Here is a 288,358-nt window from a genome sequence, read left to right as displayed (position 1 = left end):
TAAAACATTATCTTAACTTTATAGAGATTACCAATTGTTTGCTATATTTATTTCAATGAAACACACTTTTGATGGCATCAAAATCATCACTATAAAATTAAAAGTAATTTTTCATATCTTAATAGTATTTTTTGTACATCAAAGAAACCCTAAAACAAATTTACACATTTATTTTTGAAAAAAAATAATATTAATTCTTCATTTCCAACATATAACCTTCCTCATGAAAAAAATCAATTACTCTTTGAACATCAAATAATTTGTCGATTAAAAATAGATAGCAAATAATCGAACTAATCAATCTGTACTGTATGCAAAATTTTTTAACAGAAAAACCCCTCTCTATGTGAACTTGTAAATTTATTCAAACACAACAACAACGACGAGAACTGTTGTAATAATAATGAATGAGAAATATTACAGGCAAAATGCTTCTTTATCCACATCACAGACAGCCGGACGGACAGACAGACAGCCAGTAAAACATTTTGTATTGTCAACAAATTTATTGATGAAATATAAGCAGACTTACTTTGACTGCCCGGTTGTCTCCTCTTGGTGTTTGAATTGTTTTTTTTTGTCGATTTTCAAACAAAAACCCCACAAATTATACATTTCTACAGAGGGAGATAGTAGCAATGATGAAGATGACGATGATGATAGGAGGACGACAGCGATGATGATGATGATGCTGCTACTACTACTGATGACCATAATCTATTGCTAACGTTTATGAGCGTGTGTGTGCGTGCGTGCATTGCAGTGTAGTTGTGTATTATGCCTGGTATGCTAGAATCGAACAAAATATAATAACAAAGATAGTCGAATATGGATGGATGGTCACATACTGACTGAACTGATAAGAACCCAGAATACGAAAAAAATCTCAAATGAAAAAAAACGAAACAACAATAACAATGACAACAACAGCATTGGCAGCATCAAATAACAACAACAGCCGTAGTGGCAGTGGCATCAATGGCAATAGCAACCAATAAATATTCTATCATCACAATCTTCTTCTGTTCAATTCTAGTTGCACGTTCGCTCGTTTGCTTGTTCTCTCTCTCTTGCTCCCTATCCTATCCTATCCTAATATCACTCAGACATGATAAAACACTAATGTCGAATAAAATAGCAAAAAGGAATTAGGTGTTTTGTATTCAAAATTTCGAAACGTGATACGCAATGACCTTGGCATAAACACAAACAAAGCAATGCGGAGACTAGGCCTTATCATCATGCATTAATTAAAGGCATTAACAATCGTTGTTGTTCTTGTTGCTACTGCTGCTGTCGTTTCATCTGTTTGTTTTGTCACAGATGTATTTGATCACAGATCACAGTAACAAGGGTCACAATATGTATGTTTTTATTATTTGTATTTATATGATATTTTTGTATTTTTATTGTTAATTTTTGCGTGCTGCATTCAATTAAAAATAGGGATGTTCAACGCCAATTAGTATGAACATACATATCATATTAATAATTACTTCTTTTAATATTGCCGCTTATTGGTGACTCCTTTCAGTACACCATGTAGGGTGTATTAGGTTTGTCTTTTTATCTGTAATTCCTTGAAAATTTTGCACGACAATTTATTCCATATGATTGACAATGTTTTTTTTTTTTTTTTTTTTTGGTTTCAAATGATACATACAAATTTATTCGGTTGATTAAAACCTGTACAAAATTCGGCTTTATTATTAAAAAATCCGGTTCAAAAAATTACACTGTGCGACAAAATCGATTTCATGGTCTGAGGGGTGACATTTTTCTATTGTGAGTGAAAGACCTTGGTGAAACATTAGAAGGAAAAAAAATCGCCATAAGTCAAAGTTCGGAGATATGGTGAGATATTGTTCTGCTGGGGATAGTGTAATCGAATGAGGAATTTGTTTGTAGTACATTTCGTCCTTCTAACTCGATTTCTTGTGTGTTCTTAATAGAACTGGACTTCAATTATCACAAGATGTGATTTTTCATTCTCTTAATATTCTACAACATTTTTGCTCATAACATTTTATGTGAGGCCCTCAAAGACGAGAAATCTATATTTTAATGTTCTAATGGTCTATTCTCAAATTTACCCGTTTATTATCACTAAAACCCTATATGCATATATATGCATTTCAATAAATTCAGTATACATTCATTATTATGTAAAACTGTCGGATTAGTCTGAATTATTTCCTAAAAACATATCTAGTTATGCCAAATAAGTCAAAGAAATTCGAAGAAGAAATAGCCGGTTTTCTAAACTTTTCAACCGGAACCAAAATTCTGCCGGAATGTGTTTTTACGGTTTGCCATAACGGGATCTATTTTGTGGTAATTTTTTCTGCAATTTACATTTACGAAATTTATTAGTTTTCGTAGATATATGATTTGCCGGTCAATGTTCGAATAAAAATGGAAAAGAACAATGAAAACATACAATTGTCGATTTTTGGTTTTTGAAGATCCCATCTAAAAATCTTATGAGCGATCGTCTTGTGGTATTTAGTTTAAGATTCAATAAATTAAGAACGAAAAAGTCTCACAAGGACTCAAGATAGAATGAGAATGTTTTACAAAAATATTCCTCATTCGATTTCGCTTAAGAAATGTCATCTCAAAAATAACCTACAATAGGTAAGTTTTTTTAAGTAAGTTTTTTGTTCAGGATCTTTAGAGTTACCAGCAAACAATTCATCACATCATAACTCAAAAACTTAAACTATGGCGAACTTGTATTTTAGGTTACTTAATATGCTCTTCTATGGCTTTCATTTCCATGAGGAATTATCTACCCCTACCCATCCATGAAGTCCACTTTGTGTCAGAGTGTTATACGTTCATATTTTTGATGTGTTGGCAAAACCAAACTTGTGAGCCAACTCAATGTTTTAGCCACTTTTACCACAATTTAAAGCGTATAAAATATTCGGCAAATCCCTCATTTTTTCTGGGTTATCTTAATATTTCTTGTGGGAACAGCAAATAAAAATTCCCACCATCATATCAAACACAAAACAAGCATCACTGACGTATTATATGCTGATAACACCACCATATGTGACATGATGGGTAGTTTTCCTATGTTAATACTATCGATTGTAATCATTTAACTTTCTAGAGATTTCGAGCCTATATTTAAATATGACAGAATAAGTAAAATCATAATTCAGAATTTATAATTGAAGTTTTAAGAATTGGGAATTGTTTTCTGTCGTATTATTTTTGTAACTTTTAGGAGTAGACTGGCTATTTGAAACTTTTATTTATTGTAGGTAGGTTCAAATTTTCCTTGCTTGGACTCTGTTTGCATTAATGTATACCAAGAAAATGTTGAACTCAATTCATGACTTCCCATTTTTGCTCTAGAGGATCATAACTATTGACATTTTATCGGTTCATGGGTATGACATGAATTCGAGGTGCCGTTAGATGGAAATACTAAATTATTCCAAACAAATGAATTTTGCATTATTTATAAACTAATTACGTTGAGCTGGCCTGGGTCCGAGTGACATTTTTCCAAGTAAAATACTGATATTATTTCCAAGTAAAATGCTGAAACACGTAACAATATGGCGCCCAACGTGGGGCACGAACACACTACCTTAAAATTAAGAGAGTCTCATGCTCTACCGACTGAGCTAGTCACTCACTACTTCACATGATTTAAATTGATTATGAAATATTAAAATGAGCAAAATTTGGATGAAATCGGTGAATCGCTTCGAGAGTTATTGTGCGCACCAGCCAGACAAAAAGACTGACCTGGTGCTCACACCCAATATTTCGATTAGGAACATATACATGAGGGTAGAAACATATAAAAACTTTTCGAATTTCCTTTTTAAAATAAACAAGTAAGAACATCCCTACCGAAAAATTATTGATTCCGATTTGGTAAGGAACATTAGCCATCTACTGGAGACAAAACTGGGGTACCGTAATATGGAACCAATATTTATAATTTTTTCACTTAATTAGAATCCAAAACCTAACCTAAAAAGTGGCCCAATATTGATTATTTTTTTGTAAGAAGATATTCTACCCAGTCAGAACCAGGATTACAACCTTCCAATACCGAATATTGGGGATACCGTTATAATGGGGACTACCCTAAGCCCCCAAACATGGGTTTTAAGGACTAATATTAATTGACATTTTTATAATATTTACTATTCAGTTTATAATTGATATACTAATATATGTACATGAAATACACTTCATAAGGAAATTGAATAATACCTCATATGTTCGGCATGTACCGTAGGATTTTTTTTATTTTAGTTCAAATAACAAAAGTATCCTATCACCAAGCATGAAACAGTGAGAAATTTTCAAAAAAAATTCTTTGTTTAAAATTTATTGAAGCTAAGTTCATCAATTTAGCACAATTTTTTCTTTAAAGAAATAGTCGACACGTCTGTTTTAAAACTTCGGAAAATAAAGTCAAGTGTACAATTTGCATCTATTGAAAAATATGAATTTGAATTTTTTAAGTAATTTTCGTTATAATATTTTAATGTTTATACGCATTACTCTTAAAAATGAATATTTTATTTTGGTTCTGATTCCGTACAAAATTTTCTATTTTAATTTATTTTTTTTTTTTCATAAAAAAATTGGCAGTAAATGTAATATCTATTTTCATCAACACAACTGTTGAATTTTTTAAATATTTGTTTTTTTTTTTCTTCATTTTTACTATATCACTACATACTTATATATCAACAAAAGAAAATAATTTAAATGATAAATACTCGGACACTTACCTCTATTGCGATCAGAATTGAAAAAGACCGGCAAATTTAAACAAAAAAACAGACTGCAGCACTATTTACTATAATTTAATTTCGTGTGTGCGAACAAATCAAACACTAAAAAGCACGGCAGAACTAAAATGTGTTTTACCCCTTTTGTTTTAATTTTTTTTATTTATTTTTCTTTTTTTGCGAACCAAGTATATGCAGCCCTCAGATTCGTTACAAAAGAATTTTTTTGAGAAAATAAAGCCAACAGATATGGCCGCCCTTTTGCTGGCTGGGTTATTGTTTACACGAGAATTTTCGTTTTACTGTTAATAAATCAAATAACGGTTATAATATGCACTACGGGCAAAAAAAAAAAAGAAATGAAGAACACAAACATCCACGCGGGAGCACACAAGAAAAATCAAATATCGGTGAAATTTTAACAAAACAACAATAACAGATGCACGTTAATCGAATGCGAACTTAACTACCAACACCAACGCACATTGAATGAATTGCATTGAAGCAAAAATAACAGCGAAGCACTTCCGTTTTCCGTTTGGCGGAGGGATATTGCGTTGCAATGGCTACGATGTTTAACCAACAGCGTTCTCACACACTACACACTAATACAATTGCAATAGCATTCATCTATGACGGCTGCAAACGCAGCGTAGCGAACTTCGAACACAACAACAGCGAAGAAGTTGTGATTTGTTGTTAGGATTCTACGTCGTCTTCTTGCTCAGAGCTGTTGTAATTCACCGTTAGTTCACCTACAGAAATATAAACAAATAATTTCCGTTTCACACAAAATATTTATTTGCCTGTATTTATATCGTATTCAATAATGTTTGTTCACTAGTTTTTTTTTTCTTATTTGACTATTTGTTTTCGTTATTTCTTCTTCTTTTCGACAAAATTCGCGCGCGCTTCTTTATTAGTTAGTTATCTTTATTTTTCTCAGTTGAAGATGGAATCAAACCAAACACTCGGTATATAGTATTGCAGATTTTCCAGTAAAATAAATTAAGTTTTGCTTTTTTTACATGTCGTTGTAATTTCTTTCCTTCACTTTACTTCAATACGGGTCTATCATCAACATCATATAATTCTAGGTATTTATTTATTTATTTTTTTTTTTTTTTTGTTTTTGCTTCTTTGTGTCACACAGTTTTCTTTTTATTTATTCACTTGATTGTATTTTCTTCTTCTTCGTGTTCTATTTTTCCGTAACCGTTACCGTTGCGTTGCTCGTCTCGTACTCAACTAAACAGCCAGTCGGAAAGTTTACTTTCAAATGTTTGCCGACAACGATGACGACGCCGACGACTACGACGGCACAATAACAATCCAGACAAGTGTATCCCGAATGGACCATCACACATCAGTCATCAACCAACCAGACATCCGACCCAACGTGGTGATTTGTATCAACGACAACCAGATGAACGCACGCACACACACAGCCGCACTCAGCATCCCCAACATTCTCATCGAACAAAACAAAACAGCATGGACTTGGATGCTGTTTCAACTACTTGTTGTTGATTCTTGCATAGGGATGTTAGTTGAGAATTATCGGAGGATATTTGGAAAACTTCAGATAACAGACACGAAGGTAGGATATCGTGCTGAAATATTTGGAATTTCGAGAGACAGCCTTCAGAAAAGAAAATAACAAATTGAACAAAATATCGGAACTTTGATTTATTTAGAAAATCGTAACGAAAGAAATCCCCTTTCGCGATTAATCGGCTATAACTGAATTATAAAGTAAATATGCTCCGAGCGAAGACAAAGATGAACAGACCAAAGACTTATTTTACGAGTGACTAGAAACAGCATATGCCCGCTGCCCTTACCATGATATTAAAATTCTGCTAGGAGATTTTAATGCAAAAAACGGATGGGAAAATATTTTGGCCCCACAATTGGTAAATTCAACCTCCATGAAAAAAACACCCGACAACGGTATGATGTTGATTGACTTCGCCCTAGGCCATCTGGCTTTCTCGCGATCAAACAACGATAAATCAAATTGATCATGTTGTGATCCAATGTATTAGACGTTCGATCGATTCGAGGAGCGAATATCGATTCGGACCATTACTTTGAAGCAGCCAGTATTCACACTCGTCTTAATGTAGCAGGAAAGGTGCAATCTAACACAACACGGAAACTCGACAAGCTGCAAACGCAACAGGTAGCAGAAGCCTACTCCGCTCAACTTACCCACCTGCTACACGAAAACAATCCTTGCCCCGATAATAACATGGAAGCACAATGGCAAAGAATTGCCCACTCGCTATAAACTGCAGCAAAATAAATACTTGGATACCAAATACATCCATCAAGAAACCCATGCTACGATTAGGAGTATCGTAATGCTACTGAGGTGAAGAACGCAACAAATAGGGCAACCCCGCAAACTCTGTTGGGGATCTGGATGGAGCATTTTGCAAAGCTTCTGGTAACAAATAGTGGTGGTGAAGAAGATTCCCCAGAACCAATAAGAGATGACGTTATAGCCAATAACCTCGCCAATATGAGGTCAAAATAGTAATTTATCGGATGAATACAAATAAAGCATCAGTAGACCTATTCTGTAACTTTTAACAACATTCTATATTGTTTAAATTTCTTTTGTTATTGTAAAAACAATAAAAAAAACAAATGGAATTGTTGTGAAATAGACTATATCGAATGTGTTTAAAAATTACAGAATAGGCCTACAGGTGGCGATGGGTTACCAGACTGTTCTAGACCGGTGGTTATATTCTGATCAGGAGCATTCACCAAGTGATTAGTACAATTTGCTAGTGGAATGCATGCCCAATGATTGGAAACTCAATATCCTGTGTTCCGTACTCAAAAAGGATATGTGCCAACTATAGTTGAATAAGTCTCCTTGACATCGCATATAAAGTGTTATCGAGCGTGCTGTGTGAACGACTAAAGCCAATGGTCAATAATATTACCAATGCGGCATCAGATCTGACAAATCAACCATAGGCCAGATTTTCACTCTGCGCCAAATCCTGGAAAAAATTAACGAAAAAAACATTGACACATTCTACCTATTCGTCGCCTATAAAGCCACATTCGACAGCCCAATTCGGCTATGCAGGGTAACTTTAACTGGCACAAGTCATCAGTTAAAGTCGGAAAGAACATCTCGGAGCATTTCAATACCGAACGAGGATTCAGACAAGGTGACAGTTTGTCATGTGATCTTTTTAACATCCTGCTGGAAAAGGTCATACGAGAGGCAGAGGTGAACAGAAATGGCACTCTGTACACCAAACAACACATGTTAACCGCCTACGCCGATGACATCGACATAATGGGTCGAACGTTGCGAGCAGCAACAGCTACCTCCGAACAAATTGAGGAGTCTGTCAATGTGGGACTGACAGTAAATGACGAGTAGACCAAGCTGATGGTATTAACGCGCAAGACTCGGATCAACAGTGTGAACTTGATAACTAAAGCTTTGATGAAATCAACGATTTTATATACATCGTTATCGCTATAAATAAAACTAATGACATCAGTTTGAAATTCGGAGAAGGACAGAACAGAAACCTTTCACCAGACCAAACTCACACTCTACAAGACGCTAATACTACTTGTGCTGGGGTATGGATCTGAAGCATGGATACTTGCGCAAGCAACAGAGGCAGCTCTTCGAATGTTTGAGAGAAAAATTCTCCGATCTGCGGCGTCGGTGAATATAGGTGTCGAATGAACCACGAGATTTATCATTTATACATTTTGTTTAGGTTCTGATTATGGAACAGAGGTCTGAAGCCAGCTAAGTATGTACCTTTACATCGAGGTAGTTTATACTAATACCATATTACAGACACTACGTTTGGAAAACTAGGCTGTGAACTTTAACATAGTGAAAATTAGACGACACCTTTATTTGTACTTAAAAACTAGGAATATTTTCTGAGGCTGAAAAATGCTATGTCTAAACATGGTCATATATAGATTATTTTCTGCGTAGATTTATTCCAGCCTCCACATCCCCGAATTACTAAATTAGAGAGTTTTTATTAGAAACTGTGACTACAATTTGTCACATGCCCAGTAAGTTTTTTTCCTGAGATCTAAGAACAAGAAATAGTCACTGGAGGCCAAATTGGTAAAATGGCCAAATATAGCAGAACTTAATTAAATTATTCCATCAATCAATTACCCCGGTTTTACTTTTTTAACTTTACTCTAAGTTTATTAACCTTTAAACAAATTAATTTTCGCTACATTTTCCATATTAAAATTGCAATTGTTTGTCGCTATTTTGTGTTGAATGTAAACAATACTTTATAAGTCACCAGCCAATTAATTAGACATATAATATATTTGATTAAAATCCATACCTGCACGCGTATGTTTTGAGAATAACACAGTTTTTTTATCGGAGCCAGCACTTTTACAATATAATAAATATGGTTTTTAAAATATGATTTCACACTGTGGCAAATGCGAATACTTTCAAAACAATCAACTTCCATCATTGTAAATTGATTACGTTATTAATCAATTATACAAAAAGAAAGTCCTCAGATCAATGTTCATTCCCAGGGTCTTACTACTAATAGTATAGATAAATTAAAAGAAGCTAAGCATCAAATAAGCATAGCTTGAAAGTAATTCCAATATCCGGTGTGACTTTGTGCCCATATTAGTATTACTAGGAATGCGAAATCCGAAAAGTCTTCCTCAAATTCATCTCTAATTGTATCATGACACTGATGTTCGATGTTTGAATCGAACTACATGCACGCACAATAAAGTTGTGTTAAAACACATCATAGTGCGTGCATGCATAAGGTTTGATACGTCTTGCTCAAATTGTCTCTTTTTGTGTAGTAGATGTGTTAGTGCATGTTATTTCAAATATTCAACATCTACCGGAAACGTTGAGTTTTGAATAATATATTGTATGTGTTCTGTATGGTATATACAAAAGATTTATATTATGATATTAGATTTTTTTTGGTAAAGCCTCACAATTTTCTATAGATTTGAGGCAATATAATCTAACTTGAATTTAAATTAATAGTAATATTGTTTTTAATTTAGAGATAAAAACCGAATGGTAAGAACTAATATTATTTTAATATTTTTGAAACAGAAACTATTTTATTTAAGGGGACCCCCCCCCCATTCTCGGGGTCAAATTTTTTGTTGATATAATTCGAATCTACACTGATTAAAGAATGTCTCTACAAAATTTCATGTGAAAATCTCAAGAACTCTTGAAGATATAGCCGATATATTGTGTCAGCATCAAGTGACGGCTGAAGGGCTTCTCAAACTTTAAACGCGTTTTTCTCTAAACATTTTTTTGCGAATGGCGGACACGATAACTCAAAAACTAATAACCCATCGGTTCCAAATTTTGCAACGTTTCTCCGGGAGTGTATAGCTCTCGTATGAACTAGGATAAAGCGAATCGGTGAAGATCTTCCTTATTTTGTAACTTGGTTTTTGGTAAAAAATCGGCGATTTTCCAAAAATATTTTTTCAAAGGTCCGCCATTTTGTTAATTTTAGAGCGAAGTCAATAATCATACGAGAGCCAGACATGTACCCTTTCTAACACCGTTGGAATTTTCGGATTCCGATGTTCCAGTGAGGAGTTATCATGCCCGCCATCAAAAATAAGGACTTACAAAAAACAACAACAAAACAATAACAAAAATTTTTTGTAATTTTTTTTTTCTTCTCTTTTAAATCTTCAATTATATATGTGCAAAGTTACAAACCTTAACAAGCATTTGTATTCATTTACCAGCCCATTGAAAATCTTTAAAAATTTAAATCGAGAATGGGGGGGTTCCCTTAAACTTATTATTTTCATTTATTTATTTTTTTCCAGAATAGCCATGCTGAATCCCAGTTTGTTTTTCATAAAAACAGCTACTTATTATTGGGGAATTTATTTAAACTCAAGAAAGGACTAATTTTATTATTACATATTATATTAGTATCAAAACGCTTATAACGAACACCGATTATATGGAACTTTTTTTATATTGAATACATTTCCTGGTCCCGAAGTTTTTAGACAGATTTTTCATACAAATCGTTACTCTTATAGCGAAATACGGATATAGCGAACTTTTTTATAATGAACTATTTATTCGGTTATAACGAACTTCTTACAAATATACATTATACTTAACGATAACAATCTCCACATACCCTAAGGCTGACAATCTTTCACATTGAATAAGGAAACAGAGAAACAGCTTATGTATTGTTAAAAAGGACGCAAAAACTATCCACTTTGGAATTGAAAATATGTTTTCCTGCTTATTTTGGGGTTTGCTTTACCTTGAATATAATGAAATTATTCTAAAACGAACTAGTTCGCTATAACCGTACAAAGTATCCGACATTTGATATCTTCGGCAGTCGATTGGACCATCATTGCAAGAGAAGGTCCATGGATGTTCCTGGGTTTTTGTTTTAATTTATGCTCTCTAAGCTATTTTGACATTTTTTCTATTATGATATTTTTTTTATGACGATCAATATACTGGTTGGTTTGGGAAATATTTCGCGGCTTTGAATTTTGAATTAGTTTTTTTTTTTTACATTTTTTCTATTATGATATCGAAGGAAATAGTAAAATTTTTATGACGATCAATATACTAAAAGGTTGGTTTGGGAACAATATTTCGCGGCTTTGAATTTTGAATTAGTTTTAAGTCCACTCTCTGTGTTCATTTATTCTGAGTTTACTTACTTTTTCATAGTTTTCATATAGTTTGAATAATTTATTATCTCCTTCATCATATCGGGGTCAATTTTGAAGAATTTGATGTACCCGAATAAAAATCTAGCTTGCCTTGTGCTTGCTACGGATCATATAGTTGCCTTCCTTTCTCATTTCTACTCCATAATAGTTTATTGCATATTTGAAGAGTTCTCAAAGGAATTTGTGCAAAAAATCTATGGAAAGATAGCGATATATTTAATCTCTTATCTTAATAAAATTTATAGTTCATACCTGCGTATATAATCTCTTTGTACTAAACTAAAATATCGGTTTAATGCCTCAACTGTTTTTAGACCAAATCCGTTGTTAGACAATACGAAGTTCACATAGAAATGTGTGTCTGTTTGTATCCGCATAACATACTTGAATTAACGGTTTTATTTCAAAGTTAGAGCAAATTTCTGGAAACTACCCCATAAAATGCTCAACATTTTGTGACCCAAACCTCATTGCACATTGTAATATTTGTATTCGAAATGAATTTGCTTTGAATTTGCTACAACTCCTTGGATGTTTGATATTAAAAATGCGATTTATCGGTCCATGTTTTGGTCTAGCCACTTTTATTTGTACCTGAAAATAACAAATATCAGTTTTTCCCTCGTCAAGGAAATCCCAAAATGAGTAAAAACAATATAGTTTGCTTATCACCTTATTAATAGCCGCATTTCCATGCTTATCAAGGGTCCAATTTGATTTTGTCATGTCCCATAGTGGTACACAAATTCATTTTTGACCTGATGATTGGACTGCTGTGCCAACTTGTGGTTTGTATTCGACACAGTTTGAACAAACTCATTGGTTATAGGGTTGTGAAATTGTGATTAGACGTCGTGAGAAAAACAGCCAACCTTGGTTTATGGACAACATTTGTTCATCACTTCATCCGATCCAGTTTTTTATCTCCTTAAACATAGCGATGTTCATTTTGGGATTATAACCTCATTAATGTGTCGTTTTTGGGCAAAAATCAAAAATATTTAGTTGATTTTTTTAACTGGAAATTTATTTTGTTTCCAGTTACAATGTCGCCTTTGATCAGCATTTTATTTAAAATTAAACATTTCCATTTCATATCAATTACCAGTAGTTAGCATTCCAATTTATTTTATCTGGTAACACTCTCAACATATGTTCATTGACATTTATTATCGGTGGAATGGCAATCAAATGATTTAGTTATCGCATGTTATCGATAGTTAGTTACATCGATTGTTTTGGCAGCTCTAATTAGTTGCGAATGCAGTGATAGGAACTATTTTTAGAATTTTCATCTCTTTTTTCTCCTTTAGTGTAAAATTAAAGTGCACTTTTTCTTTGACCCCCATATACCGGGAGATAATCACCCACGCCGGCAACTAATCTCTCGACATGGTGCACAAATGTGAGACTCCAAATTGTGGCAAAGAGGCAACACTGCAATGCCCAACGTGCTTGAAGATGGGAATTCCTGGTTCCTATTTCTGTTCGCAACCATGCTTTAAGGGTTTCTGGAAGGAGCACAAGCTAATTCATGCATTAGCTGGTAGGAATACAGATTGATATCTAAAAGAATTTTGTGTTTCATAATTTTCTTTTTGTTTGTTATGTAGAAGGCGCCGCAAAACCCAAATCGACTGAAGACGATGGTGGTTATACCCCTTGGCCTCATTACCGTTTTACCGGTAAATTACGCCCGGCTGAGAAAACACCCAAACGTGCTGTACCTGAAAGCATAGAACGTCCCGATTATGCCGATCATCCTCAGGGTAGAGCTGCTTCCGAAGAGGCTATGCGCGGCAATACTTCCATTAAGGTTTTGGATGACGATGAAATTGAAGCAATGCGTGTGGTTGGTCGTTTGGCACGTGAATGTCTAGATGCTGCCGCACAGGCAGTGGATGTGGGTGTGACCACAGATGAATTAGATCGATTGGTGCATGAGGCTGCCATTGAACGGGATTGCTACCCATCACCATTGAATTATTATAATTTCCCCAAATCATGTTGTACCTCAGTCAATGAAGTCATCTGTCACGGTATTCCGGATTTGAGACCCCTCAAGGATGGTGATATTTGTAATATCGATGTAACCGTCTATCATCATGGCTTCCATGGTGATTTAAATGAAACCATGTTTGTGGGTAATGTTTCGGAGAAACATAAGAAATTGGTACGTGTTACCCATGAGGCGTTGAGCAAAGCCATTGAATTGGTGAGACCCGGTGTCAAGTATCGTGAAATTGGTAATGTCATACAGAAGTATGTGGCGCCACATGGTTTCAGTGTTGTCAAGAGTTATTGCGGTCATGGTATTCATCGATTGTTTCACACTGCCCCAAATGTGCCTCATTATGCGAGTGAGTATAAAATAATTTGTTTTATCATTGGGAAAGAATTAAGACACATATTTTTCGATAACTGTTGAAATTTTGAATTCATATTAGCCTATATCGTACCATTTTCTAAACCCAAGAGAATATTGGGTTAATGTATCATGTTTTTCCGAGTGACGAGTTTTCAAAAAAATAGATTAAAAAATCGACGTAAAAAATAAAAAAAATATCTGCGGATACAATTTTTGTCAAAATATCGGTTGAAGACCCCAAGTGTTTTTGAACCAAATCCGTTTCAATGCACCATTTTAGTCTAAATTTGCATTAAGTAATATTTCGTCCAAACTTAGATCAACTTTCTGGATACTCCCCCACAAAATTTCACTTAATTAAATCTCTTCAATTTCTCTTTCAGAAAATTCCGCTGTTGGTGTTATGAAAGCCGGTCACACCTTTACAATTGAACCCATGATTTCGGAAGGTGTTGCAAAGGCTGAGCAATGGCCAGATGATTGGACTGCAGTCACCGCTGATGGTCTCTACTCGGCACAATTTGAACAAACACTTTTGGTAACAGATACGGGTTGTGAAATTCTGACTAGACGTCGTGAGAAAAACGGCCAACCATGGTTTATGGACAAAATGTAGAAAAGACCACACACGCGAACACTTACGAACATACAATAGTTTTTGTACATTTTACACTTCAATTGTTTTGTAATTTAAATAAGCAAAAAAAAATTAAATAAAAGCTGTTTTATTTTACTCGAATAGTCAAATTTGTTTTATTTTATTACAAAATGGGAAGAAATACCTGCTAACCTTAAATTACATTAAATCTATAGAAGAGTTTTTGCTAATGAGGGCGATTATTTCTCAAGAGGAGCATAATTCAACAGTTTTTCAATTAAATCGACATGACCCAACAGCATACGACGACAGCAATAGCGTTTCAAACCCAGGGCATCCAAGGCATCACTAAAATAAAAGAGAAAACATTTTGTTAATTTTTTTCTAGAATTCATTGCGGCTTCGACTTACCCTTCAGTGTATTCGGCTTGCAGCAAACCCAAATATGATTCCCATTTATTGCCAATAACTTTGCCACAGGTGAAACAGCGAATTGGAATAATCATGTTGATGTCTTATTTACTTTTCTAAAATGGGTTTTAAATAATAATTTAATAAAATATCCACAAGCGTGCTAGTAAATGTGCCTCCACTCAACTCAAAACAAAGCAATATGCCAGAAATGTCACATTTCGATGTGCCACACATTTCGATAAGGCAATCGATTATTCATTATCGACTTAAACAGCATTTCATGTACAAAACAACCGCTGTACGGTGTAGTGTAGTCGATATTGCAAACTCAGAGATAACATTCAACAGTTGTGCATTTTTTTTAAAGAAAACTTTGGACAAAAGAAATGTGTTGTTTTTACTGTGAAAATAAAGAAAATAATAAATTATAGTGTTAAAAACAATAGATCTATTATTAGTGATCAAGTAAAAGTGCTTTTTATTGAAAATAATTGCGTTTAAATTGACAAACAAGGGCCGAAAGTGCTAAGTTAAAACCCCAAACAAAAAGTATTCGTTCTTCAAGGGCATCTTTCTTTTTTTGCAGAATATCATTGCAAATTGCAGCATTCTGTGTTTGGTGAGTTGGAATACAAATTACTAATAAAATGAAAACTAAAGCATAACTGTATGAGGTTATTAAATCGTTTAAATATATCTTGAACAGCATTTTAATTGAAAGTCTTTTCGGAAACCTTGGGTGAATTTGTTATTAGACAAAGACCTGAGATCCTCCAAACTGCTATGAAATATGTTATCTGTAAAGGGGCCTTAAAGTCGCTACTAAAAATGATGTCAAGAATTTGTAACACATGGCAATATATACCCCATATAGAAGAGTAGTTTAAATATATCTGGTCCCCAAACAAGCGACTGAAGCTAGGATCTAGAAATTTGTTCGCGGTTTGTGATAAGACGGAATTTGTATAATAAAATAAATAAAGGTCTTGCAAAGAACTAAAACTGTCGAAATTTTTTATTAGAAATTATAAAAAACATAATTATTACCCCAACAATTTGATACTGCTTATAATAGTTGGTATGTGGGATCGTATAGTTGCTGACACTGACAAAGTTGGTATGCAAGGTTCAGACAATTTGACTCAGATTGATGTGTTAAAGTTGATATAATGATCTCAGTGATTCAGACATATTTTTTAGGAATACTTCTGAAAGCGTTTAACAAAAATACCAAATATTGTGAGTAGCGTTTGATATGATAAATAAAATGTAAGTCAAATAGTTTGCATTGCCTATATTTTTCGTAATTCCGAGTATATTTTTCGCAGTGTATTTTACAAAATTTAATTTTGTATACTTTATTGATAATATAAACATTTATTATACAAGACAAGACAAAAATTCAAGTGCGAATATGGGGAAATCGGTCCACTCCTTCTGATACTTCCCCCAAAAAATGGCTAGCATTGTGCTAAAAATTAATACTACAATAGGATGGGGACGGACTATCCGTTTTTATACAAACTTTGCACAACATATTACCTTTACCAAGTCTAGATCAAGTCCGAAGGTGGGACCCATTGGTCCACTCCTTCTGGTACCTCTCCCACAATATACAATATTTTATATACTTGTAAATTTAATTTGACCTATACCTTAATATAGAGATGATATTTATATATATACCTTATATAGAGATGATATTTATGATATGATGATACCCTGGGGTCCCTGGGTCCAAATTTTGATATAGCCCCCATATAACCGTACCTCCTGATTTAATGTATTTTTTGTCTATTAGACACATTTTACGATCAAATTGGCTGTAATTTGACACAGAAAGTTCTCTTTGGGTACCAAATATCCGTGCAAAAATGTTAGATCTAGGTCCACGTTTTTTGGTAGCCCCCATACAAAGGTAGCCCTATTTTGAGTATTTACCCAAAAAAAATGTATATAAACTCATTAACAGGCGAATCACTTAATGTAGGCCGCCAAAATTTGGCTTAGATTGTTTTTATATCAATACTACTACTGGTATGGGAAATGGGGTCCAAGTTTTGATATAGCCCCCATATAATCGTACCCACCGACTTAAGGTATTTTACGATCAAATTGGCTGTAATTTGGCACAGATACTTCTCTTTGGGTACCAAATATCCGTGCAAAAATGTATAGATCTACGTCCACGTTTTCAGGTAGCCCCCATATAAAGGTACCCCAGTTTTGAGTATTTACCCAAAAAATTGGATATAAACTCATTGATTTCCACAGTATAAAATACTGCACTACCATTTGAAGATCTTCCTTATTTTTTAACTTGGGTTTGGTCAAAAATCGGCGATTTTCCAAAAATATTTTTTCAAAGGTGCTCCATTTTGTTAATTTTAGAGCGAAGTAATCCATGTTCATATTAAAACATCAATAAACCATTCTTCCCCATTTTTACAAGGTCCAGTCTAAGTTCTACTACATATAAACTGTATATGAGAAGTTTCTAAAGATCGCAGAAGTTTTTACAGTCGAACATGAAATCTTGTATCATAACTCCACTGTTATGCACTTCCACTTTGCGGAGAATTAACAACTCTTTTTCTGTATAGCTGTAATAGAAATAATCATTCAAATTACCGTGCAGTCATCTGATATCAGCTTCAATTTGGTAATTTTTTGTATTCTAAAGGATTAAGACCGTTTCCCAAACAATTGGGTTTTTATTCTTACAGCCTGTTTTTGTAAAATACGAAACAATTTGAACGAATACCAAACCTTTATTTATGTAAAAAAATGTTTCTTGATTCAAAACAAAAATAAATGACATATTTTCAAAACCAAGGAGTTTGGTCGTATGTCACTCAAATTCGTTCGTTTAGACTTTTACAAAAACAGGCTTACTGCTTATATAAGTTACCTGTTTCAAATAGTTGCACTTTCGAAATAATACCCACATTTATAAAAAGAGACTCGTTTTTCTTTTAATAAATTAATAAATAAATAATTGTTTTCTTTTATTATAAATAAATATAAAAACTTAAAAATTAAATTCGAATGTATCGTTAAAAATTTGGTTTAGAAATTTGAAGTCTGTTTGTGTGTGAGCTTTTGTTTGTCTATTGATCTTCATTTGAACTTGAGTATTGTTGTGATTGTTCTTGTTCTTCTTCATACTGTTGTTGTTGTTCATCTTCCATTTGTTGTTGTAATTGCTCTTCGGCCGACTCTGAAGATTGTGAAACTTCAAATAGATCATCTTGGGCATGGTCATCTTCGCTAGCTGGGACACTATCAACATATTCCACGGAGTTCTTGCTGATGTCATCGGAACGTTTTTGCAAACGGGCCTAAAATAATGAAAAACGGGGGTTAAATTTTTAATTTTATTATTGGTATTGAGGATGTTTATCTTACCTCTTCATCAGGCACAAAGATACGCAATGGTGTATCAGCTCCCAATTGTTGTTTCACCAAACGTTGATGTTCTTCAAAGGCGGAGGCTGCTGGATCCAATTGCTGTAGAGGTTGGGCATTGTGTTGCAAAAATTGTTGTTGTTGCTGTTGGAATTGTTGGTACTGTTGCAATTGCTGTTGCTGATCCAACTGTTGTTGTTGCAATTGTTGTTGTTGATGCAATTGATGCTGTTGGAACTGCTGTTGTTGCTGTAATTCCTCATACTGTTGTCTTTGAGCCTCAGCCTGTTCTTCCTCAGCATAGGCCTGCAATAATTGGCTGGAATCCTGATGAGCATTACCATAGTAGTTGGAAACCACAAATCCTGACTCCGTTGTTGATGTTATAGCCGATGGTGGTCCAGCAACATTTTGCAAATGGAAGGGAGCAGTTTCCAACGATTGGTGTTCTTGATCGAGCGCGGGAGCGGCAATTAGAGCAGCAAAATGTGGAGCCACATCTAAGACAGCTTGATTGCTGCTGTGCAAATCCTTGGCAGCTTGCAAGATTTGTCCATTACTGGCAACTTCTTGGGTCAAATCGGCATTGACATATCCAGCCTCGACTACGGGAGCAGCTTCAACGGGCTTAAACAATTGTTGTTGATGTTGGGTGTAGAGATTATTCGATTGGGTAACCAAGTAGGTGGGATTGTAGATGGGAATGGGAGCTGGTTGAACGGCAGCAACATTGGCAGCAATCAGGGGTTGGGTGAATTGTACGGGATAGATTTCGGGAACGATATGCTTGGAAGCCTGGGCACCTACGATCTGTACCAAGGGTTGGGCCACTGGCAATTGATTACTTTGAATATCAGCAGGCAATGGTTTTCCATTGCTTGGGGTATTGAAAGGTTCAACGGCTGGGCGGATTTGAGCGGCAGGCAATGATGGATCTGGATCGGGAGCATAGTATTTCTGTGAACCAGAGAAGGTATCGACAATAGTCTGATCATTTGTGTTCTCTTCTACAACTTGATAGTTGTTCTGTGATTGGTGATACACCTGGGGTTTTGGTGATGAAGTGGCGGGTGGCAAATATGTTTCTTCGGGATGCAAATGATTGTCTTGCAAGGAGAGGTTTGGTGCAGGAATTGTGTGAATGGGATCAAAGTGATCAGCAATGAAATCAGTGTGGTGTTCCAACTGGAAAAAGTATAAAATGATTCATTTGTTTTTGTGTTAGTAGTTTTGAGTGTAAATTTATGACCTACCGGCAAATGTTGTACCTCTGAACTGGCAAAGGAAATTGGTTTCTCATATTTGAAGGGTACATCATAACTTGTGGCTGGTTTATGAATGTTCAACGGTTTAAGTTTAGCACCATTCAATTTCAGTTTCAAAGGTTTACGCAGCAAATTGGGATTTTTCAAATAGATGGGATTGGTCAACTTAATTGGCCTTGGATGTGCTCTGTGATGATGAAGTGAACTGGCCGCAGCATTAATGTGATGATGAATGTGAGCATGTGGTGCATGCGTGTGAGCGTGGGCATGATGACCGTGAATTTGATGGGCATGAGTGTGTGCCAGTTTGGGACGACCCTTTAAGACCAATTGACTAGGTTCATCACTGCGAATTTGCACCACCAAGGTTTTCTGTTTTGCGCCCGGTGCTCGAACAAATGACGTCTGTTTGGCACTCTTCAATGGTAGACTATAGAAATAGAGAGATTTCTTGCTCAGCGGTGGTTCACCCAATGCAAAGGCCAACAGGGCAAAGAATAGCAGAGTTAAGTAGAAGGGCTGAAATGGAAATTAAAAAGAAGAATAATGCGATGATGGATTAGATAGGTAAGTAATAATGTTATTACAATTGTTTTAGATTAAATAAATAATATGTTCTATTTTTAGATTCGCTTTTAGAGTCCGCATTGTGTTCCAGAAATATGCAATTGTTATATAAAAATCATAATATTTTAATTAGAGAACAGCCAAATATTGAGCACCTTACAAACGAAAGGACAAACAATTTGCCTTACGTGGCTTTTGCGCTGAAATTATACCATAGGAAATCAACAACGGCGATGTTGCAGAATAAAAAGGATTCATCATTGCTTACCCACCAATTTGAAGCTGGAAAAGGTGGCATGGTGTAACCGCAACTGAAGTTTAAAAGAGGTTCAAATACGAGTCAATTGTACAGGTTCCTCTCCCATTTAACAAAAAATTAATATACTGGAACCCCTGTAACTTCCGACTCTTTAAGAAAGCTGTGAAATTTCTGATCATATCCCTAAATTCCCTGAACATCACACGTAAAATCCAACACTTTAGAAAGCCTGTTCCAATGCTTTGAGAAAGCTGTCTAATTCATGGAATCAGGATTATCGCACAGTAAAATGATTGTTTTCTGTGCTATAGTCACACCTATAGAATACGGCTCTAGACTGATATGCTTTAAACCGTTCTGAGCATTAAGAGCCATAAAACCGTAGGCTGCAAAACTGAAAAAGTAAAAATACTTTAGCATTATACACTATAAAATCTGTTTCTGTTACCCTGACATTACTCTTACCCACAGAATAAATCCCAAACCTATTATTATTTTTTATAATCTAGTTTCTTTACGATTCTATTTTTTGGTAAAATGGACAAATTTGCAAATTAAGCTTACATTTTGAAATTAATCAAACAATATATTTAAATTACATTCATAATTTCTTTCATCCCAACTTTACTATTTAAATTGGCTGACTGACTGATTTGTAACAATTATCGACTTTCTAAAAACAATATGAAAATACTATACAACATATTTTGGATAGCAACAACAACAACGAGACAAATATAAATACTACCACAAAAAGACAAATAGTAGTACTCTGCAATTAAATCAATAAATTTCTTAATTATAAATAACCGCCACAACTCTCTTCAGACCATAACAACCGACAAAACGAAAATTCCACAAAAAACAAAAGTGTGTCTGTTGGTTTGTGTGGTTAGGTAGTTAGATAGGTATGGAAGTGATACCAGTGAATTGTTGCCATAGATGGTGGACACATAAAATCACGTAGCATTGAGTGAGTGTGTCATTTAGTAGTGGCAGGTTGTTTAAGTTTGACTGCAATTGGCTGTTTGTGGTGGAGTTTAGGATTTTCAAGTGGTTACTATTTCTGCTACGTGTGTCTGTCCGATTGTATGTCTTTCCACATGTCTATTTAATGTCTTTTATTCATTGTCAAGTGTACGATTGTGGTATATGGGAATATTCAAATAGCAACAACAATAACAATTGTTGTAATAGAAAAAACAAACTAATATCATTTTATTCAGTTACTAAATTGTATATTAACTTGGTGGTGACCACCGTTATATTATTGCAAAATGCAACAAATCGCTTTTACTTTAGAAAATAACAACAACAAACAGGTTGTCAATACATTTCTATGCCATTATTGAAAATTGAAATCGAAAGCTATGACTTCCTTCGGAAATAGCTGTGTTGTACATTTTAGGGTTTGTTTTTGAGAACGTGACGTTTAGCATTTTGGGTGGGAAAGCCCTTTTTCGTGGTATAGTAGTAGCTAAGGTGAAATTTTTGTCCACTCGTCAATACATATTTTGCATATTAAATAATGCGTTTTATGGATAATTATCATAATGTATCGTATATGCAATATTCAACAAATCAATAGTTGTTATATAAAAATAATAATGAAATTTTTTGGTTTTGTAGGTCAATGGTAGAGGTGGAAGCGTAATATTAGACAACTAAGAAAAATATGTTTATAAAGAGGGCAAATACTTTTTTTATTTCTGATTATCAGTAAATAATTTAATAATTAGATTTCAGGGCCATTTTTGTAAAGAGAAAGTGTTATTAAAGAATCTATTTTAATTTCGAGGCTAATTTTGTAGAGAAGAAATATTTATTTACATTGCAAGTACTCTAAGTAATGGGTTGATTTCGATTATACAGAACATGTTGCAAGATGTTCTGTGTAACTGTGAGTTATACTTTTTTTATTCTATTTTTGTGAAATAGAAGAGGAAATAAAATTGAGTTGGACGTGCTGAAAATATCTATAAAAAACCCGTATCTAGATAACGTGGAGTATATATTAACGTTGTCATTCCGTTGCAATAACAAAAAATATTAATCGGAATACGAATAGCTCCCCTATAACAGCGTCGATCCATTTGTGTAATAAAGTCAAATAGTCAGATATGAGTGTCTCTATTATTATTCTTTTTAATTTTTACCTCTCAATGAAGTATTCACTTAATTCAATTATATGTTCAGAAAAAAACATATAATGTCAATTGCGTGCCATTGCTTTTTATCTTCGTCATGAATGAGTGCCACAATTCAAATGGAAGTATTAACTGGTGCACATAATAATACCTGGTTGCCATTAAAAAAAAAACAAATACTGTTTAAAATCAACATAAATAGCATCACAACAAAATTTCTTTAAGTAAACATACGTTTAGATCATTGTATGCAGATAGAAGATGAGACGACATTATTGGCACACGCTGTGACAAAGTGTCGTTTACAACAAGAGTGTAGCGTCTATGTGAAAACATAAACTGTATACAACTTTTAATTGGTTATAATTTGGAAAGTGTTCCAAATAATAATTGAAATCAGATGTTGATGATGTTATCAATTGAATTTCTTCTTGTAGTTTTCTTCTACAAAAAAGAAAGAACGGTTATAGTTTCTCTGATACAAATTAATTTAAAAGATCACATTAACAATTACACGTCGAAATGTGAAACATTTATTACCCATTACCTTGCTTTAGATGCCACAATTATGGATCGAATATTACGAAATTTTACAAGGGGAGGGGGATCTAGTCACCGAATACCTATGACTGTTTTGATTATGCTCGGTCAATATTTAGCGGGTCTAATGGACCCAGACTTTTGTGTGAAATATGACAAAATTTGCATTCTATGGTATATGAATTTACTCCAGAAAGACATATGAACTGGAAAAGTTATTAAATATTCGCGTTAGCAAATATTCCCATTACAACGTTAGAGGGCGGACATGCTTGCGAGTTGCGAGTTTTCGGTGGTGATCAGATGATATTTAGGTTATGAAATTGACTTAATTTTTCTTGGTTTCTAATCGCTTTAGAGGCCACAATTATGAACCGAATGTCATGAAATTGTTCACACAGAAGGGGATCTGGTCAACGGACACGCCGGTAAAATATACCAAACAATTTGTGTGAAAAGTAAAAAATACGTTATATGTTCACTGCAGGAGGCATGACAAAAGGCAATTACACTGGCTTGGGATTTAAATGTTAAAGTACAGTGGTGGTTGTGTAGGGTATCCTAGTGTAGGGTTTCCCGCTTACTAATTTGTTTCTCGAATGCAGTGTTGCCTAAATTTGATCGAAATAAATGCTAGATTCTGTTTGTTTTGCTAAAAATGCTAATGGTGCCAAGATACTGCAAGTGACACAGAAAAGTGCTACAAAATGTGTATAAAGAATTTTGTAGAAATGTATTGCTTATGATGAAATTTGGTACATTTGGCTCTTATTGGGTACTAAAAATTATAAATATAGGTCCACTTTTTTTGATAAGCCCCTGTAATTTTTTATTGGGTCGCAAAAAATTATAAATATAGGTAAATTTTTTGTTTTGTATAGACCCCATATAAGAGTACCCCATAATTTTCGTTATTTTGGGGTTCTTGAGCGTATTTTGTAGTCATATGTGGTAACCAACGTCCCTCCCAAAAATTATTTATATTCGCCACTTGTTAGTGGTAGTCCACTTATAAGTCCCTGTTTTATATTTAAATAATTATCTGATTTGTTCCGCGTTTTTTGTTTATCCTTATATAGTCGAAAGTATATATATATATAGATTTAGCCATCTTTTGCAATCATTCCACCTTCGGAGGATATCGAGATAAAAAACTAGAACGCCAGGTTCGGGAATAAAATATATCGACCCTCTATTTAGTCATAGCCCCCATATAATGATGCGTACCCATTTTCAATATTTTTAATATTTAGCGTGAAGGAATGTATTGTGATGAGAAAAAAGCTTGGTTCGAAATTGAGCTATATCAGTCCTCAATTAGGCATAGAACTTCATACAATGATAACTCCAACTGTTCGGTAATTCCTACATGATGTAATCAATATTGGTCCCGCTTAGGTAAAGCCTCCTTAAACCTACACTTACAAATGTTTTTTTTTTCTTCAATGAAAATTTTCATCTTGAACCAGCAGCCTCCACCCCACCCAGAAATAAAATCATGTGTACGTTGGTGATGTCCCTATATGACTTTGCCGCACACATTACAATTTTGTTGAAATTTTCATTTGGTTAACATTATGGTTTACAACAACAATACTTATTATCCTTTTTGGTATGTTCCCTATATTTTCATTTCAAGTAAATATCAGTATACCTATGGTGGAGGGTATTCAAAGTTCGTCCATGCCGAACTTAACGCCTTTTTTACTTGTTTTAATTGGTACTGATTTAATATTAAGCATTCCATAGAGTGGATTCATTGTATTTTGTGTCGATAATTGCGTCACTCTTTGATTATCCCATTTCAGTCCGAATTAATTGATGACAACAACGTTCTGATTTTTCATTTTCCCAAAAAATTAAATTATTTAATAATTTTGATTGTTTTAATGCGTATAAAGTTTTGTTTTATTTTGTCCCAAATGAGGGTGCCAAATATGTAGAATTCAGTTATTCACTCACATGTCTTGTCTCGTTAGTTCGTGAAATCTTGGCAATGTTTATTGTCACCTTCGATTTTCCATTTCGAAATAAGAAAATTTACAAATTTCTCTTAGCTTTCATCAAAGAGTTGACTTACCTTCATTTTGTGTTGCAGTTGAATTGAAAATGAGAATCCTTTTTTGTTGTGGTTTTCGATTTTTTTATCGAAAGATGTAAAGTTGATAATAGAAAATCAGATGAAAGTTGTAGATGTAGAGTGAAGAGTTTTTTTTTTCAATTGGATAGAAGGATATTTCAAGTGAAAATGGAAAAACAAAAGTTGTTGGACGATTGTTGTTGTAGTTGAGATGATGATAGACGGCACGACGAACAACAATCTAATTCAACAACACATAAATGAAAATTAAAATTGCTATCAAATAAATAATCACATCAATCAACTTCATGACACCCGATGTGAAAATGTTAAACACTTTTGAATTAAATTAAATATTTGTTTTCTTTAGTTAAGACGACAGTTTGTGTTTTTTATAATCCGTAATCCCGCAATTTTTGTAACGGCTACTTTTGTTAAAACAAAAAGTATTATCGTTGTCTGGTTTCCCGATACAACCGTCACCGTCAGTTCAATTAGAAATTTCAAAGCCAACTGACTGATGTGTGGACAACGGTGTGTAACAAAACCTCGAATGCGAATCTCGGCTGCAAACCGGCTCCTCCGGCAGCCAAAAAACCAAAAGCACACATTGCATTGCATGGAAACACTTCTGAGGCGAGCACACACACGCACTCTCTCTTTGGTAGTAAGCAGGCGCATGTGCGGCCATGTTACTAGACAATGCCAGACCATGTGATTCGACAAAGGAAAGAGGGAGTGCAGGGTAGGGACGGAGCGTGGAACGTTGGTTGTATGCCATACGTGGTATACTGCGAATGAAAGTGCTGGTCAAGCATGGAAGTTTGTATGACTCGGTTCGCTTCTTTTTGTGGCATGTAAACGTGCCTCATGCACACAACCATGATTATGTTGATGATGATAATAATGGTGGTGGCTCTTTTAGTTGGAATAATCTTCTACTTAACAATAGTTATGAAAAAAAAACAAAATATTTGTAGAAAAAAGAAACAAAACACATATGTATCTATATACAAGTTTTGATTTCGATTTCAATTAAACTTGAACAACCCCTTTGGCTTTGTTCGACTGTTTGTTTTGGCCTATTGTCCGAAACAAGAAAATTGCAAATTGTTCGTGTGATAGTGGCCTATAATTGGGAAAAGAAATAAAAAATTAAAATGTGGATAACCACTTGTTTGGTACGACCGGCACCTAATTTTTTATTTTCTTTTTTTTATTTCTTGGTAATAAACATTACCACACAGTGTTGTAAAAAATCATAACATAACAAAATTGTCTATATTGACCTGGAAAAGAGTTATATGTAATTTTTATATATAGATGTCAAGGTATATATCAATAACCTAGGTGTTTTGAAAATATTATGTGACAAAACTAACATTTTGTAATAAAAAAACTATTAAAAAGGGTGTTATGTTTGGTAGGGTCGAAATTTTTACAACATATTATAAAAATATAAATAAATTAAAAAAAAACAGAACCAAAGCTTTGCATTAAACATTATTTTTAGGTTAATAACTTTGCTACCAAGGTTGACGTAGGGGATGACAAATACCAATTAACGGCTTTGCTTGGCTTTAACATAGCAAAGCCAATACTTACATTGGACCTTTTTCATCTCAATTGATCTCCCTGTGGTGTCACCTGGGGTAGCTACTTTCGTATAGTGAGCTGATATGTGCTGCGAGTTTACCCATAAGAACAATAAAAAAATGAGTTGAGACGTCGGATTAGTTTTCCACACTCGGAAAACCCCGAATAAAAAAACCAATATTAATGCCTAAGTAAATCAAATGATTACGCACTATAGTACAGCTGCCATGAAACGAGATATTTGGCTGCGGATTTATGGTTAGTAGCAGAATAAAAGACCTGGTTTCCAGATTCTCTCCAGTAGATGAGCGTAATACTATAATCCATATAAAAGCGAAGTTCTTCTACATCAGTCTCATTTGCGCCCATGCTCGGACCGAAGACAAAGATGTGCCGACCAAAGACATATTTCACGAGTACCTAAAACAGCAAATGACATAGCCATGACATTAAAAATCTGCTAAGAGATTTATGGTTAGCAGCAGAATAAAAGACCTGATCTCCAGATTCACTCCAGTAGATGTGCGAAATACTATAATCCGTATAAAAGCGAAGTTCTTCTACATCAGTCTCATTTGCGCCCATGCTATCGAAGACAAAGATGTGCCGAGCAAAGACATATTTCACGAGCAGCTATAAACAGGAAATGTCCTAGCCATGACATTAAAAATCTGCTAAGAGATTTAAATTCAAAAATTTGGCCCCACCATCGGAAAATTCAGTATTCAATAGTAACGGTGAAGAAGAAGATGGTATATATTATATACCACCTAGCCAAGATGAGGCCAGAACAGTAATTAAAATTGGCTGCCAGCCTGTGTCTATATATTACCAGCCGAACTATTGAAGACCAGTGGTCAGACGCTGATCCGGAGCATGCACCAACTGATTAGTATAATATGGCTAGAGGAATGCATGCCTAATGATTGGAAACTCAGCAGCCGTGCACAAAAAAGGAGATAAGACAAGGTATGTGCCAACTATAGAGGAATTGGTCTCCTTCACTCCCATAAAAGTTCTATCCAGCGTGCTGTGTGAATGACTGAAACCAATAGTCAATGATATTATTCGATCTTTTCAACGCGGATTCAGACCTGGCGAATCCACTAGACCAAATCCTGGAAAACCCAACGAAAACACATTGACAAATTTCAACTATTCGCCGACTTTAAAGCCGCATTCGACAACCCAATTCGCTCAGATGTGTTTAAATTAGTCTCCGTGTTCGGCATTCCTGTACAATTTATACAGCTATGCAGAATAACTTTAACTGACACAATGACAGCAATTAAAGTCGGAAATTATCTTTCGGAGCCTTTCAATACAGTACGAGGCTTCAGACAAGGTGGCAATTTGTCGTGTGATCTTTTTTAACATCCTGCTGGAAATGGTCATACGAAATGCAAACGAAATAGCATATGATACTCGCTAATCCGACGACTTCGACATGGTTCGAACATTGCGAATGGTAACAGCGACCTTGGTTTTAACGCTCAAGACGTCCAGTAGACTCGGCCCAACTGTGGAACTTGAAACCTACAGAATCCAGGTTGTGAACGATTTTATATGCCTCGGTACCGCCATAAATAAAACATGTGACACCAAAATATGCTACAATGGTCTAAGTAAGCAATTCAATGAGCAAGTAGAAGAGGCTGCCCTTGCAGTGTTTGAGAGAAAAATTCTTCGAATGATCTATAGACTGATCTGCGTCGACGGTGAATATCGACGTCGAATGAACAACAAGTTGTACCATATATTCCCGGTAATCGACATAGTCAGGCGTATCGAGCTGCAGCAATTATGGTGGCTAGGCCATGTTGTGAAAATGGATGAGTATTCTCCAGCTCAATATATATATATATATATATATATATATATAAAAGCGAGCCAACTGATGGTTCACGCAAAAGGGGAAGGACACGATTTCGATGGAATGATCAAGTGGAAGACAACATTTCGAAACATGGCCTTTCAAATTGGAGATCTGCGCACAAAGCCGTCGCGCTTATTGGAACAAATGTTCTGCATCAGGCCAGCTAAGTAAGTATTATTAATATTGTTCATATTTTTGGGCCAAATTGACTGTTTTTCAGTACAGATAATCGCCCTTGAACAGATAATCCGATATCGCAAATAATTAAGTGCGTAGAAAAACGTTCTACTAATAGCTACTTATTTCATATTTTTGAGTTTCCATCTTACCGTAGCTTGTCCACATAAAAAAATTCTGATCAATTTTGTTTGAATGTCCAATATTTATATTATATTTTTCACGCCTGAAGAAGATAATGCGTTTAAAGATTTTTTGCAGACAGTCAGGGTTTGTATAGAGACTTATGTCTACCTAAAATATTTTTGTGATACCTATGCGAAGGAAGTATTCTTTAGCTCTTCCAAGAAAGCCTTCTTCAATGAAGATGCTTATCAGACCTTTTATACGCTTTCTTCAGGCTTTCTGTTGCCCGGATTCCCTATTCTAGCCATTGGACAGTTAAATATGTGTAACCAAGTCGAACTAAAGAGTTGTCGTGGGCCTTTATCCAAAGAAAAGTTATTTTAAACCAACCGAAGTAAACAGCCTTTATTAAAAAATGTGATTTTAACCCAACCGAAATAAAGAGCCGTCGCACTGTGGGCGAAATGGACGATCTAGCGTCGTTTAATTCAATTTTCAAAGTGTTTAATTGCGCCAAAATTGTATCCCTATCGATTACTACTATCCCACTGATCTAATATATCGATTCTATTCTGATTGATATGATCTAGTTGAACAGCTGTGAGCTGTCAAACACAACATATGTTTCAGCCAATGCATAACTAAGCTTCAACACGTGTTTTCTTTGCATTGCCAAATTTTCTCTAAAGTTGCATTTGTCTCAATTAAGTGAATGCAAAGTTGATTTATTTATTGTTAGAGGTATGTATTAACTAAAAAAAATTTTGTTTGTGACCTGTGCTTAAGTGTTGTAGAAAAAATATAGTTCAAGTGTACTATACCACTCATCTGCTTGAAAAAATCCAAAGTAAGACTTCCGTAGACTGGAACTTCTGATATTCGTGTGTATTCGCGCTAGAATGTGTTTTTTTTAAATTACTATGTCGTCTTGTGATTGTAAAATGTCCAAATGATCTGCAGCCACCTGCAACTTTACATGATATTGCATTTTTTAGGAAAAATGTCGATGCTCAGACGAGAAGTTTATTTACTATGGCGCAACGAGTCTATGTCTACTAAAAAATTTTCTGTCATTGAAACTCATATATTTAATAATATTATTAATATTAACATGTGCGATGCTAATAAATTTCATCTAATAATAAAAAAAATAGAAAATTTGTAGCAAAATTGGCTGAGAAATGGAAATTCGATCGTAGAAGCAGCCACAAATTTGAAGAAAACAACAAGTAGTGGTTAGACGGATAACTTTTATTAGTTAATCCACTGACTAATCGCGGAACACCCGATAAGAAGTTTGACGAATATTCCATCAAAACGAAACTAACATGTTATCCAAATGGAGTCCAATTTACGAACTATTCAGCTCAAGTGCCTTTAAAAGATATGGTAGATCATATTGTTACGCGCCTCGAAGAAGCTCATTCTTCTATCAGAATTTAATGTTGGTGAACGGAGTGAGCAGAATCTCATTTTTTGCGGGCTCAAAGTCGATATTGAATCTTTTAGGCAATATGCTTTACAGACCGCAGAACTTACTGTATCCTTGGTTTTATATGCGGTATTCCATACATAAAATCTTAATACATGGAGCCGATATAATTAAGGTATCACCACTTCAATTAGGAAAAATGTCGGAAGAAGCGTTAGAAGCCCGGAGAAGATTACCGCAATTTCCGTGAGCACCATACGCGAAAGACATCCCGATTAAATAAATGAAAGACTTAATGCATCCGCTTTTGTGTTTATCAGATCCCTTGATTTCAAACTTAGGCAAACCACAAGGCAAACAAAAAAATGTGTATCCAAATCGGAATAAGAAACTATTATTACAATAGTGATAATAGTTTCATATTTCGATTTGTATTTTTTCCTTTTTTTGTATTTATAATTAAATGTTTGTTATGAAAACAATTGAAATGTATGAAGTCTGAATAAGGCCAAAAATATTGTTAAAAAAATTAATAAATAAATGTTTAAAAAATGTTTTTATTATTACAGTTTAATATATTTTTAGCCCCAAAGAATGAGAAACATTAAATATTCCAACTTAATCATGTTTTCCTGAATAAAATAAACAATGTCTAAAAAATTAAAACATTTCAACTTAAAAAAAAAAAAAAAATATATATATATATATAAATTAAATTTTAATTTTTTTTGGTTTAAATCTGTAGCTTAATCTATTTTCAACTAAAAAAAAATATTACAAAAAATAAAAAAACAAAATCCCTAAGCGCTATTAATTAAACGCCGCTAGATGAGTCTTTTCGCCCACTGTGCGTCGTGGGCAATTATAGAAAAGTGTTTAAACCGTTAAAAGCCGTCGAGGCAGCAGGAACCGAAGCCTAATCTGGATCGCCCAGTAATGCATTCTTCCACACGTCTTCAGTTATTTGTAATACCGTAGCGGAGCAGTTGCAGAATTTAATTATATGGAATTTTTATATCAATTTAAGTTCGGGAAGCGAAGTATTCTGAATTGAAAATCTAAAACTACATCTTTTCACTCTCAGTCACTTCAATATATATTTTCTGCCACGAAACCTACCCCCGAGCATATCCCAGCAACCGGAGGGAACTTACAAATATTCTGCAAAGAAGTTTTTTTTTCATTCTTCAAGAATCGGGTATTTAACATTACAGACTATTCAGTTGGAACACATTCATTCGGAAGCTGGGTTCCCTATGTCAATGGTTTCCACTCCTTATCAACATCAAATATTATGATTTTATAGGTACCCACCATATTCCAATTTTCTTTGATAATCAGTTACCTTATGTAAATCTCATGCAGTGTGTACAATACTTGCACTTCATATGTCTGTTTTATTGTTTTACTTTTATTTCTTTCTGTTTCATTACCCTGATTTATGGCCACAATGCAACCGAGGAAGAAAAATTTCATTGACAAACAAATGAGTTAGTAGAGCACAATCCAAAACAAACCAAAACAAAAGACTTAAGACACAAACTTCTTCGTATGCTGGTCAATAGATGGACACCGTAGCACCTGTTCGTTCGTCGGGGCATGCCATCCATCCAATTTTAACGATTCATTTGCTGTATGCTCTGCATGCAACCAACAACTACTTTGTGAACAAGTGATTTTTACCATATAAAGTCAAATATACCAGGCGAACATGTTCCATAACCAGATGTTGACCATATTCGTTTGGCAGCAAGCATAGGAACGTGTAGCAGGTGCTTCTTTTTCTCGTTGTCTTATGGCGCCTGGAATATGCTGCTGGCGCATACAGGAATTGTATCGTCACTGCATGTGATCGTCGGGCTATTTGAACATTCTTGTCACTTCGTATGGTTAATCCCCTTGCCGTTTATAAGCATGGAGAGGTCTTATTACCAAGAAGATGTATGCCATGCCAGTAAGCTAGGAGGTGGGGTATAAAAATATTTAATATAAGTAAAGGGGAGGGGGAAACACGTGATGTACATGTTAATATCAACGTTTTAAAATTCCCCCCTTCAGTAGATAATCTCATATTGCAGATCATTGGGTGTAAAAAATATGTTGTGCTTAGTCTAATGTAATCGATGATTGTTGTAACTCTTTATTTGGAATTTTATTTATTAAATTTTTTGAGCATGCCTAGGACAGAATGTTTATGAACTGTTTACATGACATTTGTAACACTTTGCCCAGTTGTGGTAGGCATTTATACAATTGGTATTTTTTTTCAATTGATCAATGATCGAACTTCTTTGTCTAGCATTTGAATATTTTTTATTTGTTACACAATATATTGTGACGGTCATAGCGTCGAAGTGGCATGCCCGTGCACATTTATGAAATTTTAATTTCGATTTCGAAATAAATTTGCATATGGTGTGTGGTCGGTTTTTCTGTATTTGGTTTTTAATTTTTTTTTATTGCAAATCAATATATATGGCCACTTATTGCTGTTGTATAATTATGTGTGGTGGTTGTTGTTAGCCACCGCCGCACTTATCCATCATAATTTTATTTTCACTTGTCAACTATTTTTGGTTTATTGCAAAATTAATTTTTGTTAAGGAATTTGCAATTATTACGCTGTATTAATTAATAAATTCGCTTAAGTGAGAGGGCGAAGTTTTTAAAAAATAAAGTCTGTTTTAGATGTGGAATGCCAGAAATAAAATTTCCCAACAAAAATTTTGACCGAACAAAATACAACGTTTTCTATGTTATGGTCATGCTAGTAAACTCCATTAATATAGAAAGTATATTAAATTTGCCACTCCGTTTTTCGAAGGTTTCGCACTCGTATATTGACTGTATTATGTCGTCCATTGAAACCGGACGTATTGTTATATCCCCCATATAACAGTACCGTTAATAATTTTAAGGTAGAACTCCATATGCATGATGAATCACACCATTGCAGCCGAAGAAAACGATGGGCAAAATCTTTATATTTGACCGAACTTGATCTGTTTTTTCGGCCGCATTGGTTTCAATGTCATAGCCATACATCCATGATCCGCCACCAGATATGACGTCTTGAGTGGTTACTTTACATATTGCAATTTTGGAATAATATTCGATGCCGAAAGTTTCATGCCCCATGACAAGCATCGTGCGATCAGGACGAGAAACGCCATTGACCTCTTTTCGGTCTACTTTAAACCAGCAATGGTTATATGCAGTTTACATAATCCTGGTTTTTATTCCCAATATCCCCTAGATGCTCAGCGATCTGAACTCAATGTTGAACTTTTCAGTTTTTGGGGTGTCATCAGAAAATTTCACATCGATTAAGTGCAAGGAAAGAATGAGGCGTTTTGATATTACGAGCATTCGATGTTAAAATTGGAGGACAGTGCGTAAAAAGGCATTGGGTGTCAAATCAGGGCTTGTCCGGTGAATGACGTTTTTCTACGTTGTGACCGGTTAAAATGGATTGTTGCGCTGAATCTATCGGAGGCATTTGATACAGCTAATCACGCCAAGCTATTCGAAGACGTCGAATGAACTACCCTCCAGTCAAGTTTCAAATGTTAGATCGTAAGGTGATATCTCCGGAACTATTTAACCTCCAACATTCTGAAATTCAAAGTCTGAACAACTATCTGACAAAAATATCGAAATATCCGCCACTAAGTTAACGGCAACACTGTTTACGACGTAGACAGCGGAGATGCGGCTACCTCTGGATGTGCACGTTGATGATCCCACAATTCCGACCACTATCTATCATAAGGCTCACATTCGATAACGTGTTAAGTCTTCCGCGGCTGCTGGTTCTATGTATTGGATTGACTCGGAGATGTACTCCGGCCAGTGTCTGCCACCTCCACAAATGCATGTGTGTGTGTGTGTTATTTTGTCATGGGAGCGGCATAAAAACCCCGGACTTGGTTCTGCAGTGTTTGCCAGAACCGCTTCCACCATAGATCAATCTCGGTGAGATGCAATGAATGTAGATAATGGATGCATTTTCGAGGATACTCTGGACTAAAACGGATCGAGGAGTACTGCGAATGAATTGAAAATTTATTTTACGTTCCGCAACATGATCAGCGAAATTGTGTAGTTTATGAGCCTAAGGAGAATAATAGTCGGTGCGATCCAGGAAACAAAGCTCACGTAGAACAATACAGCTTTGCGATGGTTACATCATTGTGCGAAAGGATCGTGCCAGAGGCGAAGGTGGGGAGGGGTGACTCGCATTCTTGTTGTCCAGTGTGAGCTAAGCTTGACGCAATGAAACATTGCCACCGGAACAAGTAAAGAAGTAAATTGTCATTCTCGTTAACCACTTTCCGTAAAAAGGACATTTACTGGCAAGGATGCCAGCATAACTGTGTTATTTCACTCCTGTATCAAAGACACTTGAAGCGCTACTCCTTGATTGAGAACTGATTACGACCAAAATCGTACGGGTTTATTTCACTCCTGTATCAAAGACACTTGAAGCGCTACTCCTTGATTGAGAACTGATTACGACCAAAATCAACAGCTACACTGTTCACCAGACGGCTGAGATGAAGCTCCTGCTGAACATAAGGTCGATTGAGAACTGATTCTGACCACAAACCATCCCAAGGTACTGGGTGTAACGTTCGATATACAATGCTTTATGCGATAAGCTGTGAAGTGGGAACAAGGTCCTCATGTCGCTGACAATGAAACTTTGTGAGGTTCAAAGATATAAACATGAACACCTTGATCAACAAGCATATTAAGCAAGTCTGAGTGGCATTCATACAGACGCAGTCGCTCAGGTAGTAGAGCATTATTGTGTGAAGACCATAATCGGAGATCCATCGCAACAGAGGCAACAAACGCAGCTGCCCCTTCAATCACGAGTAGTCTTAGCTCAGCTAAGATCAGAATCGTGTCACCGTCTACATTTCTATTGGACAAAAATTAATGGTTCGATACCTAACACACTTCCTGCATGTGTTCTAAGACCACACGACACGTTGCACCTCTTCATATGCCCAGATAAGCCGACTCACCTATCGCCGAACTCCTTATGGTCACACCCATTCAAGTTGCAACATTTTTGAATTTGGAGATAGAGAAACTAGAGCCAGTCAATACATAACCCATATTATTATGTATTTTGTTGCCACAACAACAAGAAAGACATGTCACAAAGGATATTCATGATCTAGAGTGAGAGGTCCACAGGTCCAAAAGAGAGCTTCCATATCTAGATCAAAGTCTAACAAGGGGGATTGAATCGTGTACACACTGATACATTTGAGGAAGCAATTCGAAAATACATTCACCATGTATATCCTCGGAAAAACCCCACCAACCACACCAGCAGCTACCGCCTCAATTCGTGTTGGGACCACATTAATGACAGAGTGGACAATATTTGTCCAGTATGTTGTAATGGTTCACATGAGAAGGTACACTTCTTCAACTGCGCACCCAAATTTACTCACCTAACATTAGCTTCACTTTGGGCACAACTGGTACAGATCGGAGGCTTTTTTGAATTGTCATGTGTTCATACATTATCGAATGTATTTTAGTCGAAAAAATGCTCAAGGATGTCCCGAACTCACTGCATATCACATGACGATATTGCATTACATCAATGATCGGTTTACGACGACCTTCGAATTTGCACGAACGACGATCATTATTGACTCACAGGCGATTTTCTCAGTGCTTCGATGCACTCCTTTCGTAAGTACCCACGTCATCCATGTGAAAAAAATCGCTAGAAAAGGTTCTGTAGTTAATTTTTATTTTTTTTTAACTGTACAACACGTACATTAAAACGTACTGAGGGTGCATGGTAAAAATTTTAATTTTTTTAGGAAATATCACATTTGAATACGATATATCGCACCCATCAATGCATAAAATCTAATTTATGGGGACCTTTCCCATTCTTGATTTAAAATTTCCACGGTTTTCATATGGCTAGTATAAGGCATATATTATTTTGACAGCCTTTGGAACCGTTTGATTAATTAATTTTGAGTATTTCATTCCTTCCTTACCTCTCATATAATATAATAAAAAATTACATTTAATTATTTTTTCTCGTTTGTTTTTTTTTCTTTATTTTATTTTGCGTACTTTTTATTTGAAATGTTACTTTTTAACAAATTTTTAAACATTAACAATTATTTTTCTTTGTTTATTAAATATCAGCATTCGTATGTTAAGTTTTTGTGTTTTTTTTTATTTATTTTATATTAATTTAATTTTTTGGATTTTCTTTTGTAGTACTAGACAAATTTTGAAATACTATTTTTTTTATTATTCTTACAATATGTTTTTGTTTATTTTGTTGTTAAATTAATTAATTTCATTTTATTTTATATTTTTTCGTATATTTTTAATAAAAATTTCATTAATATTAACATTAAACTACTTTATGTTTTGTGTGTGTGGGTGTGTAAGTGTTGGAGTGTATGTATTGTATGTTAAAGAGGGGAAGGGTGTGTTATTTTTCAGTTACTTTGAATTTGAATCTTGTTTTTTTACTTAATTGTTATTAATTTTATGGCTACATACAAATTGTTGTTATTCCTTTGGGGTTTTTTTGGTAATTAGACTATGTTTAAATGTGTAAAATTGTAATGATGGTGGTTTGTTTTTATTTTTGTAAAATAACAAAATGTTGTTTAGTATTGAGAATTTATATTGCGATTTTGTATAAATTGTTAATGTGTCTGTGTGTGTCGTGGGGGAGTACTAGTGTATAAGGTGCAGCAAAAAATTATAATCGTAATAAAAAAGCCTTGTTGTTTTTGTTGTTATCAAGATTTATCGACATCTTAATCTTACGAATACAAAAAGTTTTCATCTATCTAACTAACAGTTAAAACGCTTTGCCTAATGAATGTGTTTTTTGTATAATTAATTATTTAGTTTTTATTTTTTTTTAATTTTCAGACTACGTTCTGAACGACTTAAGGTTTTCGTTTTGTTTGCCTTGTAAGTGTATGCATGTGTGTGTGTAAGTGTGGGCGAGTGAGAGTATTTTGAAAGAATTGTTATATGCTTTTTTTATGAACAATAAATGTGTTTTTGTTTTTAATATCATACAAGTAAACATGATTTCATCAAAGTTCACAACATCCAGAGTTTTTTTGCGGTTTTATTTATTTTTCTAAGATTTTTGAAAATGATTTAAAATGTTTTTGAGTTATGTTTGTTTTCTTTGTTATACTTTAAATAAAAATCAGTTAATTTTTATGATTTAGAGAAATTGTAATTTTTGTTGTTGTTTTATTTCATGCATTTTCTCCAATTTTTTTGGTGGTTACTTGTTTTCCCATATTTCTTGTATTTTGGCAAAATTGAAATAATTCAGAAATGTTGAGAATATCGTAAACATGTTTTGTTCAGAGTTCGGAATTCGCTTTTCTTTATTATAATTGACTTATTTAGTGACGATAATGTACGATTGTATCCATGAAATCGTAACAGAAAAACATAACATATAGAGTTCATTGTTGATTACGAAAAAACATGTCTAAAATGGCGCCCAACGTTTTGACATATTAGTCTAATATACTTGTCTAATATATATATATATATATATAAGTGAGGAATTCTTATTTGAAATGTGATAAGCTTAGTGTCACCGACCTGCGATAAAATCGCTTAGCTCGACAAGTACTTTTAAAACCTCTACACTAGGTCCTAGTCCATATGAAGGATATGTGTTAGGTATCGAGCCGTCAATTCTTGCCCATTAGGAATTGGGGCGGTTGCACCATCATGATCTTAGTTGAGCTAAGACTACTCGTTTTTGTCGGGCAGATTCTTCTCCTCATCTGCTGGGATGGATGGAGAATGGTCTCCGAGGTTCACCCTTATATCCCTGGACCTCTCTCTTCTTCTTGTTCGCTTGTTTTTGTTGTAGGAAGTTGTAAAATTTTATTTTTGTTTAGCTCGACAGGTATCCATCGAACCTTGAGTTCAAAAGAAATTTTCGTTTTAGGCTAAGTCTAGCTAGTGAATCGTTGTTTATCCTTTAGTATATCATCCACAGGACATTACGATCTTTGACTGGATGTCCAGGAAAAATGCTTTGGCTACGTTTTTTGCAATTCCACTAGGCCTTAGCGGAGAATATTTGTATATTTCTTCCACGGAAGAAGAAGTTAGTTGTTTATCCTTTAGCATATATCATCCACAGGACATTACGATCTTTGACTGTGGAAAAATGCGAAAGGTAGTGTTTAAGTGTTTCGTATAAGTCAACCTATATTGGGGAAATTACTGGTTCAATTTGTGGGTCTTTGGCTAAAAACTAGAACTATTATGTTTTGAATTAATTATTATAATTTTGCCAAAATAAAAAGATGGAAAAACGAGTATTGTTTTGTTTTCATTTCTTTTATAATTTATGAAAATAGTTTTCCTGTTAACATTTGGTTTCCATTCTTTTCATCAATCTTTAAATGCGAATTATATTCACAAGGTTTTTGCGGGTGAATAAATTGATTTTATTGATTATTAATAATAAAAAATTGAATAAAAATAATAAACAATAAATGAAGTGATGTGTTAAATGTTTTTTGTTGTTATTTGATTATTTCTGTTGTTTCTTGTTTTGGTTATCTAATAAAAAAGCTCGAATTTATTACCGTTACCGTTTGTTCTTGTTGTTGTACTTTTTTTACAATAATAATAATGACAAACTATTCTACGTTTATTCTTGCAAAAGATGAAATATAAATACAATAGCTGAGTGAAAGGAAATATGAGAGATCACTTTTTGTTTAGTTTGGCCTATTTGTGTTTGTGTGTTCAAGTTTTAGAAGAAAAAAACATGTCATCTTATTCGAGAATATTGCTTTTGTATGAATATTCCTGCATTTTGGTATTTTTTTCTTTTTTAATGGGGGTTTTTGGTAATTTCGTTTGTAGTTGTTGTTATGTTTTTTTATTTTTTCTAATAAAATTGGTGTTTTGCAAGCTTGGTAATTGTTTTATTCTCGCATTTGCCATAGACATACATTTTCTTTTGCTCTATTTATTTTTCTCTATTTTCCGTTTGCAAACTTTGCCTACAATTGATTTATCGAACTACTTTTTTGTTCTATCGTTTTAATTTATGGCTTGATTTATTTTTTTGGGTTGTAAGGCTGACTGCAAAATCATTGTTTTGGGAGAACAAAGATTGTAATATTTCTTTGGGCATTATATTGGAGGAAATATTTGTGGATAAATATTGGGGGAATACCTTCTATAGATATGCAGAAAACCTTCTATTGATAGGCGGCGTTCTTATCCTCTGCATATAGAGATTCTTTCTTAGATTAAGGACATTCTAAAGGTACTCTATAGAAATCCTCTATAAATAAAGGACTTGTGTAAGGGGTTTATAGAGGAACTTTAGAAGTTCCTTATCATTTGTAAATAAAGACCCTTTTTATAGGTCGTCATTTGAAGAATATGATATAAAACCCTCTGTAAGTAGATATCCTTTCATTAATTATCATTTTCATGACATTCTTAAGGTCCTATATGAAGTTCTCTCAAAGTATATTATAGATGGAGAACCTTGTGGAAGGAGTTTCTAGAGAAACTTAAGAAGTTCCTTATATAGGACGTTTAAAAAGGCCTCTATTTAAGGAGGACCTTTCGTAGGCTTATATAAGGCCTCTCTTTACAGAAGGCCTTCAGAAGGACCTTATGGGACTATTGAAGACAAAAAACCTATGGAAGGTCCTTTATCTGCAAGAGTATATACGTTTATTATAACAAGTTCTCTATTTTTTACACACTTGAAAGAGCTTCTCTATTTATGGTATGACTGTAGAATAATTTCCTACCTAGATAAGCCCTATAAAAAGTTTTCTACCCAAAAGAAAATATGACTATCGTTGATAATCTGCTTCATTTTTAGAGACCCAAAGGAAGGTCTCCTACGTTGATAGGCCCCATGAAATGCATCCTCTATTCACACGAAAATATCACTATTTTTGGAAATTCATCCATTTTTAATGATCCTATAGAGAGTTCTCCCAGAGTCTATATGTTTCTTTAAGCAAGTAATTTTTTTAAACCTATTGAAGGTCTCCTACCTATATATACTCTATGGAATGCCTTCTATCCAAAAGAAAATATGACTATCGTTGATAATCTTCTTTATTTTTAGAGACCCCAAGAAAGGTCTCCTACCTTGATAGACCCTATAAAATATCCATCTTCTATCCACAGGAAAATATCACTATCTTTGACTCTAGAAACACAATTTTTTTGCAGTTAGCATACATAGCCTTTCAAATATTTCCATTTGGTATGTTATTACTTTTAATATTACACGTAAGGAGTATTGTAATGGGTGGTATTTGTAAATGTTTAAGTTATTGTATTTATTGTTTTGCTACGATGAGATAAAAATTCAATGATTTCGAATCGCGACTATTTTGTTAATAATTAATAAAAGAAATAAAATATGAATGCTGATTGTTGCTGTTGTTGTTTTTGGCTATGTATGTACGTATGTAAGTGTAATATACATGTATATCTATGTAAAGATTATTGCAGGTTTATTCGGATGTGATAATATTAATGTAAAATTTGTCGTATTTTTTATATGTTTGCTCTCGTTTTTTATTTTTATTTATATTTACTATTTTCATTACTAGTTATAAATATTGTTAAATTTACGTTTAAAAAGTTTTTTAATATTTTTTTTATTATTTTTTATATTTGTTTTTATATTTTTGTTCGTGATTTCTCTATACGCGTTGGCAGTGTTTTCATTGAACAAATATCCAAAAACATAGAAGCTTTTTGTTGTTTTATTTTTATTTATTTGGAGTGGGGGTGTTTTTTTAATGATTACGGCATTTCTAGTTGTTGTTGCTCATACTATTGTGTATTGACAGTTTTATATGTTTTAAATAACTCAAATCAAAATTAAATAATAATAAATCAATGCAGGAGGGCCGGCCATGTCATCATTATCGAATATACATTTATACGAAATTTTATTGATTGAGAGAGTGTATTTGTGTGGCTTATCGCGTGAAGTAATTTATTAGAATAATAATCATCGTAATTTAATAATAATAGTAGTATTTGTAATGTTAATAGTACAATTGTAATAGTAGTAGTTCTGTTGTGATAGTAGTTATATCATTTAGAAATTGTTTTACTTTTTTGAATGGCATACAAATTAATTTCTTATTAAATAGATTACGTTATAATTGTTTTTGTGTTTTTTCGCTCTAAATTTAAGTTTTTTTTCATATATACAAATTATTTACATGAACATTTTGGGTTTTTTCTTGTGAAATTAAAAAGGGGAATTCTTGTAATAATTTTCCAGGAAATTGAAGGTATGAGTGTATGTTTATTAGACCATTATTAAAAGTTTGTAAACTTTTTTATATTTTGTTTTTATTTAAGTTTGGCAGTTAATTTATTTATTATTTTTTATAATTATATTACACTTCAAATGCATTTTGATATATTTTTTTGAATAATTAAATTTTGAATACACCCAATCGGGATATATTTTTCCACACATGTAAAAGTTTGAAAAACTTAAGCAACAGCAATTTGATAATACTTAATATCCATCTGCAACATTTCTACACAAAATTTATATATTTTTTCGCATATCCGTTAGCCACCCACTTAATTTTTTAAGATATTAATCAATACCTGCTTTCTATGACTATTTAATATGTGTCTCCTGCACTAGAACCCCTTCCCCCAATATGCTGATGTTGAACACATTTTACATTCGAAAGTTGTTGAAAGGCCTCGCTGTAAAATCGATTTAAATTTTCTTACTAACATCTCCAGACATTTTTGTTACCTAGTTCAGGGATTTAACGTATTGTTCCACTTCTAGATATTGATGCAGATGCTAGCTTGTTGACAGTATTTTATTACGCATTACAATTACAAACGAATGTGTATTTATGGCGCCCAACATTGGGAAATCTCGAAAATTTCATCCATTAGTAGTCTTTTTCATGTATATTTCAGTTAAGTTCCAATAGGTCCATTATATTAGAATTTGTTTCTGTTGATGAAAATTAGCGCCCAACAGTTAGGAATTTTGAGAATTTCATCCATTTAGTATTCCTATTCAAGTCAAACTTAAGTATCTAATATGTATGGCATCATAGCAGGTATTTGCTGTTATTGACTACAGTTGGGCGCCACTTTTTATTGATTGTAATATTTTAAGACTTGTATAAGACTTGTGTTTAACTGGGAGTATTCATATCGTGGTATTGTTTTTTTACTTTGCATTTAGTCGCATATTTATTTAACCATTCTATAAACTATTCAAAAATTTAGTTGGGCCCCATTTTTTAACAGAAAAAAATTGCAATATATTTGATTTTACAATATAATAATTTCTTCTAATTTAATATTGTTATAAATATACATATACATGCACGTCCATCAATTGTAATAGAGTCCCATACTCATTAAGAACCTATATAGTCATCTGCCCACAGAGAACCTATAGTATATCTTCCATTTTTAGAGGTCTCCATCTTGGAAGGACCTTTATCTGTAAGAGTCTATTGGTTTCGTATATCAAGTTCTCAATTTTTTACACACCTAATGAAGGTCATTTGTTTATGGGAAACCTGTAGAACCTTCTTTGTTTTTCGAGACCCTATGAAAGGTCTCCTACCTAGATAGGCTCTATAAAATGTTTTATATCCAAAAGAAAATATGACTATCGTTCATAATATTCTTTATTTTTAGAGACCAAAGGAAGGTCATTCTACCTAGATAGGTCCTATGAAATATCCATCCTCCAGATCTCGATCGAATTTATTACTTCTATTATCAGAATTATATTGACATATCGGCTGTAACGCTCATATCCTTTTGAAACTTTCTCTGGTTCTACTTCATTATTCTTATATCCTTCTGAAACTACCAAGACATAAAATAACTACCGCTGACTTCTACATCCTCATCAATCAATCATTTTAGGTCGATTACACTAAAGAGATACTTTTTCGAATTCTCGACTATATTTAAATGTATTCCCCTTGTTCATTAAACTGTGGTTCCATATAATCGCCGGGAATCACATTATATCATCGTTTCTGATCTGAATTGTGCTACATAGGTTGGTTTTAGATTTTGTTGGGGCTTAGAAAGCGCATGTCTTATTTAGTCAAAAAGACGAAAATCGTTGCTTTAAAAATCATGTCATTTTTATGCAAAAATCCATTCGTTTTAGAATTTGAAAATTAAAACCCTAATGAATTTTAAATCTTGGCGACCAACGCCGACCACACACACCTACCCCTACATACACCTTAAAAGTATGTCGAAATGGCACCCAATTACTGATTAATTACTATATTAATATTTTTAGAGCGTAAATGTAACATATTGACATTCATTTCTATTACAATAGATTTTATAGATCAAAATAATATATGCATAACTAATATATATATTGGTGTCAGTAATGATGACCCCTAATATTGATCAAACCCGGACATATTTGTATCTTTCCATTTATAATACATTAATATTTATATTGTTAAACTTCCAAGTATATGTTTCGGTGTCCAACAATAATCATCTTATATATTAAAATATACATCGAAATATATATTTATGATTCTAAATGGCGCCCAACAATAACTGAAAAAGTTTATTTGCATATTGCAGACATTTTTGGAGCCTATCTTTTCTGTACTCTAAATGGTGCCCAAATGTAGCAAATACATAAAGCAGAATATCTCTATTAATAACTCCATTAAATCGCATTAATTATACCTTTATATAATTGAGTTTGTTAACCAAATTTATTTGGCGCCCAAATGTAACAAATACATTATCCATAATCATAGCTCTATATTTCCTTCAATAATTGGATTTTTTAACAAAAATTCACTTTTGGCGCCCAAGGCGACCTTAATAATAAAAACAGCTATTCTACTCGTAATAATTAGGCATTCAAATCCGAAGTCGGTACGTAAAGAATAGGTTATTTGCGCCCATGGTTGTCCTTGCACTAATAACTCTTATCAATGTGCCTGTGTTTTAACAAATGGCGTCCAATTGTCTGTTTTTCAACAAAGTATATATTTTTGGCGCCCAACGTTAGTGGAATTTAGTGTTGACAAATCTTGCCCAAGACGATCTTTTCCGTCTTTTCGAGTAAATTGAAATATTTTCCTATTTTAATGAAAGTGGCGCCCAACATGTAGCTATGTTTTTCATGTTTGTGATTTATTTCAATGCTGTTTAAAAAGTAGCCACTCCTGCATTCCAAAATGTTGTAAACATACAACTTTCAAACAAAAAAATGATCATCAAATATACATTTGTTTGTTATAGTTTAATATTAATATAAGTATGTGGTTTATACATTTAAAATCATACACATACACCTTCAATTTTTAGGATATCAACAAAATTCCCTTTAATTTCCATTTTTTATTATTTTGAATTCATACAGTACATATATGCCATGATCTGATTGAAGAAATATATAATTGAAGAAAAATGTGAAATTGCATTTGTGTGTGTGTGTGTTTGGCATATATGTATGTATCTGTGCTTTGTAGCCTTTGTTTTTTACATCACGTGTTAAGACATATTTTTTTGCGATTTACGTTTTTTGTGGTTTAGCGTTTTTCGTTCTTGTCTGCAAGAAGAGTTTTTCTTTGTTAAGAATTGTACGAGTATGTTAATAAATAAATAAATTTTAAATAATAAAAAACACATTTCACATGCATTAATGCAAAAATTTTAGAATTTATGTTAATCATTTTAAGTTCAGTAAAGCTGATTTTGATGCTCAGTTTTTTTTTTTATTTTTGGGTTTTGCTTTGAAACATTCTTGATTTTGTTTTTCATTTTTTTTTCGAGAGACATTTCATTTAAGCAAACTTGGTATGTTTTCTTCTTCTTTTATTCTTTTCGCCTGGACATTCCTCTACTAGCTATTGAATGGCTGGTTTCATATTTGTTTATTTTTTTTTATTAAAAAAGCTGTTTTTTAGTTTTCAATTTTAGAGAGAAGCTATTTTTGTTTTCTGTTAAATGTTAGAGGCTTACAAAGTTATGCTTATATTGTTTCTTTGTTTGTATGTAATGTACGTAAATTAGATAGTTTGGTTGTGTTTTTTGGGCTTATTTCTTGTTTTTGGATTTTTATTTGTTTTGTTGTTTTTTTAGAAAAAGCTAGTCTTTGTTTGTTGTCCTTGCCATTTGACGTTAGAAGTTGTTTGGTTTTTATTTTTTTGGTATTTGGTTTTAATAAATGCTTCATTTTGTTATGTTTAATTTCTTTCTTTGCTAGGGTTTGGTTTTTTGGTTGGTTGGTATTCGTATTTCGAAATCGCCTTATGTTTATATACAAGAATTGAATTTTTCTAACTCATCCTGGTTCGTAATTGTGGTTAGAACTTTCTTGTCTTTTATTTCATTCTTTTTTAGATTTAATTTTCATTTCATTTTTTTTTCTTCTTATTTTAAGCTTTGTTTATTGTGTAGCTTACCTCACTAATGGTTCCCAATTGCTTATGTCACACCATCTTTTTTTTTTTTTGGTATAGGTTGTTAGTTTTGTAAAAAAAGGTTATTATTCATCGTATAGTTGTATTTAGTTCCATGATTTTAACATAACATTTAAAATTAATATTTAAGAGAAAGAGAACAGAAAATGTTTTGAAAATAATAATCCACTTTTTTTGTTGAACGGCACCTACCTTCTCAAGGGGTCCACACTGTGCAAAATAAAGCAAATAATAAGAAAAGAAGTATAAAAATTAAATAAATTAATTGTTCTTTGTCAAAAATTTCAAAATTTGATTGTCACCACAGTGGAACAACGCTTAGGAAGATTGAGCGAGCATTGATGTAGCTGGCTTCATTTACAGATGATTTTTGACATTTACAATTACAATGTCATGTGACGACATATCACAGCGGATGATTTGTTTAGCTCATTGTAAATTGTTATATATTTAAAGTTTAATGAAAGTGGCGCCCAACGCGAACATTTTATGTGTCTGGCCTTGTTTTGAAATTTACAATTACAATGGTATGTGAAGACATATTACATTGAATGATTTGTTTAGATTATTTGTAAAATGATTTATTTGAAACGTGAAATATTGATGTAAATGGCCTTGTTTACACATGGGTCTTGAAATTTACAATTAGCGACATATCAACATTAATAATTAGTGTAGTTCATTGTAAATTGATTTATTTGGAATTTAAGTGGCGCCCAACGTGAGTAGATATTTATTTCAACGCAGAGGAATTTAGTGTTGATACATCTGGCTCAACAAGTAGTTAGATCTATTTTTTATTTATTTGAAATTTAATGAAAGTGGCGCCCAGAGAGACTTATTTCAACGATGAGGAATTTAGTGTTGACAAATCTTGCCCAAGACGATCTTTTCCGTCTTTTCGAGTAATTGTAAATTGAAATATTTTCCTATTTTAACCCCTTGAGCCCTGAATTTTTTTCCGTAATCATAGAACAATTTTCTGTTCACAGATTTAATGCATCTATCCTAGATAGGATATGGACAAAATTTGAAATATTTGCATCCAGTGCATTCTTTCTGAAAAATGAAAGCAACATTGGGCCACAAAGGGTTAAAAAAAGTGGCGCCCAACATGTAGCTATGTTTTTCATGTTTGTGATTTATTTCAATTGATTTCATCCGCACATTGAGTGGATTCTTAACAAATAATGCATGACTTGACTTTGTGTTTAGAGAGTAAAGAGAATAGAATGGTAATTGTAGTATGAACTCTCAACGAAACTCTCTCCTAATTTTAACTTAGAGAGTAAAGAGAACGTAATAGAAAAATCAATATTAGCTAATCTTATTATTGAGCAATAAAAATAAACGACAACTTCATTGTTTCTCAGCAATACTCTCCCCGAATTAATTTAAAGAGCAAGGTGAGTGGAAATAATGTTAAAAAAAATAAAATATAGATATTGTCTCATGCCAGCATTATTTGTGTCTTTTCCTCAGTACTTCCATTTAAAATAGTGAAAACAAGACTGTAGTCCAGATTGTGCTAAAGTTGCCAGGAGGTCTCCAACGGCAAGTCTGGCCAAATGTAAGGATAACATGCACTATGTTTCCTACTCTGTATACTTCAAGATTGAGAAGGCAAGAATTGAAGGAGAGGAAGCCACAAAAATTAAGAATACCTACCTTAGGGAGCCTAGGAGAAGATGAACGACTTCCAAGCAAGTGAAAAAGGTCATCAAGAGTGAGACGGAGAAGATGAAGCACTTCCAAAAAGATCTTTTACTGGAGGGGAAGCATCGGAGTCGACCATTAAGATCAGGAATCCCAAAAAAAGATCGGTCCCCATGCACATCTCTTCGGGTCTGTCGCACTTACGTCGGTAAATGCTTTTTTACCGATAATCGAGTGTCGCGCCTAATGTTGACACACTTATAGAATAGTGTTGGATCTTATGACGCTATTTGTGCAAAGCGGAATTTTTAAACCTCTGCACTACAATGATGCCCAATAGTTATCCTACACAGAGGATGACCCTATTTTCTATATTGCCGTAGATATGTATCAATTGTTTCTTATTTTGTTAAATGAAATTTAAATTGGAACCACAAAAAGGGTCTCAATAGCTGCAGTTCCATAGGGATACCATGAAATTGGCGCCCAAAATGGGGTTTGTGCGTTGTTTAATCCAAATACCGTAAAAATGCAAGCATTTGTGCTTAGATCCAAATTTTTTGCTCAAATGGCCTAAAATTTTTAATTTTGCCACGCTATAAAATTGTAATATCATTTTGGCGCCCAACGTAGAATGCATGATAATTCTTAGCTGTACCACTGTTTAAATTTTTGTGAAATTTCGAATGATTCAGTCAAATAAATGATAATAAATAAAAAAATAACACGTAAAATAAATTATAATTTTATTGATTACAACTAAAAACGAATTAAATGAAAACAAATTTCAACAATTTTAAAAATAATAAAATGTAAACAAGCATAATGTCTTTATATTGTGCAATACACTTTTGATATACCTAAAGATAAAATAATTGAAATAATATCATTATTTTTTAAATTCACTCTAAATGGATCCAAGATCCTTTTGAAATTAAATTCTAATAACATGAAGTGCTTATAGCATTTAACAAAAATTGATAAAATTAAAAGTGTTCAGAGTATTAAATTTCAAAATTATAACTACTTGAAAATGTTGAAAAAAGTAAAAATAAAACTAGGCGTGGGCTGGCTATATTAAGGCGAAGGTAGGTAGGGGATTAGAACATAGGGAGGATTAGAGAATTACAATGTTCGAGAATTTGTTGAAACAGTAACGAGTACCGAGTACAAAGTATGTATGTATGTGTATGTTTGTTGTATACAATAAAAATGTCATGTTAGTTAGTCAAGGTTCTAAATAGGGCTAACGGAATGGTGTGGGAAGCAATAATTTTAACAATTGAACGTTGGTTGGTTTTTTGGAGAGAGATTGTTTTTTTTAATTTATATTCATTTAAACATGTTAAGTATTAAATTTTTGTACAGGCAAAAGACTATCGAATGCATTGCCAGTAGCTAGCATAGATACTCCTGCCAGGGGATCCAATAGATTTAAGTGTTAGTAAGGCAGGATCCAATTTCCTGTTAACATGTTTAAATGTATATAAAAAATGCACAAAATGACACATTTTTGACCCAGGCTTCACTTTTCTATTATTTCATCTTTGGTTTTTGGTGTTAAAAAATTCGTTAGTTGTTGTTGCGGTTTTTTTTATAGATTTCTATAATTTTAGTTCTGCTTTATATAACGCAGTATTAGCCTAATTTTCTGTAGTAGTTTGTAAAGAGCTTGGCGCCAAAATTGTGTCAATTTGTGCATGTGGGAAATCTCCATCGTTCAAATGTACGAGTAAGGACCATCAGTTAAGGCGCTACACAGTAACAATCAAGAGTTATCATCCTTATTGGAACCGCCCCCACCGACTCCGGAGCCTTGTGTATTGGCATTGCGGCCGCCGGTAGGCGCTCGTACCGCTGGTGGCTTATATTCCAGGCCCGGATCGAACTGCATTAAAACGAATACCTGCAACAGCAATGAAGAATTCAGATTAGTTATGCTGATGTGTGAGTTTGGGGTGGAAAGAGGAAAATCTCACCTGATCTGTTGGCAGTAGTGAAAAATCATCGGGTGGGTTTGTTATAACATAACGTTTGCTACTCGCATCACAGCTGGAGCTGGTATCCCGAAATCTGTACAGACCTATGCATAGCATGCCATAGGATTTTAATGCTGCCACAAATAAATCACCATATTTGCCACATTCACCAAATTGCGCTAATGGACCATCGTACAATGATATTTGACCCACTCGGCATCTGTAATGAAAAAGAAATTAAATTAATGGTACTTGAAAAAAAAAAAATCAAAAATCCACGCCTGACAGAAATTAAAAAAATATATATATATTTTATATATCCACACATTTTTAATAATTTTAAAAATTATATCCTTTGTTATTACTTACCTATCTCGATTACTTAAACTTTCCGGCGTACTATAACCTCCTCTCAGACCCGCACCTTCTGCTAATATCAATTCTAGTTCCGGTGTGGCTCCTCCCGTAATTAATGATCTGATTAATGTCAATGCATTTTGATTGAAATAGGTCTACAAAAATTAACACCAACAAAAATATTAAATAACAAAATTCCCATATGAAAATTCCAAAATAAATTGAGAATCAATATTACCGTTGACATCAACGAATCTAAGACACTGACGGCAAACGCTGTGCCGCATGCAAAGGGTTGTGTTAAATATAGTTCGGTATCGGGATCATCGTCGTCGTCTTGATCGAGAAACTGCACATTACTATCGTTGACAAGTTCTTTAAGCAACAACCAAAACCATTGGCGATGGTGAGTAAAATAAATTAACTTACAGTTTGAAATGATTTTGAAGGCTTAAGTATCCTTTGCTCTAAGTTAAAGAGTAAAGGATATTTAGCGCTTCGCTTGTTATTAGCACTCACTAGATTAGTAGTGGCGTAGGAAAGCTATGCTTAGTAAGCTTAGTAGAGTGGAGCCATTGTAATACAAATGAAATTTTTTGGTCAAACTTGAGTCTGTTATAACTTCCATATAATCTCGGGATGTAGGGAAATTATAACAAATGAAAGTTGCCAATGAGGAGGGAAGCTTACTAAATCATCTTAGGTTGGGGATGATTGAATAAGCTTATTTATTGTAGTGTGATTCTTTGTGAAAACAAGCAACTCAATAGGGTGCCTGTCTTCTAAGAACCCTAGAAGTTCGTATTACAAATGGCTCCGGTTAACTGGCTCGGGTGTTATTTTCTCACTATAGATTTTCATTGAAGGAAAGCTACACCATTTAAATAAAATTAAAACGCAAATAAAAGATAATTTAATGAAATCAAAAATTATTAATTTCAAAATTTTAATTAAATCAAAACAAAATATTATTTTCAAAATCAAAAATCCTTAATGCTATAGCTTTCCTTCATCTATCTCTGTGTGTGGTGAAAGTAACACATTCAGCTAATCGACATTTTCGTATTGGTTAAGCTTTGGTCGCTGGCTGGCAAACATAGCCAAGTTAGTGCAATGCAGTTTACCTGTTATCATGGGCACATTGGCGCCATAGACCGATCCGCGACGCTGCAGTACAATGGGACTGCCCGCCGCCGCTGATAGATTGTCGAATTCTGGACCCCGTTGACTCAACACTCCAATGGTATCGTCGAAAGTCATGGCTTTAATATTCAATGATGCCAAAATAGCCTCTTTGTCGGCCAATGTAGGATCATCATTGCTAGGAACTTTAGCCGATAATATGCAACACATGTCGCACAAATTAACATTTACGGCCCTTAAATCGGCTCTACTTAACGGAGAACCATTTAGCACCGAGATTTTCGGCAGATTTTGTAACATCTTCCATTCCCGCCTTATGTAATCAACTGATCCCACAATGACCACATGTTTCAATTCATGATAATGAAAATTTGAAGCACGCAGAGGCATGACTAAATTACGCAAACCAATTAGAGGTGAGTCTGGATCGGCGAAAAGGCAGACAACCACATGACCATTGAGGACAGTCATGGCCGCTTGATTACGATCCTAAATTGTGAATATTTTTCGGTGTTATGCAAAAGAAGTTATTATTACGAAATATCCCAACACAACACATTACAATGTAATACATTACCAGTATACAGTCTTCTAGGCTCTTGGCGGGACTCCAGTGGAACATACCCGTAGAATCATATTTCATTTCGGTTTTTTCGAAATCAAAGTCTTTCGATTGATCATCGGCAATGCCGGCTGGCAATGAGACGCTGCCATTGGGGTTTTGTGAACCGGTACCGGTGCTACGGCTTGTTGGCCTACGGTGATTGGATAGAGAATAAAAAAATACAATTATTTTAATGTTGACGAATTTTCGGTGCTTATTATTCTTTCTTCAAAAGATATACAGACAGACACAGCGCATAAGACGAAATTGTACAAATGAGGAATAAGATAGATAGATTGATAGCTAAATGTTATTTCAACCGAAAAATAAACGTAAGTAATGAATGCTAAACATCAAAATGCAAAAAATCATGAACGTTTTGTTCTTTCGTTTCAGTGAAGGTTTTGTTTTTGTAGCCAAAACAAAATGAATTACAACGATGATGACAATTCTAATAATGTATTAGTAGTTATTATAAAAAAGTTTGAAAATTGTTATGTTAAAAAATATATAAACTACATAAACGTTATAAGGCGTAGAAAAATGTAAGAAGAGTAATTTTTGTAGCCATAGTTTGATGAAGTAAAAAAATGTTTGATTTTACTAAGGCCATATCAGATAATAAAAGTTATGACAATGTTTATGCTGAGAATGAAGTTCAATGAATTATTTTATGAAAATGTCATTTGAGTTGTTGATAAGGAATATTCAGGTATTCCAAAATGTATGCATGGTTACTGTATTTCCGTACATATAAGCGGGGGATTCTTATATCAAAATCTGATTATAAGCTGAATCACCAAGGGGTGCCATTTTCGGACTTGATCTAGGCTTGGTAATGATAAAAGGTTGTACAAAGTTTGGTTCAAATCGGACATTCCATTCGCTTGATATTGGATTTATAAATATTGAAAATGTTCACTAAGGTTGAAATATTAAGATGTGCAAAAAAACGATGAAATCAGACAGACGGACGGACATTTATAAATCGACTCCAAATGGGGTCTAAAAACAATATTTCGATGAGGCACTTTTTCCCCGTATAAATTCCCTCATTAGCCATAAGACTAAGGTTATAAAAATGGATATGAAAATTCTCTAAAATAGAATTGAATCATAACATCCACAATAAAAATATACCAGATGTCTGTTTGTTTATTACACTTTTGAAAAATTATAAAATTCTACTAGTTTGCTGAAAATCCGACGCCTATATAGACCATTTGAATGCCTCGTTCGTCATTTTTTTTTTTCGTTCACGCAGTTCCGTGTTGATTCGTCCGTTGGTGGGTATATGGACGAGAAGGAACCAAGAATAGGGAATAAATGAACTATAGCTGCAATGGCCTAGTACGTTCCGCATTTGTCATTTCTCTCGTATAGTAAACGTTCGTTCAGGTCATTAAGTGACCTAAAATTAAATATATTGTCTGTCCTAATTCATAATCTCTTTTCAGTGAATCATTTAATGGAACTAGTTTCTTTGTGACTAAGCAACTTTAATTGTTAAGTTTAATCACCCAATAAATAATTTCTACAAATGTTTACCGGTCATCGTTTGAAGTTTCATATACGAATCATTCATAGCATAAATCAATAAACTTATTGAAGGAAATCTGAAGCGAATCGCTCTTTTCCGCTCGCTACTCAAAATAAACAAGGTCATTCATCTAGTTCCATCGTTCACTGGTTAGTTAGTACGGTCAATGAACGGGAAGATCTAAATGAACGAATTAAAAAGGAACTAGATGAGCGAGAGCCAAGTCCAACTCCACAATAAAATAATTCGATAAAATCATTTAGATGAAAGTAGGCGTTCTTAGAACGAGTTCCCCACTGCAACACTTTAAAAAGTTGTTCAACTGAGGAACTCGATCTATAAACTCAGAATTTCGTATAATTTGTTTCTTGAAATCACTTCAGTGTAACCTTCGACAAAATGAACTGTATAAACGAAAGAACCGAAGCTGATACCCATAGCTCATTTGAACTAGTTCGTTTCGTTACAATTGGTTCGTTTCCGGACAATTGGTGAGACACAGAAAGTTTATGCGAACAACACCGCTTCGATTCAGTTTATGGATCAAAACTTCACGCGAATCAATGGGAATTTGAACATTTTTTAACTCTTTAATAACACTTGTCATTTTAGTTACATTCTTCAAACAGTTATACTTTTCGTATAAAACCAGTATTGCATTTGAATAGGACTATGATTTTGATTATGATTTAAAATAAATTGAGATATGAAATGATTTAGTTTTGTGTGTTAAATCACTAATTGATTCTAAAACGCGTTTAGACTATATCTCATCTATCAACTCGATTTGTAAATCGAGGAACTAAATCTTAGCTGTTTAGACTAGTATTTGAATGATGTAAAGTTATCAGTCAGCTGATATTTGTTTACGTATACATACACATTTCATTGGTTTATTAATTCAAAATCGCAATATACGTAGTGTAGCTCTGTAACCAGTTAAGGACTATATTACGGAGATTATCGATAACTGCAAATTTGCAATTGCTTATAATTGAGTTTCCTAGCTGGTGACCTGTTTAAAGGGCTAAGCAGAATGCTCGCGTTGAGCCATCCGTCGCGTTTTATGTTATCGAAAATACAACAACTACAACGAAACGATATGGGTTTGTGTTATCGTTTCCTTGTGGTTGTTGTATTTTCGATAACTTATAACGCGACGGATGGCTCAACGCGAGCATTCTGCTTAGCCCTTAAGAGATCTTGCATGTGTGTAATTAATTGTAGGGATCCATAGATCGTATTTTGCATTTTTCTATTATTCGGGTAATCGAAATGTAGATAATGATAGTCGACATCAAATGGTGACATGTATGAAACGAAACTATGGATGAAATTAATTTCATGAAACATGAAATTTAATAAAATATGACAAAACTATAATTATGACTCGACTCAATAACGTATTTTATAAAAAATGGTTCATGAAATATAAATTGATGAATTATATTTCATATAGCTTCTTTTAAAAATGGCAGCTTATAAATATAAGTAAAACTAATTCTTTAAATATATGACACAGAAGACAGAGACAGACAGATAGATAGTTAGTTAGAGAGAGAGAAGATAGTAGGAAATTAACGAATAGGATAAAAAGTAGTGCAAAAACCAAAATGACACCAGACTAGAAGTAGAGTACAAAATTGTTTTTTGTTGTTTGATTCGAGAGAGAGAGAGTGTGTGTTTTTTTGTTAAGAGTATACGACTAAGTATAAGTATGTAGGGTACACAGTGTGCGTGTTTTGTTAAAGACATTACACAATATATAATGTAATGGAACTTAATATACAAATGCACAGACATTGACACAGATATACACACACAGATATAGCATTAATAAACAGACATATAAACAGAGTTGTAATTTTGTGGCGTTCGTAAAATAAAAAATAGACAAGACAAGGCTTTAAATAATAAAAAATGAATATAATAAACTAAAAAATACATTCACATATTAGAAAAAAATAAAATATCAATTAAGAATGCATTGTTTTTTTAAGGCGAGAACACACGATGTTGTACATAGTTACGACACGTTATGTACGTTACGTTACGACAATTACTTTATGTTTACGTTTACGTTTAACTTTAATTTGTTTAGTTTACAATTTTTTAAGAAATTAAAAACAAAAAACACACAATAGATAGCAACTCTGTTTTTTATGTTATTGTTTAAAAATTTGTTGTTAGTATTTGTTTAAAATTTTAGAACGATTCACAAAAATCAACAAAAATAGTAGTAGTACGATAGTAATGTATGATTAGAATAGTAGTAGTAGTTATTTAGGAAAAAAGTAGTAGTAGTAATTAGTAATGGACGCATACATGAGCTTTTTAACTTCGTAAGCAAGTTGATAGCCCGCATAAGGATTAGCTTCGTTTTCGGGAGGCCTGTAACAAAACCGTTAAGAAATTAAAAAAAGAAAAAAGAATTTTTGTAAGCATTTCCTGCAATGTTTTTTTGTTTTGTTTTTGGTTCAATCAATTTTGTTTAGAAAAAATTTTTGTTTTGTTTATAATTAATTATTTCGTATTTAAAATTTAGTTATTAATAATTTGTTTTTGTTGTTTTAAATCGCTTGAAATATGAACATGATGTAAAAATGCATATAGTATATCACAAAATAAATGGAACCATATGAAGGACGGAGATAAAATGGATTGTTAAAAAATTTAATAGGGTCATCGTTAGAATTTTTTGATCACAATGTTTTTGTTTCGATAATTTATATGCTTCTTCTGACAATGAACTCAATACATAGCAAAAATAGCACGCCATTGTTGTATTCAACAACTGCTCGATATGTTCATAACATTGGGCGCCATTACAAAATGCTTATCTACAATAGATTTGTGACACCAGCTTAAATGTCCAAAAAATTGTTACATGTTAGGTTCAATAAAAATAATAATATTTTCCTTTTCTATCCGTATTTCTTCATATGAGGTGGCGCAGGAGATGATATATACCAGGCAACGACTCTGATTGGCTTTAACATGGCAGAGCCCAGGCTTATCTTGATCCCCATTTCATCTCAATTGTGGACACTGACCTCCCCGCGGTGTCACAAATCAGATGATTACGCACTGTATTATAGCTGCCATGAAACGAGACATGAATTTGGTTGTGGATTTATGGTTAACAGGAGAATTAAAGACCTCGTCTCCAGATTCACTCTATTAGATGAGCGAATTGCTATAATTCGTATAAATGCGAAGTTCTTCTACATCAGTGCAGCAAAAGTAACAAACCACCTTGAAGGTGGTTTCAGGAGTTTTAGAATGGCACGATCAAGAGTGTCACAATGCTACTGAGTTGAAAAACGCAGCGTATAGGACAACCCTGCAAACAGTAGCAACACGCAATGCGAGACAGAATTATCGGGAAAAAAGAAGAGAGGAGAAACGTATTTTCAAAAGAATGAAGAAAGAACCAGAAAAACGTGAGCGTGAGGAAGTGAGTCAGAAAAAAGTCCGGAAATTTTACCAACGAGTAAAACACCAAAACGAAGGCTTTAGTGCGGACACATCCTCCTGAAGAGATGAAGAAGAAAAACTGGTAACAGATACAGACAGCGTGTTGTGTGTCGGGAAGGAGCAGTTTGCAAAGTTCCTGGTATCAAAGAAGAAGGTGAAGAAGATACTCCAGAACCAATTAGAGATGTCGTTATAGATTGTATTAGGTGATAGACAATTTATAACGACAAGATGAGGTCAGAATATCAATTAGTCGACTGAAGAATAATAAAGCAGTAGCCGAACTATTCATGACCGGTAGTCAGACGCTGATCAGGATCATACACCAACAGATATATACAATTTGGCTAGAGGAATGCATGTCGAATGATTGGTACCCTAGCATCGTGTGTTCCGTGCTCAAAAAGGAGACAAGACGATATACATCAACTATAGAGGAATTAGTCTTCTTCCCATCGCATATAAAGTGATATCCAGCGTGCTGAGTGAACGACTAAATCCAATGGTCAATGATATTATTGGATCTTATCAATACACCTTCAGACCTAGCAAATCCACTATAGAGCATTTTTTCACGCTGCGACAAAACCTGGAAAAGATCCACGAAAAATACATCGACACATTTCACATTTTCGTCGACTATAAATCCGCATTCGACAGTCCAATCCGCTCAGAGGTGTTTAAAGCCATGTCTGCGCTCGGCATTACTGCAAAATTAATACGGCTATGCAGATTTACTTTAACTGGCACAAGGTCAGCAGTTAAAGTCGGAAAATATCTCTCGGAGCCCTTCAATACCGAACGAGGATTCAGACAAGGTGACTTATTGTCGTGTGATCTGTTTAACATCCTGCAGGAAAAGGACATACGGGACGCAAATGATAACAGAAATGACACTCCGTACACCAAACAGAACCTGGAAACTACAGCTTCGAGATAGTCAACGATTTTATATAACTAATATTATAAAATTAATTACATCTGTTTTGAAATTCGGAGAAAGATACAGATGCTTTTATGGTCTGAGTAAAGAATTCAATAACAAAGCCATCTCTCGCCAGACCATGGGAAGATCAAGTGGAAGACAACATCTCGGAACATGGTGTTTCAAATTGGAAGAACTGCGCACAAGTCCGACGCGCCCGTAAATTTTTTAAGCTCGGCTTTTGGAACAAATGTTCTGTCACAAGCCAGCTAAGCAGGGACCGTAACGGTTATAACTTATATCAAATCAGGTAAAAAATAACTGTTATTATGTGACCTAAATAAAAAAAATCCACTTTAATTATTTATTTTTTAAATATAAAAGTCTTTTTGGGACTTTTATTTTTTCCGTCAAAAATAAAAGTCTTTTTGTGATTTTTATTTTTTCCGTCAGGAAATAAAAGTCTTTTTACGTAAATAAACATATAGAGTTTGGTACCAGTTATATAACCTTTGACCTTATAGTCAGGGTAATGATTCTTTAATTTATATTCATGATTTGGTCCACTAGACTATTTTTTTAAAATTTATAACAAATATTTTTTACCTTTGATCTTGATTACTTATGTGTACACTTATTGTAATAAGGACAAATTTATAAATTGTAATTTTATAACTGATTACAAGTTGTATAAACTTCTTTACATAAAAAGAGTTTTATTTCCTGACGGAAAAAATAAAAGTCACTTTTATTTTTGACGGAAAAAATAAAAATCCCAAAAAGACTTTTATTTTTGACGGAAAAAATAAAAATCATTTTTAACAGTTAAAAATCAACGTTTATTTTTTGTTAAAAAATAATCCTTAACATAAGAACTGAGAGTGTTTTCTTCACTCAATATCCTTAATGGGCTCCTCAACACGAATCTATTGGTATATGACACTATTGGTGTCCCATGTCTCTAACATGAAGATTTTTTTGTTCGCATTTTAAAAAATAACTGTTATTTTCGGTCCCTGCAGCTAAGTAAGTATTTCTTCATATGGTTCCATTCAATGATAAAATGATACAAGAAACTATAATTACAAATTATAAAAAATTTTCAAAATTAAAAACAAAAAATAAATATTTGAAAATTATTTTACAAGAAAACAATTTAAATTTCTCATTTCAGTGGGGAAATTTAATTATTTCGTATTTGGGTGGTGTAAGATAAAACAGATCTCTATTAGAAGAAGTCAATAAAAATTAAACATTCGCTGTTCTAAAAAATTGGGCTTGTGGTTTTGTTTTTTTTTTTTAAGTATTAGTTTTGCTTTGTGTTTGTTTTTGGTTTTTTTCTTTTGATTTTGGTTGGTTGGTTAGAGACTGATGACATTATTTATAAAAATGAACAGACGTGAACAGAATGATGAAAGGATTTCCACCAATTAATATTGGATGTAGTTGTTGTTATTTTTGTTAAGTTTATTTGGTCGAACATAGGAGGACTGACTAACAAATCACATTTTTTTGTTCATATTGTATGTATGTACGTATGTATATATAGAGAATAATAACAAATAAGAGAAATAAAAGGAAAATAACATTTAAGCGTTGTTGTTGTTGGTATGTATTGTTTGTTTGGTTTTTTTTTAAATTATTATTATACATTTTTGGTGCTATTAAATTTTTTGGTTTATTTTACATTGGCAATTAGTTTTTGTTTTTTATTTTGTTCTTCTTTTTTGTTTTTGTTTATTTGACCTTTTTATTTTTTATTAATAACAGAGTGTTTCTCTAGACAATTGGTTTAAGAACAGGAAATAACAGACATACATATTTGATATTTTCCTAGAAGTGGTAACAGTTGTTGTTGTTTTGTTTCGTTTTTTCTTTACTCACCGATTATATTGTGAGGGTGACATAACCTGACCCTCTAATTGTTGTCTATTTACAGTTGGTTTGACTTTATTCACTTGTTTCACCGTCCCCGATGGATGTAGACCCGTTGTTCCATTACCCGGCGCCATACTTGTAGACCCGTTCGGCCGTCGATTGTGACGATTTAAAACTGAAGAATAGAGGAAATTATTGTGTTATTTTTTATTGTATAAAATTCTATATTTATATAGGGAAGGCAGTTTGATGTTTGCGATTTGCATATTTGTTTTTGAAGATATATTTGAATATAAATATATACTAATACCTATACTTAATTGTATTTTACATTTGTTAATTTTTTTTATTTTTCGAGAAAAAGATTCCAAATTTAACATTTATATCAGGCTTGTAATTATTTCCTAGAGTAAATTGAATTCATATGTTTTAGTATATATGTTTTTTTATACAGTTTCCATGGAGCATTTTCCCAGAAACATTGTGTAATTTTTCAAAATTGTGTCATTTAGTAGGGGAGATACAAGAGATGATGAGTATATATAGCCGGTTCCGCCAAATCAGTTATTAGTATAAATATTAGGGTTTGCGAAGTTTACACCCAAAATGATTCACCATTTCGTCATGTGTTTTTTTTTTCAAAGAGTTTATCATATGTGCGATGGTACCAGGAGAAGTTACCCCTCTTCAGATTTAATGTAAATGTTACGATAATAAATATATCAATTCAGATACTTCATTTTCTTCATAGGAAAATTGCAAGGTTTTATACATTCTGACACATTTTGAGAGAGGTATCAACATGAGAAGACATGTGGTTCCTATATTCGGCCATGACCTAGGTTTGATAAAAATATGACGATCGAAATTTGGGTCACTATATCCGCTTGATATTGGTATTTAAGGAATTCAAATTCAACATGTTAACACTTTGTGGTGGAGGTACTAGAAGGAGTGGACCCATAAACCTCATTTTCAAACATTATGATGCAGATTCGGTTCAAAGAAAAATAGGGTCTAATACCAAACCCTAATTAGGCATAAGGCTGACTGTATAGTTATAGCTGAGTTATGGTTATAAGATATAAATGTTTAAATATCATAAAATACAAGGTACTATTCAAAATAGTTCTGAAAAATTCAAGCTCTGGTGGGAGGGGAGACTGGGGCACCTTCGGCATAGGGGCACATTCGGCGAATTTGATTTTTTTGACAAAACTGTAGAAATATACTAATACTAATTTATTGTATGTTTTTATAATTAAATATCAGAGAACAATAAACAGCCATAAAGTTTTTATATCTGTTGAACAAGTACTGAGCTCTCTCTACTCACGAATAAATTGATGCTCAAATAGTCATCGAAAAAATATACTCCTTGATAATCGATGACATACGCTACCTAAAACTTTACTATTATAACATTACGGGGATACCTTGAAACAAATCATTGCTCGGATTCTCCTTGAAAGAATTCACCCTATAATAGTTCTTCAATAATCCATTATTTTGTAAACGATGAGATATCATGTCCTTAAAAAGATCAGCGCTCTGATAGTCCTTCAAAATCTGCTCACTAATAGTCCTTCAAAATCAACCTTTTCATAATCGATGAATACACGCTCTGATAATTATGAAAACAAGTTCAAAAGGTGATAAGTTCGGCCCGTCCGAACATTTAATACCCTCTACCATGAGTACAAAATATATAAAATTAATGAAGACTCCTAGGAGTCTAAGGTCCTATCATTTTATGTGCTATACAATAAGAACCAAAAATACCAAATCCAATTCGGTTGAAACATGTGTCGAAAATCTCCTAAATATCGAATATTGGGGGTACCGCCAGTATATAAGCGTTATATGGAGGCTACACCAAAACGTGCAATATCAAACATCCTAGGAGTACTAGCAATGCCTGTTTTAAATAATGCGATCTCTATCGCGGTTCAACAGACGGACGAACAGAAAGACAGAATATATACTTTAAGGAGTCTCCGGCAAATATTTCGCTATATTGGTCCCGAAAACATCAACGTTTATAGTACCTCAAAAATGTTGTCAGGACATTAAAGCTTTGTGCGGCCCCAAAAATTTGTAATGCCGCGAAATATTGGTCGTAGACCCACTAGCTGAGTTGATCTAGACTAATATGATGAAATGAACCAAAAACTTTACGTTTGTGTGATTTGTCCAAACATTTTTACATGGAGAAGGGGATTGGGCCAATGAATAAGAATGCCTGCTTTTATAAAAATCGGTCAATACTAATCGAGACAAATGGACCCTGACTTTTGTGTGATAAATTACAACATTTTTATTCTATAGCGTATATATTTACCCCTGAAGGAGATAGACCCGAGAAGTTGTTAGTATATCAAAGAGGCCTTTACATTGATACCAATTATATTGTCGTATGTACTCATATGTGGGAGTTATACGTAAATACCTACAGGTGCTTATGTATTCAAATATTATTTAATAACCCATTATCACACTGGAGGGTGGAAATGTAGCGCTGATCGCTTTGAAATTTTCCATGTATGGTCAAGGATAACGCCTACAATTTTCGGTGATAATTTTGGGATGAAGTGGACCGAAAACTTAATTTTTTGTTTTTTTTTTCAGTCGAGCTATAGGCCACAAATGAAAGCCGAACATCACAACACAATCCATTCGAATCTGGACAAGTAATTAGAAGAGCTGTACTGAATATTTGTAATATTTGTTGACCTTTAGTCAATCAGAATATATAACCACAGAAAGTTAGATTTTCGTGGAAGTTGTGTAGGGTCGGCTCCGTCCGATTATACTGCCCCGCTCAATGGTTCTTAAATTAGGTTTTCAAATCCATATATGTTGGAAATCCAAAATTATACCTCTGACAGTTTTTTAAAAATCTATGCTGATAATTCTTGGGAATAAATCTGGCAAAATCCATGCTTTTAGCTCGGATAGCCTCTAAAAATATAGTCCTTAAAAACGAAAGATTTTGATAGTCTTTGGGTGATTGTGAGAAACCACTTTTTTTTCTAGAAAGACTTCAAGCTTTGACATAATATGACAAAATTACACACACTTTGAAAAAAAATACACACAATTTAAAAAAATACACAAAGTTTGACAAAAAATACAATTTTAAATATATATACAAATATCCTTGGAAAATTCTTTGAAATTATATCTCAGAGCTCTTGAAAATACACGCTTATAGGTCTTGAAAAATAGTTTTAAACGAATTTACACAAACACGTTCACGTTAAAAAATCAACACGTTTAGGCAAGTATATTCTTGAAAATTTTTTTCTGTAATCACCTACAGGCTTTGAAATTTTCAGTTATGATAACCAAAATGAGATATCCAACACCACCACCAATAATTAAATTAAATTGCATCAAATATGAAGGCATTTGTTAAATAGCACATTGGTTAGTGCACATTAATGTTACTTAACAAGTTATTCGTATAATATTGTACATCAAATTTGCGTAGATATGTTAGTGAAGAAGAAATACGACACCAACTATAAATACATACAGTGAGTGTAATAAGTATTTTGCCTCAATACAAATATGAAAAAATTCCAATTTATACGCCTAAAGCCAGCAAACTAAAGATGTAAAATGAATTATGTATAATGGAGTACGTTTGTGCACATATTTAGATCGTATTTCTGCAAGAATCACAGCGAAAGACCTATTGGTCTCGAATATATCGGCCGAAATATATAACAATCCAAAAATGTTTATCACAAAAAAGTATTTTGCTTTTTATTATAATTTTAGAAAAAATTGTTACATAGAACACGTTTGGTCTTTTTATAGTTACCATTGCGGGTAACGACATACTATAAGTGATTGGGCAACGATTCCAATAAACCACGGCATTTTTTCGAGAGTATTTTCTCACATTTACGTTCAATACATTCTCCAGCAATATTTCATTCAATATTTGGTAATTTCTCGTCCTAATCTCAAAATCAGAGTATTAAATATAGTCGTCGCGGCTTCAAAACATCCCAAATATGTTAAGAATAATAAAAAGGAGGTTTTACAAAATATATCGCGAGGACAGGACCTTAAAAACTATTAAAACTAAAATCCGACAAACAAATTATTTAAAAAAATATCGCGAAACCCCATTTTTCTAACTTCGAAAACTTTATGGTTCATTTTTACTGATCTAGGAACCAAAATATACGATGAAAATAGCAATAAGGTGGTCAGATTCAAATATATGGACGGTTTTCTGGCAATAGAAATACATCTTATTTCGAAAATAAATACATCGACCCATTTATTCCCTACTGCATTTTATTCGCAACTGATGGTGTTAATCGGAGATAAAATATAGAATGCGTATTCGCCACCAGCAACCACAGTTTTTCAAAAGACAATAGGATTTAACGAATAATGATGTTTTCTCCCAACTTCATGTATTGGTTTTTATTACTATTGCCACAAAACCGTTCATATCTTAGAATCTGACCTTCTTATTGCTATTTTCATGGCATATATTGGTTCCTAGATCAATATTACTGGACCATACAAATTTCGAAGTCAGAAAAATTGGGTTTCGCGAATTTTTTTTAAATAATTTGTTTGTCGGATTTTGGTTTTTATAGTTTTTAGATTCTGTCCTCGCGTTATATTTTGCAAAACCTCTTCTTTATTATTCTAAACATATTTGGGATGTTTTGAAGCCGCAATGACTATGTTTAATACTCTCATCTTAAGATTAGGACGAGAAAATACCAAATATTAAATGAAATACTGATGGAGAATGTATTGAATGTAAATGTGAGAAAATACCCACGAAAAAATGCCGTGCTGTAATGGAATCGTGGTCAAATCGCTTATAGTAAGTGGTTAACCGCAATTGTAACTACAAAAAGACCAAACGTGTTCAATGTAACAATTTTTTCTAAAATAATAATAAAAAGCAAAATACTTTTTTGTGATAAACATTTGTGGGTTATTATATATTTCGGCCGATATCTTCGAGACCAATAGGTCTTTCGCTGTGATTCTTGCAGAAATACGATCTAAATATGTCCACAAATGTACTCCATCATACATAAGTCATTTTACATCTTTAGTTTGCTGGCTTCAGGCGTATATATTGGAATTTTTTTCAAATTTTTATTGAGGCAAAATACTTTTTACACTCACTGTATGTCAATAAAACATTATGTTTGACAATATAGTTTTTTTTTTTGGATTTCCTGTCTTATTGGTACATTAGATACAGTCTTATAACTTGAAAGCTTCTTATCACTTCATAAATATAAAATATTCCAAAAATAGAATTTTTAATTTTATTTTTAATTTATTTATGTTTTCCTAAAAATCACATCAAACTGCTTTCACTTTAAAAATTTTGAATTTATAAAAAAAAATACTTACGATTCATATCTTCACGATCTCTTGTAATATCACCTTTACATCAAATGGCGCAGAGAGAAAGTTTTAAAAAGAGAATTTATTAATAAACCAAGAAATTAAGCAACAACAATATTTGTTAAAAACATATTAATATAACAAATAGAGAAGACATATTTATAGGAATAGGAATATAAGCTGTAGAAAGGTAGATTTTTTTAAACATTTTCTTGTCTAGTGTTAGAGGCTTTGATTTCTCACAGCGTTTATAGGCAATAGCAGGGATGGTTGGCAGGTAGAAATATAGCTTAAAAGTTATTATACATATTTATGTATATGTATCTACTAATACAACCATCACCACCACTACTATAAAACAGGAGAACATTAGCTGAGTTTTTTTTTTGTGTTAGAATTAGAGTAACTTCAATTTTTTGGTTCTTTAAAATAGGAGCGTTAAAAGGATAGCTTTCAGTAACAACTAAATAATTTCAATACAAATACAAAATAAACTTAATAAAAACAAAAAATGCATTTAGCATTTTTAATCAAAAAATTATATATAACATAAAAACAAGCCATATAAATGCAAATAATTTTCAAAAATGAAAATATATATAACTTCAATTTTAATTTCGTTCGTTTTCTTTTTCGGGATATTTTAATTGTTTCGTATTATAAATATAACAACTCTGTACATAGAATTAGCAAAATATTGTATGAAACACATTTGAGTGGGAAAATGAAATCAACTAAAAAATAGAGAATAACATTTTTTTTTAATATTTGCAAGCCAGAAAAGGTTAACTTCTTCGGAAGATTTTCTTTAATTGGAGTTTATATTATTATATTTTGAAGTGATGATTTTTTAAAAACCAATAATTTAATTTTTCATATACATTTTCTTTTTAATATTCAATTTTTTGAGACAGCCAATGAATGGTGTAATGCAAAAATTGCATTATTTAAAAAAAATTATTATTTTCAACTTTTATGGCTTGCAATAAATTATATATCAACAATATATTTTTTTTTTAATTTCACAACATGCTCTCCAAAAAATTACACATGTAGAAATTCTGATACATTGGAAGAAATTATTTATATATTTATCAAATATATATAGAGAGAGAATATAGTATGTATAGATTTATTTTCATTAGATACAGGACTTTGGTTTTTTTTAATTCATAAAGAGATAAATTATGAAGAGCGGAATTGGTTTAGAACGGAAAACCAAAAATATAAATATATTATTAAAAAATTCACTACAACCTAAAAATTAAGAAACAAGAAGAAGAAAAATATGTCATAAAAAGCCAACCTAAAATACGTATAAAACAATAACAGAAATTTGTCATGAGAGAGAAAAATTTTATAAAAAATTGATATTTTATATAGGCCTAACACTTAATCATTCTTATTTGTATTTTTTGCAAAACAAATATTTGCAAAACAAATTTTGCATTGCTGTTTTTTCGGAAATGTCTAAAAAAACAATCCCTTTCTAAATAATAAACAACTGAAAATTTGCTGAAAACTGTTATTGATTTTTTACCCGATATTGATCGACGCACATGCACCCTTTTTGGTAGTTCTGGTGGTGTAAATGTGGGTGCAGGATGGTGATCATCTGTTGTCATTATTTCATGTTTCCACAATAAACGGGTTTCGATTTCGTTGACGTTTTCATTTTTGTTCGTTTTATAGTCGAGTTTTTTTGTTTGTTTTGTTTCGTAAAGGAAAAAAATATAGATATTTCATTTTAGTTTGAACTTCTGATAGTAATTTCATTAAGGTTCAAGTAATAGGAATTAGTCAGAAAAAAAATAAATTGAAAATAAAATTGGAGATATTTAAAGAGAAAAAATAAACGTATCTAGAAATTAAATATTGAAACAAAACGAAGGGTAGACGACAAGTGACAGTGTTATTTTGTTTTTATTATATGTAACTATTTAATAAATATATTTTTTAATTGTCAAAAGTTTATATATGTTTTGAATCACTTTAACGTTAAATTTCACTTTTTGCAAAGATATGTCATTTATTTTATGTATATTTAACAGTTTTGATATCGACTTAATCACGACAGAATTTAAGACTTATCCCGAGAAATCAATTAGACGCATCATTGATTCAATTTTGTAGTTTAAAGATAAACTAGTTCAATTGCATGATTCACTGAAAGGAACAACGGAACCGGTTTAGGCAAAGTGTATGTCGAATATCAATCTAATCGCATTCTTGCATCGTAAAATCAGTCTGTCAAATTTTATCTAGTAATATTTTCTAATGATCGGGAACATTGCACGTCGAATTCAAGTAGAAACTATGTCGTGACAGTTAATCGGATATTCAGCTGCGCTAAATAGCGTGTCTATATATTGTGCAATGGAACACACTATGACTTATAAAAAAGTTAATACATTTTTGCAGTACGGAAACAGCGTGTGTACTCGCCATAAAATCGATGTATGAAATTGTAAATCACAATCAGCACGATACGAGTTTTTTCATATAACGTCAACTTTCCTTTTCTAGAATCGAAATTTTTTTTGTATTACTGATAACCCATAACAAGTGACTCAATAGAGACTACGAGTGGGGACCCACTATGAAAATTAAATTTTCGATTGTTTTCAATGTATGAATATTCTTATAATAAAAATACAAAAAAGGAACTAGGTTGTTCATCTTGTTACATAGTTGCTTTAATTGTTCATTCGCCCAATGAACAATGATTAGAAAAATAAGAACTAGGTGAGAATAGTTGGTTTTCCAAAAATATTTTTATTTTTCAATATAATCTCCTAAAACTTCAATACATTTAGTCCAACGCTTTTCTAGCAATTCTCTTCTTTGATAGAATTTGAAGTGAAACACGCTTGTCAGCAAAAAATTTAGATTTGGGAACAAGTAAAAGTCACTGGGAGCTAAATCACAGAATAAGATGGGCGGTAAAGCAAATCGTACTTGAATTCGTTGATTTTCAAGTACGACGATTGCGCTAGTGCGTTGTCTTAATGAAACATTTTTTTTGTGTTGTAAGTCTGGATTTTTTTCTCGAATTGATTCAAAAGGTTGCAATAGTACTCTGCCTTAACTTTACCAACCGATTGTATTGTTTTTGCCTTCTTTGGGGCACTTCCTGCAGCTTCAGTCCTTTTTTTGAATTGTTCTTTTGTCTCTGGAGTATCATTTGTAGTTCTTCATGTAAAATTAAATGCACTCGATCATTTGAGATGCCTGTGATATTAGCAATTTCACGCACTTTTATTCGTCGATGCACTTTGGCTACAATTTCTGCTGCTGATTTTGGTTCGTGGTTCATCTTCAATGCAAATTTAGCAACCCAATTTTTTACTTTTGCATATGAAGGAGCGCTTTCACCTAACATATTCACCATGTCATTATGAATTTCTTGTCTCGATAAACCTTTTTTATGTAAATATTTAATGACAACACTCATTTCTAATTTTTCCATTTTTAAAAATTTGCGGATGCGTCTTTTTTTAACACCTGTTTCTATATGAAGGAGATGTCAGATCGAAACAAAATTTAACATGTGTTCATAACAGAGATGGAAGTTTCCAAAACCCATTACTTTTTTATTTATACCACGCTATATGTGCTGGGCTAAGAAGTTTCCGAACTGCCCTCGTATTTATCTACTTTGTGTACTATTTATACAACAATATATTGACACATATGTTGTTAACAATGTGACAGCATCTGAAAAACGTTCGAGAACGAATGAAGAATATGAGAATAAAGCAATGAGTTCAGAAAAATGAACTTATTTCGATCGTTCTTTTCTCAGACTAGTTCCAATGAACTAGTTCGTTCGGAACTACCCAACTCTAAAGTTCACGCTTAAAGAAGGTAATTTCAGTTCGACTTCGGACGTCTCACAATAAAGACAACATTTTACGCCATGACGTTTGCATAAGTAAGGCTTATAAGTATAAGTAATTATTCAATTAACGTATTCATATAAACGGTAATAGATTAGAATTGTTCATTAATATAGTTCCTTCGCTTCATACGGTTGCAATTCCTAGATTATTCATTTCAATAATTGGAATAAACTTGTTTTTTTTTTGTCAATTCTACAAAATGTTTTTCTATAATAAGTTTTAAATGTGCGTTAATATTATCCCGCGTTTTTTATCAAATAAACGTTTATATTATACTGGATAAGAACGTTGGTTTTATTTTCAATCTATGTATGCCAAATTAACTGCATACATTTGTTTTATACGAATTTATTGTATTCAATTTTATTTTCATTGTAGACTTGTAAAATTCAGTAATGTTTTCATCAAAATGCCAAAACAATCTGTTTTTTATTATTTCCAAAAATAGCACTTGTCAAATGTCATTCATTTTAACACGAAGTAGAAATAAAAATCGAAAAAATAACCCATTTATATAAAAATAACAAATTTAAAATTGTTGGGATAACTTGGGAATTGTGGGAACATATATGTAAGGGATCAAAATGTCAGGGTTTTAGATTTGTTATAAGAAAAAAGGAACATAACAATATTATTTACATACAAAGGAAATAAATTACTACAAAGATATTATGAACATGCATTTGACATTCCATTGCCATTCAAACTAAAGAAAAAATACAAAATCTTATTAACACAAAACCACTTTATAAAAATATACACATAGATATTTGACAGACTGACAGAGAGATATACAAAAGGTAATACAGAGAGAAAGAGAGAGAGATAGAAAAATAGAGCAAGCACAGTGCGTCTACAATTAACAACATCAATACGTTCCTTACATTACAATGCACTACACGTACGTTACGTCAAGTAATAATTTGATTGTTTTTGTTGGTTGCTGTTTATACAAACAAGTGTTGACAACTGTTTATGTTTAGCGGTTTTAAAACGCTTTTAATTAATCGTATTTTGTTTTTATGTGTTGTAGGTTGGTTGCTTTAGAAAAAAGAACTGCCTATGCTTTTGTTTTTTTTTAGTTAAGTGTGAACTGTGTGTAAGAGAATAAAGTGTTAAAATCATCTACAGATAAAATAGAACTTTCATTACTTCTGTCTTCTAAATTAGATTCTAACCATTTAGCTAACATTTATTATTATAAAAATATTTTAGAAATAGATATATATTAATGGAACAGCACAAAGAATACCACAATTGTCATTGCAATATTAACCGGATATGTAATTATTTATTTGCATTATTTCTTTTTCATTCATTCATTATTTCTTTTGTAATATGCGCAATTGTTATATGCTCTATGTAAACAGTTGAGTTGTATTTTTGTTTTGACGTTCGTTTTTTTCTTTTAATTTGCATTTAATTTAACGAATAGCCTTTGCTTTAAAAAACCTCTTGGACATTTTATCATTTCATATTGCACTTCTAGTGGCAAATCAAATTAGCATTTCATTTAAAAAAATAACATTTATTTTTACTGTTTAAGCCAAACTTGACACCATTAGTTAAATTTATGAGATTTTTTGTTAATATATAAATATAACCACTTAAATTTGTTTACAATTATTTGATTTTATATCTATGGAAAATGAAATGAGTCGTAAAAAAAATTAAATGTAATATAAAAAATATATATTTTGTTTCTATTTATCAAAAACTAAAATAAAATGACTTGGGTTGAACTCAAAAAATAGGGAAAATTAAAATTAGTATGAATATTAGAGAAAGTTAACATATTTTTATCCTGGAACTTACTTGTCTGGTAGTAATCTTCTTCTTCTATTTATTTGTATATTTTCAGTTTAAAGGGGGGTTTGTTTGTTTGGTTACGAACAAAATACGTGATAGTAGTAATTTACAACAACATCGGTTTTGGAGAAAAGTTTGTTTTTTTTTGTATATTTACATATGAAGATGAATTTGTTGTTGAAAAGATGTCGGGACAAGTTATAAATATTTTATTTTTTTACAAAAAATAGAGCACAATTTTAGAAAAAACAAAAACACATTATTTATTATGTTTAACTTTTGTTTATACTAAAACTTATGCATTAAGGCGTGGGGAAGTGTTTGAGTGTAGTATTATGTGTTTTCGACTATATGAGGAAAATTGTGTTCGGTAAAAAATCTACTTAAATTTAAATGAAAATGTGTTGTAACAAAGTGTTATAGAAATCTTCGTAAAAATTGAGAATGTATTTTTCATGTATGTAAACTAGCTTATCGATATATTTCCGAATCCGGTGTACATCGAATATAATTTGACTCAAACGGAAATTTCCTTAATAATGGTGTTGTATGTGGGAAAACGAGTGAATTAAGCCTACGGGCTTTAAATAAACAATGTTTCAACAGAATGGCGTTCTGTTTCGATGCGCCTGAACCATCATATTATAAGACTTCTTGCAGAAGATTTCGTAAACTCACAAAGCTAAGCGGGTCTAATCATATAATTGAAGCTGAAATCGACATTTCAAATATACCAAGCAAAACGATTTCATACGGATACATGACAATTTTGAGAATCAGTGGGATGGTGTCATTCAGATCAAATAAGATAAACAGTCATCAGGTAAGATAAACAAATTTTTTATTTACTAGGAATAATGTAAAGAGCATTTCTATATTTGTGGAAGGATAAGAGTATTACGTCTGCTTCCAATTCGTTCAATCAACCAACTACAACTTATGAGAGTTTGAAAAGTCTACATCCATCAAACGTTCCATCAAACGATTCACTGAAAAGTCAACAAGTTTTTCATGATCGAAAAACTTTAGAATTTAAAGACTGGAATGATTTGGATTTCTCAAATCGTAAAAAGTCTTTAGGAAGATTTGTAAAAGCGCATGGGAGATCACAAGATAAACATATTTTTTATTTGCTAGAAATAATGTAAAGAGCATTTCTATATTTCCCTCCACTGCAACTGGAATATGTCGGAGATAACTTAGCATTTTAGTTTACTAAATTATCAAATTCCAACAAGTCCCTCATACATCGGAATGTAAAGGCTGGAATGAGTAGCAAGTCGTTAAAATGTTACTTTGATAAAATGTTATTTTTTTATATAAAACTAAAAAGTCGCCATTTAAGGCAGAAAGAATGACTAGAACCTGGATTACGAGTATCCAAAAAGCCAAATTCAAATTTGGTGATCCCAAATCTGTTAACGAAACGTGGTAGAGTTATACACCTCACAAACGAACTAGTTCAAATAAACTATTCACTGAAAAGAGCTTGAACTAGGTCTTACAAGTTCGTTAAAAGAGTGAAGGAGAATAATTTTTGTGCAGTTTAAATGTGAGCAGTTTACTAACCCAGTTCGATCTGTTTTAAATGAAGGCTACGCCGATCGCGTTTTATTTTGCATGTGATATTAAAAGCGCTTTTATTTGGTAAAATCATTTCTAATTTCTCTGAAACTATGCTTGAATAATCCTTTTTTCTGAAACTATTCTTGAATAATCCTCGCCATAACATATTCATCCCACTAAACGTTTAGAAGAGCAATGATCTATTAAAAAACGACCAAACTTAAACCAGTGCTGAATAAAAGAATTTAATTGCGAACGATTGAACTAGTCGACTCAAAAGAGCTGAACTTAAAAGAGCTAACTGAACTAGGTAATGCCACAGGTAATTTCATTGAATATGGAACAAAGGCCGATAAAACCTGTTTTGTTCTAAGCTGATATGAACTGTGGCAGAATGATAAAAACTGTTTACGACGCCAAGAAATATAGGTACCATTTACCTTTTACAAGATTTATCTATTATAAATTATATATTGAAAGGTCTAAAAGTGGAAGTTGGAAATATATCATAGACTTATTAGAGGCAAAATCCGAAAGTAGACTTGTGGACATTTCATTGAAATTAAATATTTAATATTGGTCTTCCATGAGGCTCGTAGAGAAAGATGCGCAGTTTAGAAACATTGCCGACTATTAAACCATGGAATTAATAAAACATTGGAAACGTATATGAATTTTTGTGTAAAAATAGAAACATTTTCATAAAAAGCAAAGATGGTGCTATTTTTACTTTATGAAAAATTCGGAAAACGCGATTTTTTGGACAATGTTCGATATCATGTGGGTAGCCCCAATACCGTTTTTACAACCAATACTAGATAGGAATCTTGTTTCTCATATGTAGTACCTAAGTAGAACCTATGTTTAATAAAGTCGATCCTACTCCGACTGTCATTCGTTTAGCATACATTCAAAGCTTAAGATCAGTAACTACGCTTGCCCAAGTTGATGAACTCAGATCAGAAACTGCAAATAATTTCTAAACAAGGACTGAAAGTATTAACTTAAACCGTTTGTTTCGGATGATGAAGCTCCGCTCACAAGCTGTTTCAAAATAATATATTTAAAGAAATATATGAAAAGAACAAATTTTATGAGTCTGAAACTGATGTGATTATTTTAATAATGATTAAATAATATGTACATATATACATACATATGTACACATAAATATATATTAGATATTTTATTTGAAATCTCGTTTATTTTATATTCTTAAAAATTAGTTGTATTTGAAAAAGACGTTGTGTATATGTACTTATTATTGTAATAACTATATTTATGTCTATGTACATAAATTGTACATACAGTAACTATTAAGAAAAACAAATTGAACAACAATATTTTATATTAAATAGAACACGAATATTAAAATTGATTAAGAAAAAATATGTTACTCTGAAGGATTTCATACTATATAAACATTTGAACACTGAACATATCCTTCGATTGACATTACTATTTACCAATAAAAAAAATATTTAACAAATATAGACAATTCAATTATTATTATTTATAATATTTATTAAGAACGAGATTTTGTATATCAAACAACAAATTTTGAAATTAATTTATTTATTAAAATGTATGTATATATGTATGTAAGTATGTATAATTGAAACACATATATATTTAATAAGTAATTAATTATTTATTTATCTGACGGGGGGAAATACGAACGAAGTTAATTTTTTTAGACTACTACAAGTACAGTACAACAGTACACATCAAATAATAAAGAAAAAATAGAAAGAATAAAAACGAAATCACATACGAGTACTGGTAATACAAAAACTGAAAAAAATGTAACAAATTATCAATTTTTTTAAATATAAGGAAATGTATACATGATTTCGAAACAATGAGAAGAAACAGGAGACTAAACAGATAGAAGATTAAGAAGTTAATGACAAAACAGATTGATTCTTATACAAGAAATTCTAATTCAATGAAATATTTGTATGTATGTATATTGTGTATGGACTAGGGATAGTTGTTAGTGTGTGTATGTGTAAGTTGTAATGGACAGACAGTTAAAAAATATAGACAAAAAGATTTTGTTCTTATTTGTTTTGTTGTAAAAGGGTGTTAGTTTTTTTAATTAATTATTTTTTGTGTTAAAGAAAATGTTTGAGAAGTTTGTTCACTAATTATTTGTTATAGAACTAATATATATATTTTTGGTTTTGGAATTTATACGTACTTGCACGTCCTACCATTTGTACGGCTCGGACGCCTTTCCTGAACGTGGCCACTGTGGTTGATTTTGATTTTTTGTAGTACGAGAGTAGTAGTAATAGTAGTTGATAGGTAGGTAGGTGGTAGTGGTGGTGGTAGGGGGGTCATTAAATAAAATAAATGAATTACATAGGATTGAGGTGAAATTCGAGAATAATGAAATTGTTATTTTATTTATTTACAACATGATTTTCTTTTGGTAATTCAAATAAAAATTAAAAAAAAAACAAAGATGGAACACAAGCAGACGTAAAATCAACAACAATTTGAAACGAAAAAAAAGTAATGACAAAACATATAATTTATGATATAAACCTATACGTTGTGTTGATTTGTTTTCTTTTTTAAGTAATATTTGTGTGTGCGAGTTTAAAGAAGATTTAAATTATTTAGAATCTTAGCACTTGGTGATAAAAGTTCTAATAATTTATTCGACAACCAAATATCTGAAATGTTATTTTGTTATATTTGTCAACGGTAGTATTAGCACTTGCTACAGCAAAGGATATGCTAATATGTTTTTATTCTAGAAATAATGTAAAGAGCATTTCTATATATGTACAAATTAAAAAATAAATAAATGTGAAGGAGATCAGTTTTTGTATTTCAAACATGTAAAGTAAAGAGCATTTATATAAGGATTGAAAAGTAATCGAAAAAGTACATATTTAATGTAGTTCCCCTCTCCGCAACTGCAATATATAGTTAGCTTCAGAATATGGTTTAAGAGGTTCCATTGATTTAAGTTCCTTGTTGGCTATGTTCCTTTCCTTTCTTTCCATCAACGAAATACTTTAGAATTTTAAGACTGGAATGGTTTGGATTTCTCAAGTCGTAAAAATACGTAGGCACATTTTTGTTGAGTGTCTAGTTATTTTGTAAAACTGATTCTTTATTTGCTAGAAATAATGTAAAGAGCATTTCTATATAATTCCCCCTCGGCAACTGCAATATTTCGAAGATCTGTTAATCTTTTATTTCTTTACTAAAGTAGCCAAATAATTTTTCGTAGCCAACAAGTTCCTCATGCTATAGAATTTAAAGTATGGAATGATTTGCATTTCTCAAGTCGTTAAAATACGAACAACTTTTTTGGCGTCAGTTTTTGTATTGGCATAGCAAAAGGCTATTTATTATTTGGTAGAATTTACATTTTTAATACATTTCTTCTTTCCGCAACTGCGAAATAGAGTCTAAAGATGTTCCATAGAGTTCCTTATTAGAGTGTCCTTTTAATTTTCATATCCAACAAATCGTTCATGATCGAAACACTTTAGAATTTAAAGCCTGGAATGATTTGGATTTCTCAAGTCGGAAAAAGACGATTGTCAAATCAGAAGATAAGCAGATTTTTTATTTGTTGGAAATAATGTAAAGATCATTGATTCTGCAGTTCTTTTAGTTCAATTCATTTTTCATTGCCATCAAAATGTAAATTTTATGGTAAATAATTTGAAATTTCGAATAGCGGCTACTTACGGCGTATTAATGTTGGCATAACGAATACGCAATCATGTACGTCATAACTTCTACGAGATGATATATTTTGTAAACATTGTTAAATCCTGTGTATGAGCGCTGATTGTCGAAGCTTTGGAAATTAGAACTATGTCGTGTAGAAAACCAATGCGAGCAAGTAATCCAACTATCGGCGTTCAGTTTGCGTTTAGTTTTTTTTACTAGAGTATCCAATTCATGCTTCATTGCCAAAAAGTGCCTCATGCTTCAAAACGCAAAGTCTGGAATGATTTGCATTTCTCAAGTCGCTAAAATAAGTTAGTTATTTTATCAAATCCCCTCCTGCAAAACTGGCCAAATCCTCGGTCTTCGTGTAAAGAGCATTTCTATATAAAAATTGAAATAAATTCCACATCTACGCAACTATGTCGGATCTCATGTCGTAATAACAATATGGCGTATTAGTATTGTCGTAATGTATACGTAATTGTGTACACCATAAGAAGAACAAATTATTGTTATTGCAGGTTTGAAATACATTTAAATTTCTTCAAGGCATTATTCAATGTGTAAGAATTCCCAATGGCGAATATTCAATTTTTGGAAAGTAGTATATATCTGCAATAACTTCTTTAAAACTCACACACACATATTAATAAATAAAATTGTTATTTGTATAATAATTTTTTTGTTCGGGTTTTGGTGTTGGTTGGCTGGCGGCGAATTATTCTTGTTCTTATTTATGTTTATTATTATTATTTTTAATATTTATTTAAATACATATAAATTAAACTATTTCCTTATTATATAAAAAACTATTATTATTTTATTTAACGTTGTCATTTTCCTTAATATCCTTGTCACTGCCTAGCGGAAGAAACCCAAGAGGCGTATGGTATAATTATATTGTAGATTTTTGGCTTGCTTGTTTAGCATTTTTAAATGTAGAAATGTTAATGGAAGGGGTTTAGTTACACTTACTTATAGTTATAAATTGGTTTTGATTTTAAAATAAATTAATCTTTTTTAATTTTTTAATTACTAAGTAATAACAGCGAAAAATAGAAAGGCAGCAAAAATATATAATGTCTCTTTTTTGTTTCTTTTGAGCAGCATACACTAAGTTTGTTAGCAATTTAGAATTGTTTTTGTTTCCAATTTTAATGCATAATTTGAAAAACGGGCGGGCAGCAGGGGAATGAACGGGTTGACTAGTTGGATTTAAATTTTTTAGCAATTATTATTTAATTATTTTCATTGTTTTTTTCTTAATTTTTGGTTTATCAACTTGATTAGCTTTGGCTATAAATGCTTAGAAAATTTAAGTTAGCTAGGTTAGATGTAAATTGAACAAATTATTTGTGTATGTGTGTATATAAATTCGTACCCTCCATTTGATTAATGGCTGAGGTAATGCCTTGATTCACCATTCCAGTCTGCATCATAATCATGCCCACATCTGTAAAATTATTCATTAACATGTTTCAACTGGTGCTCATATCATCATCATTAACATTGTGATCATTTTAATATTTTTTATTTAGATATCTAATTTAATTGTTTAAAAGACTATTTGTTTATCTTTTGTGTGTTATTTAACTCTTAAGCTATAAAAATCCATAATATATTATTACATAATACTTGCGCTGCAATAATACACAATTATTTATACATAAATGGAATACATACAGTAATTTATTAAATGTATTAATACAGTGGTTTTGGCGAAGAAAATTCATAGTTTTCAACAGTGAGAGGCTTAACAATATTATCATATCTTTCAGTTTTTTTTTATCTTCTTATTTTTTAATACTAAATAATTTGAGATTCCGAATGGTGGTTCCGTACGGCGCATAAATGTTGTCGTAACGTATACGCCATTATGTGCGTCATGAGTACTACGAGAAAATGCATTTTGTAAACATTGTTAAAACCTGTGTATGAAAGCTGATTGTCAAAGTCGTGTAAGGCATATCTACGTCTTCTAGAACATCAATGCGGAAAAGTAATAAAACTGACAGAATTCCATTGCCAAATTTTGGAAACTATTCTTCTCTCAGATGTGAACTAATATAGAATCCAATATTTTAATTGAAACCAATCCTCTTTTATTTAATATTTTTAACAATATATATATATATATATATATTTAATTTCAGATTTTGGTTGAGCATAAATCGTAAAAATACATTTGGGGTATTTTTCTCCAGATGCATGTACAGGACAATTTTGTCCAGAGCACTGGTATTGTGTCAAATCCCCTCCTGTAAAACTGGCTGATCCGCCATGGCAGAACAGATGATATGTTAAACTTGAAATAATGTGAAGATCATTTCTATGTAAACATTTCAAACATTGGAACCTAATTCTTCTGATTTCTTCTAGTACATAATTAGATTATTTATTGAAAACATTTGACAATTAGTATTATGAAAATTGTTGTAGATAAATCGTCGTAATATAGGACCACTCTCAATGCATTTTAACCACTTTTCCAGAAACATGCTCTAATATCAGTGGAATTCAGAAATAAAAGAGTGAAAATGAAATTTCTATGCGAACTACAACATGACTATATCATCCATTTTTTAACCGATTTTTTTGATTTTTATCATTTTCGAAAGCTAATTTAATTTTCTTCCCCGATATTCCTTATTTTATGTTCTTGGATAGACGAAAGTAGAGAAATAAATAAAATAATTCTTCGTGACACGAGTTGTCCCTCAAACTGAGGACAGCAAATCTGTAAAACTCAAGATCTAACATGAATTTCTATATCATCCGGATTTTTTTTTTTTTTTTTTTTTTTTTTGAACCACGATAATTATTGCGTCCACCTCAGTAGCTCGAACTTTAGGCTGCAGTAATTTTGATATCTGAATAATTTTACTTACGATGTTTTTCCGCATAGGAATTGTTCTATACACACATTTTCGTCAAATTGTATGTAAGTGGTGCACCATAGTCGGTTTTAAAAATTGGGTCAGATTTAGATAGATATACATTTAACGGTACACAGAGACCTAATAAATCAATGTGCTCTAGGGTTTCATATAACGGCATGTCCGACTTTGATTCTCGCTTTCCGCCTTTTTTCAATCCACTGGCTGGTACAGTGGAAACATAGCTAAATGATTATCAGGCAGCTCTATAAGTTATTTTCCTTAGGGAGTCTTAATTTAAAGGCTATAATGATAACGGGTAATATACCAAGTTTAAGGACCTACCATTGGTCTTAATATTGTGGATGTGAAGGACAGAATAAATTACCTTAATCAGAAATTCAATTTCAACAGGTATATAGATTTTATCCTGGCTTGAACAATAAAGGTCTTCTTCAGCTATGATAGCTTGTTGTAGATGCTCAATGAACTAACTACCGAAGTAAGGCTGCTGATATGTCGACGATGCAAATATAAATGTATATTCTATTTCAGTACGGTTTGACAACATATCTCATTAAATTGAAAGGCTTGGGAAGGTTAGCGAAGGGTTCTGTAGGCTTGACTGAACTAACATTCAATCTGGACTGAACTATAAGATGGCATTTGAATATGGTCATCTATGAAAAGGTAGGAGAATTGACAGGATCCTGATAGATATTGATACCTATTATTGCTAGTGGCTAATCCATAGCAAAATATTGTAATAGCCAACCAATTTGACTAGGACAAAAAGTATTTAGCTGTCATAGCCTATTGAAAAGGTGCGGCGGGCTAACTCTTGAAGTAATACTGCTGATATATCGACAGATTATCCAGCCGATAGTTGTCTTTGCTATTACAGTGTGATTTGACATCTCGTTTTATTAAGTGGAATAGCTTAGGAAGGGTAGCGGAGTATTCTGTAGGTTTGGTTGAACTAACATTTAGTCAGGTCGGAACTATCAGACAGCATTTAAATATCGTCATTTATGAAAGGGCAGGAGGCGACAATCGTCCTGGATCCTGAGGTGCACTGGAATGTTTTTCCTATGGATATTTGTACTTTGAACTGTTGAAAAATTATTCTTTGAAAATTAGTTAAGTATCGATATTTTTTCGAATGGAGATTGAGTTTTATAATGGATCAGACGATTATTATTGATTTCGGGTTTCATATTTGTCCATCTCTATTAATTGTATTAAATTATTTTTAATTTCCAAAGATACTAGCCTATTTCGCCACTGTATTTAATACATTATTATAATTATTATTCACATTTTTATTATTAGTTAATATTTCACACATCTATATGTTAGTAGTGAGTTGAAGCCATTGCGTGACACAACAATGTAACAACCATGACATTAAATTTATTGCTTGTTCTTTCCTTAATATTAATCCGGATTTTGTTTAGTAAACTTCTTGCTCAGTTTTGTATTATTATTATTTTGTTTTCAAAACTACACTAGATTTCAATTAATAACTTCATTTATTACAAAAAAAAAAAAAAAAAAAAACGAAACAGAATACTACACAAACACCATTGTACAAATGTCGGAAAATGTTTATATGTACAAGACTTTGGGGGGATTTTAGTTGGAGCTGCTCTGGTGGTGGTGGGAATGAGAGATTTATTTATTTATTTTTCTTTTCAAAGGGGTGGGTGTGACTATGAACGACGACAATTATTTACAAAGATAAATGTATGTAGGTGTGTACACCTTTTTCGGGAATTATTATTTTGGGTGTATAGTTGAAAACTTAGTCGAGAGGGAGTTAGATGTGTGGGATATGGGTGTTGGATATTTTAGTGGAATCCTGAGATTTTTCGTTTAATGGGTTTAACATTGACCTTCACAAGAACTTGTTCTGAACTACAAATACAAAACACATCTTTACTGTAATAAACTCAACAAATCTCTAATAAAAATTTTTAATTTCTATTATCGTGTGTGATTCGATGTAAAAACGTGGATAATATTTTTTTTATATACACAAGTTGTTGTTTTCGTTTTTTGGGAGGAGGGATTTACACATAGAAATATCTGACAAAACAATTGTGTTTTAATTAAATTTAAATTATGAGCAATTCCTACCATAACAAAACAATTTTAACTTTTCAAAACTAACTTAAATATAATTATTTTTTATTTATCTGCTTCAATTTATGATGTGTCTACTTAAGGGAAAATATATATTGAATTTCCCGATTTATACAGTTAGTTTGTCGTAAGTGATTAACATCCATTAATGATATTTATATATATGTATATATGACCATATTTATACACATATGAATTGATTTGCTGTATAGATTTTTAATTTCATATATAAATGTAAATATGTTGTGGAGTAGGAGAGGGTTTATATATATAATTTGTATATATTGATTTTTATTTTATTTTTTTTTTTGTTGTAAATAAATATATTGGTGGTGCCAGTCAAAATTGATTCCATGCACTCGTAAAATACACTGTTCTGTTATAGAAACGTTTTCAAAATTTCCAAAAGACATTGACTTAGAGGAAAACAGAGAGCTATATATTTATAGAGAGAGAGTGTAGTATGTGTGTGTGTATTTAAGGTATATAAGGGAGAGAAAAAACGTACGCATAAATATAAAGAAAAATCCAAAGAAAAAAAAAAAATAATCCGGATTTTTCCAGTTTTTTGTTTTGAGGTGCATAAAATCATTTGCAATCTTGATTTGAAATTTCGTAACAATTTTGAACTGCGGTGTGTGTTTTTTAGCTAAAAATTTCCAAAATAAAATTTAATAATTTTTGTTTTTGGGCAAAGCAAGTGTGTCATTGCGAATTGGTTGTCCATATTAATAAATAAAAAATTACAAAATAATTTACAATAAAAAATTCAGGCTCCATTACATATTTGCAATAAATTATAATGAACAAATAATAATAAATATAACATAAGACAAAAAATATATAATGTGGTGAATTAAATATAATTGTAAGGCCTTGTTTTGGAAAATAGGTACACAAAGAGAATATTCTGAGGTCAATGGTAGATATTTTCGAGAAAATTGACATCGTGACAGCATATCGAGGCAACATCGTAATAAATTGTCTAAAATAAATAATTTGAGATTCCGGACGGTGGTTCCGTATAGGCAATTATGTACGTCATAAGTTCAACGAGATAATGTATTTTGTAAATATTGGAAGGCAGAAATATGTCTCTAGAACATCAGTTTCTAAATTTCATTGCCAATTTTCGGAAAGTATTTTTCTCTGAGATGTGAAATCAAAAATAATCCATTTTGCCCAATCCCGCATGGCAGGACAGAATATTTGCCAAACTTTTTTCATTTGCTTCAAATAATGTAAAGAGTAGTTCTATATAAACACTTTAAACATCGGAATCTCCTTCTGCCGATTTCATTTAGTGCATTGCGTAGAAATTAATCTAAATGTTCTGCATTAATCGCAAGTAGTGGCAAGGTATTCAAGTCCCTAGCTGGTTGCCTTTTGTAATCTGTAACACGAAATGAATCTGTATATCACCCGTATTACTTTTTGTACCATGTACCTTTTTGTACCCAAACCTCAGGCTGCGAAGCACGCATTTTTGTCAAATTTTATGGAGACAGGAGTTTTAGATGGGCTCTGTTCCCCATCCAAAAGGCGATCATGTCCAAATACGTGTGAACGATTGTCAACTGCATTTCGGTGTGGAGGCGTTGGTTAACGCTTTGTATTGACTGGTGATTGTAGTACCGTTGTACCAAAGTCGTTAGTTCAGGCACATACTTTTGTAGATACGAAGATGGAAACCTGTGACAGATACAGATAGCGTTTTGAGGATCTGGAAGGAGTATTTTGCAAAGTTTCTGGAATCAAATAGTGGCGGTGGAGAGGAGCCAATAAGAGACGACGGTATAGATTGTATACCACCTAGCCAAGATGAGGTCAGAATATCAATTAGTCGACTGAAGAATAATAAAGCAGCAGGTACGGATAGATTACCAGCCGAACTATTCAAAACCGGTGGTCGGATGCTGGTCAGGAGCATGCACCATCTGATAGGTATAATTTGGCTAGAATAATGCATGCCCAATGATTGGAACCTCAGCATCCTGTGCACAAAAAAGAAGACAGGACGAAATGTGCCAAATACAGAAGAATAAGTCTAAAATTGCTATCCAACGTACTGTGTGAACGGTGTTCAAAGACATTTTGGGCCATATTAATGCTATGCAGGATAATTTAACTAGCACATGGTCAGCAGTTGAAATCGTAAAGAACTTTGTGCACCAAATAGCATATGCCAAGCATTTCGAGAGGTAACAGCCAACTTTGAACGAATTGAGGAGTCTGCCAAAGTGGGTATGACAGTAAATGGCCAGAAGACAAAGCTGATAGTATCAACGCGGACCAACTTTGGAACTTGAAAACTTCAGCTTCGAGTTAGTCAAAAATTTTATATACATTGGTACCGCCATAATTAAAACTATGGGCATCAGTTTACAAATTCACAGAAGGATAGTATTGGCCAAAAAATGCTACTATGGTGCTGTTGTATGGATCTGGAGCATGGGTACTTGCGGAACCAGATGAGGCAGCTCTTGGGGTATTTGAGAGTAAATTCTCTGAAAGGCCTATGGGAATATCTGTGTGAATATCTCCGTCAAATGACCCATGAGTTGTACGATCTATTCTCGGACTTTGACATAGTCAGGCGTATCGAGCCATCTCATGTTGCGAGAATGGATGAGGATGCCCCAGCACAAAAGGCATATAAAAGCAATCCAACTGATTGTTCACGCTGAAGGGGAAGGCCGCAAATTCGATGAAAAGATCAGGTGGAAGACAACATTTCCGAACAGGGTCTTTCAAATTGGAAGAACTACGCACTAGACCGACGTGTCTGGAAACATTTTTTAAGCTCGGCTTATGGAACAAATGGTATGTCACAAACCAGATAAGTAAGTAAGTGTTTGTCAACTGATAAAATAAAGTTCTGGAATGTGTAATTTTTGGGTAATTTGGGTAATAAACCAAGTATTTATGAAGAAAATCGAAAGTAGATCTTAAGAAGTCCAATTTTAGTTGAAGGCCAATTTACTTATCCCTATTCTGTACTTTGAAAATCTTGAGTTCGTTTTTCAACGAATACATTTTATACAAAGTAATGTGGAAAATAACACCTATTTTCAACATTAATTTCAAGATATTTTAGAGTATTAAATTTTATTTTGCCCTTTACTTTGAATTAATGTAAAGGCAATTCTTATGGGATTGTTATTGTACCAATTTTCCTCAAATGAAATCTTCTCAATAGACAAAAAACAATAAAAATTGAACCCAGCTGAAGACATATTTACAGACTTTCAAACATTTACATATTTTACAGCCAATAATTTGAAAGTCAAGCTTTTGACAGCTTTTCACAAAAAAGGAAATTAAATTTAAAAAAAATCTATTATCACCACAAGAAAAACCAAGAATAACACATCGAAAAGAGGAATCAAAAATTATAGTCAAACAATTTAAAGCAATATTTTTCAAAACAATGACCAAAGAAATACTCGAAATAAAATCTTAAATATTTAAAACACATACACACAACCAAAATTATACAAGTATTATTATTATTAAAAGCACTGGAGTGCATTAGTAACAGAGTAGTAGTAATAGTAGATTAGAATGGTAGTAGTAGTAACAGAAATTGAATATTTTATTAATGGTTCATTGATTAAACGGTTTGTCAGAACTTTGGGGGGAAATTGTTTTGTTTTCAGTTTTTGTTTGGTGATGGTGTAGGTTATTTTGGTTGTTGGTGGGGGGTTTTGTTCATTTTAGTTTGGTAAAAAATAGGTTGGTTGGTTGGTTGGTTACAAAAACTAAACATTGAATTGAGTTAAAAAAGAGGAGGTTAGTCATATTTCAAACAAAACACATTTTTGGAACTTATTTGAGAATTGTATATATATGACAAAGAGAGTGATTTACCTAAATCATCAAACTTGTTCCTGGGCTGAACTGCCACTGTTTGTTTTTGGTTAAGAGTTTGTTTTATTTAATTTTTAAATTTTTGTTTGATTGGGATATTCGTGATTAATTTTGATAGTATTTAATTTTTTGTTTTGGTTTCGAAAAAAGTCAATTCAATTAGTGGTAATTTTTTTAATTTGTTTAAAGGTGTTTCATTGGTGGATTAGATTTTGTTGTAGATCGTTAAGGTAGACGAAGAAGTTGTAATTTTCATTTTTTGTTTTATTTTTTCATTTGTTTGATTGATTCATTGATTTGATGTTAGGAGTTAAGGCCACGCCAACATGTTACGAGTAGAGTAGTAGTAGTAGTAGAAGTGGTAGTTATATAATAATAAGACAATATAAAAATTTGTAAAAAAATATAAATATTTAAAATATCATCATTTTTGTGTATATATCTTAAATTATGAAAATCTTAAATGTAATAATAATATAAAAGTTGTATTATTTGTTTTAAGTTTTTCTCATTTCGTTTGTAAGTTTCAAATGAAACACTTAGACTTAGTATCACTGTATATAAATAGTTTGTAAAAAATTCAAACACAAATATTTGATAAAAATAAATAATATTTGTAATAATCAAAATCAAAATTTGCACATGAGAAATTTCTTTACTCTAAAACTGATTAGACGAATTTTCCAAAAAAGAAAATCTTTCAAAAAAAGAAGAAAAGAAACATTTATACTTACAGTTTTTACATTTGCATTTTTTAATCAATGTTTCATCTTTGATATCTTCATGGCATGCCTTGCAGTAGAACCAAGCTCTGTAAGTGAAAATGTGGAAATTATTATTCGATGTTGAAGGCCATTAAAAAATTAAGTATTAAATAAAAATCTAATAACTAAAAATTCTAATTCAGCTAGTAGTTTTTAATGCAAAAATCGGAAAATTCAGCCGCCATGTAGAAACATCAGACAACGGCATGAGATCGATTGGCTTCGCGGATTCTAGCATCTTGATATACACAAAGTCATAGGTATTTATCCCGATCAAACAACGAACACTCAAATTGATCATGTTGTGATAGGCGGAGGGCATTTATCCAGTGTCTTAGATGTGCCATGGTTCGCACTCGTCTTAATGTAGCAGCAAGACGATATGTGCCAACTATAGAGGAATAAGTCTCCTTCCCATCGAACGACTGAAGCCAATGGCCAATGACATTATTGAACCAACCCAATGCGGCTTCAGGACTGGCAAACCCACCATTGACCAGATTTTCACACTACGCCAAATCCTGGAAAAGACCCACGAAAAACACTTTGACACATTCCACCTATTCTTCGACTATAAATCCACATTCGAAAGCCCTATCTGTTCAGAAGTGTTTAAGGCCATGTCTGCGTTCAGTATTCCTGCAAAATTAATACGGTCATGCAGGATAATTTTAACTGGCAGTTGAAGTCCGAATGGACCTCTCGGAGCCCTTTAATATCGAACGAGGATTCAGAAAAGGTGATATTTTATCGCGTGATTTAACAGAAACAGGAATGACACTCTGTACACCAAACAAAACATGTTACTCGCCTACGCCAATTACATCGAACATTGCGAACAGCCACATTTAAACAAATTGAGAAGGAGCCTGGCAGTAAATGGCGTGAAGACCAAGCGGATAGTATCAACGTGTAAGATGCCCAGTAGACTCGGACCAACTGTGGAACTTGAGAACTGCAGCTTCGAGGAAGTCAAAGAGTTCATATACCTTGGTACCGCCATAAAAAACAACTAATGACATCAGTTCTGAAATTCGGCGGAGAATAGTGTTGGCCAACAGTTGCTATTATGGTCTAAGTAAGCAATTCAGAAACAAGGCCACCTCTCGTCAGATAAAAGTCACACTCTACAATACAATGATACTACCCGTGATAGTGAATGGATAAGAAGCATGGGTATTTGAGAGAACATTTCTCCCAAAAGATCTACGGGCCGATCTGCAGCGACGGTGAGTATCGGCGTCAAATGAACCATTAGCTATACCATCTATTCTCGGACCTCGACATAGTCAGGCGTATAGAGCAGCAGCGACTACGTTGGTTAGGTCATGTTGTGAGAATGGATGAGGATGCCCCAGCTCAAAAGGCATATAAAAGCGAGCCAAAAAGCTCAAAAGGCATATAAAAGCGATGGTTCACATAGAAGGGGAACCATGGAAAGATGAAGTGGAAGAGAACATTTCGAAACATGGTCTGTCAAATATTAGTGTCACAAGCCAGCTAATTAAGTAAGTTAGATATCTTGTAAGAAAGAACACAGACATAATCCGCATAAGCTTTCAAATTGTCGTGATAGACAATCTTGCCTTACTCCCGCGTTGAAGCGAAACGGTGGGCTGGTGTGTCGGTTTTTTTTATTTTTGGGCATTTCAAGTTGATCTTGATTTCAATTTTCATGTGCCAATGTCCAATCCCATAAAATCCTGTGGTTTTAATTGTGTCTTGCGTTAGTTTCGTTAATAATTATTGGATTGGTCTGCTGTAGCCGGCCCTAGATGATGAGGCTGCCATCTATCGTTGTCTAGAAATAACGTCTTCTTGAATTTAGTGTAGTGGTTGAGGTCCTTGCTTATCAATTCAGTCTTGACATTTCTCTTTGGAAAATCCTATTCTCATTGATGTCGAGGTTAGTTATTCGAATGATTCAATTGAAAGAATTTTTTGCCTTCCGTTTGGATTCGAAATAGGAACGTATCGATTTGTAGTCAGGGGCTATGTCTAAATTTGACAGTTTTACCATTGTTTTAATATTCACGTTACTTACCTTTTGACTTCATCAGCACTTTGTGCTATGAAAAATCCTTGAGTATTTGCCTGGATCTTGGCATTTCTGGGATTAATGGAGATTTTACTATCGGCACCATCTTCATTGCCTTTTATTTCAATGGCCAGCAATAGAAGTTTCAGCTTGGAGAAACACAGTCTAATTTTTTACGAAATGGGAAGGACACAGAAGAACACACACAAAGAAAGAAATAATTGTTAATAAAAATATTTCAAAATATATTAAAAATAATTTAGATATAAGCCCTTAAATATAATATTAAAATATATTATATTTTTTTATTATTAAATAGATAATAAAGTGTGTCATAATAATTATTTATATATATGTATATATGTTTTTATTTACAATACAGGCAGAAAGACAGGCATTTAACTACGACAAAAATGCATTATCGTGCAAACTAATTATTGAATAAAGATTTCAAAGCCAAAATAAAAATTAAAAAAAAAAATTAAGCATATATATTTTATAATAAGAAAACAGACAAGTCTAGATACAATAAAAAAAACTCTAATTTACAAGACAGTAAATATCCTTTTTACCAAGACAAATACACAGACAGTTAATGGAAAGGACAGTAATCCAAAAATACAGAGAGTTAGAGAGAAAGAGATAGACATTCATACAAAAGGAGAGACTATGGGTTATGTGTTCGGGTGGATGTAGTGTTGTTTCAAACTACTCTTTGTTGTTGTAGGAAATTTGTTGTTCTAGAGGATTTGTTAAAAAATTACAACATGCTTTACAGGTGTGGAACTTTCAGAGGTGTTAGATAGGTTGCTGTTTCAAATGCATTTTTTTCGGTTTTGTTTTGTTTTTTTTTTTTTTGTAAATCACTAAGAAAACGTTACGAAGTTTATTCGAAATAAAAGTAGAATTTATTGTTGGTGTTAAATATTATTTTTGTTTTCTTAATTAAAAAATTATTGGCATTCCATTTATGTCATTTATATTCTTGCTAAAAAAAACTAAAGTATTTTTAAAAAACAATCGATTTAATTCTTGTATTAAAAAGTTTTAATTGTTGTTGGATGCTCATGTTATGACATGTTTGTTGGTATTTTCTTAATACTTTTTTCGTTTTAATGAGTGTTTTTTGTAATAAAGATATGATGCGACGACTATTTACACCAATATGTGATGATGTGATAAATTTTCCCATTTACACAGTGTCATGGGGGGGGGGGGGTGATTTTTAAACTTCAAATTTGACAACAGTATGAAATCTTATCAAAATAGAAGGAAATCAACAAATTTGAAATATAAAATATTTTTAATATTTATTTTCATTTTCCAAAAAATTATCTGCATTGAACCACGAGACATTTCGATCTCTATATAATTACACCGTTTCTAAATTTTAAATAGACGTTGGACAAATCTAAATGTTCATAAATTGAAGGTCCATCTAGAGTATCGGAGCCTTAGATTTTTTTGTAATATCTTGGAGACATTATTGAAGGCGATTTAGCTAGGCCCATATATTCGTTGTGATTTTATGCAAATTAAGTATGAATTCAATTGCATTTATCTATATAACAACTTCACAATAGATCAAATGCCGACTTTTCGACCTTTGCCTTTCACAAAAAAGTCGAATCAAAATAGATTTTCGACTTCTATCGAATAACAAAAATTCGTTTTTCGACTTTTATCCCTTCGACCAAAAACTTGACTTTGGATGGTGAAACATTTCTATTAGGGATGGAAGACCTTGTGGAGTATATGAAAACCTAGACGAAAAAAATCGCTACAGGTCAAAGTTCGGGGATATGGCGTGATTATTTTTTTTTTTTGCTCGTGACCCTATTATTCTTAAAGAGATAGCTTCATGTCTTCATTTGTAGCTATTGTATGTATGTATTGAGGTTACATTTCTTAAATCGAATGAGGAACTTCTTTGTAGAACATTCCGTCCTTCTAACTCGGTTCCTTGCATGTCATTTTCGTTATTTATTTTTTGAACCAGTCTTCTAATATCACAAAATGCGATTTTTCATCCTCGAAATATTCTACAAAAATATTGCTCATAAGATTTTAGTTGGTCCATTCTCAATTTGACCAGATTCGTGTCCTTAAAAACTTATTTCAATAGATTCAGTATACATTCCTTATTATGTTGAACTGTCGGATTCGTACGAATTATTTTTTAAGGACCGGATAATAAAACAGATAATAGTCCGGTTCTAGCTAGCTTTCTTATAATATGCATATAGGGTATTGAAACCGGTTTTGTTATCTGAATAACCGGTTCAAAAAAAAACAGGTTTTCCTCGAAATTATTTTTTAAAGATATTTGGCCTAAAAATATATGTTTTTGGAAAATAATTCGGACGAATCGGACAGTTCAATTCACTCCATTGATTTTCTAAATTTTTGAACCGGATAATATAACCGATAACAGTCCGGTTCAATAAATTTAGCACGGGTTCTCTTCGAAATTTATGTTTTTATGTTATTTGGCCTAACAATACATGTTTTTTAGAAAATAATTCGTACGAACCACGCCATATCTCCGAACATTGACCTATTACGAACTTTTACTTCGAGGGTATTTATATACTCACCAAGGTCTTTTATCCCCAATAATAATTATCCACACTACAGACCATGACCTCGATTTTGTCATACAGTGTTTTTATGTGATTTTTTTTTCATTTCATGTGCGATAATGAACCAATTGTCGAAAGTCTTATTCCAGCAAACGTTATTACTGGAAAAATCACTTCGATGTAGCTCAAGCAACGTATGAGGGTTTGCCTAAAGTCTTCGGAGAAATTTGAAAATACGAGTGAGGCTCAAACTAGGGGTTTTTAAATGTGTGGACCGGCGAAAACATAGAGTTGATGTGTCATGTGTCGTACAGCCATAGCTTGACACCCCATAACTTCATTATTCTCGCACTTCAGAAAAATACGTGGTAAATGATTTTTGAGTCTAGAAGAAGAAACATCATTGTATTTGATTGTCCTAAACATTTCTCGGATCTTCTACGAAAAATCCCATTCCCGATCCATCTGCGTAACAACAGGTGGCATGTTTGCTAGTTTTCCGCTATCTCATCATGTCACCAAAGCTCACTTGACTTTCTGCAACAATTTTACATAACATTTTTTGGCCATTGCTGTCCGATGGACTACCGAGGCTTATGTTAGAATCGGTCTAATAACGTTTTTATAGATCCAGTGCATCATCTTTGGTTTAAAACCCCTACAGACCTTCTGCAGAAGGACCAGCACCTGTGGGCTTTATTTTGATATTTCCATTTATGTTTCCTGTCTAGGATGACCCCCACATATTTAACTTTATTATGGCTATCACTTTGTTTTGAAAAACGGGTTCTTCATTCCTATTTTTGTATTTCTAGTGAAGAGATTTACGTTAAGGTCCCTTGGCCTCACCCAATTATGGGCGTTTCAGCCTTCCTACTTAGATTTAAAAATTTATATTTTGGAATTGTCTCTATTGAAATGGGAAAAAGTGTATAAACTATTATTGGGTCAGAAATATGAGGTGTGATCAAAAAATAACCTTTATTAGAGATATATGGAATACTTAAAATAAATATTCTTATTAATTAAATACCTTCAAAAAACTTTTATATATCTTTTTATATATCTCCCATAGACCTGTTATATTTAAAACCCTCTCCCAAACTTTTTACAAGACACTGTGTAAATATTTGATAATTTCAACTATTAATGACATGTGTATGTATTTGTGAATCGTATTTTAATCCTTTGGTGGAATGATATTTTGCCGGATGATTTTCTTTTAGAAGTATGTTTGTATGCATATGTGGGTGTGTGTGTGTGTTTTGTTGTTGGTATGATGGAGGTATGCTCAAATATATAAGTTAAGGTAAGTAAGGTTGTAAGTAAGTAAGTAGTTATACGTTTATATATTCAGAGAGAAGAAGAGAGAAATAATATGGTATGAACAAATCATCTCTAAGGGTCTTACTCGCTGGCTTGTGGGAATGTCATGCCGGTAAATGAAGGTGATAGGGTTTCGGTATACATCTCACACCCTGTACCTTGAAGATAATCATTTTGCCAGGCCTGAGTATCTGGAGACTGAAAGTTAAATATACAACAAAGTTTTCTATGATTATGAATTTTGTTTAGGTATTCAAGGTGGGTTTGGTTGGTTGGTTGTTTAGTGGGTGGGTTGATTTTATTGATAGGTGGTTTGGTTTTGGATTGTAAAAAAAATTTTTGTTATTCTTTTGGAATGGGAATTTCCATTGTATATATGAATTTTACTTTGTTTTTGTTAAATCGATGTAAATGATAATCAGGTGATGATTTGTGACAACAGGTCATCGCCACTTTCTTACATAGGTCAGGAGGTCGCAGGAGCACACAATACAAGAAAAACAAATTCAAGAATATGGGGCTAGATAGAGAATTGCAGATTTATTACATTTGAGTCGCCATTCATTCGATACGATGATTCTCCTCACACAACCTTTCTTTTTTTTTGTATTTTGATTTTCTTGAGAGCTGGGAGGGAGCTGGGTTTAGGTTGAAATTCCAAAATGTGTGCATATCATCATCAACATCATCCTCTGTGAGTTTGTTTTGTGGTTATGGATTGTTTGGTGGTGGCTTGGAAACCATGCTTAACCATACTACTATCACACAGTTTTAGTTTTTTTGCTTCGCATTATTCTTTTGTTGGTCGATAGAAAGGGTAGACAGATAGATAGTTGCTTGGTCGGTTGGTTGTTTTGGCAACGAAAATTCTGTACACTTGCAATAATAATAACTTAACAAAAACAAATTGGCATATTTTGAAAAAAAGCTTTGAGCTTAATTAATTTGTTGTTGTTTTTTCTGTTTTTTGTATATCTTTTTGTTGTTTTGCTTTGCTGCAGCCTTAAAAATTAACTATAGCACTAACCCTATGTGTTTTGCTTTGTATGTTCTTAAATAGTTATTTATTAGTTTTTTCTTTTTGTTTACAAAATGTGAAATCGATTTTCATAAAAAAATGATCTGTTTCTTTTTTCTTCTTGATGATTTGAACATGAGTGAGAATGCCTAATGTGTGCATTACATTGTTGGATGTTACAGTAATGGAAAGTTATTAATTCATTTAATGTCTTAGAAACAAATTATTTTGGGAATAAATCAGATGTCGATTACTTCATACTAGTGAATAAGTTAGTTATGGGTACGAGCCGCCACCATAAGATTGAATGTATATTAAATGTATCATTCCGTTTGCAACATTTCGAATAAATATTTATGATATAACTCAGAAATTTGCTCGAGCATTGCTCGTACGTCTAAAATGTTTGGTATTGTAAGTGGGATATATCGGTCCACATCGAAATCGGTGGAGATTTAGAGGGCAGAGGGCACCGAGGGCAGATAGTATTGAAATCGATTCCGCTTTAGATAAAGACCACATGTATATTTCCATCCGGTTTTCCAATCCATTCATCCATCCAAATATCTAAAGATTCTTTTCGATTGGTTCGAATTTGTACACAACGTACCAAATTGGACCTAAAATATCGCGTATTGCATTTTGTAAAATATTTTTAGATATCGATATAACCCCTATCTGAGTATGAGGTTGTATTTAAAATATTTATTTACAGCAATATCCATGTGCCAATTATGGACGTTGGAAGTTCCAAGGTGTTTCCTGATTCAAAGAAGAAGAACCTAGGCTTTGGGAGTCGTTCATGCTCTGACGTCAACTAGTGAACGTGACCCAGAATCTTCTACATATAAATTTATAATATGACGTGAAAAGAGGCATATAATTCTAGTACCTTTCCTAAATCTTCAATATTTGGTAAATTTATAATCATATCATATATTGCTAATAAGGAACATGAATTCAACCAGAATTTTGAACATAGTGTAATTTTATGAAACCTAAATATAGGATCCATCTCATTTGGTATATCATCCTCAAATTGTCAGTATTTAAAGGGACCTCCCCCTTTCTCGATTTTAAATTTTCAAGATTTTTGTTGGGCTGGTAAATGAACATCAATGCATGTTAAGGTTTGTAACTTTACACATATATAATTGAAGATTTAAAAGAAAAGAAAAATAATTTGCAAAATTTGGTTGTTATTGTTTTTGGTGATTATGGAATCCGGAAATTCCAAGGAAATCCGGAAAATCCAAGGCTGGTGTCTGGCTCTCGTATGTACTAGGATTATTGACTTCGCTCAAAAATTTTTTTTTTTTAATTCGCCTATTTTTGACTACAGACTATGTTACAAAAAAAAAAGGAAGAACTTCGCCGATTGGCTCAATATTAGATTTTGGAAAAATTACCTTCATTCGACCACAAATAAATCGGTTATATCTTTAAGAGTTGTTGAGATTTTCAATTGAAAATTTAAAGGGACATTATTGAATTAGTGTAGGTTCGAATTAAATAAAAAAAATCAAAATTCAAGTTTTTGAAACCGAGATGCGGAGGCTCCCTTAGACCCCTAATTTACATTTCGTAATATTTGTATTAAACTACGTTAAATACGAAGATGACATCTGTAGGTTCATTTCTCATTTCATTAGGTTTCAATACAATATTTGGAATGTCAAAAGGTGAAAAGTCGTCGATAGAAGAGTAAGAAGATGACAACGATTTAATTAGAAGTAATATAGTCGGACGAGGAAATATACACAACTACAATTTGTCATTAAGTGTCTGCGGAACAAATTACCGTGTTTGGTCTAAATTTTGCGACACCCTCGTGTGCAATAATAACACTACTAAACAATCTGAGAATATTAAATTTACAGGCCAACCATTTCACTTTAGCAACTTCTCCATGCTTATTTTTTTACCAAATATGCCATCTACAATTTTCTTATGTTGAGTCCTTCGGGTTAATAGAAAAATTGGTAAAAAATAGGTATTTGACCCTTATTTGCCAGAATCTTTTCCAAAATTATAGTATTCGTCAAATCTACATGCAAAATTTAGTGACGATTGATCCCAAATTTCGTGGCGTTACAAACCGTGAGCCACGTAAACGTTTAATACCCTAACATTATTGTTGTGTGAACCATTGATCCACGGCCGCCATGATGTGTAGAAATTATAGTGGGTAAACTGACATGATGGGCAATGTTTCTATTAACGAATACTTAGATATAAGTAAGTAAAATACTGCTTTGGGAAATTGACATTAGCCAATCTTTGTGTTATAAAAAAATATACAGTGAGTGTAATAAGTGTTTTGCCTCAATACGAATTTGACAATATTCCAATATATTCATCAAAAGCCAGCATATTAAAGATGTAAATTGAATTATGTGTATTTTGCTTTTTATTATTTTATTAGAAAAAAACCACTACACCTCGCACGTTTGGTCTTTCTTTAACTACCATTAGGGATAACCATATATTATAAGCGATTCGGTGACAATTCCAACAAACCGCGGAATTTTTTCGAGAGTAGTTTCTCACATTTAACTTCAGTACATTCTCCAGCAATATTTTATGTCACATTTAGTCATTTCTCGTCCTAATATCAAAATAAGAGTATAAAATATAGTCGTGGCGGCTTCAAAACATCCCAAATTTGTTTAGAATAATAAAAAGAAGGTTTTACAAAATATAACGCGAGAACAGGAAGTTCAGAACTATTAAAACCAAAATTCGACAAAAAAATAATTTAAAAAAAAATATCGCGAAACCCATTTTCCTGACTTAGAAATCGTTATTGTCCATTAATATTGATCTAGAAACCGATATATGTGATTAAAATATCAACAAGGTGGTCAGATTCAAAGATATGAACGGTTCTAAAACCATAACAATAACATAATTCTTCGTCGAGTAGTATTGTCTTTTGAAAAGCTGGGGTAGCTGATGGCGAATGCACATTCAATATTTTGTCTCTGATTAAAACCATCAGTTGCGAATAAAATGCAGCAGGAAATAAACTAGTCGATCTATTTATTTTCGAAATAAGAAGTATTTATATTGCAACAGAACCGTTCATATCTTTGAATCTGACCTCCTTATTGATATGTTTATCATATATATTGGTTCCTAGATCGATATTAATGTACCATACCGATTTCGAAGTCAGAAAAATGGGAGTTCACGATATTTTTTGTAAATAATTTGTTTGTCGAATTTCGGATTTAATAGTTCTCGCGTTATATTTTGCACAACCAACATTTTATTGCTCAAGACATATCTGGAATGATTTGAAGCTGCCACCACTATATTTTATGCTCTTATTTTGATATTAGGACGAGAAATGACAAATTGTGACATAAAATATTGCTGGAGAATGTATTGAAGTTAGATGTGAGAAACTACTCTCGAAAAAATTCCGCGGTTTGTTGGAATCGTCACCGAATCGCTTATAATATATGGTTATCCTTAATGGTAGTTAAAGAAAGACCAAACGTGCGAGGTGTAGTGTTTTTTTCTAATAAAATAATAAAAAGCAAAATACTTTTTTGTGAAAAACATTTTTGGGTTGTTATAGATTTTAGCCGATACCTTCGAGGCCAATGGGTCTTTCGCAGTGATTCTTGAAGAAATAAGATCTAAACATGTCCACAAACATATTCCATCACACATAATTCAATTTACATCTTTAATATGCTGGCTTTTGTCAAATATATTGGAATTTCGTCAAATTCGTATGAGGCAAAATACTTATTACACTCACTGTAAATGTTTTATAAATATAATTTATCTTCCACGAAAATATGCCCACTAATTTCATTTTTACAGATCCAGTATAAAACCTCTGCACTTCAGAACAGGTAGGAAGTTTAAAAAATATAACATTTGAAAATCATCACAAAATAATATTTCCATTATTATAACATCCAACATTTATGCACATAAAAAATATTATTTTTTTTTCAATTCGAGGGCTTTATGACAGAAATTTCGAAACAAGTTGTCAATTGGAGAAAAATGAAATTTGAAAATACTAAATTTAGCGTATGCAATCAATCAATCAAAAATAGCAAATTTAACCAAAAATACACGAAAAACAAATGCCATATTCATGAAATTTTACATTAATGACGAATTATCATAACACCCTCGAACAACATTAAGCATTTCATAAAAAAATTAAATAAATAAATGTATACATCGATATAGAGAACATGTAGAGAAGATATATGTCTGTAGTAAAAAATAATAATAGTAGTGTCTTAGTATTTGTTGGAATTTTTGTATTAGTAGATAGAGTTGTAGTTGATGGTAGATAAGAAGAAAGTCATCATGTTTACAATAAAACCAATAAATCAAAATGAAATTCTTATTAAATAACACAGTAATGACAATAATAATAATCATAATTTTTAATAGTAAATATAAGAACGGTAATAATAACAATAAGAGAACTAAATACATGAAGAAAAACGTTTTCTTATTTATATTTCTTTTTTGTTTCGTTTCTGTTTCTGTTTCTTGAACTTAATTTATTATTTAGTTTTATTTTTTTTAAATGGAGCAGTACAATTATAATAAAAAGCTGTTTCACAACATCGAAGGCAATCAATTTTCTGTTTTTTTCGTTCTTTTAACACATTTATGAAGAAACATAAATAATATCAGATATACGAGTATGTATTTGAAATAGACAGCAATGTATTTTTCTTTCATAATTTGTTTTTGTAAAAAAAATATTTGACAATAATTACAACAATACAATTAATTTAATTTGATGTTGTTGATATGTTTTGTTGTTTTCGTTTTTTATATTTTTTATTTTTTTGAGAAATGTACAAAACACAATGTTATGTTCAAGGGAAATTTTTGTACAACAATAAAAAATAAAGAAAAGGAAATAAATTAAAGATCATGCCATGTTTTTGAGTTTCATTATAACTATATGTAATTTAGAGTATTTATGATTTATGAGACTACATTTTATATTCACAATGTTGAATGTAGTTGTTAAACATAGCAGTGTAGTGAAAAACTAGCAGCAAACAAAATGTTATGAAAGAAATGTGTTTCAACATATTTAGTAGCCCATATATAGTATTTTATATAAGAAGTGTGAATTGAATTTTATACAAAATTTTAAGAAAAACTTGAACCCTAATAATCACTCAATGAAAAATTGCTTAATTTAACCTAGAACCCTATTATTCCAAGACATTTTTATAAAAAATATGATGTGTAAGTAAGGCCTGGAAAAATTGGAGTTTTAATCGTTCTTAAGGACGACAAATTATTTTTTGATACTAGTACGATATTAGGCCACCCAAATAAAATTTGAATGGCTAGAATATATCTTTCAGAGTTCTTCACACATTCAAATGACTTGTGCATCCCGTTGGATCTTTGCTGTAATCAATATTGAAATTACAGTTGCCAGTTTCCGATTCACAAAATGCTGGAGTCTCAGGCACCAGCAAACTTCTCAGTGAGGTGGTATCGCTTTTAACGTTTGAGTATGAAATGTGGACAATGCCATACGTTCGCCACTAATAAACAAACCAACTGTGATTACGCCTGACTATTTTGCAAAATCAATCAATTATCACTTGATGGGGTAAAATCATTTTATATTTTTCGGCTATTTCAGGTTATTGATTTATGGCTAATGGTCAAAATTATCCAGGAAATTAATTGTATGATAAAATGCGAATGGTTTATCCGACGTGAACCAAACATTGTAGAATTTATAACTCTACTTAGCCTTGGTTGATACCGAAGATGGACCCATTGATATACTGCTTCTAGTAAGTCCCCATAAAGGATCAACATTCTACATATTTATAAATCCAATATTAGGTTAATGGAATGTCCGATATGATCCAAATTGTGCACATCCTAAAATTTCTTTCAATCCCATATTAAGTACCTGGCACCTCCCACATAATGGTACCTTTCCAGTAAATAATGAGCTGAAAATGCATTTTATAATATTATATCATGCGCCCAGAGCATCCTATTCAAACCAAACTTTGCACCATGTAATCATGTCTGTTTTTTGTTGGGACTCATCGGTCCACTCCTTTTAGTACCTACCCCACAAAGGCTCAAAATTTTGAAAACTTGTAAATTTCATATGGAGCGAACAGAATATTAAATTTCATCCTAATTTTACACATCGTAATATTTTTACCTAGCCTGGATTGAATCCAAAATTGGGACTACTTCGGGTATCTCCTCTACATTGGGTAAATATTTAAAAAAATTTTTAGACCAATAACAATAGTACGATCTAATGCAAAAAATATTTCTTTCAAACTTAGTTTAAGTTGGAAGATGGGACCCATCGGTCCCCTCCTTCTGGTGCCCCTCACACAAAATTCATAGTCAAATTTTTGCTGAAAAATTATTTAATAAATAAATATAAAAAGTACAGAATAATTGAATGTCTGATTTTATCCATTAGGGGTCTATAGGAAGAGGTTGCCTCTTCTGGTACAGCCCCTTGTATAAAGGTTATAATAAAACCTGTGATTTATTCCGTAGACCTCTGAGTCGGCAACACCGGCTGACACTTTTTCAGTTGTTTTTGACATGACAATATTCTGTCAAATCTAATGAAGATCTTTTAACATATCCAGCTTCTATTATGAGTTTCAGTCACAAGAAAGGATTTTACGACCTTCAAGTGTTCTACAAAATCTTGCTCATAAGACTTCAGACATAGTTCTTAAATACTAAAAATTGATAATCGTGTGTTTTCGTGGACTTTTTCCATTTTTACCTGATCTATGTCCAATAATAAAATGGTATAAATTGGAGATTATAAAGAACCATCGAATTTATCTGAAATATTATATTTATCATAAACTATCATACACACCAATTCTGGCCGCAACAAAAATCTAGCTCTGTACTAAATTTGGTATCATTTATTACGCTTTGTACTCTGGTATACTTTTTCCACAAAAAATCTAAATTTTAAATATTGGTTCACTTAAATCCAAATATAGTACCATTTAGTGGATATTAATATAAATTTCCATAACTACCTACGAATTCCCAAAACATCCCATATACCCCAATCTTAATTTCAAATTTCCGGTTTCTAGCTCTATCGGTTCACCTAAATCCCAATTGTACCAAATTTTGTACCATTTAGTATCTAAAAGTACAAATTCCCAAAACTACACCCTTACCCCAATCCAACACTTCAACAGTAATTTTATTTCCAAATTCCAGTTCTAGCACTACCGGTTCGCCAAATACAAATGGTACCACATTTAGTACTTTTCGTACCGTTCTAGTACGAATTTCCAAAATGTCAATCTTATCTGAAACGTTTGGACCAAGAGTGACCCTCTGTTTTCTAATACCGGATCCACTGAATTGTTTTGCTGTTTTATTCAATTTAGCTGGACAAATTATATTTAGCTTCAAACTGCGCAGTCGTAAAAAAGCTGGACAATTCAGCTAAGAACAGCCAGGCTGGCAAACCTACTACTTAACCGGAAAATAATCGCAACACAATTTTTTACACAACTTATTATAATATTTACAGAAATGAAGGTCTGACATTTTCCTTGCCTATCAACTGTGTAATTTTCACTTCGGACTATTCCATTATTATTATAATTAATTGATCACTCAAAAACATGGCAATATTTCAGTGAAATAAAACTTATAATACAATTTTATACAAAGTAAATGAATTTTAAATGAAATAATAAGCTTAAAATTCAATAACTCAAATTAAAAAACAAAACTAAAGCTTTATTTTAGACAGACAATTCCAAAATATAAAATAAAATTCAACTAATAAAGACAATCAAAGAAAATGTATTCTTTCAGACAGGAAGTAGTAGAGGTATATAGGTGTGTGTGTGTAGAATGTTTTTGTTGTTGTTGCTGATATTTATCATAGACATACAAGTAAGTGTACGAATAATTTATACGATTCTTAGAACATCTTAATTTTAAATAGGCGTAATTTTAAATTTATTTGTATTTTTTCTTTATTTGACAATTAAAACAAATGCCAGAGCATTTTGTTAAACTTACTCAGTGGCCTGAGCAAAAGGTATCCCGATAAATGTCGGACTCAAGGTTTCTGTGTACATTTCCATGCCTGTGCCACGTAGATAATCATTTGTCCAAGACTGCATGTCTGGCGACTGTAGCGAATTAACAATTAAATCGGTAGATGGTTTTATTTTTTTGGGTTTATTTAAAAAATTATTATTTTCATTTTGTTTTCTGTTGCTAGCGAAAAGAAAATGATTTAACTAGAAGATTCTATGAAGAAGAGCACTCGGTTGTTCCTGGTAATGTTTGGTGGTGATAATGTATGTGTGTGGTTGGTTGGTTACTGCTAAGATTAGTTTCTTTGTAGTTGTTGTATATCTCTCACCACCCACTCTCCCTCATCTCAGGGAGAGTTGGGATGTGATTCGAATTGTGTGTTTTTTTTTAATCATGGATGTAGTTGTAACTTACCGTTTTAAAGGAACGCATAGCAAACAAATTGGCCATCATGGTCGAAAATCCTGGCGCCAAACAACTTTGTGCGATAAAGCCCAGCTTCAGTTCCGCCAAACAAATGACATCATCACCCTGTTTCCAATCCCACGAGGGAATATTAAGTAAATAGGCCTACAATTGGATGTTACAAAATTACAAATAAAAATTGTACAAATTTTGATTGGGTTTTTTTGGTGGTTTTGATTTTTGATTTCAAAATTACGTATTGAACATTAACAACATCAAAAGCCGGTTACGGAACAACTCAACAACTTTCCGGAGAAGTTGTCACTTTTCTACTGGAAGGATCAATGGCGCATTGTAACAACGAGTATTTAGATGGATATGTGGTATTGAGTTTCGTAAATCTTTTTTTTCATTCGCATTGATCACAAGATCGGTTTTGAAAACAAAACAAAAACAGGGTGGGGGAAAGGGGGAAATTATGGAAAGGCGTTTGATTACACAATCCCAATTATTGGGGGATTGAGGATGATCTCCATTCGATCATGGTAGTTTTATTTTTCGGACCACACGGACATTGTTAGTAGTGGTGATGGTGTTGGGGAAATCATTTGAGGTGGTGGTTGAGGGGGTTGGGTGACGACAACACATACATAGCATACGAGTTTTTTTAACAACATTTTGGAGACAGAATGTTTGTTTGTTTGTTTGCCTGGGTCACATATGTACGCATATGGACCTACTCAATATCCACTTCCGATATACATGCATACGTTTTTTAAGAGAGTGCGTGTGTAAGTTAGTTTTACGGTATTTTTTTTTATAAATTTTCATAGCTTATTTTTTGTTTTTCGTTTTTTTAGATTAAATTTTCTTTTTTTTTGTTCGCTTTTGTTTAGTCTAGCATACTTAATTGGATTGTGATTTTAAAACCAATATTATTACCTTATTGTGATATTGCATTAATTGTATAATAACTCTTATATCATCACTATAATTTTTGATAGAAATGACGCGCATTATATTGGCAGCATCTTCGGCATCTGGATCCTGACAATATTTATTTGCCAGCACTAAACAGGCATCAGCTTCATGGACCTTAATAATAGTATTATAGAAGAATATAATAAAGTTATTATACATTTAAAGATGTTTTGTTTTTTGTTTGTTTTGTTGTTGTTTATTTTGTCAGTAGAATTTGTTGTAGAATTAGTTTTATTTATTTATTTTTAATTGAATTGAATGAATTGTCGTATGATTTTCCTTTCATAGATGTGGTTTATTTGTGATTGGGTGGGTTGGAATGTGTGGGTGTGAGTCTTTTGAATATTTATATAGTATGTGTTTGGACGAATATTTGTTTTTTGTTGATTATTAATTATTGTTCGTGTTTGTTTTTTGTTTTTTCAAATGCAAATTGACAAATGACATGTACAAGTACATATAATATTGTATGTATGAGTATTGTTGTTTTTTTTATTGTTGTAGGTTGTATGTATGGGTGACACAGAGTCAACAATTGAAAGCCCATTTATGAATTAGATGATGACTTGAAGTAAGCATTTATTTATATGCAAAACAAATATATATTTATATGGTCCAAAAATTATAAGAGAAAACAAAAACGAAGAGAAACACAAGAATGAAAGGAACGAAAAAATAAACACAAAGAAAATATATTGATAAATGAAAAAGAAGAAACAAATAAAACAATAGATTTGTTCCCTTAATAAATTTTTTAAGATATACAATTAATTTCAAATAAAAATATTTTATTGTACTTGATAGAGTTGACCTTTGGACTTTCCATTCAAATATTTAAGGAGTTTTTTCAAATATTTTTTATGTATTATTTTAATTAGTTTATCGTTTCATAGATTTCATTTCATATTTATAACTGAAATATATTTTGAATGCAATTTTTCTATTTCAAAAATCTTTATTCATGTTATTTACTGAGGGAACAAACATATTGCTTTTAAACATTTAATAATAATCATTTTTATGTGCTTTTGGTTACAAATACATATATACATTTTTTAAGTACAACAACAAACATTAATGTGAAAGAAGTTTTGCATGCATTAACAACAAATGTTTTTAACAAAATAGTGGAAAGATTTTGAATAATATTTTTGTGTAATAATTGTTTGAATATAAGCCTTTATTGGTGAAAGGTGCTGCATCAGGTCAAATGTGAGTTTAAAGGAAATTGCTCTTTAAAAAATATACACATTGCAAATATAATCAGATATGTTTTTTTATTTTATTTATTTTTATTTTTTATTTTTTTTTTTTTTTTTTTTTGAAAACTGTTCACCTAGATCTCTAATTCAAATAAAATTTCTTATGCTGCTGGAAACGGATATAAGTAGGTCGAATAGGTCATAATTGTATATAAGTATAAGAGTGAATAACTCAATTATTTTGTGAAACATTTTTCTCTTATACGAGACATTCCTCTATATCCTTTCTCTACTGCATTTATGGTACAGGGAATTGCGTAATGATTAAAAAATAATAACTTCTGGTTAGAGATTAGGTTTAATAAATTGATTAGAGTCCTTTGATTAAAATGTTGAGATATCTGAGAATAAATATCCCTAAAGAAATACCGGGTGCTATTAATATGGTTCAAATAATGTGCTAGGAATTTATATCTAGACTGGATTGTTTTTCTATGAAATTTGAAAAATAGATTATTATTAAATTATTGAATATGTTTATTGAATTATTTTAGTAACGGTATGTTTTTTTCCAAAAAAAAAAAAAAAACAAAACTAACGACCAATTTTATGGTAATGCATTATGGGCCAGAGATCCCATTTTAGGGCAGTGGGTTTATGAAATAAATAAATCTCACATATAAGTGTTTCGAGGACGCTGATTACGATTCTGCAAGAAACACGTAAAAATTTAATAGGGTGGAACGAAAACGGCGGGCAATTTTTTAAAAGTTGAAATAACCATCTACCGAAAAATAATAGATTTTTCCCCCAACCTAATATATACGACGGAAATGCATGCCATTTACGTCGCTATTTCTAATGGAACATATCTGGTCCGGGAGCCAGTTTTTAATATACACATCGTCATAACTTGACTATATGAATCAATTCAGCTATGGTCTTTTGGAAGCAAAGCGACGCCATCTTACTCGATTAGTCATTGTGTCAGTTTCGTTAATATTATTTTATTTCATCTAAGCAGATTTTTTATTCCATCTAAGTCAGCCTCGGCAATGGAGAAATTTATTGTTTTCTACAAACAATGCTTCCTTTAATAGTTTAACGATATTACCCTTGGTGGCGCTATATCTTGACATTCCTAGTTTCTGTTAAACTTACATATTGATTTTGAGTTTGGCGGGTCATATAGACCTTGACTTTAATGTTTACAAAAAATGTCGTTCAATATTTTTTTATTTTAAATTAGAGAAGAAAAAAATCCTGGATCACACATTTTTCCCAGAGTATAACAAGGTTGGACACGACCGTCTGTATTGTTCCGCTGAGTGTTAGAAACATAGAAAGGTTTTAACCACTCATATTGATATATTTCTAAAACATGGTTTTTAAATGCTTGTTTTGGCCGGTCACAATGGTGTTCTGTCACAATGGTATCTCCTATCATTTGGTATTTTATGCACGTTTTTTTCAAGGTCCTAGCCCAATATTCCAACATAAGTGTGTGTAGTTTGGTATTTCGTTTTCTTCTGACACCAAAACAATTTTTAGTCCACCTGATGTTAGATAGTATACCATGGAAGTCCCACAGATTGAAATGTTCGTACATGTATTTTTAACATTCAATATTTGTAGATTTTTACAGTTTAAGGCATAATAAACTAAAAATTTTGCATTTTGTGGGAAATATACCGTTACTAAAATATGCTTGTTGGATTAATTTTAATCCTAAAATCCTGTAATTTTCCGGTTAACTATATTTAAACCATTAAATCAAAGTTAAAATTAAAAAAAGAAAAAAATAAAAATGTTAAAAACATTGCTAAATATGTTCCTAAACTATTATAAATATATTGATTTAAAATGAACAATATACACATGCTCTATTTAAACTAATAAATCTGCATGCGCTTTAAAAATATAAAAAAAAATTAATTTACAAAATTATAAATTTCACAAATTAGCTCAAAAAGTATTGTAATTGAAATCTATAAACTAATACAAGAAAACATAATTTTTGTAAATCTTATGTCGAGATAATATTTTTTTATAACTAGTTAAGTTTATAAAGTTTTATGTATTTATTTTCTCGACATTACCATTACAAATAATTATGTTGCTTAACAACACATTTACAATTAAATTTACAACTTGTTTTACAATTATCCTAAGCTATTTGCTAATTATTGTATGTATAGTTTCTTCGTTCATAAGATTATAATCAATTTTTTTTATTTATTTTTTTTTTTTTGCAAAAATTATAAACTGTTAAGTAATCTTTTTGATTATTTTGCAATGAATTCGCTACTGTTTTTTAACTTTTACTTTAATTTTATATTTTTACATATATAAAAATTACAAAAAAGTTGTAATTATAAAAAAAACTAACTCCCATCATTTTCCCACTGAAATTACACATCAAATATTGTGGTGTACACGAGGGGAAAAGTATGGTGTTATTTTGTATTTCAATAACAAACTTAATAAGTAATTACTCTATAATTCTTTCTTAGGTGTATAAATAGTTTATTAATTTAATAATTATTCGTTTCTTGTTCGTGAAATTATTAATTCTTTTTAAATATTTTTTTTTATTTATGAATAAACATTTTCTAATTTATATATATTGAAACATTTACATTTAACATATTTGACCTGAATTCAATACATTATACATTGCTGTTGTTTTCTTTGTTTGTTGGTGTAGGGTGTTTTAGTTGTTGTTTGTTTTCAATATTTAGCGATAGAAATGAAATCACATTTAAAGCTACAAAGAGTAGTTATTTGAAAGTGTTATGCTTGTGGAAATAGTTTTTATTTGTGTTGTTGTAATGTTATGCTAGGTTATGCTTGTGTTTTTGTGAAACCAATATAAACAACATTTAAGTGCAATTAGGAAATTCACTAACAAGTTGTGTGATTAAAGAATTTTTCAATCATTTATTTTTTATTACAATTATTTGTCTTTGCTGGATGTTGATCAAAAATCAGTCACACGATATTGATTTAAGCTGGATTCTCGTATTCGATTGACTTCTTTATTACGATACATTTCCAAAATATGACTCAATTTATTGATAAGACGTTAAATTTTTATATTATGTAACTCTTCATCTTTCATAAGAAACCTAGGATCAGCACAAATATTCCTATCAATACTTTGTATACAAAATTGGAACCACAACTTAAAATACATTTAATTTAAATAAGTTTAAAAATAAAACCTCCATCGTACTTAAGACAGTAATGTTAAATTTGCAATCAATTTCATAGATAAAGACAAAACCATGTCTCGAATTATTAATTTTAGTAATATTTATATTGTAGTCATTGAAATATATTTTCCTTTTTGGCTATTTCAAATAACAAAAGCTTCGCATATATTTATGAAATTGTGTTTTAAATTTCCATTTGACCTTTATTTAATCACACAACTAATATGTACATATTTACATTGCTATATAAAATTTCCTTTATTCACATTTGAACTTAAATATTGTTTATAATAATTTCACTTACTTAGAAGTCTAAAGTTTATATAATTTGTGAGAGTATAATGATTAATAGGATAGAGGAAATATGTATAAGATGTTCAAACTGCAATTTTCCAGTGAAATATTTGTAAATTATTTAATTATAAAAAATTTAATTTTATTTACAATTGCAGTGAGAATATCTAATATCAGCGTCGAACACTCAGATTCCCATTGTTATTGTAAAACTTGTACTGCTGAATGGCCATATTCGTAATTGAAAATTTTAATGTTGTTTCATATATACAATATAAACATGAAGTTGGGGTCATTTTGGATAGTCAGAATTTTTTTATGTCAGATAAAATGTTCAGTCGTGTTTTGGTGTGGCCTGCATTTAACATTAGTTGAGAGGCATGCCATGGCCATTTATGACAATCGATTTTTTTTTTTTTTTTTTGCAAATAAATGTTTGGTGTTAGTAGATATCAGAGAGGCCGCTAATGATATTACTAATTCTATGAATTTTTAGGCATAAAACGTACGGCAACGTATTGCAAGATCATACGATATATAAGGAATAATACCATGAAGTTATTCCCAGTTTACGCAAGGCTATTGTTCCGAAAGGCACAGAACATTGGAAACCTTTACCCGAACTTTCCAACATGCAAATTTCATACATGTTATTGGGTAGTTAGTTTTCTCGAAAGATAACAACTTATGTAGCATAATATATGGACCTCATATAAAGTCTAAGGTCTAGAAAGTTTGGTATTAAACATTGGTATACCTTATTTTTCAGATTTTAGCCGCATGTATGACACTCGGAAGAGGCTGTGATTTGGCATTCAGGGTTCAAAAATGGCACATAATATTCAATGTTGATGCTTTGACCCGTTCATTGATCCCATTTCATTTAATGTATTTTGCTTGTCCTAGACGTATTTTTTAATCGAAGTGACAGTGATTTTACATTCCGAATTGTTGGTGGGTACAACAATTATACACAAATAAATTTTAATATATGTATGTATGTTTCGGAATATGCCCTTATATAAATGTTAGGACCCAGTTTGGGCTGGCAGAACATAACGACGCACATTGGTCGATATCAATGGTTTAGCGGCGCAAAATTAATGATTTCTAGACCAATTGAGATATTTTTTTCAGCTGTACCTATGAACTAGATCGGATACGTTTTTGCTAATACTCCCATTTAATGTTTACCCCTTCTTTTCGTGTTTTGAGGACTTTTGGAAAGTTTTTTTACTCACTGGCTGCCAAATCTCCCTACCGAAAATGATTAATAAAAATGATTGAGGATTTTGAAAACGCATTTCGATACCCAATTACAAATTAGCTGTAATTGGGTATGATATGTTTTATTGCTTACCAAATCTTTCTTCTAAAAAAATAAATATTTGTCAATTTTTTGAGAATTTTGAAGAAGCTTATCAGACAGAGTGGCAGGTTTGGCATAAAAAATCGTTTTTAAACCCTATACAACTATGTTGTCAGGGTATTATATGAAGTTCGGGATTGGTCAAGGAATTTTATAATTTGATTTTTTACTTTCGCGACGCTAAATCATTATTTCAAGTTTTAGATTTTTATAAAAATATTTAAATATTTAGTCACCTGACCAAGCCCCAGTCTTCCCTAGTGTCTAGGAATTGTGAAGAAAATTTTTGGTAATCTCGTTATTGAAATCATAAAATACTACGACGATGTGCTTAAAAGGTGATTTTAGCTATAATCGCTTTGTAAACACTGGTTTAAATATATAACATTTCGTGCTTTGTTTCGCTGCCAAACATATTTAGTTTGGTTTAAAATAGTCACAAAATCAAACAAAAGTTCTGGAATTAACTTTATATGTGGCCAGACAGCTTTAAAAGTTAAATAGCCATATGGGATCTGTGTGTAGAATATGGTACAACAAACAAGGTTACAATTATGCTTCGTTTCTTATTTAAATATTGTTGAAAATTCTCTTAAATTTAGTCCGTTTTCGCGGGTAGATTTTGAAATAGTCATTAGGAATTTTTCACTCCTAATCTATAGGTTATCGTAATAAACATTCTTCAATATTAAAGTACTATTATTATTTAATTATACCCTACACAACTATGTTGTCAGGGTATTATAGCTTTGTGCAGCCCCAAATGTTTGTAACGCCGCGAAATATTGGTCCTAATTTTTATACCGATCGTCATATCTCGACTAGCTGAGTCGATCTAGACATGTGTGTCAGTCCGTCCGTCTGTCCATTATAATTTGTAAACACGATACAGGCCACAGTTATGGACCAATCTTCACGAAATTTTGCATGTAGGATGGGTTCTGGCCAATGAAGACCCCTATTGTTTTTGGAAAAGATCGGTTAATATTTTTATAAAAAAATTTAAATTTTTGTCGGTTTTTCTGGTCGCTCCAGAGGCCGCAATTATGGCCCAAACACCGCGAATTTTTGCATGGAGAAGGGAGGGTTAGAATAAGCGTGCATGTTTTGATAAAGATCGGTCAATATTTAGCGGGTCAAATGGACCCTGACTTTTGTGTGAAAAATGACAAAATTTGTATTATATGGCATATATATTTACTCCTGGAGGATGTAGACCCTAGGAGTTGATAACATATCCAAGAGGAGTGGTTGACCTTTAAATTGATACCAAATATAGTGATGTATCTACTCAGATGTGGGAGTTACAGTCAAATATTTACATGTGCTTACGTATTCAGATATTATTTAGTAATCCATTACCACATTAAAGGGAGAAATATCGCGCTGATGGCTTTGAAATTTTTCATGAAGTTCCAGTTATGGTCAAGAACAACGCCTACAATTTTCGGTGATGATCAGATTAAAATTTTGGCATGAAATGGACCGAAAACATAATTTTTTGTGTGTTTTCGAGTAGAGTATAATCCGAAAATCACAACACACCCACCGTGAAGGTAATCTGGACAAGTAATTAGAAGGACTGTACAAGAGGGGGCTGTACAAGAGGGGGCATATATCATTATTCCAGAATTTTTCAAACATCCTCAGAAAGTTAGAGTTCGTGTAGTTGTGTAGGGTATCGTAATAAACATTCTTCAATATTAAAGTACTATTATTATTTACTGGTTTTTTTTATAGAAAATGTTAAAGTCTTGAAAATTCGAATAAATTTCAATAACAGAGAGAATAGATTATTTATATATTATTCTGTAATGAAGAGAGCATAATAGAGTAAGACCGAGAGAATTTGAAAGGATCATATTTATTAGTATTAATTTCATTATTTTTGGAATATTTCCCAAATCAGATGCATTTTATAAAATTATTTCCCTCTTGTTTGTTCTACCATATGAGTAAAAATAAGTTATTGATAGAGAATATTATTATGTTGTTATTGTTGTTGTTTAGAAGAGATATATTGTGAGTGACGATAATGTTTTTTTTTGGTTACAACATTTTATTAACATTTAAACAACATTTATATTTTCTTAACATTAATATGCATTATTTTGTTATAATTTTTTTCTTCTTCTTTTTTATGTTTGTTCGTACGTTTCTTTTAGTATGCAAGGTGATAGAAGAACACATAGTAATAGATGAATGAGTTAAATGAAAAGAGAAATAATAATCGAAGAGAGAGTGTGAAAACTTAAAACTGAATAATGGACAGAATGCAAACAGAAATTTTTGTATTACCTTAACCCTTTGTAGATCGATGGGATTCATAATAGTGCCTTGGAAAAATTCCACTGTGGTAAAATGGCGTTTGAATAAACCTTCTAGTTCCAAATCGGGTGGTTTTCTTTGGAATTTGTTTGTGGATTACCAATGGTTTTGTTTTCATGATTTTTGTTTGTTACCAATTGTGGATTGTTGTGGATTTGGTCCAAATTGATTTTTTTGTTTTTGAGAAAAATAAATAAAGGTTTTCAGTTGAAATTGAATTGTTGTGGTGATGAGCGGGGATTTTTTAGGTTTTTGGTTTTTTTTAGACGAGAATATATTGATCAATTTGAGATAGGTGGTTTGGTTGACAAGAATTTATAAGAAATAAATAACAGGTGCATAATTCAAGGGTATATTTTTAAATATAGTTTAGGGGAAAAGGCAAATTAAAAAGTTGTGTTATTTTTTTATTAAGATTAAGATTAGACTTCTTGCAACTTTTGAATTTCCCTTTTCACCTTAACATTTTGTTGTTTTTGAGTATTTGTTTAGTCTTAAAACTTAAGAGGTTAGTAGTATCTAATAAAAACCAGTTTCTTATACATACAATACAAATACTTTCTTACTACTAGAAGGAAAAATAACAAACTTAATTTACTATATACAAACAATTTTAAATAATTAATTTCCAACGAAATTGTAATTTAATTTTTTTTTTTTTCAAATACATTAATAATTTTTATAATTTTTTTTAAATACTTATTACACAAGTTAAAAATAGTTAACCTAAAAAATATTTTGTTTTATTTTTTAGAGAAAGTAAAAGAAATTCTACTTAGAATTGAAATAAATTGTATATAAAAATTTAAAAAATTTGTTTTTTTTTAAGTTTTGAAGCAGTTGCCTATGTATAGAAATTACGAAATAAGTAGAGTAGTGATTTCAATCTAAGTATGTCTAAGTAAAAGTTTCAAAATAGGTATGTATATATATTTACTAATAAATGTCATTCCATTGAAGCATTGATAACTTGATCCAAAGCACATAGTTTTTTGTAATCATTTCTGATGAAGTAAAAATAAAAAATTTAAAACTAAAAAAAATATTTTGAACAGAAATTATAACCAAAATAAAGGGTCCTAAAAATTAAGCAAAATTCATTGTTGTGGCAGTGGCAACCAATAATTTGTAAAAATTGGCCAAAAATAGAATAGAAAATAAATAAATATTTAAATAAATTTGGGGTGGCTGAATCATAGGGGAGAGCAACTGGTCATCATTTAGAAGTCCTTCGGTGATGTTTATGATAAAATAAATTAGTCCACTTAACTATGGAAATGTTAACCAGGCAATAATCCTTAAGTGACCTTGGACGGTAACAGACAAGAAATTATTCCCATGGCAAAATAATTAACTTAATTAAAATATTTAATAAATTTTAAAATTAATATCGCCACAAGGAACTTATATGATGAGCAAAATATAACCTCCTCCATTTATCCTCTTGCCATCCCATGGAGCAATGGAGAATTATGAAACACAACACAACAATGCTTCACATTGCGGCCAAGTCCAAAACGAATAAATTAATGATTTGATGGGGTAAAAGCCATAATTGGAAGAAAAAAAATAACTAATAAAAAGTAAATTGCAGCAGTGATAAGAACTTGTCTCTCAGCTTTCATTTCTTGGCTCGGAACAGCTTGTTCAAGCCTTTTCATCAGCAAAATGGTTTGCGAGGCAAGGAGTGCACTTCAAAATGCAATGCAAAGTTTCATTCATTTACATTTTGGCTGTTTTGCTGAATTTGATAGAAAATTTAAATTGGATTTTTTTTGTGAAATTTGTTTTTGATATTTTACACTAAAAAATAAAACCAAGGATTTTAAACAGATGCAAAGAAAATGTTTCTTTTTTGGCGGGTATTCCTGTTGATTACCAGAAATTGGTTTGTGATATGAGAAAGGTTGCAGTTTTCTAATTTGCAAATTTTTTATTTGGAACAAAGAAACAAAAGACGAAGAGGAGGGGCTTTGATTGATGGTCTCTTGTACGTTCATTCTTTTGGTTTTTTTTTTTTTTTTTGGGAATAATTTTCAAGGAATAATCATACATTCACTTTGGGTGGTTTTTGGATCTATGTTCTGTGGTGGTATTGTGGTGAGAATGTTTTTTTTTTTTTATTTTTTTAAACAGATTTTGTTTTCATTTTTTGCATTTGAGTCTGATTTGTTTGGCTGATTGGTGGTGTTGTGTACCTTGACTCGTTCCAAATCGACGGCATTCATCATGGTTCCCTGAAAAAACGCCACGGTTGTATAATGGCGCTTCAATAATCCTTCTAGTTCCAGATCAGGCTCCTTGCTATTTGATTTCAGTAATTGTTTCAAGGTTTTAGTTTGTTTTTTGTTTCACAAAAAAATAAACACATTATGATATTTTCATATTTTGTTTTCAAATAAAATAAATAAATATAAAGGGGTTTTGTTTTATAACACAAAATTAAAGAAAATTAGTACTGACTTATGAACTAAACTTAAAATTATTTAAATAAAAAAATAATAATAATTACAATAATTATTTTTTAATATATAAATGTTACACAGTTTATAAAATATAGACTTAAAACTAGTTCTTATTATTATAATTATTTATATATATTTTAAAGAAAATTATATATTTTTTTTAAAAATTACATTTTCAATATTAAAATATACAAATATTGGTTTTAAATATTAAAAATAATATTTTACATAACAATTTTAAATTAAGTGGAACAAACTGCTTTAATTGCAATATTTTGAAAAATTGATTTTTAATTTTATGAGTTCAAATATTAATTTGCAGATATATTTTTTTCGTTAAAAAATATATATAAACTGCATTTTTTTTAATATGAAAAGTTTATATTTAGAATTTTAATATTTAATTATTTAATAATAAATCCTTAAGATTATAAAAAAGGACGATTTTTTCCAATAGCATGATTTTACAACAAATCATTTTATATATAATTTTTTGTAAGAAAAAAAGATTTTTAACAACGTTTCCCAGGAAGTTGTATTATTTTTGGAGAAGGTGTACAAAAATACCTTTAAAAAAATATAATTTATTGGATATTGCATTGTCCTGTTCTAAGTGTACATAGTATTATTTTTAAATAATTTTTATTTTTTTATTATTATGTTTAAATATTTTTTTAAATACTTCGCCTGGGGTCATTTTATTTAGACTTCGATTTTCAAACAAAAATTGTTTATTATTCATATTATTTTTCGATTAAATTATCTATAAAAATCCTTTAAGCAATTTGTTCCACTTATACACATGGATTTTCTTTGAATATCACTTTTTTAAAATTATTTCAAAACCAAAAAATAAAAAATGGAAAAACAGAAAAATAAATGGTTTTATACTTACCGATGTAAAAATACAACTTCCACATCGACATCTTCTCGATCTTCATGGAGAAAATCTTTTAGAAAATGTGACACCGATTCGTATGTTATGTGGCCGCATACCACAATGTGTCTGTGAGTCAAGGGGCCCAGGATAAAATCGAATTCACAAGATTTCATAATTTTCAGCATCATAATTTCATAATGTTGAGATTTTGGTTATCGAAAATAAACACAAACGTTGTAATTTGTGTTTTTGAAGAAGAAAGGTAGAAAGTAAAAAAATATGTTAGTATTTTATAATAATATTTTTTTTAATATTTAAAATTTGAAGTTATATTTTAATAAACACAAAATGATAAACTTAATTCTAAATGGGATGGCAAAAAACATAAATGGAACACAAAATAATGGGAGTATTCAATTAGATTTTCTTTTTTATTTTTTGAAAGCGAACAAAATGAGCGTTAAAATGATTCGAAGCGTTTGTTTAATATATTAATAATAATTAATTATTTTTTTGTTAGTAGTTGTAGTGTTGTTGCTTGGCAAGGGGTGAGATTGATGTGTTGTTTCTTGGGTATTATGTTAATAAAATGATAATATTTATGTTCAATGATATTCATTACATTCTACAATGTGATTTTGTTTAATATATTTATTATTTGTAATTTAAATTTCAATTCCGATAACTATATAAATTATTACGATAAGATGTATGTTGGCCTTATCGTATGATCAACGTAATTATTGGCACATTGATCATACGCCAACTTGTACAAATATATTCAAATATAACAACGTGGGCCACATAGGCGCACGATTGCAGAAGCATACTTATAGCTCTCACATATACTGGTACTTCATTGTTATCATTTCACTTAATCTCTTCCACTCGAAAGTCGAAGCACTAGTCCCGTATCAAGTAAACTCTCACACACCTCGACACATGTGTGAGAACCAAATTTGTTACTCTCTGTCTGACCCTGCCTATTAAAGACCAGTGAAGAGTAAAGTAAGACAGCACAATAAAATGCTCTCCATGAGTATGTCGGGATTGAATCACCCTACACAGTTATGTTGTCAGGGATGTCTGTGTAACGCCACGAAATATCTTTTATTATACCTTTCGTCATATATCGACTAGTAGAGTCAATCTAGACATGTGTCCGTCCGTTCGTCCATTATATATTGTAAACACGATGCAGGCCACCGTTATGCACCAAGCGTCACAAAATTTTGCATGTAGAACGGGTTCTGGCCAAAGCAGATCCCAATTGTTTTGATAATGATCGTTTAATATTTAGGGGACGAAATTTATCAAAAACTTTATGGGTCCCAATTTTGAACTGAACATCACGAAATTTTACACAGAGAAAAGGGTGACCCAGACTTTTGTGTAAAAAAAATGAAAAATTTTGTTTTCTATGGCGTATATATTTACTCCTGAAGGACATAGACCCGAGAAGTATACCTAAGAGAAGTGGTTGACATTTAAATACTTGGATGTGGGAAATTTACTTCAATACTGACAGGTACAACCCCTCTCTTATGTTTTTTCGTATTTGAAATGGATGGTATTGGTCAATGTTTCGGCATAGCATCTATATAAAAGTACCGCACTATTTTCGTTGTTTTGAAGTATTATCATGCATTTTCTTACTAATGAGGCTGTAATTTGGCATTCCAGATTATTGGGGTGACTTCTTTAAAAACTTTTTTACAGAAAATTATAAATATAGGTCCATGTTCAACATAGCCTCCATTAATTCCCGATTTTATTATGTGGCAATCCAAGTTCTTGGTGGGTAAAAAACTCCTTTGCAAAAATGTTGAATATAGTCCTATTTTCGATGTTTTTATAGTGTAGACACATTTTCTAAGCAGAGTAGCTCTAAGTTTGCATTCTAGATACTTTACAGTAAAGGTAATTTGGCATTACAGGTTATTGAATTCAATCGTGTCTGACGATCGTAGGTCGAAGGTCGTAGGACCAGATATTGAAGTTTTGTATATATTCTGGTTTTGGTAGTCTAAACAGGAGTAGTCTAAAACAGTACAGCTTTCAAATATTATTAACAAATTTGTCCAAAGCCGATATTTGGTCAGTGCTTTCATATTCTGTTTTCATTATATAAATTCTGGCCATTTAATTTAGGATTATTTATAAATTGAGAGTCCCTTCAAATTGTTGAAAAATGTGAGTTGTTTTTAAACTTACATAGTAACTTCATGGCCCTCTATCGGCATTTTTATTATAATTAATACAAAATCCACTTTACGAGCTCATACATAAGACTCAGGAAGATTTAAAAAAATAAAGTCGATGCACATCATTTCTAATTTAATAAACAACAAATAATTATTTCTCTCTCGGGTTTTTAATTTGTTTTTATTTTTATTTTCAATAACTAAGGGCAATATAAAATTATATATTTTTTTAAAAAAATGCTGTGTGAAGAAATACTTTTAAAACCGTAATTTTTAATTTGTATATTATATAAATAGAATATTTACATATGATATTTTTTGCAGAATGTAATCAATATCATTAAACACATAATAATGAACATAGATTGTCGTGTAAAGATTAATGTTTTTATTATATGCGAATTATTTAATAAATTAAAGCATTTGGAAATTTGTGTGTGTATGTAGAGTTCAGCATAAAAAATTTATATTGGTTTGAGTGTGTTTTTTTGGGAGTGGTGTTTTTGGACAAGTTGTATATAAAGAAGTTTTTCAAAATATAATGGCAAAATAACCAAATAATATTTGTCGTAAAAGGTGTGTGTAATTAAAAAAATATGTTTATAGCACTTTGGCACATGTACTTTGTATTTTTATTTGTTTCGTTTTTTATAGAAAGAAATAACAATATAAATATAACTAAAAATGGAAGTTGAAAAAAATAAATGATAAAAGAAAAACAAAAAAAAATAAGATAATAACAAATGCAAAATATATAGAAGGATTGGAAAATAAAAAGAGAAAATTGTGAAAAATAAAAAAAAATAACAACCAACTAATTTGCTAATTAAAAAACGGAGAATATTTTGAAAGCATAGAGAAAATAAGCAGCAAGAGAAGAACAATTTTTTAGTATCTAGTAGCAATAATAATAGTATAGCATGCAGACAATAGGCAACCAAAATAAACATTTTTTTTCAAATTAACTTGTTTCATAAATTGCTTATTGGTTGTTGTTGTTGTTTTGGTTTTTTTAATAACAAATAATATATTTACGAAACTTTTAGTCTGCTACCCCATAAACAAAAACATTCATTGATGTATGATTTTAATCCTTTTGTATTTATTTTCATTAATAATTTTTATAATAATGTGATATTATCACATTATTTGTTTTATTTTACTTTGCAATTTTAGTTGCTGTGTTTGTTTTGTTTTCATTCTTTGTTTTAATGATTTTATTGCACATCAAATGTAACAACAAATAACACACATGTTTAACAACATTAACAATCACATTTATGGGTAATTAGCATTTATGTTTAGGAAAAATTGTGTTTTATTATATTGAAAATAATTTTAATAACATGGAAAAATTCACAACATTTTAATGTTTTTTTTTTATATACATATTTGCAAAGAAATTTTAATATATTTAACATGACAGTCCGATCTTTCGTTTCAAAGTTTTGTACATTGGAGAATTTCAGTAACAGAGGAATTTGAGTTTTTGATAAAAATTACCAACGTGGTATATGAAATATTTGTTATTATTATGTAATATAATATTTCAACGTTCAGTCCGAAATTAGGTCGATGAGTTTTATAAAGTCGTAATGTTACACAAATAGATTATTTTTTTCGTTTTTATAAAAATATAATTATTGTAAGAAATAATTTTGGACAAAAAAACGTCATATTGACAATTCCATGGAAATGTCGATCTTAAACCTGGGCGACCCAGATCTGCTTTGAATTGTACCTCCCCCACAAAATTGTGCTTAAAATTAATTTTATAATAGCCAAGATAGGTCCGAAGATGGGACCTATTGATCCATTCCTTCTTGTATATCCCCCACAAATGGTTATAATTTTTAATATTAGGCAAAATATATGCCCGATTTGAACCAAATCTTGCAGAACCTATTATCTTAACTAATCCTAGATGAAGTCTGAAGGTATACATAAATCGAATACCAGGCGAGTGGAATGTCGATTTGAACCAACAAACTTATCTTTACCAAGCCTACATCAAGTCCGAAGATGGGATCCATTTGTCCTCTCCTTCTGGTACCTCCTCTACAACATTTTATAAACTTGTTAATTAAATGTGAAACGAATTGAGTAACCGATTTGATTAACATTAAATTCAAAACCTCCTATATAAAAACATACCTTATATAAAGCGAATAATAAAACCTGTGAGTAATTCAGAGAGCTTCGCAAACCATAGGCCGAGGGTATATATCTGTTGGCAACATCGACAGACACTTTTTTACGTGTTTTAGAGCTCTCGGAACTTCGACCACACACATATATGACAAATTTGAGGACATTCATATAAGTCACTCCTTCTACTCTCACCATGTTCAACATATTGAAAAAAGCGATGACTTCTTTTTATCCGATTCGATCCAAACCTATATAAATTATGGATATATTGCCACTCTTATTTATTTTTAGTATCGTAAATGCCATATGAAGTGAGTGGAGCGAGTTAACAATCATGTCAAGATCAAGTTCGAAGGTGGGCGAAGATGGTATACTGTTTCTGGTACGTTCCAATTGCCTACTAAATATTGATACAATTTAAAGATGAACTAAATTATAGCTTCCTCAGAATTGGTCTACATTTTTAAAAATTGGTAGACTACTCCATTGCTATTAGCCACTCCCTGAACTTCAATAAGAGAATATTCATAAGAGTTGTTTCCATTGGATCGGGTTGACGTACGATTAGTCGTCGTTTCGATTATAACGACAGTACTCAAAAAAGTTCTGCCCTTTATTTGATATCGCCTATAACTATTATCGGTAATTTCGTCGTCTCCTAAGCCATTTACACTGTAATTCGTAGCAAATGGTAGTATGTTTCTTAAACGAAACTGAAACGAATTAAGGTGATTAATTCTGAGTTGTTTGTCTTCGGAGAAATTCGGAATACCAACAAGTATAGAAACATTATTGTGTCACATAAGGGTTCAACCAACGCCGGTTTTGACGCGCCTAAACGTGGAAATGATGGTTCATCCACCGGACAGCCCTAAAAAAGCACACAAGGCCTCCTTTTATTCCAGCACATCTGGGAAAAAATTCGTGGTCACCAAACCAAAATTGTTGATTGAGATGCTTTCAAAGAATTTAAAAATTATCTGGCAATTGGTTGAGGACATGAAAAGTGTTTAAATCCTGTAATTACTGTAAAAAAACAATATCTGATACATATATGAAGTCCATATTCATTTCCTTCGATCCAAAACTCCATGAACATTTTATGATAATCGTTTGTATAATTGTGAACTGTAATTTTATTTCCGTCAAGTAATGACGGGAACCCCTTATATGTAAAGGGTTAATATTTCAAAGTGTTAATAACTCATATAAACTTGTCAACAGGCTATAAATATTAGATTTTGTCCTGAAGAGGACGAAACAAAAATTTTCCTCCAATATTAAAGGATCCATTTTAAATTGTATATCATTAATTTATGACTTTTTTGTTTCATTCATTACATTTTTTGTTGTGAATTTTTTTAATTATTTTTGTTTATATAGAGAACGGGTTTCAGTTCTCTCGAAATTGAGCACATTATGATACTAACACTACAAACTAATCAATTGTAGATGCATTCCTTCATGCACATAACCTGGCCAAAAATACACTATATACCAATACATTCCTTACATATTTCATGCAAAATAACGTGATAAACAAAATATCGAAAACAAATATATGGATAAATGACAAAACAAAATATTTTGTAAATAAACTTCAAGCTTACTACTACTATTAAATATATTTATGTGAGAAATGTGAGTTGAAATGGAAAAGGAGGGTGGTAAGATTCTTATTTTTTCTTTGCGATTTCAATGATTTTTGGATGATTTCAAAAAAGTGTAGACTTTTGACAGATTGGTGGATGTATGGAATGAAGCCTTTTGGGGTGAGTTGACTAGCCGGAGGTAATTCAAATGAATTTTGGTGAATGATAAATGACTGTTGGGAATGGATCTAATTTTTCGTTTTTCTTGGTGTTTTGCTGTGAACATTTTGTTTTATCATACACGAGTAGTTGGGTGTTTTCAAAGATTTTTGTTTATTTTTTAGCTTGATTAGATTGCATCAAATAAATAAAAACTTACTTGAGCTGAATTATTTAAAAAATTATTTCTTACTTATTATTTGCAGGATGATGAACTATGAACATAACTACAAGGTAAAAACTATTTTTTTTATTTATTTTTGGCTTATTTTTTGAGTGTAGTTGCAAAAGAAAATTAGATAATATTTGGTACGATATTTGAAAAGAAGATTATTTTATTGATTGGTTGATTGAATTTAAAGCAGATTGTAACATTATTTTGCAAATTACAAAAAAAAAAATATTGTACAATATGCCTGGCCACGCATTTCATTTGGTAAAAAGTAAATAATTCTAATTATGTTAACTTCTTAAGTCGATTACTAATATTGACATTCAACAAAATGGAAAATGGAAATGAAAAGACAAACAAGAAATGGATGATCAACTAAAATAATGAGACAAAATTCAAACAAGATGTAGATATGACAAATTTCTATATAAATGAGTCGAAGAAAATAGAAAAGGAAAAAAATGAAATTTGAAATCCTATACAAGAGATCCTATTTTTTTAATTATTATTTTAAAATTACTTCATATTGACTTTGTAGAGAATTTGTTTGTTTAAGAACAAAATAAACTTTAAAATTACACTATGTAAAAAAAGTACAACTCTTAAAAGTGCTTTGTTACAACTGCAACACTTGGTGCTTGATCCTTAAATAATTACAGTACGACCTACATAATTATTATATTAATATTATAAATATTGTATAAAACATTGTTATTGTTGTTGTGGTCCGTTTTCTATAAATATATTTTTTTTCTTTACAAATAAATTGTGGAATACCTATTCTGGCGATTTTGTGTTGGGGAAAACTGTACCGCGTTTATACATTGGCTGTTTGATGGAGTTGGAGTTTGATTTATTTGGGCTTATGACATTAGTTTTTCACTTGTCCTCGTTTTTCTCTTTTTTTCATTCAAGAACTTGGTGGAGGAATTTGTAGCAGTTTGCTTATGTTCTTTTTTTTACTTAAAAATAATAATAATTTGAAATTAAATTTGTTCTCAATACCAATTAAATTAATACTTAAATGACTAAGAAATTAACAGTAATCAAACATTCAAAGTAAACAATGGAAAATGAAACTATAAAAACAATTTTAAACTAATTTAAAAAAAAAAAAATATTTTCCACAAAATAGATTGATTTCAATTCATATTATCACAGATTTACACAAAACTATTTTTGTTTAAAAAAGAAGAAGTAGAATAGAAATTATAAAATAATTTCATAATTTTCATAAATATATATATATTAATTATTATCATTATCATATACCAATATCTACAACACAGTCACAAGGTAAGAGAAGAATTTATTTAGTTAGATTTGTTTTTTTTATAGATTATAGAGAAAGTTTATTGTTTGTAAAGAGAAATGGTTAATATATAGTAGATTCATAGTTGCTGTTGTTGTTGTAGTAATAGTAGTTTTGTAGTTTATTAGATGTATAGACACTTAATTAAACAATTATTTAGTTAGTTAGGATAAGAAAGTAAGTTGTATAAGGTTGTAAAGGAAACACAAGAAAAAGAAGAAGAAAAGAACAGTTTAATCAAAGAAAATAAATTTAAAGAAGCAGTTATTTTTCATTATTTTACTCCAATCAAGGTAAAATGAGAACCAATGTATTATTTGTTCATTTTGCCGAAAATTGTATCAAATAATTTTCCTAATTTTTAATTATTAATCTATGATTAATAGTACGTTTACATTTAACCGGATTTCGTTAACCCAGTGGGTTTCAATTGTCAATTCCTTTGCATATATGTCAAATAAATCCTCATAAAGTAGGTGCCGTTTAATATTCAGTTTTAAAAGAACGAAACATCATTACTGAGTTTTCGCCTAAAAGTAGGCAACACATTTCGTTGATTGGTATTGTAAGGCTGACCAATAAAGGGGCGTTTCTACACTAGGGAGTGTGAATGGAGATCAAAGCTGGGCGATTTTTGTGTTAAAGAATTGTTAATGAAAAATAAAAACAAGGATTATTCTAAAGAATTTAATTAATTTAAATTTTTTAAAAGAAGTGTAAAAAAACATCGTCATTAAAAAAAAATACGAAAAACTTATTGTTTTACACATTAACATCAGCTGATATTTATTGCCTAAAAAGGCAATATTTCCCATTTTCAAGCCATTTGAATATATTTAGGTTAAGATTTCTAGAAATCCTTACATTTTAGATATATGGTGTCTATGGCAATAATATTGTGAGGAATATTTTCGTCTAACCCTAGGCGACTCTTTCAACGGGCCATTTCGGTTCCCTTTTCTGAAATTATTGAAAACTTATTTAAAAAGGGGTTTAGGAGGTCAGAGTATTCTACAAAAATGTTCACCATTGACTTCAGTAAGTGTAAATTAAACACCTTGCTGAAATGTATCAAAATCTTAAATAAGACTGCATATTAGGAGTATTTCGTCAGAGTCAAAATTATTCTACATCGAATTTCACTATTAGTAGCAAAAGAGCTAGCTAATTTGGGTATATACAGCAGGATAACATAAAGGACCTATCGGAGCCCTTCAACACCGAACGAGGATTCAGACAAGGTGACAGTTTGTCGTGTGATCTTTTTAACATCCTGCTGGAAAAGGTCATACGAGACGCAAAGGGGAACATAAATGATAGTTTGTACGCCAAACAACACATGTTACTAGCCTACGCCGTTGACATCGATAGCGGATGGTATCAACGCGCAAGACGACCAGTAAACTCGGACCAACTGTGGAAGAAGCAGATGAGCTTTTGGGGTGTTTGACAGAAAAATTCTCCGAAAGATCTACGGCCGATCTGCGTCGACGGTGAATATCGGCGTCGAATTAACAACGAGCTTTACAATTTATACGCGCACATGGACATAGTCAGTTGTATTGAGCTGCATCGACTACGGTGGCTAGGCCATGTTGTGCGATTGAATGAGAATGCCCCAGCTCAAAAGGCATACAAAAGCGAGCCATCTGATGGTTCGCGTAGAATGGGAAGGCCACGAATTAGATGGAAACTCCAAGTACAAAACAACATCTTGAAACGTGGTCTTTCAAATTGGAGGATATGCGCACAAGCGCTTGGAAATCTTTTTTAAGCTCGGCTTATGGAACAACCGTTCTGTAACAAGCCATCTAAGTAAAGTAAGTAAGTACTAGGACCTGAAAAATGTTTCCATATATTTTTTACGAAATTAAATAGATTGCTACCTATCTATTGGTGTTTATCCGGTGGAACGTGTATCCATTTAAAAGTTATAGTCAATACAATATGATTATTTTCGATTCAATTTGGAGTGCGATGTGGCTGTAACTTGGCATTTTCAGTTCTTGCTGCGTACTACCAAAAACTTATTTTGAGAATTTCAGACATATTTTTTCAATCATTACGCATCCTTTGCGGTACGTATAATGTCCTAGCCCCACCTGAGAATGTGTAGTTTCGTAGTTTGGTTTATATTTTACTGCTTAAAGCTTATACGATACAATTCTCGGCAAAATCTATTTTTATCGAATAGTATTTTTATGCAAATCAAAACAAAATATTGAAAAAAGTAAATAAATGTAATTTTTTAAACAATTTAACACAGTTTTCTAAATAAGAAAGAAAAGTTTACATTACGACTGGTTTTACTCAAATTCAAAACACAATAAACACCAAACGTCAATTGATTATAGTCAAATAGGTTGTGGTTTTAATAAATTATTTTTTTAGAAAATTAATGGTTCTTGGAATGGACATAACATGTGGAATGTTTCAAATTATTAAACATAAATATTGAAACCTTTGATGGTATATTTATGTCTATGGTATTATTATGTGACAAATTATGTGTTTGTAAATGCCAATTTGTAGCAAATGAGAAAATATTCAATTTTGGGATACCAATTTATTAATTTTTGTTTTTTTTTTCATTTTACTAATTAGCGGTAATTTAATTATTTAAAACAAATTCGATTTCTTTGATTTCTTCAATTCTTACTTAAAACAAATACAAAAACACAAAGCGTGCAACATGAGACATTAGTTTTGTTTTAAGGGAAATATGTTTTTTTTTAAATATCGATTATAATTCTTATTTTTTTCTTGTTTAGGTATTGGATGAGTGAAAAGTAGGAGGTTCTAAGGAGGAGAACTATATCAAATTATTATGGGTTTTTTGTTTTGTAATATATATTTTAGACACTAATAAAAAAACAGAAACATATTGAGATGTTAGTTCAGATGTTAGTTGAATTGAGATTAAGGAAAGAATGAAAGAAAAGAAAAAAGAAAGGAAATGAAAACAAACTAAACTATGAACATAATAATGAAAGAAAGAACAATTTGATAATTATTTTTTGTTGGTGGTGGTCTAGCAGGAAATGTAAGGAAATGCCAGCCCTCTCTTTTCCACGTACATATATTTACACACACACACTCAGAGATATACACCAACAAAGGGGAACATGGGCCACAATTTCCTTACATTTCACCACAAACTACAAATAATTTTTTTTAGTCAAATGAAAGTGTTTTTGTTGCTGTTGGGAAAACGGAAACGGAAAAATAGGAAACTAAGATATAAGAAACTAGGGTCATGTTGGTTGTATGTTTTTATTTCTTCTTGTTTGTTAGTTGATGCTTTATTTATTTTTCTGAGGGGGGGCTCCATGCGTGTCAGTATCAAATTATAAAATGTTCCTCAAACGAAAACCGATGATAAGGTTACTGATGTAATGTTGTTGTATAGTTCGGGTTACGGTGTGTTAAATTGGCAATTTTTTTGGGCTGGCTATGTCTTTCTTATGTAAGATGTAATTGTTTGAAATGTGATTTATTTTGTAACAACAACAGAAAAAAATTTAAAAACAAAAATCAAAATAAAATTTCAGTTATTTTCTTGATTTTTTTGTAAAAGTAATTGTTGGGTTCTCCTATGTCGAACGGAAGTCGGGTAAATTTTTTTCATTTTTCATTAATAGATAAACAGTATTTGATTATTTTAGGATATTGAAAAGAGCATAACAATGGAGAATATTGGATTCTGATTATAGTAACATATAAAGTAAAGAGGGATAATTCCCAATGTTTTTACTCTAACGATTAAATGACAATTCAATGCCTTTCTTAAAAAAATTAAAAATTTTAAGAAACTATTTTTGTAAATAGATCTAATAATCAGTTTCTATTCACAAAAATAGTATGGACACATTCTCAAATACGTTTTTGATAAGAGATTACGTTCGACCCTGATAGGTTCGCTCCGCAAAATAACTAGGTCATTGATTTAGTTCCATAACGCCTTTAGATCCACTATTCATTAGGATACGTCAAGTAATCAGGTCAATAAAAGATTGGAACAAAATTAACTAGGTGGACGGAAGCAGAAATGAACGACCGCAGTACCGATGAAGTACCGATCGTTCATTGAACTAGTTTGTTCCGGAACTAACCAACCAATGAACAATAAATAGGCGCAATAAATAGGTAGTCCATATAGCGCAGCTGAAGTCCCGATTAGCCATCAAAGAGCAATTTTTTCTACTTGAATTCGAAGTGCAATGTTGCCAACCATGTGAAATATTATATGAAAAAATTTGACAGAATGTCAAGACAAAAACAAAGGTTTTTTTTTGTGATACATCACCTTATTATTCATCACCTTATTATTGCATCATGGACCCAACCATGACACAATAAATAGACAGTCCATTTCTGCGTAATATGGATTCGATGTGCAATATTGCCAACCATGTGAAATATTATAAGGACAAATTTGACAGATGGTCGAGACAAAAACATATGCTTTTATTCAATCATCTGTCAAATTTTTTCTAGTAATATTTCGCAAGGTTGGCAACACTGCACATAATCGAATCTTCAGCAGCGCTATTTGTTTATTGTGCCATGGTACAAACCATGATGTAAAAAACAAAAACATTTGTTTTTGTGCCGACCATCTGTCAAATTTGACTAGTAATATTTGAAATGGTTGGCAACATTGGACCTCGAAAACAAGTAAAAACTACGCACTTGGACAGTTAATCGAATGGTCAGCTATGCTAAATGGACTACCTATCTATGGTTGGCAACATTTGACATCGAAAACAAGTAAAAACTACTCACTTTGACAGTTAGTCGAATCGTCAGCTGCGCTAAGTAAACTACCTATTTATTGTGACATTGTACAAACTATTCAGTTTGGCGGTTATTCGACCATGGACCCAACAACCTATTTTTTAACAGAAGTATGTGATTCTATTACTACTCTAATAAATTTTTCTTACATTCTTCTTTCTGTACTAAATTTTGGATTTCGTTCGACATAGAGAAACTGGCCAACTATTTCGCAAACTCAACCAATTTTTAATACTACTGTTTAATTTATTTTTCATTTAATTTTATGTGTTTGAGTGTTGAGTATGAGTCAGCAAAATAATAAATATATATTTTTAAATTTTAATATAAAAAATACATCATTGTAAAATTAAAAAAAGTGTTATGTGTGTTTGTTGTTTATTTTTCATGTATTTCTTTTTTTTCAAATAGGAAATTTCATTTTGATTTGGTGTTTATTTATTTTTCACTTTTTTCTTTGTAAATAAAATTAAAAAAAAAATCATAAAAACTCATCAACAAAATAATAAAACAAACGCCTTCGTTTCGTTTTTAATTAAATAATTAAATATATAAAAAACTTTACTTATTTTTTCAGAGTATTTTTGTATGAAATTTTTTATGATTTTTTGTTGTTGTTGGTTTTTGTTAAACTATTTTTAGTTGTTGTATACGTTTTGTATTTTTTAGCATGTTTTATATTTCGTTAGTATGTTTTGTTTTTGTTGTTTAACTACATAAAGATTCTCACCTTCGACCCTTCTCATTTTTTAATGTGCCCCCATATTTGGCTCTTGTTCCAATCAAGTCTATAATCTCTGGTATACAACTTGCAAATATCGCCTGTTTTCAATTATACGAATCATATCAATTAGAAATTTTTAATCAAATGGTTTTTGTATAACAATTTAATAGCCAAACATTTGGTAGAATTTTTGATTTTCTAAACATAATAATACATTTTGTTGTAAGAAGGGAGAAGGAAAGCTGCTTTAAATGCCCTGCATATAAAATCCTATTTAAAATTTAATATCTTATTATGAAATAACCAATTGCGTTGACATCCATATATAAGTGAAATACCTTTATCGTTGCTTAGGCCCGTTGTATTTGTCAATTTTCGTTGATAGTTCCGTTGTTTTGTAGATTATATAGATATTAAAGTATTTTTTATTATTTTTGAAAAATTAAAATTTTTAAATATAAAATAAATACATAAATGAAAATAATAATTTTAAATAATGAAATGATAAGATATCTAGTTGTCTATAAGTACTGCTTGAAATTTGAAATCATTTTACGAAATCTTGGGATCTAAATGAAAGGAATTTAAATATATTTTATATGAAAGAGGATTTGCAAGTTCTTGTTCTCGTATCATTGATTCAGAATGAATATTTTATATGCATAATAAGTTGATTTATATAATTTCGAATGTATTGATTCTGTTTCCATTTGTTTCAATTCCACTATGTTTTAAGAAAACACGGATCCCTATTTACGATGTGCATATTATATCGTATGTAAGTCAGAACAGTACTTATTTGGCGCCCAACAGCTATCTCAGTAATCAATTAAAGCACTGGCATTCGCAGGAAAACTTTGTTGACGTAACTTCTTTCAATTATGAAACGAGTTGGATTTAAAAAAATAAGTGTCAAGGAGTTTTTCAAGATCTCACATGAAAAACAGAAAAATAATCGTACTCCAAGAAAGGTCTCGTAATTTGATTTTTTTAAATATCTCATTTGAAAACATATTTTATGCACAATTTGTAAATCCAAAATAGGCCTGGGCTAATATACGATATGTCATGCTGCTATACGGCGGTGAAACCTGGCGTGTGTCAAATACCATCACGCAAAGCTACAGGTATACATAAACAGATGTCTCAGGATCATGCTGCATATTCTTGCCCAACACCATATGTAACATAGAGCTGTGGAACCTTATGAACCACGAACCAATACAAAAGCAAATGAAGTTGGATCAAAGCGACCCATAGATAATTGATGCACCAAAAATTATGCAAGCTCGCCATGTGACATATCGTGAGATAGAGAGCTCAAACATGAGTTGTGTGAATTGAAAAAAACCCGATCGCGGTGCTTCAAAATGTGTTTATAAGATCGTCGAATACATATATACATTATTTGAACCCTTGGACCATGGCACAATGAATTGGTAGTCCATTTAGCGCAGCTGTTGTCTTGATTAACGGTCAAAGTGGGCAATTTCTACTTGAATTCGATGTGCAGTGTTGCCAACCATTTGAAATATTATATGGAAAATTTTGACAGATAATCGAGACAAAAACAAAGGTTTTTGTTTTGATACATCACCTCATTATTGCATCATGCTTTGGAAGAGAAATTTATTGTGTGGGTCTAAGAAGTCGATCCCGATCCAAAGCCCACGAAAGTTGACCGTGGAAGAATTACTTCGAAACAACTGGATGCCTGTTTCTTCTGGAAAATAGTAGCAGCTGTTCCTGACTTTACACCTAAAAAAAACTGTGAGATAAACTAGGTATATGTAGTCGAGCGAAAAAATCATTATTGCATCATGCTTTGGAAGAGAAATTTATTGTGTGGGTCTAAGAAGTCGATCCTGATCCAAAGCCCACGTCCAGTCCAGAAAATTTAAGAAACATGTATTTGGTAAATGTGAAAATTGCAGTTATAGTAACACATCACATTACAAATTGACATTAAGTGGTTGGGCACTTACGTAGATATAGCAGTAGGGAATTTTATTAGTCTGTTTATAGAAGATTAAAAAAACATGAATATGAACATAAGTACCGGTCTTTCTAAATTGGAAAGGCTTATTTGCGTATTCGGTATTCATTGTTCCAAATCTGTTTTATATTAATTTAAAAGTAATTATGATATTGGTTAAATGGCCTTCTTAAATATTTAATTTAAAAAGGCCGATTACCATATCAGTAATATATAGAAAATGTCCCTGGCCCGGAATTTTTTATGTTTTTTTTTAAGTATTCAAATGTTATTTTATACCCTAGACAGACGACAACCTTAATTTGCATTAAAAAGTTCTTAATTTGAATTAATATTTACCCTTGACAGACGAGAGTTTCTGCATTTATGAAAAAATTTTTTGTTTCAAAACTATTGTTTGTCTGTGTGTAGGACAAATATATTGGCATTTGTTTCCTATATTTTTTGGGATTACGTCTTTATGAAATTGATATATTGCAGAAAGGAAGAAAATCAACTATGACGATAGTAAAAAAGCTACCAATTTGAATAATTGTTGAATTTTCCTTTATTTATAAATTTTATTTTCATAAACGTAAACAAATTTGACAACAATCAATTTATTTTCTACGGCATTGCCATATTGAAATTGCTTAATTCAGTATAAATTCAGTTTGATTTTGTGCATTAAAAACACATAAAAATGAGGATAATGTACAAGTTAATTTGAATTAAGGCTGTTAATGCAAATTAAGGCTGTCGTCTGTCTAGGCTATTAGGATGTCTTACAGCTTCAATCAAATCGATTTTTCGATGTTTACCCCTATACTTTCAGATTTTTAGTTTGGTCAAATTAAATATCGAATAAGGCAAAGTCGACTGAAAATTATTTTTTTATTATATACAGTTGACTCTTCAATAGCTATTGTCGACCTACGTATCCCTATTTTAACATATCATCTCACTTGTTTTTAATTTCGTTTCTATTTCAAAACGTTTCACAGTTAATAATGTTATTGGGCGCCTAGAAGTATGCTCTCTTAATTTTATTAAGAATTACTAATTGATGTTATGTTTGCACGGTGAATAACATTCTTTTAGTCAAATAGAGTATTACTATTCAGTAATTTGATATGGCTTTAATAAATATGATATATTATCAATATAAGAAAATAACAAACATTACCTATAGACAACATTTTTTTTTTAAATTTCAGATTCTCTTAACAGCAATTTATATACATATTATATAATTAACTAAAGGCTAATATAAAAGAATTATGTTTATATAATCATTATTCATTATTTTTTTCTGATTTAAGAATAAAGGCTGCGATTTCTTGGGGACAAGTGTAAGATAAATTGTTGTTGAAAACTAAAAACAAAGGCAGATCTAAACGATTGTGTGTGTTTTGTTATAGTTAATATATAATTGTTACTTAAAAAACAACTTGTAACATTTTGTATTTGAAAAAAAATTAACAATATTATTTATTTTGTGTCAATATGATTTGGTTTGGTAGAAAATATGTGTTTTCTTAGTTCATATATAACTTTAGATTGAAAACTTTCTTTTTACTAAAACGAAATATCTAAGAAACGCAACTACTTAGTTATTATTGTTATTAAGTTATTATTGTTGAAAAACAAAATTATATTGATGATATTTGAAAATATGATGAGAGAGAAGAATAATAGAAAAAAATAATACAACCTATATTTTATGTACATATTTTTTTCGGAGGCGGGTTTTTGTAGATAAGTATATGTTTTTGTTATTATTTTTATAGTAAATTTTTTTCTATTCATTTTTTTTGAAAATATGCGTGGCTGCGGCATACAGTCTGTGCAAGCAAACAAAACTTGAAAAAGTGGCATTAATTTCGAAATATTTAAAAAATATATATTTTGGATTACTTTGAAAAAACTTTTTGGTGATTGGTTTAATTTATTTAAATTGCCAAAAATTATTTATTTCATAAAAAAAATTAAATTCGAAAAAAAAACAACTAAAGTTATGAAATACCAGAGAGAAAGAGGTCGGGGTTTTGAGGGAAACGAAACTAATGAAATTATGGATAAACTAAAACAAACATTAAGCTAAATTTTTTTGTAAATAACTTCAACTTGTCGATGTTAATCAAACAAAACAAACAATCGAACAAACGATTTTTTTTTTTTTTGCTTTAAATATTTATTTAAAAATTGTAACGCAACTACAGCTTAAATATATTTGCTTTTTTTAAATTAAGAAACAGAATAAGAAATTATGGTAAACAACAAAAGCAACAAACAGAGGTGATTATAAGGGTTTTATTAAAACAAAAAATCGAAATTACAACCAAAGCTTAAAGGAAAAGAAATAAACGAAGAAGAAGAATGCAATAAAAATAAATAAAACTAAACAGAAAAAACTTAAAAGAATTGCATAAAGTCAAACAATTGATTTTTCATTTCAATTTCATTCATTTTTTTCAATACTTTGAAATAAATGCCTAGAAAAAATCATTGTTGTTGTACAATGTTTCATTCCAGACATTTTTGGTAATTCCGTGAAAAATCGTTGTCTATTCCAAAGGTAATTAGGAGCAAGTTTGCTGCTTGCCTTTAAATGTATAAAATATATTTACTAGGAAAAAATCAGAGTTTCTTTATTTTTAAACATTTAAAAATACAAAGTCATGTTTCATTTCTATTTAAAATTGTTTATGCTATTGACCAAAGATTGTTGATTGTTTTCTTTTCTCTTTTTTTTGTGGATTTAATTAAAAAACCGAAAATATTCTCAAAAGAGCAATTATAGCAATGATATGGGTGGGGGTTATTTTTGTTCAGGGACCAAAGCATTTTTATTTTAATTTAAGGTTTCTTGCAATCAAAATGTTTTAATTTTTATTTGTGTTTTATTTTCATATATTATACAAAACATTTTATTTGATTTGTCTACAATTTAGTTTTTGTATTTTTATTTTATTATTATTTTATAAAATTTTTAAAAAATCGATTCATCGATTTCTGTGGTAACATGTTTGTTTTGTTTCAGCCTTTTCTACTAACCAAAAAGAGTTACTTATTTGTAAATGAAATTTTGTTTTTGTTTTGAAAATAAATACTTCTGTAAATTACTTAAAATGAATGCCGGCTTGTTTTCCTTTCTTTTTGCAAATAATTTATAATGAAACAAAAAATTAAAAAAATAAAAAATACTACAAAAAAGTTATATGCCAAACTTGAAATAAGTAAATATTTACATGCAAATTATGAAGGAGACTCATAACGAGGGAATCAATGTTATTGAGATTGCAAAATAAAATGTATAAAAATTAATTATTGTAATTTCATAGACATTAAATAATATAGATTTGCTTATCTTTAAATAACAAATCATGACCTGATGGAATATGTCAGAAAATAATCTTCTATAAATTTTCCAGTAAACACGCTCAAAATTAAATATTTATCTTACATTTTCTTTTTTATTTCTGAGAATTTGGATTTTTGAACCTCTCTTCATGCTTGAAGCCTTCACCAATTTATTAGAATGGCGCCCAACGTGTCAAAAATGTACCCTATTTTTACTGATGGTATTATGTGTACAAATAAATATAACATATTTTCGATGATTTTCCTTGCCAATGCACAATAGATATGTATCAATGGCTCAATAAGTAACCCATCAAGCATAGATGATTTTCAGATTAGCTGTCAAAATACATAGTTCGATTGAATTCGCGTATAATGTTGCCAAATATGAAAAAGCTTGCTAGATATATCAGTTTATTTTTCCAATAAAAAATTCTGAAAATTTTCACTCCACTCATTTTATAAATTTTGACAGAGGGTGTGATAAAAAAACAGGTGTTTAACTTCTTTCTAGAATGTTCACAGTCGCCGGATTGACCTGTTAAGTGAGCCTTATCAACCATTCTGATTGAAATTTCCACATAATATCATTTTTTGGGTACGTTTTCATACGATTAATTCAAAACTAGAAACCCGCACGTGTCAAATCATATGGGCTTACTGTTCGACCTTGGAATAACGCTATGGCTTCAGTCATTCTATAATACTATATCAATATATTTAAAATACATAAAAAAATAAATATCGAAAAAAATCCGATCTGCTCAGAGTATTTACAACATTTATTAATAAGCTGGTCAGTAAGATCAGCTGTTTCCCAGGTCAGCTGTTTGTTAACACACATTATTGTGAATAGCTGTTTGTTAACACACATTATTGTGCATAGAATTCACAATATGGAAACCTAAACAGCCAATTTAAATTTCTACAAAATATATTTGGTAAAATCCATGGCACAATAAATAGGAAGTCCATTTAGCGCAGCTGACGATTCGATTAACTGTCAAAGTGCGATGATTCTACATGAATTCGATGTGCAATGTTGCCAACTATGTGAAACACTGATAGATGGTGTGAAATATTGACAGATGGGACAAAAACATCGCCTTATTCTTGCATCATGGTAGGACCCAATGGTATGTACATTCTCATGCCTATGTCAAAAATTTAGACCATGACATTGTCCATTTAGTGCAGCTGACGATTCAATTAACTGTCGAAGTGTGTAGCCAATCATGAGAAAAATTACTAGAAAAAAAATTGACATATAGTCGGGACAAAAACAAATGTTTTGTTTTTGGTATATCACCTTATTATTGCATTGTGATTTAAACTTTGTTTACGTTTTCATAATGGAAATCAATTCACCGTAATCGACTTTGACTGCAAACTTGAGAAGCAGCTGATATCCAGCTGATCTCCCTGGATGACCTTATTAGTATATTTCCAATTGCTAGTTGGTAATTCCCAAAAAATGTATTTCAAAGCGACATATGATTTTTTTCTTCGTTCAAATTTTTGACATTGAACTTAATAATAAGCCTTGGGTCCACACTTCAATTTTTTTTTGCTACTCTATATGTTCTATGAGAAAAATATGTTCTTTAAAATTTAAAGAATACTAAATGATATATGGAAAAATAAATGCAAATATGAAATGTATATTTTACGACGTATTTACTGGAAAATATTATTTTATTTATTTCGGCGTTCAAAAATTGCATATTATGGTTTACGACAAAAATAAAATAAAATGAGGATATGTAAACCAATATAATTTGTTTTAATTTATCATTTGATCAGTTATGATTTTTAGCATCCTATAAATTTTCAATATACAAACAAAAAATATATAAAAGCCAAGTTTGTGATTGTGGTGAGTGAAAAAACAAGTGATTTACAGAAGAATTTAATAAAAGGGAAAGAGAGAGGGAACAGATGTATAACCACCAGCAAAATAAGCAATATAATTCCGATTTGATTGCATAATTATAGATATGGGAAAACACCACTTAAATAAAAAAAATAATACAAATAGATTTGTTTATTTTTATTTTTGGTTCATTCAAAATTTACTGACAAAAATTCTAATAACCCTATTTGTTTTAATAATATTAACTGTTTATTATTTTTTGTTTTAATTATTTATTTAATTTTTAAATATAAATATTACTTTTTTTTTTTGGTAACACAAAAAATTATAATAACACAACACACATGCCGCCAAGAAATCAATGCCTTTTTCGATTTTATAGCCAAGTAGTAATCGCAAAGACCAATTTCACAAATATTGTTCTTTTTTGTGGTGAATTTATTTTAGCCTTTAATTATATTTTGGAATAATTTTCTCTATAGTTTTGGTTTTTTTTTCATTTCTTATCATTTCATAATTAACAAAAACATTTTGATTCAAAAACTATATTGAAACAACATAAAACTGATAACAAACAACAGGTAGTACAAACAAACAAATGAATATCAAATGTTTGAATATGCAATTGTTTTGTTCTTTTTTCGGATGTAGTTTGGAAATTGAATTGAAAACTTAACAAACTAAAAATGAAATTATAACGAACATTGATGTTGAAAGTGAGCTAAAACATCACTTTGAATAACAATGCTGAGACACTTAAAACCAAAATCTCAAAAATAAAAAATATAAAAAAATGAAACTTAAAAATAAATAAATATGTATATTGGGTTGTGTATATAAGTATTTAAAACTAGACAAGATTATGTGAATAGCTTTATTGATTAGAATTGATTTTTTTTTGTTTTTTTTTTATTTAACTATTGTTATTCAGAGAAAAAGGCGGTACAGCTGCTTGTTGTTTTTTTTTTTTTTTTTGATAATTTTTTTTAATTATTAATTTTTTTGGTGGTGGTTGTGGTGGATTTTTATGTTTATTTTGATTTTGTTTTTTTTTTTTTTTGAATTTGGTGTGTACCTTTTTCTAGGATCCTTGCTATATGTTCCACCATATTTGCTTCTCTGGGCAGCCAGTTCTGTGATTTCTGGTATCCAACTAGCGAACACAGCCTATATATCGATTGATGTATACACACACATATTTATATAGTTGTTGTTGTTGTTATATATATGCAATTGTAGTTAATAGTAACAATATTGATTTCATTCATTTTTATTTTGTTATTATCGGTGTTGTTGTTCATAATACAAAAACAAATTCAAATACTAATAATATTTATGGACTTGATTGTCGTTCGTTATTGAACGATAAATAATACATGTATGTAAGTTATATTCTAACCCTATTAAAATCGACTCAATCATACTAGCACTCACACACACAGACACTTTTACACACCCACACCTACTCTTTCTTTTGCTATATACAATTACATTTGTTTCTCAAATGCTTGCACACAAGGACCTCACATTCCCTTGTTTCGTTTCGCGTTGTCAACTCTTTACGTCTCATCGTCACACAAGTTTTGTTAGTTACCAATTATTGTTAATTTTATTGTCACATTGAAAGCTTATTTTTTGTAATTTGTCTTTGTTGTTTACTATTTTTTTTATTTATATATATACAAAACACTGCCTTTTTTATACAAAGTATTTTGAGAATTGAGAAAATAGCACAACCACACGCACACACAAACATAAATGTAATTGCTGTTGTAGTGATTTACAAACAAAAAGAGAAGAAAATATTTCCACACTCACACTTCGCTTAAACAAATCTTTGTACACTTAAATAAAAATTAAATATATATATAGACTGAAATCTCAAAATCTTAAATTATTTTACAACCTTACTTTAGAAGAAATGTAATGTATACCGAAAGGTAATCTACAAATGTTTTGGAATTAAAATAATCTAAAAGAAATTATGAAATTATTTATAAAAATATGGAATTAAGAAAATATTGCTCAAATATAAGTTTCAGATGGTAAAATTTCAGATATGAGAAATATAAGGTTTCAAAAAAGGGAATCTTGTTACAGAAAACTTATATTGTAAGTACGTATTTTGGGGGGCTTATAATGGTCCAGGTCCATTTTAATGATTTAACGTACTGTACAATTTATTAATTTTTTTAATTCTGTATTTGACTTTTTTCTCAAATTATGTAGGTTTATGTTATGACATAGCTCACATATAAGGAATAATTACCATTTAAAGGGGTAGCTACCATATAAGAGGTCCTAGGTCCTGAAGGCCCAAGCTTCATTTTTCTATGGAAGTGATTGTAATCTTACCCTAAAATTTACCTTAGCTTTTATTTTCTGTTTTGGGAACAAGTGAAAATAAGGGATAGCTACCATATAATGTCCTATTTCATGTCCCGAAGACCCTAGATTCATAGCTCCCATATATAAGGGTCCAATTTTAGGTCCTAAAGGCCCTAACTTAATTATTCTACGGAAGTGATTGTATTTTGTTTCTAGGGTATAAAACTATCTCACCCAACATTTACCGGAGCTTTTATTTTCTGTTCGAGAAAGAAGTGAAAATAATATGTACCATATAAGGGATGGCTCCCATATATTAGGGTCCAATTTTAGGTACTGATTGTATTTGTTTTTCAGAGTATAAAACCCCAAAATGATACAGGTTTTGGTACAAAAAATGTGCAAGTAGTCGAGCCATCGGGACTCTATATAGGAGGACAGAAGATAGTCCTTATAACCTGTATGTATAGTGTTTGTGGACGAAGTAAGATGTGCCATGGGAAGAAAATTTCTATAGACGATGGTAGGGTCTCGACTTTTCGTGGGGGAAGTATCAGAAATGTTCTTCTTCATATGTTGAGCAGAACGACGGATACTACCGACTGATATGGTTTATATCAAATCAAATAGATAAGTATGTATTTTTGGTCATTAGGTTAGCACAGGTTAGTCTTGGGGAATGTATCGAAACTGTTCTACTCCATATGTTGAGTACAAGGATGGATATTACCGACTGATGTAGTTTATATCAAATCAAATATTTCGATCTGTATAACATAAATATTTATTGTTGGTCATCAAGTTAGCACATGTTAAGTCTTTATGTACGAGGCGAAATGTTGACTTTTCGTGGGGGAAAGTATCAAAAATCGCCTTCTCCATATGTTGAGGAGAAGGACGGATATTACCGACTAATATCGTTCATATCAAATCAAATACATAAATCTGTATAACATATTTTTTTTGTCATCAGGTTAGCTCAGGTTGAGTCTTTATGAGCGATGTGCATTTTTTAATTTCCGTGGAGAAAATATCAAAAATTGTCTCCTCCAATCCGTCTCTCTCTCCTCCATATCGTTTACATAAAATCAAATACTAACATAAATATTTATTTTTGGTCATCAGGTTAGCACAGGTTGAGTCTTTATACGGCGAAATGTTGACTTTTCGTGGGAGAAAGTATCCGAAATAATCTCCATATGTTGAGTACAAGGACGGATATTACCGGCTGATATCGTTTACATCAAATACTTTAATCTGTATAACATAAGTATTTATTTTTGGTCATTAGGTTAGCACAGGTTGTTGGTTCTCGCCTGTATATTGTAATGCTTTAAGAGAGGAAAACCATCCCAGAAAACCAATTAGTTAGGCTTCGTCCTGAACTTCCCCCAATTTAGTAAAGAAGTTCTGCCAGAATTCATGAAATTTGGAAGTAGCCCCAAGTCTGTAGTCACAACTTTTTTAGGAAACCAAACTGTAAGACCTTGTTCGGAAATCTGTCGAAAATTTGATAAACGTTCAGACCGAATCTCAAACTTGTTCGGTCTCCAAGTCATACACGTACTGCGACCAAATCAGGTGATTCACACCTGATTTTTTACGGATTTCGGATCATCTAGATTCCTATTTCGGGCTAAATTATGATACATGAACTTTGTAGTTTCCAAATAAGCTTGCATTTATTGTAGTAGAAAACATTTAACTGTTCTCAGTATTAAATATATTTATGTATTTGAGCAATATTTTCCCACATATTAATAAAACAATTAAAAATATAGAACCAATATTAAATATCTTACAAATCAAACGAAAATTAGAAAAAAATAATACTAAACAGGCTGGAACAATTAACTAAATGACATATTCGACATGTGATTGGTTTGGATTATATAGATAATAAAATACATAAATTACCCTAAAATTTAGACGCTCTCTCTAACAGTGATCAATTGAGGAAACCTTTGACAAAAGTAAATAAATTATTTATCGTAATGCGTGACCTTTTTTCTGTTTTCCCTCTATTTTATTTTCATTGTTTGCTGTTCGTACGAAGATTATGGTGTTTTTCTTTCAGATAATTGCAAATATTTACTATTTATATTTTATAATCTAAAATAGACTGAATGTTAGATTCCAGGATATGTACGAGGAATTACGATGGAAAAATTGTGACGAAATTAAAAATTTAAGAAAAAGATGGATCATAACGAGGAGGGTTTTAACACAATCAGCAGTAGCGCAATTTAAAATACTTCTATGATAGATGTTATTATACGGAATGAATAGAAACAAAATGAAAACACAACAGAAAAAATCAAACACAACAATTCATTAAAAGTAGAATAGTTCTAAGTAAAATGATTTTCTGCTTTTTGATAAATTCATAATGTCAAATCACAACACTGAGAATGATGTTCCAAAAAATATAGAAAATTCGATGATAATAATATATTGAATCGAAAAAGATTTTGTAAAACAAATATTTAAAATAATAATTTTGATTCGTGTTGTCGATTTGTTTATTAATAGCTTAATACAAAAGCTTTTGTAAGCTTTAATAGCTAATTAAGAACAAGTTAAGATATGGCTTTTATCAAAGCTCTGTTTTTCTTAAACCAAGCTTAGTTACAATCTTGTGTTATATAAGTCGTATATATAAAGCAAAAGCTTTTTTAAATTATCCTTTATGTTTTTATTTATTATTCTTATTATTGTTGATTTTTTCAACGTAATAATAAAGACAAGCCTTCTGTTTAAGAATTTCGAGAGTCTAAGCTATGATTTGGAGGATATGTTTAGAATGCTTGGCTATGAAATTTAATATTTCAGTTATGTTTAATAATTATTCGTTTATAGCGAAAGCTTATCCAATTCAATACAAACTAAATTATTTTAAGCGAAACAATTTTTTTCAAAAAGTATGTCTTTGATTTTTTAAATAAATTTCTTCAATGATCTAACCTGATTACATTAAATTACATTTCTTAAACAATTCATTCTTATGCCACTGGTGGTCTTTAGAAAACATATCATAAACCTTTCCGCTCATGGATCTACAAAATCTACGTTTATTGGACTAATGCCCCTATATTAACAATGTGAATTTATATACCCGATATCCCTTTCAAAAATTCAAATTAATTTCTTGAAAACCTACCCTGAACACATTGAAATGCATTTCCCCGAAAAGCCTTACAAAGAAATGTTTAAATATTTTTAGCTTATAATAAATGTATCTAAAAAAAACTACGCCATTGGGACTGATGACTTTTAAAATAAACAACATACATACAAAATTAGTGTTTATGGGTCTAACGGCTCTTTGTATGACAACGTATTTGCCCGTTTGGCCTTGAACTTAATTATTGCCCTAATGGTCTTTGAACTTAATTTCTTTAAAGGTCTACGCTTATTGATCTGATTTATCATGAAATAATTTTCAAGGCTTATGGTAAATAAATACAGATTCCACACCCAATGCCATTGAAATTAATATTTGAAAAAATGTACCGGATGGTAAAACTTTTGCTTTATACGAATAATAAGCAAAAAAATAAAAACATATATCTTCTTCGATTCAAATACGCTGATTAAATTCAAATGAGAACTACGGTGTATTATATTGAGAGATATAGGGTTGTGAATGTAAGTGTGTATTTTTTGGAATTAAATGATTGGAAACAAATAATTTCATTACGATGTAGTAGAATCATAACAAGAAACAACACGCATTTCTTTTATCAACGTAAACGAATTATTAAGTTTTTGTATTTTTGCTTTTCATAGTTTATTTTTTTATATTTTTGTTTTTCAGTTTAATAGATTTGTTAACAGGCTCAAACGCACTAGAAAATCTAAACTACCTGGTGGTGGTTGTGATATTGATAGCTCATGAAATCAATATCTCACAAAGTTCAAGTTAATTCCAAAAACTGTTTAAATAAAGGTTTTAAAAACCAATAATTCAAGCTTATATCTATAATGGACCTTGAAACAAATGTCTTGAACAATCTTAATTTATTAAAAATCAAACCTCGGAGTTCTGATAACATCTGAAATTCGTTTCTTAAACAGTATACTTAGCACAAATTTTGAAATAAATATCATAAAAAATCTATAGACTTTGAAATATTTCCTTAATCCAGCCTTATAGTACTGATGGACCTTGAAAAAAAAAATCTTTAAAAATCCATGCTTTTAGTTCTGATGGACCTTTAAAAAAAATCAATCAAAATCCACGATTTTAGTTCTGATGGAAATAAAATTCTTTAAAAAACACGGTTATAACTCAAATGGGCCTTAAAATAAATTTCACAAAAAATCATGATTTTTGTTCAGATGGACCTTGAAATAAATTACTGTAAAAATTTACTCTTATAGCTCAGATGGTCCTTGCATAAATTACTTTAAAAATCCTCGCTTATTGCTTAGATGGACCTAGAAATAAATATTTTTAAAAATTCTCATATATTGCTAAGATGGACCTTGAAGTGAATTATTTTAAAAATCCTCATATATTGCTCAGATGGACCTTGAAATAAATTTCACAAAAAATCCACGATTTTTATTAAAATGGGCCTTGAAATTAATATTTTAAAATTGACATGGAATAACCCATAGATCCACTCCGTCGTTTAATTAAAAAATAAAAAACTTTTTAAGGAAAATTGTGAAAGGATGCACTTTATAATGGATTCGTTTTGGGTAATGAATGAAACTTGAGGTGAATGGAACTGTTTGTTATTGGTGAAAGATATATATAAATCGGTATTAGTTGCGGAAAAAAGTAGAAGTAGTGGTGATTTACCGATTGTGAAATAGGGTATTAATGATCGGGTTTTGTGGTGAAGAATAGATAGATATCTTAACTGACTGGATTTGTTGTTGTTTTATGCTCTACATTACCAAAGAACCAAACAAAATCAAAGGGTAACAGACTAATGTCGAAAGAAATTTACTTTAATTCCAAAAACGAAAACAAAGAAATTAACAGTCGAAGAAAGTAAAGAAATGAAGATGTTTTGGTGCTAAAATATAATTATTAAAAAAATTCAATATTTTTAGAGAATGGGGAAAGGGGAGTAATAAATTATAATTATATAAAAAGCATTTGTTATGGAAAACAATTGTAATGAAAAATTTTTGTTACAAATATATATTTGGTTTGCAAATCGAAAATAATTGTTGACAAAACAAAATGGGAGATATATAGAACAGAGGACAAACAAAAACAAAACCAAATGAACTCCATGAGATATTTTAAAGATAAGTTTAAGAAACAAGTGATGATATTTATGTATGATGGCTGGTATTTTTTACAAATGTATCGGAAATAAGTATATATGCAAAATAAGTATTTTTTAGGATTGAATTTTAATTGGAATTAAATATAAAAATGAATCATGTTAGTAATGATTTTGAAATGTTCTGTATTTTATTTTTTGAGTTTTTTTTCATTTTTTAGTTGAATTATTTTGGGTTTTTTGTTTTTGTTTTGGTTTTTCTTAATTAAGTTTTGTTTATTTTAGACTACCTCTTTCCGTGTTCTCTTTTTAGTTCGCCGCCATATTTATTGCCACTACCAACAAGTTCAATAATTTCCGGTATACTGCTGGCAAACATTGCCTAGAATATTCGATTTGATTTCATTCGTTTATGATATTCAAATTAAAAATGTTGTTGTCGTAAAAAAATTGTAAAATATTTTATAAAAAATGGTTGTTATTTTGTTTTAATAAGAGCGCAGAAAAAAACGAAACGAAAAATGTTAATTTAATACACATAAGGGATTTTTTGGTTATAAATATAGATATCCCACACATATTTTGGTTTCTCATTTCTGCTCTGTTAAATGTTTTAGTTATAAAAATTATATAAAAATATAAATTAAATATCTATTGACTGATCGGTTTAAACCGATCTTTGTTATCCAGCACCATTCGTATATATATAAATCGTTTGCAAAATCTAGCTGAAAGCTTCGATGAACCTTGTTTTTTAAGGATATCCAGCAACCATATAAATCTTTTCAAACGGAATTCTAAGGAATAAGCATGGATATAATCGGATCTAGCTGAAAGCTTCGATGAACATTGTTTTTTAAGGATGGATCTGGAAAATAAATTACTTGAAATAAATTACTTTAAAAATCCACGCTATAGCTCAGATGGACCTTGAAATAAATTACTTTAAAAATCCACGCTTATAACTCTGATGGACCTTGAAATAAATTACTTTAAAAATCCACGCTTATAGCTTAGATGAACCTTGAAACAAATTACTTTAAAAATCCACGATTATAACTCAGATGGAACTTGAAATAAATGTCTTAAAAATCCGCGCTTTTAGCTCAAATGGACTTTGAAATAAATTATTTTAAAAATCCACGTTTATCGTTCACACGGACTTTGAAATAAAACCGCACATAAAGGTCAAATGAACCTACAAAAATTGTCCATGGTGTTGGATATATACTTAAATAAGAACAAATTCTGTATTTAAAAAAAATTATTTATAAATTTCTCAAAAAGCATACAGTGGCTCAAAGCTTATTTAACGTTGTGAGTAATTTTAACTAAAAACTTGGATATGGATAATGTTTAAAAGGACTTTACGTGTACACACCGAAACTAATCCCATCAGGATAATAGGATCTTTCAAGAAATTTAACTCATAGCCAACATAAAATAATCTATGAGCCACAGTGCTTGTATATTTTCTCAACATTCCTATCTTTATATAATGGTATTATATTTTATTTTGTTAATTAGCACATTTTTGCTCTCAAGATGTACAAAATAAAGTCGGGAACTCATTTCTTATGTTAAGCTGTTAACACACATATGCAGCCGCCAGCATTTCATGCAAATTAATTAAAGAAACAAATTGTGAATGTCCTCGTAACACATGAGATATGAAATCCTAAAATTTTGAATTTCCAATTTTAAAAAAAAAAACTTTGCTGGACTTGGTAGATATTTATAAAGAGGCGGAATAGGGGAATTTTTCTATGAAATCGACGGATTTTTTTTCGAATAAGGTCAACGCAAATTTCATAAAAATAATTACATGACTGTTTTTCTTTTCTTAATTTTATTTTCAAGGATGTGGAAACATGCAGAATTAAAAAAAAGAAAGTATGTCAAACTCGGGGGGTTTTGGGTCTATACTGGCAGTGATAACAACGATGTAATGATGAAAATATACTATATATGAAGAAAAACTAAAAAATTAAAATTTCTTAAAAAATATAATTTTGGTCTGGTATTCAATGATTATAAAATAAATGCTGTATAAATTTTAAATAACAAAAATTAAGGAAAAACAAATTTATAAAATAAAATAAATAATGGGTGCATTGAAAAAACAATTTTTTTTCTTTCGTTAAAATCTATGGCAGTTCAAAGTGATAGAAGAAGATAGAAATGTGATAGAAATTAAATTTGAAATATTTTATTTGAAAACAAATTGCAAATGATTTAAATAGAATTGTGAAGACCCTAGTTATTTTAATAATAAAAAGTATTTAATCATCAACAACTATAAATATTGGCAGCAAAAAAACTCTAAAATCTAATAAGAATTTGTTTGTTAATAAATTTATATAATTGTTTGTATGGTTCTGGAAAGAAAAACTCTCTACTTTCATTCACACAATCGAATATATATGGTTAAGTTATTTTTTATTTATAGAATTTGGTGAAATTGTAATTCACATAACCTAAAAAAAGAACGAACAGCAGTTTTGTTTCATTGCAACCTAACCTCAATTGTTTTTTTGGCTTTAACCTAAAAAATACTTATAGTTAATAAATTAAATTACGCATTTCCTAATTGGCAGCAGCTTTGTCACAGAAACCTTTCTCTTTACTTATAAAATATTTCAATATATATTTTTCCTTATAATATAAATATTATTTTTTTAATATAAAATATATATATTTTTAATATACCAAAACAAAATAAATATGCCAACTTACCAAACCAACGAGCAGAAAGAACACCAGGAATGTTCTTCCCAATACAGTCTCACAGTAAACATCACCATACCCTACTGTTGACATGGTAACAATTAGAAAATAGACACAGGTCCAATAGGATAAACGGTGTGCATTATTAAAATCCAGCGGATCGCCAGAATTTTCCAGCTAAATTTTAAGTAAATGCAAGAATTGTTGTTGGTTTTTGTATTCTCTTTTCAAATCAATTAACATTTCTATGAATCACATACAGTGGAAGACAGCGTAGCTGTGTCTTCCAAAATATATCTATTTTTTATACTATTGGACATTACAAATGAAAAAAGAGTGCTGAAGCTATGGGACATTTTGAATTTTGTTGCTTAAGGAAAAATGTGCATTAGGTTCTGGCTTAGTCAAGCAAAATTGAAAATGTCCAACTTCGAAAATAAAAATATGGTAAAATTATGTTCATTACATAAAAAAAACTGGGAACATGTAAAGGATACAAATATTTTTGGAATTTAATAAAATAGTAGTCACATGGTGGACCTATACCACTACAAATCCAATAAGTGATTGACAAAAGGGAGACTTCGTAATTAAAACTGAAAATGGCTTAAAATATGCGAAAATATCAATGTTTAAAACGTGCCATATTATGTATGCAAAAGTTTCATCGAAATAATGAAATAGTTTCATTGCATTAATGAAATAGATTCATATCACTAACGAATTTGTTTCCTTACATCAATGACATTATTTCATAGCATTGATGAACATATTCATACATTTCACTGTAGTGAAAATTATGAACTTTTCTTTCATTTTATGTATTACGTTTCATTATTTTAACGTAAAACTTCATTAAAAGGGAGACTTCGTAATTAAAACTGAAAATTTCTTAAAATATGCGAAAATATCAATGTTTAAAACGTGCCAAATTATGTATGCAAAAGTTTCATCGAAATAATGAAATAGTTTCATTGCATTAATGAAATAGATTCATATCACTAACGAATTTGTTTCCTTACATCAATGACATTATTTCATAGCATTGATGAACATATTCATACATTTCACTGTAGTAAAAATTGTGAACTTTTCTTTTCATTTTATGTATTACGTTTCATTATTTTAACGTAAAACTTCATTAATATTATGAAACATTTTCTTAAGGCATACTTAAATTTGTCACAATTGTCATTTGAATATAAAAGGTTGTAGAAGCGCAATCTAAGGTTAGAGAAAATGTATATAATTAAATAATGGAAATCGTTCATTGAATTAATGAAATAGCTTAATTTCATTTATTACAATTTTTAGTAGCGTTTATGAACATATTCATTACATAATTTTAATGAAATGAGATTTCACTTTGTCTTACATGCGTAATGCTAATCGGATATTAATCAGACGAATGGCCGAAAAACACAGATAATGTAAACTGTGAACTGGAGCTGACTCCATCCGTAACCAACCTGGTTCAAAGGAACTATTCCGCAAAGGAACGATGGGCACTAGTCCCGGCTAATTTGTTCATCTTATTCCTTTTGCTCCGGTCGCTTCTTTTTGTTGTCGTTCACCTAGTTTCTTTTGATCTAATCGTCCAGCTATATCTTCACGCTACAATGGACGTGTAACAATGAACGATTCAACTGAAAGGAACTATGGAAATAAATGAATGACCTAGTTCCTTTTGCGTAGCGAACAGAAAAATAGCGATTAGCAGAATGCACAGGTAATGTACACTGTGGGATGGAGTTGGCTCCTACCAACGTGGTTCAATAGATCTATTCCGCAAAAGAAACGATAGGTACTAGGACCGGCTTTTTGTTAATCTAGTTCCTTTTGCCACTTTTGGTCTAATCGTTCATATAGATTTTCAAAAATAGGGAACCGCTTCTCCTGTAAAACCACGTCTATGCGTGAAGCCATCTAGTTTCTTTCGATCTTATGGTGCATCACGTTACAACGGACGCTTAGCAATGCACAATTGAACTGAAAGCAACAATGGAACTAAATTAATGACATAGTTTCTTATCGGAGTGAATAGAAAAAAAGCGAGTCGCTTCATGAGCGGTATTTCCCAACTCAACTATAAACCCGCTTCTATGTGTGAAGCCTTTGACTGAGTCAAGGACTAACACGCATAAAACGACCGAATTTGATGAAGATAAATGTAATACTTCATAAAGAAGTTTGGGCAATATTTTTGTTTTCAAATCCACCGATTACTCGACAACTATATTCTGCTCCGGTCCTCTCTTGACTGTTTTACAACATGAAAATAAAGGATCGTATAAGATTTCCGGACAGAATCTGCCGGATTAGCGGCAGAAAAACGACAAGTATAAAAGGTATGACTGGTAGAACTTTTAAAGGTGCATTTGTCTTCTTTGCTGGGGATATCGAGCTCACAAGATTATTAGAGATCGCTTGCGGGGAATTTGCTGTCTGGACCAGTTATTTCCGAAATAGGAAGTCATGTGTCGTGGAATTCAGTGGATCGGTCTGGAGGGATGTATAGCATGGTTGCCCACAGCGGTCTATTTATGGTTCACGTATTTTGAACCTGTTGATATTTTCTCTTTTTCTACGACCTAGCTGCGACCTTCAAAGTTTGTGCGTATGCGGATGACTTGTTCATCATGATTGATGAGGATTTTCGACTTGAACTTGCAAACAAGATTGTATCTGCCATCTGTTGAAATTACTCCGTCTAAAATGGATAACACTAAATAGAAATTGCAGCAGATAGTGCCATTATATGGCAACACCATATAAGCAAGGACCCCAACCGCTGCAAAAATGCTAGGAGGCATTGTTTCTAGGCAACTTTAGATGGCACATCAATAAGTGGTCACGTACAGGAGGAAAAATAAGCTCCATTTTCGGTAATTTAAAGGTTTTAGACACAAGTGGTTATAAATAAGAAATTCAGGTTCTTGGAAGAATCGACTTCTGGCCAGTAAAAAAAATCGAAACATCTAAAAGTCGACTTTTGCGCTCGACTACGTTTCTCTAACTTGCGCATATTCTGAACAATTTTTTTAATATCTTGCACCATTTTTAATATTGTAGTGGTAGTAGGCGCATTTCCCAACCGACGTAGATATAATCAGTTATTATGGGGATTCAGAGGATTAAAAACCCTTTCACGGAATATTATGATATTCCCATGGTTCCACATAGAATAAAAAAATTGCTAATATTGGGCTATGTCTAAAGCCCCTATGTAAGTGTGAGAACAAACCTAATGACGTTTTTGAATATTTATATTCCTTTTATTTTGAACTACTATGGGGTAATGACAGGACATAAACTATGATCATTTTCAATTATATTTTTTTACAATTTATATATTTAATGGTATCATTTATGTATAAACAAAATATGTTCCCAGTTTTTTTTTTAATGAACACTAACTTTACAGGAGTAGTAAAATAAAAACATATTCAATATTATATAGTTTAATAATTATTATTTATTGTTGTACATACCAGATGTATAATACCCGCTGCTGTTAACCATACCGATATAAAAATCGACACCAATTGGGCCAGGCGTATTGAACTGGATGTTTTTAAAACATTTAAATATTGCAATATATCCGGTACAGTCATAAGACGCAATGCTCGAAGAAATCGAAGACCTGCATGTGGTGTTCAGTTTGTTTTTGTTTCATTGTCAAGTGTAATTATTTTTTGTTTCGTTTTGTATTTGTATTGGTGTTGGAGTGAGCGTCAGTGTATTGGTCAGTATTACGTTGTTGTTTTTTTGTTGCAGTGTCGGTGTTCGGTGATTTTTAGTTTAATTGTGAAAAGCATTATCATTACAATCATGCATTTCGATCAAGCAGACAAATTCGATATTTGTTTTTGTTTTTTTTCATTGCGTTTGGTGGGTGGGTTGGATCATCAAAATCAAAAAGGAAGATAATATATATAAAAAATAAGAAAAAAAGAACAAGAAATAAAATAAGGAATTAAAAAAACAAGAAGAAGAAAATTTTGTGTTAATATTTTCCGGATTCCGCAAAGTAGTAGTTGACGAATAAGAAGTAGAAGTATTTAGAAGACAGATAGAGAGATATATATTTGGTGAAAAGAGTTGAAAATTCTTATATATATGTAAATGACAGAACAGACACACACACACAGACACAGACATACTGACACATATTTATGTCTTCTTCTTCTTCTGAATTCACACAAACACAAACAAAGGAACGAACGAAAATTTTGAAATCTTACCGATCCATGTTCGATCTAAATATATTGATACAAAGGACGGGGGTATTGTAAAATAATCTACAAAACTGTACATTTCTAACATAAACCAAAGTTTATCGGACGCCGCTATGAACTGAAATATATGAAGAAGAAAAACAAGAATTTGTTGTAAATTAAAAAATTAAAATTTGTCGATATTTTTCGGCATCATATTGACCAGTTATTACTGTTATTGTTGTTTTAAATACTATACACATTGTTTTAATAATAAAAATTAATAATTGTTAAAACATAAATATAAGTAGCATTGTGTTTTTTAAAAAGTTTGTAAAAAAAATATTGTTTTGAGACATTTTTGTAAATAGGGATATTGAACAATAAAAACATTTAATTATTATGAAAAAATATTCCCAGAAAGGAAGTGATTTTGTATAAATCCTTCCCAAAAATGTCTCAACACAATTAATATTAAATATATAAAAATAACCAACAAAATATTATAATTAAAAATATATATAATAAAATAAAAATATACAGAATAAAATAAATCATTATCCAATTAATAAACCAATTATCAGCAACTTACTCGTATAAAAAAGTAAACCATGAAAAATATATTGAATGCAAGATCGATTTGTTGAGTAATGTTAGTACTCCATGGCTGACATCTTTCGACTTCTTCGTTAGATGCATCAACAAAGTATATAATGAGCGAAGCAATACTAAGTATAAATACAAGAACGACCTGTAAAAAGAAATTGAGAAAACAAAATTAAAGTACAATTTTCAAAATTGTTTATATTCGATATAGAGATGTTAGGGAAATCCAATATGTCCGAAATATTGAGATTTTTATTTATAAAAGACAATCAAGACAAATAAAACTGGTACAAAATTCGGCTTTCTTAGCTTAAAGTCCGGTTCAACTATTCAAAGTTCCGAGCATGTAAGATCTTTTATGGTATATATTTCAATTGGATCCGACAGTTTTTCCGTACCCACAATTTAAACGACATTTATTAATATAAAAGATTTTCTAAGCAAGTATCGGGTAATAGTAGAAAATGGCAATGAAAACATACGAATGTCGATTTCTTATATTTGAGGACCCTTTCTAAAATCATATGGCCGACATGTTTGTAGAATATATGATTTTTTGTTACAAGGACGAGTTGTAAAGAAAAAAATGGCGGAGGTTCGAAAGGAGAACAGAAATAATCCTCAAGGTATTGTAATCCGTGTGTGCCGTGTCATGGTGGATCTAATCGTAATGTTGACATACAGGGTTTGCGTACTAGCTGTCTGGACTATTTATTTCCGAGATAGGAAGTCATGTGTCGTAGGATTCAACGGTCTGACATGGTGGATCTAAGCATAAGATTGACAAGCACCTCTGAATGGAGGGAAAGCGTAGGGCTTTTCCTGTGAATGTTCTCTCCGGATTCGGAGACATCATAATATCCTACACTTGTTGATGGTTTAGGAGATCTCCCGGGTATGGATCGTATACAAGTTGCGAACAAAATTTGTCAGATAAGAAGTAAAGAAACGACATATATGGTTGGTAGATATGTTATGTCTATGGGACAACGTGCTCACAAGGTTACAGAAATCGGTTGCAGGGCATTTTGCTTTATGGAGTAGTTATTTCCTGTTATTAGTATTATGATTATGATAATATATTTATTTCATGCAATGGAGCAGTCTAGTATGATGGGCCTTAGCGTAAGATTAGCCTACATGGGTTGCGTGCCAACTCTACGACTAACACATCGGTGTGTTGGGAGATTATAGGGCTTTTCTGGATGTGTTCCTGATTCGAATACTCCATTATTGCCTCCACTTGTTGATGAATTAAAAACGAGAGATATGGATGGTATGACTGGTAGAAATTTTAAGGGAGCATTTAATTATTTTTATTGAATAGCGTCCTCACAAGGTTGTTAGAGATCTATTACAGGTGTTTGCTGCCAGGACTAATTACTTCCGATATAGGAAGTTATGTGTCGTAGTACCCATCGGTCTGACATGGTGGGTCTAAGCGTAAGATTGAACTCTACGACAACTACCTCGGGGTGGGGGAAGCGTATGACTTTTCCGGGGAATGTTCTCTCCGGATTGGGAGACTTCATAATTGTCTACACTTGTTGATAAATTAGGGGTGGGCTCCTGGTTTGTATCGTATAGAAGTTTTCCTGGAAATGTTCTCCCCGGATTCGGAGACTACATAATTTCCTTCTCTTATGAATTGCAAAAGCCTCCTGGTTTGGCTATGCATATAGTGCAGTCCTGAAATGGCCAGAGGTGGTGCTAATGTTGCTGAAAGTTAGTTTGGCGCATAACCGTCATCCCTTCCTTCGAGCTGGTAAGCGTGGTGCATACGATATATGGTGACTGTTTATTGACTATACAAATTATGGTTCACCTTAATTAAGGAGAGAGTTCGTAAAAACGATGTTAAGTTCGTCCCAGCCGAACTTTTTAAATCCTCCACCATGAAGATGGCATTCAAAATATCTAAATTTAATAGTGGCTCCTAGGAGAAAACTCATGTTATCATATGACCTTCAGCATACCGAAAAAGACGTTAGGAAAATGTGATTTACATCTTCAAATACCTAATAGTGGGGCTACCGTTATATGGGGCTGCTCTAAAACTGCGATCGATGTTGAAAATTGTTGGTTGTAAAATTTGACAGCCAATGACAACCAAAATTGGCTGTAATTTGGACATCATTGGCTGTTACAGTATCGGAACCATAAACATCATCATTCTTTGTCAAAGAAAAACTGTAAGACCCTCTAACTCACAACTGAATGCACCAAACAAAATACAGCTATATATATATATATATATATATATATATATATCTGTTAAATCTGTTATTTTTTTTATCGATACTTTACGAGAAATCTATCAATAGAGTTATTTGCCGATAAAATAATAGATTTATTTTTTCCCAACCTAATACAATTTATTTATCAAACCTCGTATTCGCATTCACATTATTATGTTAGAAATTTTTATAGCAGTCCTCACACCCATGTTGAATTTGACAAATGCGTATTGAATTTAGTTCTTCTATGTAAAAAAATTTTTATTATCGATTTTGATGTTTGCAAGTATTTTCCATTTCATTTATTAGTTAAATTGATAATTGCCTTGTAATGTAATCGTTTAACGAAATTTGTGTAACTAACTTCTAACAAGTGGGATTCCCTCAATTTTCTCTGTGTTGCAATAAAAACATTCACTCAATCAATTTGTATAAAATTTTCAATATATGTAGTTTACATGGATGTAGTTATTTTACATCCACTTGCAGTATCTCTCTAACTTATATAAAGATTAGAAAAATTAGTTGGATACAAGTACTACAAGTAGTTAAAGTTGTTGGTGCTGTTGTTACTAGTTGTATCCAGCAATTTATCGTTACTTTAAAACATTTATTGATTTTTATTAACGTTGTCCCCCGACGTTGTCACCATTGGCCAATTGAATGAGCCCCCCTGCCCATGTCACCATGAGACAGTACTCCCTGCCTTGTCTTTCAATGTCTACTAACTACTGTCGTTGCTAACTTTAATTTTGTTCGATTCTTATTTTATTTTATAGGTCATCCATTTATCTATCGTTTTCTCATTTATTCGTTCGTTTGTCAGCTCTCTTTGCTTTCGTACGTTCCATTCCCAAGTTAATGTGATTGTACGACAACTATCTAATGGTTGGTTACTGCCGAGATTGCAGCGCATTCTATTGCCGTCTGTCGTCGTTACAGTTATAGTCCTTGTTTACGATGGCAGTTTGTTTGTCGCTTCGATGATGACTTGTAGTTTGGAGAAACCCCATGGTAAACGATGAAGGTGGTGGTGCTTGCGAAGCTAGAATATTCTCTATTTTGTCTGCTGAGTCTATTTTTTAGTCAATCGATAAATTACAGTAGCAATGAAAGCAAAGTAATGGCGATGGTGCAGAAGCAGAACTCAAAAAAAAAAGACATATGGAAAAATTGCTACATAACATAATGACGTTGTTTGCGCCCTTTTCAAATATTGCTTTCGATTTTTTGTTGGAGTCATTAAATTGAGGCAGCCAGAAAAAACTGATGCCGCCACTGATAGTAAAACATTGTTAGTAATTTCTAAACGGAGAATCGATTTGCAATACGATAATTTTCAAATAAGAGTTTTTTAAAAAATAAGTGCAAAAACATATTTTGAAAAGCTCAGATCAGAAAATAATAAAAAAAAACTGTCCCTTGAGATCAGGAGATAGTTGAAATATTCCTATAAAATTTACGTTTTCAGATCCTGAGATCAGGAGAACTCTAAGATCATGAGATAATGGAAATATTCCTATAAAATTTTCGCCTTGAGATCTAAAAATTAATTGAAAACTATTCCTTCAAAAATCTTATTATTGAAAAATATTCCTTTCTACACCTTGAGAGTCTACACCTTGAAATTCGAAATGAGTGCATATACAACATGTGCTTAAGGCCTCTTTGGATCAAATCTGTTTCAGACAATTAGTAGTGCGGACGACTACTTTCGACGGGAGTAACCGATTTCAAATTTGCACATCGTAATATTTCTCCAAACTTAAATCAAGTTCGAAGATGGGGAATATCGCTCTAATACCTCCAAAACAAAATGCTGAAATTTAGTTTTGTAAAATAATGTGAACGGACTATTTGATTTGAACCAAACTTTCCTTGGAAGAGTGACATTTCGCAGCAAAAAAAAAATTATTTTGCTGTTTTTTGTTTGGTGAATTCAGTTGTGAGTTAAAGGGTGTTAAAAATGGAAGCGAAAATGTCGATAAAATCGGAGAAATGGTCGAAGTTGACCATCATATTAGCAGTCGTAACATCGCCCAGGACCTAAAAATCTACCATAAAATGGTTTAAAACCTTTTACAATTGCGCAGAAACAGCCAGAATTAACCAACAGGAGAGGTGTCAGTTCCACCAGGACAACGTTAGGCTACACAACTTCGGGAGCTTCGGGGCGTACATCGCAATATTTTTTTCAGAAGTCAAGTTCGAAGATGGGATCCACGGTATGCTCTTTCTAGTGTCTCCCACACAATGCATTATTTCATACTTTATAAACCTAATCTTGAAACTCCAATTTTATATTAATATTCAAATAATTTTGAAATTGTATTTATTTTAAAAGAGCCAGCAATACGAAACAAGATATAGCAAAAAGAAATAAGGTATGCAATTTTTATAAATCCGTCGTCAGCGCCATCTGTTGATGGGCATGCTTTAAATTATGTAAATCAATTTTTAAGTCCAAGGGAATAACTATTGAACAGATAATCGATAATATGAAATGTTAAATTTTAGACATTTAATTACAAATCACCCTGTATTGTTGCACAACTCTCTATGTGTATGTAAATGTGAAAAGCTCTCTGACATTTTTCAATAAATAGACATTATTGTCTCTGGTCATTACGGTGTTACTAATTAACTTGCTACTTTGGGGGCAGAGAGAGCGGAGGGTTAATTTACATCCTTGCCAGAGCCAGCCATTATTATTTGTAACCAATTGATGAGAGACACAACAAAGGCATTAATTAAATGTCAACTCCATGGCCGTTGACTAATACCAATTTAATGATGAAAAACAACTCTGTAATGCTGTAATTGTAATCAGGTGGTGTCCTTCGATTGCTGTGCAACTAATGTGTGAGTTCCCTTAAAGGTAGCTGGTAAATTGACAGTAGGACAACAGTCTGAAAAGTATCATTATTAATCTGATACTGAATAAAATTTAAATAAAACTAATAAAAATCATGTACAGCATGGGTCAAAAGTTATAGAAAAACAAATGAGGTTGTAATTTTGTCTAATCGATTTTTAGATCAACACATTCAATAGATGGCGCTTAAGACAAGTGTTTGTCAGTGCTTCCAAATTTACATAAAATCATCGGTGTTTTAGATTCTTCATATATTTTAAATTCGTAACGATACACTGATTTTAATATAACTGAGCACTGATTTTAATATAAAACAATTCATTGCAATTTGTTGTAATTAAATTCGATACAGAAAACCCCAATGACGTTAACACTCCAGCATTATCGAAAACAAATTAGAATTTGATGGAAACCCAAACAATATAGATAAAAGTGTACGCCCGTTGTCACTAAGACTCCCGATAAATAGCTGGGCAATATATTACCTCAAGTTGTTTCACTTTTCGTTCCATTTAATATTTCTATCTCCATCACCATTCAGTTGTGAAATTACTGTCACTTGGCCGTTTGGGGGAATCACAATCATAGAAACCCAACAAAAAAAATTTAACTTTACAAATCCCAAATTGACATTGAAAAGACGAAAAACTGTCGTTGATTGACAGGAAAATCCAACCGCCAATAGAATATTCGCGATAATAATGACAGCTGTTTTTCGTTACGATACGAGTATCATTCAATAGAGTCGTCCGTCAGTGCAGGTTGTCTGTCAATGGGAAAACAAAGATAAAACCCCCACTGATATAAGTAATGTTTGGCGTCTATTTGTCCATCCATCCGTCTACCGAGTGTTTATTATAGACAAGTTCACAGTGACTAAACATTGTTTTGAAAAATTTTTTATAGTGTCGTGGTGTATATATGAAGAATTTATGGTCTGCTAGGGGGCCACCACTAACTTTCAAACGATATGTTTTGTTTTTGAAAATTATATATATATTTTTTTAATCATAGGTGGTGTGGCGCCTGCCAACGATATTTACTTATAATTTAAATATCACGTGCTATTGCCAAAGTTATCTTGAAATAAATTTGCAATATTTTAGTACTGTGTGAAAATATATTTTTATAGTCTTAAAAGTCAATATGATAGCGACTGATATAAAAATGTAGCCTCAATTCGGCTATTAGTGCATTATACCTAGATTTTTAAGAAAAATAAAAAGTATCATTTAAAATTGGCACAGGTCATAATTCAGAGATCTATGCAAAATGAGCCCTCAATAAAACAACAGTGGACCATGTGGATCTTTGTAGACGCGCCAAATCAAACGAAAATTTTTTGCAGAAGATTCACATCGATTCAAATGGTCGTCTATTTCATTGGCGAAAATTAATTTCAGAGTTCTCGACTTAATCTCAAAGAAAAAAACATGAGCGTGCGTTTCTTATCAATTTTGATTGTGTTGCAAAGGCAAAGCATTTTTGCCAAAGACCCCTAAGATTGGTCTACTCTTGCTGATATCTCCCCCGCAAAGGGTCAACACTTAATATTTATATTTTTAACATCAAGATCAGCGAAATTGTGCAGTTTATGAGACGAAGGAGAATAATGGTCAGTGCGATCCAGGAAACTAAGCTAATGGAGAACTGTAGCTTACAGCGTTGCGATGGTTACAACGTTGTGGGGAATGATCGTACCAGAAGCGGAGGTGGGGCACTTGTATTCTTAAACCTTTCTGTCTAGTGCAGACCTATCTCGCTTGAGCTAGACTCTATATTGAATGTAAGGGAGTAGCAGTCAAGTGTAGAACTGCCGAGGTAGAGGTGTTACATGTTTATATATAGCCGATGAATAGCTGTACGCCGAGTTATTTACCAGACGCTTTTAGAAGGTAATAACCGCCTGGTACTATGGGATTTCAATGGCATTCCGTCCTAGGTAATGGCCAGAGGTGTACACCGTTGGCCGAGCAAATTGATAGTTCAACTTTTGCATGGTTAATACGGATAAGAGACATCACGATTGTGGCACGGGTCTAATAAAGGGCAAAACCTGGTAACCTGTCATTTCACTCTACTCAAACCGTCCTCTCATCGTCTGCGTCGACAGGCCATCCGACTTCATAACCTCTGAACGCCGTAATTTCCTTAAAAACGGGAAATCTGATTGGCCTGATTTCATAGAGTTTGTCAATTGCCGCTTCCCTCAGATCCTCGGGTACCCGAAAACCATCGCTATTGCTGCCGCTCGCTTCATAACTGCTGATCGAATACCTAAACTTCCCAGCAGAGGCAGCAGTATTGGCAATGAACAAGATGAGCTCCGTCGTACGACACCTGAAGACCCAAATGTTGAGGTAACCTACCCTTGAATTCGACAGACTAGTATACGAGCACAATAGGAAAATGTGGTTCGATACCGTGAACCATGCCAAGCAGTTCGAGGATATAGAGAAGACAAACCTCCAACCACGTTTGGAACGTTGGATAATATGTGTGGACGCAAGTCGTATGTGGAATTCAGAAACAGGAAGTCTAAACCCCGTAGAGTGGAGCAGGGAGTTCCTCAAGGAGGGGTCATATTACCGGAACTGTTTAACCTTTACTTATCTGATATTCCACTACCGCCAGTCTGCATAGAGATCGTAATGTATGTGGATGATTGTACAATTATGGCGTCGAGTTCCACTATTGATGAAATTTTTGAGAGGATAAACTTCTATATTCGCAAATGTCTTCCATCTGAGGAATATGAAAACATCCGCTACGGAAACAACAGCCACACTATTCACCACATGGACGGCTGAAATGAAGCTCCCGCTGAACATAATGGTCAATGGAGAACTGAGTCCGACCACTAACTACCCCAAGATACAGGGAGTAATGCTCGTCAGCCTTTTCAAGTCACTGTTTTATGCGATAAGCTGAGAAGTAGGAACAAGGTCCTCAAGTCGCAGCACTTGGGGCGCTGACAAAGAAACCTTGATGATCTCCTATAAAGCAATAGGCCGGTCAGTGGTAAGTTATGCGGCGCCAGTGTGGTTTCCAAATGTAAGTGATACACAGTGAATGAATATCCAGACCTGCCAGAATGCTGCCCTGAAAACTGCAACAAGATGGTCTAGTGGACCATCTTCATAAGGCGACGAAGATCTTACCCTTCCTTAGACAAAATTATGTTGTCGATGCAGTACTAGCTTGGGTGTTATCGTCGGGAACACCGCTTTCATAGTCTTATGGGCAGAACTCCCCGTCCGAGATCTTCATGATCTAGAGATAGAGATCCAAAGATATAAACGTGAACCTCTACATCAAGAAGCCTATCTAGTAGGTCTGAATGGTATTCACACTGATGAAGTCGCATAGGCAATATCGTTTGAATACCATAATCGGAGACCACACCTCATCCATCGCACCCAGCTAAGGCGACTCACCTATCGAAGAATTCACTATGGAGACAACCCATTTGAGTTGCAACATTTTTGAATTTGAATATAGAGGAACCAGAACCAGACAATCCATAACCCATATCATGTATTTTGTTGCTACCACAAAAACAATAAGCAGTAATGAATGAAAACTAGGTTCAGATACCTTCTCCAAATAAAATCTACCGAACTTTTACATTTCATGATTAGTCCGATGTCTTTCAAATTTAAGTTATGACAATAATTTTAATAATGATTTTAATTATTGTAATGGCTTGGAATTTCAATAAAATTCCTAATATTTTGGCTCCGGTTGTATCAAATATTTAAGTAATTTACTGATGCCATCAGCACCAAAAAAATTATATATTTTCCAATGGTAAACCCATTGTTCAAATTCCACTTCATCTCTTCACACAAACTTAAAATCTATTCCTTTAAGCAAAGGCATCTTTGAAATTCCTTCCGGGTATTCTTTGAAGTGACAAAAGCAGTATTTAATCACTGCAATTAAATAAAAATAAAAAGAAAACTGCTTCTAGCAAATCCACAAACAACTACCACTCAAACGACAACAACAACAACACACACACACATCCACAGGCATATATACATGAACTGATGTGGTTATACATCAACTGATTGCCATATCAAATTACCATTGAAAAACAAAGAGCCACTGCAGTCTAAAGTAGTTCTTGAAGAAGTAGCAGGGAAAAAACGAAACTTGTTTCAAGACGACGACACTCCATTTTCAATGAAACTCTTAGTCCGAATGGTTGGGGAGCAAGTGAAATGCAATGCATATTGCCCGGCTAATACAACGACACAACGAGTACGTTAATAATTCAAAAGTGCCTATTAACCCACATTTAAATAAATACATACATAGCCTAGTCATAGCCATCGCGTATTACCAACGAAGGTAATATATATGCATGTGTGTAAACACATGACGGACAAGTGACTCTCTCACAGGTACATGTACAAACACATTCACACACATACACTCATGTTATGAACAGATGTCACTCGCCTCCAGATGGTATCCCAACGCCATGACATAATTCTCGTAACAAACCATCTGTGCACGGAAGCCATTGAGACCCCCCATTATGCAGGGTTGTGGTGGTCCCCAACAATGTTCACATGAGAACTAACTGGATGGATGACTGGTTGGTTGGTTGGTTGGCGTGCCTTGACTATGGCCACTGAACACAAAATAACTAATTGTTGAAATAGCCCCGGGCACGAGACACGCCATGGCAGAACAAAAAGAGGACAATTAACATTTTGTTTGCCAACCCATTTCTAGGCTTACAAGCTATGTTCGTCGTGTTTGGCCACCCATAAAAGGTTATAGAGTTGTTAATTTGTTTTAAACATATAGTAGTTGTTATTGTTGTTGCTGTTGCTTTTGTTTTATTGTACTTACCAATATACGACCGGTTGTTGTTTGACCCGATATAAGCTCTCCAGCCCAGTCTTTTGCTTCTGTCATAAACGTTCCCTCGAACTCCTGTTTGTTTCTGGATGCTTTCTGTTCCTTTTGCTTGGGATCGTTCGGTCCCAGCTCGGGTTCTTTGCGACAGCATATAAATGCAAATGCCCGCCATAGTAGGACGATGAGAAATCCGGCAAGAAATGTGAAAATGCTCGAGAGCAGAAAGCAATAATATTTTCGAACTTTGAGACAATCATCGACCTCGAATGGTGAACCTGTTGGATCTTCAGCCAATGATTCGACAGTGCTTTGATCACACCCCGACATCCCCTAAGAGAGAGAGGGAAAGAGAAGGAAATACACAAAATTAAAAAAAATGATTTATAATTTGATTTATGTCATTTCTGTTTGGGTGATGAAATATGAAATTAAGTGACATATTAGTTAGTAGCTTATAAACACATACGTTAGCACATACATACACATAGTTTATGACTTATGTTAGACGCACACAATTTTGTAGACTATATGTATTTTTTAATTCTAATATTTTTAGCACACACACAACATGAGTTAGTATTTTTTGGTATGGAAATATCTATTTTTTATGATTTATACGAACAAAATATTATAGGTTTTTAAATGCTTATATAGGAGCATTTAAATAAGTATATACATGTATGAATATAATGACATAAATAAATTCGACTTATAAACTACGACATTTGACTGAAAAGATACAATTGGTCGGTTTTAATTTTATTTCAACACCAAACCCGACTCATATAAGAATTAGAGAGGCAATCCTTTGACCATGATAGAAATGTTTATAAGTTATGGATTTTCGTGGGTTTTGAGTATCGGTTTTCGAATAATGGCGCCGCTGTGTTAGGCCACAAATAAAAAAGCTTATTTCGAGTTCTTAGAGTTAAAATAATTTTTTTTATGTAGAAATGTTAATGTCATATTCTTTAACCGTTTAGGCGGTAATTTGGTACTCTGGGTTCCTTAAGCGCGAAATATATTATTGCAGAAAATGTTGAATATATCCATGACATAGACATGTGTTCCTCAACACTCGATTTACGAAGTGAGCCAATTTGACTCCTTTCAAATCTGATAACTTAATACATTTAAAAGTTAAATATCATACATTAAGTTTTAGATACATAATGATATATGTGCGATGGTGAATTCCCCTTCCCCTCCATTTCAACAATTTGACTCGTACAATGATATAACTTTATGCGTTTAACTTTTGAAGCATTTGATGGGTCCTATCCGGCCAACAAAATTCAAGCTAGCAAAGCTTGAAACAAAAGGAAAAATTAAGAAAAATGCGAAATTTTAATATTTTGTGGATGAGGTACCAAAGGGAGTGGATACGTAGGACCCATTTTTGGAATTTACCATTTTTAAAGTTCTAAAAACTTTGGGAAGGTACCAAGTAGACCGATAGGCTTCATTTGCGGATATGATCTAGATTTGGTAAACATATTATATTTGTGCGAAGTTGGGGTCGAATCGGATAATCAAAAAGCTTCGTATTAAATTTACACATTTTCGAAAATGTTGAACCTTTATAAGGGGAGGTGCTACAAGAATTTGGTTTATAAATCCCATTTCCTGATTCAATGAAAGTTTAACAAAGATATTACGATGTACAGAGTTTTTTCTTAATCGGATACTCCGTTCGCATCATAAGATATTTACAACTTTACAATATTGACCCTTTGTGGGGGAGGTACCAGAAGGAGTGGGCCACAAATTGCCATTACGGAACACGGTATGGTGTTTGTAAATGATTGGATCAAAACGGATAATCCTGTCGCAGGATATTATAAATTTATTTTTAGAAAATGCGATCTTATATTATCCATCTTCGAACTTGATTTAGACCTGGAAGAAATATAACGATGTGTAATGTTTGAATCAAATCGGTAACTCCTTTCGAGAGTTATGTACACGCCAACCAGCCAGACATTTCATCCTCTAGGCTTAGTGTATAAAAGTTAGGTTTATATGTAAAAACGTTTTCTATGAATAGGAAATATTTTATTTAAATTGAATCTTTAGACAATTTGCCATACTGGACCATGTCTTCATTTTACCATACACACTTTACCATGAGATGGAGAATGAGGATGGTGAAATTGACAAATTTTTTAAAATGTTAGCCCATTTTGGCGGAGGTACTAGAAACAAACTAGTAAAACTAATTTGCATTAAATCCTTTGACCATTTTAAAAGAGAACATTATGGGCCAGAGATTCCATTTGTTGGCCATAATAAGAGCAGAGGATTTATGAAATAAATATCAAATAAAAGGACTTCGGTGACGCCGATTACAATGCAAGTTAAACGTAAAATTCAATAGAATGGATAATTTTTTTTACAAAACTGTATTTAATCGAATTATTTTTGTAGAGCTATGGCCACTGACTACAAATGTGAAATCAGTTTATAATCAAATAAATTGAATCCAAAATGACAGATAAAACATGAGAAAAAGTTAAATGTTTCATTTGATAGAAGTTTTTAATATTTAAATAGCATGAAAACGTTAGTATAATTAATTAAATTTGAAATATAGCCGATTTGGTTGAAAAACGTATCAAATATTGGGGGTTCTATCTACATGGAGTCTACCCCGAAACTTAAGACAATATTAATAGTTTTTGGTACGAAGATTTCACACATAATGAGTATTCAAATTACTAAATTACATGCAATTTGGTTGAAAAACGCCGTTATCAAATGTATCATAAGAGTATGTGCAACAAAATGAGAACCTATTGTGTAACACATGGGTTCCCATATGTGCTTATCGTGGGCACTATCAGACAGGCCGTCATATGTTAATCGAGTGTTTGAACGAATTTGGTTCATATTCTATAGACACTATATTCTCCCCCATTGGACATGAGGCGGACGGTATAAAAACGTAAATTTCTATTTATTTACCAAAAACTATTTTTTTCAATTTTAAAAAAAAATGTCCTTGCATATAATATTTTAACTTTCAAACATCCTATTTATTTTATGTGCTTTCCATTTTTATTGCTTGAATTTTTATAAATGTTTATATTACATTTTATATTTTTAATTTTTATTTTATATAGTTTTAAAGAAATAGATTTTAATTTTTTTTTTAAATGGACACCATTTTTAGAATGTTTTTTTTTAACCTTGTAAGGAAGTCGCCAAATCAATTTTCATAATTTTCTCCTCAAAATCAAACTATAATTTAATATTTTTATAGTAAGTGAGTAATTTGTTATTTTATTATTTTTTTATTTTTTTTTTTTTTTATTTTTTTAAATATTTCAAAATATTTTTTTCTCACAAATATAGCTTACTTTTGAAAATAATTTTCCCTTAAACTACAATAACTTCCGATCAATTTGTTTTCCCGAACTTATACTGACAAAGTGTTTTCTATCACTGAGAGACACTTCTGATAATTGTATATTAATTGTCGAACATCGAAAACATTTATTAATTAATAGTTAACTCTCTTCGATAGGCTGAGCGAAAGAGAAAAGTATTCTCTTTGTTTAAAAAAATGATAATACCAGTGTTGTCAGTATTATATTTTTTAGGATTTTGGGAATTATTTGAAAAAAACATTATTTTTAAAAGTATACTCGGGGTTAGTTTCAATTAAGATTTAGAAGTAGTAAAAATATACAATATGTGATCTGTATCGCATATAAAACTTGACACACTTCTTTCTAAACTTAATTCAGTAAGCTGTTTGTTTATATCCTAAATGGGACCTGCAATTTGACTTCAATATTATATGGACAGACACAGCAAGTGATTCTAAGCATATACTTCAAAGAAAGTATGGTCTATCTCTTTTGCTTTTGCATGTTACATTCATATGTACAAATACAAAATGTGTAGTATAAAGGTATACATGTTTATTTCAAGTCCGGATGATTAAAATCCGGATATATTGTATAATGGGTTCTCTATAATAACAAAAGGAACTTTTTTAAATCAAATTAAGAAGATATCTAATTTCATTTAGTTCGAAGGAGCTATAACTTCGGCAGACGTTGTTCAAGGCTCGTGAATTCTTATGCTCGAAGATCTAAAAGATCTTCTAGGCCCCATAGTGGAAATGAATAAAATTTTAAATATATACTTTCCGAGCAATTACGAATGTAGCTTAATTGTCTTTATTCTGAAACATCTGTTCTTAGTTAATTAAGAGGCAATTATTAAATGAAATGCCCAACACAATAACCATAATATCGGATAATAGTTTGTTGCATAAATAAAGAACAATAAAAACCAAAAAACAAATAGGACCACCTAAAGCGAACTAATTCGGTTTTTTTCTTTTTATGGGCAATTTATCACACCAAGTCAATCATAAAAGAACGAACTTTGTTAATTACAAATTGTTTATTTATTAATAAATTGCAACTGTTTAGTTTTTTTATGTTTATAACTTATTGGATAATAAAAATTAAATGTTATTACAAACAAATTTCTGAAGTAGGGAATGATGCATTCACTCTGGGAGAAACCCTAAATAAGTGGGAGAATGTTTGGAACAAAAAATATTCCAGGAAGTTTTTTTTTTTTTTGGCTTGAGCCTCATTAAAAAAATGTACGAACATTTCGGAATTTTACCCGAAGCCATAAAATATTGATCAAGTATCCTATTCAGGATACTTGATCAATATTTAGCGGGCCAAAGTGTATCCAAGAGGAGCCGTTTATTTTTAAATTGATACCAACAATATTGTTATATTGTTGTATGTACTAGGAAGTTCCGGACAACGCCTGTAAGTTTAGGTGATGATCCGATGTTATTTAGGGATAACATGGGCCGAAAACTTTATTTTGGTTTGTTTTTCTACACATGTTTTATTTCAGGGGTTGGCTGCTGCTGGTTCAATATGAAAATTGTCATTGCAGAAAAAAATTGTATGAGTATGTCCCTGGAGGCTATACCTAAAGCGGGACCAAAATTGATTGCATCGAATAGGAATTACCGAACATTTGTAGTTATCATGATATGAGGTGCTATGTCTAATTGAGGACTGATATAGCACAATTTAAAAATACCGATAATCATTGTATGGGGGCTAGGCCTAAATGCGGACCGATATAGTTCATTCTTGAACCTTACGTTATAGTTTTTATCTCGATAGATAGACCAAAACATGGAACCACTATGGGCTATAACTATTTTAATATTAAAAACGGGTTATATGGGGACTACCCCTTAATTGGGTGAATATTAATAATTTTTGGTGGGGAGATTTGTTACCATATACGAAAACAAAATACGAACACAAAAACGTGGGCCGATATAGCCCATCTTCAACTTGACCTGCCCGCAGACAAAAGACGACCCTATGCAAAATTTTGGCGTACTATCTCAATTCGTTGAGAGGTAGATTGATTACAACAGACAGATGGACAGACGAACATGGCTAAATCCTCATAGAATTTTACGCTGATCAAAAATATATATACTTTATAAACTTTATAAAAAGAAGGCACAAAATGTAGGAAGAAATATCGTAAGTTCGGGAAAATTTACTAAAACTTGCGAACATTTTTGAAACTCTAAAATCATTACTTTTTGAAAGTGTGATAAACAATAGTTCCTGAAATATTTCAAATATATTGCAAATGTTGAATATTGTGATTGATCGCATAAGTGGCAACACATTATATTTTAATTAGAGAACCCTACATTGTACGTTACAATAAGCAACTAATGGTTACTTAAATAAAAGAATAACCTCGAAAGTAGTCATTAAGAAAGATTTAGAAGTTGCTAGAATAAGAAATATCTAGAATTAGTACAGAATGTATATAAGGAGATGTATCTAGATAGAGTTTGACATTTTGAAATAAGTGCCCAGTCTGTAAAGTATCGTCGCCCAGTTTGTAAGAAGTACGTCAACCGTGTATAAATAATAAAGTCTGCCAACAGCAGTAATTTTAAATTTCTAACAGCAAATTTTATTCCGCAGTTGAGATGTACCATTCAGATTATTTTCTTTTTTTTATAATTTATTTCATTATCTATTTTCTACAATCAACATTTATATCTTTCCATATCAATAAGAAATTCCAATTGTTATTTGCCTGGTTTTTTTCTGCATCACTACATTCCAGCCGTCTATTTGCATCAGAATAGAAAATAAATAAATTTCAATTTATTTTCAGAGAGAAATTGAAATTTATGATCCTATTTCTCCCACTTTAATTAATATTAAAAACAACAGCAATAATTATTATTGTTGTTATTATAACGAATTATTAATAGACCCATAAATGATCTTGAACCAATAAACAGTTATAGATATTCAACGAAGTGCATAAGCTGTTGGGTTCCGTAGGCTACCCGCCATCTGCCAGCCAACAAAAATTCTCTAGATGACAAATTCATTTTACATCACCATCAGCAGCATCATCGCCACCATATCTCGCTATTGCGTTGGCGCGTTTTGTGCAGCCATAGATGATTCGTTTACACATTGTAAATATGGGAAATGGGGTTTTGTTCTGGGGGAGCATGGGGAAGCACATGGCCATAAGGACAAATACTACACAACAAATACTTAATGCCAAAGACTTACATCAAATGCTTGGTCAAGGTCTGTCAAGTTCGCCATGTCTCGAAACTAAACAAAAAAAAAATAACTGAAGAAAACGATAACGTTTGAAGTGGCGAACGGAACGGAACAGAATCAATAATTTGTTGATGCTGTTGTAGCTGTTCCTGCTGCAACGTCGTCGACGGCTGCTGCTATTTCACGATTCTTGTTGTTGTTAATATTGCCGTAGATTTGTGGTTGTTTTTGTTTTGCATACATATTTAAAATTTTTTGTTTATTATTCGTTTTGTTGTCGATGAAGGCGTTGGCGTTGTTTTTGTTGTTGTTATTATTGCATTTGGGTTCAATAAGCTTATCGAACCACCAATCAAAATGATCAAAATTTTTGTTATTGCAATATTTATTTTTTACATCATTTCAAATGATGTCATTGTAATCATTTTGAATTAGTATTTTTTGAATTGTTTTTATTTGTTTTTTAGTTGTTTGTTATTTGTTAATAAACACTAAAAATATATAAATTTTGATTATGCATTGCAACTGATATGTTGGGTTTTTTGAATTTTTTTTTTATTTGTGTGATACTTGGTGGCGTATGATAATTGTGAGTAGGTGAATTCACACTGATAGATTGAAATAAATAATTTTTATTAAATTTTCAGAATTTAAATGCCCAGTATTGGACATTTCGACATTCGGCTTAGAACTTATCACAAAAGGCCCCATAAAACATGTTCTTGATCAGCTTAAATACTAAATTAAAACAGTTGCCTTCGTAATCCTTTTAATATAACAATATTGTTTTCGACTCCTACTTCAGCAAACTTGTCGACTTCGCAATACTGCAACAAACATCAACGCAGAAAAAAACAGTGAGCGGAGCAGTATAGTCGGACGGTGCCGACCATATGATACCTCACACAACTACCACTGTAATCTAACTTTCTGCGGATTTTTATTCCGAACCTGGGTAATATTTCGTGATAGTTACACACTCTTGCCCGATTAGACGTCCTTACACTGACATATTTTCCGAATATTTCTAATATTCACTATAGTCCTTCTAATTACATGTCCAGATTCCATTCACCATGGGTTGTGCTTTGATGTTCGATTAGAAAAAACACAAAAAATTAAGTTTTTGGTCCACTTCATCCCAAAATTATTATCTGATTAACCTGGAACCTTACCTGGAACCTTATGGAAAATTTCACATCGATCAGCGCTATATTTTTGCCTGGTAATGGGTTACTAAAATATATCTGAATACGGAAGCACCTGTTAATATTTAAGTGTAACTCCCATATCCGAGCACATACGACAATAAAATTGGTATATATTTAAAGGTCAACCACTCCTCTTGGATATAGTATCAACTTCTCGGGTCTATGTGCTTCAGGGGCAAATATATACGCCATAGAATACAAATTTTCTAATTTTTCACACAAAAGTCGGGGTCCATTTGACCCGCTAAATATTGACCAATCTTTATCAAAAAAGGAATGCTTATTCTTTGACCCGATCCCTTTCTCCAAGTAAAATTTCGCGATATTTGGACCATAATTGCGGCCTCTGGAGCGACCAGAAATCAGACAAAAATAAAGTTGTTGGTCCATTTCATCCCCTAAATATTAACCGATCTTTACCAAAAACAATGGGGGTCTTCATTGGCCAGAACCCATCCTACATGCAAATTTTAGTGAAGATTGGTCCATAACTGTGGCCTGTATCGTGTTTACAAATTATAATGGACAGACGGACACACATGTCTAAATCGAATTAGCTAGTCGACGATCGGTATACTTGAAGGTGGGTCTAGAACCAATATTTCGCGGCGTTACAAACTTTAGGGGCTGCACAAAGCTATAATACCCTGACAATATAGTTGTTTAGGGTATAAATATATACCGACTTTGCCAAAATTCCGGCAAAAGTACAGCCACACATCGCACCACTTTGGAAAGGGCACATTTTAGTTTACTGTTTGAGCTAGGTTAAGGGAGGGACTATAATGGACCTAAATTTGAATTTTAGGGGGGGTTTAAATTCACTGGTCCGTATTACCCGCATTACATTAGTACGAAGTTTTTATACTATGTTGTTAGGATGTGGCCTAAGAGTAACGCCGCGAAATATTGGTCCAAGAGCCACCTGAGTCGATGTAAACATGTGTGCCCGTCCATACATCCATTACAATTTCTAAACAAAGTCACGAAATCATCATGAAAGTTCGATCCGGTCCAAAGAAGGTTCCTATTGCTTTTAGTAATGATCTGTTCACATTTAGGGGATTAAATGGACCAACAATATTATTATTGTATGTTCTATAGTCAACATTTTGAAACGAACATCACGAAATTTTACTCGAAGAAGGGAATAAGTAAATAAATTTTAAAATTTATGGAGTAAAGGTTCACTCTGAGAAAACATGATTCACAAAAGATGTCAGGCTAAGAAAGGTGAGCTGTTTGCTCTAATCGTTCAAGAGGGTGGGAATACAGATTTGCAAAAAAAATAGTTTTCTGTGGTAGTTGTGTAGGGTACCATTTGGTGGTCTGTAGTAATCATGCTTACTTTCTAGCTAATTGAGATTGGTCGACATGGGTCCACTTCTAGTATAGCCTCCACATAATCATTTTTTCATTTTCCTACAAAAAATAGTTAGTATTCGCTCAATTTAGAACATAGCTCGACTGAAAAAGGCATTAACTCTACGGTAACACAATAAACCGTAGAAATAAAATACGATTGTTTAGTTTATTCTGGATATCTGAAATTAAACATAGGCCAATTTTGTTGCTTCTACTCTTTGCAACAATTCGATTTTGCACCTTTGTCACATACATAATTTTGTCTCTAGTAGTTCATTTCGTATACTTTTTATGCTATTGTAAATCACATACATTTCATGTAAATCACTGTTGTATGACTAAAATTTTATTAAAAATTATGATTCACTTTGAAATATGTTTTTAAATTTTACGATGTCACTTAACACTTTTTCAAAATTAATCCAAATATTTGATTTCATGAACATGACCACCCCTTTCGATCACAATCTGTTTGTATATTTGTACAAATAATTCAAATGTGAATGATTTATACGAAATGCTTCATTTCATTCATTTTTTTCTCTAGACGAAAAACTAAAGTTTATTTATTTATTTAGTATTTTGTTTAATTATTCGCGTCTCGACAGATTTGTATATTTTCACATACTGCGCTTGTGTTTATTTGTTTATTTTCTTTTTTCAATCAAATCAATATTTTCCGCACTAAAAATTAAGAGTATGGACGAGTGCATTGGGAAATGGATGAAGAAAAATTTAACTAAGGAACCCAAATATTAGGCCCTGGCAAGCCATGGAAGGCTTATATGGACATCTACCCTGGGAATAATGCAAATATTGAAAATTAAAAAATTCTTCGGAGACCCCATACAGAGATTTCTTATATGTACTTGAAAAAAAAATGGACAAATGGCCTATTAATTCTTGAATCAGATTTGTCTTATATAAGCATAATGTGGTCAAGGCAAACCCACCTGTTGATCCTTGCTATGCCAAAAAGGTGAAAAAATAAATTTCGAGGAATCGGAACCCGATATTCAGATAATAAATCATATTGCATATAAAATATATATATATTATCTGAATATCCGGTTCAAAAATATCAAAATCCTGTTCTTTTTTTCTAGAAATGTATTTATTTATCATGATTATATAAATAATATATATTTATATAAATAAATACATTTCAAAGAAAAAATGACCGATTTTCTAAATTTTTGAACCAAATATTCAGATAACAAAGCCGATAATAGTCCGCATCAATAAATTTAGCTCGTTTGTTTACTAGCTTTCTAATGATATACATATAAGGTATTGAAACCGCAGAGACCAATATAAATGACCCGCTCCCTATTTGAAGGTTTTAGCCGCATATTCCCACCGAAGTGATTATAATTTACATTTTCGGATTTTTAAAGAGTGAACATTTTTTTTTTGGGGAAAATGCTCGATATGGTTCAATGTTTTGACATACCCATCCACATAAAGGTTTGGATTTATTTATAGTATGTTAATGATCAAAGGTGCGATTTCCAACCGAATGCCAAAGAATACCTAATGGGGGTGGGTTTCGGTCTGGCTATGAACATAACTTTATAAACACAAACCAAATATTTTCAAATTTGCGAAGAAATTAATAAAAAAAGTATTTGTGAAGTCACTAAGGCAAAAAACGGAAGATTTAATTTTACTTTGACAACCCTTTATTTTTTTCTTTTTTTCTAATAATAGAGCTGTGTGGCATTAAACATTAGGAACACCTAACTGATCCAAATGCTATCTACCCCCACCTCGATTGCAATAAAGGTCAATTAAAAAGTGATATCACAGATTTTTTTATAACAGAAACACACACATCTTGTCAAAATATATAATTGTGTAGGCATTTTAATCGTTAATGATGTGTCGTTTTGCGTTTATTTTTGTATAAAAATAGCTACAAACAAACCAAATAAAAAAATCTGTTTCGTTTGTACGACAACAAAACTCGCACACATCGACTCACTTACGAAAAAAGGGCAAATACGAAATAACAGAGAGCAACAAATAATTGGCGGCCAACGAACGGAGTAAAGAGTCCAAGAAGTAGTTGGAATCAAAACAGCAGCAACAACAAGGAAAATTGAGTGAAAAAGATTTTTCACAACAACAACATCGTAAATGGAAAACAAAACTCTTCACTGAGCCAAAGAAAATAACATAGCAGAATGCGTTAAGGCAACGACGGCTGGCCAGACGACGACAATATAACAGTGACGTCGCTAGTTGTGTGTTTTTGTTGTTGTTTGTTTTTTCTCGTTTTGGGGCTTAACAGAAAGTGACAAGTGCAGAGCAGGTTGACACACTCACTCACAAATTATTTACGCCATGTACCACCACCACACACCGAACAACACACAATGTCACACACTGGGAGACAGACGTAAGCACTCACACCAGCACAAATGGTCGCGAGGCAACAATTTTCATTTCTATTTTCTTTTGATTTCTTTCGTGATTTTCTTTTGGGACTTTTTTTCACTGCTGCTTTAGCAAAATGATATTTCTTCGTTGATCTTCAATACTAGAATTTTTTCACAACTTTTTCATTAATTTTCACACGAGTTTAGCACTTCTTTCGTTTCGAATTATTTCCGATTTTTTTTGGAAAATTAATTTTTTTTTAATTAAAAAACCATTTAAATGTAAAACATTTTATTTAAATCGAATCCGTCGTTCGTTATATTATTCAACACAAGACACACAACAAATTTCGTTTCGTATATCTAGGAACCACCAACTCGACCCGACGATTGCTCTGGCTAAACTGACAAGAATTTTCAGTTGCTTTTCGACATAAAATTTTCCCTTTTGTTGTCGTTGCTGTTGCTGTTTCTTTCACTGTTCGTACATTAGCATGGCTGCGTCTGCGATAGACGTAGCCGTTGCTCGTCGAAACGCTACGAAAACTTTACACGATTGTGTGCTCTTTCTGGCTTGGCCAATTTGTCTCTCCTTAATGTATGCAAAAAAGAAAAATTCAACACACAAATAATTCGTTTTTCCTTTCCCCGTTTGAAGACTCCCAAATGACCATACCGGGCCCTATTAAGGAGGTGGTCGTTAGAATATACCACCACCATTATTATTATCCTCATGAAATGACAAACTCAAATTAAAAATGTTGAAAATGACAAGAGAAAAAATAATAAAAAAGACAATAACTAAACTTATATTAATAATCACTTAAACACGTAAGACTTGGTCGGAATAAAAATTAGAAAAGAATTGAAAAGAAAAAAAGGTCAGCACAGGACACAATGCGCGCGCCTTTTTGTGGTATGGCTTCCATGTAGCTGCTTAATAAAATAAATTGTACAAAATAAAATATAGAGGATCGCCGAGAATATTAGAAAAAACGTTCGTTGGAACTGTGTACACTCTCCACCATGAGGTGGGCATTTAAAATACCTAAAATGGGTCAGAGCCTTATATGTTATGGAAAATTCCTGTTAGGTGGTTATTTATTCACAGAGAAAACGATACACCATATTACAAACACTTGTTGAAAATTTTAACTAACACCTTTAACATATGGAAAAAAGTTGGGACTTTTATAAGAGGGCAATACCAAAACATCGACCTATGTTAACAATTTCCTAGGAAGAAGTTTTTCATCGACAAAAAACCCAGAATGTCGAATTACAGACACTTTAGAAGAAAAATGCGCTCAGGAAATACCAAAAATTTGGTGTGAATATTTATATGAGGAATTTTTAAAAATGTGTGCTTATAGCTTCTGCAAAGACGTCATTTATCCACCAAATACCCGGAATTTTGTGCGAAGAAGATTTTCACCAATCGAGAACCTGATTACCAATTTCAACTTATTTTGAATGGAAAATACGCCATGAACCATGTACGCTTTATATGAGAGCTATGGGAAAACATTGACCTAACTGACATTTTTCTGCGCTAAAGTCTTTTTTCCGGAAAGCTAAATTGCAGCAACCTTTAAGTATGTTTTTCACCTCCTATAAGGCACAACAAATGCATTGTGGGGGCCTTATATCGTAGCTATGTCAAAACATGGACCTATATTGGAAACTTTCTACAAATCACTTTTTAACCCTTCCAGAACTCAACATGCCAAATTATAGCCAGTTTGATTGGTAATGTTCCTTGGACCGTTAAAATACGTAACAAGTGTGAGGGAGCTCTATATGGTAGATAACATGGATCTTAATTGACAATGGGGGCTACATTGATTTTGGACCCATGGATTCATATTGATTTTTCTCTACAAATACGCTTTTCTCCTTCCTAGAACCCTGAAAGTCAATTTCTCTTTCGGTTGGAAGTGTGGCGAACCTGGAATGTCAAATTAGAACCTCCTCTGTAGAAAAATGTAAACCTTCATGGTATCGAAAATAAGCTAAAACTGTATTTAACCCTCTAAGAACCTGGAATGTAAATTTAAAGTCACTTCAATGGGGAAAATGCGGCTTTTAAAACCTGGAAAAAATAAAAAAGGGGCGGTACCTTATTAAGGGGGATATGTCAAAATATGAATCAATATTGATTATTTTGGTAGGAAGTTCAGAATCCAAAATATCAAATTAAAGCCAATTACACTGAAAAAAATCCTAAAAATACCGAATAAAGGGGGTTGGAAATTCAAAATATCAAATAGGATTCGATTTGGTTGAAACGTGTCCAAAATATCGGAAGAGGTATCGTTATATGGGATCTACCCTAAAATGTGGTTTAACATGGTTCAATTATAAAAGGTAACAGCAAATCCCAGCTGATTTGATTCCAACGTAATACTAGTGTCATTATGAATGTGACAAATTATGTTTCTAAAAATCACCCAACAGGAAAATTGGGAACGCATACAATTTGAAATTGTTCTTTATTAATGTGCTCCCGTATTCAATTTACTCAATCTGCCTGCTGGGAAAGTTTGAGGAAGCAAGTCTTTCTTGAAGAAATAACTCGCTATTCCCAGAATTTTCATATGTGTTACACATATATATGGCAATGGCTCAATTAAAGGAAAGATGTGGAAGCGACAGAAATATAAATTTGATAGATTTTAATTCATATTTTCTAATTTTTATTTTGAGGATTCGAAAATATTTCATTTTCAAAATACAAATAATTTGATGATAATTTGTTTGTTTGTTTAAATTTTTCTGTCAAATGAGTTGACACTAGTAGAACTTACAACAACAAATTTCTATGTGGTTGTTGTATCGTTTTCAGTACAACAACACTTGCTGTTGCCTTTTATTATTATACCATGGTGGTTATATAATGTTTGATTGGAATATGTTCTTCCAAATGCGAATGGGAATGGGAAAAATGTGACCAAAATTTCGAAGAAACCGAATGTTGTGTGGTACCGCAGAGCCCTATCTAAAATATTGGGAGATGTATAATGAGTTCAATAGACAGGACATGGCTAAGTCGGCATGGCATTTTATTCTGATCAGGAATATGAGGTCTCCAGAGAACATTTCAAGGTGTCACAAACGAAATTACAAATTTAAATATTCCGATCTTTCAGTGTTTTTACAAAAATTTTTTGTCATGGCTAAAAATCTAAAATTTTGTACTTAAAATCATATGAAGGCACAGATTATTCTTAAACACTGTTTTGTCTAGCAAAAACAAGACATCATTGTCAACGAAAAATGCAAAGGAAGAGAGTAATTCTAAATGTCGAATATATTTGACAAAAACACTGAAAGGGTTAATATACGCCACTTCTTATGGTGCAGGGTACAAACAACGGCAGAATACACGCGCCTTTTTCTGGCTTGGCTTCCATGTATTTGTCTAATAAAAAATTTTCAGTGAGGCTCAAGAGGATCCCCTAGAATTTTAGAAAAAAACTACCAATGCAAACATTTCAAAAATTCCCTTACACTTTGCCGTGGAACATTCATGCTAACACAAAATAAAACGTGCTAAAAATTCTACAGATAATAATAAAAAAACACCCGAAGAAGACAAAATGTCACAGTATCATGCGAACGTATGGAACCATGCGACAACCTACCTAAATAGCCAGCCAGGCCTTATGGTTAACTAAATAAATACGCGTTTTCTTTATTGCTGGTTTTCATGTTAGTGTGTACATAAGAATATGTCCTTTATTTGTGACCCCAATCCCGTACCACATTCCCCTTCAATTGTAAATACGTGTGTGTAAACATCTAATGACGATAGTTCAATTAACCCATTACGCTGTTTATTTATGTTGTTGTTGTAATATTTTTCTATTCGCAATTTTATATTCTGCTTTTGAACGTCATATTCTCCTTGACCTCTAAGCGAATTACCTATAATTTATGATTGTTTAGGAGCAGCAGTATTTTTAATAGGATTTTAATAAAAAATATAAAAATAAATATATGTAATTTATATATAATTTTTGCGGAATATTGGTCCTAGACCCAAATTTTAGTATATCGATCATTATATCTCGATTTCCTGGGTCGATCTAGACAAGTTTGTTTGTCCATTATAATATGTAAACACAATGCAGTAAAGATCGGTCAATATATTGCGTCACAAATGGACTTTTATGTGAAAAAAATGCAACATTTACAGACTATACCGGGACCCGAGAAGTTGCTGGTATATCCAAGAGGAGTGGTTGACCTTTAAATTGATACCCATTACATGGATGTACGCACATGAAGCGAGAGTTATACTTATCGAGGTCAATGTATTCGTATATTGTTAAGTATTACAATTAATACACTAGTGGGAGGAAATGTAGCGATGATCGCTAGGAAAATTTATATTTCGGGGGATGAAATAGACTGATTGTCTGATTTCTTGTAGCTCGATTATATACCGAACATTACAATATTCCCATTAAGAAGACGATCTGACCAACTTTTTTGATCGGCTGTCATGATAATGAAGGTTAATATTTATGTCACAGAGGATCTGTTAATATCAAATCGGTCAGTTGTTAGTTGTGTATGATACCCTACACAACTACCGGTCCGTTCGACTAGACTACTCCGGCGTAGTCAAGTGAATACGCAAGATGTTACTGACAGAATAATATATTAACAAGTGAAAAAGCATTAAATTCGACCGGGCCGAACTTTGGATACCCTCCATCATAGATATACTGACAGGTACTTGAAATGAAAATATAAGCAAAATACCAAAAAGTGGACTCATACCGACTTTCCTGACATGGTGGAAATGAGCCTCATCGAAATATTGGTTCTAGACCCATGTTTCTTTGGACCAAATTTGTTTCAGAAAATTTTGATTTCATCCAAACTTTGCTCATCTTATTATTTCTTCCAAACTTCGATGATGGGGAATATCGATCCACTACATTTGGTAACTCCCATAGGGGGGCGTTCTAGTTTTTTATCTCGATATCCACCGCAGGTGAAATGATTCATAATTTTTTGTGCTAATTTACAGCCAAATCGGTGGAAAAATACGATCAAACCCCCAAAATACTGAAAATTAAGAGGTACCGTTATATGGGGGCTACCAGAAAAAGTGGGAGTTATATGGGAGCTATGCCTAAACGTGGACCGATATATCCCATCTTCGAACTTCACCTGCTTGCAGACAAAAGACAAACCTATGCAAAATTTCAGCACCCTATCTCAATTCCTTCAGAAGATAGCGTGATTACAACAGACGGAGGGACGGGCAGACGGACGGACATGAATATTTAGATGCGTTACAAACGGAATAACAAAATTAATATACCCTCCATACTATGGAAAGTCCATGAAAACATATTCTTTGAAAAATCTACGTTTCTAATGTCTTTGTAAAAATATTAAAAATATAAATAAAAATCGAAGCTTTGTCCTTGAAAAACATTCATGAAAAAATTTACTCTTTAAAAGTCCGTAAAAATATTATTTAAAATTTCTAAGCTTCGAAAGTCATTGAAAAATATTATTTAAAAAATCTGCGCTTTGAAAGTCATATCATGAAAAGAATATGGTCCATCCGTGGTGGTATTATTGTCAAAATAAATATCCGATAATATCTCAAAAAGTTGTTTTTCTAATACCAGAAAACATCCGCAGTATGGGAAAACCTGTATTTACCCCCATAGCGGATAAATTTGGAAAATGCCCAACCACATTTTAACAAGTTTCAATTACACTAAACTTCTTCTTAACACTTATTATCCAAACAACTTTTTCTCAAAGGACCCTAAATGACACTAAACCACATTGGAAATGTTGTCATTAGGACATTTCTGGAGAAAAAGGCTTGACTAAATAATGATAAGAAACAAAAAAGAAAACAAATAAAAAAACCTAAAGGGACATATTAACAAATATTCTCTTGATAAATAGCATTCCTATGAGAATATAAATTTTAACTTACCAACGCACATGCATACATACACCCACAGTATAGAATGTGTCAAGGTCGATGTTCAAATAATACCCACACCTAAAATTTGGAACAAATAAACTGGACTCTTTCCGCTTCCCTACGTCTTGTTAACTAATTATGTCTTTATTTGGCAAACACGAATATAACGCATACCAACGCTCACACTCATACACATATATAAATACGTATGTATGTATATATTAGATATTAACAAAATGTGACTATAGATTATTGTTGTTATTTACCAAAACAAAAACACACCCTCAAAATATTTGATGAAATGTTTTCATTTGTCACTTTTGGCATTTCAAAGAAACTATGTATTAATTATTTGCTGTTGTTGTTTTTGTTATTCTGTCTTCTTCTTGTTTTTCTTGTTTAACCTTCAAAGTCTCCTTTAGTCATAATAACAACAATAAGACATATTTGTTTGTGTATTTCCTTTACTTGTGGGTTCCTTTTTTGTGGTCAGCCAATACATGTAAAACACGTATTGGTGTGTGTGTATTTGTAGTTCTTGTGGTGTTATCTTTAATTAAGGACTATTTGAATTTAATAGTTAATTACGTTTTTTTTTTTTTTTGCAAAATGCCCAGATAATTACAAAGGCGTAATTCCATTACATGACAAAATGTCATAATTTATTGGAGGAGTTTTGGAGATTTTCCGGATTTCATAACAAAAACCGGAAATAATTTAATTGTTATGAATATATTATTTAAACTAAAAAGGATAGGCAAAAAATATATCATGAGAGTTTTGCTTTACACGTAATCACACACCTTGTTAAGAAGGCGTTGACCGCAATTAAAATATGTTAATAATTATGACATTGTTCTAAAATTGGTGCCATCCTGGTGCCTATTGGGCGCCTAAATTTTCGAAAATTAGGTCAATTTGTAATACTATGTAGATTTTTATGTTTACAAGGATAACAATAATAGTATGTTTTCTAAATTATTACAATAAGCATTCAATCACGCCGTAGCGCTGATAACATCGCATACTTAGATTTTTTCCTCCTGTTACTCCTCAACAATATTTTATGTTTTCCCCATTACACCAAATAAATTAACTGTCATAGAAATTGAAATAATAAATATATTAAATTCTACCATAAATTTTTTAAATATAAATTTATGACATTCTTTATCAATTCCTAATCCATTATCCTTAGTTTTTTCCCCAACCCATTGTCTAGTCCTTTTTGGATGAGTATTTAACAAGCAGCCATCACAAATACTATAATTCAATATAAGGATTATTTGCTTGTGTATGTCTATGTGTGTGTGTTTGTTTGTCCGTTTTGCGTAAATGTCTGTCTATCTCTCTTTACACCGGAGAAATAGATGAGATAATTAGCTGCTGCTGCTGCTGCTGCAATAGAAAAAAAATCTGCTGCATAAATTTGCGATGTTGGCAGCAGTTACACCGATGATGGTTGCTTTGATCTTTGCTTTCACTTTCCTTTGTGTCTTTCTTGATTTATCAAATTGGCACATCTATCTTTTGTTACAAATATATATAACGAACGACAACACACACAAACAAACAACAAAAAACGTATCATTGTCTAGCAAAATTAACAAAAACTGAATAAATATGACCTTTAGAGAATTTTATTTCCAAAATAAATTAAAAATTTTTAGTTAAATTGTATAGAAAATCATTTATTTAATCATACCATAAATTAAGAAGAATGAACCGGTAAAATTCGAATAAATGCCGATTACTAATGAAATTATCTTCTTTTGGAAACAGATATATACCCTCAGCCTATGGTTTGCGGAAGCCTTCAGAACTACACATAGGTTTTATTATTCGCTTTATATAAGGTCTATGATTATTTCAAAGAGGTTTCGGATTAAATGTTGATGACCCTTTGTTGTACAAAGTTTGGTTTAAAGATAATATGTTGTGCAAAGTTTGGTTTAGATCGGACATTCCATTCGCCTAATATTGGATTGGTTAATATTGTTTTCTGACTTGATGTAGGCTTGATAAAGATAATAGGTTGTGCAAAGTTTGGTTCAAATCGGATAGTCCGTTCACATGATATTATGCAATTATTTGTTATCACAATTTTGAACATTTTGTGGGGGTGATATCAGAAGGAGTGGTCCGATATTTCGATCTTCGAACTTGAGCTAAGCTTGGAAGAAATATTACAATGTGCAAAAGTTGGCTTGAAGTCGGTTACTTCCTTCGATAGTTATCGTTTACAACAGCCGGCCATTGTAAATCGACTCCAAGTTGTCTGAAACGGATGTGGTCCAACCAAACATGGGATCTGAAACCAATATTTCGATGATGCACATTTTTGCCCATTAGTCTTATGCTGATGGTGAACTGAAGTGGAATTCCATAAGAAAATCATTTTAAATGATTAGACCTATTTCCATAACAGAGGCTACGGCAACAAGTTAAATTACGCATCTAAGTCCCAAAAACTCTTAGAGTTATTGTCGATAAACTTCTTCATCAACATGCAACTAGGTGGTGCGAAGATAAGATGGGTTCAACGGTTACGGTGAAAGAATTGTGTTATCGAAATGTGATTAATGATTTTTATGGCTGGGGTTGGAAGATATTGGTCTGGACAATGATTACTTTTAACAAGTCGAAGCAAAGAGCCTCACTTTTACTAAAAAAAAGTCCGGAAAGTTTTACCACTTGAAGAGATGCTAACAACAGACCGATTTCCTAATTTGAGGTAACTTGATATATAACAGCTGAACTTCGATTCAGGACCTGAAGATATAATTCGTGACGTTATCGATGACACTTTACGATTTGGTTTTACTAAATTTCGTAGAAGGTAAAAAGCTCGATAGACGTACCCGTGGTGGTCGTTTGACTGATATTGTTTTTCTTTAAAAATCCGTTCCGAACTAAAAAACCAGTGAACGGAGCAGTATTATCGAACGGGTCAGCCATATGATATCCTACACAACTACCACCGATCTCTAATTTTCTTCAGTTTTATATTCTGAGATTGGGCTACACTTTGCCATATTTTCACCCTTTTAATCTATTAGAGGTCAACAGCTCCACTTTCATATCCCGGCATATTTTCGGAATCATGTTATTCCGGAACACAAAAGTTTTGGTTAATCTGACCCTGAATAAATGGTTGGTCAGATCCTTTCCCCGTGTAAAATTTTTTAATGTTCGGCTTACAATAGCGCCTCTAGAAAAAACACACAGAAAAAACTTTTTGTCCATTCCATATCGTAAGTATCATCTGATCATCACCGACATTTGTTGGTGTCGTCATTGACCATAACCGAGACCTCGTGTGAGATTTCATAGCGATCCGCGCAACATATTCGCCTTCATATCCATATAATTGGTATCCATTTGGAGGTCAACCACTCCTCTAGGATATACTATAAACTTTTGTGGTATATATCCTTCAGGAGTGAATATATATTTTTTGTTATTTTATATTTTGTAATTTTTCACACAAACAGTCATTTTATCAAAACAGTCATTCCGTGATGTTCGGGTCATAATTGTGGCCGACCCCACCAATCTTTAATGACACCGCAGCCCTGATAACCACGCATACAGTCAATATATAATATATCCATGTTTTGAGGTATACCACATATAATATGGATGTGAATTGGCATTCCGGTTCCTGTTAATTTTTTTTTTAAGTTTTTGTTTAATAAATAAAGGTTTATGTTTTCATATAATCCAATATCCCTCCTCTTTATAGGTATTTTGTCCACGATTCTAGGCTCATTTTCCCTGGAATGTAGTTGAAATTCCGCAATCCAAATTTTTTTTCTGGGTATACAACTTCTTCGCAAACAATTTAATTATACCCGTCTCCACACTGCGGTACAGTGTACAATGTCTTTGTACATATGTTTGTAACAGGCCAAAGGAAACGAGATGGACACATGGTTCCTTTTGAGAATATGTATATAATCACTTTCTGAGTCGATTTTTCTTAGAGGATAATAAACCTTATGACAGAAAATTTACAATGCCTAGCCTCCCTCTTTAAAAGGTCACGATCTATTTAATGTATTTTAATTGAATTGATTTTTGTAAGTTTTAAGAAAAAAATAAATATACAATCACCCAACATTGTATATCCATAATTTTCATTTGAAACATTTTAACACGCAAAGATGAGAATTTCCATATGGACTATTTGAATACACTTCTAATGGCCAATTAAATTTTAATTATATAAACAATATTTTTGCATTATGAAATTCGCATTATAAACTGTAATATTTCAAAGTGTAGATAAATTAAATTAATACATTTTTAGATTTCGAAGAATACGGATCGATATCGTTGGCGTTTCTAAAAATGTAACCATAAATTACACACTAAACAAATAGTTACAACTGATCTGCAACTTTAGAATTAAATCAAAATGCATTTCTGTAGACCTAACATATAATAGGCGGATCATTAGAGCCATTAACAGTAGCAAATCGAAGTTCCTCATCACTGAAAAAAACAATGTATGAACTGTATTATCTCCTAAAAAAGTGTTTAGACTTAAATGTCAATTCCATAGTGTATATGTCAAATATGATCCACTGGATTTGTAAACTGTATTAACGTGACGTATACGCCATGAAATTAATGTTGAAATCGAGTGGATTTAGTAGTCTAAACGTGTTATAAGTGCTTTTTATAGTAAACCAGTTGACTGTTATAAGTAGACTCAATTTTTTAAATAGATGTTTAAGAATATAAATAATTTTAAAACCCATTCTAAATATATTTTCCTATTCTAAAAATAAATAACACCCCCACTCCTATCTATAAATGTTAACTACCGTTGTATATATATCTATAAATATTTTGATACATATAAAATTACTTTTTGAATTACTTCACTTCCGTTTTTTTAGCAACACAATAAAAACGCTAACTATTCTCTTCCACCCAAAAACACACTATTCCTTTAGCCCACCCATATCATTTGCATGATTTCTGTTTATCGAAAAATAACTGAAATAAGGAAAAGCTGTCACAATTGAATAGACGAGCGACCCCATCGCCCCCCACAAACTCACTCACGAAATATCCAAAAATAATTCACTATGGCAATCGAATCGATTGTTTAGTATTTTCATTACTTTCAGTTTTCAAATGTTGTTCATATTATTCCTTAAGTGTTATACACAATGTGTGTGTGTGTTTTTTGATTTGTTTCCTTTCTTTATTTTCGTGTGAACATTTTGTATTTATCAAACAGATGTTTCCAATCAAAACCACTTCATAATGAATGAGCTAATTAATCGAATTGGAATCTGGAAAGGGAAACACCGCAACGATCAAAATATTTATACACTCAACTACTGAAATTTTAAAAGGAAACGTTATTATTTATGAGTTTTGAAAATTGTTATTAAGATTTAATGGCAAAATTATGTTTTTATTAATAATTGATATATCCTTTTTCTAATGAAGAAATGTTGATGCTATTTTTTGTATTTCAGGAAAAATTCAAACTTTATAATAATAAACAAATGTTTGCAACTGTAAAATAGCCTTGATAATATTTCAACCTTAGGAAACATTAAGAAAAAAAATGTTTTGAACTTAACAGTACAGTCAAATGTCAAATATGATTCGAAACAAATTATGAGAACTAGTTTTTATTAATATAGGAACGGATTTCTAGTTATAATTTGGTAAAATACGAAGACTACTACATATATTTCTAACCCAGGCTGGCATAAGTAATCCTTTCCTGCTTCTGGAAAGTTTGACCTTTTAAGCATACCGTACTTTGAATTACGACAATGTGTTTTGTTGTTTAATGTGACTTAAAAATCAATATTGATTAAAAAAATTTAATTCTCTCATGGATTTTTTTTTAATTTTTTTCAACTTTTGGCTAGGAATAAGTAAATCAACTTTTGACTAGTCGCTTAATCTAATTTCTATGTAGAAAAGTCAAAGTCGACTTTTAATCTTTGAGGTAATTACAAGGCCGACTTTCGATTTTCTTTATATTTACATGGCTTTGGGATAGCCCAAATTGACTAAAAATTACACATTCCAAAACTTTATTTTATCCCTTAACAACAATTTATATCAAAAATCAAATTTTTAGTCGATTTTGCATCGATCGTTAGAAGTCAAAAATCGATTTTGAAAAGGTTTGACAAAATCGTAAGATGTAAAAGTCAACTAAAAATCGACTTTTTGAATAGAGGCAAACATCGAAAAGTTTAAATGTGGACTTTTGGGCTTGACTAAGTAACCCTATTTTCGACATGGATTATCAGGAAAGAGTGTATGATGGAGACGATTATTCAATGGCAAATTGCACCACATCCATCCCTGAGTGAATTGATAATACAAGAGTCATTATTGAGTATTTTCTATGGAGAAATTCTAAGAATGAAGAATACTATGAATGATCAAAAAAAGAGCTCTCCAGAACATAAAACTGATGGGTTAATCGCCGTACTTGGGACCCCAATCCGTTTCAGACAACTTAGAGTCGTCCGTCTGTCTGGGCATCTGGTGCGCACAATAATTCTCGAAGAGATTAACCGATTTCATCTAAACTTTCACATCGTAATGTGACTTCCAAACATAGTTTAAGGGGATTCCGCCATTCTCGGGGTCAATTTTTTTTTTTTTTTTTGGTTTAATTCGAATCTACACTAACGTATGAACTACACTATCGTATGAACTAGGATAAAGCCAATCGGTGTAGATCTTCCTTATTTTTAACTTAGTTTGTGGTAAAAAATCGGCGATTTTCCAAAAATATTTTTTTCAAAATTCCGCCATTTTGGTAATTTTAGAGCGAAGTCAATAATCCTAGTTCATACGTGAGCCAGTCATGTACTCTTTCTAACACCGTTGGAATTTTCTGATTCCGATTTTCCAGTTAGGAGTTATAAAAAGGAAAAAAAATTAAATAAGGAATAAAAAATAACAAAAAAATGTTTGTAAATTATTTTTCTTTTCTTTTAAATCTTTAAATATATATGTGCAAAGATAGAAACCTTAACAAGCATTGGTACTAATATACCAGCCCATAGAAAATCTTGAAAAATTAAAATTAAGTTCTAATTGTGTAAAAAATTAATTTAATAATTTTATGCGAACGGACTATCGATTTGAACCAAAACATGTACAAATTATTATCTTTACCCAGCATAGATCTAGTCGGAAGGTGGGACTTGTCGGCCATGTCCTTTTTAATGTATTCAATATTAGGCGAATGTATTCAATATTCGGCGAAAGGAATGTCCGATTTGAAACAAACATTGTACAACCTATTATCTATACCCAGCCCAGATCAAGTCCCATGATAGAACCCATTTCTTCACCTCCACCACAAATGGTCGAAATTATCAATACGTTTAAATACAATTTCATGCGAATGGAATGTTCGGTTTTAACAAAAGTTTGCACAGCCTATTATCTCTACCAAGCCCAGATCAAGTTCGAAGATGCAACCTATTGATCCACTCATTCTGGTACCTCCCCAACAAATGGTCGAAAATTTCAATATATATAAATCTAATATCAGGCGAATGGAATGTCCAATTTGAACCAAACTTTGCACAATCTTTTACCTTTACAAAGCAGATCTTTTATCTTTACAAAGCAGATCTCCACAAAAGATCAATATTTTTTAAATTTATAAATTTAATTTGCAGCGAATTGAATAACCGATTCGATCAACATTAAATCCAAAACCTCTTTGATAAAAACTAAACCTTATATAAAACGAATAATAAACCTGTGTGTAATTCCGAAGACTTCCGCAAACCATATATCTATCGGCAACATCGACTGACACTTTTTACATGTTTTAATTCCCACAGATTTGAAAAAAAATGGTGACACACGATTTGTTTTGATAGGAAATATAATAGATAATAATAAATAATCAGCTAGACAGCAGACGGACATCAATTGCTAGTCCGGCTCCAAATAGTCTAAAATGAATTTCTTCCAAACAAATTTTCGATGTACATTTTTGCCGTACCAAAGTGTATACACCTTTATTGGACTTAAGGCTGAGAGTATTTGAACCGGGATTCTCGAATCTCAGAATGAAAATCACACTACGAACAATTCCAGCTGCAGCTTGGACATGTCCCAAAGTACATGAACACATCTTATGTATGATTATGTTATTTCAAAAGTCCTTCAATTTAATCTCTTCTATTTTTGATTCACCCTAATATAAACATATGAACTAGATTTCATTCATCAATACAAAATAGATAAACAGATATTTTCGTTGCTAGAGAACCGAAAAGTTTATGTTCATAAATTATTTAAATTTAATTCGAAAACGAAAAAACTGAATAATGATTGAGGTTACATGTGGGGCTGCTATGCGGTTGATTCACTTCATGCAACGATACATTTTCATAGGAAAATCTAAAATTTATACACGATTCATTTTTACTAGGAATTTACACGAAGTTACATTTTCCCGGTTTTTAGTAAAAAAAATGTTTGAAATATTATTTTTAGTTTGTTTCCAACATTTATTATGTCAATTATTTTCAATTTAACATAAAAAATAAAAAACGAATATTTTATTTTATACTTTGTAATATTTTTTCTTATCAATCCCTAAAAACAAATTCCCAGTTATGTAATTTTCATTTCATAAAAAATCAAGTCAGATTCCAATATGCCAACACAATTCACAGCCAAAAAATAACCCCAAAATCAAATAACATTTCTAAAATAAATTAACCTTTTATTGCATTTTATTTTGAATTTTTTTTGGCAGCTATTAAATTTCACTGAAGCATTCCCATAATCTGCATTGATACAATTACGACTGTAATACGAGTACTTACTTTCAATAGCAATTTGTAGGGATTTTTTGGCACCAATTTCTTATTGTCTGAGAGATATTGGAATTACAACAGCAACAACTTCTTCTACTTGCATGGTGTTTTTTTATCAAAAGGTCAGTAGGTATGGCTGACTGGCTAGCTGGCTAACACCACAAAATATTTTGCAACACCATGGTCAAAACCAAGTCGAAAGTAAAGTATAATAGGGTGTTGGAAAGTGGTTTAACGGAATTTTAAAACGTTAAGAAATTAAAATATTTATGTTTTAGAAATTCAACTGTTAGTTTTTTTTTAATTATGATTTTAGAAATTTGTTCAACTAGTTGAATAAAATTTATTTCATAAAAAATTCATAGTTATTCAATAGTATAACAGTTTTCTTAAACTGTTTTACTACCTTAAATGATCCAATTGAGGCAGCCATAAATCAATAAACAAGGTTTAAATTAATTCATTTATATTTTTCGTATTATAACAGTTAATTTCAAATGAAATTAAGAATATTGAGTCCGTTGAAAAGGGGGGTTAATTTAAAATTATTTTGAACGTTTTTTAGGCAGTACAACAGTTGGTGAAAACTGTTATACAACCGAGTCGTCGAGAATCAGGAAGAACTGGAACCAAAAGACAAACCTGGTGTTTTTTGGGCCATATTGGCGTTATTCTCAGCTTTTCTTGAGAGACCTGCATTTTGTTAGATAGAGGTATCCTAGGACTTTTCTTTCATCAACGTATACTACCAGATATTGCTTGAACATCTTGTCTTATAAAAGGGATCTCGATTGGTGCAAATATATAAAAAAAGGATCAGTTTGTGTTTCCGACAGATATATGTCTATGGTTTACGCTTTATATATGTTATGTATTTTATCGGAGAGGTTTCGGATTAAATGTTGATCAATTCGCTTAATCAATTTGCTTCAATTTAATAAATTTTACAAGTTTATAAAATCTTAACACTTTCAGGGGGAGGACTTGATATAGGCTTTGTAAAGATGAGAATAATAGAATCGATATTGGATTGGGGTGGACAAGGGTTCCATCTTCGGACATAATCTTGGCTTGGTAAATATAATAGGTTGTGAAAGGTTTGGTTCAAATCGAACATTCCATTCGCTTTATAAATATTGAAATTTTTGACACTTTGTGGGGTGGTACCAGAAAGAGTGAACCAATGGGTCCCATCTTCCTACGTGATCTAGGAATGGTAAAAATAATAAGTTTTACAACGTTTGATTTAAATCGAACATTCCCTTCGCCTGATATTGGTTTTATAAATATTGAAAATTTCGACCATTTGTGGAGGAGGTACCTGAAGGAGTGGACCAAACTTCCTACTTGATCTGGGATTGGTAAATATATGTTTTACAAAGTTTTGTTTAAATCGGATAGTCCGTTCGCATTATATTATACAATTAAATTTTTGCGCAATTTTGACAATTTTTTTGTGGGAAGTGCCAGAAGGAGTGTGCTGATATTCGCCATCATCGAACTTGAACTAAGTTTGGAAGAAATGTTAATATGTGCAATGTTTGGATGAAATCGATTACTCTCTTCGAAAGCTAGCGTGCGCATCAGCCGGCCAGACAGATGGACGGATGTTTGTAATTCGACTTCAAATTTTCTGAAACTTTGGTATGGTGCAAAGATACATGATGTCTAAAACTAATATTTAGATGAGGCATATTTTTGCATTTATCATTAGCCATAAGGCTCAATAAAAATTGTCATATTTCTTCATCATAATTTTGTGGCTTCTACAAAAGTAGTTAAGTGGTACACCACAACAATTTGCCTATAGTCTTCGGAGAAATTGTGGATCAAGAGCAAGGCTAGGTTTTACACACCGACTCAGTCTATTGCCATTTTGACGGGACCAAAAAGGCGGGTCATCTGCCGTACAACCATCCCTTGACGACCAATGACATCATTTTATTAATTGTGAATGGTGTTTATGGTTCAGATACTGTAATAACCAATTATGTGAAATTTTGTTTTTGTTGATTCCGTTCAGGAATTTTTGATGTAAAAATTGAACCTCGCACACGTAGACCGGTCGTCGAAAATGTCGATAAAATCGGAGAAATGATCGCAATTGAACGGCATGTTAGCAGTCCAGGAGCTAAAAATCGACCATAACTATTTTAAACCATTTCCCCAACCTAATATTAAGTGGACCTAGTACAGCACACCATTTTCCAAATCATGTCATATTTTTTTAACTCTTATAACGGTTAAAATTTATAAACATTTCCTCAACCTATTTGTATATATTGTTATCCCTGTTTACATATTATTTTCTTGTCATTCCAATTTCTGTTTAACCAATTATTCAAATGCCGCACACTTAATCAAAATTCATGATATTACAATTCTCCTTCTTCTGATTTTTGGTGTGTCCAAAAATCATTTATTATACAATTGCAACGGCTATAATCAATGTACATTTGTTGTTTCCTTTCTTTGTGGTTTTTCCAACAATGTTAACAGTGGTGAGAAAGGGGTTGTTTGGCTAGCTGACTGGTTGACTATCTAAATGTTTCGCCTATCAGCCAAGCAAGCAACCATCCAACCATCATGGCCAACCAAATATCATGGACAAATCATGGCAAACATATGAAGGTGTACAGCTTAAGGCATTACATTCTTACCAACCACGAATCATCCCCCTCTGCCCCAGCGATGACGACAATTTATCCTTTTTTTCGTTTTCATTTGCACCACGACAACGTCGACCACAACTGGCTTGGCATTTGTTTAGAATAAATAAAAAAATAACAAAAAAAACTAACAGATAACAACATGAACAACAACAACAACATTCACATTGGCCCACTAAACTACATATGGCGCTAAACCAAAGTGCCCTGATGGACATTAAACAAATTCAAAGTCAAGTATTTTTGCTGGTTGTTAGTTGTTGTTGCTTTTTTATATTTTGTTTATCAGTCATAAAACCATAAAACAGCATACGAGCATACATTGAATGCCAGACATTACGAATTTTCTATGTAAATATTTCTCGATTTTGTTTGTAACGAAATATAGTGGATATGTATGTGTGTGTATGTTTTTTTATTTTTTGGTAAATATGGCAAAGTATGCAAAATGCCAAATAGTGCAAAAATATTTTTGCCAAATTACTATGTATGTCCTACGTTTTTTTGTTTTAGATTTTGAACTATATTTCTACAATATACGCTGATGATATTTGCTTTCAATATATTGATATGTACGTATGTAACGTAGATATTTTAAAATATGTCATATTTGTGTGTGGGTGCATTTGTACCTATTTATGTGCAATTATAAAAATCTGACGCCTGTCTACTTATTAATGATGATTTGTGACATTGAACATTATTTTTCGACAAATTTACATTTAGGGAAGAAGAATAATAACAGGAAAGTTTAAAATTATAGCTAAACTGTCGTCAATATGAGGAGGTAAATTGTGACCAAAATAAATATGATGGTTTTAAACAAATTAAAGTTAGTGTAATTAGATTTCAATGAATAATGAAAAAAATGTTGCTCTATTCCCGAGACTATATTGTACCTTCACCACACCCAGGTACAGGGTATTATGTCTTTGTACATATGTCATGTATCATTTTTCTTTATTTCATAAAAATGGTACACCAAAGACCCTAAGTCTGACATGGACTTTTGCATCGATTTCAGAATGACACGATTTTTTTATTTATGACGGTCTTGCAGGAAATGAGCAATATATTGGGTTCGGGAAAAAGAAATCCTTTATTTTTGTATGAACTATACGACTTTATTTAACATGTCCGATTTAGACCAAAAATGTACCGTTTTTTATGATTTTTTTCAGCTAAATAAATCTTTTTACTGCGAAATGTGTTCCTTCCAACGAGCATAAATCTGAAATTGTTTGATCGATACTTTACGAGAAATCTATTAGTACAGTCATCTGCCGAAAAAAATAATGGATTTCTTTTTCCGCAATCTAATATTTACTCCTGAAGGACACAGACCCGAAAGGTTGATAGTATATCCAAGAGGAGTTATTGAAGTTTAAATTGATACCAATTATACTCAGATGTGGGAGATTTACTTAAATAGATGGCTGAAATGTAGCGCTGATCGCTTTCCAATTATACATGATGTTCCGGTTATGGTCAAGGACTATTATTAAAGATTATCAGATGATATTTCTGGGATAAACTAAACCGATTTGTTGCATGTTTTCTAGTCCCTCTACAGTCCACAATTATAAGTCGAACATCACAAATTTTGATATATTTTGATAGTCCCATATATATTTTTCAACCAAAGTGGTTATAATTTGGCCTGCTTGGTGGGTGAAAAAACTTCTACGGTATATGGCACCCATTTGAAGGTCTCCATCTCCCCCTTATTTTCGGAAGGTTAAGGACTTAGCCGAATTTTTCATCCCAAATATTTGTAAAAAAATAGAACATAGGTTTCATATAGACTATAGACCAATTGTATATATTTTGAGTACGCACCTTATGGTGGAGGGTACAACAACTTTAGCCCAAATTCTGAATTTTTCACATATGACAATTAGTATATCGAAATATTGGTTATAGACACCAACATTTTTAGGACCAAATCAATTTTAGAAAATTTGGATCTGAATTACTACCCGACTGTCTGGCTGATGAGAACCATAATTTTTGGAGGATTAACCGATTACATCCAAGTTCAAAAGTCGGACGGTTACGCCTATAGGATACCCTCACCACTTTGTTTATATACAATAGATGATCCCACGATTCTTATTGCAGGATACATTAAGATATATACCAATATAAACCAAGCCATGTGAAAAATATAATTGGTATCGGAAAATTTTTAGCTACTTGGTGCACCATTTAAATGAAATCTGGGTGCTATATAAAAATTTGGTGAAAACTTAAGAGACGTCATTTAAGACCCAATACAGTACCATATTCCAAATTTCGTATAAGTTGAACAAAGCAGAGGAGTTTTGTGCAACATTTCCCGAAAATCGGACAAAATATATGGGACCTATACTATACACACGCCACTTTACACTCAATACAGTGCGTTATTTCAAATTTCATTTGAATCGGATAAATTTAAAGAAATATAGGGACTTTGGCGCACCATTTACATAAAATCGGTCGATAATATATATGGGAGCTATATCTAAAGCTGAACCGATTTCACAGTATCTTAACAAACTAATATGTGTTAAGTTTATTATTCTAAATTTCAAAAGGGTCCGTCCTTGGACCTTGGCTTTGCCAAATTTCATCTCATTTTTCATTTTATAATGTGGTCGTCCGATCAAGGTGGCGCAGTCAATCCCATGTGATACACCACGATTTGTTTAAAATTTAACCAAGTCCAAATGTTTGCTACTCCTAGGATGTTTGGTACGGGCTGTAATTTGTACATTGAGTTTTCTTTGGTGACGCCTCCATATTTTTATTCTATTTTTAGGTTATGGCAGAAATGGTGGCAGAACAAGCAATATTAAAACTGGAGCTTTTCTATTTTACACAAGTATGTTAAAAATTGTTTATGTCGGAATATAATTGGGTAGTCGCCGTATAAAAAATACCAACTCCTCCGTTAGTAATAAAAAAGGCATTCTATCAATATTTGTTATGTTGCCATTTTAAAACCGAATAATGTCATTTCAGAGGATAAGCAACCGAAGTATTTGATTTTAGGTTTATGTTGGAACTAAAGCATTACTAACTAGAGCATTTCCCTGTCGAGTTGGCTGTAATTTGCCATTTTGTCTTTCCAAAAGGCTATATAGCTCCTTGCGAAAGAGTCTATGATGGAAAATTAAAAGAAAATCGATTTGTTGGAAGAAAAATACCTCCTCGAATCTTATAAAAAGTACAGTGTTCCTACTTGATTATTTCAGTTTCTAATATACCAAAGTTGTAACTTAATATGATGATTGCATGAAAATCATACAACTAGCTTAAAATATATGAATCAAATATGTCATTCGGTTTTCGTCTTAATCACTCGTTTTCGAATTTAATAGCACCACAAAAGGTTATACGATGTGGGCCCAGGTGAATTTATAACCATTATTAATGTCACTTCTACCAACTAAGCATTTTACTACAAACCATTGTCAATGGCAACAATAATGATTTCTATATGACATAGATATTCCAAAACAAAAGGTGTATGTAATACCGAACACATTGATACACATACGTATATGAAATAATAAATACATTGATATATGCATGTGCGTGTATTTTAATTATTTAAAGGTTAAACAAATGACCGTCATATGTTATGATTTCGTTTCTATTTTTCTATTTTATTTTATTATTTATTGTGTATGAGAGGTTTCGCTGTCTACTGTCATTTATTTTTTTTTAGTTTTGTTTTTCCACATTTCTTTTACCTTTGAGGACGCTGGCGGTAACACGGTAATGTCATGACAATTTGGACACCAATAGACCATTGTCAATGATGGATAAATAGATAATGCCACGTCAATGTGTATTCATATATATATGTATATGAACATATAAAGTGTCAATGCGTTCTCATATATATGATTGTGTCGATGTATCTGCGTGTGTCTGTGTAATTTATTTTCTTGTGTAGGCGTTTCAACAACAACAATGTGACCAATTTTTTTTGTTTTTTCTTCTTTGTTCCAATTGGTATTTTTTTTTCAATATTTCCAATATACAAATTTATTGTTTTGTGCTGCTACCACTTCTTCTTCTTCTCGTTCTTCTACAATGATATTTATTAGAATTTTGTGATCCCCTTTTTGAATAGTTGTTTTTGTAGTCGTTCCAATTTCGTGTTTTATTGCTGTTGTTGTTCTTTTTTCTTCGAGTTTTTGTAGGGTTCTAATTGACACTTATTCCGTGTTATTATATTTTCTTGTTCTACAATCAATTGTGTATTTAAACGTGAATGCGTATATGTTATTAATGTGTATGTAATTTTTACAGGCAGGCTCTTGTAGTCATCCACACACACATACGTTAAATTTATACAAAAAGTAATTGCCGCATTATAAATTTTTAGATGGATGGAAGGAACTGTAATTATATGTTTGTTACCATTTGCATATGTGTGTAGACTCATTAGTTGTTGATATATCCTATATATGCATATGTATGTGTATATATAATTTGTTGTTGCAATAATGTTAGTGTAATATTGCTGTCACCATTTTCCTGTTTAGTTTATAATTGTATTGGAAAAAAATAAATAAAAGAAAATTATATCAAATTAAATTTTGAATTTTATATCTACTCTACTTTAGTGGTTGAATCTACATTAGCTTGTTCCGAATTAAAAAATATGCCAAATAACGGAGTTTTAAAAACTATGCATTCAAAGTAAAAAATGTCAAAATTATTCTTACAAGCAATGAAATATAAAATATGGCATTCTATCATTGCTTCATCAATTTTTTTACTTTTATGTAGAACAAAAGCCATAGGCCAAGAACAAAAAATTAAAAAAATTGTGCATGCTTTTGAGCACTTATTAAATATATAAAAGTAATATCTGTTTCAACAGATATATCATATTAAATGTAAATACTTTTAAATTATAAAAAATATAAATTATTTTAAAACAAAAGCATATTCTTATTTATTAATGCTCTCTGTCTGATCGAAATTAATGTTGAGTTTTTTCTTTATAAATTGGAAAAGTTTTACGATTTTTTAAACAGACCCAACATTTTTATTGAATCCAAAACTTAATGAAAATGTGAATTCATTGACTAGTATATAAACATATTGTACGTTCGCCTATTTTTCTTGAGTATAAAACACAAATATTATAATTTCGGACAAGCTAATGAAATTTAATTTTTTAAACGTATATATATATATATATATATATGTATATATAATATATATTTCTTGTAAACTTTTTAAAGTGTTCATTCCTAATAATACTCCTATTTACATTTTAAAATGTATAAATACATGACTGCTTATTGAATAACCTATCAAATCAATTTAAATTATACCAAGCGAACATCTAGGCGTAATATTATTTTTATTTGTTTAAATATTACTCATACGACATATAGCACAAACGTCAAGGCAGTTATATATAAACATGTTTATATTTCTATGGAAAAACGATATAAAAAACGAAATATTAAAAAATTAATCAATAACAGGACTCCTTATATTTTTGACCAGAATCCTTATCCAACAATAATTTTAACCCGACTCCTTATTCAATTTCAAAAAAAAATACCTATTCCAAAAAGGGGACCCATAGTTCATGTTTGTGGTTTAAGACAAATTTCCTTTATAATAGTCAGAACAGTGGCTTCTTTTCTTAACAATTTTGATGTTTATAGTGCATACAAATATCCTTGAAATCCTTGAAAAATGTTTGATTAGTCATATTATATTTTGTTATGCAGAAGAAGTTATAATAACAAGACTGAAACTTAAAAACAAAAATAGGACAATATGAAAAGTTCAGCTACCAAAACAAATTGATAGCCACAATAAAAGAAAATTAAATATATGTAGTCTTCCTAGAGACAGGAAACTTAAATGGAAAGTTCACATATTACAACAGGTCGACAAAGTCCACAGGTCTCTCTGCGAGCCTTAAATTATATATAAGAGCGATATATTAGACCAATTCTAAAGTGTGAAGTCCGGTAGATGGCAATGGGCAACACCAATTAGGTCTTAGGAGACTCTATTTGTCCTATATTTTAGACATTAACGTGTGAACTGACACCGGACACAATAAACCACACAAAAAGTATTGTGCCTGCCAGCTCAAAATGCGAACGTACAGGCAGAGATTGAAGGTATAACGGAGTGTTTAAACTCTGGTCAAAATACAATAAATATCATGACGGATAGGAATCAAACTATACAAGTCATCACTTCTAAAACTATAATGAATAAAAAACATAAATAATTTCTCACGACACGTTTCTGTAGGTATCAAACAACGCCAAGCCTTTTACAGACCCACAATAAATTATATTATCCACTAATCAACCTCAGGGGACGTGAATAGAAAAGACTGAAGGACTTCAAAAGGAACACAGCTTAGGGAGACAAAACCTGAAGACGATTTTATTTGTATACCCTACACAATTATGTTGTAAGGGTATTGTAGCTTTGTGTGGCCCCAAGAGTTTGTAACGACCGCCATATCTTGACTAGCTGAGTTGATCTAGACATGTGTGTCCGTTCGTCCATCTGTCTGTTTGTAAACAACATAGAGGCCACAGCTATGGACATATCGTCACTAAATTTTGAATGTAGGATTCGGTAGGGTTCTGGCCAAAGGATTAATTTCCGAATATTTAGGGACCAACAATTTATTTTTGTCTGTTTTTTTATAATTATGACCCGAGCTGATGCTCCACAAATATACAAAGAATGCGGTCTAGGCAAGGAACAAATGTAGCTCTATTCATGATAATTGGTCGATATTTAGTGGGTCAAATGTACCCAGACTTTTGTGTGAAAAATTGCATTCTTAGGAAAATATATTTACTCCTGAAGACTATAGACCAGATAAGTGGACAGTATATCCAAGAGGGGTGGTTAAACTTTTATTTTATACTAATTATGTTGTTGTATGTAATCGGCTGTTGTTATGTATCACTAAAACCTCATTAACGGTCTTCGCGCTGAACGCTATGAACATTTTAGATGCAGTTGCGTTTATAGTCAGTGAACGGATGATATTTTAACGGAGACGGCGTCCGGGAAAACAAGATTCGGAAAATATGCCAGGGACAGAGAGAGAGAGGAACTGTTGACTTCTAATCGGCCAAGAAATATTGCCAAGGATCACCATATAAATACGCAGAATGTTCGGCTCCGTCCGATTATACTTCTCCGCTCACTAGTTTTTATTAAAAAATTATATGACCGTCAATGGATCAAATCATATTCAGTCTGCGCTTTCAACAAAACTATGAAAAATTCCTGCACTACGCAAATATTTTAATTGGAATATGCATTGGTCAATTCAAACCACCTCTCAGATTTATTTTCAGGCACGTTTGAATGTTATTCTTCCCACTGGAAATATGATATGAAAATTTTTACCCTTGGTTTCAGCGTACTTTACCAGATTTGGAAGTCCCTCATAGTTCTTTCTCTTGGAAATATGACATCAAAGCCACTTCTACTTATTATTCCACCATATTTTATATAATTGTTTTTTTTTTCACCGGGTCTTTACGAACTCAATCGTTTTTGTCAACTCCCAAATATATTCAAAACATTCAATAATCCAATTAAGTCCTAGCACACAACTCATACACTACATCTTTATTTTAACTGTATCTGTAACTTCATTTATCAGTGAAACAATAAACATATATCGGTCTTCTTCAATTAAGCCTTTCAAAATAGAATCGTTCAATTAGATTAATTCCGATTTGTAGTTTTATTTCAAATATGTACTTTTTTATGAGTTTTTATTGGCATCTAGTAATTCTTGCAATTTCTGGTACATTCACTCTTTAGTAAGGGTGACTTTCCGAATGATAAGTGAACTGTAGAAATTGTTGCAATTTTAGATAGTTTTTTTATCTGTATATAGTTTTTATTTTTAATATAATTTAGTTGCCAAATCGAAAATGTATAAAATATTTTTTTCAAATAAATAGTAGTAAAGTAAAAATCGCACAATGTTTTCATGTGTCCCCTTTAATGTTTATGTTTTTCATCTGATAATCGTTATGCCCATTATTATTTTATATCTCCAATCGAATGACTTCACTCTACTTTTTTTCCATTATTTGTTATTTGAATAATAAGGATTTAATATGTGTAATTTTATGTCGTATGAGTAATATTATCCAATTAAACATTCGCTGCTATACGCCACAATAACCTAAACTTTTAATAACCTTTTGCCCTCTCTTATGGATATATTCACCACCTTTATAGTATATAACATAAATCTTATTTGCCTTATTTTTTTCACTTTTATAAAGCAAAAATAGGATGTATTCTAAAATAAATAAAGTTATTCACTTGACTCACCTATTACAGGCTAAACCAACGTCCCACTCCACTGTTGCCAACATTCACACTAAGGACTTGAACATTTAGTTTTTGTTTGTTATGGTTGTTGCTGCTGCTGATGTTTTTGTAGTTTTGCTGCTTCTTGTTTAATATCGAATAGCTATCAAAATGATTTTCCGTTATTTTCTATCTGAAGGAAAAATTTTGTTTACAGTTTTGATGCCATTCTTTTGCAAATCAATTGAAAATTTTGCGCAAATTTGTTTAAACAATCGTTGTTACTGTTGTTAGCATTGATGATAATCAAGATGAGTGGTGGTGTTGTGTTTTTTACTCTTTTTTTTTTTTTTTTGGTATAAAATTAAATTTCAATAAAATTAATTTAAGCCACAAGGATTTTGGTACTAATATTTGCAATGATGATTACAAAATTATTTCGAGTAATTTTTTTTTTTTTTTTTGGTTTTTAATTATTTATTCAAAACAATGGCACTTTATTAAGGGTTTATAATTTAATTTAACACAATCGGTATGCTGTTGTTGTTTTTCTTTTTAATATTTGTTTTTTTTTTTTATTTCTCTCTAGGTTGTTATGATTCCTGCAACAAACAAACAAAAACCATATTAGTAACATGCCTCCACTGAGACTGTCGCGAAAAATACACGAATTTCCGTTAACACTGGAAGGGAGGGCATGCCGCGACACAATCACCACACAACAACACACGTTGACAATTAACGAAGCGGTAGAATGTTTAGCTTTGTTTATGTTTTGTTTGTTATCGGTACTTCCTTTTTTATTTCCAGCAAAAATAAACACATGCTCAGACACACACCCGCACAGGACACGACACAACACCGAAAAGCTTTTTTCTTAACGAAACTCAAACCGAGAGTATACACACACATATACAACTTATTCACAGCACATTTGTTATGTGGTAATTTTCTTCGTTTTTTTATTTCTTCCTTATGAGTTATATTTTCTTTGGTATTGTTATATATATTATTTGTTTGAAAAAAATTTGATTTGTTACTTTGTTTTTTTTTTAATATTTTACCATTTTCTTTTTACTTCAGTTAAGCAGAATTTCTATTCCATTACACATCCGTCACGTTGAACGTCAAAACAAGCAATGACTGTTATTTAAGCTCCCCTAAACACAAATATGCCGTATAATCTTGCTCTCTTTTGAATAATGGTAATGGAGAGAAATACTTGTATTTATGAAGAGAACAACATTACACTTAATAAGAGAGTGACACGAGACAGTATAGTGAAAGTTTGGTGAGAGCTAGGAAATGGTAACTTAACACATTTCTTGTGCATCAAGAAGAAGCATAACAGCCAGCCAGCCAGCAGAATACAACGAAAACACACTGCCCTAGTTTTGTTTTGTTTTCTCAAGAACATGTACTTTCATTGTTTACACATACACTCACTCACTCACTCACTCACTCACGCACACTCATTCTATTCTCTATCATAACACTGGGTTATTTGTTTCCTTGTGTCCTTTTTATTTTAATAAATTAACTTGAAATTTTTTGTTATTAGAATATTAGTTTCAAAACATAAATTTGAAAATTGGATTGGTAAGGTGACATTATACTTATAAATGTAAATATGTACATATATTAGAGTGCTTTTGAAAATATGGCTATTCTATGGACAAACTATGAAACGGGGCCAAAAAAGTGTTTATTATTTCAATGTTAAATTTATGATGGAGAGTTTAACTCTCAACGCGCCAGCATATAATATGTTCGGCTTCGAAGTTGCCCCACAATCTCTAAAATTGCTGAAAATTTTGTTGTGTCTATTGCCGTTTATAACTTCGAAAACTGTAGGTTTTTGTACACTTTCCATGGAGTTTACTACCTACGACTTGGAGTCCCAAACAGCTAAAAATATTGCGATAGACTTTGATTTTGAGTCATTTGCATTCTTTTACACATAATTCGAAGAACGGCGAAGAAGTTATAAAATTCTTCTTTTACATTAAAATGGTCCAACATCAGACCAGCCTGTTATGTCTTTTCCACTTCGATTGACCTAATAATGCCAGAATCAAAAGTTGTTAAAGAAAAATTACAGTATATATTAAGGACGTCTCTCTAATGTCAAAATGAACACAATGTTTACGTTTTCATAATCGAAATGAACACAATGTTTACGTTTTCATAATCGAAGTCAATTCACAATAATGGATTTGGACAGCAGCATTGAGAAGCAGGTGATATGGTCTCTCTGCATGACGTTATTGGGCCTTAGAAATTATTGAAAAATTAATTAAAATACTGAAAGAGATGAGTTTGGAGGTGATACTAGGTTTACATTACTTATACATTCGAATGTTTCCTATGATACTATGTAAGAATACTTGTATTTTTCTCAGACAAAAATATTTAATTAGCACAATTTAAAAATATAGAGTTCTACATCGTGAACAGAACCCGAAGGTAAAGGTATGCTCCATTGTAATGTCAAACGCTTTGCAAAAAAATGTGGGTAGTAAATATGATATTTTATATTAGGGTGGAAATGCTTTTCTGTAAAATTATTTTATGTACTGTATTATTTGGACTTTATTTTTTAATGAAAAAAAAAATAAAATCAACACAGATTAGATTTGCAGATCAACTGTTTTCTGTGGATATTATACAAGGTTTACATTAAATATATGAATGTTCGCTATGATAAAAATAAGAGTGAATGTAAATACACTTTTAGCTGTCTTAGACAGTTATATGTAGCCAAGGCCTATATATGGTGGGCCAGTATGCGAATTCGTAGTGAAAACTAAAGTTTAACGTCATTTTTGCCGAGGCGAAAACTAATAAAAGAAACACGACCAAAACAAAACACAATTTATAATTTTGTAAGATAATTTACTTGAAATGTTCATAAAGACGATATAAATTAAAAAAGAATTGAATGTTGAAAAAATAATTATATTTTCGTTTTGACGTCTAACATAATTTTGTATGTATGTATTGGTTTTAAAATATAATTTGACAGCAAACTTAATACTCAGCTGTGCTTATTTTCCGACGTTATATAGGCCTTGTATGTAGCAATCCATCCTTGTATGTAGCAATCCTTTACTTTTAAAATATAAAAAATCAAATAAATTTTCCACAAATTTAACTTTCAGGAAAAAGCTGATAGCAATTTCAGTCATTAAATTAAAAAATTAATATAAAATTGTATAATTCCGCAACCTGGCAATATTCTTAATGTATTGACAATAAATTCTAATATTTATGGAAATATTGGATTCAACAAATCCACAGAATGAATGAAAAATGTTTGTTTTTGTTGCAGGACTTTGAAGATAGCAGCAATTGGTTTAATGCCGGGTGAGAAACAGCTGTTCTGTCAAAAACAGAACAGTGGATTTATTTGGCACATATTCTAAGATCTATTAATAAGGTTACCCAGCAAGCCAAAATCAGCTGTTTTTCTCAGGCCTACTGTCAATAATTTGGACTTTGTTTACGTCTTCATAATGGAAATCAATTCACAATAATGAATTTTGACAGCTGATACAAAGTTTTTCTCCTTTGATGTATACAATTTAATTAACAATTTAAACCCACCATAAGGTGTATTTCAGGATTTCATAAGTCGAGTCGATTTATAATGAACTTTCAACAATGTTTAATTTTTTTATTTGTAAACCAATATCAGCTGATCGCCGTTGATATCCTCCAAAACTTATTGTAAGGTTTCGGATTTATTAACAATGTAGATGAACAGAAGATGAACTTTATGAACATTAAACGGCATTTACATTAGAACTTTTTGCCGGCTTAACCTCCTCTATGAGGATTTATGAGAGTATAGAACGGCTGCGGTACAATGCGGTGCAATGTAAACATACTATTACTTCCTTTATTTTAAATTAAGTTGCGTGAAAAAAATATTCACTTTTAATTCAATAATTTTTGTTTGTTATAACAGATTTCTGGAGGATCTTTCATATAAAATACCTTAAATGTCAAAGCTTATCGAATGAAGTTTAGGCAAGATTTAAAAACAAATTTTAAACGGCATATACATTAGAACATTTTACCGGGTTAACCTACTTTATGAGGATTTATTTGGCATATATGCAAAGGAATTGACAATTGAAACCCACTGGGTTAACGAAATCCGGTTAAATGTAAACGTACTGTTAAACATGAAAATTCTATATTGTCTATTATATTTATAGAATCCAAATTTAAAATGTATTTATTAACATTTTTCATTTTGTTTCGATTTGTTCAACAAAGTATGTGAATAAGTTTACTAACAAACCAGACAAAATTTTTTTCACTAACTGTTACAAAGTAAATTCTTTATTGCGAGTTTTCGAATGATATTTACCACAAATTTGCTACTGAGTAAATTTTCCACGAAGGTTTCGTATAACAAGGTCTATTAAAATGGTCATCCACGTCAATCAGCTGTTTTTCAAGATTGCTGTCAATATCCATTATTGTGAATAGTCTTCTATTATGAAAACGTAAACAAAGTCCAAATTTTTTGAAATTAAAGTGCGTTTAGATTTACGAAATCCACTCGATATCAAATGTTAATTCCATAGCATATACGTCAAATATAATACACTAAATATGTGAACAGAATTAACGTGGCGTATACGCTATGGATTTGACGTTTGAAATCGAGTGGGTCTAGAAGTCTAAACGCGTTCTTTAACGATATTTACATTATAACTTTTTGCTGGGTTAACCTCCTCTATGAGGATTTATTTGACATATATGTAATGAAATTTATAATTTAGATCTTCTCGATTTAATAAATCCGGTACAATGTAAAAGTACTATAAGCCGAAATATTCAGGAAATCAATAATCAGCTGATTTGCATTAAATGGGCGAACTGAGTAAATTAATTTTCGTATAATTTTGAATTGAGCAACAAATTCTTATAAATTATTGAGTTATCAGCTATTTTTAACATATTATTTTTTTTAATTTCTTCAATTCATAGTAAATCACATATTCATAGTAGACATATATTTGACCGGTTTCATATAAGCTATTTTCTTTTAGACTACATTCTGTTAGACTATTGGTATGTTCCCGTACTGCAAGAATCTACTATTTTTTACTCCGATAACACTTTTTTCCTTTATGATATCGAAGAAAATAGCAAAATCGAGTAGATTCTTGCAGTACGGGAACAGACCATATATTTTACTATCCAAAAAGAAATGTCCACACATGGAAAAATTATCTACCAAATAATATTTCACTTTCTTTTGAGCTTTTAATTAATAATTTTCAAAACAGAAAATGAAATAATTATCTCTTCAACATTTCGAAAATTAAATGTCTACAAAAATGATCGCACCATCCTTTATTACATTTTCATCGCTGGAAAAGTGGAAAAGCTTTTCCGGTATAATTTGCTGTGTTCTAGGAAAAATTTGTCTATTCTTCAATACAGATGACCTAATTAGAAACGAACATGTATTTATTTAACAGGATAACAAAGAGAAATTAATAGTTTATATAAAAAATAATTTCAAAACTAAAACTTTTCAATACATTTCATTTTATTTATATAAACAAATATAACAACTCTCTTCCTCCACCACACAGTTCAGAGTTCAATGAAATAATATAAAGATGGGAGTTGTTACTATCTCATTGACTCCTTAGACTAAACACCACAACAACAACATCATCCCCACCCACCCCTTTTTGGAAAAAAAACTCTACATTCTTGTATTTCTGTTGTTGTTATTTTTGTTTCACCTACATTTCTTCGGCATAGACATTCGGCTGCGTGTCTGTGTATCGTCCTTTCACCACAACAAAAAAGGAAGAGAAAGTGTCAGATAGCTAGAGCATGCGAGAGAGCGAGCATGAGTAAGGGTTTCAGTGGGTCTCCTCGTTGTACTTGGCTTTATGGATAGGTATGTGCGTGCGTGTGAGTGTGTGCATTTGCAAAGTGTGTATAAAGAAGATATTAATTTTTCTTCCCTCGATGGAAAATTCAAGTTTTTTTCTTGCATTTCACTTTTTCACACTAAACTCAAATTGATTTTCTTCAAATTTATGTAATTATTTTTTTACAAAATCGCGAAGGTTTTTTTTTCAATATTTCCGGTATTTTAATCCTTTTTTGTAAAGGAATTTTGTTCCACACATAATTCATATATGTATATATACACATAACTTTACATATAGTTTTTCTTTCAACTCGATGAAAAATTTTTTGTAAGATTTGTATTCAATTAATTTTTGGATTCATATTTACTTTCTATACAAAAAACTCGTTAAATTCTTTTGTTAAATTTCTTTGCTAATAAACTATTAAATATTTTTCTTTGATTTCCATTCAATTTTGTTGGGATTTTCATAAATTTTCAATTTTCACTTTGTATGTATATGTATTTTTTTACACAAATATTCTTCTTGAACACACACGCGACCGTTATTATTTTTCACGAACCTTTCACGACAGCAGTTAAAACATTTCTGACACAGTTTTGGTCGTGTCACCACACACAGCTTGGTGAACGTTGCTGGAGCGTCAATACTGCCTAGCTGGCTGTTCGGATTCGGTCATCACCGTTCGTTAGCATCTCAGTAGTGCAGAGCTTTTTTCTCTTTACAATTTTTACATCGTGTGAGTGTAGATGTGTGTGTTTGCGCCTTGTTTTGTTTTGGAGGAGTTTCGTTAAAGTGATGTCTTTGACATTTCCTTTGATCCCCCACAATCAATAGTTTTTTTTTCTTCCGATGTCTGACAGTTGACGGTTAACGTGGTGTGTGTGTTGTGTTATTCGTTTCATTTTTTTATTGTGGTTAAGCTTCTACTATTTATTTACTTTATTTTTCTCCTTGTCTTCCGTTTTCCGCATGTTTTCATAACACAAATATAATAAAATGTTTATGTGTTGGTGTTCGGTATATACTCAAAAAAATGAGATAAAGGGTATATGGGTGAATGTTTATTCCTTTTTGTCACTGCCCAACATAGTAGTTCTTTATTTGTATATACTAACATTTGAAATTAAATTATGAGATAAAGGGTATATGGGTGAATGTTTATTGTTAATCAAAATTCTTTTATATGAAAAGTCCTAAAATGATAATCAAAATTCGTACTAAAAACATACGAAAGGTTTAAAACAGCACGAAATGCACTAAAATGACCCCCAGACGAAATGGCTGAATCAGTTTAAAAGGCCCAGCTTTTTTCTCAAGTCTAACGTCAAAAATTTTGACTTTGTTTACGTTTTCATAATGGAAGTAAATTCACAATAATGGAATATGACAGCAAATTTGAGACGCAGCTGATATCTAGCTGGTTTCCCTGGATAATCTTATAATAGACCTTGATTAGATTTATTCTTGAGAAAAAAACAGCTGGCATTCGCTTGCTGGGTGACCTTGTCAATAGCATGGTAGCACCATGATTAATAGATCTTGATTTGAATCGTCCATTTTAAAAGTGGTTAAAGTCCATGTTGTCTTATATTGAAGTATTTAAGAGTTTGTGTATGATTTGTTTCAAAAATGTTGTTAAATTGTGTTCATTTTGTTTCATGATGTTAGAACAACATGTTAGAAACTAAAATGTTATATATTTTGTAAAATTTCCTAGAAATTCAAGGTATATACTAAAATGGACTCAACCACTTTCAAAATAAGCGACTCGTTTAATGGTGAACAAATGAATCTTGAACTTTGACAGAAGTAATCCTGTTATTATGTAGGATTGAGATAACAATAAATAGAAGTAGAAAGGTACTACTTTTAGTAAACTTGTTATTTGGTGCATAAATTGGGCAATAAAATAGTAACTATAAGTGTAAGAAAATGTATATATTGTACTAAAAGGAAGTACATTTCGAATAGGAAATAGATTAAAACTTGATCATGGGATAAGTAGGTGGTTTTCAAAGTTACTTCTAAAAAATAGTACGATAGTGTGTAGAAATGATATACTTAGGACTGGGGGAGTTTTATTTAAAAAATAAAATATATTTATTAGAAATTTGTAATGGAATTTGTTGTATAGGGAAAAGTTCCAAAGGTGGGTTTGGAAGTTTGTTCTAAATGGTAACAATAATCGCGATTATAATGAAAAAAGATGTGATTTTTGAAAATTCACAGATAAGGGGTAAATAGTACAAAATGAATAAGCCTTGGACCATGGTACAATAAATAGGTAGTCCATTTAGCGCAGCTGATGTCTCGATTAATTGTCAAAGTGGGTAATTTTTACTTGAATTCGATGTGCAGTGTTACCAACCATGTGAAATATTATAAGGAAAAATTTGACAATTCCATTGCGTATACGTCACGTTAATCCTGTTCGCAAATCCCGTGGATTATATTTGATGTATATGCTATGAAATTGACATTTGAGATCGAGTGGATTTAGTTGTCTAAATGTAGCCTTAGACTAGTTAGAGGACGTTTCTACTACTAAATTCACTGGAACTCATATATCAATTCCACCAACGTATACGTCACCTTAATCATGTTCACAAATCCTTCCCTATTATAATTTTTAGACGTATATGCAATGGAATTGACAATTTTGATCTACTGGATTTAATAAATTTGGCAAAATGTAAACGTAATATTATGTCGTAAACCTTCTCAGATCTTCAAATATAGTCATGATTTTACTAAAACACGTGTACATTAGAATTCTTTATCGTCAATGGAATTGCCAATTTTCAAAATCCATTACAATGTAAATGAACTAGTTTTCCCTTTTAGATAAATCCAATGAATTTATTTCGCGAAATGTAAACATGTTATCATAATCGAATTTCCTATGTCCGCCCCTATCACCCATTATCTTTTATCCACATTCGTAACAAATTTTAATTTCTTTTATTACCCTCATTCGTAACATTTTTTATTGTTTCTTATCTGTCCCATTGTGAATTGTCATTCTAGTTTGCCAATTTGGTTGGAATTTGCATTCCATGTTTGAGCTGTTGATGCTCTGAAGAACTCACAAAATGTCCATTGTTTTGGGTGGAGGTCTAAGCGGCCTATCTGCCGCCTATTATCTACTCAAGAAATTTGGCCAACCAACTGCAATTTTCGAGGCATCCAGTCGCATTGGAGGATGGATTAAAACGGAAAAACATAAGGAGAGAGGCTTCATTTTTGAAGCCGGCCCACGTACCATACGGCCCAAAGGTATATCGGGCGCCAATACCTTGGAAATGATTGAGGATTTGCAATTGCCCATCGAAGCGGTCACATCATCCCATGTTGCAGCTAAAAATCGTATGATTTATGCCAAAGGTCAATTGTGCATGTTGCCGAACAGTCTAAAGGGGGTGTTGAAAACCATACCACCCTTCAGCCAGCCACTGGCGATGGCTCTTCTCAACGATTTGAAATCGGCACCGAAAAAGATCAAATTTGGCGATGAGTCCATATATGATTTCGTCAGTCGTCGTTTTGGCAAGGAATTGGCCGATTATGCAATTAGTCCCATGATTTGTGGCATTTGTGCCGGTGATGCCAAGGAAATAAGTGTCCGTTTTCTGATGGATGAAATATTCGAGAAGGAACAACGATATGGTGGTGTCATGAAAGGTATTTTTCTAAGTAAACTGAACGACAAGAAGGGAAAGGAGGCAGCCTCAAAGGGTCTGTTTAAGGACAACCAACCGAAAATATTCAAGCAGGCAGTGGAAAATAAATGGAGCATGTATAGAGTTAATGATGGTTTGGAAACCTTACCTCGTAGCCTAAACGAGTATCTTCTCTCACGTGATGTGGAAGTAAATTTAGCATCGGAATGTCGAGAGATATTATTCACCGAAAATTCGGCACGTTTAAATATCAAGGGACAAGAGGTTGAGGCAAAACATGTTATCAGTTCCATTCCCAGCTTCAAATTGGCGGCATGTGTCAAAGGCCAACATCCCGGTTTGGCAGGACAGCTCATGGCCATACCCTATGTCGATGTGGCTGTTGTCAATTTACAATACAACAGTAAAGATATCTTGAAACAACCAGCATTTGGATTCCTAGTGCCCCCGGTGGAAAAAAGACCCATATTGGGTGTTATATTCGATAGCTGCATTTTCGATATGGAAGAGAATACAGTGATTACGGTTATGATGGGTGGTAAGTGGTTTGAACAATACTATGGACAAAATCCAACACAAAAGGAGATCTTGGATATTGCATTACGAGAAGTTAACCAAATATTGGGTATCGATCAAGAACCGAAAATGTCAAGAGTCCACATTTTAAAGAAATGCATACCACAATATAATGTGGGTCATAAACAGCGTGTCCAAGATATTCGTCGTTATATACAACGCTACAAATTGCCTTTATCCCTTTGCGGGGCGGCCTATGATGGTGTCGGAATAAATGATGTTGTTCTATCGGCTCGCATGAGTGTGGAGGAGATACCACGCTTACATTAGACTAAAAAACAATTTCTAAACAATTGAAAACTTAAACAATATTTATTGTTATTTACATTTTTATATAGACTATACTAAATAAAAATTCCTGGACAAAGGGAAATTGTTATAAATTTACACTGCTGGGCTGTTTTATTTGCCAAAACCACCTCGGCAATTAGGGCTTGGCTCGAGAGTATATTCGGGAGACCATTGTTTGGGAGTTTTGGCTTCTATGGACAGAGCATGGGGGAAATGATCAGCCAACTTGTCTTTAACAATAGTATTAACCAAACGATGGCGCTGTAATAAATGTTTGAAATAGAGATTTTGAGGGAAAAAATACAAATTGCCTACCTTTATCAACGGCAACTCATTGAATTTGTCCGACACCACAAGTACTTTAAAATGGGTTTCCGCATCCTTGGGAACATTGTGCATATACGATTCATTCACCACTTCCAAATGCACCGGTTGCAAATTTTCCTTCAATGTTGCAATAATGGCCTGTTCAACAGGACCTGCTTTGCCAATTGCAGAAGTGCTCATTTTGTTTGCCAAACGTAAAGATACGGCTGAAATTAATGGTAGTTTTTATCAAATGTTGATAATTATCAAACTCTTTTACTCACTTCTCAACATTGTCCAACTTCACCAATCAAAATGAGTGTTTTGATTATCCAAAACAATAACAGCTGAGTTTTAGGGTTTTATAGATCTATTAATTTCAAATGTGTTATCGATTTCTTATTTATGTTAAAATATAGATTAGAATAAAAAAATAAAAGAATAGTCCGTTATGAAATGTTCCTGACGATATTTGAATTGACTGAATGGCACTGAATGATGGGCATTCATTTGGACATTTTCTCTTATACGGTTGAAAGACGGTATCATTCACGGTAGAGCACAGATACCAACTGATTATTTTAATTTTTTCCTCAAGGTAGCTTGTTCCATTAAATTAAAATATATATTTTGAATGTGTGTGTATCGTTTCAAATAAATTAAAAATAAAAATTGAAATATATTAAATTTTAATTGAAATGAAAATAATGTTTTTAACGCGTCCGTCTTGAAAAAATTACTTTGTTATGGATGAAGCTAATATTTCATGGCAATTCATACTGGATTTTGGAAAGAAATCATAACCTTTCATTAATTTTTCGCGTTTTTAGCTATGTGTTGAAATAATGTCAAATAAACATAACCACTTGTTGTGTATATTTATTTTATATTTTGGCAGAAAAAGCCAACTCCTACATAGTTATTCAACTCAAGCTGCCCTACCTTGTATTATTGTACCATGGTATCATATATTTTTAAAGGTCAGTTCATGGTCAACTAATAAGGTCATCTAGACAGACCAGCTGGCTCTCAAGTTTGCTGTCAAAATCCATTATTCTATTATCCAAATTGTTGACATTAGACTTAAGAAAAAACAGCTGACTTTGAATGAATTTCAAACGATTTTTTATGGTCCGAATTAGAAGTTATGGATGTGAACGGTATATATTTCGACAGAGCGGTGCCGCTTGCCTAAAAGTCAAAGGGCTTAACATGTGAACAACGTCAGCATTGGGTTTAACACTGCGGATGACGATGTCACCCAACAGATAAAGCATCATGTAGGCCGATTCCATAATTTCTCCTCGATTAGATCACCTCCATTTATTTATCTCCAGCAGCAGACCGCCCGATTTTATCACTTCGGTGCATTTTCCTCAACTACATGGAAGCTGTCTGTGTTTCAGAGAATTCACCGAGAATCGCTTATAAGAATTGCCTATCCCTTTTTATGTTCTGGTAGCAGAAGGGAAACTTTCGGAATCTGTGAAAGGATGAAGCGAAGAGAGCTTTGCTGTATAAGATCTCTTTCCGCCGAGGAGGTAATACTGAAACAGCTGGATGGGCCAGAAGTCTAGTATTTAACTAAAGTCCACAATTCAGAATATTCCCTACATCGTACACGAAGCCAGGATAATGCGCGTGACCACTCTCGCTACTAATGTCAGACAAGGATACCAGCAAAAGGCGAATCTTACAGGCCGATTTCACTCAGTAACTTCGAATCCTTCTTAGTCGCTGATTCATTGATTTTCTTCAACTTTTCCAGGGTTTCCTTCACCTTTTGTGCATAGGATGTACGATGCGCAGCAGAAGTGCTGCCGTCCACGCATGCCGCACCCAATGTTGATCATCACTTTCCTCATCTTTACCCGTAATGCCTTCTTTGGCCGCAAAACTAGGCGGACTAAATGTCCGCCGAGCCAAACGTCTTTCTTTTGAGCACGTATTCTTTCTTTTTGAGCACGTATTCTTTCTTTTTGAGCACGTATTTCTATTCTCCATTTACGACCGCTCAGTAGCATTTCCTCTCGTTCTTCTTCGCTTCCATTGGGTATAGCATCAGCTTCATCGACATCCTTGGTCAGATAGGAATAAAAATAAGTTCCCAGAGTACTTTTTGGTCGTCGTCTCAATAAGGAGCGGATTAATCAAATTATGCAGGTGCGGTTGCAGCAATTCTTCCAATCGCTGCTTCTGCGGCTTAAACCTAAATTTACTTCATTAATTATGCTTGTATCAACTACCTCTTTTACTTAGTTGGATTGTGACAGAACATTTGTCGAGCATAAAAAATATTTCCAGGCGCGTCGTTCTTTTGAGCAGTTCTTCCAATTTGAAAGACGTTAATGTTTTCTTCCACTTGATCTTTCTATCTAATTCGTGGCCTTCCCCTTCTGACCATCAGCTAGGTTCGCTTTTATATGCCTCTTTTACTAAGATCCCCAAATGTCAGGTCAGAGGTACCACTGTAGAATCCTAATATTTATATTACATATATTACATACCCAAAAATTAATAATAGCATCTTAATATTTTAAAATTGAATTTTTCAAAACTTTATTTACGCTCAAGCAATATTTAGCCAGGCTAATATTATTAAATCCGATAACAAATTGCTTATTCTATTTTGTTGTTTTAGTAGAGGCATTGTAAAAAGTTTAACATATGTCTGGGTACGCTACATCATTATCTTCTTCATAATGGTTCTTAGAAAATACTTTGCAAAATTACTAATGAAATACAAAAGTAATAAACAATGAATGGAAATTAAAAAAAGAGAAGAAAATTAAAAAAATATAATTATCGTATCTTTCAATAATCCACCAATTTCTTCAATTTTGGCGGAGCTGAAATAACAACGCGACTACGACTAGTTGACGTTGATGTAGTAGAGGTAGATGAAGATTGTTGAGTCTGTTGCCGTTGCTGTGAATGTGAATCGTCAGCACCACGGTCCCTATTACGATTTCGATCTCTGTCTCGGTCCGAACGATCGCGTCCATCGCCAATGTCTCTATCGGAACGGTAACGATCACTGACACCACTACCGCCATGCCTCTGTCTTTCCCTGTCCCTATCCCGTTCCCTCTCTCGATCACGATCTCTCTCACGGTCTGTCCGGTCGCGGTTACGATCACGATGATCACGTTCATTTCGAGAACGTGAACGTCGGTAGCGGTCATCATATCGTGACCGTTCCGATGCGAAACGTGTTGAACGTTCTTGACTCGAGTCACGATACCGTCGCGAACGAGACATGCTTCGTCTACGTCGCCTTGAACTACTTCGTCGGTTACGTGATTGTGAACGAGATTTTTGTTGTCGGCTTGAACGACTCACTGATCGTCTAGCTTCACGGCTACGCGAACGTCTTCTAGTGATGGGCGAATTACGTTTCGTCTCCTGTTCAATTCGTCGTGATGGTGGTGATTTTCGCACAGATCTTTCACTGCTGCGCGATTTGCTGCGTTGTTCTTTTGCACTGGCAATGGCTGCAGCATATTCTGATGTTTCACTTTCAGAGGCTTTGCTATTTGGTGTACCATAGCGATGGCGAATTTCACGTTGTCTGAAAAAAAAGAAAACGAATTAAAATGAAAAAATATCATGGTTTGGGATTGAAAATAATTGCTGCATTACCTTCGTCTCAACTTTATTGCCAATTCACGCATTTCCTCATACCTCTCCTGCTGCATTTGACGTTCCCTTTCGGACTTTTCAATTTCAGCTTTCTTGTCTGCTTTATCTGCAAATTAAAGCATTTAAATATTTTAATTAGCAAATTATTCGAAAGTTTTCGAAGTCTTCAAATGGCATAATTGTTCTTGTACTGTACACTTATCGCTTACATTGCTTATTAAGCAAATTTTGCATTTTTTTCTTGAGACGTTCACGCAAATTTAAACGTCCACTGGCACTGGAAGCTGTTGGTGTGACACCGCCGCCAACTCCTGCACTTGCTGACGATGTACCCTGTAAGAAGCCACTTAGTCAAATTAAATCGAGAACAACATTTACAAAGTTAACAAATAAAAAATATATATAGAGAAACTAATGTCCGTTTAGAAGAGATCAGGAAAAAAGGAAAAGCGTTTGTCTAAAAACTCAAATCAGTCCATGTCGTATCATTGTGCAGGACTTATTGAAATAATTCGGTTTCATTGTCGGCGGTTCATTTTGTTTGTATTGTATGTCGTTAATGTTCAGTTTTGTGGTAGATTTTGATTTGCTAATTTCACTACGTAGATTGTGGTTCTCTGTTGTTGTTGTTCTTGTGTGAAGCATTGCAATTATTTGTTGGTTCTTACTGACTTTGGTCTCGGGAGCATTACTAACTGATGTAGCCGTTGATGAGTATTTGCCGGTTTGAAGTTTACCCTTGTGTGTTGCTGTTTGTGCAGTGGCAGACGATGAGGTGGATGGCAAAGGATTCGATTTTTCGGAGCTGAAATTGAAAAACCGGTCATTTACAATTTAATCCAAAATTTACTGCAACAAAGTATTTTCTTCTTCACGAAGTGGATTCAACATTACACTTACGTAGTGTCCATATCCATAGCTTCGGGGGCATCTGTATTCTCTGCAGATTTTGCAGCTTTCGAATCTTCTTCCGTGTCCGAATCACTGTCCGAGGAGGATGAATATTCGCCACGTTTACGTCCGTAATAACGTTTAAGTGGTGGTGGTGGCGGTTCTATAACTGTAACCAGTGGAACATTTGACGCTGATGTTTTCGTTGCAGTTTTTTCCTCGCTGGCTATAATGGGCGGCGGTGGTGGTGGAGGCTGATTAGTCATTGATGATAATATGTCAACTGTACTCTCCATGGGTTTGGAAGATTTTTCCAAAATCTGGGGCGCAGGAGGAGATTTTTCTTTGACTGGCGACAGCGATCTTTTTCGCAGTTTATCATACTTCGGACTGTGCCGTGTTCTTCTCGATGACGAACGACGTGACGGCGAAACTGAGCTGCGATGTGAGGATCTACTTGACGAACTAGATGCATAGCGTCTACGACGAGATTTGGATTTTGAATGCGATCGTGTGCGTGATCGCCTGTAAGGACTCCTGTAACGGCGAGATGAATGATGGCGTCGAGATTTTGAAAGTGACCTAGATCTTGATTTTGATCGAGAACGAGATCTTGTTTTTCTGCTACTCTTACGACGTCGTTTATAGGATGGACTTCTGGAACGTGTGCGTCGTGTACTCCTATAGGACCTCTTACGTGAACGGCTTCGAGAACGACTGCGACTTCGTGAGTAACTTCGACTTCGGCTGCGCGACGAATCCTTTTTAGTCGATGATTCGTTGATTTTCTTCAACTTATCTAAGTTTTCTTTCACCTTTTGTGCATAGGATGTAGGATGCGCAGCAGAAGTGCTGGCGTCCACGCATGCCGCACCCAATGTAGATCCCTTACCGAGAGTTATGGTAATTTTGGAATGGGGCTGCAGTTCATCCTCTCCCCCAAATGATGTAATATATGTAATTTTTTCCGTAGTATCGGAGGGTGATGGTGAGCGGGAATCACTTTCTTCATCTTTACCCGTATTGTCCTCCTTCGCCGCATAACTAGGCGGACTAAATGTACGCCGAGCCAAACGTCGTTCTTTTTGGGCACGTCTTTCTCGTCTTGACTTTCGACCACCCAATAGCATTTTCTCTCGTTCTTCTTCTCTTGCAATGCGTAGAGCATCAGCTTCATCGGCATCCTTCGTCAAATAGGAATAAAAATCATTACTCAACATGCCATAATTACGGCCACAGGCATTTAATTCATGGGCCTGATTCGTATCTAATTTGGATACATCAATCGAAACATCCATATCAATGTCAGAGTCTGACTCTGATTCAGAGTCATTTTCAGTCTTCTTGGAGCTTGCTCCGGCTCCAGCATGTTTCAAATGAGCAAATGGTTGTTGGGTGTCGATTACGCCAGCGACAGGATTGTCGGTGGAATCGTCATAGGAGTAACCAATAGCTGCACCAGGTTTTTGTGATTTCTTTTTGGCTTGATTAGCCTGTCCCATCGGGTCTAATGGGGCGTTAGCACCGAATTGTTCTTCGAGGAAAAGTTGATGAAGAAATTTCTCCTCGGTCAAATTTAGGAAATCATTTTGTGCCAATATCCGATATCGTTCGTAATTACACTGACGTTCCTCCTGCGACAATTCGGTATCACTGTCATTAGTTTTCGGCACTGGTGGTATATAATCTAGATGGGCTCGTACATCAAATCGATCAATAAGATTGTCATGTTGACCCTGCCATGGTACACTGTAAGATGAGAAAGGAAAAAAACTGTATATTTAAGATGGTTCTTTGGGAAACAAGATATTGAACATGATACTTATTACATTCTAAGTTGGATTAAAGGCAGTGGTAAATATATAAAAAGGAGTTTAACAAAGGCGAATTATTATGTATAATTCAACAAGGTATATTATGTATAAGGTATACGGAATATTTATACTTTGTTCAAAATTCGTTTCATATTTTAAAATAATCACAAGTATCCTCTATGTTCTGTGCAACAAATGGTGGATAAACCGGTTGTTATATAGAAAGATCTAAAGACCCTTTTCAATTCAATCGCAAATGATTTTATACAAATGTACTATTCTGTTACTAAGAGCTTCTAATAATATGCAAACCCAAGGTTACTTGAAAACCCAATTGCATTTATAACTCGTTGCAAGTTATTAACTGTGGGAAGCAATGCAATGCTAGCTAAGGACAAAATCACTGTTGGGCAAAATTGCAAAAGGGGTGTTTTATGTAAGAATTCTATTGTTGCACTAAACCCGTTTTACGTTTACAACATTTAATTAAAATTCCCATGCAAAATGTTTGCATAGAATGGAATCGGATTTTGCTACCCCTAGGGAAACTAGAAAAACAAGATATAACAATGGAAAAAATATGAATTTCAATATCACTTGCATGATTGCGGCACCATCTCCAGCACTGGCCACGGCTGGATCTAAATGAATTTTACATCTTCTTCCATGGATTTGGATAAATTGTGTGGGATCAGCTTGCTAAAAAATTAAGCAAAATAATAATTATTCAAATATTTTTTACATTAAAAAATTTAAACATAATGGCCCACTTACAATTTTTTCATAAAAGTCCTGTCTGCGCTCGGCCCGGCGTCTGTAATCAACAATGAGACCTCTTATTTTACGTTCTTGCTTGCGGGCTTCGTGCCACATTTTTTGGTCTTTTATTTTATTATTTATCTATTTACACAGCACACTCGAAAGATATTCGAGTGATATTTAATATCGACAAGATATTTAAAACATTTCTAATATTTTATTGAGCTTAAAAAAATAATAAATGAAACTAGACGTCCAGCAGCGACAGTAACACTTTGAAAAGAACGGAGCTATAACAAAATCATTATAACGCAGTTGAAATTTATTCTCATTCTCTTCATAATCGATATCAACGATTTATCGATATTTCAGCTAAAGAACATAAAGATGTGTATCTTTAATATTGGCGTAATAATATGAATTTTAGCTTAAAACTTTGCAATTTAATTGATAAAAATTTGAAAACAATTTTTATTAATAGTATATTCTTGCAGGGTCTTGCTCGATAATTTATTAAAAAAAAAAACAGACGTCATATAAGAAATAATATAAGAGATAATAATACATTTACGTTGTACCGGATTTAGTAAACCAAGCGGATTTAATTTGTCAATTCCATTGCATATATGTCAAACAAATCCTCATTGAGGGGTTGAGAGTAGATATAATACTGCAGTCCTTGGGCCTATGTGCTAGGTCACTAGATTCTCGTATATGAAATAAATTTAAATTGGATAACCCGCAAAATGTTAATGTATATGATGGTTTAAACCTATTAGAGTATTCAATATGGGTTTCTTTCCCTGAACCTGGAATATAATACTATTTTGTAGAATTTTGGAAGAAAAACGTTAAAAAATAAGAGAGAGAGAAGACCAAAATGGCATTCTCTTATTTTATATGTTCGAAAAAGAAGTAGTAAGTCGTGTATATAGAAATTACGAAAATTTTAAAGACGATTTTTATTGTTTTTCGAAGTATTATTTAGCATGATTAATTCACGTTTTCATTCGCTCAAGGAAATTGTTCAAAAGCCCAAGTTATCTTTCACCTTTGTGCATAGGATGTAATATGGCCGCTACAAACAACACAACAAAACTGTAACAACCGATATGTTATCGAAACTGTCACTCAAAAATGATAGTGTGTACACCGCTTAAGGGAGATGGGAACGGGAATCACTTTCTTTATATTTACCCGTATTGGTTTCTTTGGCCGCATAACTAGGCGGTTTTAAAGGCACTGTGGTCAATGTAAAATTCTTCATTAAGCGGTGTACACACTATCATTTTTGACTGTCAGCTTTTTTATCGATTACTGACTGTCCAACAACCATAAATATTTTTGTGGTTGCCTGATGAATGACAAACATGTGAGGCCACACTATCAAACAAGCAAAATTTGAGCAAGAGTGCCATTCAAAAATGCTAATGTGTACACCGCATTACTTTCATCTGAAGTGTTCCTATAAGTTCGACGGGGTTTTCTTTAAAAATTTGAAATGTACAGCCAATGTTGTTCTGTTCTCGTAGTGCAAGAATCTACTAATTTTACTAGTTTTTTCGGTATAACATTTGGTCTGTTCCCGTACTGCAAGAATCTACTATTTTTTACTCCGATAACACTTTTTTCCTTTATGATATCGAAGAAAATAGTAAAATCGAGTAGATTCTTGCAGTACGGTAACAGACCAATTGTTATCGTAGTAATAATTATACATTCTTCCAAGTTCTGGAAAAGACATTGTGTCAAAAATTGCCTTAATGTAAACATAGCATAACATAATTGAACGATTAATTTCGATTACCCGGATGTTCATATTTGTATAACGGTCGACAAAATAGTACCATTTATTACAACCGTTCATGTTTGTTTGCAAGGACATTCAGAAGAGAGTGCGAGGGAGAGTGTGTGCATTGCAAATTGTGAGAGAATGAGTCCTTTTCATACTGAAATGAATTAGTATTGAAAACAAGTGAATAAAAACTGCAGTATAAAATATTATTTCGCATTCAAAACACCATCAAGTGACAAAATGACATCGACTTTGGGTTTTTATAAAAAACCAAAAGTCCTTCACTCGCCCAGCTTTGATGATGATGACGACGATGAAGATGGGCTGTTTGCCAACGAAGAAGACGATGAATATTTACAGGAAGTGCCTTACACGTCGTCGAGTAGCATTGACCGTGGCAGTATCGGCTCAATACCATGGAATGACGATGCAATTCGATTGAATCAAATCGAATGGGAAAAAGTGGAGAATATGTTAGCCGGCATTGAGGATTTACCAACAGATGACGATTTGCGCAAGGAAATATTAGATTGGCAGAAAAAATTCCCCAAGTTAATGGGGCGCAAGACAAGCCCTTATAGGATAAAAGCATTAAGTTCGGATACTTTGGAATCGTTGCCAAGTTTAAATATTAGCAGTTCAGATGAAGATGAAATGGATGATGATATTACTCCAACCAGGGAGAAGGTAATACAACACGAAGAACCTACTGTAGCAGCAGCTTTCCGACAAACTTATAGGAAAACATCGGATGAGAGTAATGATTTAAATAGCCTACTGAAGAATTTCACATTGACCACAGTGCCTTTAAAACTCAATGAACGCGAAACGATGCATAATCCTGGAAATAAACGAAAATGTGCCACCAGTTCTACATCATCATCATATTCACCACCAACACCAACGAATGTTCCTATTGTCCAACCAACTACCAGTAGCCAACATCGTTTGCGTATGCCTCCTATTTTGAATGTTTTGGAGTCGACGAGAAAATTTCGTAATCTCGGTCGACATCAAGTCAATCCTAGCTTTGTACAATTGACACATGTGCAGCAGGCGAAATCTGCCGTGGTTACACAAGATCAAAATGCAAGATCCAGATTTAATACCGGACACAGATCGGCGTGGCATGTCCCCTTGGCGGCAAATCGATTTTTCAATAACCGCAATTCTATTGTATTGCCATCGTTATCATCATCACGCCAGCAGCAGCAACAGATAATACACCAGTATAATTCACAACCAACAACAATTTCGAATTCAAGTGATCTGAATACGACGACACCATCTAGCACAAGGGAACATTTTCTACGAACAAATAATGCCAATATATACAAGTCCAGTCAGATACTAGCATCTATAAATAAACGTGACAAATTTGGTGGTCCTACGACTACAGCCTCAACACAAACGACCAATAATACATCGACGAATTCGGGTAGATCGATTTCGGCGGCTATACCCACATATCATCCGAGATCAACATTTAATGTATTCTATTTACCATATAGTGCCTCAAAATTTCATGCTTTTAAGTAATCTTTTTGTTTTCAAAATATTAGAAAAAATAATGAATAGGTGTGAAATGATTATTTTTGTACAGTGTGACGAATTGTGAAGAATATTTAAAAAAGAAATAATAAATGTATATGGAAAAATTGAGAAATATAAATGTGGGTGGTATTACATCTTTATTTTCACAGGAATTGATATCGAAAATGCTGAGATTAATATGTTCTAAGGAACATGTAAAATTGCAGAAAGTTCTATTTAAAAAATGTGGGTCTTAATTCCTTTTTAATCAGGACGTCCCTTTATATGTGGAGCTATTTAAAAATTAAATCCAACGCGGAAGGCACTTCTGCAAATTGAAAATATTAGTCTAAAAAACCACTAGAACCTTTTACCGTTACTTGTGACCTGAAAACAAATATTGTAGGGGTAATAGGAAATTAAAGATTCAGTTGTCTATCGAAAATTTCAAAATCGTTATTTTGAAGTTCTAGTTTATTCAAAGACTTCTCTCGGATATTTGACTTGAAAATTTTAACTCGTATTTTGAACATTTATCTATTTTGTGTTAAAAAATATCGAGAGTCGAATGTATCTATCGTTATGAATTTAATTGAGGCCTAGAGAGTTCTTCAATAACAATGTAGCAACATGCACCTCTAGATCAACATGGCCTACAAGGCAGGTCTGATTAGCATTCATACAAATGCAGTCTTAAGGTAGTAGAATAATATGCATTTTATACTCGGATACCATATCCATAGCAGAACAGGAGAATTAGCTGCCCAGACAAATGCGAGTAGCCTTAGCTGCAATCATTATGATACAACTGACTTATTTCCGATTGAACTCAAAACACTTTGAACTTTTGTTTCTCCCCAGCTATGTTTAGGCACTTGCCTCATTTACTCAAATAACTTGGACCCTTCCTGAATTTGAATACAGGCTCCTTGTATCAATCACTTCAATTAAAAATATATTTTCTATTTCATCTTTTTGTTTTTTCTTTTGAACTTTTTTTATTATGAAACACTGATGACTCCGTCAACTTATATCTATATATTATAATTATCCAAGCGTAATCTACCCTCATTTTCAGTTAAATATAATAAATCAGATAGGGACTGTTCACAAATAAGTTCCTCAACACGCTCATGCATCTGCAAGGAAAAATACACCCATTAAATTCAAAAATACATGGAAAATACTTCAAATGTGTCAACTTACTCCTTTGGCTTTATAACTGCTCAAAACTTCAGGATATTTAAAACTTGGACCAAAATTAACACTAACTGTTGCACTTTTGTGTATTGATATTGTTGGATAATATGAGCCAGCATAGATATCACTAAATGCCACACCTTGAGATTGGCCATTTTTAAAGAATTCTATTCGACTGCCAGGTGCAACACGTAAACTTTTCAATGTCTCTTGGATTTTATCCTTATCCTCGTAATATAAATGCGATTTAAATTTCACCAAAGGCTAAACAAAAGAAGAATAAACACACAATTGAATATTTAGATCATATTAATTTACATATTTTGCTTACCCTATCTTTAAATGTATTTGGTAAATAATCCACTTCGTTTTCTTCGGGTAGATCAATTAAAAATCCCAATGTATCACCCTCTACGTAGGCTTCACTGTAATGCTTGCCATGACTTTCACTGAAACGCGTTCCCTTTCGCGATCGCCAGGAATAACCAAATTTGTCATAACCCAATGGTGCTTGTAAATTGCCATATTCCTGACCCCAACCCAAACGTGTTGCAGAGCCTTCGGGCATTTCTTCTATTGTCACTTCATAATACCATTTGCCACGATTAACAGCTGTAATGAAGAAAAAATGTATTGTTAGAAATAAATTATATTTTTTATATAGAATATACATATATGATTTTTTGAGCGGTGACCACAATAGGTATATTGTGAATATGAGGTCACTACCGATGATGGTTTTTTATATTGTTTTCTTTTTTTTAATTATATAATGATTTAACAATTCGTTTTATCTAGGCTAAGTCGTGTCCCTCTAGATTCTTCTGAGATTAGCACTGTGAGAGAGAGAAAGAGAGCTGAAATTCAAGAGAAGAATTGATTGTATGGTCGCCTCAGTATCCAAATTCAGGAATTTGTATGGATTGCGTCCATATGTACTTCGGAGAGCAACTTTTCTTCTACTACTATTTTCATATGGTATTGTTGTACTGTTCGCGTCATCATTTCGGGCCCAGAAGAATTTGAGGCAGCTGAAGCATTCTCATATTAGCTGCGCTATTTGCTTCTCCTCTGCTACCATTGATGCTAGGTGGTCTCCGAGTATAGCATTAATATGGTACTGCTCCAATGCCTGGACATTTCACTCTAGATCATGAGGTACTCCCAGACGTACCGATAAAATCCAAGCAGGTACCGATAAAATCCATCTTTATATCCTCATAAAGATAATCCACTAGTAGTCATAGTCTTACTGGTTAGAGAACAAACAGATTTCAATATTCTGCAAATCACATTCGCAAACCACACTGGCGCCGTATAGCTTAACACTGATCAACCTATTGCCTATTTTATAAGAGTGGTCAACAAGGTGTCCTTCTTAACTAATTGCAAATAGCAGTGCACAGATCACTTGAAAATCATCGGGAGCTTCATTTCTGCCGTCCTAGTTGTATGCAGTTGTTGAAAATCAGACACGTTAGGGTTAAACAGTTACGAAAAAATCACCCTACCTTGGGAAACCATTCTACGAGTCTACGTCTACTGAATTACTAGTAGCGATGGTATTCTCTATATCCTTGTCATGGTTGCCAATATCGAAGGACTTCTGTAAATCAAGTGCCACCATAACTGTTCGGATGCACGGTCTATTCTGATTCTGTTTCAGGAAAAGGGTCTTTGCGACAGAAATGGTGTTTATCTGTACTATTGACGTCACCTGGCATCCTTGTTAGGCTTTAGTAGAAGTACTTTTTTGTCACGACAACCGCAGCGTCTTAACAGCTAATTTTGTTTGAGCTTTATGTATTTGTTTGTCCTGACAAAATACCTCAACGTTATGGTGTTCTACTCCACAAACAGACGTCAATTAGTTTAGTCTGTCAATTTTGTGGTAATTATTTACTTAGCCGGCTTTCCAGGCTATCGTCTTTTGCGCAGCTCTTCCAATTTAAAAGACCCTGTTCCGAAATTTTGGTCCGAGTCCGAGGACGTCGCATTTCCTTCTCAATTCGTTCAAAGGTGGCTGTTACCGCTCGCAATGTTCGACCCATTATGTCGATGTCATCGGCGTAGGCGAGTAACATATGCTGTTTGGTGTACAGAGTGTTATATCTGTTCACATTTGCATCTCGTATGACCATTTCCAGCAGGATGTTAAACAGGTCACACGACAAATTGTCACCTTGTCTGAACCCACGTTCGGTATTGAATAAGTTCAAGATATCCTTTCCGACATTTACTGCTGATCTTGTGCCAGATAAAGTTATTGTGCATAGCCGAATTAATTTTGTGGGAATGCCGAATGTGTGACGTAATGGATGACAGATACCAAGTGTGGCTGAGTGGCTTTTTCATTGGAAACCCCTGGCTTATCTTGGCCCCTCTTTCATATAATTGTTGACACTGACCTCCACGCGGTGCCAGCTGGGGTAGCTACTTTCATCGTCCGTTGAAGTAGTCAGCTGATATGTGCCGCGATATCAACCATAAGAACTATAAAAATGGATTGAGGCGTCGGGTTAGTTGCCACACTCGGAAAACCACTACTACTATGAGAAAGCAAAGTCAATCTGATCATTGTTGCAGTAGGTCTAGATGGACACATGAACATAAGTATTTCCAAATTCAAGAGTGCATTCAAAATATCTAAAAATGTATCATATTCTCTCGGTCTATGTGCGGTAAAATGCGTCTTTGTTCCTTTAATAGCTAATGTTTTATGGGTATATTAAAAACCCAGAATGTTACCAATTTCGGTAAAGTTTTTAAATGTCAATCTCAAAACTTCGTCTTTGTAATAATTTAAATGTATATTTGATACGACATTTATGGTTTCCTATCATGTGTGCGTTCGATTTCCTTGTAGCCTAGTGTAACCAACAGCTGATTAATAAGATAATGATTATTTGCAAAAAGTATTCCACATACTGATACATATATACTTACAATGTGTTGCTCTCACCATACAATAACCCTTTTCTCCGGTGACAGCCAAACGATCTTCGGATATTTTCAATTGTGGGGCACGATCATGCAATGCCAATAACACACTATTCGGTACTAAGGTACGATATAACCAACCCGGTATGGGTTTACCAGCCCAATCGGATGATTCATCAAATTCCTGACGAAATGGGGCATGCGGATCGGGTTCGGCGAGAATGTAACGATAACCATCCTTGTTGAAGGGATGTTCCAATGGATAACCATGAGCTGGCAATTTAACATTGGCAGTAATATCGGAACTTGGTCGGCCCTTTTTGCCTGTCGGTCCGGAATCGGTACCGGGAAATTTGCGTTTATTTTGTCGATTGTTTTTCGAGAGGGAAGCTAGAAAAAAAGAGCGACGACATCACAGAATATTAAATAAATTGTATACGTGTCAAAGGTATTTGGAAGTTTGTATGTATAAACATTAAATTTTATAATATACCATTATTACTGAATACCCCACCCCATTTTTGGTACTGCTGTTATTGTTGTGTGTGTTTTTTTACAATTTTATATGCTAAGCTATTACGTACGTTCCTCATCACGGGTTATTGCAATATCCATGTTAAATTTCTTTTTTGCGTTTCAATTTCTTGCAGGCGATTTTCTTTGATCAGGTACAATTGATTGGTATTTACAAAAAATAAATATCAGATCTAAAGTTGAATTAATCACAGCATTTTCTGCTCAACAAAATGGAAAGGCCACTAGAATAAATTCAGCAACTACAACGATACGCCAGCAGAAGTATTTGTTTTGCTTTTTTCTTCTTCGAGTCGTCACACAAAGAAAGCAACAACAACTACAACAGCACCGAATATTTAAAATATTTTCAAGATAAATTCCACAGCAACACCATGAGCGTACAACACCAACTGCGATGAATGCATGTCACTTACGAATCACACTACCAACAAAAACAACATTGACAGTATGAACCGACCTACTACGACATCCTTCTTCCTCTCCTCCAACTCTCTGTGTCGTGGCGACACGAATAAACCAACCAACAACTTCAAGTGTTTTGTGGAAATATTGGAAAAACTGTCCGACTGCTGCAACTTGAGGACTTTTCCCCCAATCCAATTCAGATTAGTTAGTTTGTGGGGAGAGAAATGTGACGAACGATTTGTAATATATTTTAATCTCTGGGATGTGGATATGTTTTAGGGTTTGTTTGTTCGCTGCGACCAACAAAATAACAAAACACAAAACCGCAAATGAAAATAACAATTAATATTTGTAAAACAAACAAACACAATACATACAACAACACATTAACTACATGTGTATGAGAAGAACGATTGGCCGAAGAGGTGAAGGTGAGGGAGGAGGTGGCGGTACACCACTATCAAATCATGTATATAAAACAGCAACAGCAACAAAATTTGCCAGCTATATTATATGGTGTCAAACAGTCAGGCAGAAACGACAGTAGCGGCAACAGCAACCAGTGAGTGACGGCAACTATGCCATAGGAATAGCAAAGCAAAACACAATAGATAGCCCCAAAACCGAGGAGAAATCAAAACAGCAAACACAAAAAACCAACAACAACAACAACGTCAACTGCGTTGTGGACAGCGAAGCTACGTCATTAAACTATGCAAAAGCATGCTTGTCGTAGTCGTCGTCGACGTTGTATCTGAATCTCTCAGTTTGATTGGGTTCAGTTCATTGTGTGTGTCCGCTTCGTTGACAGTGGTGGTGGTGGTGCCCACCTATTTAGTTAACTGCGTTCCATCCACAGCAAAGCAGCAGATAATGACAAACTATGGTATTCATTTGTTGAGCTTACACAGTAGCCGCTCTATTTCTTAAATGAAAAAAAGAATAAATTGGCAAATAATCTTCGGTTTTGAATTACAACTTCTTAAATACCTACAAAGAAATATTGGCGACTAACAGAATATATAGTGTAATACAAAAAATGGCACAAGTGTAATAGCAAAAAAAAAAAAAAACTAAAAATGTAACATACCCAAAGACAACAATGACGACATTGCGTTTTTTTATATTATAGAAAACAATAATTACTGATTGCAGAAGAGTACAAGCGAGTAGTATCCCTTGGTTAATGTGAGGGGGAGCGAATAGTGTATCTGTGCATGGCACAAACACCTAACCGTTTTTTTAATACATCTGCTCAATTGAGAGATCAAGTTTTAAAGAATCTGCAATACACTAACAAGTTGCAAACAACATACAATCACAGTTTGTCAGGCAATCGTTTTCGAAGTAAAATTTTTTAATTTTTCGACATTAATGAATTACAAAAAAAACTTAAATTTCGGAGAAAACTCGGTAAGAAAAAGGAGGATTTTTTATCCTCTAGGAAAACACCGTCCAAAATTCCATTTACTTTACTATGACCCTATAATACGCAATAAATTAACATGAAGTCAGTCGAAAATGTATATGGAGGAAATATTTGCATCTGAACCAATTTTTACAAAATGCAATTTAATACCTTAACACATGTTAGGCTATACTAACTTTAGAACACTGTCAAAATTTGGTGTCAATCGAACAAACATGAAGAGTTTGATGCACTATTGACCTAAAATCGGAAGAAACTATATATGGGAGCTATATCTAAATCTGCACCGATTTCATCCAAACTTACCAGACTTTATTGTAGACTCATTTCAATACGTTGCACATAATGTTGTGTCAATTGGACACAATTTAACTTTTTGGTGTACAGTAGATATCGGATATAGGCACATCTCATATAAGAAAAATTGGCATATAAGAAAGATTATCAAAAACACCGAGCTTATACTTTCTTATATCCGATAATTCCATATAAGAAAAAACGCATATAAAAAAGAAATCTCCGTCTTTTTTTTTCAGTGTCTTATATCCGATATCTACTGTACCATTTTTCTTAAAATTGTGTGAAAATATATATGGGAGCTATATCTAAGTTTAAACCGATTTCAATAAAACTTGGCACACGTTAGGCTATCCCAACTTCGGTACGTTGTGCAAAATTGTGTGCCAATCAGTCAAAATTTGACTCTTTGGTGCACCATTTGCTAAAAATCGGACGAAAATATATATGGGAGCTATATCTAAACCTTTTCAAAAATTTCAATAGGGTTTGTCCTTGGGGCTTATAAATTATCTGTACCAAATTACATCTCATTCGGATAATAAATGCGACGTGCACCTTGTTTACAATTTAACTTGGACTGACAGACGGCCGGACGGTCATGCATAAATCGACACAGAAAGTGATACTATGCACAACCTTGGATATGGGTTTCGACACCTCGGCAGAAGGTGGATTTCCAAGGGGAGGTTGTTCCTTATCAGCCTTCTTGGATGCCTTTTTACGGGCTCTCCGTCGGGCTGACTTCGACAGTCCCTTACCCTCCGTCTTCGTGGATGCTGGTGTCAGAGACGTCTTAGTGCTTAGTTTACCCTTGGGGGATACTGAGGACTCTGGCGTCTCAGCCACCAACTTCCTATATGTGCTAGGACCTAGGACCTTTTTTTCCTTTTTTGGAGGGAATACCGTGGTAATCTTCGAATTATGTTTTGGAATCCTTTCAATCAAGAAGTCCCTCTCAATATTGTTCGGATAATTCCTGGAGAACTTCCAAATGAATTTGAGGTTCCTCTTCATCAAAAAGAAGTCCTTATCCGTTATGGAGTCGCTGTCTCATAACAGGCTTCACACTATCCGCAACCTGTGGACGCTTCCGTTAGCATTCATATCTGCTCCCCCATGGCGGTAAAGGGTTTACAAATGTTATAGGAAGAGGTGTTTTAATCAAAAAAAGGCAGACTTCTAAACTACAGCCACTTACAACATTCCGAAAATGAGTCGGGTTATTATGCAAATTTCAGCGGGATGTTTTTATCCAACAAAAACCTGGAATGTTAAATTACAGCCACTTTGTGTGGATTATGTACCATGAACCTACCTAAAATCGGACGGGACGGGAATCGATATTAAGTTACTGTAAAGAATTGTTTTTCATCTCCAAGAACACACAATGCCAACCAAATTGCAGTCACTTCGGTTGGGCAATCGTCAAAATATCGAAAATATGGTGGGATCTCTATATGGACCATGAATTGGTCATATATGCTTTCTACGCATAAATTTTATCTAATCGTAGTTATTCGTTTTTTTTTCTTCACTTACCCTGGGCATAACCATCTTCGGTTAATCGTAATGCGCCCATTTTTGTCATTGCCTCATAATTCGGTTTGATTTGTGACAAATCGGGTATCATCAAACCAAACATGGCACCATTCTCTGGATGCTCTTCATATGTAAATGTAATCTGAACATCTTTTAGTAAGGAACGTTGTACCGTCGAATACCATGATTGTGTAACGCGGCGTGGCATTGTTGTCATTGCTTCCCAATATTGTTCCAGGAACGGAATAATTTCTTTATCTTTGCTGAAGAGGTTTTTCGGTTTGCCTTCCTTGGTGCTGTTGTTGCGCATATTGGCAATGGCAGTGATACACATTTGTGGAATGGCTAAATGCAAACAAAAAAATTATACTCGTCAGTAGGCATAGTTAATCATATGTATACGTAGTCCCCCAACTTACTGGCTTGGGATCTGCGAAAATTCTCCAAGCCACTAGGTGAACAGTTCTTGCAAACAAACACATAATTTGTTATGAATGGCACCAGCTTTCCCAGCTGGTAACCTATGCATGACTCGTGGAACCAGCGACTGCAATAGGCACATAGTAATTCCACAATATTGAGATTACGTTCCTTGCCACTGGAAGAAAAAGAAATATAATCTGAATGAATCTGCAACTTATCAATGCCGTCTGTTTACAAATGTGTTGTTTTGTTTACCAATAACAATTGCCGGTTTTCTCTTCAGTCTTCTTCTCACCTCCACCAACCCCACTTCCAGCATTGCTGTCACTTCCATCCATTTGAGCGTTGTTCTCAATTTGCATATCGTCCATAGCTCGTATCAAATGCCAACTTTCGATATTTGCTATTAGGAAATTGGCATAAAAGTCTATCGTATGTTTAATGTTTTATTTAAATAAAATACAAAATTAAATTAAATAACTTGCTGCTGCCGAAAGTTGCGTCGTTCACGAACAAATAGCCAATAAAATTTCGCCGACCAAAATTTAAAACGTTCCACAATTGAAGTGAGAACGAAAGAATATCCGATAAAGAAGAAACTCTAAAGCTGACAGACAGAATATTTACGAATGAGATGTGGAGGAAATCGCTTAAAAGAGACGATTGTTGAGAATGGGGGCATTGGAGACAGACAATTGAACGATTTCCTGAACCGAGCTAATGAACTAGGTACAATAGTAGAAGACATGTATACAATGAAATTGACAATTCAAAACAAAATCCGGTACAAGGTAAACCATGGTACAATTATAAAAGGTAACAGCAAATCCCAGCTGATTTGATTCCAACGTAATACTAGTGTCAATATGAATTTGACAAATTATGTTTTTAAAAATCACCCAACAGGAAAATTGGGAACGGATACAATTTGAAATTGTTCATTATTAAATGTGCTCCCGTATTCAATTTACTCAATCTGCCTGCTGGGAATGTTTGAGGAAGCACATCTTTCTTCAAGGAATAACACGCTATTCCCAGCATTTTCATATGTGTTATACATATATATATATATATATATATATATATGGCAATGGCTCAATTATAGGAAAGATGTGGAAGCGATAGAAATATAAATTTGATAGATTTTTATTCATGTTTTTCAATTTATATTTTGAGGATTCGATATTTCATTTTCAAAATAAAAATAATTTGATGATAATTTGTTTGTTTACATTTTTCTGTCAAAGGAGTTGACACTAGTAGAACTTACAACAACAAATTTCCATGTGGTTGTTGTATCGTTTTTTGTACAACAACACTTGCTGTTACCTTCTATTATTATACCATGAAGGTAAACGTACAATAAAACTCCAAAGATTTTTCCATAGGGTTGTGATCTGATAATTGTGTTGGCCTGATATTTTACTTCCGCCACAAATATTTGACATGTTTTGGTGTATGTTTGGAGGTTATTGTCAAGCTGAAACACCCAAACAAGCGGTGTATTTTCTTCACTGATTTTGAGCAGCTGATCTCTTAAGCGGTGTACTATCACTTTTGAATGACAATTTTTAATGATTACTGGCTGTCCAACAACCATGAATATTTTTGTGGTTGCCTAATGAATGACAATCATGAGAGGCCACACTATCAAACAAACAAAATTTGGGCAAGAGTGTCATTCAAAAATGCTAGTGTGTACACCGCTTTAATTAACTGTTAAAGTGCGTAATTTCTACTTGAATTCGACGTGCAATGTTGCCAAACATGTTATACATATTATAATAAAAAATTGACAGATGGTCGAGGCAAAAACAAAGTTTTTTGTTTCATACATCACCTTATTACTGCATTATGATACTGTCATTTGTAACGAATGTGTAAGTTAACATAACTGTCTTTTATAAACCTATGGTTAGCTCTTTGATTTATATATCCCTTAAATATTTTTTGTTCGATTTTTTCTTTGATTCTCATTCTAAACAACTATTGTCACTTTTGCTTTGCTACGTATTCGTAACAAGAAAAAAAACTGTTGACTTTCGATTTTGTGGTTTTATCGATAATTTGATTTGTATAGCTTTTGTGTTTGTTTTTGTTATTGTTTACATTTAGTATTTACGTAGTTGGGGTCGATGTTGTCGGTCGTTGGCGGTGGTCAAAGTGTAAATAAAAAACTTTATACCTTTAAACGGTCTAATTGTATCGTAGTGCTATATATATTTTTTAATAAAAATCTTGACATTTTAAATGCCATTGTGAAATATTTTAATAGCAATTGTGTATTGCTTTGCATGATAAATAAATAAATCGAAAGTGGTATTATGTAAAGTGAAATGGACTAATGCGATTATAAGGCAACCTGTTCTCAAGTCAATGCACCTAACACAGATATTTCCGGGAATTGTGTGCATTGTGATGGTGATTGGTAAGTAGTTCAGCAACTGCAGCCATGGTAACATTAAGTTAATGGTGTTTTAAAACAATAGGTACAAAACAAGAAACAATTGGGTTAAATCAATTTAGAATTATGGGTGTTTTTTCGTTCTACTGCCACCTTTGTATGGAAATATGCCATTTAAGGGAATTTCGAACAAATGAATTGTATGTAATGCATTAGTATGATACGTGTTCGGAATAAAGCGTATTTGGCATTTCCAAGTGTTCACGCATCATCTCACTGTTACTGCTTTGTTTGGATTGTAATTAGGTTTCTCTCAATCAGGGCTGCCAGATTTTTTTTGGAAAAATCACTGTTACTGCTTTGTTTGGAGATCACTATGTTCAACTTTAAATTAGACTCTCTCACAAATTTAACAAAACAATTATGTTTCTCTCAATGCAATGTGTTTCTCTCTTTTAGAAAACCCCCTAATTACTGTTAATTCCAAATATATAGGGATGCCAATTCAGAATTAGTAGAATTGAGCTATGTGGGAAGTTTCGGAAATTTGTACTTATGTATGTGTAATAAATGTTACCAAATGTGGATTTGGGTGAACCGATTGAGGTGGAATTTTAAAATTTTACGTTAGGATCACTGTAAGGGTGTAGGATGGGGCAATGTAGAGAGTTTTGGAAATTTGTATGTGTATGTACTAAATGTGTACTAAATTTGGTATAGTTTAAATTTTGTGTGAACCCATAGAGCTGCAATCCTGAAAAATCATTTGGGGTATGGATGTAGTTTTTGGAATTTTATACTAATGGGTACTAAATGACACTAAATTTTGTTCAATTTGAATTTTGGTTGAACCAATAGATCTGGCGTCAAGGTATATTTAATAAGGTAGCCGCATCGGCCCAGCTATTGGTGCAAATATATGTCAAAAATATAGTTGTAATGTTGAACCAAAAAATTAAAAAGCAAAATTATAATTGAAAATCTCCGAATTTCGAAGAGGTTGTTTGGCAATACTTTTATTCATATTTTCTACAGGAATTTGTGTAAAAAATCTTGTGAATTAGTTTGTTTTCCTAAAATATTTTTGACATATCAAAATACAACAACGAAATTCGCCTATGCGACTACCTTGTATATCTACCTTGGATGGCATCATGAAATTTGGTGTTAGAAACATTTTTGAGGTGTAAGATTGGGAAGTGTAGGAAGTTTTGGAAATGTACTAAATATTGTACAATTTAAAGTTTGGCTAAACCGGAGTTTGGACACGTTTTTAACCAAATTGACTGTAATTTGGTATTTCACTATTGGTTCACTTTAAAATTTTTCGATTTGCACGAAATTCGGCACAGCGTAATGAATTAGGTCTAGAATGATGTGTATTAAGTATCCTGAAAATCGGTTCAGATTTAGATATAGCTCCCATATATATTTTTGTTCGATTAAATGTAAATGATGCACCAAAGTCCCTATATATCCTTCGATTAGCATGAAATTTCGCATAGCGTACTGAATTAGGTCTGGAATGATATGTGTTTTGTGAAAATCGGTTCAGATTTAGATATAGCTCTCATAAATATTTTCGCCCGATTTATTGTAAATGGTGTACCAAAGTCCCTATATATCTTTGTACGAAATTTGACACAGCGTAATGAATTAAGTATAGAACGATGTGTGCTAAGTTTCGTGGAAATCTGTTCAGACTTAGATATTACTCCCATATATATTTTCGTCCGATTTAATGTAAATGGTGCACCAAAGTCCCTATATATCTTTCGATTTGCACAAAATTGGGCATGGCGTACTGAATAAATTCTAGAATATATACAATGATCTGTTGTAAATATAAGTTAATCTCTGGCAAGTCTCGGAGAAATCGGTTCAGATTTAGATATAGGTGCACAAAACTACTCATGTTTATTAGACATTTATCCAAATAATCAACAGATGTCCGATTGATATTTGCTTTAAATTGATTTACATAATTTTGTCCCATTGTAAGAAGCAACTCTATATCTGAGGTTGCAGAATGACATGTTTATGGATCTAATTTCATTTTACTAATACTTCAAAAATGCGACGTCTGTTATGATTCATCTGTTGAATATACCCTAAGTGGTGAAGGGTATCATATAGTCGGACCAGTCCGACTTTACTAATTTCCTTACTGGTTTTTAATTGAAATTTTATTTGGTTTGATGTTTTATGTTTGGTGGTCATTAAGTAGGGGCACTATTTGTGTGTGCGGCAGTCAGCCCCCAACAAAGAGTCAACATGTTTCCAATTGAAATCGTAGAGAAATAAACCTCAGGCAAGAGCAGAGCAACACACATTTCGCTTAATTCAGTCACAAACAAAGCAGCCACTGGCAGGGTAAACGTTTTGATAGCTCTGTCGGTTGAGTTGCGGTTGGCGGATGGATATTCACCCGTAAATAAAAAATTGAAACATTCGTCGTATTTTTGTGTGTGTTTTTTGTTTGGTCGTGTGTTAAGAAGTTATTATTGGTGGTCATCAGAGTGTGGTATTTGTTGTTGCTGCTACTTAAATATTATGAAATTTTACAACATATAAACACATCTGTGTATATTTTTTCAAATAACAAAAAAGAAGAAGAATGCAAAGAGTGGAGGAGGAAAAAACTAAACTTTCACCATATTATAAATAATTTGAAAAATTAACTACTTACATATCAAGTGTTTTTTAGCCCTAAAAATGTATTGAGTTTTTTGTAAATATTTTTTTGTTTTGTTTAACGGAATTTGAATTGGAATGAGTAATAATAGAGTTTTAAATATTAACTAGGCAATGATGCAAAACAAATAATTGAAACCTGGTGGTACTTGTTTTGCTATGCAAACATTAAAAAAAATTCAATATCTTTGTTATCTTTTGTTGACATAGCAAACCGTTTTGAACATCATTTTGCCATTTATTGAAATTATAACAAACAAAAACAATAACAATTTTTTGCTCCATGATCTATTTGCATGGAAGTGTGTGTTGTTCGATAAGACAATCGACGCAATTTTTTGACTTTTTATCTTTTATTTATTATTTTTTCTGTTTCATTTATTTTCTTAGAATATGCAGTGCAAGTGCCTTTGTTGTAGTCACAGACAAAATTTTTTAGAGCAACAACAACAGAGGATTGAAACATTTTTCTAGTGTCTGTCTATTTGTAATGAGAGCATAAGTTTTTTATTTGTTTTTTTTTTTCGTTTCGTTTGTGTCGTCAGAACTTCTGACAACAACGACAATTCTGAAAGACAAAAACACACACCGAGTCTCAGTCATTAAATGTCTACGTCTCGAACTGGAACCCGTCGCCGCGTGAGCAAAAATAAATAGTAACGATCGTCATCGTGTGTATAAAACAAAAATTAAAAAATAAAACAACAACACGCTCCAAATAAATTATAATTAGTAACAAAATTTTATATCATATGCCGGCAATCAATTGAAGACAAAAAAAAAAACAACCAAAAAATTTGTCAAAACTAAACAAGTGCACATTATTTAATATCTCGTAATCGAATAAAGAGAACGAAAACCTCCGGGAGAGAATCCAATAGAGTTTGCCCTCAACATTGCAAAAAAGGTAATCTATTGATATGTATGTGATCGGTGGTCGTTGATAATTATTCAACTTGTTTTTTTTTCTTTCTCATATTAAATTTTAATTGATATTATCAAGGTAAAGGCTGCTGTATAATTTATTCCATGTGTATGGTATTTATTTTGTTTATTTTTAAACAAATGTCGATTATCAAGTTTTTGGATATATGTACTGGAATTTTTTATCTTCAGCCGTTATTCAGTTAATCAATGCTTCAGATTTGAATCTAAGGAACAAGAATAGTTTAAGGCCCGGTCCCGGAATGTTTTGACATTTTTAGAACATACAGTCAAATGAGGTCTGATAAGAATTATATACTATTTTTTCTGGCGGAAATCCACACTTCCTGAGATATACCTACTGAGATATGCCCATATTGAATTCGTGAATTTAAAAAAAAGTTGGGATTGTATTTTTTCGGAGGGGAACTTGGAGGGATATAGACAGGTTTTATTATTCGCCTTAAATTAAATTTTCAAGTTTATTAAATATAGACCCTTTGTTAGGGAGGTGCCAGTGGGTCCCATCGACGGACTTGATCTGGGCTTGGTAAAGATGATAGATTGTGTAAGGCTTCGCGCCTGGAAACTATCAAGAAAGTTATTTTATTTCTGATAAGAATCGGAAAGCCAGATCGCCTTTCGCAAAAGCTTATATCAATTGCAATCTGACTCTGTGCAAAAGTATTATTTCTTTTTAATTCATAATTTAACATCAGTGCCTCATAAGGCCATACAAATGTATTACATAAACATATGTTCTCGGATAAATTAAAGATGAATATTAAAAGCTCAGACACGAAAAAAATTACAGTGGGAAGATCAAATAATTAAAGGCTCAAGCCTCAGTATTGCAACGGTGCTGAGTAGCATGGAGGTGGGTCAATAAATGCTCTGGACTGTTTTTCTTTTTATGGAATTCAATCTTTTACGAGATTTGAGAAGTAATGAGTCGGATTGTTTATACAAATGTGTTGGAAACCGTTTAGGTTCCCTCCGCTGAAGAAAATATACCGTTTTCTTAGGTGTTTCAGCTTGACAATGATCTCGAAACATGTAAAAGGTTGGTTGCAAAAGTCAAAAAAGAATGTCAGGGTTTATAATGGCCAACACAATTATCAGATCTTCACATTATGGAAAAATCCTTGAAGTATCATAGATAGCAGAAAAAAATTCAGGGACAATGCCCTAGCATATCTCACCATGCGCTTATCTTTGGGATGATTGATTTGCCTCTAGTTGCTGAAGAGAAGGTAATTGAGTATCTTGATTTTTGTAATGCGGATTGGGTGGGTATTTGTGATTTTGTGTTTAATTTTGATTTTTCTCCTCTGTATCTCACCAGTAACGTAAACAGCCAACTGGCCTTGTTTGAGACGTTATTTCAGAGTTTGCTGTTTTTTGTTCCTCTTGCTACTCGTCATGTTAACCCCAAAAATGATGAGTAGTTGAATTCTGATGTGGTGAAGTCAGCTCGTTCGATTCGGGATTTAGCTTACTTTGAATGGCGCAGAAGGCCTACTTATGACAATAGACGTATATATTGTATCTGCAGAAATCGTTGCAAAGCTGTTATGCGTAATGAAAGAAGAAAATATTATGAAAAGTTGTTCGGTCGTATGAACAGTAGTCAATTATGGAAGTCTCTTAGGTCCTTTGGTTGTCTGGATTGTGGTGATGATGTTCCTTTTATTGATGTTAATACTGTTAATGATTACTTTTGTAATGTGGGCAAATCTAATCCTGGTGTGAGTGTGGGAATTGATGGTGCTTTTGTTCGAGAGTCATTTAGGTTTTACTGCGTGTTTATAGAGGATGTTGAAAGTGCTCTCCGCAAAATTAAGTCTGGAGCTGTAGGTTTTGATGGCATTCCTATTAATTTTTTTAAGAGTGTTTTTCCATACATATCTGTTCACTTTTTGTATTTTGTTAATTGTATTTTTATGACGTCATCCTTCCCGCAAGCTTGGAAGGTGGCTCGTGTGGTGCCTGTTCCGATGAAAGGGTCTTCATACAGTCAGTCTAACTTGCGCCCAATAAATGTATTGCCGGCCATGTCTACGATAGTAGAGCATATTATTAAAGATGCTATTTTGGAGTTTCTTGATGATCACAAATGCCTGAGTAGTTCTCAGTATGGTTTTCGGCGTGGCTGCAGTACTACTGTGCACTTATTATCCCTTACTGATGTTATTCGTGATGTTTTTGATGGTTCTGATGTTGGTCTTCTTGTTGGTCTTGATTTGTCTAAGGCCTTTGATTCAATTGACCACGCGCTGCTTATTCGCAAGCTTAGAGTCAAATTTGGATTTTCCATTTCGGCCTGTAGACTAATTTCGTCGTATCTGGAGTGTACAGTGGTGGTCACAGAATTAAAACATTTACTGTGGTAAACATTTTTTTACCAGCCCTCAATTCGTTTGAAGTAATTTTGAAAATTTTTTAATTCAGAACACTTCGATATACTGCACTTAAGAGATTTAGTGTGAAAATAGAAAATTATTGCATGCAATTTTTCCATAAATAACGGTTTTTATGAAAATACATCGACTTTGAAGTGGCCATATAATTAAAACATTGTGAGGTATTGTTTACTTTACTGCATTTTTTGAAAATATTTTTAGAAAAGCTCTTTAATTTAGTTAAATTATGTAAACTAAGTACCGATAAAATCATTTACAGATAAAATTTTTTGAAAAAATCTGTAAAATCGATGAAAATTGCCAAAAATTTTTACAGTACACCTTACATTCAGATAATCACCCTTATTATAGAAAATAAAAGTCCGAATGCACCAGAAATTGCTAGAATTAGTAGAAAACAATAAATAATTCTTAAAATAAATAAATATTTGAAATAAAAACTCAAAAAAATGGGAATTAACCTAAGGGAACGATTCAATTTCAATAGCCTTTACTGAAGAAGGCCGAAATATTTTTGCAGTATGTGAGAAAAAATCGATTGATATTGGTATTTATTATATCAAATCGATTGTTCGAGTAGTACAGAATGTATTTAATCAAAAAATATATCAGTTACAACAGAACGAACAGAGATCAACGTCTATGTTGACGAGTAAAGTTTTCTGGCACACAGCAGCATGATTGATGGTCAACTCATGACACTTAAAATCTATTGAACATGACAATATTTTTCCAAAATAATATTTTTTGAATCGAATAACTTCCACTTAATCTATTTTAGTATCAAGGAAGTAAAAATTTTACAGTTTGACAAATATTTGAAGTCTTGTGCTGAACATAGAAAATGCTGCTGTGTGCCAGAAACTTTTACTCGTCAACCTAGGCGTTGATCTCTGTTCGTTCTGTTGTAACTGATATATTTTTTGATAAAATATATTCTGCACTACTCGAACAGTCGATTTGATATAATAAATACCAATATCAATCGATATTTTCTCACATACTGCAAAAATATTCCGGCCTTCTTTAGTAAAGGCTATTGAAATTGAGTCGTTCCTTTAGGTTAATTCCCATTTTTTGAGTTTTTTATTTCAAATATTTATTTATTTTAAGAATTATTTATTGTTTTCTACTAATTCTAGCAATTTCTGGTGCATTCGGACCTTTATTTTCTATAATAAGGGTGATTATCTGAATGTAAGGTGTACTGTACAAATTTTTGGCAATTTTCATCGATTTTACAGATTTTTCAAAAAATTTTATCTGTAAATGATTATATCGGTACTTAGTTTACATAATTTAACTAAATTAAAGAGCTTTTCTAAAAATATTTTCAAAAAATACAGTAATGTAAACAATACCACACAATGTTTTAATTATATGGCCACTTCAAAGTCGATGTATTTTCATAAAAACCGTTATTTATGGAAAAATTGCATGCAATAATTTTCTATTTTCACACTAAATCTCTTAAGTGCAGTATATCGAAGTGTTCTGAATTAAAAAATTTTCAAAAATACTTCAAACGAATTGAGGGCTTGTCAAAAAATGTTTACCACAGTAAATGTTTTAATTCTGTGACCACCACTGTAGATCCCAGTTTGTTGTGCACTAGGGTGTCCAATCTGATGTTGGTCTAATCCGGTGTGGAGTCCCGCAGGGTTCTGTACTGGGCCCATTACTTTTTATTATGTTCATTAATGACATCATGGATTCTGTTACTGCTAGTGATTGTAGTCTCTTCTTGTATGCGGATGACATACATGTTTTCTTTAGGAGTGTTGATCTCGCCAGGTTGGAGAATCTGGCTAACACAACGTTGCAATCTCTCTATGTGGATCTCTTCCAATGGTCTTGATATAAACTGGGATAAGACTGAAGCTGTTTTGCTCAATTGTTGCTATGTTTGCGTTAGTTCTTTACTATTAATATTGTTGGTCAAATGAAGTGCCTGGGTGTAATTATTGATGCCAAACTTCTGTTGTCCAGTGTGCGATTTCAGCTTAGGAGGCTTTATAGTGTCCAAGCATTTTTGCCTCTTGGCGTTAGGGTGAAGGTGGCTATGTCGTTGTTGATGTCTCAGGTTAACTATTGTTTGGAGGTTATTTCGGGCTCTAATTCTGGTCATTTGCATCGGCTCCAAAAGGTTGTTAACTCCATTGTTCGTTATGTATATGGTTTGGGTCGTAGTCATCATGTTTCCCAATTTGTTGTTAAATTTCTTGGCCTACCCTTTTATAATTATGTTGAATATCGTATCCTTTTGTGTTATTATAGAATTATGAGAAATGTTGATTTACCACTGTGTAGTAGGTTTGTGATGTGTAGATCCTCTCGGAACCCTCAGTTGTTGTATCCGAGGTTTTCGTCTGCAATTTGTGAGAGATCATTTGCTCCCTTTGAGCCTTCGTAAGTTTACCTCTTCCACTTTTGCGTATAGGAGGGAATTGTTTGGGCATTTGTCTCGTATTTGATGAAGTTGACTTTGAAGAAATCGCTGATTACAGGTTGCATAATGTTACTTTGTTTTTTTTTTAATTTTTGGCTGGTTCCAGCCAGTTCGTTAACATTTATGTTATAGATTTATACATATGGAATTTAATGTCTGTGGTTCTTATATTGCTCTTGGGCTCGAGAGGAATATATAGTATATTTATATGTATGATTCCTTAAACTTCCTTTCCCCTCCACTTTTCTTAGCAACAGTTAAGTAGAGTGCAGTGGATTGGGGTTCTTGTTTGGAATCTGTTATGTTAGGGGTTTGCATTAAATTTCATTATGTAGAATTCTTTTTTTACTGTTATGTATTTTTAATTTATTTAGTTTATTCTTTGTTTGGATTTTTATTTTTTTTATATAAGTTAATATAAGTTATTGGCCATGCTGGCTTTTTTATATTACATTGTATGAAATGAAATGAAACCTCTTCCCTAAAGTTCAGGATGCGATGAATAGTATATATAAGGATCATATTGAGCGTCTTATAGATTCAATTCCTCGTAGGTGTGCTGCCATAATGAAAGATAATGGTTATGCTGTCGATTACAAGCAAAAATTGAAGAAAAAATCAAAAAGTTGCCTTATTTTTGACCATGCAAAATTGAGTTAATTTAGTTTTCCAAGGAATATTTTTTTCCAATATTGTTGCCTTTATTTTTTTAGTGAATAAATTACCAATTTATTTCTGAAAAAACTTGCACTATAACTTTATTTTCAAAAAAGTTACAAGTCATATGTAAAATATGTATGTATGTAAAATAAGTCCTCATAGAGGAGGTTAACCCTACCAGATGTTCTAATGTAAAGGCTGTTTAAGGTACAACAAAATAAATATACCCACCCTGACACCAAAATTACGCGGTTTACGTGATTTCCTTCACGTATAATATGTTGGGAGGAAATGAAACTCACATTTAAAAAAACATTCCAAACATCCTCATGTACATATTTTAATAAATACTAATCATTTATTTTGGTGTTAAGCAAGTGTAACAGCTGTGCCGTCTTTTTACAAATTCCTTTATTTGACTAAACCAATTTTAAATTACCATAATTACAGATTATTTTAAACTCATTTGTATTACGCATAAGTAAGGGAGTGTACAGGTAGAAATGATTACACTCAAGCATAAATTGGCCTTCACCTTCACAATAATAATTCCAATCACGTTCGTAATGTGTGAGTATTAGGTTGTCCCAGGAAGACGTGGATTTTAATACATGGGATTTAATAATGATGGCACATTGTTTAGGCGTTATCGGTTACAATTACACCATCACTTACCTTACATTGTAGAACTTAAAAGAATCTATAAAATTTAAAATCAATCGCCTCCTTTAGCTGTGATCCATCAGAAAGACACACGTAAAAAAGTCGTTAAATTCAGCCGGATCGCGCTTTTTATACCCTAATGTGGTTTTAAAATCACTAACAGTGTACATTTTTGATAGAAAGATTTGGCTTCTAATAGAAATCTTAATAGATAGGTCCCAGAAATAGTGAGCTGATAGGCCACCCCATATTTCAACTTGTTTTATAAAAAACTACAAGTTTTTAAAATATAGGCCACTTGTGGAAGTGGGTCGTTAGGCTTCATCTTCAAACTTTATGGATAAATTTCAATATTACATGACAGTTGGTCTGTTCCCGAACCTTCAAGAATGTAAAATAGTAAAAGTTAGTAGATTATTGCAAACCAATTATATATTATTCCATTCTACATCAAATACTCAGTAATTGCACGGACTTGTTAAATTTCTAATGAATTTTTTCAAAAATACAATTTTTGCACACAAAAACACATTTGTATAATTTTTGTGTATAGAAATTGACTTGTTCATTGATAATTACCGAATGTTGTGACCTCAACCTATACTCTACATAGAGTTGAGAATCACAAACAAAAAAAACAATAGCTTATTTTTAGACAGACAAAACCCGAATTAAATTATTCAAGTTTATTTTGCGAATTAGTTTAAAACGCTTCACATGCAATGACAATTATGATGTTTTGATGGCAATAGCGAACAACGGCAGTGAGCGACAACAAAGGAAAGGTTAATACCCAATTGGATACAACAACATTTTCTTTCTGAATTGAAATTGAATGACAGTTGTAGTTGTTATTGCTAGCTGTTCGTTTGTTGTCTGTTTGTCAGTCTACCGGCAGTCAGACAGACAATAAAACGACTCATCTATGGATCTACGCATACAACAAGTGGCTCTCTGTTCTCCACCTCATTCAACTCACCTCTCTCCACACCTTGTAATCTACTTTTTCTTCTTCTTCTTCTTTTTCATCTTAGCACACAATGACATTTATACCTAAGTTCGTCGTCACAGACACTTTCCTTTGTTTGTTCGGTCATAAAGTTACTGCTGCAAATCATTGAAAGGAAGTGAAATGCCCACTCTCACAGACGCATCCATTGTCGTCTTCGTCATCGTTTAAGGTTTCTTTGTTTTCAAAGGTGAATGAGATTCTAAATGTTTTCTTTTTTCGTCGTTTGACTTTTTTGTTTTCATTTAATTAAAATTACTTAACAGCTGTATTTTGAGTTGAAACGTGTTATTTGAAATCCAAATAAGGAAATTTCAATGAAATATATTTTATTTGGAGAAACGGGCAACGCAACAAAAAACATTTGTACGTAATTATATGTTTTTATACTTAAACTTATTACATTAAATGCCTAAATAATAACGGCTTTATGCGGCGGTATCGAAAAGTTGATAAGCCCCTTTTTTTTGCACAAATTCACATGTCATGTGTGGAGTTGAATATTAGAAATTAAGATTAAATGGGGTAAATATTAGTTGTATGTAATTTGTCCGGGTCGAACTTTTTATAATACCTAAAATCGATCGGAACTATTTTGTACGAGGCTAAACCATGATAAATTTGCGGAGTAGTTGACAACCAATAGCAATTAAAAACATCAAAATAGAACTCATGTGGTTGAAAACATGCAAAAAAAATCGTACAATATCGAATAATGTGGGGAACCGTTATATGGGACCTGCCCTAAAAGTTTGTTTCGTTTCGTACAGCTGTGACTGCTAGGAATAAAGTTCTGAAAGCTTTGGGTGGCACCACCTGGGGCAAGGATAAAGAAACGTTGGTAACGACTTATAAGGCCATAGGTCGTTGCATCCAGAATTATGCTGACTTCCTTCCTTAGTGACACACAATGTAGATCCTTACAAACAACCCAATTGCAACCGGCTGTGTCCAGATGACGAGCGTCGATCACCTCCATGAGGAGACCAGGATACTCTCAGTCAATCAACATAATGTGTTGTTGACTAGACAGTTCCTGCTGGTATGCTATCTGTTATCCTAACCATCACACAATGATAACAGGTCCACCTCCGCGACACATCCGCCGCACTTCAGGCGCTATCGTGATGTCAACAGATTGTCAATAACGAAAGCAATGAAATCCGTGCATCAACTGGCGGTCTCCGAAGCCATAGATAGCTACAGATGCAATAAATTCCTACAACAACATCCTCCTGCAATTTCAGAGAGTGAGAAGCTTTTTCCTGTCCGTCCTAGCCTACAAGTCTATTGCCTATGGACTTATGGCTAAAGCCAATAGGGGTGGCACAATTTCTCCGGCTACCCTCTTCAAATCCGATTTCCTAATAATTAATTAATACATTTTCCTTTTCCTCTACCGTTTTTTTCTCTCAACATTTTCAGAAAGAACTGAACCTGTTATTAAATTACAGTAAACTTTGCCTAAACTCACAAAAATTGGAATATACCCTTTATTGGGGGCTGTCCCAAAATATACTTCAATATTCATAATATTTGGTAAAAATATATTCTACCTTATGGGAACCTAAAATAGCAAATTACAATCAATTACGTTGAAAACCATGAGCAAAATACTGAAAATATTGGAGGGGTACCGTTATATGATATACCATAACGTGGACCGATATATCTCATTTTCAATACAAATCTAAGCTGTATCGTGACTTCATCGGGATCTCCGTTGAATATATCGAGATATTGCAAACGGAATGATAAAGCAATTTAATACATAATCCGCTTTATTGTGGAGGGTATAACAATTTGAATATTCGGAATCAAAATGGGAGAAGATGGTTATTTTAGCTATGCAAGATTTTTGAGAAAGCCTAGAATCAGATTGGGGTCTATTTTGGAGAAGAAAGCTAGATTATCTTTCAAATTGTTTGTGTCTTCTGCCACTCAGTGATGGACATCTACAGAGGATATGTTCAATTGTTTCTAGCTCTTCTTCGTACTCACATAGACGAAAGTAATCCTCTCCGCCTGAGTCCCATTTCGAAGTGAGAGATCTAATCTTGCAGTGATCTGTTATGATCCCCACAATGATAGCTTTTGAGATTCTGCAACCCGGTTCTCTCGACCATATGTTACCTCGCCGTAATGAAGTAGCCAATGGATGCACAAATCTCTCAATCGGAAGATTGGACTACTGCCCCCTCGAGCAAGATCGTCGGCTATCTTGTTCCCTTCTATGTTGCTATGTCCTGGAACCCAATATAAATTGACTAACTGCTATTGAGTTTGTAGATGCACGACTTCAAAGCCTTGAGGGCCGCCGGACTATCGACCTATGTAGTCACCGGTCGCGTCTTATCGGCAGTAAGTGTTTTGATTATCTCAACCGCTCTCGTGATTGCAAGGATTTCTGCTTGAACAACGCTACAGTAAACGCCTGCACCATTGCCTTCCTCCATCTTTGACCCGTCTGTGAAAAATGACAGACCTGGCTGATGTAAGGAGCAACTAGTCCAGGATTCCCTACTAGGAAAATATACTCTGATGTCATTAATGTCTCTATGACTTTAATTGATCCATATTTTTCACGATTTAATTCCACATTGTGAAAAATTGATTTTTAAGGCATTGTAAACAACGCAACACATGATAGTACGTCGGCAAATCGTGACAAATCAAAAAAGTTTACATGTTTTTTTATGAAAACCCTAATAATATTCGGTGAATGCGCGTCGTGGCGCTCCCTGGCGCCCAAATGTTAGGTTTTTGTGGCTGTAGCAGTATATATGAGTGTTGTTTGTTCATCCAATATCATGATAATTGAATGTCTGGTTTGATCCAAACTTTACAAATTGTAATATTTTTCCTAACCCACAATTTTAAGATGGGGTCTATAGGGCAAACATCTTGGGGAAATGGAAAACTTAATGTTTTGACATAGGGTCCGTTCAAATATATGAAAGAATTAATCACTTTTTCTGATTTCAATTTTGAACTGCAGTGCCCGTAGCATGGCATTTCGTTTTCTCGAATATAGATTCATTCCGTTTAGTCCTAGTCCTAAATTATATTACACTTGACATTAATTTTACACTAGTGTTTTGGAGACATTTTAACCTTCCCCACAGATTCAATGGAGTTATGCCATAGCTCCAATTTACCTGGACCAACCCGATTTTTTACTCCTTATTCCAGAGGTCAAGGTCGACACGGTTGCATTGCATATTAGAAGCCGATGTTCAGTGTGGTTTATAATACCGTTATACAAAATTCGTTCAAATGGTATTACGAAATTTGTATTTACAATTTTGGGCTCATACTTGTTATTATTGTGACAATATCGATTATGTTGAGTGTTCAATTGTTAATATTGATATTGTCTTATATTCTCTGGAGATGTTTTTGGTAAGTCCGTGTAAAAACATGAATTGGATTCAAAAATAGACAAACTGTAACTTCTATCAAAATTATAGGACTACCAAACAATTACTTCTGTCATTGTTATTCCATTAAATTGTTATTTAGGATTTAAAACAAATGCAATTTGTACGACGTATTTGTCCATAGTTATTTATTGTGAAATACAACATTTCATGACTAACAACAACAAAAATGTCAACAACTTGTCCACAATGGTGACAAATACTTGTCAATTACACGTTGGTGTAAAATATCAACAAACCATCTAATAGAATTTACACTTGTGAGTGATAATAACGTGACCCTTGAGATAACAAAATGGCAACACCTTGCCATATCTCGTAGATGAGTGACATTTTAAATATATATGTGAATATTAACTAGTTATAATTATTATGGACAGTGATGACTTGGGGGATGCTTTAAAAGGGGGGGAACATTTACAAGAACAACATGCACTCGTAAAATGTGATATTATGACAAAAAAAAAAAAAAAAAATATGTTTGTATTTTTTCGACATTTTTGATATTTGTAATAAATGAAAGAGTGGGTCGAGTCTGAGACCTCAAAATCGATCAACTCTTTCGTTTATATCTTTATATAAATATTTTTTGCAAAGCAGTTTTTCGCCCAACAAAACCCTGAATGTAAAATTGCATTCACTGGAAAATGTACCAATTCCAACTGAGCAACGTAGGAGACTAATTCTGTTATGATCCCCACAATGATTTTGATCTCTCATATTATGTGCCAACAACGAAGAAGTTCTTGGGCCATAGAATTCAGGCCAGATAGTTTTTGAGATTCTGCAACCAGGTTCTCTCGACCATCTGTTACCGACTACCTCGCCATACAACAATCAGATTTTTCCAATTAAATAGCCAATGGGTGGTTGCACGGATCGGAGGATTGGACGATTGTGAGCTCCCTCGAGTAAGCTCGTCGGCTATCTCGTTCCATTCTATGCCACTTTGTCCTAGAACCCAACATATCGTATATCATGAAGAGCATACTTGAAATCAAGAACTGCTTTTGAATTTACTTACTTTCGCAAGGATTTCTGCTTAAAAACGCTACAAAGATTGTTAAGTTTATATGAGTTGCATAGTCGACTTAGCATGTTTTAAAGTTCTTCACGTTTTTAGATACTACGGTCCTTAATTTATGTTCTCTGAAATTTTGGTAACCATCGACCAATCCAAACCAAAGTTATAAGCAAAAATGTACTTAGCATGGCCCGTAAGATATATGAAACATCCATACTTTGAGAGCTTCTACTGAAAAACTCACTTTTCAGACTTAGCATACTATGGTTCGGAGGCGTCGATATGTGGTACAAATGGTTAAAAATACTTAAACAATTTCATAATTATTTTCTTTTTTGTATATCTTCCTATTTTCTGAAAGCAATAAGTTTTTGAAATTGGAATCATGAAGACAATTCCTTAATTGATTTTGATGAAACATATGGAAGTTTTTGATTGGCTTTTTATATTACAATGAAGTGAATTAATAAATGAAATTAAAAATTGAATTAAAATTATAGCGTAAAATATTGCTGGCATGAATGTCAGTCAAGGTCATCTATTATCAACACATTGAACAGCAATCCCTAACAAAATCTTATCGCTTGTAATTTTGCATTTATGGTTTTTTTAAATACCCACTTTGCATTTTGGACCAAAAAAAACAAATGTTCCAATTATTTGTGTTCTCTTATCATTTTATTAATGTCTTATATTTTGGCATATTAAAACATCCATCCATATGTACATCAACAACAAACAAAAAATTTAATTTATATGTACATATAAACAACACTATCTGTTCACTTCACTTTCTATTATATTGTTGTGGATTATGCGGCGTTCCTCCAGCCAAGATCTCTTCGGTCGTTACTTTTTTATTATATATTATTTCGCTACGACACCCTTTATAATTTTTTTTCTGCGGAACATACTAAATGATTCATTTTTTTAATAGGACTACAAATTTCCCCGCAGTACTTTATCGAAACAGGAAGTACATTATAAAACACACACACACACTCGAACTGAAGCCAGTAGAAAATTTTTAAAATTAAATACCATTTGGAGTTTGCAAAGAAAGGTGTTAAAATTATATTAACCACGATGAATACACACTTGTTGTGTACCCTTGCAAACGGGATAAATATCCACCAAGACCATAAAAATTCCCCATTGTAGAAAATTAAATATATTGCATGTCCAAAAATAGAAAACAATTTTAATAAAGGAAATAATAATCTTATCAAAATAGCTTCCAACGTTATCTGTATGCTGGGCATAATAAAGATCTACACACATTTTTAAGAGAAGAAATAAAAATCTCAACCAATGCACCCACTCCCCCCATATTTACATACGCATTTTTTAATTTCATTTTTCTGTTTGCAGGTTAAACAACTGTCGCACCCACCTCGCCGACAAAACAACACTTTCATCATTTCCCCGTTAACGATAAATAATGAGATATGGCTGTTGATACTATAGATGACATCGATCCGAAATATGGTAAAAAATTAGCCTACGAACGAAACTTCAAAGCCCCGCTATGGCGTAAACGTTCCTGCACAGATGTACCATGCTTGTTGGTGTTTTTAGTCTTCCTGGGCGCATGGGCTTTTGTTGCCCAATATGCCTTCCGGAATGGTGACTTGAATAAATTGGTTGTGCCAACTGATTCATTTAATAAAAAATGCGGCATTGATTCCGGCGTTTTGGATAAGAAATATTTATTCTTTTTCAATTTGGATAAATGTTTGGACCCACTGGTACCCATCACAGGCTGTCCCACACCGCAAATATGTGTCCAACAATGTCCCCAAGAGACATTTATATGGGATGTTATGAAAAATCAATTATCCGATGCTGAATTGAAGGCCCGCATGATCTGCATCACCGATGCCGATAAGAATGCCCTACGGACCAAAGATGACATGCAAAAAGCCATCAATGAGGAGCGTTGTGCCAGATGGTATATCAAAAGTGCTCCATTCTTGAATCGTTGCATATGGGAATTCTCGCAGAAAACTTGCGAATATATTCCATCGTTCCTATTGCAACGCAGTGCAAGAGATGTCTCCAATGCAAATGATTTAACGACCAGCCATGTTGATCTCCACAATGAAGAACAGTTACAGGCATTGGCATTGACCATGTTCCCTGATGCTCAACCCCTAGTTGCCAAAAATACAGTTGATCCCAAGCTGACTGCCGTGGCCGAGGAAACGAATAGTCAATGTAGCCGTCGTGAAACTGTAATCAAGGAAAAAATGCTACAAACCGATACAAGACTTGCCAAATTTATTGGCAATATTGTTATACACTTTACCAATGGCACGCATGAAGCTCAACGTGTGGGAGAAAATGTTGTGGAGGATATTTTCAATTCCTATGTGGTGATATTGACAGCAATGCTGTGTACGTTGATAGCTTCGTTCATTTTTATTGCTCTAATGCGTTGGTTGGCCGCTCCCTTCCTTTGGACGTCGATATTTGGTGTGTTGGTGGGTTTGGCTGTGGCCATTTACTATTCCATTAAACAGTATACATTTTATCATCGCGAAGCAACAGTGCCACAGCATTCATTGAATCTAAATTCTGCTGTTAAAAATATATTACAGGTGAGTTTTCAAAGATATTAACTCGTTTGAGAAGTAATAAATGGATATGTCAAGATGTGAGCTTGAAGAAACCCAATGTGAAGCGAACTGACTCTGTGACACTCTAGACTTCCTCAAGACGGACCTAGGTGGCCAATTTCTTTCAAATGTTTATCAAGCATGATTTATTTATTTCTTTTCATATATTTTCAGGACGAACGTCTGTGGCTATATCTAAGCATCTTCCTTTGTGTATTCCTGGTCATACTATTACTGTTGCTAATAGTTCTGCGTAGCCGAATTAGCATTGCTGTTGCCCTCATCAAAGAGGGCAGCAAAGCTGTATCCAGTGTCAAATCGACTGTCTTTTTCCCCATATTTATATGGATTCTCTTTATAGCTGCAATTGTATATGCCCTTGGTGTTGGCTTATATTTGGGTTCGATTGGCAAAAACTCATTCCGAATGATACGACAATTGGATTCGAATAGTCTAACCGGTGTCTCACAAGAGAATTGCATATGTGATGGACCAGCTATTAATTACACCGTGGGAGCAGCATGTGACCCGACAACGTTCGAGCAAAATTGTTATATTGGCGATACAACATTGGTTGGCTTATTCCGGCAATCGCAGAGAGCACCCTGTGTCAAGACCATGTGTAGTTTTGTTGAAGTGGAACACACAACCCTGGTCAATTGGTTCATTGTTTTCAATGTATTCGGCTATTTGTGGTTGACTTTCTTCATTGATGGCTTCAGTGATATGGTATTGGCCTGTACATTTGCCACATGGTATTGGACCTTCAAGAAAAAGGATGTACCCTTCTTTACGCTGACAAAATCAATCTTCCAGACAACATTCTATCATTTGGGTACCTTGGCGTTTGGATCGCTCATTTTGGCCATATGTCGTTTGATACGTTTAATATTGGAATATATCGATAGGAAAATTAAAAAGTACGACAATGCCTTGACCCGAGCCATACTATGCTGTATGAAATGCTTCTTTTGGCTATTGGAATCATTTTTACGGTTCCTCAGCAAGAATGCCTATATAATGTGTGCCATACATGGTAAAAACTTTTGCAGCAGCGCCAAGGATGCTTTCAATTTGACAATGCGTAACTTCTTGCGAGTCGTTACATTGGACAAAGTCACCGATTTCTTGTTTTTCATGTCAAAGCTATTGATAACCGGTGCAGCTGGCGTAGCTACTTATTTCTTTTTGTTAAATAATCCATCCGTTGTACAATTGCATTATAATGCTGTACCCACAGCAATTGTGGCCATTTTGGCATTCCTCATCACCACAGTCTTCTTTAGTGTTTACTCGATGGCAGTGGATACCTTGTTCCTGTGCTTCCTTGAAGATATTGAAAGACACGATGGTTCGCCAGAGAAACCGTACTATATGTCCAAAACGCTAATGAAAATTTTGGGCAAACGTAACAAAACACCCAAGAGGAATCCATAAAACGAAAAAATAAAAAATTAAAAATACAAAATAAAGATGTATGAAACGAAATGGTGCTGATATATGTGTAGCTTAACTCCTCAAAGGAGTCAATACACGTGTGTATAATGTTTTCTAATAGGAAACACCCCCGACTTTCTGTATGTGAACGGAAATAAAAGACAATTTTAATGATGCAATATAAAAAATGATATATATTTTTAAAAAATAATTGGAAAAAGAATTATGTAAACGACTCATGTTGTAATGAAATGGAATTGAAAAGAATGAATAGGAATGCCTTTATTAAGAATTGATATAAAAAACGATTATATACAATATTCTTAACAAAAACATACACAACAATACTTACCAATATACCGAACCAATGTATAAGATTAGTTTTTTTATTCTGATTTTTTAATTATTACCTTAGTATGTAGTATTTAAATGTAAGTTAAATACAACAAAGTTTCTTCGAAATGAAACCATTGAAATGAAAAAAGCAATACCACTGAAAATGTTTAAGTAATATTAAAAATATACGTATTTAAATAATCATAATTAGATTGCATGCCAAATTTTGTTTTATTTTATTAAGAAAAACAATATATTTATATTATAATTCCAAAAGAATGAAATTATTTAATATATAAAGTTATTTATTTATACAAAAAAAACATATATATATAATATGTATTTCAAAAATATTATTAATTACGTTCGATTAACATTTATGTTAAATTTTCTATTTGAAAATGTTTGAAATTTCGATGAAAATTCGATTAATTCGATGAAAAATAAAATTTATCTACTATTTATGCTCAAAATTTAAATTCTAGTTTGATATTATTGCACTTTTAAAATACTGAAATCGAATATCCAAGTAATCAACATACTTCATCGTATGGACCTTACTGACCACAGAAGAAAGTCAATAGATCGGTTCCGGATCGAGAACATTTTGGACAATGATAAACAGCCTTATTCAATTCACCCTTTAAAGTTATTCTGAATCAGAATCGCAGCTATTTTTTTTCGCTTTTTCACTTTCCCGCTTTTGGGGAAAAATTAGTTATTCTGGATTTCCGGGAGTGGGAGAATGTGAGACATTTTGCGCGAACATTTTCGCAAATAAATTTAAAGGGAGTTAACTACGAAAAATGCAGTATTAAAGTATTAAATATTTTTAAGAATTTAATACTTTAATAAAACTTTAATGAATGAATTTTATAAATGATTGTATGCACATTTTTAACTCGAAACAACAAACAAATCAACCAAATATTACAACGGAATGTATAAAGGCAATAAGGAATATTTAAACCGAGTTTAAAAAATATTAAAAATTATGGAAAAACCACATAACCAAAATTGCCAAAATTTTACTATTTTCTTCGATAACAAAATGAAAATTCATTATCGTAGTAATAAGTAGAAGATTCTTGCAGTACGGGAACAGACCAAAAGCTACAAAAAATATTTTTTTTCTCAAATTTATTGTGTGCATAATTTGAAGGATGAAATAAAGGTGGGTGAGCATATTATAAAATCATTGGCCACTTTAAGAATTTGGAGAGATAAAATATGGAAATTAAATAAAAAGGCACACAATTATGTAGTGAAATAATAAACTGCGAATTAATTTAATTCAATCACAGATTTCTTCCCATTATTCGTTGTCTTTGACATCGTTCAATGCGGTTTTGTCATCATCAAAAATATTTATATTCGAACTCAAATATTTGTGCACATTACTATCATCACGTTTTCCTGAAAGATATTTTGAGATTTTATCCTGTTCTGATTGGTATTTCGCGATTAAAATGTTGACAGCAAGAGAATACTAAGTTTTGAATTCGCTTGCCTGTTAACCTTATGAATAAACATTGATTTGTGTAATAAAATGTCTTTGTAATGTAGAATAGGTGGTTGGTGGTACTTCATCATGCATCAGAAAGTTTGCTGGGTAATTTTTTATATTAGGTAAACTCTTAGTAATGTGTCGATAATGCTGTTCATTTAGGGATGTTAAGAAAAATCGCTGGTCGAAAGTCGATTTACTTATCCCTAATCATAATTTGCCTAAACCTCATTCGTAAACAACACGGTTTCCATTTAGTCTCTATCCCACCTCATTCGTAAACTTTCGGTTATACCATTTTGAGTTCATCTTTATCGGCCATTTTGTATTCTCCTCCCATTCGTTAGCAGGTGGAACGTTTTTCAATTTTTTCAGTCGTCGTTTTTATTTTAGCTCCGTTCCAAAACCTAAAAGAATCTACTAATTTTACAAGTTTTGCAACTTTTTACTCGAAAACCGTTCCTGAACCCATAAAACTGGTAAAGCATTGAATCAAATTTAAGAGAGCACAAAACAAAATGGCTTTCTCTTTGTAAACTTTTTGTTATGTTGATTTTGAAGTATTGCCATCTAATTTTGGCATATTTACTAGATTTGCGTTCCCAAACTTTTCAAATGATTTTGTACTCTGAGACTTGAAATGTTTCCCTTTTACTAGCTTTACTATTAAACAAGTGAAAAAGCGTTAAGTTCGGCCGGGCCGAACTTTGGATACCCTCCACCACAGGTATACTGACAGGTATTTGAAATGAAAAAGTGGACCGATATTTATAATTTTAAATAGAGATATTTGGTACCCAATATGAACCCACTGTACCAAATTGCAGCGAATTCGGTTGAAAAGCGCGCTCAAGAACCCCAAAATACCGAAATTGGGGGGTACCCTTATATGGGGGATATCCGAAAAAATTGACCTATATTTAAATTTTTTTGTGGAGAGATTTGGTACCTGCTCAAAATACTAAATTACAGCCAATTCGGTGAAAAATACGATAAAAACCCAAAAAATACTGAAAATTAGGAGGTACCGTTATATGGGGGCTACAAGAAAAAGTGGACCTATATTTATAATTTTTTGTGGATACATTTACTACAAATTCGCTTGAAAAACGCACTCAAGAACCCCAAAATACCGAAAATTGGGGGGTACCCTTATATGGGAGCTATGCCTAAACGTGGACCGATATATCCCATCTTCGAACTTGACCTGCCTGCAGACAAAAGACAACCCTATGCAAAATTTCAGCACCCTATCTCAATTCCTTCAGGAGATAGCGTGATTACAACAGACGGACGGACATGGCTAGATCGTCTTAGAATTTTACCCTGATCAAGAATATATATACTTTATAGGGTCGGAAATGAATATTTCGATGAGTTACAAACGGAATGACAAAATTAATATACCCTCCATACTATGGTGGAGGGTATAAAAAGTACTGGAACAGACCATTTGTTGGCGAAGGTTTGCGTACGACGTCGCTTGAGTCTTGGCAGAACGACGATTAACAAGCGAATTTTATGAAGGCTGGAGTCTTGGAGGCTTCCCACTGTTCTTTTGAATCTCTCTCTCTCTTTTATTATTTTTTTTTCGTTTTTCCATATATAGTTCCTTTGCTCCATATAGTTCCTTTGCTCTTTATAGTTCCTTTGCTCCATATAGTTCCTTTGCTCTTTATAGTTCCTTTGCTCCATACAGTTCCTTTGCTTCAAATAGTTCAAAAAAGGAACTGGATCAGAGAAAGGAATTATATTAATTAAAGAACTGGAACTAGTTCCGTTCGTTCCTTTCTCGGAATAGTTCCAATGAACTAGTTCGTTCCGGAACTACCAACTCTAGTTGATCGACCATGTGGTTCATAAATTATTTAAAGCGTTTCATAAAAGGTAAGTTTTTCCATTCAAATTGCTTTTCCTTAAACGTCGTATAAATTTCCATTTTTTGTTTAACTCTTCTAATTGATGATTCTGTGCAGGGGTACAGAACATGGCAAAATGTGGCCATGAAGCGAACCACAAAAAGGGACAATTTGACTCGAGGTCAACAGGAATTGTTTCTTTGTTGGATTCGTTTTAGACATTTGCATTACTGATAGAAGTCCGCAAATTCCCAAAAGGATTCCTAAGAATTCGTCCTTGAACATAACTAATATCACTTTTTTTCCACACTTTCAGAATACATAATGAATTCCAAAGGAATATATTTCAAATGGAAATATCACATTGGATATGGTTAAGACAAATCGATCAAGGTAAATTATTCATATTTATCAAAGTGTTTTGGTTAACAGGACGTACATAATTGAATTTACAAAGTACGTATTGTCCCAATTAAAATTTGCTTATGTAAAATTATGTTTTTTATTATTGATGAAACTGTGCGCAGGGGAACGAGCCTGGCAATATGTGGCCAAGAAGTGTATTGACTATGAATATCAATTAGACTTTAGGTCATAAAACAATTGATTTCTGGTTCAATGCACTTTAAAGCTAAACATGACTGAAATATTCCTCATAATATATTACAATTAAATTATAAATCCAACAATTACTAATTTAGTATTTTGACATTTTTACAGCATTATCTATGAGATGAGAAAAAATGAAGCAATCTGCATGTAAATGTGAAATGCTGAAGAAGGTGGATCTAATATGTATATAACACGCCAGCATCATTGACAAGGGGACACAGGAGATGAGTTCTTGTCTTAGCTTTTCGAAACCACAGAATATCTTCCACATACAGCACAACCTTATAAAATAAGAAATGTCGAGATAATAAAGTAATTTAAAAAGAAACCATTACATTTTTGAATGATTTTGAATGATATATGTTCTGTTCCCGTACTGCAAGAATCTACGAATTTGTACTATTTTTTTCGATATTATAAAAGAAAAATTGTTATCGTAGTAAACAATTGTTTGTTCTTGCAGGTTCTGGAACAGACCAATAGGTATTTGAGGGGTATTTAGTTTATATTAACTTTTTTTTCCTATTTTCCGGGATCAATGGATCAGTGTTCTGAAACGACATTTAAAAATGGCTAAAATACATAACCTCTAATATATGCAGACATAGGGAGAGATCTCGCTTGTGAAAAATTGTTTCTTTCTCGCCTTACTCTGAATGAATACGGAGAAGACAAAAATGCGATATGCGGGTTGGAATTTTCGAAAATGGTGTTTGAAAAAATATTTTGTAATTTAATGTGTGAAGTGTGTTTGCCACATTGTAATTTAAGTTGTAATGTGTGTTGCCCCAATGTAATTTAATTTTGTATTATTTTTAAATATTTTTGTAATTACTTTTTATTGACATTTAAACTTTGTAACAATATAAATGTGAAATATCAAGAATACGCTGTAAAACTGTTTTCTAATTAAAGGAAAATAAATTAAAGTTAGAAAATATGGCAACATACCATATGGGATGTGAAACAGCTGTTTATTGTTTTGATGCAATTTGGAGCAACAATTGCAACAAATTACAAATAAAAGAACATATTCTTATATGGCAAAGCCCGTATTGGACAATGTCAAAGACACAACGAATAATGCGAAGAAATCTGCGATTGATCGCAGATTATTATTTCACTACATAATTGTGTGATATTTTATTTAATTTCAATATTTTATCTCCCCAAATTCTTAAAGTGACGAATTATTTTATGAAATTCTCCTCCTACTTTATTTCGTCCTTCAAATCATGCACACGCTAAATTTGGAAGGAAAACTTTTTTGTAGCTTTATTATTATTCTTTCATAATTTTTATTTGAGTTTTTCAGGCAAATTTGGCTATGAGATTTTTCCATAATTTTTAATATTTTTATCACTTCTTGATTACGGGAACAGACCAAATATTCAACATTTACTCTAACAATCTATTACAAGTTATCGATAATTTATTTACCGGTTATATTTTCAAAATATCTACTTTCAGATCTCTACTTATTGTTCTCTTCGATTACCACAATCGAAAAGGGGCGCTTCATTCTTTTATTATTATTTCAAAAAATGGATCGTACAATTATTGCTCCTTACCGGGCGGAAGAAAAAGAACTTTCATTGATATTATACAATAAACTGCAAGGATTGACTCTGCTGCACCCACCTACCGATGATTTAAAAAAATGTCTGTCCGACGAAATGTTCGTAAAGCCCAACCAGCAGGCTTTCTTTCATGTCATGCACTATTTGTTCCGCATTCTTGATCCCAACGAATTTAGGAAGCGCTTCTACTGGCCCATTACCGACAAGAGATCCGAGTCTAATTTTCGTACCAGTACCGTTGAATATCTAAAGTATTTGAACGAAAAACATCAATTAAATTGGACCCATATTAAATCATATCTTGTGGTAATGCCTGGCGGCATGAAGTTCATATGTTTCCTGTTGGACTTCCTGCACTTCATAATGCAGGAGTTGATCAAGCAAAAAGAGAAACAGTTAAATGTAGATTCCACGCAATTTCGCGACTTGGTAACCGAAGAGAATTTACAGAAAATGTGTAAGCAAGATGCCGTGCTGAAAGAGATGGCGTCGGGATTTCTAACCAGTATTGATGTGATCAACAAACGTTATATGGAAAAGGTGGAATTGTTGACGCAACATTTAGATGAGCTGGCTGGAGAGACGGGATTAGCTGTGGATCTTCTAATCGATGATAAATTCCTTATTGATTTCGAAGATAACAATGCGCTATTGTTTGAGGAATGTTTTCGTGCCAGAACACAAAATATAGTGGCAATGGAACAGCATGTTCATGGTTTAAAGGAGAGCATCGATAGATTCTATTCAAAGGAAAGTGGATTCAAATACGAACCTCAAAAAGTGCGTCAGCAGTTGAGGAATATACGTGACAATTTCTCAATGGAGAATTTAAGTGATGGTAAGGTTATTTGTTTTGAAAACTTTATTAAAGAGTTTTTGGGTTGGGTGCCAAGATCCAAAACTATAGTCATGCCTGAACCTATCCCAAAGGGCCAAGAGCGATTCAAAAAACAAGAACATTAAGTCTGGCTAATTTGAATACAAACATTATTTTTTTTTATATTTTTATTAATTTTAATTCCTTTGCGTTCGTTTGATCTGCATATTCTTTTTTCAAAATATAAATTTGTTATTATGTCAAGTATGTAATTTAATTACTAATAGCCATGTTAACATATTTGGAGTTCTTTTCAAAACGAAGTTGATGCTAAATGAACAAATACAAAATTATTATAACAATTAATATAAATAATGAATTATTTAATTTTCCTTCTATATATTTTAAGTTTCTATACTTTGTGATGATAGTGTCAACATAAACACGTTGATAAAAGCTTTCAATAGCATTCATGAAACCATACAAAACGAATTATTCGCTGCGGACAAACGTCCTCGGGCTGGAATTGTTAAATCCAGACTTTCGGAGGTGGAAAAGGATTTGAGACAAATCGAAAATCAAATCACTGATTTTCTAATGATAATTAAGTCGCGTAGAAAGAAACGTCACGATGATATACCACGTACACCTGTACGACATGGTATTGTCCATGGGAATAGCGCGAGTGGCGGAAGTCATTTTGGCAGTGCTAAACGTAATTTGGAAAATACCTTATTATTGAAATATGTATCGACGCCACCAATAAAATTCGAAATGTCTGAAGGACAGCACGGCCCATCTCGCCTCTCCCTTATTGATTCTAAAGCGGCAGCGAATGCCAATGCTAGTACATTCAATAGTTTCCTAGGTAAGTAGGCATTCCTTTTTGCTAAGGATCATTTTTTCGGTATATTTTTTGTAATATTTTCCAAATTATAGCTCCAGCAAGAACTATACGTCAACCCAGGCTCAATTGCAGTCTTGCCGATCAGTCTGTTGTGGATTTAAACTCATCAATGAATCGATCAAAACTAATAGATCCCATGCAATTATTAAGATCCATAAACAAGGATAGCTCTAAAACTGTGACGACACCCAAATCAAATCTTTCTGGATTGGGCAGCCGGTGGAAGGAACGACAATCATTACTTGGCGATAGAGATGATGAAATTCCCACAATCATTGTGACAGATTCTCCTCGTAGCCACAAAACTCCACGTAGCTCCAGTAAGGCAGATCCAACTACTATAGCACGCCGCCAATCATTATTTTCCGATAAGGATGTGGCGGATATTTCAACCACTTCTACAGTAACAAAGAAATCCTCATCGTCATTTGCCACCAGCAGTGGTTCGCCCACTATAGTACAATCACCATTCACGCCCTTCAATTCAAACGAGCGTACACGTATCGCTCGTACATGGGATAACAATTCGTTTGGCAACAATTCATCGTCTTCGTCATGGTCTGGTATGAAGAAAATTTGCGCTTTGAAGAAGGTGCAGGACGCCTCAATGAATTTTGCAAATCTTAGCACTAGTCCGTCGGGACGTTTGGAGCCATTGGTTACTGCCCAGGATTTTAATATTCCGAAATTAAAACTAAATGATAACTCGCTAATTGATCACAATGTGAGTTTTGAAATATAACCAAAACGCCCAATATTAAAGTTAATAATTTTTTGTAGAATTCATTAACCGGTGAAATGTCAAAGGACGATTCTCGCCGCTCTCACCACAACAACATATCATTGGATACTGAGGATGAAAAGGACATTTCGGGAAGTACAAATGTATGCCAAAACTCGCTCAACTTTGTAGAACATTTGCCAGCGGGTGATGAAGATGCACTTTTCAATATAAGCGATAGTGTTTTGAAAGATGTTACAATGTAAAGAAGAAATACATATGTATGTAAATTATATATATTTATTTGCCTTAAATGAATCTCATATTTGTTTCTATATGATCATGTGTACGGTAATCCAAAAACATGAATAAAGAACTATATGAATATAATGATCATAATTTGGATTGCTTTCGAATCATCAGTTCGTTTTCGTATTGAAAAGAACACAGCAAACAATTTAGCGTTCCTTAAATTTTGATAGATTTGCAAAATAATTTCTTCTTGAAACATTGTTTACATCATATTCATCCTTCTTCAACTTATCCTTTGCTAACGAATATGAACAATAATGAAAAATTGTAACATTTTCCTCTGCATCTTCTTTGAAACTGTTTTTACTGTTCGCCTTCAATTTCAGCAGCTATTCCAGCTTATTGACCCGTTCTCCCAAGCAATTTATTGCCTCCAGGAGCTCATTTTAATTGCACAGGTTCTCTTGAATCAATTTCCTAACAAATCTTTCCTTATTATCGTTATTAACAAATTCTTGTGAAAACGAAATTTGTTTCAAACAATTTTGAATTTCTTTTTGAACCAATGTCGTCATACAAATACTTTTGTAATTTTCGTTACTTGGAATATTGATCTTCGATGTCGATCTACTGAATGACGCCATATCATTTAGAATATCTTCGGATAAAGGGATGAGGCGTTGCTTATTTCGTGTTCGCGTTAATTGGGAATATTTCATAACATTTAGGAATTTTGAAATAACTAGTAATTTTGATGTAAATGTTCGATTTTTTATAAATAAAAAATGGAATTATCAGAACGAAAAACCCATTTGGCGCCGCAGTCCTAAAAGAAAACAAGCCATGGTTTGTTCCCGTACCCAAGAAGTGGTAAAATTTTTAATATGAATAAAGAGAAAATGGAGTGCAAATTAGATTGAAGATATATTTAAACATAAATGGTCTGTTCCAGTACTTTTTTAATAATTAAACTAGTAAAATGGAAATATTACAAAATCGCTCTCAGAGTACAAAATAATTTGAAAAGTTCGGGAGCGCAAATATAGTAAACATGCCAAAATTAAAGGGCAATACTTCAAAATCAACATAACAGTCAATCCGAAGTTGATATTCCTGTTTACCAATTTTACTTGGACAAATTACATTAAATTAAAAAGTTTACAAAGAGAACGCCATTTTGTTTTGTGTTATCTTAAATTTAGTTCAATGTTTTACCAGTTTTTTTAATTTAATTTATCTTTATTTACTTTGTAATTGAAGCCAAATTACAATTTAATGTTTATGTTTACCAGTTTAAAACAAATTCTTATAAATATAATATAATAGATATTTTAAACATGTTTAAATCTGCATTACATCATGACTACTCAAATATATCCACTTTTAAACAAGTTATTATAAATAAATGATGTTAACTAATAAAACATTATGAAAGTAATTATGCAGATGCATTTTAAAAAACTTCGTGACATCATGGCTAAAAATTGCAAATCTTGTAAAATTAGTAGATTCTTTTAGGTTATGGAACGGAACTCTTATTAATGCATCAAGATTCGCCTCTTACACGACCTGTTTATTGGGCCATGCAACTGATCAAGTTTACAATGTCGTAAAATGTTTTACTGTTTCATAACTTTTTTTTTTATAAATTTCCCATAAACTATAGGATTCTTGAGGGTTCTAAATTTTATTTTCTGGCGGAAAAAATAAAACTCCTCAAATGACTTTTATTTTTAACAGAAAATATAACAATAATATTTAATAGTTTAAAATCAATCTTCACATGGGTATTGAGGTACACTATTGGTCTGTTCCCAAGAATCTACTATTTTTTTTACTACGATAACCTTTTTTCCTCTATGATATCGTAAAAAATAGTAGATTCTTGCAGTATGGGAACAAACCAAATATGACACTATAGGTGTCATAACATGCCCCTGCTCAAAACTCATTGTGTGTACACCCCTTCGTATTATCTCAACGGGATCACTGTGCATTGTCGATTTCCTTGTTTGCGGCAAATACAAACAACTAATCGATTAATTATGTTTTTATCGTTATTCAACGATTTCTCAAACATATCGATTGTTCGAAAATCAACTACGGGATAGATTTTTTTTCATTTGCAAATTTTTGTCTAATTGCAAGAAAGGGTGAGTGTGTTTTTCCGCATCGATTTTTTTTATAAATTTAGTGGATTATTTTGCAATAATTTACAGTAATTCAAATAAGCAACACAATTACAATTAAATAAAAACAAATATATTCGGACAAACAAATCATTATGGAAAATAACTACATCTGACAAAACTGTATTGTGATTAATCGGCTATTAATCTATTGATTTTTCTCTGTGATCGCTGCTGCTGATGTATACGTAGTCGTCGTTGTCGTGAGTGTAAATTACATACGTTTTTCTTCGTGTCATTGTTGGTATACCAAACATCATACGAAAATCAACAAACAAGATATTAATAAAATCGGACGTAGAGTGATTAGGGGAAGAAATCTGGGAATCTGGAATACGACGGTGGTACGGTATGGTGCAAATGATGTATTTGTAGTTACTGTTGTGTTCCCAAGTGCATCATCGGCTTGTCTACAGTGTGAATCATTTAGGTTCAGGGGAAGAAGTCTTAAAAATACGAGACACAAAAGAAACGTTTCTTTTTCCATATTGTCATCTAGTTAATGAAATAAAGTGAATGAATTTTATTGCCTTGCTGATAAGTTGGTGGTCCAACAAATCCGAGATAAGCATAGAAATAAATAAATAATAATAAAAAAAAAAACAATACTCCCCCAAAAGTAAATTTGTATCTAGTAAAACGTCAACAAATATGCTGGTTGGTTGGTCGGTCGGTCTGGTGTTTTAAGTGATTTGGAACAATGAACAAAATAATCGCTTGACATGTAATATTTATATATGTATGCTGTCGTCATCATTATATATTTTCATATTTTGTTGTAGATCTTTCTGGGAAATTAATTTATTAAAATCCCCAATGATATTGTGTTGGACTATTATGATTTTAATTAAGTCTTGTTTATTTGGAATTATGAACACAATGCTGCACATACGGAATATGGGATGAAATGCGACTAAGGAACACAAAATAACAAATTAGAACCAATTCGATTGAAAAACTTACCAAAAATACCGAATAATGGGGGTAACGTTATATGGGGACAAGTCCGAAACATGGACCAATTTTTAAACATTTTAAGGATATTTTGCACTTAATGAGAGTCACAAATATAAAATTACAGTCAAATCGTTTGAAAAATCAACAAAAATTCAAAAATATTCGGGATAACGTTATATGGAGGTACCCATAAATGTGGACCAATATTGGGAACTTTTTGTAGGAAAGTGTGCTACCCCATAAGTCAAATACATACAGTCAGCCGAAAAATTGTGTCCAAAATCCTCAAAATAAAAATTGGACTTAGAGTTATGTATTTTACCATGCTGTTAAAAATGCACTAAAGCAATAAGTGTTGTCTGTTAGCCATAAGTGTTGTCAGGAAATAGAAGAAAGTCGATGAAGGTGGCCACCTGGAATTAAAAAAGTATTGTTCTGTAGACGTTAGGGATTCAAATCGATCGTATTTGTAGTAAATTCCGATAACGTTATACCCCGACACACTATGTATTATTCCAAAATGCCCTTGAAATAGTCTTGTTTCAAAAACTCTCTTGTTTGAAACTCTTTTGATTTTAATTCAATGTGAATACAAAGGTAGCTTACTAAGCCCATTATTAAGATATTATCTATGCAAAAATGCAAACCACAGCTCGTCCACACTCCGTTCCAACGATAACCATCTCACAACGTTGAACTCTTAAATGGGTACTTTTTTACTCCTATGACAATTTGTAGATCAGTACGAACTGAGGACGAGAAATCACTGATTTATTCTGTGATACATTATTTTTTCAATCTCTGGAAATTACCTATTTAATCGGAGTTCTGTATTTGTTACTAACTTTAGTTTTGTCCATGCAAAAATTGGGACAATTCCCTTATCCATAAATTATTATTTTTCATAATGAATGTTTCATTAATGCTTTTTTAAGTGAATAAAATACCTGATCTAAAAGTAAAAAAAACCAACAGGATATCTTTATTTTTGAAAAAGTTATGCGGCATTTTTTTAACCTTGCAATTTTATTTGCTTTAGTTTTGGTCACCAGTGTATGTCCAGGTTAAAAATCTACCTACCCCAGGCTCTTTTCATCAACCTAAGTGATGACTATATATTGGTATTGCGAAGTTCCTATAATTTACCAGTGATTATTATTGTTCTCGAGAAAGACATACAAATCCATTTATCATAACATTTATAAATCTTTATGGACCCGATTAAAACTCCCGATCATTACACATTGCTTCTTAGATTTGAAAATTCTATTATAGTTTTGTGTATAAACATTAATTTTATCGATTCACGAATATTCCTAGTCGTGCTAATCTAATCAGTCTCAAAAACCACTATCACGTTTTCCTGCCAATTTGGTTCTTATAGATTGTTTATACGATACAAAATAATACGTCATTTATTTTGGATGACACTTCATTATGACCAATAATCATAGTAGGCTACTTTGATTAGTGGGATACTAATCAAGGGTCTGTGCCTATGAGTCCGAAACAAATAATGTCGTGAAAATGAATTAAAAAACGATCGTGGAGGATACGAAGACATTAATGCACAAAAACTATTTTTTTTAGAAGAAACACTTCCCCTGTTTCTATTTCTACGATTAAACGAGGGGAATTGTTCCTCCTAAGTAACGTTAATTCTGAGGGGACACTAACATTTATGTCCATGAAATTATTGTGGATCATGACAATGTGCATAATTCAGGGTCTGTTGGACCGGTCATAACGTGAATTTGATGGTTTATCGCCGTACAATCCGCACATCAGTTTAAAAATCGCCTGAAGGTGCTGTTTTTGAGGTGTCTCTATCGCCAAATAAAATAAATAATATTCAATCAAAAAATCTACATTATGTTCCATATTGGGTCAAAGTACGAAACTTTAGTGAAAAATGATTAAAGCGCACCGTAAAATATATATCTACAAAAAATAAGAAAATACCCTCCCATACAGCTCCATAGCAATTTCCATATAAAGTATGTAGATATATGCACTATTCAACAAGAATCATGTCGACATACATTTGGCGAAAGTATTTCATGTTCATACATGAAATGAACTGGAATGTTGTTGGCCTTCTCAGAGACTTAAAGAAAACTAAAGGAAGGATGGTGAAACAAAAAAGAACAAACTGAGAACAAGCACACAAAAATTCAAATATACTCGTATGTATATAATTTACGACGACGACCAGAGTAGTAGGAAATAAAGACTGATGATGATGGTTTGGTGGTGGTACTTGTGGAGATGCGGTGGAATGGTAACATAATATTAGCCACAATGTTTTTTTCGAAATCTAATCTATGTTCTAAGATGCCAAAGAATGTTGTTGCTGTTGCTTTAGCTCCCCATGACATAATATGTGGCACCACTGCTACGTGCTACGTCGCAATGTCTATTCGCAGGGAAATAGTTTCCCTATGTAGCACGTGTTGAAACTTAACTGTGGTCGTCCCATATTTATTTTAACTTGTTGTCGTTGTTTTTGTTCAAATTTAAGTAAATTAACTACTACTAGTACTACTGGATGCTAGAGAAATTAAAATATAAAAAAACCATGACACACATCATGACATCCATCCAATCAAGTCCTTTGAGAATTGTATATAAAACACAGATGTTGACTTATATTTCAGTTCATTTTTCTAATGGCTGTCGGCAGTGGCGGTTCTGTTTCAAAATGTGATACCTAAAGTAAATATGAAATAAAATACATTGGATACAAATACACATACGACAGCATATTTGCTGCTAGTGTACTAACAATCGAAATGAATAATATTTTGTGTGCATATTTAAAAAAATGACAGCATATTTGCTGCTAGTGTACTAACAATCGAAATGAATAATATTTTGTGTGCATATTTAAAAAAATTAGTATTTTTACGTATTAAATAATCTGACAAAAATATATTGAGATAGCAAAACAATGTAATTAATCAATGAACTGCATTTTATTTAAATATGTATATCTGAAGTGGCAAAAATATAAACAAAGAAAATAAATTTATGAATTTTGTGCGCTATATTGATAAGTTATCAGACTAAATCAATTATCAGATATATGATGATATGATTCAGTATTTTTAAAATATTTTGAAATAATATTGTTGTGAGACGGAATATTTTGTTTTTCCCAACCTAAGGTAGCTCTGGGAGTTTTTAAAAATTTAAGGTTAAACATATTTACATAATACTTACCAATTTTTGCTAGTCGAAGTACAACAAACAAACAAAACAAATTCGTTAAAATGTTACCCATTTTTCTTAGTTCAATTTGTGAACCTCAAACGAAAAAAGCGCCTGGATAAGCATTATCCACTTATACAATGCCTGTGGAGTCCCTCCCCCCAAAAAGCCAAAACAAACACAAATTCTTCGACTGATGATGGTGTGGCTGCCTTAGTACCCAGTCTTAAATGTCACAACTGCAAATGCTCGAAATATGGGCGCCTCGATGAGCATTAGATTAAGTTACCATGTCTTTGGTGAATCTTGAACAAACCAGGTATGACATTGGAGAAACGCGTAGAACTAAGCGACTATGTATCACCAGTCCTGAGATTTGACGATGTAGATGTCGTTATTCCTATTAGAGACGACTGGAAACGGAGTAATCCTCCTCTGGACGGTCTGGCTTTCCATACAGACGGACGATTTGGAAGGCAGCGGAATTGATAAAAAGTCTGGATGCAGAGATCGGTGAACCGGTGACTTTCTTTGTGGATAGTCAAGCGGTTCTTAAAGCCTTCAAATCGGAGGGCGTCCTCAAGTGTAGCACAATTTTGAAAGAACTTACATACAGCTATCGGTTGTTTTGGGTACCAGGACACCGTGACATCATGGGTAATGAAAGAGCAGACGAATTAGCCAGGATCTACAGATATAGCAATTGATGGTTCAATCAAACCATCCATATGTTATCTTTATCGGAACCGTTTTTCGACGAAAGAGCCTATGAACTTTGGCACAACGAACCTAGGTGCATTGTGTCAAATTCCATTTGGTCAACTCTGTAAGGCTGGAAATTCGTACTAGAGTGGTACGAAAAGCACTAAACGTGATTCTATTTGTATTTGGCGAAACTGTAGAGCTAGAACTCTTAAATTTTAAATGAGGGTCACCTATGGAGTGTAGAATAGATATAGAAAATGTTTTTTTTTTTTTACATTCGAACTATAAGAATACGAAAAGTACTAAAATTTACTAAATTTGTACAACTTCGTAGCATGAGATGTAGGATCTATATAAGGAGATCGTTTTGAAAACGTGTACTCATGTGTACGAAAAGTACTACATGGTACTATATTTGGTACAAATTTAATTCGGAGGTACAAATCGAGCTGGAATCCTGAAATTAACATTACCGTCGGATTGTGATATGTACGTAGTTTTGAACAAATGCACTTTACGGACACCTCTCAGATAATTTTGAAATTTTTACCATAGGTAGCCCTTCTGATGCTGATTACAGCAACATAAATTTTTTCGTGGGGAAATCAGTACTTCCCGACATATGGGTTTCCAAAGTTCAAAAAATACCCCCACTTTTTATTAAATATATTTAAGAATACCACTTCGAAACATTTAAATTTCTTACAACACATAGTCCTTTTGGAGCTGATTACAACCTAATTATTTTTTTTTTTTTTTGGAGAACTTCGTACTTCCGGAATAATTTCAATTTTTTTCTAAATAGCAGGCCTTCGGCAGGGGATTTAAGACTTTCTCCTATGGACAGGTGGAAAATTGGGCTACGCGAGCAGAATTCTCTTTTAATTTCAATTTTTTTTTTCTAAATAGCCGTCCTTCGGCCGTGGATTTGAGACTTTCTCCTATGGACAGGTAGAAAATTGGGCTACGCGAGCAGAATTCTCTTTTAATTTCAATTTTTTCGAAATAGCCGGCCTTCGGGCGGGGATTTAAAACTTTCTCCTATGGACAGGTGGAAAATTGGGCTACGCGAGCAGAATTCTCTTTAAATTTCAATTTTTTCCTAAATAGTCGGCCTTCGGCCGGCGATTTAAAACTTTCTCCTATGGACAGGTGGAAAATTGGGCTACGCGAGCAGAATTCTCTTTTAATTTCAATTTTTTCTAAATAGCCGGACTTCTGCCGGGGATTTAAGACTTTATCCTATGGACAGGTGGAAAATTGGGTGGAAAATCCGAGTGTCCCTAAAGGAAAAAATCCTGAAATCAAACAAATAACAATATAAGCTTATTTTTAAAATTTTGGAACTCCATATTTCCGGAAGTACGAAGTTCCCCCCAAAAAAAATTATGTGGTTGTAATCAGCTCCAAAAGGACTATGTGTTGTAAAAAAACTAAACGTTTCGGAGTGGTATTCTTAAATATGTTTAATAACAAGAGGGGGTATTTTTTGAACTTTGGAACCCCATATCTCGGGAAGTACTGATTTCCCCCCCGAAAAAAATTGTTTTGCTGTAATCAGCATCAGAAGGGCTACCTATGATAAAAATTTCAAAATGATCTGAGAGGTGTCCGTAAAGTGCATTTAAGCCTGAAAAATTTGTACTTATGCGTACGAAAAGTACTAAATCGTACTATAATTGGTACAATTTGGATTTGGGTGAACCGATAAAGCGGGAACAATGAAATTTGGAGTCAGGATTCAGTTTAACAAATTAATACTTATGGGTACTAAATTTGGTACAATTTAAATTTGAAGTAGACCGTTAGAGCTGTAATCCTAAAATTTAAAGTTAGGACCATTGATGGGGTGTGAGATTGAGATATGTAGGAAGTTTTGGAAATTTGTACTACATTTAGTACAATTTAAATTGTGGGTGAAGCGTTAGAGTTGGAATCCTGAAACTTGGATTTAGGATTACTGATGATGATTGAGATACGAATTGAGGGTGAACCGATAGAGTTGGAATCCTTAAACTTCATTCATATTGGTTCCCGACCGATGTCTAATATTTTATTTGGAGATCAGTTATTAAAACAGCTGCTCATGCCGACATTGGTCTTATCCTAATTGCATTTTTTGATATACAATTCTGTGTATTTCAAAATTTTCCATTATAATTTACTGTTGCATTTCATTTCATTGAAGGATAAGATTAGGGAGAAAAAAAAACGAAAATTTCAACAATCAAAACATATTTACATTGCATTTCTACATCTTATTAAAAATGTCTAAGATTTGTTTGTAAAACATATCTTAAAAGGATGAGCTTAAGGCTTAGTTCTTTTTGATGTGCGGAGGTAAACCTAATGAGAGAAACACACGCATTATGAACAAACTACTATCCTATCACATACGTTGTTGTTGTCGTTAAATAAAGGTTGTTTTTTGGGGGATAAACTGTTCACCCGCAGATAATTGAGACACACAGCCCATGGTAAATTGTGCGCAGAAGCTGGTTTCGTTTTTTTTTTACATGAAATACTACCAGAGAAACTTATTATGTAGTTGAATAGTAGACGCTTACACGTTAAGTTCATTGTGAGTATAATGGGTGGTAAAAAAATACATATATAGGTGAATAATTTTAATATTGTGGCTGTTGAAAGAAAAAAAAAACAAGTGAAAAAGTTATGAAAAGTGCTTAGAAATAAAAATCTGTGATAATTTGTACAAAATTATCTAAAGGGAAATATCGAAAAATTTGTATGAAAAATGTAGTAGTTAATTAATTTTACTAACGAAACTGTGTCAACATTTATATCCTTTTTTATTTTTATTAGCGATTAATATGTCTGAGGGAATATTGCAATGAATTCCAATTTGAAAAAGAAATACTGTAATTAAAAATGCCTATATTATATATAATTAATTGGAATCAATTCTAAATACATTTATTTATCATAATAATTATACTAAACATTGGTTAATCTCCTTTCATTTTCTTTTACAGATATTTTATTTTAATTTAGTTCTCACATAATCAGACAGAACCCAAAAGCTTGCTGATAATACGAAGGGGAAGAAAAGGAGAAACGAAAAGGAGTCCTAGTTGTAACAACGTTGTTAGTGAAGAACGCGTCATTTCAAAATGGGTTCTCTGTTTCGCAGTGAGGAAATGACGCTTTGTCAGTTGTTTCTGCAAAGTGAGGCAGCCTATGCCTGTGTCTCAGAATTGGGTGAATTGGGATTAGTTCAATTTAGAGATGTAAGTGAAAAAAAAAAAATAGAATAAAAAATGTTAATTAAATTTGTACATTAAATATTGCAGCTAAATCCTGATGTTAATGCTTTCCAACGGAAATTTGTGAACGAGGTAAGGCGTTGCGATGAAATGGAACGTAAATTACGTTATCTGGAGAAGGAAATTAAAAAGGATGGCATCCCCATGTTAGACACAGGAGAAAGTCCAGAGGCACCACAGCCCAGAGAAATGATTGATTTGGAGGTATTTTGTTAGACAATCAGTGACAGTTTTCCTGTTTTACTCAAAAATATTTTTCATAGGCAACCTTTGAAAAATTGGAAAATGAATTGCGTGAAGTCAATCAAAATGCTGAGGCATTGAAACGTAATTTCTTGGAGTTGACCGAATTAAAACATATTCTCCGTAAAACTCAAGTTTTCTTTGATGAGGTAAGTCCGAATTAATTTTTTCTAACTATTTGTGACATAATTCTTAATTAAAAAATCCAATTTGTAAAGACAAAAAAAGAAGATTGTACAAAACCAAAACTTTATTGTATATAACAAAAAAAAAATCTAATGAAATGTAATTTTAACCTTTTGACAACACAACTGAGGGATGCACTTAATTGTTGTAATAATTTCTAATTATCTTTTGTGTAGTTTTGTTGTTGAGATTGTTTTCTTTTTTAATTTTTAAAATGGCTATTGTTGGAATTTATTTTTTCTTATTTGGTTGTGATTTTTTCGGTTAATTTGTTTTTGCTATTATTTTTGGTAATATTCTTTTTAATTTGGTCTGGGTTTGTAAGACAAGAAAAGGGTAAACGGCGTTCAGCATGATTATAAACACAAAATGAAAAAAAGAAAAACAGCCAACTACAATATCAACAAAAAAACCTAAAAAAAATCTATCTTTGACTTTTAATAATTTAGCTGCTTTTTTCCAAACTTCTTAAGAAATGATTTTTTAGTTTGTTTATTGTATTATGTTTTTTTACAAAGAAAACCACCTACCACAGAATTGGGAAAGAAAAAAATCGGTGTATGTTTTTTGAAAAAAGAACTATTCAAAAATTTTTGAACACTTGAAATATGTGCATTTTTTTATAATTCTTCTAACAACAGAAATTGTATTTTCTCCTATTCATCACATTATACAACTACACTACTGTAAAGGCTCTTATTATTTGTCGTTTCCTTTTCATTATTATTTAACAATTGGTTATTGCTATCCTCCTCCTCTGTCTATAACTTTTGAACATATTCTTCTCTATCGCCTATCCCCAGTACACTTACATGTAATATTGTTATATATAAATGAAAAGTTCTATATATGTAAATGGTGTATAAAAGAGAATATTGTTATATAGATGAGGCTAGACACCTTATTGTAACTATGTTGTACGAGTAGGCTAATACGTGTATATTCTTGTCTTAAAAGAAGTATAACTTTTATTACACTGTGTGACAAATTTAAGTTGTTTGATAATTACCGGGAAATTCCAACAGATTATGAAAGAGGGAATAAAAAAGAAGACACGTGTATCGGCGTTTTGAAAGTTTACGTGTGGGGTAACATAAGAAGTGGGGGCGATATTCCCCCTTTTCAGGTATAGTGTCTTCGGCAATATTACTGATAAAATACCCTCAACCGACTCATTGAAGGGGTCTTTTCGGTCCCCTTTTCCAGAAGTGATTGAAAACTCATTCAAACTGGTTTAACGGTGCTCTGAATATTCTACAGAAATGTTCGTCATAATGTTTTACTATAAGTCTCAGAATAGACTAAAACAAAAAATATTTTAGGGTTATTACTAGTTTTTACCCATTTTCCCAAAGATGTCGTTTTAGAAGGATGGTATAAGAAACAAAAATATTCTCCGTCAATTTTTAGCATAAGTCACTGAACAAGAGAAATCTGTATATATAATGTATATACCGAATATATAGTCATACATTTTGAACAAAAAATTCAAAATGTTTGTGTATTTTTTCAAAGACATTTCCCAGTACTTTTTTCGACTAAGCGCACTAACGTGACATGAAACATATTTTTTAAGTCTCTGAACTGAACGTAATACTCATGGAGGCGCCCTTGTACCACTGAGGTTCGGTTTTAATATAATCCATATACACCGTGTAGGAGACTAGGAAACCATGGCGTTTGATAGATTATACTCTGTCATTTCCTCTGAGATGATCATTATCATGAAGCAAAAATCACCATACTGACCACGTACCGATTTTTTATTTAAGGTTATATGCTATAATTTTTATTTCATCTTCACCAGGAGATTTGTAGTGTGAGAAGCTACTCATGTAGACATTGAAATTATTTATTTTTTATTCTGCCTTTTAATTCGCTCTTCAAGGACGATATCCGTTCAATTTGGGGTTCTACATTTTTTTACTGGGTATTCTTGCAGGTTGTGGATCCAAGAGACAATATTGTTCTGTTATATATCCTCCTGCGTGATTGATGAAGGCAGTTTGTAAATTTTGAGAGTATTGAACTAATTACGCTCTTATAGATTAGACTATGCTGCAAAATATAATAGGGAAAATCCCTGTATTTTTATAAAAACTATACATTTTTCTTTTAAAATAACGTAAATAAAAAAATAATCGTATTTTCACATGCAAAGAAATACATCTGTAATTTTGTTTTGAGCTTACTCCTTAACAAAAATATATTAAAAAATAATATGCTGTACAGTCGTCGTGCTATATATCCTATCTGGTTAATGCAAATTATGTTTCTTAGTTTGTCTTTTATTTTTCTTTGTTTTTTTAATTCATTCATACGTTTTTACTGATTTTCTTTGGTTAAATTTTATACTTTATTTTTTTATATCATTTTCGGTTTGTAATCGAAAACAAACAAACAAAAAACAATTCGTTTCTGTTTATTATGAAATTTCTACAAACAAACGGTGCAATTTCAAAATTTGCTATTGCCAACTGTAATCCTGCAATCCAAATGTCCTGCAACTTCCCCATAACACCCCCCATCCAAACCATAACCATGGCGTTGTTATTGCATATGTATGTTTGGTTTGTGATACCCACTCATCCTCCGCCCTATACCCCATCCCAACTATCCCATTGCATTGTTTTCCCCTACCTACCCGAAAAAAAAACGGTTGTGTTGCCAGGCGGTCCCGACTATATCATATAATACAACATCCCACTATAAATCACGACGTTACCGACAGATGGCCGATAATCAAAATGAAGATGAACAGGCACAGTTACTGGGAGAAGATGCCGGCGTACGGGCCAGCCAACCAGGACAAAATTTAAAATTGGGGTAAATATATTTAAATTGACAATTTTTCAAAGAAAATCAGAAGCATTTTTATTTAAAAGATGAAATCAAATGAATGTAATTGAAAACATTACTATTTCAAACGTTTTATTATTATTTCCGTTTATTTTGTAAATCGTTAGTCGTGCTTTCGCTCTCCACGTCTCTGTCTCTCATCATACAGTCATCATAACAATAATAATTCTAATCGCTCAGTTTGATTATTCTTATTTAAAACAAAAAATATTATATGTAAATGAAATATATGAAGAAAAATGCACATATTTAATTAAATGCGTATTTGTTGAGGTTATGGGAAGCAATCCTGCCAAGTGGTTGAATATTGATTGCCTTCCTTGATTTTTAATTGTGGCATAGAAATAAGGCAAAAATTTTCAACCCATGTCAATGCGAGTGATTGTTATCCCATAGCCCATAATCCCGTTGCCTAAAGGAATTAATAATTTAGCAGTTTTCTTTTAGAGAATTTGTCATATATAGTGTCTTTGTTTTTGTCATCAGCAATATTATACGTTTGGATTTAAATTATGGCAGCGGATGTCAACACCTCTCTCTTGTGTTCCCTAGATTATGGGCATTATCTTCATTACTACTGGTGGTGGGTTGTTTTAATGTATTGTGGCATACTTTTAATCTGGTTATGGTTCTATATATGTTATGCAGCCCCTTAAATGTTTTCTGTGTATTTAATTTCCAAGTTCCGTTTTATAAAACTCACAACAAAACCATTTAGATTTAGTACCGAAAAAACATAAAACAAAAATAGTTATTATAGTTACATAAATATTGTATTTGTGATCACCTTATTTATTACATATATACAATTTTGTTTTCAAATGTAAAAAACAACAACTACAACGACACTTTAATATGACAGCAAGAAGGTGGTCTTAATACCACAACCGAATCGATGACACGTGCCTTAATAACCGATGAAGTTCGCACTGGTCATTCCATGGGTCCTGTACAATTAGGGTATGTATTCCCCCCTCGCCAATCTAAGTTTTGCTAGTGCGTTGTGAACGTTCAAAAAAAAAAAATGTTTTACTAACAACAACAATTACTTCTTAAGTATAGGTTAATAACATAGAAGAAGAAGAATTGGCAAAAAATACATTTTTTAAAATTCAATATTAAAACGAAATAAGCTTTTTCTGGTTTTATCTAAATTTCTGAATTGTTTATTTATTTTATTTTTTATTATATGTAACTGCTTCCATTAGATTTATGGAAAAATCAAACGAGCGTGAAGATTATTATCCATGGTTGGTACCACCAGCGTTACATTCTTATTCATATTAGTTCCTTCCAAATATAAATCACATTCACATTTGGTTTTTTTAATTTTTTGTTTTCGATTTTCTGTAGTGTGTTTGTGTGTGTGCTATTAATTTCAATGTAGATTGTTACATGTTTTCCCATACCATTTCCATGCCATACTCAGTCAGTACGAAAAACACCCAATTTTATCTCAAATATATTTCAATGCATATTGTTATCAGCATCATATATATAATATACATTTTAAAAGAGTGTTTTAGTAGATTTCGAAACATTAATTTCATATTATTTATATATGAATAGTGGTAGTAGATAGTTCGTCAAGGACTTATAAGTATTTGAGTTAAATAAAAAATAAGGATTATAATTCGATTTTTAGTACTAAATATAACTCCAGTATTTATGGTACTAAAATAACTGCAGTATGTAATACTCATTGAGACTCCCAAACTTAGGTCTGTAGTCATCTTGAGGTTTTGTGTATATTTATATAGAATATTTATCGTATTACCGGCCCCTCTACTCGGAGACCTCATTTTTTATCCCGGAAACCTGCGTAATAGATAAAAAAAATAAAATTCAGTTGAAATTAGTCGCCTCTAAGACGGGAGAAGGCATAGTTGCGTGATTCTTTTTGGTAGAGATGATAAAAGTCCACTGCAGAATTTGATCTCTCACTTCCAAGTGAAGTACTGCCGTCTATGTGAAAACGAATAAATAGTCTGGACATGACAGTTAAATTTGTCAAGGACTTAAAGTTTTTGAGTTAAATGAAAAAAAAAAATAAGGATTAGAATTCGATTTTTGAGATTTGAACGATAATTATATTTCAACAGCGATATTATGTATGAGATTAGTTCTTGGTACACAGATCGTTTATTGTATCAAGTGAGATTTAAAAATATATAAAATATAAAAATAGTTTCACCCAAAGTTCGCAATGGATAATAAAACTCATATTTTTATTCGATTTTTGCGCTTTTATTACAATTTGATTTGGTCTGTTATTGTATTCGAGAAGTGGCATAACTTTAGGACAATACAACAACATAAGTTTATACGTAATTGAAGACATTTTGCAACTAGATATTTACTCGACATCATTACACAAACATTTAATTACATCATATTGTATCAGATACAAAATAACGAAGAAGAAAATAAAACATTCCTTGCATTTAAAGAAACCAACATTTCTCTCATTTTCTTGTCATACATTCCACGAAAATAGTAATGTTTTCATTTACTAATATTTGTTTCTAAACACTGTGTGTATGTTCTAACATGCACAGATTTAATAACATAAATTAATAAACCTTTCTCTCAATATATCACTAAAATGTACCTATAGCTTTGTGGCTGGTGTTATATCACGAGAGAAATTGCCCGCTTTTGAGCGTATGTTATGGCGTGCCTGCCGCGGTAATGTTTTCTTGCGTCAAGCCATGATTGAATCACCATTGGAGGATCCATCAAATGTAAGTCACCAAGTCTAATATTTGGCGACTTTTATAGAAATATTTTTGGTTATGAAATAATTTCATTTCTTTTCTTTCTTTCTTCAGGGCGATCAAGTCTACAAATCCGTTTTCATCATCTTCTTCCAAGGTGATCAATTGAAGACACGTGTCAAGAAAATCTGTGAAGGCTTCAGGGCAACACTTTATCCTTGCCCGGAGGCCCCAGCAGATCGTCGTGAAATGGCAATGGGTGTCATGACACGCATTGAAGATCTTAACACGGTCTTGGGACAAACTCAAGATCATCGTCATCGCGTTTTGGTGGCTGCCGCTAAAAACCTGAAAAATTGGTTTGTCAAGGTTCGCAAAATCAAGGCCATTTACCATACCTTGAACCTGTTCAATTTGGATGTAACACAAAAGTGTTTGATTGCCGAATGTTGGGTGCCGGTACTGGACATTGAGACTATTCAGCTGGCATTGCGCCGTGGTACCGAGAGATCGGGTTCTTCTGTACCGCCTATTTTGAATCGCATGCAGACATTTGAAAATCCCCCAACCTATAATCGCACCAATAAATTTACCAAAGCATTTCAGGCTCTAATCGATGCCTATGGTGTAGCCACCTATCGTGAAATGAATCCGGCTCCATACACTATAATTACTTTCCCATTTTTGTTTGCTGTCATGTTCGGCGATTTGGGTCACGGTGCCATTATGGCCCTATTCGGCCTCTGGATGATACGTAAGGAGAAAGGATTGGCAGCACAAAAAACCGATAATGAAATTTGGAATATATTCTTTGGTGGCCGTTATATAATCTTCTTGATGGGTGTATTTTCCATGTACACGGGCCTTATTTACAATGATATATTCTCGAAATCCCTCAACATATTTGGCTCACATTGGGAGGTGAACTATAACAAGTCCACGGTATTGGAAAATAAATATCTACAACTGAATCCGGAGACAAGTGATTATCTTGGTACACCATATCCCTTTGGCATGGACCCAATATGGCAAGTGGCCGGAGCTAATAAAATTATATTCCAGAATGCTTATAAAATGAAGATTTCCATTATATTTGGTGTGATCCATATGATCTTTGGTGTTGCAATGTCCTATCACAACCACACCTATTTCAAGAATCGTTTGTCATTGATCTTTGAGTTCATTCCGCAATTGATTTTCCTGTTGTTTTTGTTCTTCTACATGGTTTTGTTGATGTTTATTAAATGGAATCGTTATGCTGCTACCAATAAACGTACGTTTCGATTTAATGTCACTCCGATGAATGAGAGAAGGATTACATTTAGTTTGTTTTTATCATTTACAGCACCTTATTCGGCTTCTTGTGCTCCATCGATTTTGATTACATTTATTGATATGGTCTTGTTTAATACTCCGAAACCGGTTCCCGAAGGTTGTAATGTTTATATGTTTGGCGGTCAGCACTTCTTCCAAGTGGTTTTTGTTCTTGTGGCATTGGCCTGTATTCCTGTAATGCTTTTGGGTAAACCCTTGCAGATAATGAAACAACGCAAACATGCTAATGTAAGTAAGATTGATGAAATTATTGCGTTTTTTTTTTTCATTTTTCTATGCATTACAGTTCATCCGCACACATCAATTGTTCATTCATGTCACTCATTTTCTAAAAAACAATGATTACTTTTATTAAATGTTAATATTCGTTTTTAAAATTTCTTTATTCAATTTAAATTTCCTAAATATTGTATAACACATACACTAACAGGAGGAGGTTAGTTATTTTGATATATTCTAGTATTGTGTGCAGATTATTCTAATTAACTTACAAATTATATTTATGTATATGTTTTTTATGTTTGTAATACAACTCTATATTTTGTACTTTAGGTCCAACCCATAACTGGTAGTGATGCTGAAGTTGGTATGTCTAATGGTCAACCAGCTGGTCATGGTGCCGGCGGCCATCATGATGAGGAAGAGATGTCCGAAATATTTATTCATCAAGGCATTCATACCATTGAATATGTCCTGGGCTCTGTTTCACATACTGCATCGTATTTGCGTTTGTGGGCATTGTCATTGGCTCATGCTCGTAAGTATACAATTTAAATTTTTTCATTCCCATTCACCCGGAGACCTTTGGCTCATTTTGTTTATTCCGAAAAAAATAAAATTCATTTGAAGTTAGTCGTTTCTAAGAAGGGAAAACGATCGAAAATATATTCTGGACATATATGTACATGCTTTGCTGTCGATAATTTACAGTCTTTTTTTAATTTATGACTTCACTCCCCTTCTTTCATTTTCCTTTTTTATGATTGTCTTCAGGGCAAACACATGGACCTCTGGTGTTCAAGTGAAGCTATTCTGACAGCCGTGCTTCTTTTAACATAAACAAGTGCTGTAACATTTTTGGAAAAGCTATGAATGATGATATGATCTATTTCAGAGTGGAATGTTAGAGTATACATCTTAGGTTCTGCATCTAGTAACTACCAGTATCCTCGCAATATATTTCATCAATTCTGTGATTAACAGACTTATCAATTTGTAAATCAGTCGACTGTGAGCCACATCGAACGTGTCTTGTCAACAGCTCATTGTCTTTGTTGTTATCATGACCGGTAACACTTAGAGTAATGAATTGCTTTCGAATTCATAGCATTATAGCTTGTGTTGAAACCGCTTCTACATATTTCTATATATTTCTAAACAGTTCGGAGGTGGTTAGTTAGGTGGTTAGAATTTGAAATAAGCATGCCCATTATGCCATGTACAGACGAGCGTTGTTCGCTCTCGCATTCGTTGTTCGACCCTTAATTATGAAGTAATTACTTAGTTCCCCACACAAAATTTTCTAAGCGAACACCGGCTTTTGTACATTGTTCAATTCGAATCACTCTCTGAATATAGAAGAATTTTGTCCCATCCCTAACAATTGAGAGAATTTATCGAAAATAAATTAATTTTGACAGCATGAAAATATTTATAAAATTTTTAAACTTTTTCAGTAAAATTGAAAATGATGAATGAAAAGTAAAAAATGTTTTAGTTTTTATATATGTAGAAGGAAGTAAATTTTGTAATCTACATAATGCAATATGTATTTCTTCCTCTTTGGTTCTAATTAGCGTACAAAACGAGAAACAAATGTGGGGAAATCCAAACAAAAAATTCTCCAATTTTTTTTATGTGACATCTGAATTGAGAAAATATGAAAATATATTTAAACAACAATATTTTCAGAAAAAATGGAAAACATGAATTAAAAGTAAATAGATATGGGTTCATACTATAGTCAGGAGAAAGAGAATTATTTTTTTCTATTTAGATCCATATGTGATTCACGCAAATATGTTACAATTTCGGTGTAAAAAAAGGAAAAAAAAGTTTGAAATAAAAAACTCTGATGACATGAATTAAGAATAGTGTTGTATGAACGGGTTAATTCATGTACGTAATTCTGAGAGCGAACTACGTTGTTCGGACGCCCGTCAGAACATGGCATTACATATTTGGCTTGTCGAAGGTTTCTGTGAGGTAGAATATGCTAGGATGTTTTCCGGACTAAGATAAAAAATTAGTTTGGGCTTCCTCGTGGTAATTTTTGTAAGATAACGTCTAACGTATGCACAGAACTCAGACTTTTACTATATTTTTTCTCCAGCTGTTTTAGATTCTTTGGATTATTTAAAAAAAAGTTTTAATATTTTATGCACTTTATCCATTTGCGACCCATTAATATATTGTTATTCTACCCTTTTTAGAACTTGCTGAGGTCTTATGGAATATGGTATTGTCGATTGGTTTGAAACAAGAGGGCTGGTTCGGAGGCATTATGCTAACAATTGTATTTGCTTTCTGGGCTATTTTGACCGTTGGCATCTTAGTGTTGATGGAAGGCTTGTCCGCATTTTTACATACCTTACGTTTGCATTGGTAAGTCGTCGATATCATCGACTATTATGACATATCAAAGCATTTAAAATATATATTTGTTTTCATCTATTATTTTAGGGTTGAATTCCAAAGTAAATTTTACCAAGGAACTGGCTATGCATTCCAACCATTCTCATTCGATGCTATCATTGAAAATGGCGGTGCTGCCAGCTCAGCAGAAAATGAGTAAATTATTAACACCGATAAACAAATAATAAAAATAATCCAAATTTAAACAATACTTATTATATATTATACAAAAAGAAAGAAAAACCCCCAACCTACACCCATATACAATACATATATATGATTATTAATATTATGATATATACCAAACTTTGAGTCTCATATATAATCTTCAGTCTAAAATTTAAACAAAAACAAAAAATATATATATTCAATGAATTTATTACAAATACATACATGAATTTATAGTAGCTAAATAAATGAAAACACAAACTCTTAATGTTAAATGTTTACTTCATCATATAACAATAACACATTTATATATTATATATTTATGGTATCTATTGTAGACGTATTGTACTCGTATTTATCTTAAACAACAACAACAACATCGTATATGCATAAATAATTTCATAGTATACATCATGGATTCACAGATATTTCCTGTATTGTTTGCAAACAAATAAATAATAAAATAAAAACAACAACAACATAAAATCATATAAAATAAATAAATCATCCCAATATCGAAAATGGCGCATAGCATGAGATTACTAAGGGTAACTAGTTAAAACAATTTACACATAAAAAACATTTAATTATAGTTATAACTTAAGTGGAGCAAAATAAAAGTTTTCAAATTAAATAGAAAAATTAAATTAAATTAAAAGTTATAGTTCAATAATAATTTCACATATGCGAAATACAATAACCAACAATACTACAAACTAAAACAATCATAATTATTAAATTAAATAATTATTAAACAAAATAATAATTTTACTCTATTCTACCTATATTAACAAATCCAATGACAGAAATAACCAATACATTTATTTAATTATATATAAACTCTAATAAATTTATATTATATAATTGTTTCATGACATTGCACGTATGATGAAATACTTGACAGTATGTAGTAAATGTTGCTTTCCAAAAAAAAAAAAAACAAATCTATAATAAAAATGCTTTAATAATGCTTGGAATAGTAACTATTCCTTAAACAAAGCACACCAAATGATTGTGTTTTTCTTTTAGGTTTAATAGAGGGATGGGTAGTCATTCATATTTAAGTATTTAATCAATATATCGATGATCATATTCTTGATATATATTGAATATTAAAATAAGCGTTGAATTGACAAAAGTATTCGTCCAGCGAATGTCACATCAGCTCATTGTGTAGAAACCGTAGTACTGCTACAACAGTTACACAAAAACGATCCAAAACTGCTACTACAGTAAAAATTACACAAAAGACAAAGCGGGTCCACATGGCAACCACTTTGGCAGATATGGGCGAGGGGTTTGGTTTTTTTTTCTTTGATTTCTCTTTTGTGTGCAATAGGATGTGATGTCTCTCTTCGCATATTCTGCAATTTCCCGGCGCCTAGACAGTTTAGGAAGTACTTCTACACCCGTGCTGAATATGCCTTATCCTTCTGTGGGAGACGTTTAAATAACAGCTCTACACAATGGGCTGTGGTGACAGACGTTGGTGAATGGTCTGCTGGTTATTGTTGGTAGGTACATATTGTTACCTTTTCGATGAGTCCGGCTTATGAATGTAAGTTCTACGTTTGTCATTCCGTTCGAAATATTCACCAGAACAAATTTGTAATAAAAAACAGTTCTTCTGTTAGGTATTGGAAATGGGATATGTCGGTTCATGCTTCGGTACATGTGCTCTTATTACTAAAATGTTTCAATAGCTGTGCTGTTTACTCGATATTTCGTAACAATTGTTACTAATGGTCTGTTCCAGCACGTTTTTAATAGTAAATCTAGTAAAAGGGAAACATTTCAATATTCGATAATTTGATACTAGAAAAATTGTCAACATATTAGACCTAGATTGGTTTGATTTGCTTGACGAATTTCTACCTTTTTATACTGATTGCAACAACAATATATTTTTTAATACTTCCTGAGATATGAATCGAAGAAAACCCCCTAATTATTAAATGTTCGAAACATTTTCAAAAGTTTCTAAGTGATAGTTTTAAAATATTTAAGAAAAAGATGGGAAATTTTAGAAATCCATATCTAAGGACGTACTGGGGGGTTACTCTGTATTGCGATGCGTAAGAAAAATTGTATCGCATCGCGTAATTGGTACTCTCTAATTCGTTTTCGTATCTCCTTTCGCATCTACTTTACGCAAATGTGGCATCACCGCAATCTGTAATACGAAAACGCATGTCAAACTCGTTCGTTAAACGCAAATATCTTGCGTTAACAAAATAGCAAACGCAAATGAAGCGAAACATGTAAATAAGCACAATTAAAGTTTTTATTTATATCTAAATTGATAATTATAGTTACAGTTGACGACTCAGCACCGTCAGTTCCAAACTTTAGTAGATTTTATGGTGCAACACAGCGATTTGGCAAGTGGCCAGTTGCAGAGTTCAAATGCGAAACGACGCGCCAAAAAATTGTAGAGAAAACAGGATGATGACCTTAATTCAGATGGACCTCCTGTAAGAGATGTCGCTGGTTGGAAAAAAGTAATGTTTTATATTTTATATAAAAAATGTGAAACTATGTGTGCATATTTACAGGTTGGTGTTGATAACCACCTTGTCCAAGCAATTTCAAAGCAGCGGCCACTTTTATTGGAGTTGGAATTGCTGTGGATCCATTTGGAACGACGAGGTCATTTTTAATAGCGTTTATTAAAAACATAAACGCATCTTTATTGAGACGAACATTTTGTACAAATTTATAAAAATTAAATATTTGATAACGTTTGTCACATTATTCGTACTTCTATTTTCATACCCGTTCACTTAGGTAGAGTATATTTGATCGATCTCTTAAAATTCTTTTTTTAGTTGGTTCATCATTTTTGTTTTTAAAAAAACACTCGTACCACATAAAAATATGTTTTTATTAACAATTTTTTGACGTTTTCTTTTGTCATTCTTCGTTATTGTTTACTTTGTGGTGCTAGTGTTGCCCTATTTTCGATTTATTTTGCGAATGCGTTTGCGTGAGCGATACAGAGTACCAAATTGCACTCTTAACGCATTTAGCTTTCGCATCGCACTGGCTTTCGCAACGCAATACAGAGTAACCCCCCTGATGTCTAACCAAAAAATATATTTTAATAGATATAAATAATGAGAGGAACCAACAATTTTGATACGAGATATAAAGAAGTTCTCCATCTTTATGACTTTTTTAATTGGATTCTGCAACATTTTAATAAAATCAGATCATTATACCGTTCAAATATAAGGATATCTCTGTCCTTTAACATATTGGATAAATACCCTTAAATGGAACCCAAATCAAACAAACCGTAGTAGGTATATTAAATTCAATTATTTATTTAATTGACTAATAAATTATCCATAAATTCAACAAATTTGTCCATATTCTTCCCCGGCTCATAGGTATTTTGTTTGTCCACAAATACACTTTCCAATGTCGATTTCAATTCCGTGACGGTACAACACTGCAGATAACCTTCCTTTTTCATGTGTAACGCCAATTCCTGTTGATGATTGTTCATCAATTGATCGTTGATAACCAACACACCAAGTTTACGAGCCGTTAATATGTCCAAGCATGTTCCGGCTCCAGCATGTCCCACCACTAAATCTGAGTTTATAATATCCACACGTTTGGGTTCGATTTTAAAATCATATTGTTCCACTTGTATGCCATGTTGTTGGACAATAGCTGCCTCGTCAACTTTGTTACCTTTGCCCACTTGTAGGATAAGTTTTTTGCAACCTTTCTTTTTAAGGATTTTGAGAATGTCATCGCTCGTCATTTCCCTGATGAGGGAATCGAATTTTGTGCTACCCACAGTAACATAGACAGTTGTAATTGGGGGTGTCATATTTTTTGGAATGGTTATTAAAATTATTAAGATATTTAGATCCGTTTTTTTAATGTTCTATGCTGGCCAACGTCTTCCCATCCAATCCTTCCTTATCCGAATATGTGACCAAAATTAAAAACGTCCCAGGTTCTTTTGGAATAAAAGGGGAAACAAAACGGGTGGGGGATGCATGTTTAGAACGAGACCTGGAAGAGAGTCAATCAGCTGATCGTCTAGGTAGAAAATTAAAATCAGCTGATTATTTATTTTGAATGCTGTGGCAACATTGTTTCCCCCTTTTCAATATTTACAGACGTTATTATTTGAATTGTAGAATTGGTAACACATTATTTTCTTTCTTCAGTTTTTGATAATGGTCCAAACCATGGCTCATTATTAGGTTTATCTTGAAAATGTCGCGCAAGAAAAAGTTATGAGCATAAGCATTTTCAAAATTTAAACAATTTATTTCATGAAAATTAATATATTTTCGTGATCGGTAATGCAAGACCTTTTCGAGATAAAAAATTCAATATTTATATATTTATACATGCATAGAATCTGAAGCTGTTTGTTTAAAAGTCCGGAATAATAAAAAAAATAAAAGAATTTCTGTGATTAAAAAAAAAAACAGTAAAGAATGTAGTAAAGTCGAACGGGGCCGACTATATGATACCCTTCACCCTTTACTTTGGTTTTATTAAACAGGTGCATCCTAACTGACGTCGCATTTTTATCTAAATCAATCAGGACCTAATTTAGTAATCTGTGCAAAATTTTGTCTCAATCGAAAAAAATATTGGCAGTATGGTACTCCATTTACATAAAATCTGAATCGATTTCAACAAAACTTGGCATTTATCTTAACCTTATCTTAACCTAATTCAGTACTGTGTGCAAAATTTTGTCTCAATCGAACCAGTATTGGGAGTTTGGTGAACCAATAAGGTAAAATCGGACCAAACTATGTATAGGAGCTATACCTAAATCTCAAGCGATTTTCTCCAATTTCAATAGGGTTCATCCTTGGGCCAATTAAGTGACCTGTGCTAAATTTCATCCAAATCGGATCATAAATGTGAGCTGTACTTTGCTCACAAAAATACATGAAAGATTCAAACTAAAAATAGGTTTCCTATTCCTATATAATTTCAGTTTTGAATACCCTTCATAACCATGATATTTGAATTAGGAATAAAACTATGGACATGAATTCCCAATATTCCGACCTTGATTTTTTTGCATTCGGAATGACCCGCATATTACTCATCATTATATCGGTTATCTTCATCACATTTTCCCCCAATTCGACGCTTCATTGAAATTTCGAGGGTTTCCTTTGTGGTTAAAACACAATACAACATACATCAAACACACATGTTTGATACAACACATGCATCATTTTATGTTGTGTTATGTTCGTTCGTTCCATGTGCAAAACATTTTGAAATAGGGAATTCATTCTTAGACAATGTTTTTTGAAATCAAAATGTGATTAAAGTAAAAAAAAAATTAAATTAATTTTTAACTTGTAGGTTATTTTATCGATATAAGCTACACTGTAATATACATTCAATTTTAATAAAAAAATATTCATTATATGGACATCCCTACACAACATGTATGTTTGGTTACTTGATGTTGCAACACGAAGTTAGTTACAGTAGGGGATATTTGTAGATGCAACAAATTCAGAGAATTAGGCCGTTCCATTTTTTGGGACAGACCATCAGTAATCAGACAGGATTATTTCATAAACATCAATTTTTGCAAAACCTAAAAAAAGTATTTTCGAAAACTAAATCACTTTTTAATTTTATTCTGATTCTATGTTGATTTATCAGTATCTGCCTGTTAGAACACGCAATATATAATAAGAGCTTTAAAAATTGGCACATACTTCTAATACTTCCCCAATAAAAAGGGGTCAATAACTTATAGTCGAGTAACCGATTTCATCCAAATTTTGCGCGTCGTAATATTTCTTCTAAAATTTAACAAATTCCGAAGATTGGGTATATCGGTACACTTCTTATTCTGGTACCTCTTCTACAAAATGGTCGAAATATCATGCGAACGAAATATACAATTTGATCCAAAATTATCTGTACCAAACCTATACCATGTCTAAATCACATCTTTTCACTTCTTCTGATACCTAAATTTGTAAGTCTCATCGCTCAAATGCCAAATTGACCCGAACTTAGCACATATACGGGAGAGAATTTGGTGAGAATTTTCCAGAAAAAAGGTTATTTGTGATGGAATTCAAGCGTGAAATTGTAATTTCTTTATATTTGGCTGAAAACTACAATTGGCTATCGTTAGAGTACTCCAACATTTAAATGTGAATAAATCTTTTGTCTCGTACCATCGCTCGTTACCGTAACACTGGAAGCGTATCCCGACGTTAAGGAAGTGGACCGAAGAAAACAGCAACTTCAGCAGAAATTGTTCGAAAGTAAAGAAGCGACTTGATCGAAACCCTCGTCGCAGTGGGCGAAAAATTGCTCGTGAGCTTAACATATCGCACATATATGAAAATGGGCTCGGGATAAAGCTTACACCGCAACAGAAAAAACTTACACCGCAACAGAAAGAAAATAGTCTCAAAAGAACTAAAGTGTTGCTTTGCGGATTTCTCTGATGAGAAAACATTCTTTGTCCCGTAGTTTGTAAACAAACAAAATGACCGTGTTTACTTGCCAAAGAGGTCAGTCGGAAATGTGCACTTTCGGTTGGACACCAGAACTCAAGCGCCGTCCATCGTGATGGTTTGGGCCACCCTAACAGCGATGATCGCTCTCGGCTCGTATTAATCGACCGTGGCATCAGAAGAACTGCCAAATATTATCGCAAAAATATTCTGAAGGGTGTATTAAAGCCTTGGGCACGCAAACATTTTGACCCAAGACCTTGGACATTTAAACAGGACTCAGCACCTTCGCACTCAGCACGCGCCACCCAAGTATGGTTACAAAATGAGGTTACTCGCTTCATTTCCAGCGCACAATGGCCACCAAAATCTCCGGATACCAATCCATTGGACTATTATGTCTGGAGTATTTAGGGAAGCAAGGTTGGCACTAAAAAAAAAATACCAAAGTGTCTATTACCTCGATTTACGATTTTAGCATACGGCCATTTTATTAATTCAAATCTTACTTCTATAACAGGTTAAACGGCTTAAACCTATATTACCTCATAACTTATCATGCACTTATTCAGCGCCTACTTTACCCTTAACAATAAGTGTCTCGGCTTAGCAGAAGACGCAACCAACTCACTAAGACTATGCCCAACGGCACCACCTACAAACTATGCCTCGAAAGATAGAATAATTAAAAAAGGGCTAGTGTCTAGTACCTCAAGCAAGCGCTTCGCCGGGAATGGGCCAAAATACCGCAGAGCAACATTTGATGTTATTTCCGACATTTTTTTCTTTTATTCAATAAAATTAAAAAAAATGTAAAAATTATGGCGTTTGACTTTGTTACGGTGTTTTTTATCTCACCCGTATATTAAAAAATCCGACCATGCCCACATTTTTTATCTACGTCAAGAAATGTATGTAAGGGTGCTGTAATCTACCCGAAAATAAAGTATAATACAATTAAAATCCGTTAATTCTGAAGTTGTCGGTATACCAGTTTTCTTAACCAAATCGTGGACTCGGGGTCACGGACGATATTATCCAAAGAAATTACAAATTTAATAAACGTATTGATTAACATATTTTACTACTGTATTTTTCTAACATTTCTCCCATTGTGCCGCCCATCTCTGGAAGAGCTTCATTGATGATGTCGTGGTTCTTGGCAATTTTTTCTGCCATCAGTTGTTTGCCGGCCTTTGAATAAAACGGTTCGTTTTCGGACAAAATAGAAAACAAAACCAAAGTGTGTGTGATAGCAATTCAAGTTCTTGGTGGTCCATCCATCTGTTGTCGATTTTGTCGTATTGGCGGAATTTCTGAACGAACGTTGTTTTCCTAATATTCGCTGTCTGCTGAAAGTGTGATAAACGCATTTTGTGGAATCCAAGTGTATGTATGTGCGGTCAGTTACTGTTGTTGTATATTTGTTGTGTGATGTTGTTGGCTATGAAATGAAATTTTTGAGTGTTAAAACAAACAACAATCGTCCGTCCATTCAGTCACATTTATGCGATGCGAAACTTAACAGACTCGATGTTGTCTCGCCCCCCGTCTCAATCTCATAGAAGATAAAATCGTACTCTGGCGCACACAACACTGAACACATTATTCTCACGTCCAGTAATAATAAAAAAAAAACAAAAAGAAAACTTAAAAAACAACAACAAACAGAAAAAAACAAAAGTAATAAAAAACAAATAATATAAGGCTAGTCGGCGCTGCTGCTGATTCGGCTACGCTGCTCCAATGGCTCTTTTAGTGGTTGTGAATGATGTCCATTGTATTAGGTGCTGGGTGGAAGACTGATGGTTGGATGGATGCTGTGGCACCCACCGGCAGATGCGTTGCCGCTCCCACTCTTTTAATCATTTGTTTACATTCTCGGACAGTGGTTGCTTGGTCGGTCGTTCGGTCGATTGGTTAGTTTGCTGGTGGCGTTCGTTCAACGACGCTGATGATGTTGATAATAATGATGATAGCGTAAATAGGGTAGTAGTATTGTTGGTGGAGCGCTTTGATTCAATTACCTTGCGGCCAAACGCAGCCGTTGCTTGTCAGCAGTGTTCGATGTTGTTGTTTGGTATTATTCTTATTTGTCTTATTTGTACTTGGCGTTAACACATTTTTTCCGCTGGAGGCAGTCCGATGTTGCTGATTGTGGTGACGATGGATGGATGAATGTGCTGATTGTGATTATTTCACAGGTTTATTCGCGCACTACGTCCGCGGGGTCTGTCAGTAATGACATAAATTTAATAAGATTCAATCTGTGAAAAGTGTTGATGACTTTTTAATTTTCCACCATAAATCGTCTGACCTACACGATTTATGGTGGCCAAGCCAAGCAACCATCCGAACAAACGACCGTTTGAGCTCCATCGTACCCATCCATTTGAAGTAATAAATATGCGTATTTTTGTGTTCTGTTTCTAAGAAGAAGAAAAAAAAAAAACAAATAAAAATCCGCAGACTCGGAAGGTAAAAAAACACAATCATCGACGTAAGAATCATCAGATATTGATTGGTATGTTGAAATCTTTATTATTTTTGCGTTTTCCAACATTTTTGTTTTTTTTGTTGTTTGGAATTTTACAAAAACAGGCTGTTATTATTTTTGCGTTTTCCAACATTTTTGTTTTTTTTGTTGTTAGAAGTTCAAAGACTTGAGAGTAGAACTGATTGCAAATTGCTGTTATTTTTCGTTCTTAACGGTGATATTCAAAACTGAGGATTGGCAAATTAGTGAACTTGTGTTAGATTTTGGTCATTGCAAATATCTGAAAAAACTAGGATTCTTCATTTAAAAGCACAGGAACTTGTGCAAATGTTATTTCTACTTCAACGTACATTAATATTACAGTTCAAATGTGTTCTGTATTATGTTATTTTGATTTATATTTTTGGATATTATCGAACAGATTTTTCCCATAGCAATTTTAATTGGATTTGTAATTTAGAAAAATTGTGCAGTCATTGAATATTATGGGATATTTGTATATGTATGTATGTGTACAAATAAGTACATGTTAAATGCACTGTTAAACTGGAAATTATTGCATTTATCGGAAGTAATAAGCGAAACGGGTTAATTGCATTTTATTTTTAACAAATTTTAATTTTTAAAAAATTGGAATATTAGAACAATTATTGTGAGTGTTATTTTTTTGCAAACTCAAAAAAAAGTAAATGAAAAATAAAAACAAAATGAGAAAAATGTGTGATTTTGTTTGTTTTTTTTTTTTCAACAATAACAAAATTTAAATCATTTTTTGTCAACAACCCCAGACAGTGATCCATCCGACCCGCCTGTATCAAAACAAACAACGAAGAAAAAAAGAACAAAATGTGGGCAATGATCTCCAAGTAAATTTTTTTACACATAAATTGATATTTTGGCCTAGTAACGAGACAATGTATAGAGTAGAACAAAATTTATTCTACATATACATATGTGTGTATGCAAAAAATAAAAAAAGAAATGAAAAGTAATTTTGTTTGTTTGGGCACATTCTCTTGTAACAGTCTATAATTTTTATCGAGATCATTGTTTGCGTCACACTATCATGTCCAGTGTATTTTTAAAATATCATCATTGCCATTTATAATGTCATTGTCTCATGAAAACAAAAATTAAATAAACATAATGTATGAAAAGTGCATTTGTACTATATACATAAACGCTAAAGTTTCATTATTTTGAAACATGCAAAATTTTGATATACCTATATCGGCTTGTGACGAAGACCTAAATCTAATTTTTACCCTAAGGTTTTAAAATTTTTTAATACCTACATGATATTATAATTTTTTTTATGAAAAACTACCGTACTAATTTGTGTATGAGGAGATATTAATAGTATAATAAAATGCGCAGGTATAATAACTATGATTTCAAAATTGGCGGTACAATTTTTACAGCAATGTTTACATGAAGAATGCGATTGGACTTCATTTGCTCACAACTCAATTAACTGGAAACGTCCTCAAGTAAACAAAATGTAACTTCCTCATTTATTTTTAATGTTATTGGCCATTTCAAGTGTATATACTGAATTATAATTCATCGGCGCCCTGACAAAACTTACTTGCTTAGTTGGCTTGAGACAGAACTTTTGTTCCATAAGTCGAGCTTAAACAAGATTTCCAGGCGCGTTTGTCATGTGCGTTGATACAATCAGCCCGCCTTTTACTGACAGCCCTCTCTTCAATTCGTTCAAAGGTGGGTGTTGCCACTCGCAATGTTCGACCCATTATGTCGATGTCGTCGGCGTAGGCGAGTAAAATGTTTTGTTTGGTGTACAAAGTGTCGTTTAGGTTCACCTTTGCATCTTGTATAATGTTTTATTCAGCAGGATGTTAAACTAGGTCACACGACGAACTGTTACCTTGTCTGAATCCTCGTTCGGTATTAAAGGACGCCGATAAGTTCTTTCCGACTTTAACTGCTGACCTTGTGTCAGTTAAAGTTATCCTGCATATTCGTTTTAATTTTGCAGGAATGCCAAACGCAGACATGG

At 32.5% G+C, this 288,358-nt stretch overlaps 13 protein-coding genes across 51 annotated transcripts; 6 read left to right on the top strand and 7 right to left on the bottom strand.

Annotated features, from left to right (window-relative positions):
• Nucleotides 1-12,868: 12,868 nt before the first annotated feature.
• LOC133335536 (methionine aminopeptidase 1) lies at nt 12,869-14,513 on the top strand. The gene is made up of 3 exons (XM_061543812.1): nt 12,869-13,074; nt 13,142-13,888; nt 14,280-14,513. The coding sequence occupies exons 1-3, from the start codon at nt 12,921-12,923 to the stop codon at nt 14,510-14,512; spliced, it is 1,134 nt and encodes a 377-aa protein (XP_061399796.1). The 5' UTR covers nt 12,869-12,920; the 3' UTR covers nt 14,513.
• Nucleotides 14,514-14,733: 220 nt separating this feature from the next.
• Nucleotides 14,734-15,015, bottom strand: LOC133335573 (DNA-directed RNA polymerases I, II, and III subunit RPABC5). The gene is made up of 2 exons (XM_061543881.1): nt 14,906-15,015; nt 14,734-14,842 (listed from the first exon to the last, which is right to left on the bottom strand). Exons 1-2 carry the CDS (start codon nt 14,998-15,000, stop codon nt 14,734-14,736), a joined length of 204 nt encoding a protein of 67 aa, XP_061399865.1. The 5' UTR covers nt 15,001-15,015.
• Nucleotides 15,016-17,405: 2,390 nt separating this feature from the next.
• Nucleotides 17,406-25,180, bottom strand: LOC133335565 (E3 ubiquitin-protein ligase RING2 homolog spat-3). The gene is made up of 5 exons (XM_061543875.1): nt 25,175-25,180; nt 19,570-20,100; nt 18,317-19,501; nt 18,116-18,249; nt 17,406-17,511 (listed from the first exon to the last, which is right to left on the bottom strand). Exons 1-5 carry the CDS (start codon nt 25,178-25,180, stop codon nt 17,406-17,408), a joined length of 1,962 nt encoding a protein of 653 aa, XP_061399859.1.
• Nucleotides 25,181-49,177: 23,997 nt separating this feature from the next.
• On the bottom strand, nt 49,178-196,705 carry LOC133335537 (calcium-activated potassium channel slowpoke). 35 transcript variants are annotated; one of them, XM_061543823.1, is made up of 26 exons: nt 196,583-196,705; nt 159,177-159,515; nt 149,185-149,343; nt 148,620-148,731; nt 147,867-148,018; nt 144,385-144,552; nt 141,939-142,030; nt 113,708-113,818; nt 110,318-110,423; nt 101,901-102,053; nt 100,968-101,123; nt 91,533-91,645; nt 87,546-87,704; nt 85,472-85,548; nt 84,738-84,773; nt 77,228-77,299; nt 66,408-66,482; nt 64,874-64,906; nt 59,474-59,642; nt 55,513-55,578; nt 51,621-51,798; nt 51,025-51,532; nt 50,139-50,275; nt 49,913-50,055; nt 49,544-49,763; nt 49,178-49,470 (listed from the first exon to the last, which is right to left on the bottom strand). In XM_061543823.1, exons 2-26 carry the CDS (start codon nt 159,510-159,512, stop codon nt 49,333-49,335), a joined length of 3,669 nt encoding a protein of 1,222 aa, XP_061399807.1. In that variant the 5' UTR covers nt 159,513-159,515; nt 196,583-196,705; the 3' UTR covers nt 49,178-49,332. The 35 variants fall into 35 exon arrangements, with proteins under 35 accessions (XP_061399807.1, XP_061399802.1, XP_061399799.1 ...); XM_061543818.1 differs by lacking the exons at nt 110,318-110,423; nt 196,583-196,705 and adding exons at nt 112,546-112,651; nt 165,800-165,889; XM_061543815.1 differs by lacking the exons at nt 91,533-91,645; nt 196,583-196,705 and adding exons at nt 100,533-100,645; nt 165,800-165,889.
• Nucleotides 196,706-205,566: 8,861 nt separating this feature from the next.
• On the top strand, nt 205,567-207,002 carry LOC133335564 (protoporphyrinogen oxidase). Its single transcript, XM_061543873.1, has one exon. It carries the CDS (start codon nt 205,569-205,571, stop codon nt 207,000-207,002), a length of 1,434 nt encoding a protein of 477 aa, XP_061399857.1. The 5' UTR covers nt 205,567-205,568.
• A 130-nt stretch (nt 207,003-207,132) lies between these two features.
• LOC133335563 (bolA-like protein DDB_G0274169) lies at nt 207,133-207,530 on the bottom strand. The gene is made up of 2 exons (XM_061543872.1): nt 207,339-207,530; nt 207,133-207,284 (listed from the first exon to the last, which is right to left on the bottom strand). Exons 1-2 carry the CDS (start codon nt 207,528-207,530, stop codon nt 207,135-207,137), a joined length of 342 nt encoding a protein of 113 aa, XP_061399856.1. The 3' UTR covers nt 207,133-207,134.
• Nucleotides 207,531-210,128: 2,598 nt separating this feature from the next.
• LOC133335562 (CLK4-associating serine/arginine rich protein) lies at nt 210,129-214,569 on the bottom strand. Its single transcript, XM_061543871.1, has 7 exons — nt 214,451-214,569; nt 214,278-214,375; nt 211,872-213,611; nt 211,644-211,776; nt 211,181-211,304; nt 210,972-211,077; nt 210,129-210,900 (listed from the first exon to the last, which is right to left on the bottom strand). The coding sequence occupies exons 1-7, from the start codon at nt 214,547-214,549 to the stop codon at nt 210,144-210,146; spliced, it is 3,057 nt and encodes a 1,018-aa protein (XP_061399855.1). The 5' UTR covers nt 214,550-214,569; the 3' UTR covers nt 210,129-210,143.
• Nucleotides 214,570-216,470: 1,901 nt separating this feature from the next.
• On the top strand, nt 216,471-217,769 carry LOC133335560 (uncharacterized). Its single transcript, XM_061543870.1, has one exon. The coding sequence runs from the start codon at nt 216,471-216,473 to the stop codon at nt 217,767-217,769; it is 1,299 nt and encodes a 432-aa protein (XP_061399854.1).
• Nucleotides 217,770-218,750: 981 nt separating this feature from the next.
• On the bottom strand, nt 218,751-226,931 carry LOC133335535 (set1/Ash2 histone methyltransferase complex subunit ASH2). 2 transcript variants are annotated; one of them, XM_061543810.1, is made up of 7 exons: nt 226,792-226,931; nt 226,533-226,711; nt 226,114-226,458; nt 221,910-222,293; nt 219,295-219,575; nt 218,970-219,227; nt 218,751-218,902 (listed from the first exon to the last, which is right to left on the bottom strand). In XM_061543810.1, exons 1-7 carry the CDS (start codon nt 226,905-226,907, stop codon nt 218,798-218,800), a joined length of 1,668 nt encoding a protein of 555 aa, XP_061399794.1. In that variant the 5' UTR covers nt 226,908-226,931; the 3' UTR covers nt 218,751-218,797. The 2 variants fall into 2 exon arrangements, with proteins under 2 accessions (XP_061399794.1, XP_061399795.1); XM_061543811.1 differs by lacking the exons at nt 226,114-226,458; nt 226,533-226,711; nt 226,792-226,931 and adding an exon at nt 222,488-222,554 and having other exon boundaries at nt 218,757-218,902.
• Nucleotides 226,932-245,667: 18,736 nt separating this feature from the next.
• Nucleotides 245,668-248,285, top strand: LOC133335529 (choline transporter-like 2). The gene is made up of 2 exons (XM_061543802.1): nt 245,668-246,826; nt 247,019-248,285. Exons 1-2 carry the CDS (start codon nt 245,675-245,677, stop codon nt 248,279-248,281), a joined length of 2,415 nt encoding a protein of 804 aa, XP_061399786.1. The 5' UTR covers nt 245,668-245,674; the 3' UTR covers nt 248,282-248,285.
• Nucleotides 248,286-254,122: 5,837 nt separating this feature from the next.
• Nucleotides 254,123-256,641, top strand: LOC133335559 (augmin complex subunit dgt6). The gene is made up of 3 exons (XM_061543869.1): nt 254,123-255,013; nt 255,402-255,851; nt 255,932-256,641. The coding sequence occupies exons 1-3, from the start codon at nt 254,140-254,142 to the stop codon at nt 256,639-256,641; spliced, it is 2,034 nt and encodes a 677-aa protein (XP_061399853.1). The 5' UTR covers nt 254,123-254,139.
• A 9,829-nt stretch (nt 256,642-266,470) lies between these two features.
• On the top strand, nt 266,471-277,355 carry LOC133335542 (V-type proton ATPase 116 kDa subunit a 1). 4 transcript variants are annotated; one of them, XM_061543853.1, is made up of 12 exons: nt 266,471-266,514; nt 266,927-267,181; nt 267,245-267,421; nt 267,481-267,609; nt 271,368-271,465; nt 271,714-271,755; nt 273,123-273,249; nt 273,337-274,495; nt 274,568-274,785; nt 275,110-275,314; nt 276,990-277,161; nt 277,240-277,355. In XM_061543853.1, exons 2-12 carry the CDS (start codon nt 267,065-267,067, stop codon nt 277,349-277,351), a joined length of 2,556 nt encoding a protein of 851 aa, XP_061399837.1. In that variant the 5' UTR covers nt 266,471-266,514; nt 266,927-267,064; the 3' UTR covers nt 277,352-277,355. The 4 variants fall into 4 exon arrangements, with proteins under 4 accessions (XP_061399837.1, XP_061399839.1, XP_061399835.1 ...); XM_061543855.1 differs by lacking the exons at nt 271,368-271,465; nt 271,714-271,755 and adding an exon at nt 270,378-270,472; XM_061543851.1 differs by lacking the exons at nt 271,368-271,465; nt 271,714-271,755 and adding an exon at nt 270,318-270,472.
• Nucleotides 277,356-280,669: 3,314 nt separating this feature from the next.
• LOC133335558 (UDP-N-acetylglucosamine transferase subunit ALG13 homolog) lies at nt 280,670-281,203 on the bottom strand. The gene has a single exon (XM_061543868.1). It carries the CDS (start codon nt 281,201-281,203, stop codon nt 280,688-280,690), a length of 516 nt encoding a protein of 171 aa, XP_061399852.1. The 3' UTR covers nt 280,670-280,687.
• Between the last annotated feature and the right edge of the window lie 7,155 nt (nt 281,204-288,358).

The sequence above is a fragment of the Musca vetustissima genome, unplaced genomic scaffold, assembly GCF_032173495.1.
Source record: "Musca vetustissima isolate MV318-11 ecotype Yass unplaced genomic scaffold, APGP_CSIRO_Mvet_v1 utg15158, whole genome shotgun sequence".
NCBI classification, from domain to species: Eukaryota; Metazoa; Arthropoda; class Insecta; order Diptera; family Muscidae; genus Musca; species Musca vetustissima.
This window is presented reverse-complemented; position numbering and strand designations above follow the sequence as displayed.

What these genes read in the sequence shown, in the direction of transcription:
- LOC133335536 (XM_061543812.1), top strand. Translation starts at nt 12,921, where the DNA reads ATGGTGCACAAATGTGAGACTCCAAATTGTGGCAAAGAGGCAACACTG. An exon ending in GCTAATTCATGCATTAGCTG is followed by an intron (nt 13,075 to 13,141) that starts GTAGGAATACAG and finishes TTTGTTATGTAG; the next exon opens with AAGGCGCCGCAAAACCCAAA. An exon ending in AAATGTGCCTCATTATGCGA is followed by an intron (nt 13,889 to 14,279) that starts GTGAGTATAAAA and finishes TTTCTCTTTCAG; the next exon opens with AAAATTCCGCTGTTGGTGTT.
- LOC133335573 (XM_061543881.1), bottom strand. Translation starts at nt 15,000, where the DNA reads ATGATTATTCCAATTCGCTGTTTCACCTGTGGCAAAGTTATTGGCAAT. An exon ending in CAAGCCGAATACACTGAAGG is followed by an intron (nt 14,843 to 14,905) that starts GTAAGTCGAAGC and finishes CTTTTATTTTAG; the next exon opens with TGATGCCTTGGATGCCCTGG.
- LOC133335565 (XM_061543875.1), bottom strand. An exon ending in TCTTTGTGCCTGATGAAGAG is followed by an intron (nt 18,250 to 18,316) that starts GTAAGATAAACA and finishes TCATTATTTTAG; the next exon opens with GCCCGTTTGCAAAAACGTTC. An exon ending in TCTTCAGAGTCGGCCGAAGA is followed by an intron (nt 17,512 to 18,115) that starts GCAATTACAACA and finishes TTTCTATTACAG; the next exon opens with CTATACAGAAAAAGAGTTGT.
- LOC133335537 (XM_061543818.1), bottom strand. Translation starts at nt 165,835, where the DNA reads ATGGCGAACTTGACAGACCTTGACCAAGCATTTGAT. An exon ending in ACCTTGACCAAGCATTTGAT is followed by an intron (nt 159,516 to 165,799) that starts GTAAGTCTTTGG and finishes TCTCTCTCTTAG; the next exon opens with GGGATGTCGGGGTGTGATCA. An exon ending in TAGATTCGTTGATGTCAACG is followed by an intron (nt 50,056 to 50,138) that starts GTAATATTGATT and finishes TAATTTTTGTAG; the next exon opens with ACCTATTTCAATCAAAATGC.
- LOC133335564 (XM_061543873.1), top strand. Translation starts at nt 205,569, where the DNA reads ATGTCCATTGTTTTGGGTGGAGGTCTAAGCGGCCTATCTGCCGCCTAT.
- LOC133335563 (XM_061543872.1), bottom strand. Translation starts at nt 207,530, where the DNA reads ATGAGCACTTCTGCAATTGGCAAAGCAGGTCCTGTTGAACAGGCCATT. An exon ending in ATGAGTTGCCGTTGATAAAG is followed by an intron (nt 207,285 to 207,338) that starts GTAGGCAATTTG and finishes CATTTATTACAG; the next exon opens with CGCCATCGTTTGGTTAATAC.
- LOC133335562 (XM_061543871.1), bottom strand. Translation starts at nt 214,549, where the DNA reads ATGTGGCACGAAGCCCGCAAGCAAGAACGTAAAATAAGAGGTCTCATT. An exon ending in AAATTTGCTTAATAAGCAAT is followed by an intron (nt 211,078 to 211,180) that starts GTAAGCGATAAG and finishes TTTAATTTGCAG; the next exon opens with ATAAAGCAGACAAGAAAGCT. An exon ending in GCAATAAAGTTGAGACGAAG is followed by an intron (nt 210,901 to 210,971) that starts GTAATGCAGCAA and finishes CTTTTTTTTCAG; the next exon opens with ACAACGTGAAATTCGCCATC.
- LOC133335560 (XM_061543870.1), top strand. Translation starts at nt 216,471, where the DNA reads ATGACATCGACTTTGGGTTTTTATAAAAAACCAAAAGTCCTTCACTCG.
- LOC133335535 (XM_061543810.1), bottom strand. Translation starts at nt 226,907, where the DNA reads ATGGACGATATGCAAATTGAGAACAACGCTCAAATGGATGGAAGTGAC. An exon ending in CGAAGATGGTTATGCCCAGG is followed by an intron (nt 222,294 to 226,113) that starts GTAAGTGAAGAA and finishes CTTTTTTTCTAG; the next exon opens with CTTCCCTCTCGAAAAACAAT. An exon ending in GCAGTTATAAAGCCAAAGGA is followed by an intron (nt 218,903 to 218,969) that starts GTAAGTTGACAC and finishes TTTTCCTTGCAG; the next exon opens with ATGCATGAGCGTGTTGAGGA.
- LOC133335529 (XM_061543802.1), top strand. Translation starts at nt 245,675, where the DNA reads ATGGCTGTTGATACTATAGATGACATCGATCCGAAATATGGTAAAAAA. An exon ending in CTGTTAAAAATATATTACAG is followed by an intron (nt 246,827 to 247,018) that starts GTGAGTTTTCAA and finishes ATATATTTTCAG; the next exon opens with GACGAACGTCTGTGGCTATA.
- LOC133335559 (XM_061543869.1), top strand. Translation starts at nt 254,140, where the DNA reads ATGGATCGTACAATTATTGCTCCTTACCGGGCGGAAGAAAAAGAACTT. An exon ending in AATGGAGAATTTAAGTGATG is followed by an intron (nt 255,014 to 255,401) that starts GTAAGGTTATTT and finishes ATATATTTTAAG; the next exon opens with TTTCTATACTTTGTGATGAT. An exon ending in CAATGCTAGTACATTCAATA is followed by an intron (nt 255,852 to 255,931) that starts GTTTCCTAGGTA and finishes TCCAAATTATAG; the next exon opens with CTCCAGCAAGAACTATACGT.
- LOC133335542 (XM_061543851.1), top strand. Translation starts at nt 267,065, where the DNA reads ATGGGTTCTCTGTTTCGCAGTGAGGAAATGACGCTTTGTCAGTTGTTT. An exon ending in CTCAAGTTTTCTTTGATGAG is followed by an intron (nt 267,610 to 270,317) that starts GTAAGTCCGAAT and finishes TTGTGTTGCCAG; the next exon opens with GCGGTCCCGACTATATCATA. An exon ending in TTATGCTGCTACCAATAAAC is followed by an intron (nt 274,496 to 274,567) that starts GTACGTTTCGAT and finishes TATCATTTACAG; the next exon opens with CACCTTATTCGGCTTCTTGT.
- LOC133335558 (XM_061543868.1), bottom strand. Translation starts at nt 281,203, where the DNA reads ATGACACCCCCAATTACAACTGTCTATGTTACTGTGGGTAGCACAAAA.